Here is a 288,358-nt window from a genome sequence, read left to right on the forward strand (position 1 = left end):
CTCCTACTTGCACACTTAAATGTTTTCAAGTTATTTAATCTGGACACATTTGCACTAATTTGTTAAGGACATTTTACAGTTTACTGGGAAGGGGTTAGCCTGTTAGCTTATATTAGTATGTATAACGCGCCTTGAAACACTTGTGTATAGGCACGTTACAAATGCCATATCATATCATATCATAGATGCTATGCAAGCCAGTCAAATGACATATTATCCAGAAATACATTTTTTTAAGCATGTGCCCTCTGTGAAAATGTGTGCATTTCCATCTGGTACGTGCTGGCTGCCAGTGCCATATTTGATGTTTGCCTTTCTATGTTTCTGTGCAAAGCCCACACTAACACTACATGTGCATGAGACCCTGTAACTCACAGCCCCAGCTATTACTATACCACCTTGTTTCTCTGTCTTATAATTTTCAACAAATAATGCAGTTGGGGTGCTCCCTGCCCTTGTCCATTTGGTTCAAAACTGTCCCAATTCCTGCACTGGATGCAACAGTCTGCACTAAGAAGGCCTGAGTATAATCTGGAGCTGAAAAATACACAGGGTGTGTGGGTTGATTAGCAAGAATGTGTGGATTATGCCCAAGCACTATATAGTAACAAGAAAAAGGCGGAGGGGGGGCAGCAGACAAACCTTAAAACCAATTTTACTGAAACGTGCATAGATAATGTTCTTGAGTGATCTTTGATGTCTCAGGAGGTAAGGAGAGATGAGACCACCACTCCCCCGTCACACTTGTACAAATTACTTCTGACTTGCTAATAGTCTACAAATATAAACAAATGACCTGGGTCTGTCATCAAGCATCGATACAACAAGTCAAAATGGACAGAAAAAGTTCTATCTGTCCCTGCCTGTTTTAGGTTGTATCCCTAGTCAGTGATGGTGTACCGCCTGTCTAATAGTGGACAGAATAAGAAGCGAACAGTCTAATAATATTTAAACTCTGTTTTCTCTTTCGTTCGTTAGTGCTTGATTGACTGGTGGCCAAGGCAGTGTTTTGGTCATGAATACTCGTGGTGTTAATAGAGTAAACAGCACAGATCGAAACCCTTGATGCTTACGAGAGTTAAAATACAGGGTGAAAACAATTACCGAACAGTATTGAAGCGCAAAAATATCAATTTATTTGCCACTACTGAAGGTGAATGAACCCCAATTAAAATGTTATCTCTGATTTAAAGACTACAACTATCATGTTGTGAATACTACGCCAGAGTGGTAGATACTAGAATTTCTTAGTCTCTCTTAGAACCTTCCTGTCGTCTCCACATACAGGTCAACCTCCTCCTACCTGTTTTCTCCCTGGCATGGTTTGTCATGGCTATTTGCCAATAATAAGATATGAAGTGAAATGTACTGAGGTACATAGCTAATATAGGTTTTTCCACCAGTTAATCTGTCCTTGGCCAGGAATGGTAATCAGTCTTAGTAACTGAATGAAAGGCCCTATTGTACTCACAGAATCTTAATTCTTTGGTCCCTGCTTTTGGCTCTAGTACAACCTGACTTTGTTGACCTTTTCTTTGATGTGATTCCCCACATGTTCTGTAATTCTATAGCCATTGCCTTTGACAGGGACACTGTCACTAGTGTTAATATCATGTTGACCCCAAGAGGTCGTTTGGGCTGGGTTTCAGTGAGAATAGAAGGGCAAGCTGACTTAACAGAGCTTTGCACTCCTGCTGTTACAGCAGTGTCATGTTATAAGAGAGTTTAACTCCTTCTACAGACCCATCTGTCGGATGTACTTTTAAAAGGTGAGGGAGAGGCTCACTCTCCTCTTCTTCTTGATCAGAAGCTAGAAGCAAAGCTCCTATGTCTGGTCTGGGGACATAATCCTTCAGGTGGTTGGTGTGAAAGACCTGAGGTTCCTCCTTGGGGTTGCCCAAATTCACCAAATAATGGACATCTCCAAGTCTGGATACACTCTTTGTTTTACTGGGGTCATGACTAGAACTAGCTGGTCTGGTCCTTTCTCCACTGCACTTCCGAGCAGAGAGTGGGTGGTAGAGCTCTCTCCTCTTTAGGTGCCTCCCTTTGGAATGGCCTCCCGGCTCATCTAAGATTTATGCCGGACCTCCTCAAGTTCCAGAAGCTTCTCAAGAGCCTCCTTTTTTCTCCCTCCTTCCCTCTCCCCTCCTCTGCTAATGTTCCCCCTGCCTCTTTTCTGCCTGCCTGTTTCCTTCAGATTCTTACAGGGCATTAGGCCGTCCTCGACCAGTCTACTCCTGCACTTGGCTCGTGCATCCCCCCTTCTACCTGCACTTGCCTTTCCAAGCTCTCTTCCATTGCACTAGCCTAGCTGGGCCTGCACCCCTTGAGCCCTTTTAATCCCTTCCCTCGCACTTAGCATGTGGACCTTTTCTCCCCTGTACTCTCTGCATTCCCCTTGCTCTGTCCACCTGACGCCCCTGGCATTTGCATAACCCACAGGCCCTTCCGCCCTGACCGACACTTCCCTCCTCCCCTGCACTTCTTGGTACAGCACTTGCACGATCCAAAAGTTACACGCCCTAGTAGGACCGTTTTTTGTTTTTTTATTTTCCTTCATCCCTTTCCCCCTCCCTTGTATTGCTGCACCTTGAAACACCTGTGCATAGGCGCATTATAAATACTCAATAAATAAAATAAATACAAGTAAACTCCCCCATGTTAGCTTTCTGGGCATGCCAATGTTTGACCAGGGCTTGAACAGCCTTCAGGTTTTCTGAAACTTCAGTCATCATGTGCTGCCGAGACACCAGCTCTTCCATTCTGCACGTAAGGCTGCCTTGAGAAGCTGCCTTGTGGCTCCATTATTTGTTTAATTATTTAACTCACATGGCAAGTGCTTTTCCCCCTGGTCCTCCTCCCAATCCTTTTTCCTTCTCCCTCTCTCCCCTCACCGCCCTGTTCCCGCCTCCTAACTTCCCTGATTGGCCACTGGTCACCCAGGTAGCCTGGCAGATTTAAAAACCTTGCCATGGCAGGCCATTGTTTTTTCCAGCGCTAGTGCACCACATAGACACCAGTGCTTCCTTCCTACAGGTAAGGCTGCCTCTGAGAAGCCACCTTGTCCCTCCTTTATATATTTAATTATTTAACTCTACCTGAAAGTGTTTTCCCTACAGGCCCTCCACCCAATCCTTGTTTCCTTCTACCTCCCTCCCCTCACCACCCTGATCACCATCATCCACCTTTCGTTATTGGCTGCTGGTCTCCCAAGAAGCCCTCATAGCTGGGAAACCCAGGGCAGCCTTGCAGAGGCAGCCCTCGGCTAAGGCCTGAGGCAAATGGCAGCTCCCTACTAAGTAGCTACACTCCGTGTTTGCCCATGTTTGCCTGGGATGCCTGACCCAGATTACCTATAGCAACAGATAAGGTAAGTGTGGTATGGGTGGGGAGTACACCCATTGCTGTACTCCAGGGTTGTTAGCCCATTTGTGATAGACAGCCATCTCTTGCCTTTTACCCTTATTGTGAAAGGTAGCCATACCATAACTTGCATTTAGACGAATTGTGTAATGCGGCCCTACTTTGCTTTTAGCCCATTTGTGTTATTCAGCCATATGATGCATTTTAGCCTAATTGTGTAAGGTAGCCTCACCTTGTTGTTTGCCCATTTGTATTAGTCAGCCATATCTTGCATTTAGCCCAATTGTGCAAGGTACATAGATGGAACCCAGGTTGCAGACAAACCCAGGTTGTATAGCTAACCCATTTTCTCCTCCAGCACTCTGCATCTTTGCAACTTAGTGGCAGGCAAGGGCTTATTCCACACACGCTGTTCTCATATATAACACAAACACTATTGCACAACACTTCTGCCATGAAAATGAAGCTATCTTTAGTGACAATATTCAAATTGTGGCTTCCCACTTAACTCTCTGTCTCCTTAAACACAATCCACCCATGTTTAGTTCATAGTATACCTCTGTTGGGCCCATCCACCATTCAGACATGGGTGACTAACAGGGTCTTGTCCATCCTCACATAACTTTAATGGCTGAAATGCACACACGCATAAAAGCACTTTCCAATGTCCTAAATTTGGATTCCGGTCCCTCCTAGGGCGTTCAACCAACAGTGCATTGGGACCATCATTTTGATAAAAGGCGCCATACAAATGACAACATGAATTAATTAATTAATGAGTTACTTAATTAAATCTTCATTGAATCTGCTAGGTACGTATAACGCACGACTCTGGTGGACACTGGCTGCAGGCATGGCTATCAGCAGACATCAGAATACAATATGGGCTATTACAACATTTGATTGTGCTGTTCACATAATTCTCTGCTTACCTACACCATACAATGCCTCAACACCTCTGACATCAGTATGCAGGGAAGACCTCTGACAAATTTGGGTATAATGAACACATTGTGAGTCTCTAGCACTCACGCCATCTCCTGACTCCTCTCAGCACCCATCCACATGCCTGACCTCATGGGTTGCTCTCTATCGGAGCCTGGCCAGCCTTGCTAAGCCTTATTTGGCAAAATACACACACGCATTATAATCTTACTATGTGACCTCCGACACTCTGGTCTTCGGTCCCCGAGGGCATTCCCACCACCAGCACATTGGGACTATAATAATAGTAAAAGGTGTTACATAAAAGACTAGTACAATAGAATACAATACAACTGAATGTTATTACGTCTCAATCTATTTTCAGCATCTTCTTGCTTCATTAGGATATATTTTAGTTGCTGTTCGAGGCCAGCCAACTTTTCAATTATTTCCACCTGTTCATGCCCCTGCTCACAAACAGGGATGTCATTTGGGGGGTCGCCAGGGCTTGCAGCTACGACCCTAGAGGTCCCCCTCTTACCCCTGTGGTCTCCCTTGCTACCCCCAAAAATATATATGTATTTTTTTTTCTCTAAATGGAAGCTGCTGGGCTGTGGCCAGTGCCATGTGGCTCTTTGTTTTGGGAGTAGCAGGCTTTCTTGTTCAGCCTTTTAATAAAAACAGGGGGTTCCACAGCTATGACCCCAGAGGTCCCCCTCCTGCCCCTATGGTCTCCCTTGATACCCCTAAATATATATATATATATATATATATATATATATATATATATATATATATATATATATATATTTCTCTAAAAGGAAGCTCCTGGGCTGTGGCCAGTGCCATGTGGCTCTTTGTTTCGGAAGTAGCTGGCTTTCTTGTTCAGGCCTTTAAATAAAAACCTGAGTGTAACATTTTGAGCAGTGACCATAAATAATAAGGAATAACACATAATTTGACTTTCTGAAATTCAATGCAATAATTGCTAGACTCAGTAAAGATTTATTTCAGGCAAACTTAAGGGGGTAAGCTCCTGATTTATGTAGCCTGTTCTTAAACAATTCAAATTCACAATGCAGTCAAAAACGTACAAAAAGCATTTAGAGTAAAATAAGCATCCATTTCGGACTATGGGCCTGATTCAAAAAATGTTTTCATATGTGTTTGTGCAATTATAAAACAATTCTGTGGATCACGCACTAATTATTTTCTTTTTCGCAAGTTGCAGTTATAGCATGTTTTTTTTTTCAGCCGTTGTCTCTGTTACGATCATCATAAGATATTCCATCTCGGTGTCCGCGGTCACTTGACAAAATCCTTGTGCCTAAAAGCTTGTGTACAGTGTAGAAATGTGTAGTAATGTGTCTATCTTTCCTTACTCCCTGTACTGCCGTTCAGTATGTTTGTTTGCATGTATGAGGTAACAAGTACCCAGAGTACGGGATGCCATGCGGCTGCGCTGCTTTCCATGCGATGCTCTAAATAATTTAATGCACAGTTATGAACCTTCCTAATGGTATGTATTTTGACAACCTCTGAAGCCTAAAAAGTAAATCCACGCAGGCTTGACATGTGGCCAACTTTGCACCTGACCTGCAGATGAACTGGCCTGCTGTTAAATCTCAATTACCAGTTTAAAGGTATCCACTACAGAGTGTAATTTGCTTTCTGATTTTGAGAACATTCAAACATGTAATTGCTCCTTTTACTATAGCCGTAAAATAACTTAGTGGGTTGAACACTCGGTGCTGCAATGTGTGTGTGATCTGCAGGTTGCAGGTTCAAACCCCAACAAGGCCAACTCAGCCTTTCATCTTTCTGAGGTCGATAAATGATTAACAGCAAAGGTTGGGTGATATTGAATGTAGATTTGTTCTATATAAAGCCTTTAAGCGTAAGTGCTACATAATAACACATCATTGTCATTTGGCCTGGGACGTCTGCTTGCATTCACACTTATTTGGTAATATGTGCCTATACACACTGGTATTAATGATACATACGGTGATTCATTTTTTTATGAAATGTATATCACATTACAGTGATATCGTAACCATATTTTTCGTGGTGTACTTAGGGACATTGTTTTGTCAAGGGGTGAAAGGTCATGTTCCATTGCTTCCCGTGATATCACTTGGGGTGTGGGTGAAATGACATCGCTTCCTGTGATGTCATCAGATGTCAAGGGTTGTGTGCTGTCCCTTCTGCTACCTCTGACATTTTGGTGAAATGACATCTCTCCTCACATCAGGTGATTTCCATTTCTTCCAGTCTTTTCTTCACCGCCAATGCTTGCTTATCTAGTTCCGTTATTTATTTCAATAGATTAGCGGCTCTGTCTTTGATTTCCTTTTTCATTTCCAATAGCATTGCATGCAGATCTGACATCATCGTGGGTGCATCTTCAGTCTGCAACTGGGGACTTTGCAGAGAGTGAATCTTAAGTATTGTCTGCATCTGATTCTGTTTGGACCCTTCTTTGATCTGAATTAAGGTTTTAATGTTGCCTGAAAGCGGATCTTTTTGTTTTGTAGGGGTTGTTTACCTGTTAATGTTAAAGGATATTTGTACCACACACTTTCACCAATGGAGTGGTCCCCTGGCGCTCTGGCAGATCTGAAACAAAAAGGGGGGTAGATTATGTGTGTTAGTAGGACAAAGTTTGGAGAAGAGCAAGGGAGATGTGAATTACTGTTGGCAGCTTCAGTTTGGTTAACACCGTTCACAGAGCATATTGGTGTGTAATTCGGTTCTGAGTCCATCGTGTGCTGTTGTTTGGCGGTTTGTGTGGTGTGGATGCTGTTGCGGTGTGGTGAAGTGCATGCGGGTTGCTGCGGCTTTAAGAGGTGTGGTTGTGTTTGGTTAGAGTGTGAGAGGTGTGTGAGGAGTGGTGAGGTTGTTTATAGTTTTTTGGGGGTTAGTTAGTATCCTGGTTAGGAAAGATGCATATTTCTATTGTGTCTGCTTCATGATTTGGAGAGGGTTGTTTCCTTTCAGTGATTACGTTTGAGCGTGATAAGGCTGTCTCATCTCTAAGTCATTATGCTAAGTTAGCTACTTTCATGTTTCCATCTTTGTAATTGTCCAGTCCTTTTATCCCAGTTTGTCTTTGCTGTAACCTAGTTTTTTGGATTGATTTACTTGCAAGCTACACCTATACCCTGGTCCTTTCTGAGTGGGTAAGGTTGTTGGTAGTGTTGGGCATGTATGCTAATTTCTGTCCTCATAGGGTTTTCGCTTGTGTTCTATGCCACCTGGCGTCATCTCACTTGTTCTTGTAGGAGTTTCCCTTAGTCGGTCCCAGGTGTTGTCTGTGCCATGATATATTCTGTCAATCTGTTCTTTGTGTTTCCTGTTTGATTGTTTTAGTTGTTTCAATTTGGTTCTGAGGTGTTGAAGAGACAGATTTTTAGGAGTTTTCTAAATCTTAGGTGATCTTTGGTGTTTCTTATTTCTTTAGGGAGGTTGCCCCAGGTTTTTGCGGCAAGGTGGGAGAAAGAGGAACCCCCTAGATTTTTCTTGACATATGGTTTTGGTTCCAGGCAGATTTCATTGCTTGATCTGAGGAGTCTCATTGGCTTGTAGAATGTTATTTTCTTTTGAAGGAATTCTGCTTCCTGTCGCCTGATTGCCCTGTGGTTTATGCTTTGAACGTGATACAATATTTTAGTTGGCAGCCAATATAGTATTTTTAGTGCTGGAGTGATGTGGTCTCTTCTGCATAGTTTGAGGAGGAGTCTGGCTGCTGCTTTTTGGATGGATTATCATTTCTTCAGGAGGGATTCCAGCATCCTGAGGTAGTGGCTGTTGGCGTAATTGATTATTGACATGATGAGGGTGACGGTTGTAAGTGTTTTGTGGGTGAAGGAGAGGCAAGGTAGGATTCATTTTGTTGTGTGAAGGAGCTAGATGCATTTCTTAATTATTGTGTTTACTTGTGGTTCTAAGGACTCCCAGGTTTTTTACTACCTTAGATGGTGTGGGCGCGGTTCCCGTTTCCACCGGCTAGGGAATGTAGGTGTTGTTCTCTTGGTTTTTGGATATAATAATGATTTCTGTATTTCCTGGATTGATTTTCAAGTTGTTGGCGCTCATTAAGTCAAAGATTATTTTAGGCATTTTATTAGGGTCGAGTGATTGGCTTGTGTATCTTCGATTTTGTAAATGATTTGAGTGTTGTCTGCAAAGTTGTAGCATGTAATGTATTTATGACGATCCTGATCACTGGAGTCTGGTAGATGTTGAAGTATAGTGGTGATGGTGAGGATCCTTGTGGTACCCCACAGTCGTTAACTCATGGAGTAGATTTGAAGTGTTTTATTGGTTTCTGTTCTGTCTGCTAAGAATGATTTAATCCAGAGTAGTGTCATGTCTGTTATATCAATATCTTCCAATATTTGATTAGGGTATCATGCCTTACGGTGTCCAAGCTTGCAGAGAGGTCGAGCAGAATCAGAGCCGAGGTTGTGTTGGAATCTGCGTTTGTTTTTAGGTCATCCCAGATGGATAGTAGTGCCAATTCTGTTCCTCTTGTGGGTCTGAAGCCGACCTGTGCTTGGTCTAGCAAGTGGTGTTTTTCTACATGTTCTTTGGTTAATTTGTATATGCATGTTTCTAGGAGTTTTGCTGGGCAAGGAATGTTAGAAATTGGTCTGTAGTTGGAGAGGTCTTCCATGTTGCCACTTGTGTTTTTTTAAAGTGCCTTAATATATGCTGATTTGAAGGATCAGGGTACAGTCCCTGTTGTGAGCGACAGATTTAAGAGGTTTATGTAATATTCTGATGGTGTTCCTTGTGCGAGGATTGATTTGTAGATGTCTGGGGGCAGGGATCCATGGGTGATTCTGCTTTATTGCTGTGTTTTACCAGCTTGACGAATGCCTCTACTGATATTTCTGGGAAGTTTTGGAGTTTGTGCTGTGGCTCCTCATCAGGTCCGGTTGATTGAGTGTTAGGGTTGGCTGGTCTGTTTTGTATGATTTGTCAGATGTCGTTGATTTTGTTTTTGAAATGGTCGCTGTGATGATGGAAATGCATCGGAGGTACAGGTCCTCCGTATCCTTGTCCTTTACTGCTTTTTATCGTGTGTTTTTCTTGTGTTTTCCTCACAGGAGTTCATGTGGGACTCCTGGCAGTGCAGCTCTCTCCTTTTGGTTTGGTGAACAGACCCATGGGATACCCTTATGGCACCCATGGGTGGGGGTACAACCCTGTGCCCCTAGTGTATGTTTTTGGGCACCTGTGTGTGGCCCACAGAGCAGGGTAGGGGCTTGTGGCAGCTCCGTGATGAAATGACTGGTGTCCTGAGCGTCCTCCATTTTGGGATGCCCAGGCCCTGTCACTGGAATTGATAGATTCCTGATGGAGACAAAATGGCACCCATGGCCTCTTGCCTTCAATCGCCTGTTACCTTGATCTTCCCGAAGTCCCGGGAAGCCCTGCCTCTGTCCCTTCCCCCTGACTGGCTGTTGGGGGAAGTTCCATATTTATTTTTATTTTTTATTTTATTTGTATATGGTTTATTCAAACCTTTACAAAAAAGCATCAAAAAACAATCATTTTAAACAATCATTAAAAGACAATCATTTAAAAGACAATCATTTAAAATAGAACACAGCGAAAGGGAATGTACACACATTATACATAGACAACTCTACCGACAGAGAAAGACAAGATATAAAATGTAATATGTAATATTTGTTGTGCTCAGACATTACAAAAAGACAATTTGATAAACAATTTCATAACCCTGGCATAACACATTTAGCTATATGGAGTTATGCATTTATAGATTTAAGCTTTTAATAAATCCCGATAGGGCCAAGCCCTCATGGGTGGTTTGGATATTTAAACATCTTTTCCAAGCCCAATCATCCTCAAACATAATAAAGTTGAGTTTTAGGGATTCCAGATATTTTACCCTAAGTGGGTGAAGAATCACACATTCCATAACCAAATGTTTTAAAGTCTCCACCTTGGCCAGGCAAAACCTGCAACCAGCCATATCCATGGGGATCACACCTCTTGTGACCAGGATGTCTCCATATATGGTAGTGTGGGGAAGTGCCGACCAGACCGGCTGGAACCTTCTCATCGACCGTATGTTGTGGGTACGCCTGTGGGTGGGACCTGGGTGAATGGAGTGTGTGATGAATATGCATTCTATGTTGTAGCTGTCTAGTATCTGGTGGTTGACACAATGGTTGAGACAGCCCTGCCTGAAACTGGTATGAATGCAACTTGGAGTGTTGAATGGCTCGGTACTTGTCCCAATACACATACCTTGTTGTGAGTGTCTGGAGACAAGTGAATGGCCTGAATGCACTGTGTGTCTGATTGGTTGCCTGCTGCATGAATGCCCTTTGTAGTGATTGGATGCTTCAGTGTGACCCAGCGGAATTAATGGGAGATCAACAGTATATCTGGGGATCTCTCACTGCTAGGAATGGTGTTCAGAAGTGTTCAGAGCTGAAGTCCAAACTACGACGAGTAACTGGAGTGAAACTGACGCTTGACCTTGAAGCCCTGCTGGAAGAGAAGAATTGCTGTTGCCTTCCTTGATCATCTGAAAGCTGCTGTACTTCAAGAACTGACCCAGAGAGGACCTGGTAAGGCACCCTCTTCCCGAGCTACGAGGGACCATCATGCACAGCTGATCTTTGCCTAAGCTCCCTGGTAGACAGACCTTTGACAGGCTGCCGACCCGATACAGGGATTGCTGCGGAACTCCAAGGAGAAGCGCCCGGACCGTTGTCAACCACTGTCACCGGCCGCCGTCACCGACTGGAGCCACTGTTCTCCCGTTGCCTAAGAACTTCATTGATCCAAGGACGCTCTCGTCCGCATCGTCGCTGCTGTATCCTGCTGGAGAAGGCCTGACCGTCGACACGCCAAGGAGCGTCCACCGGTGGGTTTCCCGCCACCCAAAGACCACAGAGACGCTGACGACTTGATGCCCTTGCTGGGCCACAGTTCTTCAAACTCTTTGCGGTCCAGAACTATCGACACCAAGGTTCCCTGCATGCCTCTTCCTTGCAGGACATTTACGCTTTCCTGTCAACGAGCATCGCTAGGAACGACGCGGCCACTTCACCGTCGTAGCTCGACCTGTTCTTCGTCAGACGTTCGATGACCCGTGAGTCCTGCCTGAAAGGGAGGACACTCAAGAAGGGCTGTCGATTCCCCGACGTGGAATGCTACAACGCCAAGGTACTTTGGGGTTGCAGAACTCTTGGAAAGTCTAGTGGGAACAATATATGGACTGGGCTTGTATCGCTCTTCTACAGGTTGCCCAGGTGGGGGGATCTCCACACAGAACTGTGTCTAGTGGTAGGGGCCAGTATTCTGCCAATTGTTCAATCACCTTGCTTTCCTTCCTCTCTCTACTGTTGGTTTCCTCCTTATTCTGATCTGTGTGTCGTTCTGACCGTGTGCACTTTAATGAGATCTAATAACGTTAGTGGTACCACTTCAGAAACTGTATATATTTACCATTGCTGATTTTCAGAGTACAAAGCGAGTTATCATGATATCGTATATACCTTTGAACATTAATTATATAAAGACTGTATTGCAACCGATACAGTGTGTGGACATTCCTTTGGGGACTACACTGTACTTAAGAACCAGCTCGCATCACCTACTGAGAAGCTAGGCCTTGATTGCTTGACCATAATTACCAAATAGAGAATCTTGGCAGGGGTCCTCTGTGCCTCCCCTCTACCATATAGAGAGCGGAAGTGCAGACGTGTCTACACTGGTGGCAGAGGTGGGATGCTTATGGTTTTAAGACTCAGTTTATAACCGTGCCACTTACGAAGGATATCTGCACTTTGTTAAATTAAGGTTTAGTCGTGTACAAGATAACTGCATTACAAGCAATGGCATCTATTGCGAATGGTAAATTGACTCGGATGAGCTTAGAGGCTCTCCAGAGTGCTTGTGAAGCCAGGGAGTTAGACTTTGTGGATAGGTCTAGGGCGGAGATGATTGCTGTCCTGGTGGAATACCAGACCGATTGTGAAACTCTTGAAGGGGGGATGCAACCAATGAGGACTCTACCCCGTGGGTTGTCGCCAAATCTGTTTCTGGGAATGCTACCATTCCTGCTGCCTCTGTTCCAAACCCCAGCAGTTCTTTAGAGCTTGAGTTATTGAGGATGAAGTTGGCCTTCGAATATCGCAAGTTGGAACTAGATGCTGAGCTTAAGAAAGAGGAGTTGGCTCAGCAAGTGGAGCTCAAGAACCAGGATCTTAAGCTAAAAGATAGGGATCATGAACTCAAAGATAAGGACTTTGAACTCAAGAACCGGGACACTGAATGTCAGCGAATCCAGTTAGAGAAAGCTTGAGTGGAGACTTCAGCAAAACCAGTTGAGAGTGTCATATCCCCAGCAACCAAGTTTATGAAAGATTTGGTTGGTGTGTATGCGGAGGGTTCTGATATCCTCCAATGGATTGAAGAGTTTGAAATGGCTTGTGCAATTCACGATGTTGATAAAAGAGATTGGGCTAAATGTTTGTTAAGCAGAGTGCCTCAAACTGGATATGACTGTATTCTGAAACTGAGTGTAGAAGAAAGGGGTCAGTATGAGTGCATGAAGTCTGCTTTAATCGCCAAGTTTGGCAAAACGCCTACCAAATATCTTAAACGGTTCAGGGATTTTAAGAAACAAGAGAATGTGTCTTGGGTTGACAGGGTGAGTGCAGAGCACATGAACATGATGGGGTGGATTGATGGTTACAATGTGAAAAGTTTGTTGAATTGTCTCACCTCTTGTTTTTTGAGCATTTTTCGGAAGCCTGTTCACCAGAGATGCGTCAGTATGTTGCTGACCAAAACATTTTGGACCCCTTTAAACTGGCTAGTTTGGCTGACAAGTGGGTCTCCCACCGGTGTCCCCTAAGGACTCCAGTCAGTGGGAAGGACAAGGACAAAGAAAAGAGGGCCTCTCAGAAAGCTGAGGAGTCCCAAAAGCAGTCACAGTCGGGTAAACCAAAACCGTCCTCTCAGAAGACCCAAAAACCTAGTGGGGATAAGTCTGTTGTGGGTGAGAGTAAGAGTAGTGGTCAGCCTGCTGCAAAGCAGGGTCCCAGTGGTTCCAGTACCATACCCTGCACTCCCGTCACATGTTGGGATTGTGGGGCTCTGGATCACCAAAGGGGTGACCCCAAGTGTAAGGGTAAGTCAATTGGAGTCCAGGTTGTCAGTCTGACCTACCCCTACTCCGTACCTGAGGTGGAGGCCACTGTCCTCCCCTCCTCTACTGGGATAACCTTTGGTGCGCTCGTAGAGATTTCCCTAGTGTCCCTTGGGACCTGGGACCAGTACGCAGAAGTACTGGCGACCATCCGACAAAACACTCGTAGGTTTTTGAGAAGTGTCCTCTTGAAGGGCCAGCCTTCTACTGGTTTGAGAGATACTGGGGCAAGCATGAAAGTGGTGGACAGGACCCTGCTCAAGCCAGAGGACTATGTAAGTGCTCCTCTGAGAACCACCAGGTTAGCTGGTGGGCCTCCCAAATTATCGCCTTTAGCCCTAGTCAACATTATGATTGGAGACAAGACAGCAAAGCTTGCGGTCCTGGTTCAGGACAACGTGCCTGCGAACATCTTGTTGGAAAACGATTTGGTCGAGTTAGGGATGATCACGGATGGTCTCCCCATGGCTGCTGTGGCAGTCACCCGATCACAGGTCACACAGGGTCCAGCTGCGAGCTCGGTACCCTCGCCGACAGGGAAACCCAAGGCACGAAGGAAACGGAAGAGTAAGAAGGCCGCCTCTGTGGAGGGTGCCCCTGCTCTTCCTGCTGTTCCAACAGCACCCATTGGGATCCATGCTCCGGATGGGATGGGTCCAGTGGTAATTCCCATCTTGACTCCTGTGGGAGACGAGCCAGAAGACTTTCCTGTGGGAGAGGCTCTTAACCCGGAGGATCATCCTGACCTTCAATGCTTGCTGGCCAAAGGGGGACCCTCCTGGGCAAACTTCTGTAAGGGACAGAGAGAGAGCCACTCTTTCAAGGGTCTGAGGAAACAGGCCCTGTCCCAGGCACAAGGAGAAGTGCCTAGGACATTCCGAATTTATTGGGAGGGTGAGCTCCTTGTTAGTGAGCCCAGTAAGCCTGAACCTGTTGCCCTCAAGAGGTTGGTGGTACCCCAGGTTTACAGGCCCTTCCTGCTGCAGTTGGCGCATGAGGTGCCCTTGGCTGGTCCTCTTGGGACAAGAAGACTAAGCAGAGGCTCTCTGCCCATTTCTACTGGCCACGGTTGGGAGTAGAAGTGGCGTCCGATTGCGGAACCAGGCCAACTTGTCAGTTGTGTGGCAAGACTGGAGGCAGAGTCATCACCCCACTGCAACCATTGCCAGTGGTTGGCACACCGTTTGAGAGGGTGGGCATCGACATCGTCGGTCCCCTTGACCCTCCCACATCGGGTGGACATTGGTTCATCCTAGTCTTGGTAGATCATGTCACCAGGTACCCTGAGGCTATACCCCTTCGGACGGTTAGGGCCAAGGTGGTTACCAGGGCTCTCCTGGGCATTTTCACCCATGCTGGATTCCCTAAGGAGGTTGTCTCTGATAGAGGATCCAACTTCATGTCAAGTTACATGAAAACCATGTGGAAAGAATGCGGAGTAACTTACAAATTCTCCACCTCTTACCACTCCCAGACCAACGGTTTGGCTGAGAGATTTAACAAATTTCACAAGGGCATGCTAGGCGCTTTTGAAGAGCCCCTCAGAAAGAAGTGGCATCTTCTCCTGCCATGCCTGCTGTTTGCTTACAGAGAGGTACCTCAAGAGGGTGTTGGTTTCAGCCCCTTTGAATTACTCTTTGGACATCCCGTGAGGGGGCCCCTCACCTTGATCCGAGAAGGTTGGGAGGCCACCTTTCCAGGTCCCGCCAAGCAAGTGGGGGACTATGTGTTAGGCCTCAGACGGAGGATGACACAGATGATGGGTCAAGCAACAGCGAATCTTAAGGCCAGCCAGGAATTGAATAAGTACTGTCACGACCGTAAAGCATTGCAAGTGGACTGGACTCCGGGACAGGAGGTCCTCGTGATGGAGCCTACCAAGCCTCGGGCTTTGGCAAATAAGTGGACTGGACCCTTCAGGATAATCTCCAAGATGGGTGACGTCAATTATCTGGTTGACATGGGAGCCTCGGGGGTAGCCCCTCAGGTATTCCATGTTAATATGCTCAAGCCTTTCCACAGGCGAGCCAAAGTCTCATGTCTCTTGCTGGTTTCAGAGCAAGAAGAGGATGAGAGTGAGCCCCGGCCTGATTTGCTGCATAGCAACCCTCAGGATGGCTCCGTGGAGGGAGTACATCTCTCTCCCGATCTGATGACAAAGCAGCAGAAAGCTTGCAGGACTTTGCTCCGGGAGTACGCCTCTCTGTTCTCGCTCACACCAGGCCTTACACCGTGGTGTAGGCACGAGATTGACACTGGTGACAGTGTGCCTGTCAAAAGCAGGTGCTACCGTATGTCAGATACTGTAAAGAACCACATCCAGGCTGAGGTCGCCAAGATGTTAGATCTGGATGTTATTGAACCCTCAACCACTCCCTGGTCCAGTCCAGTTATCCTTGTCCCCATGGCAAGTTCCCAGGCCGGTACCAAGGATTGGAGTTTCTGTGTGGACTACCGAGGAGTCAATGCAGTCAACAAAACTGACGCGCACCCATTGCCCAGGGCTGATGAGCTTGTGGACACCATAGGTGCTGCCAAATTTGTGAGCACCTTTGACCTTACCTCAGGCTATTGGCAAATAGCTCTGACGGACCATGCCAAGGAAAAGACGGCGTTCTCAACACCAGAGGGACTCTATCAGTTTAGGGTCATGACTTTCATGTTGAAGAATGCCCCTGCCACTTTACAGAGATTGGTCAACCATGCGCTCAGTGGGCTGGGAGCCTTTTGTGTGGCTTACTTAGACGACATTGCCATCTACAGTTCCACCTGGAAAGAGCATTTGACGCATCTGGATAAAGTGTTGCAGGCCTTAAAGAGGGCTAACCTCACTATTAAGGACACCAAGTGCCAGAAAGCTCAGGGGAAAGTCACATATCTTGGTAATGAGGTAGGAGGGGGTCAAATCCAACCTCTCCCCAGTAAGGTACAGGATGTACAGGACTGGGAGACTCCCACTACTCAAACCCAGGTGAGAGCCTTTTTGGGCCTCACTGGATATTATCGCAATTTCATGGCAGACTATGGAACGATAGCTGCACCACTGACAGCGCTGACTTCGCCCAAACAGTCTAGAAAGGTTAATTGGACTGAAGACTGTCAGAGGGCCTTTGATGGCTAGAAAGGAGGTCTGTGTCGGGTACCCGTGCTGGGTGCGCCTGATTACAGCAAGCCCTTTATCGTTCAAACTGACGCCTGCGACACCGGAATTGGAGCTGTCTTGTCCCAGTTAGATGACAAAAAAAGAGAACATCCGATCATCTTCATCAGTAGAAAACTTAAGGGTAGGGAACTTAGGTGGGCTACTGTTGAAAAGGAATGTTTTAGTATATTTTGGAGCCTTAGGCGTTTTATACCCTACCTTACCGGGTCTACCTTCAAGGTCTAAACAGATCATAAGCCCCTTAAGTGGCTTATGCAGATGAAGGGTGAAAACCCGAAACTGCTCAGGTGGTCCATTAGCCTGCAAGGGCTAGACTTCACCATAGAGCACAGACTAGGGAAGAGTCACGATACTGCAGATGGCCTTTCCAGAAGGTATGCTGACTGTCTGGATGAGGATGTCTATCTCGTGGGAGATTAGGCTCACAAACCTCAGCCTGGGGGGGGTGACTGTGATACTGGAAATGCATCGGAGGGACGGGGCCTCTGTATCCTTGTCCTTTACTGCTTTTTATTGTGTGTTCTGGTGTGTTTTTCACGCAGGAGTTCATGTGGGACTCCTGGCAGTACAGCTCTCTCCTTTTGGTTTGGTGAACAGACCCATGGGATACCCTTATGGCACCCATGGGTGGGGGTACAACCATGTGCCCCTAGTGTATGTTTTTGGGCACCTTTGTGTGGCCCACAGAGCGGGGTATGGGCTGGTGGCAGCTTCCTGTTGAAAAGACTGGTGCCCTGATCGTCCTCCAATTTGGGATGCCCAAGCCCTGTCACTGGAATCGGTAGATTCCTGATGGAGACAAAAAGGCCCCCATGGCCTCTTGCCTTCCATCGCCTGTTACCTTGATCTTCCTGAAGTCCCGGGAAGCGCTGCCTTGTCCCTTCCCCCTGACTGGCTGTTTGGTGGAAGTTCCATATATGGTAGTGTGGGGATGTTGCGACCAAACTGGCTGGAGCCTTCTCAATGACTGTATGTTGCGGGTGGGACCGGGGTGAATGGAGTGTGTGACGAATATGCATTCTATGTTGTGGCTGTCTAGTATCTGGTGGTTGACACAATGGTTGAGACAGCCCTGCCCGAAACCGGTATGAATGCAGCTTGGATTGTTGAATGGCTCGGTACTTGTCCCCATACACATACCTTGTTGTGAGTGTCTGGAGAGAAGTGAATGGCCTGAATGCACTGTGTGCCTGATTGGTTGCCTGTTGCATTAATGCCCTTTGTAGTGATTGGATGCTTCAGTGTGACCCAGCGGAATGCATGGGAGATCAACAGTATATCTGGAGACCTCTCACTGCTAGGAATGGTGTTCAGAAGTGTTCAGAGCTGAAGTCCAAACTACGAAGAGTAACTGGAGTGAAACTGATGCTTGACCTTGAAGCCCTGCTGGAAGAGAAGAATTGCTGTTGCTCTCCTTCACCATCTGAAAGCTGCTGTGCTTCAAGAACTGACCCAGAGAGGACTTGGTAAGGCGCCCTCTTCCTGAGCTACGAGGGAACATCGTGCACAGCTGATCTTTGACCAAGCTCCCTGGTAGACAGACCTTCAACAGGCTGCCCACCCGATACAGGGATTGCTGCGGAACTCCAAGGAGAAGCGCCCGGACTGTTGTCCACTACTGTCGCTGACTGCCGTCGCCGACTGGAGCCGACATGCTCCTGTTGCCTAAGAACTTCATTGATCCAAGAACGCTCTCGTCCGCATCGTCACCGATGTATCCTGCTGGAGAAGGCCTGACCGTCGACGTGCCGAGGAGCTGGGTTTCCCGCCACCGAAAGACCACAGAGACGCCGATGACTCGACGCCCTTACTGGGCCACAGTTCTTCAAACTCTTTGCGGTCCAGAACTATCGACACCAAGGTGCCCCGCACGCCTCTTCCTTGCAGGACGTTTACGCATTCCTGTCAACGAACACCGCTAGGAACAACACAGCCACTTCACCGTCATAGCTCGACCTGTTCTTCATCGGACGTTCAACGACCCGTGACTCCTGCTGAAAGGGAGTACACTCAAGAAGGTCCATCAATTCCCCGACGTGGAACGCTACAATGCCAAGGTACTTGGGGTTGCAGAACTCTTGGAAAGTCTAGTGGGAACAATATATGGACTGGGCTTGTATCTTTCTTCTACAGGTTGCCCAGGTGGGGGGATCTCCACACAGAACTGTGTCTAGTGGTAGCGGCGGGTATTCTGCCAATTGTTCAATCACCTTGCTTTCCTTCCTCTCTCTACTGTTGGTTTCCTCCTTATTCTGATCTGTGTGTCGTTCTGACCATATGCACTTTAATGAGATCTAATAACGTTAGTGGTACCACTTTAGAAACTGTATATATTTACCATTGCTGATTTACGGAGTACAAAGTGAGTTATCGTGATATTGTATATACCTTTGAACATTAATTATATAAAGACTGTGTTGTAACCAATACAGTGTGTGGACATTCCGTTGTGGGTGCTTGGGGGCTACACTGTACTTAAGAACCAGCTCGCATCACCTCCGGAGAAGCTAGGCCTTGATTGCTCGACCATAGTTACCGAATAGAGAATCTTGGCAGGGGTCCTCTGTGCCTCCCCTCTACCATATAGAGAGCGGAAGTGTAGACACCCCCAACCGGCGTCTTTACAGTCTGCCATGTCTGAAATGCTGTCACCCCTAATACAAGCAAATCCATAATATCCAGGAACTGCACTATGTGAGCCAATGCCACTCCTTCTGCCTCTTGATTGTATGATTTGGTAGCGCTTACAACCTCCTCCTCTCCAGAACTCAATTAAGCCCTGCAGTGGTATGGTCAGTAACACTTGCACACAGTATATGGGATTTCAACACCAACTCAAATGCAAATTGTACATCCCAGAGGAAGCCTATAAAAGTTTCAAAAGAAGGTGAGTGACAACACCTCGCATCTATCTTCTTGCAGCATTTGGATCTTCCTATAGGAGCATCTCGTTCAGTATTACATCCTCCAAAATCAGCCTAATCCAGATATATCCATAATATCTCAGGATTATAGCCTGTGAGCAATTATCACTTCTAATAGAGCTGGGACCTTCGTTGTTGTCAGTAACTCCAGAAAGCAGCACCACACATCATTGCTCCGATCGCCAATACTGAAGCTTCATTCATCCGTCCTATGACAACGGCACAATCAATCAACTGATTCATTTCACCTCTACAGCAGAGATCCAGAGCCTTCCCTCACATGAGTCAGGGGGCTGCTAGGATCCAAACCCTAGGGACGATCAAGGGGCCCTCTCTGACAGCCAATTTAGCCTTTGCAAGGGAGAACCATTAACTATCCGGCCTATGCTCAATTAACTGGTGATTACCTTGGTGTCACTGGGAACCGCCCCACGCCAGCACCACCGTCACTCAGCACGTCAGCTGCTAAGGTCTCTAATATGCCACATTCAGGTGTAATAAGGCTTGCCATTCTGTCGCACAACAACCAATGCTCATTTTCCTCAATGGCCCGCAGGTCAGTACCTCCATATATGACTCTGTCCGCCGGCCCATGTCTAAGTGCCATTTTATATGGCAATGCCGTCCGAGTTCCTCGGCCCGTCCTCAATGGAAAGGAGGTGCTGGATCCCACCATGTATGCTACATACTCCATAGGGTGTCCCCAACACTGCCACAAAAATAGGAGATGATTTCGGTGTATTTGCAGAAAGTATGAGAGGCAAACCAGATTGCGTTGCCAGAACAATAGGTTCACATTGGAAACAGCTTAGTGCCTCCCTGTCCGGCTACCCCGTCCATGTCCATAAATGCTCTAAACAAAATAGCCCAAATTATGTGTGTTGCCTAAGTATACAAGCTCTGGAGTAAGGAGGGAGATGACTCCATGAATTAATCCTGCTTTGAAATACAATTTTTAAATGATGGGTACACACAAGAAATCAGTAATGTGTGAACATTAATGATAGTGGTTAATCTGGTGCAAGTGGCCTGTGAATATCTAATACACCAAAATAAAGCAAATACGAGTCTCATATAATATGAGACAAAGTTCAGCGTATTCACACATTTACACCCTCCTCTATATCACAGAATAAAACATCTCAAGACACTATTGCAATATACCACCAAATTCAGCTGGCCTATCCACAACACCAAACGCGCATTAAATTAAAATTCCCACCTATGTGGCTTATCACCAACTTCCTTACTCCTAGGCATTGTTTAAAAAACAGCAGCCTTTGTTCATGCTGTTTTTTTTCAGGCAAACATAAGCAATGCAGCTGATGCAGCGATCAAGCTCCTGCTTTGGACCATGCCCGTTCTACAGAGGACATTTTCATATGCAAAACGATGCAATTAAATGAGGCATTGGTGTAGTGTTTCAGACCAGAGATTGCCCTGCTTGTAAGCTCTGTGAAAGAAAGTATTCAATGAACTATTCTCGGATGGAAATTTCTACTCGTTTTGAGAGCTAAAAGAACGGGCTTAGTTTAGTCATCATTGGGATGGATGTATAGTTTACAGTGTAGGAGAACATGAAATCAAAAGAAGGGATGAGTGTTTCCCTGCAGACTTTTTATGGAGGCAATTATAGGCATGGTGGCAGAATTACATTAAGTAATGCTATGAATGCAGGATGGCCTTGGAGTGTGCTCAAGGGTCCCTAGAGGTTGTTGAGGAAACTAACCAGATAATTATATTGTATTCTATCCTGCTGATAGCTATAGAGGGGTTCTGGTGAAGCTGATCCGACTTAGGAAGTTGCCAGATCCAGGAATTGGCTGTGTGCTGAATGAGTGCCCAGCTATAACATAAGGACCTGGCACCATCTGGGATTCTTAATTTTTTCTTAAATTTATTTTTTTATTATTATTAATCTGGCTGAATTAGCAACCTTTCAAAAATCAATTAATTAATTTAAGAGGCATTTAACATTCCTTACAATAAGACCATATTACAATCTTCCACTAAAATCTTTAAAATCCAAGGACCCTTTCACAGTCAGAGCAATTATAACAGTTCATAAATCCTGTATGTTAAAATAATCTTCCTAAAATTCTAGATTCCCACCTCTAATCATGACACTCGTGGCACCCCTTTTAACGATCAATCAGTTAAGATGCTGGTTGCTGTCAGGAATCTGAAAGTTGCTCGAGTTATGGGTAGCTATTGACCACTAAAATTCAGCGCCCATACCTCCTCTTCCGATATAGTTCTATAAGAGTAAAAAAATGCAGTCAAATGCAGATTTCTTGTTTCTTTCAATATTGGACAGTGTCCAATCAAATGTTTCAATGTTTCAATTTCATTAATGTTTTCACAAAAGCGACAACACCTAGATATTAAGGGTCATTTCAACCTTGTCACTTACACTTAACTCGTCGGCCATAAATTTTGTCGTAATCTTAAAAACCCATTTCAGGTTTTATGACAAGGACATCTCTTTGTGGGGTACATTTACCCACTCAGCAGAATTCCCCTCCATCACCAAGCTGCACTTCAGCAGTTACCAGCAGAATGGCTGCACTGGCTTCTTTGAGCACCATTGCTTTGCCTCAAAAAGACATTTTGCAGCTACAAAATGATGGCTGCACTGTTTCGCCAAGCACCTATTGGGCAAGATGGAACAGGGAGCACACCTAGAAAGGCTGCCAGTGTGTTTTCTTAGGTGCACCAAAGAAGAGAATTGAAAAGCAATGATGCTTTGATGCTGACACCAAATTTCCCATTGAAAAAGGAAATGTTTGGCATTTAAAATGATGGCACCATTATGTTCTTTTTCATCCATTAAACAATATACAGTTCTGATCCAATAAGGCCCAACTATGCCAAGCCATATTCCAGTTGTGCTTTAGCAAAAGAAAGCATTTCTCACTGAATGACAGGCTGTGTCAGGATCTGGGAAATCACCAGAAACTTTACTTTCAGCCGTATGGAAAAAGACTTGACTTTTATGCTACAAAATGTCAAAATAAACTCTTCAATAGAAACCCTAACTCTCTGTCCATATGTCAATTTCAGTAGACTTGTCCCCTGAACAGATCGCTGGGTAAGAGAAACTGACTAGGGCTGCAAACAATCTTTGGAATCCAGATGGAAGAGAAAACCAAATTTGAAAGCGAGATCCCAGCAGAATTCACCACGTGTCAAAATGTGCTTTTGCAAACAAGAAACATCTGTTTTAAAAGTGTAATGTTAAATACGCCCTTGTCCTTGCCTAGAAATGTAAGGGGGGTTGTTTAAAATATAATATAATGTTTTATTCCAACAGCCTTGCCTTTTGGGTTCAGGAAAACTAAATAAATAAATACATAAATACATTGACTGTACTGGGGAACCGCCAAACAAATTTTTTCTGACCTGGCTTCAAAGGACATTGCATCCCCCCAAGGGGACCAGCATCTGGAAGCTCTGAATGGACCAAGGGGGAGAATGTAACACGCTCGTCCAGACTTTCTGTCTGGACTCTAGCTCGACACAATAGATTCTGGGACACCTATGTGTTACTTTTGGAAGTGACACCTCCCATCCACTCAAACTAAGGAACTCCAAAGACAAACTTTCTGGCAACCCTGGGCTAAACTGACATTTGGTGACAAAGGCCAGCCAATTTGGCTCAAAAGACTATTTTAATGAATAAATGTTCAGACTGTAATTTCTACAACCGGACAATGCAGTCATGTAAAAGTTTTACAGTTTACGTGTTATTTTTGTGACTTTAAAACAAGATATTGTGGCTATCAATAGCATGTATGGGACGGAAATGCCAGGAAAATATGAATCATGGGAAAAGTACATATGGTGGAACGTTAAAAATTAATGGAAATATGCTCTATGATAATATGTACATATATCTAAAATTGTGGAATTTTAGGTGAGGCAGTTCCCACTAAAAATCACGAAAAATTATTAGAAGGGCGAAACAATGTTGTACAGACCAGGGAGTTTGAATACCATGCTCAGTATGAAATATGTCATCTGCCTATGTAATTTGCAAAAGCACCACAATTGTAAAAAGGAGCGATTTATGTCATAATTGAGTGTGTGCAAAAATTGACTGTTGAATGGCTTTGTACCTCATAAAACATAACCCCATAAACAGAGTCCCCTCCTGGAGGTGACAACATAGGCTGACCTACCCGGTTCTTAGGGCTATGTCTAGCTTAGTTCTGCCCAACAATAAATCCTGTGAGGTCACCCGCCGTATATAAAGGGGGGAAGATCACAGAGACAGGACACTCTTTCCTGAATTTCCAGCTCCTGCGCATCCTGAGATCCAGATATTCCACTTCACGTTGCAAGATCCCAGACTCTACTGCCAGGCCAGAGCATAGCTGACCCTATTCAGGCAGGACCATTGATCCAGAAACCCTACTAAAATCACAATAATTAGGGGGAAGAACTGTGGTACCCTCTCGGGAGTTTCCTGTGACCAGACCGGCTTTTTGGCCCACTACTTGCATGCCAGCTGTACCCTTGCTATCCAGTGACAGGCCAGTTTGTTTGCTGTTAGGAGAACCCTGTCATGCTATGACCAGAGCCTTTGAGTCCATAAACCTGGTTGGCTTCTCCAAATTCCAAACTCAAGTGCTGATTGTGAATATTTCCCCATCCCATAGCCACACATCGCATACCCCATGTTGATACTTTGTCTTTGTTTCACTCTCTAAGTAATCCTATCCATGCCCTGGTAACTTGTTTAAAACTGTCTGAATTCTCTGTGCATCCTGTCCTTGATCTCTAAGCGTCAGTGCGATTCTTCTATTCATCTCTGTCTTGCATAGATCCTTAGTCATATTTGGAATAATTTAAGTAATTCCCACATAGAGCTGAACACGGGGAGAGAAGGTTAACTTTGCAAATTAACCTTGGAGCATACTGTGTCTTTCTTTAATAATCTAGTTTAAGTAAAACTTATCCTTTCTTTCCAAACCGACTTTATCTGTTAACGGCTTTTATTTTCCAAATACTTTATTCAACTGCACTTTCAAATTAATTATTAACAATTCCGAGTGTCATTTTATGCAATTACAAAGGGTTTTTGCCTCTTATTTTGTGAGGGAATGTTGGATTTTAATTCTGTTTGCTGCCTAGTATCCCTGACCCGTTGCTGCTCCTTTCTATCAATTCGATTAAGTGGGGTTTGAGGGAGCATTGCAGGGGGAGATCTTAACTCAGGTGCTATCTACCAGAACAGTAAAATTGCTCCTATTCATCTGTGCTTGGCATGTTATAACAGTAGGTCAAATAAGTGTATTTCATAATTTATTCTGGTGATTGCTGCCCATTATTAAAATTGTGTGATCTAATTTGAATTTTAAAATAAATAAATATTGTATTTCCACCTACGGGCCTGGTTCAGGGTTCATTGTGACCCGGGGTTTTTGTAAAAGGGGGTTTGAGACGGATTGTGTGCCAGCTCAATCGGAATTCATAGAAAAAAAAAAGAAAAAGTATTCTAATTTGAGCGCTACATCCTAAGCTATGGGCAAGAGCCCTGGTCCAGTGTGTGACGCCCGATTGGAATCCTTTACAGCTTCAAGTATTTCGGGAAAGAGTTGAGATCCCTCGATTCCTGTTTAAATTTATTGAAGACCTTATAATGGTTACACTGTTCCAACGTCATACACCAATCTTACCTCCAAAGCATTGTCTTGGCCTTCTCAGGTGTGCACATTAAAGTTTCAAGTGAATATTTGCTGCATCCAAACAGCTGATTCATTCTGCATCAATGTTGTAATAAAAGGTAACTTGGAATTTGACTGGACAAACAGAACTTTTCTCAAAACAAGACAGCACTTTCCATTTTACTATAACTAATAGTGAAAGGAGCCCTAACTCGTAGCGCGCAATCTCTGTTGGCACTCACAGAATTACCCTTAGATGAGGTTCGAATTTCGACAAGCAAAGAGTTTAGCTTCAACACCATACACAGGGTTGGAAACACCTTTTGACTGTAGAACGCTATTCATAGTAATCATTATTTGCGAGGCAGCTGTTTTAAACTTTTGTCTTATTTCGATTCTGTACGGGTCTTCTGCCCAATTGTCATTAGTGCATACCCTCAGGTATCTATACTGCTTCACCATCAATAACGGAGTATTGTATAATCTCCATGTTAAATTAATTTTTTTCCTTTCCAATTTGGTTTTAAAACTTATCACATATGACTTTTAAATATTTATTCTAAACCCGTTTTAGTGTGCATATGTCTCTGACATTAATAGCTGTCTCTGGAGTCCCAAACCTTCCCCCTTGGTGTTTGGTCCAAAAGGACCAAATTGTCTGCACATAAAAGCCAGGAAACAGGGCATTTGCCCAGTTTCGGGGGAAACAATCAAAGTGTAGAGAAGTAGCCAAGTACCCCCACCTCAACCACTTGACTTATATTGCCTATATGTTGGGAACCAGAGTGTGAGACACGTGCAGTAGAAGTGAAAATACCGATACTGAAGAGAATCCTGGAAGTAAGGTTAACATTGAGAAAGCCATACCTGCAGACACAAAAGTATGATGGCCATTTGAATGAAATACTGTATGAAGCAGGACCAATGAATGAAAGGGAAGAATGGTAATGTCACCACCACCACCGTCACATGAAGCTAAGCTGATGTACATGGAAGAGATTCGGAGATAAGAGAATGTGGATATTCTATAAGGCATCAAGAAGGTATCAAAGATAAGTGACATCTTGGGATCAAGATGAAGAAACTTATGCTGCAGAAACAGAGAAGATATCAAGCAATTTTGCACATGTACAGATGCAAAGAAAAACAAGCAGACAAAGTATTCTTGAGGCTAGCTTTATAGTGAATAGATTGCAGCATTCGCCAACATATACATATATTGAAGTGAGTAAAGAATGGATGTTTGGACTACGTATTATAGCAGAGCTGATCTAAAAAGGAAGGTCTCTTTTCCAGTGTGTTGCAGTTAAAAAAGCAATTGAATTAACAGGAGTGAAACTTAGAAAGGAAAGGCTGGATGAGCCCCATGAAGCTAAGGATGTATCAGGCTGGGGTGAGCAGACATTGGATACAAATCGTGTGAAAGAATGAAACTCCTGTTTAGAAGACATGGACAAAAACAAGGAAGACGTCAGAGGCCTATTAGAAAATAGTAATTTAAATGCTCTGAAGCTCAATTTTGTGGTCTTCAGTCACATGGAAGGATGAAGTTAGACGAACATGATGACCACACCTATGCATGAGGGCAGAGTGTGCCTTCACTCCCCTAAATTCTCCAGAGCAAAAGAACACTCCCAAGGACAAGTTCAAAGCCTTAATTGACAACAGACCACTGAGGTGATGATAGATGAATATGCTAATTGTTGGGAAGCTATGGTTAAGACTAGCTCACCAGCACCTGGAAGACCAGCCTCCATGCTGCAACGTAGGTGGAAAAGTACTGACAGCAGTTAGAGTGCCAACCAGTGGTAGGGAGCCACGTGATTAAGGGTCCTATAGTTTGTGTAACCAATGGGACGTTGTGTATTTTGTGACATTCATAGTGACCTCTTTAAGGGGAGGGCTTAGTTGCCCCACCTGATGTTCAGAAACTGATCACTTTTCTTCACTCTCTTAGACTAGTATGGATTGTATACTTAGATGTTCCCTCCAGTCCAATCACTTTCTTCAATAGGTTTTTGTAGTTTGCCATGTAGGATGACATCAGTAATACGTAGGTTGACGTCATCAATGATGATTGTTTGCGATAAACGAATGCTTTTTTTAAGATGCATTGAGATATCTTACGCTGAGATGTCTGTTGATGTCCGTTGTACTCCCTGTTTTAGATAATTGATATTAAATCAGTTAACTTTTTGCCAACTACCTGAGTCGTTTCGATTATTGATGTTTGAGTAACTTGTGCATCCCCATCCATCTCAATGGTATTGCTACCTCGTCTTAAAGGGCTGGGGTCCGCCAGTTCAGCACCCATGTCAAATGCAACTCAATGACTTCAATAAAGAGGTTAAAGAAAGCTGGTGTCAAAATGCACCTCTACTTTAACCCTCTGTCAGCCAGAATAGATTTGGTGAGCAGACCCTCATGATTCAGTCGCACCTGCATAGATGTTCCTATATAGAGGTCTTTCACTGTTGCTAACAAGTGTGGAGGGTAATCCCATTTCTCATGACCCATAACTTTACTTGATCAACAGAGTCAAAGGCCAATTTAAAATCAATGAATGCCAGATAAACCGGCTGGCCCAAGTGGAACACTTTCCTTTTTATTATCTATAGGGTAACCACGTTAACCACTGTTCCCAACCCTGCAATGAATCCTTACCGGAATAAATCAAAGCTCTTAGATTCTCTAACCCATTCCATCAGCTGTTTTAAAAACCAACTAGGCAAAAACCTACCCATTGGTACAACTATAGATTTTTTCCACAAAGCCGCAACCCTTCCATTCTCCATTATTATTTTAAACATAGTGTCAAAAATGAATGCCCACTCTTCTGAATGGTTCTTAAAAATCATTTTGGATAAACCATCCGGAGCCGTGAATTGCTGGATTTAGGAATTATCATTGTGATGTCGTCCAACTCAAAGGGCAGTACCCATTTTACTTGATTTGACATCTCTTTTGCCATGTCATGTCCAGAGCCCGTAGCAAATAATGTAGTGAAATGGGCTACACAAGCACCCTCAGATATGGGATTGACCTGTAAAGCCAATTGTTGGATGCAATTGTTAAAATTCTACATAGACCACATTTCCGCACTGTTCTTAGAAGCCAGGGCTGTCAACATACACTCTACATCTCTTTGAGCGAAGATAGCCTTCTGGACTCTAAGCCAATTTTTCTAATTTTGCTGTACCTGTTTGATCTTAGCATGTGCTCCCTTGGGATCTTTTATCATCGATCGTCTAATCTAGTAGACCTCTTCCTAGTTTGTACTTCCAGGACAAAAATATTTATTTGACAATTAGGGTTATGGCTGTTCGATGAAACACTTTTCAATAAATTACTATTGAAGATCGCTGAAGATCTTGCATTCCATCAAAAGCGATTTTTGCCTGCCCCAATTGCCAGATTGTCCCTATAAGTATCCCTTTTATAACTCATGACCGGGAAATTGAATTAAGTAGTCACCAAGTAATGATCACTTCTTTTTTGAGGGGCACACAATTAAATTCTCAATCCACAAATAGATGTTACTCGAGAGAAAAAAACAGCCATATGAATTCCTCTCTTCAAGAGGGGTGGGCGGATATCACCTTTACCTTGTAAAAAACTTTCATCAAATCCAGCCATTTTGTAGCTCTCAAATGGCAGTTGAATCATTAATATTCACACATGTTATGTTCAAATCACCAGCAACAACCACAGCTGAGATCTGACAATCTAGAGCACATGGATTTAAAAGGTCTGTCTGCAGGATTCCAATATAAATTTAGAAACCCCAAGGTCCTCCGTGGCTCATCCTGATTATTTCCCCAAGACAATATTGTCAATTGGGAGAAAGAATTCGAGGAGGCCTACAATTCTAAGGTACACCCTAATACATTACAACTTGCGGCTAACACGCTGTATGTAGGGTGGCCTTTTAGGCCTCTATTTACACATGACAGGATGAGTGAGTAACCAACCGAAATGGGGGTTGACAAGAACAAAGTCTCTTCTACAAAGATGACATCAACAAGTCCCAAGGGATTACCTTCTTTACTTAGAACATGTCTAAACCCTCTTGTATTCCAGGAACCCATCTTAAAATTCGAGGTGATACTCCCCCCTGTTAGCTAATAGTTGTTTGCCCTATTAGGCAAAGCTTCCCAGAGCCATGCCCAAGTCTCTCTCCCCACCTCATCTCATGCCGATTTAATAAATCTATTTCTCTACCCACTCAATAATTAGAACATATCACCCTCAAGGGTAGGAAAATGCAAGGGGAGTTCAGTCCTATCTGTGATGACGTGGTTGGTGGACGTGGATTGTAACATTTCAAGCCTGGTAACTTCAAATATGTCATAACCCAAGGGTCAAAACTGGGGCCCTGTCTCCAGGATCTCCCCTAGCACCATTTTGGAAGGGACATGTTAAAGCACTCTATCCAAATCTTTATCTTTAATAAATTCAATCTGAGCGATGTCTCTTGATTGTATTGATTGATTGATTGATTGATTTATTGCTTGATTTGGGATTTTTCATACGCCTATACACAAGTGTTTCAAAATGCAGCCAGGTAAGGGAGGGGGCACAAGGGAAAGACAAGACAAATGATCTTACTAGACCTGGTGTCCTTTAGATCATGCAAGTGCGCAACAATAAGTCCAGGGGAGAGGGTACAGAGGGAAGTGCAACCCGAGTAGTAGGGCCATGAATTAAGTACAGGGAAGGTTGGGGCTACAGGGAACAACCCAGTCAGGTAGTGTAAGTTAAGCCAGGTGGCAGTGCAAGGTGGGGTAGGCGGCAAGTGCAGGGGGACTGGTTGGGGGCGGGAGGGCTGGTGCCCTATAAGACTCAGAGGACACCAAGCAGCCAGTCAGCAGATGGATGCAGGAGCAAGGGTAGGTTAGCAGGGGAGAGAGAAAGAGCAGAGAAAAGGAAGGTTTGGAGGAGCTCCTGTAACTTGAGGAGATCCAGCTCAAGGCAGAGAGAGGCAAGGAGACCATTCCGAGGGAGGCACCTGCAAAGGAGGAAGATCTAGCCCCCATTCTCTGCTTGGAGAAATGATTGACCCGCTGGAATTAGAGGTAGATGAGCGCAGGGCTCTAGAAGGAAGGTGTCTAAGAACAGATAGTTGAAGATAGTGAGGGCTACAGCCCCAGAAGGCTTTGTGGATGATGACGAGGGTATTGAACGTGATCCTTGCAGTAACAGGTAGCCAGTGGAGGGATTTCAGGCTGGAGAGATGCAGTCCCTGGGCTTGAGGCTAAGGATAAGTCTCGCTTTCCTGTTCAGGATGAGTTGAAGAGGGCAAAGAGTAGAGTTAGACACATTGAGAAAGAGGCTGTGCAGTAATCCAGCCTAGAGAGAACCCCAGCTCTGGAGACAGTGAGCGTCTGGGGGAAGGTGAGAAATGAGAGAATAGCTCTAAGGAGGTGCAGCTGGAAATGTGTCTTTTTGGCAAGGTCTGTGATGTGGGGGGAGAAGGAGAGAGTGTAGTCAAAGATGACCCCAAGGTTTTTTGCCTCACAAGAGGGTGAGGTGAGTGGGCCCAGGGAGGGCGGTCAGAGTGAGGGTGGAAACGGGGGAGCTGGGGTCCCAATGAGAAGGATCCCAGTCTTACTGGCATTAAGGCAGAGATTGATAGAGGTGCACCATGCCTAAGTAGTGGATATACAATCAGGGAGAGCGAGGTGGAGACCAAGGGTATCCTGAAAGAGAGCTGTGTGTCATCAGCATGACACTAAAAGTTAGAGGAAAAGGTAGCGATCAGGAGGGCCAAAGGGGTCAGATAGACATGGAAGAGCCAGGATGAGAGGATAGAGCCCTGGGGAACACCACATGTGTAGAGAGAGGTGGTGGAGAGAAAGGACCCAAGTAGAACCTGGGAGTTTTGGTCCAAGAGGAAGGAGGTCATCCGCTCCAGGGCCTGATCCGTGATGCCCAGGCTCTCGTGAAGACGATTAACCAGGCTGGCTTGGTTGACCATTTCAAATGCAGATGAAGGGTTGGGGGTGCTGTTGAGCATCCAGCAAGATGACTGCCTAGTTTTTCGGCTCTGCTTTACTGCCGGACTGATGGTGGCATATCCCCGGGTACCCCTGGGCTGAAACTAAAGGCACGCACCTCACAAATGGTGCTGAACACTTGGTGAGAGTTTCAGGTGCTTTGCTAGCATAGGGCAAACACAATGACACCTTGATCCAAATGGCAGCACCAAGATATTGGCCTGCAACCGATCCTGCGTGAGTCACGGGTGGAAGCCAGCAGCAGATTCCAGGCCCTGCACAGTGGCGGGCTGCCTCCTGGGAGTGTGGACCCCCCTGTCTGTGATCGGCAAAGGACGGCAAGGGTGGTGTGGCTGTGAAGAAGAGATGGGAGACATTGGAGGCCACACTGGGTTGCCACGCCCACGGGAGGGCCGGGTGTAGTGCGGTTTCACTCACTGACACCGACGGATGCTTTCTCCTGTTCGATCTTCAATCGGCTGGTGCTGGTGGCCCCCTGGCTTTGGGGATGGACTGGAGGTAGGCCGCAAGGTGCGCAGCCCTCGACATCCGGCCCTGCTTGCATGGCCGAGCTCCTGTGGCTGAGGAGGCCACGGGTCCATCCGGGTCCCCTGTTGCACACACGGACAGTGGGAGTGCTGGTGGCCCAAGTTTGTGGCTGAGGCGACAGACAGGAGTAATGTCTGTGCCAGGGGGCACACCAAGGACCACGAGAGCGGCTGGTGCAGTCGTCCGCAATGAGCACCATGGTGCAACACTTCAACCATGGAGCACTTGTCTACTGGATGCTGGCTGGTCCTGTAGGCGGTCACCAGGGCTCTCTGGGCAGGTGATGGCAGCGAGGGAAACAGGACAGACACTGGTAGCAGATACCTCACATGGCTGGGCAGAGTGCCGGCATGGTCTCCATGGGCCACCAGATCACAACTAATGCTCACAAAAAGTGGTGGGCCAGGCCATCCTGTGCAGTCCAGCTACTGATGAACTGGATTAGAGCGCATGGAAAGTGATTGCAGGAGTGGCCTGAACCTGTGCATCCTGTATACACTGGCACCATTGCACTGCAACCATCCCTCGGTGAGGTGGGCAGGGTAGGTGTGTGGTCGCACAACTAATAGTGCTGTCTTCCCAGTGGAAACCAGCCACACTTGCCCAGGAATCGGGACCATACTACTGAACACTTGACAAAGGGGGCCGGGCAGTCCTTGCATATAGATGGTTCTCCCCTGTGGAGCGCTGCTGTTATCTAGCATGACCCGGAATACCGGCGTGGTTAAGACTACTGGGGCCATGGATAAATTCACTGAAGCCATATCCCGGGATGACCCTGGGCCTTCATCCTCCCTTCAGCCTGCTGAAATCCAACCTTCGAGTGCCATACCTACTGATCTCACACACATGATGGAGGCAATTGCCAGGGGCTTTGCTGCTGTTCACAAAAAAATGAATGATATCACGCTCAACTTGGCCTCCATGCACTCGCATCTTTCAAAAGAGGATGTGAGCATGACGGAGGCAGAAACTAGGATTGGAGCCACAGAGGATAGCATCCAGGAACTCCAGGCCACTGTATCATTCCTGGCTAAAGACGTAAAAGCAGTAAAAAACAAATGTGAGGATCTGGAATCTCACTCCATGAGGAACAATATTAGGATTGTTGGGGTTCCAGAGGATGTATTGAAGGCGGGCATGGAGCAGGCTGTGGAGGCACTGCTCAAGGACCTGCTGGGCGACCCACCCCATTCTTCGCAATTGAGCTGGCCCACCATGTCTTTGCCCCCAGCCCAAACCAGGTGACTTTCCTCGACACATCATTGAGACAGTCTTGAGTAATCGGGACATAGACCATCTACTTCGCCTAGCGTGGGACAAGAAGGAACTACGGCTGGAATCAAGATCATCCAGATTTTCCCTGATGTCTCACTTTCTGTACAACAAGAGTGTCACAAGTTCATTGGAGTCAAGAAACCCTTGCGAGATGGGAACATTCAATATGCCATTTTGTTTTCTGGCCCATCTGAGATTCTAATTCCAGGAAAAACTGTAATTCTTTAAGGTCCCAGAGGAGGCGGTAACATTTTTTGAAGCCCTTCATTGGTCAGAGGAGGAGATACTCAGAGTCTTCCGAGACTTCTACGGGTCCCTCTATGCCGCTGGCCACAAGTGGGGTGAACAGGCTATACGTTGGCTGCTTAAGGGAATACTCCTGTCATGGCTGAACAGCCAGACCAGGTAGGGCTTGGAGGCCCCCTGTCAATGGAAGAGATACTGGAGGTGGTATCTCACTTGCCCAAAGGCAAGGCTCCTGGCCCTGATGGGCACATGTCTAAGTTTTACTGAGAGTAAGCGGCACAGCTAACCACACGATTCCTGGAGGTATGGGAGGAATCACTGCGTAAGTACACCCTCCCAGTGTCACTCCACAAAGCCACGATTACCATTCTGCTTGAACTGGGTAAACCTAGCAACGAGTGTGGGTCCTACAGGCCACTTTCACTCATGAACTTGGACACAAAAATGCACGCCAAAGCCCCGGCAAAAGGCTGCTCCCCATTATGCCCCATTTGGTTCACAGAGACCAGGCGTGCTTTGTCCCGGGCAGGTCCACACTGCTCAATATCAGGCGCCATTTTAACGTGATGGCCAGAATAGACCCTTCGGCTCAGGTGGTAGCTGTAATAATCAACGCTGAAAGAGCGTTCCACATGGTTTTGTGGGCATATCTATGGGTGGTGCACCAGAAAATTGGCATTGGCCCAGAAATGCTCCATTACATAAAACTGGTATACACATCCATGACTTCCAGGGTTGGAACACCTCGTGCTGGGCAGGGGCACCCACCAACGCTGCCCATTCTTCCCCATTTTATTCTCTGTGGCCATTGAGCCTATGGCGAACATGATTTGCACTCGCCATAGACAGCGCAGGATTCATCTTAGTGGCTCGCCAGAGATAGTTTCATTATATGCAGACGATGTGCTCCTGTCTGTGCGGGACCCCCAGGAGCACCTGGGACCACTCCTCCGGGACATCATACACTTAGGGAACTTCTCTGGTTTCACGATAAACTATTCTAAGTCAAAGAATGTTCCCTTTGACCAAGGGCACTTTGAGGCCATGATGCATGTTTCCCCTGGGCTGGTGACTGGATGGAAATAAATACCTGGGGGTGATGATCAGATGGAGAGCTCTACCTCTCACAGGGGCGGTCAGGAAAAAGTGGACAGATATGGTGCATTCTATGAGCAGGGGGGCTTCATAACCCCACATCTTTAACTATGTTGGTTGGCAGCTCAGGCCCAATTTGCTACTCATTGGTACTTTATGATAATGATACCCCCTCACATCAAGCTCAAGCAGATGGTGGCAGGCCATCCCGACCTCAGAACATTAATTATAGACCAGAGCTATAGAGATGACAGTCAGTTCGACCCAGTGGCTGCCACACTGTTAGCCTGGCACGCTATCCTTGAGGCACAGGCAGAGGGGAACCCATACTACAAGTGTCTCCTGCTTAGGAGGTTCCCGGGTCTGGGCCCCACCTGGGCCTCAGCGGTTATGGTGCGCTGGGACTGTCTGGGGTACAAGACTATGGCATATCTGTTCCCGGAAGGGGAATTCATAAATCCACAGACCTGGAAACAGGGACAACCAGGATCAGGAGTGGAACTCTTTACCAATGTTCTCAGATTGGTAAACTATTGCGTAACCTCAACTTTGCAACAGTTTACACAGCTATTGTAAACAATTTGCAAACATAATGTCTACTTGCAGTTTACACAACATTTGAATGAGCGTACATTGTAAATGTAAGGTATTGCATGCAGTTTACATTTCTGTAAAGCATTGGGAAACAAGGTGCACTTTAATTATTGTGCAAACTTAAGTAAACACTAAGTTTGTGAAATGTTTAAAGGAGCTTTGTAAACAGTTGCAAAACTGAGGTTATTCAATGGTTAACAAGTCTGACAACATTGGCAAACTGTAATTTGTATTGAAACACAAAGTCCTTTTCTTTTGTTTAAACTTAAATCAACTATCAAAGAGTGACATCATGCACATGCTAACAGTATGCCGAAGTGCCTGGTGGCATTCCTATACTTCGCAGTACTCTCAAGCCTTAGCGGTCCTATCACGCGCACGTACAGCTTTGACCGTGTGTGATTGTTCTAATTATGCTGCCCGAAAATATATGTTCATGTATGGCGATTGTATGGCTGGCATTTCATTTGATTTCCCCTCCCCTCGACACCCCATGCACCCACATCCACAGCCATTAACTTTCAGCGACCGATCCAAAAAAAAAACGGGCATCGACAGCGCGGCAGGTCGCTTGCAGTTGCCGTGGCTACTGGTTTACCCTGGGAGCGTGCTGGGCAGTGATTGGTAACTCAATCCTGCTGTCACGCATCGAAGTATACTGAGCTGTGAACTCTCACAAAATGAACGGCCCACCAGCCAGGTTCTGCCTAACCCCCCTCCCCCTGCTCCCTCCTAGGCCACCCGCCCGATCCCGGCCAACATACCCCATTATTGAATTTGCCAATGATCATTGCGCCCCATTCGCGTTTTGGGAGCTGCCCCCAACTCCCCATGTTCCCTGCCTAAACCCCCCCAGGCTACCGCCCTCCCACCCAACATACCATTATTGCATTCTCTGCCCGTATGCTCATTATCACGCGCCTATAAAGTCTGTCATGTATGACTCGTCTGTTGCACCCAGCACTTATAACCTGATGCCTGCTATTCAGCACGTGAGATTACTCCCTCTCTCACATCTCCCACCCCTCGGTTGCACCATTGTTTTCTTTACCCACCCTCCGATACCCTGTGTGCTTTGCAGTCCACCCCACCGATGCCTGTGATGCTCTGTTACGTCCCCCCACGCCCTCCTTTACGCCATTGTCTTTTCTTAGTCCCCCCACCCACTCTGATGCCTGTGTGCTATACTCCCCCCACCCCTCCGATACCCTACTGCTCTGTTATGTCCCCCGACCCCCTCCGATGCCACATGTGCTATACTCCCCCCACCCCTCTGATACCCTGTGCTGCTGTTATGACCCCCCACCCCCTCCGATGCCCCGTGTGCTATAGTCCCCCTACCCCCTCTGATGCCCCGTGTCTTAGTCCCCCCCTCCTCTGTTAACCTATGCTGCTGTTATGTCACCCCACCCCCTCCGATGCCCCGTGTGCTATAGTCTCCCCACCCCCTCTGATGCCCCGTATGCTAGTCCTCCCACCTCTCTATTAACCTGTGCTGCTGTCATGTCCCCCACCCCCTCCGATGCCCCGTGTGCTATACTCCCCCCACCCCTCCGATGCCCCGTGTGCTTGTTCCCCCACCCCTCCATTACCCTGTGCTGCTATGTCCCCCCACCTCCTCTGATGCCCAGTGTGCTAGTCCCCCCACCCCTCTGCCTATCAGACTGAGGAGGGTATCAGTCTCCATGTTGTTCAACCTGCACTGCAGGAATAAATATGTATTGCCCAGGCTGCTGTTACAGAGCAGTGGCAAACATTGCCTACAGCTCAGTGTGATTATTTTCTGTGAAGTTAGGTAATTGAATTTGATGTTAACTTACCATTCACAATTATACATTTTAAACATTTGAGCATCTTTCCATGTTGTGCTGTTTGATTGGTTAGCATTGTCGAATGCTCCAGCGGTGCCAACAATATATGTTTTGTAATTTCGTGTTATGTCATTATGCTAAACAATGTTTTTGAAACTTGAAAAATCCTACATCTTTTTGGTCACAGAATGTTGGCAAGTATGTATATTTCAACAACACAAACATTTTTTCCAAGCATAGTTATAAAAAACGAAATGGGCTATACTTAACTGCATTTGGGCTACACATTGGTTAAAGGGTGACAAGGTATGAGAATATAGCTCAAGGGAAGTGATGGACAGAAGGGCTCCAGGAAACGCAGCTTGTAAGGCAAGCGCTGAAAAGCACACATTTAAAGCCCCAGAAATGGAAATACAAGAAATGAAAATACTAATTACCAGAAAAATGAAATGCATTTTTAGTAAATGCTTTTAGTTCTAAAATATGATGTCTGGGTTACATGCATGTTTGCGTTATTTTTTTTTGGGGGGGGGGGGAAGCTTGTTTTGGACTTGTTTTGAAGGGGAATTTGGCTTATTTTTTTCCTCCTGATCTAGAAGCACACCAGCAGCAATGGCGAATCGAGCAAGCGTGGACTTAATTTGGATCAAACAAGCCAGAGCAAGGCAATTACGGTGGCGCACACTGTTTTGGGGTTATTTATTTGTGAGTGAGGATCATCAGGGACCATACTTTTCTGTTTTTTGAAACTTGTGGGCTGTTGGGGGGGGGAAGGTCGTCAGCTGACCTGCTGGCCTCAGAGTCTCGCTCCACGGAATGTGCCCGATCCCAATCACCCGGAATATATGGACTGCAAATGCACGGTAGGGAGGCCAACTGTCCCGGAATTCACGGGATTGTCCCGCAATTAGGGACTCCATCCCGCCGTATGCAGAATGGCTGTGCGGGACGCATGTTGTCCTGACATTCGTGGGACAACCTGCCTCCAACACAGCCACTCTGCAAACTGAAGTGGTCATTACACAGTATGCACGTGCGGCTCAGCCGCCCTGGCTGCTTTTGAGCCTGCAGGTCGAGCTGTAACGCTCTGACCCCTGGCTTAATTGAAATGCTAATGTTTTGTTCCTGTGGTCGTGATGGTAATGTTTGCAGTTAAAAAACGTGACCATCACCTCCCAAGGACAAACCATTTGCATTGCAATTAAGCCAGGTGTTGCAAGCCTTTAAAAAAATGTACATTTAAAAAAGGGGCGGGTCAAACGTGAATGACGTTGTGACTCACCGTCTTGTGGGCAAGTGTTCCACAAAAGACTATCAATGAGTTGGCCACCCTAAGTCGCAAGGTCTGCCACTTCAGAACCCGCTCGGATTCCTAGGCAACATTTCCGTGCAGCTTTACACAGCTGCGAGGTACTGCTTCAAAACACTTTGAAATGATGGATGTAGTTTCTCTGGCACTGGCTTTCGGCCTCTTGACCACTTCTTGTCTCTCACAGGGTCCCCGCCGCTTAATTCATTACATCACGTTTTCCTTCATTCGAAGTCTGCAAGGTGTCTAACAAATGTACAGCCACAGTATGCATTGTGGTTCACATATGCCTTTGGAAATACGAATCCTGTGTTTCTAACAACACTTGTCCTTTCTACTTTGTGTGTCTCTTATTTGCTTCCATTAACTACTTTGTTTCGCTATCTTGCCATTTCCACGCAGCAGTCTCTCACTCTCCTATTGGTGTACCCCTTTCTTACTCACTCTGTGCCCCATTGGCTATTCCGCACACCTTTTCTCCAGTTTCATATTCCCTCTCTCTTGCAGTGCATCCTGTCCTCAGCCTTCCTCTGAGCTAGTCACTCTGTCCCTGCTTCTGCAGCGCCTCGAGCCTCCCTCCTGCTAGCCTTGCCCGTGTATCCTGCGCTCCCTCTCGCCTGTCTCTCTGCTCTGTTTCTGTATGTTGCGACGCTGCCTATCGGTCTCTCTCCCGAGGATCAGCTTGCTCTGGGAGCCACTGTCAGCAGGGGTGACTTACTGCTTCTTCAAACACACGTACCGGCCTCTTGCTTTTTCTTCCAGTCGTGTATCTCACACTGGCTCTCTTTTCTCCGATATCAACTCTCTCTGCCTCCCTGCTGGCTCTCTTTCTGGCAATTGTCGGTTCCGCTGTCGGTCTCTCTCTCTCTTTCTCCTTCTTTCTCTTTCTGCTGTCTCTACAAAGTCTCTCGTGCAGCCCCTCCCTAGTAAAAAAGAAATCCACTTTTTGGATTGTTTTGGGATTGCTTCCAGATTGTTTTCAAGCTGCAGATTTTTTGGGGATTTATTTTGGATTTTTGGGGGATTTTTTCAGGCAAGGATTTATTTTTCTTGGGTTGGAGGATTTATTTTGGATTTTTACTGACTTGTTTCTCAGTAAAAATAATCCACTAACACTAATTGGCAGGCAGGCATTTCTACAGGATTTATTTTGGAGTTTTACTGACTTGTTTCTCAGTAAAAACAATCCACTAACACGAATTGGCAGGCAGCATTTTTACAGGATTTATTTTGGATTTCTTGACAAGGAAGGATTGCTTGCTTTTAGAGTGGAGGATTTATTTTGGATTTTTCTCAACTTGTTTCTCAATAAAAACCAATCCAGCAACACTACACATTTCTACTGCATTTATTTTGGATTCTTTTACAAGCAAGTATACATTGTAAGATTTATTTTTGATTTTTTCCAACTTGTATCTCTGTAAAAACAATCCAGTATCATAGGCACACATTTTTACTGCATTTAAATGTTGGAAACATAATGTCAAACTAGTTTCGACGCTGGTTGCCTTATTTAGCATTTTAATCTGATTAAACATTTTGCAGAGATTAGGTTTTATTCATTTAGCATTTTATTGGTGCAAATTACAAGTCCAACTGCACTTAATTAATTTCTCCAGTAGATAATGCCTTGTCGCTAACATTCAGGGTATACCAATTTGCAGCAATGGGTAGACGAAATGGCTAACACCTCGGCCATCCCATCTCCCAACATGTCACCCGACTCGCTGGACGGAGGCTGCCTGTCTCCTGCCTGCCACCCGGTACAGCTGTACCCCTGCTCTGTGCCCCTCTGTATACCACCCCCGTCTGTATATCTTTTATGTTGTTACCTCTGGGAAAAAAGAAATTGTACCCACAATTACTATGTATTTCTTTCTTCTATTTATTGGATACTTTGCAAGTCCCCTACACAACAAATGGTGTTTCAAGGCACCTCAAGACAAAATAAGGTGGGCAGGGGGGTACAAGGGAGAAAGATAACAACGGTCCGGCTAGGCCTTGTGACATTTGGATCATTGGCAGCAAACCACGCCTGAATAGCCTTCTGTCTCTACCCCAAACAATAAATACTATGCATGATACTCTTAAATAATGTACATTTCTTAAGCAGATATTAGTAAACCAAGCAGAAAAGAAGCAAAAAAGAAATAATATGCTTACCAGGTGGGGCTCATGGCCGGCCCCTGCTTCTGGCAGGCACTAGGCCACGATGGGGGGGTTTGGCTTTACCTTTGAAAATGCCATATCACAGTGAGAAAACATGTCCAAACTGGATGCACAATGTAGGCCAGTCTTATAGTCAGGCCTGGCTGAAGAGGTATGGGGCCTAATTCAACATGATGGTTGGAGGACCCTTTGCTTAGAGTGGAAAATAGTCTGAGGCACCTGTGGGGTGCATACATCATAATTGAGAGAAAGAAATAGAGCCATGGGTTAATAGCCGCCAATTTTCCCATTGCACTTGCACGATCCAAATGCAATGTGCCTGAATATCCTCGGTCTGTTCTCCCTTCTCTTCTCCCCTTAATTGCACTGGCAAAACTGCAGAATCACTGTCAGGCCTATTTGCTTTGTCTGAACTGTTAAATGTATATTACGCACTTACTGGACTCAGAATTTCAAGGGCTCTGAGCAACTTTTGTTTTTTCCCATGTTCCCACCCTCCTTGAGCGCTTTGAAACCCTTTCCGGTGTATAGGCGCTATATAAATAAACAATACAATACAATACAATACAATAGATGGCCAGCCAGAGGGAGCTGATACACTAAATCCCCACTGAAAAGCTACAAATCCTTCTTTGTCAGCAAGTGGCTGATGTGAAGAAACCTGTGTTAAAGGACAATAAGGTAAATAGCCAGACAGTTTGCAATTGGTGCTGGTGGGCCCAGGGGGCAGGCATGACATTTGTTACTGGACATCTATGATAGAAATCCAGTTAAAAAAATATAATCCCTGTCCCCTGGGCTCCACAGTGCCTCGGAAGGAGAGCTGATTTTGGCAGGTGGGTAGGGGGATTGTGCAACAAAGGCATTTAGACATTTTTTAATGCCTTTGTTATACAACCCTCCTCCCCCCTCTAGCTACCACTTGCTAAAATCAGCTCAACGCACCAAAACATACACACACACACACACACATTCATACAGCAATCAGTATCATTCACACGAGCATTCATCACCATACACCTACTCATAACACAACCATACACGCATCCATACAAATGTCTAAATAAAAAAAATGAACATAAACATACCTTCTGCATTGGCCTGCATGTGGGTGCTGAAACGTCCTGCTCCAGGCTGCTCTGTCCGTATGTGCGAGGAGGCGCAGGAGCTCCCCTTGCACATACAGACATGCAGTGCCCCAGCCAGCATTTTCAATGAGCTATGCAATGCTGGTGAAGCAAAACGCCCCAGCTTTGCATGGCTCAGTGAGCATGTGCGGCTGGGGAACTGAACTGATAAAGGCAAATTGTGTTTCCCTTTGACAGTTCAACCAGCCCAGGAGCACCCCCTCTGCTGTAAAAAGCAGCTGAGGAAGTGCTCACTGTTTCACTGGGCTGGCTCCTTAGCTCCTCCAAAATGTGTGAGGGGGCCGCTGGGTGGGTCTATAGGGCAATAGGGCAATCCCGTACCAAAAATGCAAAATGCTAGTATGGGCCAGTCAAAATGGGCCACCTTTTTGGCCAATGTGGGCCAGTTTGATGAGTTATTTCACTATGCAGTTAGTAATTTGGACCATTGTTGCAGAATAAATATTCTTTAAATATCACCATTTACTTACATTTTAACACAAAGCACCCCCTTGGGTACTATTGAAACAGCCTGTGACTAAAGGAATGAATATCCATTTACAACTGCGGGCTACTTTTTCATTGGTGCCTGAGACATTTTCATGCTTTAGCCCGACCATGTGATCTGCCCCAACCCATTTCTTCCATTTCTTCCAATCTAAAAAAAAATTCTAAAAATGTTTTTTTTTAATATTACATTTCATGCTGGGCTCTCACGGCCCCCCAGGGAGGCACCCGCGGCCCCCTGTGGGGGCGCGCCCCACATTTTGAATACCGGTGGTTTTTGGTGTGTGCTTTCTTTTTTTCAGCAGAAAGAGGCACTGAGGTGTGGCCTTCTCCAAAATCACAGTGAAGGCCTGGATCTAACTACCAAGGAAAGTTCACACAATTCAAGGTCAGCTTGTGTTCATTAATACACAAAAGACCTGGCTGTTCAACAAACCTTAACCAACCACTACCCCATCATTAAGATCAAACTCACATGATGGCACTGAACCTAAGGCAACTCACTACATACTACTTACTAATTCAGGATGTCAAACACAAAAAGGCACCTCACACCACAATACATTTCCATTTAAGAATTGCATATCAAGGCGCAACCTTTATGGAAGCATCCCATTGAATAAATAGCATGACGTTGCGGGGTGTCTCCCAAGGGGGTCTAGTTAGGTACAACATGCTGGAGGAGTACCACTGTAACTCGGTGTGTTTTGAATTCAGACCTAGTTGTCTGCTGATATTTAATTGCCAGGTGTTACCTTTACCTTACCACAGTACACCACCACCAGGACATCACCCTGACCTCTCCAGATAACGACAAATGCTACACTCCGTTACACCCTATTTTCTTAGACAAGACAAATCTTTGTTTAATGCAGATGTGAGTTCAATGATGCAGGTATATTTTTAAGAGATCTCCTCCCTGATCATAATGTAATACTTTTATGGAAACCCTGGCTTTGGCAGAGTGCTGGGTAGGGTTTTGGTGGTGAGGTAATAGGGTGAGGTGCTGGTTGAGGGTGTTGCGGTGGTAGGGCCAGTGGGATGAGGTTTAGCTTTGGGTGAACTGGGCTGAGGGGATAGGTTGAAGTTTATTGGTGAGGTTGGTGGTACGTTTGTATGCTACAGTGAGATTGGATGTCATGGGGTGTTTGGGTGCGGTTAGTTGCTGGGGTGGTTTTGGTTGGTGGGGCCCTGGGGTTAGGTGCTGAGGAGTTTGTGTGGTGTAGCACTGGAGTAAGGTTCTTGGGGAGGTTGGTAGTGAGGCTCTGGGGTGATTGTCAGGTTTCGGAGCCAGGCCCATGCCGATGGGATTTAATCTTACTCTACATAAAGCAACCCCCCTGACAAATGACCAAAAGGGGTCCCTGGTTTGAATGGAAGATATGGAGGGGAACTGGAAGGCATTGTTTAACATCTGTATCCTGTTCTGTCTGGCAATGTCTGTGTAGGTCAGGCATGTCTTGTCAACATAGCCCAAAATCAAAATGGTGTGGGATGGGTGTGGGGGCTGAAGCATGGTCAGCTCAATGTTGTTGCGCTACTGTGTGGGCTTGATTTGTAAGAATATCTTGCCTGAATAGGCCTGTAGTGTACATACTTTATAATGGAGAGAAAGAAATACAGCCAGGGGTTAATAGCCACTGATTTGCAGCAGATGGAAAGCCGGAGGGAGCCGAAACACTAAATCCGCACTGAAAAACTACAAAACCTACTTTGTTAGCAAGTGGCTGATGTGGAGACACCTGTGTTAAATGGCAACAAGGTAATAATAACACTTCTGTATACCCAAGGGAAGTGACGGACAGAAGGGTTCCAGAAAATGCAGCTTGTAAGGCAAGCGCTGAGAAGCACATATTTAAAGCCTAGAATGAAAGTATTATAGAAAGGAATATATTTCTGTGTTTTAAGACTGCAGGCTAGCAACATGGGGGTAGTTGCTGGGGATCCCGCTGATCGCCACCAGAGTATACTGGTGGATGAAGGAACAGAAGTGAAGGACCAAAAGCCGATGATGTGAAAATTGTAATTGTTTGAAAAATAAAATGCATTTTAAATAAAATATTTTTTTTCTAACATATTATGTCTGCGTTTTCACTATGTAAGTTTATGGTATTAGGAGCAAAAGCCAATAATGTGACAATAGTAATTGTCAGAAGAAAAACAATATTTTTAATTTTTAATACTTTTTTTTGTTACATGGTATGTGTGTGTTTTCTCTATGTTTAAGCTATTGTATTTTGTGTCTTACTTTTGAGACCTATCCACAGCGTTCACGGTGTGTGCTTTCTTTTGGCTTATTTGGATGGGAGGCAGCTTGTTTTGGGCTTGTTTCGGAGGGACATGCAGCTTGTTTTTTTCCCCTTCCAACTGTAACTCTGGACGGGAAGCCAGCAACAATGGCGATCGAGAATCGATGTCGGGCCGCGATTGCAAAACCAATGCCCCCAGAATTAGGTAAGGAGGTGGTGTGCACGGTAGTTTTACTTACTTAAGAGCGAGAAGTTAGCTGTGCACGTTTGTAATCTGTAGGACCCTTCTCTTTCATTCCTTGCTCGCGCCGCAATTTCGTCCCGAGGTCAGTATGCTTTTCTGGGAATTCAACTTCCAACCCTTCGTGTCACGTGTCATAGTGTTGCGTAGTAATACGCTGTTCAACGCATGCGCGGCCCATAACGAGGCTCGCGATGCGCGTTTTCAATAAAGACGGTCCCGGCCGGCATTTCGCGCCGGAGACGAGAGCAGCAACACGTCTCCGGCGTGTCTCTTAGCGCGTGCGCTGCGTGTGTGTGTGTGCCTACAGGTGGGGCCTGCCATCGCCCCACACCATCACACTGGCAACAAGGACGGCGCGGGAGCAGTCCTCCGCTCCGGTAGCATCCAGAGAGGAGAACGCTGCTCCGTGTCGCACGGGCTCACACGTGTGGCCAGCGGCCATTTTGGATCGAGCACAGAACACAGTGGTTGCGGCCCGTGAGGGTACTCGTGCGCCACCTGCAATTCACACCGAGTACAGTGAATTTTTGGACCCTCCACAGCCTGTGCAGCCGCAAGGTTGTGGCATTCTGTCAAGACAACAGAAAAAAAGAAGAAAAGAGTGGCACCAGTGAAGATATTGCGCCAAGGGTGTTCCGGGACCCTGTCTTCGAAGCAGTTCAACATACTCCTGTAAGTACCACGCAAGGAAATGGGAGAGGAAGATGAACAGGATGGTGCTCCTACCCCCATCCCTCGCAGGGTGAACAGTACACTGGCCCCCATGCCCGAATTTGATACCACGGGCCCACCTTCCAAGTTGGGGCCTAAATGGCTCCTGTGGGTGAAGAGGTTGGATATGTTCTTCACAGCCTCCGGGATCACGGAGGATGAAGAACGAATTGCAATCATGGTGTACTCGGCAGGGGCCGAGGTGCACAAGATATATGACTCTCTGAACATTCCGGTTGCGACATATGCGGCAGTGAAGCTGGCGCTCCGAGATTATTTTCTGCCAATGGCGAATGTAGACTTTGATAGATTCGTCATGAGTGCAGAAAGACAGTGAGAGGAAGAGTCACTGGATCAATTCTGTGCACGACTCAGAGTTCTAGCAAGCTCCTGTAGATGGGGAAATGAAGAGGAGATGGTTCGGAACCAGTTGTTGCAGGGCTGCAGCTCTGGTAAAATGAGGAGGCAGGTATGGAGGGAACCTGGCTTGACCCTACAATAGATTCTGGACACAGGAAGGGCCTATGAGTTGGCTGACACGAGGGGTGCGAAATGGATGCAGCCACGCATGGGAGGAATGAAGGTGAGGCTTTTGCAATTGGCCGCAATAACCCAGGAAAGTCAAGGTGGACGTCAAGAGGAGTAGATAACCCGGGGGGGCCGAGCAACGCTCCCTCGTGCCAATATTGCGGGTATGAGTGAGAGTGAGGGTGTATCATCCATTGAACAAGGCGTACAGGACCTGAACATCGCCGAGGAGGAGGAGGAGGAAGACGAAATCTTCTTCATCTCGAGCATAGCCGAAGGCCCAGGCAGGAGAAGACAACCCAAGTGCACAATGAGCATAGGGGAGACACCGACACCGGTCTTGATAGACACTGGGGCGTCCGTCTGTGTGCTGGCGACGGAACACTACAACACACTCCCTAGTCCACTAGGCCTAGCAGAGTCCACAGCATGGATATACGCTTTCGGAGGACACACACCGCTTCCCATCCAAGGAGTATTCGTTGCTCCAGTCACTCATGGACAAAATAGAATAAGGGCAAGATTCTTTGTCACAGATGTGAGCCCGCATTCCCTTCTGAGTTATGCTGCGGCTGAGGCACTGGACCTGGTACACTTCTCATTTGCAGTCTATCACACCGACTTGGAAAATGTGTTGAGTCGTTTTGAAACGATATTCCGAGGGATAGGGAAACTAAAGGCTGACCCAATACGCCTCCACATCGATGGGTCTGTGAGACCAATGGCTCTAAAGCACCGCCGCGTCCCTTTCCATCTGAGGACACAGGTGGAACGCGAGCTGCAATCCCTGATAGACAAGGACATAATTGAGAAGGTAGAGGGCCCCACCCCGTGGGTCTCCCCGATCGTGGTAGCCCCAAAGCCCAAACAACCGGGTGCGGTACGCATCTGCGTGGACATGAGGTTTCCTAACCTAGCGATCAAAAGAGAGCACCACATAACACCCACCCTGGACGACATCATTGGGGAGCTTCAAGGGGCAAAAGTCTTCTCAAAACTGGATTTGAGGTCTGGGTACCATCAGTTAGAGCTCCACCCCGAGTCAAGATACATCTCGACGTTTACGACGCATGAGGGGTTATACCAATATAAAAGACTCAGTTTTGGTATCTCTTCCGCGGCAGACGTCTTCCAGAACACCATCAGGGGAGCCCTGTCCGGACTCAAGGGAGTGATAAACATGTCGGACGACATTCTGGTCTTTGCCCGTTCCGAAGCTGAACACCTAAAGCGCCTGGAAAACACACTGGTGAGGTTGCGCGACCTATGGCTGACACTGCACAAAGAGAAGTGTGAGTTCTTGAGGGACAGGCTGGAATTTTTCAGGTTTGTCTTCCACGCGGGGGCATATCACCTGATCCCGAGAAAGTGAAGGATATCCGGGCAGCGACCCCACCAACAACACCTTCCGAAATCAGAAACTTCCTGGGTATGGTGACGTATTGTGGTCGCTACATCCGCGATCTAGCCTCCCTGTCGGAGCCCCTGAGAGCGCTAACCAGAAACGACATCGCCTGGAACTGGGGGGAGAAAGAACAGAGGGCTTTCGACAACATCAAAAGTGCCCTATTGGAACAAGAAACGATGGCATACTTTAATCCGGATCGGGAGTCTGAAATTGTCGTCGATGCCAGCCCCGTAGGACTGGGGGCTGTCCTCATGCAGGCCGAAAATCAAGGAACCATGAGGCCCATCGCATATGCCAGCAAAGCGCATACAGAGACGGAGAGACGGTACTCTCAGATCGAGCGGGAAGCTCTAGCCATCTTATGGGGGTGCAAGCACTTCCGGATATATATCTTGGGAAAACCGGTCGTGGTGGTAACTGACCACAAGCCTCTCATCCCGATCCTGCCCGGAACATCATCCAAACCACCGCCTAGAATAGATAGATGGATGTTGTCGTTAATGGAGTACGGGGTCAAACTGCTGTATCGACCAGGCCCTGACAACCCGGCAGACTACCTGTCCCGCCATCCAGGTGCGGGGAGGCCAAAAGACACAGTGGAAGTGGCAGAGGGTGTTGAAGCGATACATCTCGCGGTCGAATCGGCGCTGCCCGTTGCCCTATCCCGCCTTGAGATCGCCTAAGACTCCAACATGGACGAGACATTCGCAAGGATCAAGGTTGCTATGGAAAATGGAGAATGGCATGAGGTCCTCCAGGACAACTCACGAAGGAACGCAGGGGCTCAGAAAGAGGATGGCCTCCTGCTAAGGGGTCACCAGATTGTCATCCCGAGAACACTGGTTGACAAGGTTCTGCAGCTCGCACACAATGGGCACCAAGGGATGGCCAAAATGAAAGCAAGACTGAGACTCAAGGTCTGGTTCGCCGACAAGGTTCTGCAGCTCGCACACAATGGGCACCAAGGGATGGCCAAAATGAAAGCAAGACTGAGACTCAAGGTCTGGTTCGCCGACCCGGAAAGCAGAGTGGAGGAGTTCGTGAGAAGGTGCATCCCCTGCCAAGCAGCCCACCTGGTGGAGAGGGCCCCGCCGATCCAAACCATGGAGAGAAGTGACCAGCCATGGGGGACGGTCGATGCCGATTTTGGATCCACCGGCCGAGGGCTCTACTTTCTAGTGGTGACAGACCAATGGTCCCGCTATCTGGAGGTTGAACTGGTGGAGTCGACGGCGAGTGACCACACCATCATGGCGCTGTAGAAAATGTTCGCCACGCATGGTTTTCCGGTGGAGCTATGCTCAGACAATGGGGTGCCATTTCGGGGGCAACGTTTTGCTCAGTACTGTGAGGAGAGGGGAATACGCCATAGGAAAGTCACACCGCTCTGGCCGAGGGCAAATGGGGAGGTAGAGCGCTTCATGCGAAGGCTAAACAAAGTGTTCCGCATATCAGCAGATGGAGGCGCAGACCTCCGACGCAACTTAGTGGACTTCCTTCGCGAGTACCGCTCGACCCCCATCAGTCAACCGGGGTCGCCCCTGCCGAAGCGCTCTTCAAGCGTGTACCGAGAGGGCTCCTGCCCGAAATGGAAGGCCGCCAGCCGGGGGAAATTGAAAAGGATCAAGTGCGAACAGCGAGGGCAGTGAGGAATGAAAAGGAAACGATCAGGAGGAAGCTCTCGGAGAGGCCGATTGCGGTGGGGGATACTGTATTGGTGCGAAACAGAAGAGCAGAAGGAAAGTTATCGTTAACCTACGAAACCCAGCCCCTGGGGGTGACACATGTGAAGGGCTCGATGGTCACAGCGGCCAACGCACGTGGAACTGTCACCCGGAATGTCTTGTTTTTCAACCGGGTGGGGTCTACCGAAACTGATGAAGTCGCGCCGCCGGCACCTGAGCCGAGCGATGAACCGCCCCTGAGAGCTGATGGACTGGCCGAGACTCAAGGGACACAAGAGATGCCTCCGGCCGAGGCACGCAGGTACCCGAGCCGGGCGGGGCGCAAGCCGCCGCAGAGGTTTCAAGACTTTATTATGGACCCTGCCTAGGCATCTAGGTCGTGTTGGAACATTTATGGTTGAAGAATATGTTGTTAAGTTATACTGTTGATCACTGTTCGTTGTTTGGGGAAAAAGAAGGGATGTTGCGTAGTAATATGCAGTTCAACGCATGCGCGGCCCATAACGAGGCTCGCGCATGCACGTTTTCAATAAAGACGGTCCCGGCCGGCAGTTCGCGCCGGAGACCAGAGCAGCAACACGTCTCCGGCGTGTCTATTAGCGCGCGCACTGCGTGTATGTGTGTGTGCCTACAGGTGGGGCCTGCCATCGTCCCACACCATCACACATAGGGTGCATGCAGGGGATTGTGGGTGAGAATGAAAGAGGTGGCGGTTGTAGATGAAGGGGGACAGATTGAATGAACGCATCAGGGACACTGATGCGAAATTACTGAAACTGCGATGTGGGGTGCCAAAGAGAATGCGTGGGGTGGTCGTAAGAATGTGAGTAAGAGAGAACTGACGGAGGGGGCAGAGAAGCAGGAAACCGGGAAAAGTAGTAGCAGAAGAATGTCACAATTAAAGGGGATGCTTTCGTGCACACGATAGACGTAGCAGGAGAGCACAGTATAAAAGCGCCCAGAAAACAAACGTGACATGAATCTTCTCGGTGTGGAGGGGGCGTCAGGATTTTTTTACGGCCAGATTTGGTGGGACACGGGAGAGTATAGTATGCAGCGCAGGAGGGAAGGGGTAGGGAGAGTGGGTCCTTGGTGTAAACAAAGCTGCTTCCCCCATAGGCTCCGAGATCTCCGGACAGTGTCCAGGCTGCGGGAAATATACATCAGCAAACAATTAAGTCAAACACGAAAAACACCCATAAATAACAGAAACAACCCAGAGGCCCGGTATTCGGACGTGGCCAGACTTCCTCATAACTCCTGGCAAGACAACCCTGCCGATGAACACAGGGGGAAAGGGGGAATTCGTATCTTCCTGGACACAAAAACTTTGCACAATGTCCTCGATTGCAGATCGAGTCTTGCAGTGCCACTGCCGATAATGTGTCAGTGTCAAAGATAACAGGGGACACTAATCAAATAATTATTTTTGTAAATAGGCCTAGACGATTCTGTTTAATGCGGTTCAAGACTCCTGGGAGCACTTTGTTTTTTGAATTCTGACTGAAGCACATTTACTAATATTTTTCTTTAGTGTGAGCTCGTTTTCCCCTCATATTTGACACCATGGTATTCTGGTCTGGTGGAGATTGAGTACACACAGGTGTTGCAAATATTCTGTTGTTGCTGTCTTCAACAGAATACCATGTAGTAGGAATGCTGTTGCCAGTTTCAGGAAGAAGAATGATGGCCACACAGTTGCTGACTCCCATCCCTTTCAAATCCACGCCACTTTCCCATCTTATATTGTGAGGTCAAGTGCTGCTGGCGTTTCTCAGACTCAGGCTGCCTCTTTCGCTGACCTTTCACCTCATGTCTTTGCGTCATCACCTCACTGCTTCTGTGTGGATGTTCTGTGCTGGCTAATGTTGTGTTGCCTAATGCTGAAAACATTCTGCAGCATGGGAAAGGCTTTAACAAACTCTGGGCAACGCCTTGCACTGCGGTCTGTATCTTTACCCATACAACCCCCTGCCCCCTTTTCTTCCTGCACTTATCTGGCCTACTGTCTGCTGCCTTAAACTCATCACTTGCCACTTGCTGGCTGCAGTACCACTTTTTGTTGCTTTTATTTAATATTATTTATTCTGTTCTACTTTGCTCTGCACTTTCCACTTCTGCCCCCTTCCTTGCATTTTTCCCCTCCCCCTCTCCGATACACTTGCGCCATTCTCAATGTCACTGGGCCTAGTAAGATAGTTGTTTTGTTCTCCCCTGTTCCCCTCCCTTGCCTTGTTGTGCTCTAAAACACTTGTGTATGAGCACGATAGAAATAAAAGTTCAATTCAAAGCTCAGCGCAGTGAAAACCAAACTGAAGCTGTGAACAGCACACCACTTTATCACTTTCCTATTCACTCTTATTCCTGCCTTCTTGTTTGCAGATCCCCAATAGCGCCTGGGGATCAATTCGTTGGTGACAGTGAGTGATACACATAACTTTTTATTAACATAAATAAATCTCCATGCAAAATGTGGTTGCATGGGTTGCAAACACATTTCTTTTATCCGTGGCAGAGCCACTCGTATGCAAAAGGCAACATTTAATAATAAAGTGCTTTAAATCACAAATCCAATGTTTTCAACATCGTGAACAACAACGAGCTGGAAGTTTGTGACAGAAGCTGCATATCTATCTTTGTTTTTGTACAACTTCTTGCATGTCTTAAATCACTGAAAATAAAGTGAGGTAAAAGTTTTTTTCAGGTTGACATATTACATTCTGGGACTTATAGTTTTCCATTCCGGATGTGAAAATTAAACCCACATGATATTCTTTTGGCTTAACATGTTGCTGTAAGGATGCACATGTTGTCATGTGGCTTTACTGTGCAACTCAATGCTACTTTTGAGGGCTTTCTGGGAATGTCAGGCCGAGTGGGTATGACTGAGTGACTAGGCATGACCGACTGTGTGCCTGACTGTGTTTTTAATCAGTGACTTAGTGTAACCTATTGTGACGATTACAGAGTAACTATGACCGAGTCCAGCCAAGCGATTGTTACTGAATAACTGGGATTGTGTGGGAGTGACTAACTGTGATTAATATTGAGTTACTGACTGAATGTGACTACGTGATGGTGTGACTGCATGAGTGACTGGCATACTGAGTGAGAGAGTGACTGACCGAGTGGCTGGATCGCTGACTGACTGACTGGCTGGCTGAGTGAGGGAGTGAATAGTTGGTTGAGGGAGTGAGTGGGTTCATGAGTGGCTGGTTGGCTGGCCCAAGCAGGGGCTATTTCTGACATTGTTTTTTTTCCCCCAGCAGATGCAAACAGTGTTGTTGGTGAAAGCTGCCAGCGCGGATTTATCTTCTTGGTGTTTATGAACTCTCGAAGCCAGGATGTATAAAGAACACTGAACTCTTGGGACAAAGTAGTCTGCTACTCAAATGCAATATGCTACCTTTTTAAAGAATGGTATCTCAAATTAGTATTTCTTTTAACGTGTGTTTTTTTTCTTGGTTATTTTATTTGGATGTTTTATATTGTACTTTTTGATCCCTTCAACTGCATAGATGGAGTTATCGAGTAGCTGGGTGGCAGAGGTTGTGCGTGTGGGAGTGTGGGTAGAAGATATTGTGTGCACGTTTTTGGGAGATATTGTATGTATGGGGGTGTAAGAATGGTAGTGGCAGAAGGGGAGGTAGTTGGGATGAAGAGGGTTGGGGCAGTTCGGTGCGAAGAGGGGTGGGGGCAGTTACGGTAGAAGAGAATTTGGTCACTGGTCATGTGTAATATCAATGTTTGTGCTACTATTTCAGTGTACTGGCATAGAATGGATTTGCATCGGAAGCTGGCCATCGAATAGTGCCTGGAGCTGGCTCTTTAGTGGAAAGAGGGCGACCGGAACCACCGAGTGCCTGATCCTGGTCCAGAATCAGAAGTAAGCACCCCTTGAGTAAAATGAAAGTTGGTTGACATCCCTATTCAAAGTAATGCTTTATTTTCTCAGTCAATATGCGAGTGAAATCATAGTCTTCTCCTGCCTCACCTCTCCCTTCTTCCCCGGGCATTGCTGGGAAGACATCTAGGGGCAATCGACTATATGCCTAAGCATACAGAGCTATAATTGTGCTATAATGGTGTCCTAAGTTTTTTTTTTTGATAGTTACAAAAGCAAGCACATAGTTAAATTCCCGTGGGTATACGTGATCGACATTAGTTGGCCTGGGAGCCAAATGTAGCTCCTGGTAGGCATGTTGTAAAGCTAACCAGGCTCTTGAAGGCGACAAGCAGGGCGTAATAGGCACCAGCTCCCATCTATTTCAAACCCTGTGTATTTGTTTTGCTTGTATGGCTCCTTTACCAATGCACTGTACATGGGGAAACATGAGATTGGTAATTTCTTTACAATTTACCAATTATGCAAAGAAATGGGAAACAAGATAAACTGAGAGCCACTTCTTGGGGAAGTGACACTAATATATATTAAATTCTAAGGAATTGCCATGGTTTTATCCAGATTGAGAGCTTTGAGAAATGTAGTAATTTTTCATTTTTTGTGTACACAGACAAAAATGTCCCTTGCAACAGATGGGACCTGCGGGTTTGCAAATGTTAGTGAACCCGGTGAAGTTGAGGGAGATTGTCGTAACTGCCAAAAAATCAGACTAGCAACCCATCACGTTACCTACTGAACAAGCTGCTGGATCTTTTGTTCACAAAAGAAGAACTGATGGCAGCAAAGGGAAGGTTAACATTGGATCATCATCGACAGGAAGCTATACAAGGTACATAAATGGAATTACGAAAGCACATCAGAGGGTGTACAGTGAAATTGTCTATGCTTTATATCTCACAGCTATGTGTCAACCAAAAGGTACTTTGCTTGCTCTTCTCAAACTTTTTATACAAATCTTTTTTGCATTTTATCAATGTTCAAGCCAGGGATATTGGCTTTCCAGTACTTTCTGCATCAGAGTACAGAAAAGCCCTCCAAAATAAAATTGGGAACTACCGGATGAAGAAAGAGCCAAACCTTGTCCTTTCTACACAAGTGTAGTTCTGCATTCCCTTGCTCTTTGGCCTGGGCCTGGATACTTGTGTGACTCTTTGGACTGGTTCTGCGTCCCCTCTCACCCTTGCTCCCTGGGCTGGACCCCACCGGACTTGCTTGCTCCCTGGGCTGGGCCTATATACTCATGTGACTCCCTGACTGGGACTCCTCCCACCCTTGTTCCCTGGGCTGGACCCCACCAGACTTGCTTGCTCCCTGGACTGGGCCTGGATACTCGTGTGACTCTGTGGACTGGTTCTGGGTCCCCTCTCACCCTTGCTGTCTGGGCTGGATACTCGTGTGACTTTCTGGACTGGTTCTGTGTCCGCTCTAACCCTTGCTCCCTGCGCTGGACCCCACCGGACTGGTTCTGGGACCCCTCTCACCCTTTATTTTTAAATTGTAAAGCACTCCCACCTCCCTTCAACACTTACCATGGTGCACACCTTTTAACCTGGAAGCAGGACCAAAGAGGGTGCCCAGTGCGCTGGCCACCTTATATAGGGGCTCATTGGCCGTGGCACCCCCAGCATTGCCCCTTGATGATGCATCTACCCCCCAACCATACCCTGGGTGGTGAGTGCAGAGGCCCCCCTCCTCTTTAGCATAATCCGAGCCAAGTGGGTGTCCACGCTAAGGATGGTCCTTGCTGAGTGGCTGTTGCAACGGCGCGGGAGCCTTGCAGAGTAAGCATGTCTGAGTCCAACCAAGCACGTGTAATTGAATGACTGGGATTGTGTGGGAGTGACTGACTGTGTGACTAATGTTGAGTTACTGACTGAATGTGACGTGATGGTGTGACTGCATGAGTTTCAAAGTGATTGAGTGACCCTCAGACTGGCAGACTGAGTGAGAGAGTCAGTGAATTTTTGGTTGAGGAAGTGACTGACTGGTTGGCTGGAAATGTTATAAAAGCCTACAACTGGCCTAAGCAAGGGCTAATTCTGACATGATGTCTTTTTTCACCAGCAGATTCAAACGGTGCTCTTGGTGAAAGTTGCCAGAACAGATTTATCTTCTTGGTATCTACGAACTCTCAAGGCCAGGATGGATAAAGAAAACAAGAGTGAACTCTTGGGAGGAAGTAGTGTGCTACTCCAATGCACTTATTCTACCTTTTTTAAGAATGGTATATAAAATTGGGATTTCTTTTAAACAGTGTTTTTATTTTTTTCTTGGTTATTTTATTTGATTGTTTTATATTGTACTTTTTGTCCCCTTCAACTGCATAGAGGGAGTGATCGAGTAGCTGGGTAGGTGGGAGAGGTTGTGTCGGTGGGAGTGTTCGTGTGGGTAGAAGATGGGTCATTTTAAATTGTGTCTGCGGCACCAGGGGTTCAGCCTCCTGCTTGACTGGACAACAATGTCTTCAGCAAGATTTGGAGATGGATGGCAAATGCAGGACAACTTGTTGAATGAGCGCAAAGCCAGGGTGCTCATAGCAGGTGTGCAGGTAAAAGAAGCACATCAGAGTGAGTAGCCACTGACTGTTATAGGGGTCTGGAACTTGAGCAAGAAGCGGGAGATCAGAGCTGAGTGGGATGGCCCTGGGAAGTGCAAGGTACAGCATCCAATACATACAGTGTTCAGGCGACTGGTGAATTTAGATTAAAAAAAGACAAGTAAAGAGTCATAACTGGAGGATTAACCAACAATTCATAAGACATGTAGGTGTTGTGTAGCAAGAGTCTAGTGTCCTAGAGAAATTGCTGGTTACTATTGCAAGGGTTGAAATTAGGATTTCTTGACCAGGAACAAATTTCAGCCCCCTTGTATCGGGCATCACCAATTAGGATGTAGCTAGTGCATAGAGTACAGCAAATGTAAACTTTGCGTAAGACCCAAATTCTAAATGTTTGTCCATTTATACATTATCCAATAAGTTTGTCCATGTTTCTCTTTTATACACATACCCAAACCTACCCAGTTAATATTACAAAACCATGTTTGTATTGCACCACTTGGTTTCGAAATGGATTTACATCTTTGATGTCTCCAATGTCATGTTAACATGCAGTCACATAGTTGAGAGGCTTTAAATATTTGTATAGCCTTTTTTAAGGTGAGCTGCCAGTGATGCACAATCAAGCTGTTTTCTTCAAATCATATGTGCCTTTTCTAAGTCACTGCAGATGGGGGAGAATAGCTACTTCAGTAGATTCCAGGTCTGTATTTATGAGGTTTCGTTAGTAAACTCCTAAAACACAACCTGGGAACATTGGTGGTCATTATGACATTGGTGGTAGCCGTGTCTGTATACAGGCACGGCTGCTGCCGGTGTCATTTTGTTTCCGGCGCCCGCAAATGGGCCCTGCCTGACCCATTAATTGCCCATTTGCGGTCACTGGAAAAAAGATGCTCCCCATTCCCAGTCGGCCCCATAGGGCTGAGTGGGAATGGGGAGCTCGGATGCACCGGCACTGTTAATGACGGTGCCGGTGCATCCGAAAATGCTGTGCTCGCGGGTGCTGCTCTGCGGGTGCCTTGGCAGGCAGAAAGGCACCCGCGAGCACAACTCGTAGTTTGCTGGTTCGGGAACTACGGTACCGGCAAGCTTACTGATACTGTAGTTACCGGACTGGTAAACCTACAATGAGGCCCATTGTGTTTTAAGGGGTTTACTATTTAATAAAGTAAAAGTGCACTTAAAAGACGGAACTGAAAACTATTTGCAAAGGTTTACACATTAATGTTTACTAATGAGAATTTCAGGTGTACACTAGGTTTACAAAGGTTTACAAATAAGTTTTCTTGGTAAATGAAATGTTCATTTGTGCATGAAACATTAAGTGTGCATTGGGTTTACAAAGTATTCATGATTTGTAAACTATGGCAAACTTAGGGTTTACAAAGTATTCATGATTTGTCAACCATGGTAAAAATTATGGTTTACAAAGTATTCATGACTTGTAAACCATGGCAGAACTTAGGGTTTACAAATCGCTGGAACATGAAGTCCAAATGGACATGCATAATTACACGGTTTACTTACGCGTAAACCCAATGTAAACCAAAGGTTTACAGAAAAGGTTTCAAACACTCGTAAACCTTTGTAAATTTATAGTTTGCATAGGTTTGCATGCAGTTTACCAAATTTGTAAACCATGATTTTCATGCAGTGAGTGGCCTGAGTTTCACCTGGAGCCCCCAGAAACAGAGGGGCTGACGTGCATTGCAAATTCCAGTGGGTGCCGGCCACTTTTATCCACATTACATAAAATGATACTCAGAACCAGATTACTCTCGCCATCCAGGGTGCGTAACAGCTGGGCTAGGGAAATTGGGGTCGAACTATCTAATGTCCAATGGAAGCAAATGTGCGTGCTTACACAAACTGTTTCTCTTACTTTGCAAACTGTTGAATAAATTGTACTATACTGCAGGGAAACTCAATAGAATGTACACGTTGACCGATCTCTGTTGCCCTAGATGTGACCAGGTGGACCACGTATACATTTTCTGCTTGTGTGGTCACCTCTGGAACCTCTGGAAGTCTGTGCTGGCAACTTTATTCGGGGTAGTAGACACCCCCCTTTCATCTCTCATCAACTTCCTTCTTTCTCCTGCCACTCTTCCTTCTGCTACCCCCCAACACTTTTGCCACCACCGAGGTGTGTACGGCATCCCTGTACTCTTCCTCAGAAGACCTTCCAAGGTGGCAACCAGCTTCACTTAGATACACTGAACTTCTGCTCTGCTGTTGAACATTCCTCTATCTGTCACCTCCTTGAAGGCTTTGACCTTGACATCCTCACTCTCACTGAGACATGGTTCACTGCCAGCTCTGTCACAAGATCCTCTCTAAGTCCAGGCTTTAACAGCTGGAGGCAGAGTGGCCCTGATATTCCCTGAATGAGTCCCTGCTACTATCATACATACCCACTCAGTCCTACTCTTACTTCGAATGCCTCCTCTGCAGGCGTGGTCTCTTCTGTCCTCTCACTGACTCTTGCCACCATCTACAGGGCCCTTGGTCCAGTCTCTCACTTTCTTTCAGAGTGGTCTGATCTCAATTCTTCTCTCCTGGCCTCTACCTCCAAACTTCTCCTACTCAGAGACTTCAATATTGAACTTGACTCTCCTGATGTAGCCACTGGACTCTTCCGCAGCCTATGTGACTCTTTCCCTCACAATTCTACCCTGTGGTCTGACTGACTCAGCCAAACCCACCTTGGATGAAGGATGAGGATACGCCCCTCCCTAAATATCTCCCTGCTAGAGCCCTTCTGTTTTCTAGCTCCAATTCTCTGCCGATCAGATGCTTTTCTAAGTAGAGAGTGGGGGTAGATCTCTCTCTTTGGCAGGATCCTCCCTGTGGAATGGCCTCTCTGACCCTCTCAGGCTTGAGCTCAATCTCCTAAGTTCCAGAAGCTTCTCAAGACCCTCCTTTTCACGCCATCCTTCCTCTCCCGCCTCCCCTGCTAATGCCCCCCTCTGCCCATGGACTGGCTGCCTGGTCCCTTCTGAGTCCTACAGGGCACCAGGCCCTCCTCGCCCAGTCTTCCCCAGCACTCCAGTCTCCCTAAACTGCACTTGCCCTTCTGGGCCCCCTTCCCCTCACTAGCCTGACAAGTGTGCATCCCTACCGAGCCTGGTCCACCCCCGTCCTCACACTTAGAATGTGGTCCTCACTCCCTGCATCCCCTGGCACTTGCCCACCTGGTCTCCCCTTGGCACTTGCCTAGTTCAATTGGCCTTCTATTCCCTTCCTCCCCACTTGTTCTTGTATACCCCCACTCTACCCCGTATTTCCCTCCTACCCTAGAATGTTCCCTCCCCCCTACCTGCACTCCTCCCCCCTGCAATCCTTGTTACTGCACTGGGTCAATCCGAATGACACAAAGCCTAGTAGGACCGTTTTTTTGTTTTCTTTGCTGTTCCTCCCCCAACCCCCCCACACACACTTTTGTCTCGTGGCACCTTGAAATACCATTTGATGTATAGGCGCTATTTAAATAAGCAATACATGCATAAATAAAATTATTATTTTACATTGTGGAAAGTGCAAAGCTTTGAGCCATATAAACAATGTTGGCAGAATGTGCAAGACTGGCCATTTCGTTCTCTTTTGTCCTCCACAAATGGAATGCAGCAAGTGAAAGTGCTAAGAGCTGTTTATCTCATGCTTGTTGATTCAGAGAGCCCAGATAGCTTGACACCAAGCAATACCAGGAGCTACAGTTGACTCCCTTGTCAACCCGGTACCATTGAAATATACCTATGTGAAAATAACCTGTTATGGGAATGTGTATAAAGGAGCATTATGACACACATTTAAGTAAAATGCAGCATATTAATAATAAAACCTAGTGTATAGCTTAAAATAAACGTTCCACAAAACAATCACACCATAACATAAAGAAAGAAAAACAAACACAATTTCAATCGCATTACAATGAGGCATATATAATGGACAATAGTTTGGATCTCAAATGAAAGTTACATTTGTGGCATGCCGTATACTAGCTGCTAGTTCTCCAGATATGTCTCCTGTATACTAGGTAATGCCAAATACCTTGGAGCTGCTCCTAGGTGCTCCTGCCCATCAATTCTTTATTTTTATTAGTAGCAACATGTCCCCACTCAATCTCATAACCTCATTGCTGGTAATAACAGGTAGAAGATGGTCAGATGACTTGAGTTACAAGGCAGATTGCCTTTAACCCAGTCCGTATTCCAAGAGTTTCTTCTATGCCATTCCAGCTTCCTGGTAAGAGATCTAGACAACCACTAGTGTAAGGATGGGTACTTGGAAAAAATATGCAATATAGTTGCATGCCAGGGTTTTGACCTGCTGTGTTTTACAAGCATGAGTTGCGTTTCTGGAAATCTGATTAGGTCAGAGAGAACAGCAGCACCACACAGACATATGTTGGTGATGGATTTTAATGGTAACGAGGATTGGTAATCCTCTTTATTTTCGGATGGCTGTTCGAATTTGGGTATGAGTTTATTGATAGTTGGTTGAAAGCACAATATACACACCTTTCACTGAATGTTTAACTTGAAATGAAGGGGCTAAAGGGAATGTGTTAGATGTTTTTCGACTTCACACGCATACAAAGCAGTAATAAACGGCTATTGTAATACAAGGCTGCACAATGTCCGACAATGCCTAGGCATTTAGGCTTAGTGATGTAAACTACACTACTGTCTCAAACTGTGAACATTTTTAGAGCAGCATTTAAAGCTTGGTCTTGTTTGTGCCCTCATTGTGCAATTCTCTCTCACCTCCAGTTTGGGATTATCTGTCCTCCCTCCACTCCCTTGGATCCCAAGTAGATATCTGTCTCTAAGCAGTCTCACACTATTCTAATGGTCATCTTCCTCCTTTCTTTGAATCAGAGGCACTGTGGAGGCGCTCGCTCCAAGCGGTCTGCCACTCATTGCTAATGGTTAGCCGACTTTCTTACAATCTGCCATGGAGGAGGCGCTCGCTATAAGCGGTCTGCCACTCTTTGCTAATGGTTGTCTTTCTCTCTGTCTTTTTCTTTCTCCCTTCTTTCTTTCTCCCTCTCTCTTTCTTCCTTCCTTTTCATTATAAGCAGTAAGTCACAATTAGCTAATAGTCCCCGTTTTGCTTTTATAGAATTTGAGTTATGCATGTGTATGTGGTCATTTCCACCATGCTAATTTCATACCGACGTCCACAAGGGGGATACAGGACCTCACAAAGTGGCTAAGGGAACCGTGGTTCCATGGTGAGGGCACAAAGAAGTAAGACCTTCACAATGGGGAGTCCAAACTTTACAAATTGGTTATGGTTAACACATTGTTGTGGACATCTGGTTCTGAAGGAATAAGTGACATGCCTCAATAAACTGGAGCATTAGCAGACTTTATAAGTCACCAACTTGTCAAAACTATGATCTTGGTCAAATCAATATTGATAATGCCTTTTATGCTACTAGTTGCTTTCTAACAGGAAATATCTTCTGAAAAACTATTGAATACTCTACACTTTAGACTCAATATGGAAGGTTTAGCTATTTCTGCTTTGTAAGTGGTTAATATTACTATTTGATGAACTCTGTCAAGTAATCAGTGGCTGATGTAGAAGCTAAGATGATTATATTGTCGCTGCTGCAGGGGATTGGTGCAGCAGATGCGTCTAACTTCCCATAGGTTTGTTTCTATATTTCTAATGACCTCATTCAACATGCCCCAATACCTTGAAGGCTTAATTTGTACAACTACTTGACCACAGTCACGCACATTGTAATTGTCATTATTCGGTTTTGAACGCGTGTGCCTTGTAAGTTGCTTGTGTTTAAGTCAGATTTCCCTACTCCAATCAATGGATGTGAAATAATGTTGGATACTGTCTGGGATTAGAATTGTGATTTTTATTAAACCTCTCTGAGGCTGGTGCTCTGCATCGAAGCAGGATTGAGGTGCACACCAGTACTTTAGCAGGCTAGGAGAAGCATATGCTGGACTAAATATAGGACCTTGCTTTTCAAAATGCTTTTATTGTGGGTTTCCAATATAGCCTACATTAGCTTCTCCTATAGTTCTCTTCTATGTGCTGTAGGACCTCATCTGGCTTCATCAGTGTTTTTTAATTACATTTGCCAGTGGCCACTATATGCCTAATGGTCAGAATACAACAGTTTCTTTAACTTTAAAACCCACTAACCTATTGGTGCATATGGCTGTGACCATGATTTGTATCTATTGCTTACATTAATTTGCCCTATGAGAGTTATTTTTGGTACTCTAGCACACTAAGGGCTTTTATGACATTTGAGCGACTGGTGAATTTAGATTAAAAAAAGACAAGTAAAGAGTCATAACTGGAGGATTAACCAACAATTCATAAGACATGTAGCTGTTGTGTAGCAAGAGTCTAGTGTCCTAGAGAAATTGCTGGTTACTATTGCAAGGGTTGAAATTAGGAGTTCTTGACCAGGAACAAATTTCAGCCCCCTTGTATCGGGCATCACCAATTAGGATGTAGCTAGTGCATAGAGTACAGCAAATGTAAACTTTGCGTAAGACCCAAATTCTAAATGTTTGTCCATTTATACATTATCCAATAAGTTTGTCCATGTTTCTCTTTTATACACATACCCAAACCTACCCAGTTAATATTACAAAACCATGTTTGTATTGCACCACTTGGTTTCGAAATGGATTTACCTCTTTGATGTCTCCAATGTCATATTAACATGCAGTCACATAGTTGAGAGGCTTTAAATATTTGTATAGCCTTTTTTAAGGTGAGCTGCCAGTGATGCACAATCAAGCTGTTTTCTTCAAATCATATGTGCCTTTTCTAAGTCACTGCAGATGGGGGAGAATAGCTACTTCAGTAGATTCCAGGTCTGTATTTATGAGGTTTCGTTAGTAAACTCCTAAAACACAACCTGGGAACATTGGTGGTCATTATGACATTGGTGGTAGCCGTGTCTGTATACAGGCACGGCTGCTGCCGGTGTCATTTTGTTTCCGGCGCCCGCAAATGGGCCCTGCCTGACCCATTAATTGCCCATTTGCGGTCACTGGAAAAAAGATGCTCCCCATTCCCAGTCGGCCCCATAGGGCTGAATGGGAATGGGGAGCTCGGATGCACCGGCACTGTTAATGACGCTGCCGGTGCATCCGAAAATGCTGTGCTCGCGGGTGCTGCTCTGCGGGTGCCTTGGCAGGCAGAAAGGCACCCGCGAGCACAACTCGTAGTTTGCTGGTTCGGGAACTACGGTACCGGCAAGCTTACTGATACTGTAGTTACCGGACTGGTAAACCTATAATGAGGCCCATTGTGTTTTAAGGGGTTTACTATTTAATAAAGTAAAAGTGCACTTAAAAGACGGAACTGAAAACTATTTCCAAAGGTTTACACATTAATGTTTACTAATGAGAATTTCAGGTGTACACTAGGTTTACAAAGGTTTACAAATAAGTTTTCTTGGTAAACGAAATGTTCATTTGTGCATGAAATATTAAGTGTACATTGGGTTTACAAAGTATTCATGATTTGTAAACTATGGCAAACTTAGGGTTTACAAAGTATTCATGATTTGTAAACCATGGTAAAACTTAAGGTTTACAAAGTATTCATGACTTGTAAACCATGGCAGAATTTAGGGTTTACAAATCGCTGGAACATGAAGTCCAAATGGACTTGCATAATTACACGGTTTACTTATGCGTAAACCCAATGTAAACCAAAGGTTTACAGAAAAGGTTTCAAACACTCGTAAACCTTTGTAAATTTATAGTTTGCATAGGTTTTCATGCAGTTTACCAAATTTGTAAACCATGATTTTCATGCAGTGAGTGGCCTGAGTTTCACCTTGAGCCCCCAGAAACAGAGGGGCTGGCGTGCATTGCAAATTCAAGTGGGTGCCGGCCACTTTTATCCACATTACATAAAATGATACTCAGAACCAGATTACTCTCGGCATCCAGGGTGCGTAACAGCGGGTCTAGGGAAATTGGGGTCGAACTATCTAATGTCCAATGGAAGCAAATGTGCGTGCTTACACAAACTGTTTCTCTTAATTTGCAAACTGTTGAATAAATTGTACTATACTGCAGGGAAACTCAATAGAATGTACACGTTGACCGATCTCTGTTGCCCTAGATGTGATTTACCCCAGGTGGACCACGTATACATTTTCTGCTTGTGAGGTCACCTCTGGAACCTTTGGAAGTCTATGCTGGCAACTTTATTGGGGGTAGTAGACACCCCCCTAGTCGATTCACCAATGGGGGCATTGTTTGGGATATAGGGGAACGCCCGAATAAGAGACACCGTTCATTCGTAGACATAGGTTGCTAGTTGGCCAAGCAATGCATACTAGAGTGGTGGAAAAAGAGGTCCCTGCCTGGCCACGGGGCATGACTGCTGGCCCTTACTTGGACATAGAACACTGAGGAATTGTATATCACCTCATTACCCTCAACATCCTGCCCAAAGGAGATATGGTCTGAGTTCAAATCTTACTTAGCCGCCCTAGACCCTATTGACTGAACCTTACCTGTCCATTGGAGAATAACAGCTCCAATGACATTAACTGTATCCAGATTGCTAAATGTTTACATCCTGTACTTCGAATCTTTCTGAATATCATGCTGTTGACTGTGGAGGACAGAGGAAGAGCTGGAGTCAGGGTTATAGAAAAGGTCTTCACAGGTGTTCAGGAGAGCAGTTTCCGTGCTTCTGGCTGCTCTGAAGCCAGATTGATGGCCATGGAGACAACCAACAGATTCAGTGTGGAGGGTTAGCTGGGAGATAGTCAACTTCTCCAGGAAAGGGGTGATAGTAATTGGGTGAAAGTTACCCCAGAAAGGAGGGGTTGGCAGAAGGCTTTTTTAGTAGAGGGTGCACAAGGGAGTGCTTGCAAAGAGAGGGGAAGGAACCAGTGGTGAAGGAGTGATTACAGAAATCGGCCAAGGCTGGAGTGAGAGAGGCAATGTTGTCCTTAATGGCTCTGGTGGAGCAGGGGGTCACCTGTTTGGATCAGACTTTCATAGACTGGATTTGTCTGGAGAGATTCTCAGGTGTTACAGGAGAAAGGGAGGAGAGAAGGAGGGGAGGGGCAGCCAAGGAGGGCCTGAGAGAGATAGTGTGCAAGAGAGGAGAAGAGGAGGGGAGTGCAGAATGGATGTCCTGGATTTTAGTGGTGAAATGAGAAGCCAGAGCCCTGAAAAGAGTCTGGGAGAGGTTGATACTGCAATCGGTTGGCCAGTTCCTTGCAGACTTTGAAAAGTTTGGCCATGTTGTTAGAGGCCCCAGAGTTACGGACTTAAATATGGACCATCTGAAGATGGAGAGTCTGTATTGGCTTTGCAGCAGGTAGTCAGCAGACCAGTTTGTCAGATTTCGGATCCTCATGACAGGGGTAAGGATGTCCACAGTGTTAGAGATAGAAAAGTGAAGGTTGGAAAGGGCTGTGTCACAGTGGGAGTCAACCACAACAGCAGATGGGGGAGAGAAAGCAAGCAAAGGTGGCCTCTGACACCCAGGAGAGGAGAAGCGTAATAGGTGCATGGAGGCAGTGCAGAATGATGCATACGTTGAAATGGAGGTAAGTGTGAGGTAGGGCAGTTTAGTGGAACACAGTAATGACTGCACCTCCTGCCCACACCTTTCTTAGCTTGCCGTTGCTGCTGGTCGACGGCTGCGCTGCATGCTCGCACTCTGTGTTCAGACCGCTTTATCGCCAAACACCTGTATTCCTAGGCTCTTAAAGGTTCGGAAGCATGGACATAGCACAATGTGCAATATATTAACAGGCAGCTTCTCCTGTGGTCCTGTGTCGCACAACACCATGCCCTTCGCTTGCGTCCAATCCTCAGCTCTTAAAGGATCGGAAGCGTGGACGTAGCGCAACATGCTTTGTATAGACGGGCAGTGTCTCGTGCAGTCCTGCTTCACACAACACTGCACCATTGGTTTCCAAAGGCTTTGCTGCAGAGGTTCCGATCCTCAGCTCTTGAAGGTTCAGAAGCATGGATGTATCGCAATGTGCTACATAACGATGGGCAGCGTCTCCTGTAGTCCTGCGTCACACAACACTGCGCCCTTGACATGCACGGGCTTTGCCGCAGGGGGCCCGATCCTCGGCTCTTAAAGGTTCAGAAGCGTGGATGTAGCACAACATGCTACGTATCGATTAGCAGCATCTCCTGTTGTCCCTTATCGCACAACACCGCGCTCTTGGCCTGTGCCGACTTTGCCGCACAGGGTCTGATCCTCAGCTCTTAAGAGGGGAGGCCTCCCTCACCACCTTCCGCAAAACTCTGAAAACTACCCTCTTCACATAAGACCCGACACACCAGCATGAATACTTATCATATATGTTGTAATATACGTCCCAATGCAATATCTGTAACAACAGTACGATATCTTGTAGTATTCATAATGTGTTAACAATCGCTTTCATGCCTGTAACATTTAACTAAGTTATTGCAAGTAACAGCGCCTCAAAGCCCCTGGGCTTCTTGCGTGCTATATAAATATAAATAAATAAATAAAATAGAAGTGTAGACATGGCGTAACGTGCTACATATCGAGGGGCAGCATTTTATGTGGTCCTGCATCGCACAACACCATGCCCTTGGCCTGTTCAGGCTTTGCTGCAGAGGGTCCGATCCTCAGCTCTTACAGGTATGGAAGATTGGACATAGCGCAACATGCTATGTATTGACTACAACGTCTCCTGTGGTCCTGCATCGCACACCACTACACTCTTGGCCTTTGCAGGCTTTGCCTCAGAGGGTATGATACTCAACTCGTGAAGGTTCGGAAACGTGGATGAAGCACAACGTTCTATGTATCAACGGGCAGTGTCTCCTGCGGTCCTGCGTCGCACAACACCATGCTCTTGGCCTGCATGGACAATGTCTCAGAGGGTCCGATCCTTAGCTTTTAAAGGTTCTGAAGCATGGACGTAGCGCAACATGCTATGTATCAACAGGCAGCATCTCCTGCGGTCTTGCGTCACACAACACTGTGCCCTTGTCCTGTGGGGTCTTTGCTGCAGATGGTCTGATCCTCAGCTCTTAAAGGTTCGGGAGCGTGGATGTAGCGCAACGTGCTATGTACCGACGGGCAGCATCTCCTGCAGTCATGCATAGCACAACTCTGAGCCCTTGGCCTGCACGTGGTTTGCTGCAGAGGGTCCAATTCTCAGCTCTTAAAGGTTCGGAAGCATGGACATGTCACAACGTGCTATGTATCAATGGTCAGCATCTCCAGTCGTCCAGCGTCACACAACAACGTGCCCTTGGCTAGCGCAGGCTTTGCCTCAGAAGGCCCGTTCCTCAGCTCTTAAAGGTTTAGAAGCATGGATGTAGCACAATGTGCCATGTATCAACAGGCAGCATCTCCTGCAGTCCTGCGTCACACAACACTGCGCCTTTGTTGGCCTGCGCGGGCTATGGCAGAGGGTCAGATCCTGAAATCTAAAAGGTTCAGAAGCATGCACATAATGCAACATGCTATGTATCGATAGTCAGCGTCTCCTGTCATCCAGCATCAGACAACAGCGCACCCTTGGCCTGCGTAGGCTTTGCCTCAGAGGGCCAATTCCTCATCTTTTAAAGGTTTGGTAGCTTGGACGTAGCGCAACATGCTACGTGTCCATGGGCAGCATCTCCTATGGTGGTCCCGCATTGCACAACACTGTGCTGTTTGTCTGTGCCGGCTTTGCCGCAGAGGGTCTGATCCTCAGCTCTTAAAAGTTCAGAACCATAGACATAGCACAATGTGCTATGTATCGAGGGGCAGCATCTCATGCAGTCCTGCATCGTGCAATAACATGCCCTTGGCCTGTTCAGGCTTTGCCGCAGTGTGTACGATCCTCAGCTCTTAAAGGTATGGAAGAGTGGACATAGCAGAATGTGCTATGTATTGACGGCAACATCTCCTGCAGTCCTGCATCCCACACCACCACACTCTTGGCCTGTGCAGGCTTTGCCTCAGAGGGTCTGATACTCAACTCTTAAAGGTTTGGAAGCGTGGATGAAGCACAACGTTCTATGTATGAACGGGCAGTGTCTCCCGCGGTCCTGCATCGCACAACACCATGTTCTTGGCCTGCATGGACAATGTTGCAGATTGTCCGATCCTCAGTTCTTAAAGGTTCAGAAGCATTGATGTAGCACAACGTGCTACGTATCGACGGGCAGCATCTTCTGCAGTCCTGCGTCGCACAACTCTGCGCCCTTGGCCTGCACGTGCTTTGCTGCAGAGGGTCAGATTCTCAGCTCTTAAAGGTTTGGAAGCATGTACATAGCACAACGTGTTACGTATCGATGGTCAGCACCTCCAGTCGTCCAGCGGCACACAACAACGTGCCCCCGGCCTGCACAGGCTTTGCCTCAGAGGGCCCGTTCCTCAGCTCTTAAAGGCTCAGAAGCATGCACGTAGCACAACGTTCCATGTTTCAACGGGCAGCGTCTCCTGCGGTCCTGCATCACACAACACTGCACCTTTGTTGGCCTGTGCTGACCATGGCGCAGAGGATCTGATCCTGATCTCTTAAAGGTTCAGAAGTATACACGTAATGCAACGTGCTATGTATCGATGGTCAGCGTCTCCTGTCATCCAGCATCAGACAACACTGCACCCTTGGCCTGCACAGGCTTTGCCTCAGAGGGCCATTTCCTCAGCTCTGAAAGGTTCGGAAGGTTGGACGTAGTGCAACATGATACATATCGAGTAGGCAGCATCTCCTGTGGTCCCGCATCCCACAACACTGCGCTGTGTGTCTGTGCCGGCTTTGCCTCAAAGGGTCCGATCCTCAGCTCTTAAAGATTCAGAACCATAGATAAAGCGCAATGTGCTACGTATCGAGGGGCAGCATCTCCTGCGGTCCTGCATCACACAACACAGTGCCCTTGGCCTGTGCGGCCTTTGCCGCAGAGTGTCCAATCCTCAGTTCTTAAAGGTTCAGAAGTATGGCCGGAGCGCAACATGCTACATATCAATGAGCAGCGTCTCCTGTGGTACTGCGCTGCACAACACTGTGCCCTTGGCCTGCGCGTGCTGCTGCTAAGGGTCAAATTTTCAGCTTTTAAAGGGTTGGAAGCATGGACGTAGCTACGTATCGACAGGCAGCGTCTCCTGCAGTCCTGTGTCACACAACACTGCACTTTTGTTGGCCTGTTCTGGCTTTGCCACAGAGGGTTGATCATAAGCTCTTAAAGGTTCGTAAGCATGGACGGAGCACAACATGCTACATATCGACGAGCCGCGTCTCCTGCGGTCCTGCGTTGCACAACACTGCGCCCTTAGCCTGCATGTGCTTTGCTGCAGAGGGTCAGATTCTCAGCTTTTAAAGGGTGGGAAGCGTGGACATAGTTACGTATCAACGGGCAGCATCTGCTGAAGTCCTGCGTCACACAACACTGCATCTTTGTTGGTCTCTGCTGGTTTAGGGTCAATCCTAAACTCTTAAAGGTTCAGAAGTGCGCATTTAGTGCAACGTGCTATGTATCGATGTTCAGCGTCTCCTGCGGTCCTGTGTCACACACCAATGCGCCCTTGACCTGCATGTGCTTTGGCTCAGAGGGCCCGATTCTCTGCTCTTAAAGGGTCGGAAGCAAGGACATAGCTCAACTTGCTACGTATCGACGGGCAGCGTCTCCTGTAGTCCTGCATCACACAACACTGCGCTCTTGACATGCGTGGGCTTTGCCGCAGGGGGCCCGATCCTCAGCTCTTAAAGGTTTGGAAGCATGGACATAGTGCAACATGCTACGTATCGATGGGCAGCATCTCCTGTGGTCCTGCATCACACAACACTGCACCCTTGAACTGTGTGTGCTTTGCCACAGAGGGTCCGATCCTCAGCTCTTAAAGGTTTTGAAGCATGGACCTAGCGCAACGTGCTATGTATCCATGGGTAGCATCTCCTGTGGTCCTGCGTTGCACAACATCGCGCTCTTGACCTGTGTGGCCTTTGCTATAGAGGGTCCGATCCTCAGCTCTTAAAGGTTCGGTAGCATGAAAATAATGTAACCAGCTCGCAAAAGGCATTGAGTAGAATCATAGGACTTTGAGTTTAATCTCCCACCACAAACTGAACAGTCATTGTTTTTAAGTGTGGGCTTTTGTGTGGCAGAGCAGAAGTTCTTCGGATGTTGGGATTGACTTTACATTATTCTTTGCTGCTCCAGTGTACGAAACTCACTCGATTGGAGCCCTTTAATTAAAGCTGTTCGGTGACTCGGCTGCCTGTTAGCCAGTTCCTTCCTGCCCAACAATAGTGATTGTTTGATGTCCAGGTTGCATCATTGTAATTCATCTCAACTTTATGTAGCGAATCTCCCAACATGGATTGGGTCTCTCCTGGACTCGAGATCACCACTGGCTTGGCCAAGGGTTTTTTTTTTTTTATCCCTCTTGTCTTCTTCCTCCTACTAACACATTTCCTGTTGCTCCTTTGCCGGTAAAGAGAGTGTCCTCAAAAAACTTCTGGATCCAGAAGTCTGAGATCTTGCCAGAGGTTTCTTATTTTTGTTTTTTATCCTTCTTTATGATACTTTTCATAACCCCTTGATGTTAGCAAATATTGCAAACAGATGTTGATGGTCTTCCCGGGCCCCATATTCGGAGTCCGGTTCAGGGGTAATAATAACCACTTCCTCTATACTCTCCCTGTTAACATTTGAGGTCTCCTTAACAGGTGTGTTAGTAAGGACCACCACTAGGTCTTGCCGCAGTAAAAGAGGATGAGGTTCATCATGCTTTGATTCCTGCTGACTTGTCATGGCTTTATTGAAAGCTTCTCTTGGAAGGTTATTAATTACTTGAATGCACCCAGGACCAGATAGTCAACCCTATGTAAAGGGAACCTTGGTATTTAAAGTAGTTAGTAAAACTACTTGCTCTGATAGGTTGCCATTCAAAGAGTCATAAAGTTTTGACAATGTCATCATTGCCCTATTCATTGCTACCAAGGTTAATTTGAAAGGGCACTGCTAAACCTAATGACATTATGGGTTAGAATCCGCGTAGAGTATCAGTGATGCAGATACATTCATCTCACGAGATAGTGATACATCTAGAGGGCACACATCAATTGTCGTCGAACCCTCTTGCTTTCCCATATGTGCTAATGCATTATCACTAAAACTTGAAGGGGCTGTTTCCAGTATAGATGCAGGGACATTTTCCATCCCTTGCGTTTCGATGTCATTGGAGAGCGAGTCCCCTTTCCTTCCCTCTTCCATGTTAGTCAGGTTCGATTGAGCAGTAGTTACCCGATCCTTCAAAAAACGTACCTGGGCCATTACAATGGTTGGGCAAGCTCCCCCCTAGAACTGTAGCACTATCCAAACGCCCTTCCCTTTCCATTGGAGATTTTCCTCATAATAGGTCTGTGGTTGAAGCTGTTGACTGAGTGCCTATGTGTATCACCAGGCCTTCATCAGATTTTGTTAGTAATGCTCCCACCAATAGAGCAGAGTTTGGGATATCCGTAAATAAAATTAGTTATTCTACCCAACAGGCCTTTGGTGCGTCTTTATGCTCTGCAGTTTTTAACAGTTGCCCGTTCAATTTCATCACTAGCAAGTTGGCCACCCTAGGCACTTGCAAGTATCTACGGATATCGGCTGCTGGACGAGACAAGGCTCTCACTGGAGAAATACATATTGGTTGCAATGGAGCAACCAGTCTAGGAGGATTAGTTGATACAATGTGCTGTTTTAATAATCTGTCGGTTGGGTGAAGCGTCCCTTGCATTGCCATTTTTAGCATGTATATGGTCCCGGCCGACCTATTTTCTATATTGCAATGTCAAAAAATGAATTCCCAAAAGGTTGTAAAATTATGGCTAAGCTGTCCCTCACTCACTTCACTTTCAACAGTGCACTCGCAGTGCACTCTCCGAGTGTGCACGTGCGAGTGCACTTGGCCTGCTGCTCTTATGCAGTCCTCAGGTGTCCAAGGCTGGGCATTGTAGAAGCAGATAAAAGCAGAAGAAATTCTTAATAAAAACACTGTAGTGTTCTGTGATTATTTAACTGTCTCTGTAACAACTTGCCAAATCAGGGAGAGAATTCAAACCAAACAGCCACTGATCAGAGCAGGGTGTCAGCCAAACAGTGCACTAACCTTTTACTGTGTTAGCTACAGGGACAGTGCCATGGTTCACCGGAGTCAGTTTATCACATGTGTTTAGGCATGGTTAAGTCTGTAGGTGCAAGGTATTGGTGCCTTGCTCAGGCATTATCACATTCTCTTTTACTTGTCCACGTCCTGTGTTATGAGGGTCTCCTCTTTCCACTGACAGATCACCTTTTAGTGTTTCTTGTTTGGCATTATGCGTCACCCTATGTGAAGGTGTGCGAAAAATGGCTACCTTGCCCACTATTCACCCATTCGATTATCTTAAGAGTTTGGGGCTTTAGACTGACGATTAGAGTATTCTGGACTAAGTTTTATGGATGTGAAAGGGGAGAAACTCAAGCAGTAACAGCACATTTCCAATGGATTGTGTCCTCCCACGCATTTCTCATCTTATGATATCTCCATATCCAGCTTCAGCTGCTTTGGAATATTTTTTCCAGCAGACGATGCTGCGTGTCAATGCCTGTCGACTCAATGTCCCTCGGATGCCTCCGTATCGATGTCGATGTCATTGATGGCATAAAGCACGTGCAGCAACGGTTGGCTTCAGTTCAGTTTTTTCTGCGAAAGCCATTGCTTCGGACACAGTGTGCTTTGGTTACCTATCGAGAATCTTCAAGTAAAAATCTTTCAAAATGGCCTCATCATCTTATTCTTTGACTTTGCGATCAGGGTTTAAGAAGTGCCAGAATTGTGGGGTGAAGATGTCCCTTAAGGACCCCTATCGGGTGTGTCTGTGGTGCCTCGGTTCCTCTGATGCAACCTTTGACTGTAAGACCTGCCTATCGATGATGGCAAAAGCCCTGAAAGAGCAAACAGGAAAATTAGCGTTAGGTAGGTCAAAATCCCATTCGACAATCCTGTCAAAAAGACAGTCTTCAGACGTGTCGAGAAATATTTCTCCTCGTAGGAAGAAGTCAAAAAGATTGAGATCATGCAGTGGTTCTCACCACTCGTCGTCTTTGTGACATTGGAAGAAAAGGCACCGCAGGTTTGCATGTTCATCGTCAAGTTCCTCTGCAGAACGGGTAAAATGCCTGACAAATTCAGCCTCTCAGGCTGAGTGGGAGAAGTTCAGAGTTAAAATGATGCAAGTATTCAAGAATGTGGCATTGACCGCCTCGAAGATTTATGAAAGCCATCCCTAGGTTGAAAATATTGACAAGAATAAGGGCAAAACCTCTGCGCCCTCAGGCCCGGGAGGCTACGAAAAATCTCTAGAGCGGTCGAAGGATTCCCCGAGTCCAGACAAATCTTACAGAAAAAGTGAAGGGATTTTTTTTAGTCACTTTCTTAGATTTATGAGGAAGCAGAAAATTCCTCTGACTATTCACAATCTTTCGGTCTTCAATATGGAACACCCGGGGGCCCTAAAGCCTTGATCGCAAGGAATCAAGGTTATAAAATGTACAGGATTCCCTGCAAAATTCAAGCAGATTAGATAGATACCGAGAATTAGAGTTTGGGAGACCTGGCCCTACTGACCATGCTAAAGGGTCTTACAAACAATGAATGTCCCGGGTGGTGGAATACATGGTGTGGAAAAGACCCACACCATTATATGAACAGGATGATTTACTGTCTTCACGTTAGGATTTGGCCAATTTTATTTATAATAGTTCCTTAAAAAACAAAAAGGTTTTGGAAACACTTCTGTTGTTTTGTCATAAAAGGCTGTCCTCAAGATGAAGCAACATTGACTTTATTAGGTTTTCCCTTGAGGGCAGGTTCTTTCTTTAAAAAGATTATCCCTGATTAATGTATTTTCTGGGAGGTGGGTATATTTCGTATATCTGGGACCTACAGTCCTCATGTCAGCTTCTTTTTTTATTTCTGTTTTGTTTTTTTCTATTGTCTTGCTGTTGTTAATATAGAAAGTTTTTCCTATATAGTTCCATTTAAGTCAGAAAATAATGTTACCTTCTTTTTATCCTCCTCCTCATCATGAAAAGGAAGAGGAGGGGTTACTTGATCCAAGGTGTGCACTGACATTTTACATCTCCAGGATGTCTAAAATAAGACACGATGACCAACTTTTGTAGATTACGCAGGCCACAAGTTGGGCATGGTAATTTCGAAACAAACTTTGTCAACATGGATTATTTTAGGAATACCTGAATGCTACAGATTAGCGGGAAAGGATCCCCCAAGAGTATTAGAGCTCATTCGACGAGGGAGATGGCTACCTCTGCATTACAGAGGGATGTCCCAATTACAGATATTTGGGTGGCAGCCACATGGTCGCCGGTACACACTTTTACCAAACACTATAATCTGGACTCTTCCTCAAGCCGGGAAGGTGTATTTGGAAAGGCAGTGCTGCATTCTGTGCACAAAGACCTATGAAGGAACTCCTAAATGATCATGAGTGAAAATTCTGACTCCCTCCTCCAGGAATACAATCACTGCTTTGGGAGTTTACCATAAAATGAGGAATACATGGGAGGACACAATCCATTCGAAGAGCAAGTTACTTAACTATGGTAACGTTCATTCGACTGTATGTCCGTCCCATGTATTCCTCATTGCCCCTCCCAGCCTGCCCTGGAGTAGAATTTTCCATGTGATTGCAGTCTTCGCTCTTTGAGGAGGAATAACTGTTGGGTGTAGAATATGCTATACACGCTTTAAAAATTGAACTGAAGCCAACAGTTACTGCATGCGCTTTATACCTTTATACCATCGACATCGAGACAGAGGCCTCTGAGGGTCAACGAGTCAACAGGCACGGAGGCGCAGGGCCCTCTGCTGGAATTTTCTTTTTCCAAAGCAGCTGAAGCTGGATATGGAGATATCATAAGATGAGGAATACATGGGAGGAACATGCAGTCGAAAGAACGTTACCATGGGTAAGTAACCTTTTCTTAAGTGCACCATCGTCTGACAAAGAAAGAATGTGGTACAGGCACATGGAAGCCATGGGTTTTGCATGTGCCTGATGTATCGTCTAACAACTGCCCTTGTAACGTCAGGAAATCCAGGCAGGGACTGTGAGGGGATTCTCCTAGCAGAGCCCTGCTTTGAATGTCAGGAAACAGAAGTTCAAATATGGCACCTGTGAGATGCCATTAACATTTACTGCAGATTGCCCACCTAAGACATGGCTCTTTGGATGTGTTCTTTTATGCTTGTTCTCTCAGTGGTAGACACCCATGCAAGATGGTTCACTAACATCAGTAGAGAGTGAATGGTTACCATGCTTTCTCCTTAGTGGCTGCTCTACACCACGTGACTTCCTCATGTTAGCCCCTCCTCTTCATTCTACAAGGAGACTCCTAAGGTGTCATTTCCTAGTTACAGCAGAAAGGCCGGTAAGGGAAGGGTCCTGTTTGTTAGTGGGTCTGTGGATATGTATTTATCTGGTCTGTCATAAAAGTAGCTAGCAGAACGTGCTATGATACCCATGTTCAAGATTTAAGTAAAATATAGACTGCCCTCGAACTACACTAATAAACGATGACGGAGCAACTCGTGTAATATTAGCTCACTAAGTGGAAATGCCAGGCTTATTCCATTGCAATAGTTTGTTTTTATGCTTGCATGGAAATCTCATGCAGGCGTAAAACCGAGTGCTCGTCCAAGATGGTGAACGAATGCAAAGCAGAGATGCAGACTCTGCTTTGCTGCCCTCCTACATCTTGGAAGAGCAAGTAAATGAGATGGAGTGCAAAATGTAAGCTTATAGGTACTATTATGCTTTCATTTTGCGCACCACAAATTCCAAAATGCCCCCTTACTGCTTGTTTTGCACTGATGAATCTATTTCACGCACATATTATAACCAATCACATTATGCTGCCTATGCAATCCACAAAAGGGTGTAATTAGAAATTAAATGGTAATTCCATGCGGGGGACCAGCGACGCTTACACTTACCTCTTTCAGGTCAGAGTCTAAAAGTAAAGAGTAAAGCAAGTTGAAATGCCTTTAATCTTTAGTTTTGCTCTCTGCTGTGAGAGAAATAAAACACTCCCTGCAATTACATTTTGCAGGCAGTGTTTTATAATGGATCACAATGGAATCCTGCAGGTGTAGACACCCGGGGGCCTATGTTCATTAAAAGTGTAATTTGATGGCGGGGAGCTGTTAGGTTTGCACTGCAACTTTAACAGTATCCACCTCCAAATGTTTGCCATTTCCATTGCAGGGTGTAAATGTAAAGGGCTCGCTCGCATGTCAATTGGTGCTCTTAATTACCATTACATTCTCTCCCAAATGCTTGCATGTTAGAGAGCGTTCAATCTTCATTTACGACCACTGCTTATCATGCCTGCATGGTAAGCAGATGAAAGAATGATGGACAGCGTTCATTTGTAATTGTTAACGCCTCCTACCATTCACACCGTGCCTTCAATGTTATGAATGCTATCCATGTTTTATTATTGATGGAATTGGTTGGTGATCCTCACTATGCTATTCAGTATATATTACATCCAGCTCTTCTAAGTAATATTTGCCCTATCACCGGGATTCACTCCTGAGAAACACTTTGGAAAAGGCTATCTCTTTGGAGATAATTCTTTAAGTTCTTAATTTGACAGCAGAGAGCAATTACATGAACACTTCAATGTAAACGATTCCCTGCCACCAGATTTTCATCATTTGCATGGCAGAGTGCAAAAGGCGAGGGAAAAAGGAGGCATACAACTATGTATGCCGCCTCTCGTCCTCCCCTTTTGCACTACACTATGCAAATGAAGTAAACGCTCCCTGCTATGTCTCCATGGGAGGCAGCATTTACAATGGATTCCTATGGGGCTTGCCTGATTTTTGCTGATGCATAAAGCAGGAAGACCTCATTGGGATCCCAAGAGTATTTGCATGGTGGAGAAGAAGGGAGCAGCGGGAATCCCAGTTGCATTTCACCCTACTTCTCCGCCATCCAAAATAACTAATGAACTAACATGAGCTATGGTGTTATTCTATGGCTAAAAGCCTTAGGTAAGGCTTTAAAGTCGTGCAATTATGTTACAGCAGAATGAAAATTAGCCCTAGGTGTTTTCAATCCTATGTATAATAAGCAATCAGTCACCAGAAGGTTTACTTTGTTTGGAAAAATGTAATTAAACAAATATGTAAAACATTACCAAATGCAAATGTATCTCGTTGTTAATGATAAAGCTAATTGTACACAGCAGCATATGATTTATGGTTTTCTCTGTAAATGTCATTTACTATGCCTATTGATTTTGTTTGCTTTTCAATAATTGCCCTGTACTCTCCTTTATTCTTGTTCCATTACTATACATAATTCAAGTATCAACTCTGAAATGTATCGAGACAGTAATGAATATTTTTCTTTCGGACTCAATCATGGGCAAGGTGGAGGAGTTTAAGTTGTTGAAGATGAACTGCAGTGACCATAAGATACTGTATGTAAATGTTGAGGGAAAAAGGGACGAGAGTGGTACACATTCGGACCTAGTGAACCTGGAAATAAACCAAGCAAAAAATAGAATAGTGTGGCACAGGACCAATGTAGAAAAAACAAATGCAGTATTTCTTGACTTTAACTCCTCCACCTTGGAAGGAAAGTATATAATGTATTCGAAGGGTTATTTTTCTAGTTATGTGGGCAAGGTAATATCCTGCACGGCAATTCCCATTAATGTAGATCGGGTCCGTACTAGCCATACACATGCTTATGATCCAGTGATAAGAGATTATAAAAATCAGCGACAAAAGGGCCTGAGGCAAGTGGCAAATGCACTGCTTTCGCCTGAAAATAAAATGGCATTAAAAAAACAAGTTGCTAACCTCTGGAAATGGAAGATTAAGGATCGCAGAGCAAAGCTTTATCAATTAGATGGGGAAAGAATGCTGAGTGCACTAAGGGATAATTCCTCTAGATCATTTTGGGCACTGGTCAATGACAAGGCATCCCATAATTGTAAGGCATTAGCAAATCCAATCTCTGATCAACAGTGGGGTGGCCACTTTGGTAGCCTTTATCAAATAAAACATAGTACCATGCAAACTCCCATTGCAATATTGAATGTAGATTGGAATATAGATATCACTGAGGAGGATATCAGTGTTTTGATCTTTAGGGCCTCATCATCAAGGGCATCTGGCCCCAATGGCCTTGCTAACATTGTTTTTAAGCAAAACAAACAGCTTTGGACAGAAATATTATTTATATTGTTTCACGATATTCTCCTGACTCGCGCTATCCCGTCCTTCTCTACGTATATTTCTTTTGTGATTCCAGTATATAAAAAGGGTGACCGCTCCAATCCTCTTAACTATCTGCCAATAGCCTTATTGGATGCGGATTCAATGATCTTTTCTGGTATCATATTAAATTATATACATACATGGATTAACAAAAACAACATACTATCCAAATTACAATTTGGTTTCAGAAAAAATGTGGGGACGGATGCGGGAGGAATCATGCTAACTGTTATGCAAGAAATGGCATGGAAAAAAGACGCAGCACCTATTTACATCGCGTCTATTAATTTGTCTATGGCATTTGACAAAGTGGACCGAACAGTGTTGTGGGGCAAGTTAAACGATCTGGGAATGCCTCCAATCTTGCTCTCTATTCTAATCAAGCTACATGAAGTGTCCCAACTTCAGGTTCATTTGAATAATGAGGGTTGCTTATCCAGTTTAATTGATGCACCAAATGGGTTACGACAGGGGTGCGTTTTCACCCCCACAATTTTCAATCTATATGTCTCTAACGTAGGGGAAGGGTTGGAAGAGGTGGCGTTTGTATCCCCGCGGGTTGAGGGGACAAAGATCTGCTGGACAGTGTATGCAGATGATTTTATGCTCTTCCACTATACTCCCATACGGTTGCGATTACTCTGTAGATTCAGAGATTATACTGTAGTAAATCATCTACAGATAAATGAGAATAAGACAGTGGTTATTCGACTCCATGCACACCCTTACTTAAAACAACATTCTTGGTTTCTGAATCACATAAAATTGATGGTAAAGCCCTTTATACGATATATATGGGCTATCCAATTTTTGGTAACAAACAGAAATTACAATTCAGACAACATATGGAAGCAAAATCTATACCCCTAATGATACAATTAAAAAAAATTGATATTACATATGGAAAATTCTCGGTTTTACCTGCGGTACGATTTTATAAGCAAAAGATACTACCACAGTTCTGCTACGGGGTGGAATTCTATCCTCGCTGGTTTATGGCAGAAATGAATAAATATGAAGGAAGATTCTTAAGAACAATTCTGTCATGTCTACCGAAATGTACGCCGGTGGCAGTTTTACGGTATGAATTAGGCCTAAACTCAATTACATCTATAGTAATGTGGAAAAAACTCTGTTTAATCAGGAAAATGGTTACAATAACGAGGGGCACATTATATGATCTCCTTGGCCCAGGCATATGCAGTAATAACATCATTTCTGCTTATATACTAAACCTTAAGGAGGAGTGCGCAGTATATCTTGAGCACTGGGGCCTATCTTTGGAATTATTAATGTTTAATCCTAATAAGGTCAAAAAAAGTTTAGAATGGGGGGATTGGGATAGTACAATGTGTTCTGTAGGAGCCACTAGGTTCCAAAAACACATTGGAGGTCATTACAACCTTGGTGCTAAGTGCACCAACTTTACCACCATGGTGTAAACTCTGTTTACACCATGGTGGATGGCGGATTTACAAGGTGAGTGGGGCGGTAAATCCCCATTTCCCATTTTCCCTTCCGCATTCCCATTTTTGCCCCATAGGGCATAATGGGAGTGGGGAAGGCGCTAATTACGCCGCCGTAAATTACGGCGGCGTAATTAGCACCATGGCGGGTTAGCGCCATGGATTTTAACGGCTGCTAAAAGCAGCCGTTAAAATTGGAATCAGGTGTTAAGGGTTAACGACGGCGTTAACCCTTAACGCCTGGGTCGTAATGAGGCCCATTGTCTCCCATTACAAAAAATTAAGGACAGTGGAATCATACTTAGCACTGTTCCCTGATAAATCATCCAGGCATATCTTTACGCGTTTCAGGTGCAATGCCCTACCGACTAGAGAAATTCTAACTTCCCGCAGCAAAGACCCTGTAAGGGAACTTGGCTGCCGGTTTTGTGAGGTATTGGGCGTGGAAGAGACTCTGGAGCATCAGATGATCTATTGCATTGTATTAAGACCTTATTGGATTAATTATTTTAGTAAATTTGTGGCTCCTTCAGGTCCAATAGATCTGCAATTACTATGGATACAAATGTTACAAGGAGCAGATAAATCGTTACAAATATCAATTGTAAGGTTTCTTAAACATGTATGCAAATTGGGAATACAAACTGATTTGCATGTGAGTAATGCTGACCAAATAATTGCATGAGCTGAATGCTAGAAGTTTTTAACTGTAGTTTCTTGATTGTGATGTCTTAAGAGGAGGATATTAAGTATTGAGTGTATTTCGCTTTTTTTTCTTTTTTTGTTTTCCTTCTTAAGTAATCATGGTAGAGTGTTCATATGTTTTGAGTTATTTTCTTTTAGGTGTTGTATCTGGTTTATGTTTTGTAATTATCTACTAATTATTATTTTTCTATGCTAATGTCTTATGTTTTTTATAATTGTATTTACTTTTATAATTGTATTTGCTTTTTTTAAATCTGTATATTTTGTAAAGGTTATTTTTAACCATATACAAATAAATAAATAATAATATTATTTCAGTATATAATGGAACCTAAAATCGGTTACCTGTAGTACTTTGTGTTTATCAATAGCTACATCTATGCATTGTAAATTCCCTATAATTTAAACGGCCCATTCTGACATATACGAACACACAATAATCAATATTATGTCAATATATAATGGGAGTTGTTCTGTTTATCCTTAAGTGCTTTGTGCCTTTTAGTGACATTATACATCAAATTGAAATCCCCACATTCTTCCAATACTATGTTTGTTCCTTCCATTTAATCAGTCATTTTCTTCATAGATACATATGTTATGTTATGTTATGTTATGTTATGTTATGTTATGTTAGCAGTACTTATATACTTATATAGCGCACCATCACCAATGGAATTGGTCCCCAGGCGCTCTGGTGGATCTGTAAACAAGAAGGGTGGGGTTAAGGTTAGTCGGGAGGAGGGTAGAAGGAGAGTGGAAGAAGTGGTGTGCTGTTGGCAGCTTCAGCTCGGTATACACCGAGTGCTGGGCTTTTGTGCTAGTATCGGATCGAATGAAGGCCTCGAGTGCTGGTGAAGTTTATGTGTTGTTGCTGCAGTGTTGTAAAGTGCGTGCGGATTGCTGGGAGAGAGATGGTTGTGCGGTTTGTGTGGGTTTAAGTATGCAGAAGATTGAGGGTTTGGTTAGTGGGGTCTGTATCCTGGTTCAGGTACTTATGATTCCGTTAGAGTTGTATACCTGTGGGTTCGGATGTTGCTGGTTCCTCGTGGGCCGACTCGATTAGGTGGTGTTGCGCTGATCCAGCTGTATCCTATTGAGTATAGTTTGGATTGGTGGGTGCGTCTGAACCTAATCTTCAGGTGTGGGACTGGGTGGGTGATATCTATTCTCCGGTGATCTAGTGTGACCTTGGTCGGGTAAGGCTTTGAGTGGTTCAGGGTCGGGGTCATTTTGAAGTGTTGTCCTATTGGATCCGTCTTGGTGAGCGTGTGTATTCAGACGTTCGTATCCTTCTTTCCTGACTGGTTCTTTGATTTCTGTGGGGGGAACATCCTTGGGACTGTTGTTTAGTTGTAGTTTTGGGTGGTGGGGCATTGTGCTTCCTGCTTTGTATTGGTGGACCGTGTGTAGTGAGGAAACATTCTGTTTCTCACCTATTGCATTGGGCATGTGATGCAGTGCTTCCTTTCCCTCTCTGTTTGTTCTAAGGGCTATTGGGGCAGGTCATAGTTAGGTCCTGGTCCACTTGATGATTTGTTCTAGTTTTTCTGTCTGGGCAGGACAAAGGCTGATATGCGGGGAAATTTCTTCTCTGTGAAAAGGACAGTGAGCTAAAGACTTGGTAGAGTCTCTCCCAGGGGTTATTCACCCAAGAACAGGTCATTGGGCTGTGTTCGTGCTGGTAGAGAGATTCCCAGACCCCCCTTTGTTCGCATAGTCTTTCTGTCTTAGTTTGCTACGTTTACTGTCTTTGGTCGTATTGCGACTGTCTCCTGTTTGGTCCTTTTAGTATGCCGTGGAATATTTACCTCAGCTTTTCCCATTGATTGATTGGTGCGTATCGCGGTTGCTCTACATTGATTGATGTTTTTAGTTATGTCGGTGCCACTCTTTCTAGTTATGACGTGAAGAGCCAGGTTTTGAGTAATTTCCTGAATAATAGGTGGTTTCTTGTGTTACGTATGTACTTTGGTAGGTTGTTCCAGGTTTTCGGGGCTTGGTGAGAGAAGGAGGATCCTCCAAGTTTTCTTTTGTTGTAGGGCTTCGGTTCCAGGCGGATGTCCATGCTTGATCTGAGTGTTCTTGTTGGTTGATGTAGGCACAGTTTGTCTCTTAGGAACTCAGCGACTTCGTTGTGTACTGCTCTGTGCGTAATGCACATTGTTTTGAGTTTTATTCGTTGTTTTATTGGTAGCCAATGTAGTGTTTTCAGCGCTGTTGCAGTGTGTTCTCTTCGGGGTAGTTTCAGAAGTAGTCTGGCTGCTGCGTTTTGAATGCTTTGTAGTTTTTTTAGGAGCCGTTCAGGCATGCGTAGGTATAGGCTATTGGCATAGTCTACTTTGGACATGACGAGGGCGATGATGGTGTTCGTTTTGTTGGCGAACGATAAGAACGGTAAGATTCTCTTTGCCGCTCGCAGGAGGAAGACGCATTTCTTGAGGAGAGCGTTTACTTGTGGCTCTAGCGTGAGATTATTGTCCATCAGAACCCCCAGGTTTTTTACAATCGCAGAGGGTGCTGGGGTAGCCCCGAGTTCCCTTGGCCAAGGGATGAATTGGTTTTCTCCTCCATTTTCTGTGACAATCATTATTTCAGTTTTGCCTGGGTTGATTTTGAGGGAGTTGGAGTTCATCCAGAAGAATACATCGCGGAGGCAGTTTTCTAGCATTGAGTTTCTTTCCGGGTTGTCTTGTATTTTAAGATTATTTGTGTATCGTCAGCGTAGTTGTAGCAGGTGAGGCCGTGGCTTTTGATGTTTCTGATAAGTAGATACAGGTAGATGTTGAATAGTAGCGGGGAGAAGGAAGATCCTTGTGGTACTCCACAGGTGGATTCTCTCGGGCTGGATTTGAAGGGTTTCATCCATACAGTTTCCGTTCTGTTTGTTAGGAAAGATTTGATCCATAGTAGGGCGATGTCTGTTATTCCAAGTGTTTCTAATCTCGTTATGAGGGTGTCGTGGTCGACTGTGTCAAATGCTGCCGATAGGTCTAGGAGTATCAAGGCAGTGCTGTTGTCCGAGTCTGCGTTGATTTTTAGGTCGTCCCATATTGACAGAAGAGCTGATTCCGTTCCTCTCAGTGGTCTGAAGCCAACTTGTGCCTGGTCCAGTAGGCCATGCTCTTCTATAAACTCTTGGGTCGTTTTGTATATGTACGTTTCGAGCAGCTTGGCTGTATACGGGATGATGGAGATAGGTCTGTAGTTGGAGAGGTCCTCTACGTCTCCCGCTGTATCTTTGAATAGTGACCTGATGTATGCTGTTTTGAAGGCTTGTGGCACTTTCCCAGTTGCAATGGAATAGTTGAGGACGTTCCTGTGATATTCCAGGGGCGTTCCTTGTTTAAGAATTGATTTGTATATGTCTGGTGGGCATGGGTCTTCGGGGGACCCTGAGTGGTTGCTTTCATTCACCAGTTTGACGAATGTCTCCACTGATATTTAAGGAAAGCGTCGTAGTTTGTTTGGGTGTTCCTCCCGGCTGTAGGTTGGGGTTGTGGTCAGATCAGATGGTCTGCTTTGAATGGTTTGTTGGATGTTGGTGATTTTATTTTTGAAGTGGTCTGCAAGGTCGTTGCAGAGTTTCGCGGACAGGGTTGGTGTGTTGTTACATCCTGGAGGGTTTTTGATTTTGTTTTTGATTTTGAAGAGCTCTTTTTGGGTGTTTGGTGCTTCGAAGATTTGGTTGTCGTAGTGTTTCCTCTTTGCTTTTTGTATTTCCTTTTTGTAAGCCCGGTTGTGTTGTAGGAATTTCAGTTTGTTTGCTGCGTCATTTTGTTTTCTTCAATCAAGTTCTAGTCTTCGTTTTTTTCTTTTCATGGTGCAAAGTAGTGGGGTGAACCATTTTGCCATAGACCGTTTATTAGCGGAAGCAAAGGGTTTTTCTTTGGCGATGTTGTCTATAGTAGTGATAATCCAGGAATGCAGCAGGGCAACCTTTTTTTCCAGGTCAACTTCTTCCATGAATGTTGAGTGTGGTTTGTTTAGCTCCAGGAGTTCATGCAGGTTGAAGTTTTTGATGGTTCTCCAATTTCTACTCATGGTTTTTGTTGTTTTGTCCGGTTGATTGTTTGTTAGCCTGGTCATTTTGATTACGAAGGGGATGATGAGGTGGTTGCTCCAGGGTATTTGAATTGGGGGTGCCGTGGTGAGGAGTAGTTTGTTAGCGAAGATTGCGTCAAGGGTATGCCCTGCCGAGTGGGTTGCTCCTTTGACTAGTTGTTGTAGGTTCATTTTTGCTAGTTGGCTGTTTAGCAATTTGTGTATGGTTGTGCTTTCTCCTTCAAACCAGATGTTGAAATCTCCTAGAACTATCAGGTGATTGTGTTTGATGGCTAGGACGGTAATTGCTTCTGTGAAGGAATCTACGAAGGTTGCATCGTAGGTTGGTGGTCTATATATTAGTACGAATTTCAATTTTGTTTTGGATGTTACTGCTAGACGTATGATTAGGGATTCACATTTATCGATGATTAGTGGCTCTTCTAGTTTGATATCCAGGTGCTCCTTGTGAATGATTGCCAGTCCTCCCCCTCTTTTGGTTTTTCTGTTTGATTGGACGCATTTGAAGTACTCAGGTAAGCAGTTGTTGAGCGTGATCTTGTAATTGTCTTCTAGCCAGGTTCTTGTTAAAAATAGGATGTCAATCCCTCCGTCGCAGAGCAGATCGTATATCTCAGTGGCATGTTTCGACATTGATCTTGCATTGATGAGGTTGCAGTGGATCTTATTGGTGTGGTTTTGCTTGTTGGTTGTACCTTGTTTTGGTTTGTGGTTGTTTGGTTGCGGTGCATCATTGTTGGCGTTGATTGGGGTTGGATGAGGATCAGCGAAGGTTGTATCTTCATTGTAGGAGGGTGTATGAGGATCAGCAGAGGCTGCATCTTCATTGAGGCGGACTGCTAGATTGAAAGCTTGGCTGTTCAGTGGTGTTGCTTCTACATTTGTGCTGGTTTGGTGAAGGTCCGTGAAGGCTTCTTCTTTGTTGAATTGGTCTGTTAGGTTCATGTTTGAGTTGTTGGTTATAAGATCTTTGTCGTTGTTATGTCCGGTATGGCACGGGTGTTGGGGGTGTCCTTCTGTTCTTGTGATGTATGGGGTGATGGGGTCAGACTCTGGCCACCTTCTTCTTGGGTGTTCCCATCTTTTTTCTGGTTGTCTCAGGATTTTCTTTGTCTGTCTTGCTGTCTCTGTGTCGTTGGGGTATCCTGGTTCAGGGGTTGTTGCGAGGTACGGTGTGAGATATAGGGAGTTTTCCCTTTGGAGTTTTGTTCTGGTCGTTTTGGTTTTTGCGTTGTGTTTCTACTTTTTGAGGTTGTTGCTTTGGTGGTAGGTTGGATTTGTGTGCCTGTTTCCAGTGCAGCCTTGTCTTGTGCCCTTTCTCGTCGTCCCTTTCTGGTCCGGGGCATTTTGGTGCTCAGTGCAGAGGTGCCGGTTGAGTGGTTGGCTGCTGGTCATAGTCATGCCTCTTTATCTCAGAGTGCGTGTGTCCCTATTGTTAGCAGCATTGTACATTATTTCTGAGGATGAGGATGTATAGTAACCATATTTCCCCTGTTGAAAATAAACAACTGAGGACCCTACCTGGGCCTGGGCCTGGACCTTCGCTTTTGTATGGCTTTTAGTATTATTATCACCTCTAGCAGTGTTAACAGGGGTTGGGGGATATTTATGGGATTACTTATTTTGTCACCTCCTGTATACTGATGTTATTGTCCTCCCATTACAGATCTCAATTCTAAGCATCTACAATCTTGATCAGTCCATATTCTAGATGTCCCTCCTCGTGTACCTACAGCCATAGTTGGGTGAGTTGCTAAAGGATATTGATGTAAAATACTGAATGATCTTTCTTGTTGATATCTAATGAGCCCCAGCGTATATCTCAGGGAGCATCCTGTCAAGATATAAAGCTAGAATTACCCATTTCACCTGTCTGATGTTGTTTGAGCTTTACAACATGCCATCAGTGGCAGTGTCAATATCACGTTCTCATTGAATCGCAGGGAAATTCTGTGTCAGACATAATGGGCCTTGATCACTTGCTCTATTTAGTGTGACTAACATCTCTGATCCTGTACCAGTGTTCAACATTAATAAGTATATATCCTGTAATATAGATACTGCATCGTGCACAGTATGTGGGCTGCACTAGAGAATCTTCACAACTCTACCATTACAAGCTCTTTGTCTACATGTTGAGAATGCAAAATGCCTGGCCAGGTGAGAGGAGAGTCATGGTGGGCTGTCCTCTACCTCTGGAATTCGACAGGCTTCGTCACTCCAAACCACTACAAATCCAACATCAATACTAACTCCCACTATGGTATTGATGTAACCTGCCTAATATTTAAAGTGAATGATGGTTTTATTAACATTGTGCTGTATTTTATGGATATTATGATATATTGTTTCTACCTTTTTATAGTACGTGTGAAGTTTCTTATGTAAACTAAAACACATTAAGTAAATAAATAAAAATTACAAAAATTGAATGATACGCTTGGATTTGTAGTGAATCTATGAGAGTCGATACTTCGAGTTTCATTGCTGAATTTGTAGTATAGGGTAACGTGTGAGTATGGCGTGTATGTCTGTACCTTAAGATTGTTTTTTTTCCACTCATTGTAGAGCTTACCCTTTGTTATAGTAACTTTAACTAGTCTTAAAAAGTATTGTTTCCTAGTTCTGTGTGTTAGTGTGTGTGTGTGTGTGTAAAACTAAACGAAGTAAGAACGTTTAGAACACAGGTAAAGCAGTACATGGAAATCTCTGCTTTTGGTGGGGCACTCCATTACCCCATGGAGTTCATCAACCCTTTTTTGCGAATACAAAACAGCGCCCTACACTGATCCCTTCGTGGAGATGAAAGTAAATTGGCAGCTGAGCATCATCCTAGCTGCTGCTTTATATCCCCGTTGCATCAATTGTGTCAGTGTGGTTGATTTCTGATGCAACCTTAATGCTTACTGCCTTTCAGCCATTTCTGTGTGTTTTCTTTTTTTTTATATAAAATCATATTCCATGGAAACATGGCACATCCTGCTGGATATAAAAGGTCTTACTTGATTTTCATAGCAAAAAAACTGGTGACGTAACTGTGTGTGTTGCTTCACGTGCATGCTTGCAATGCTGCATGCACACTCATACGTGTAGGAAGATTGTAAGAGCTTCTCATTACTCTCTTCCCAGCTCTATCATGGAACATATTCCTCGACGGCATCACCTCTGTGGCTGGCCCAAGAGAATGTTCTATTCCAGAGCGTGACAAAGAGCTGTGGATGTTCTATTCACTGTGCAAGCTCAGAAGGCTTTTGCATACAACCTGCCATTAGCAACGGCAGCTTCTCCTCCAATGCGTAATCATGGAAGAATGGAAAGAGAAACACCCACAGTGCTGGCCAACAATGCAGCTGCCCATGAATAATGGATGTGTGTTTAGATTACTTTTGCAGCTTAGTGGAGCAGTTAATTGATGGGAAGTACGTAACGTCCCTTACTGGTCACATGGAGAAACATAAAATGAAGGCCACATGCATGCACACGTGTGCTTATCTGAAAGTGACTCATGTGTCATTTAACACAAGTCATTGATCATTAAACCAGGTAAAGCCAGGATTGTGCATTCTGATAATTGGCAGTGCACTAATCTGAGAGAAACATCAAATTATTCAAGCGAATCTTGGAAAGCTTGGAAGAAAGGACGTGATTAAATATTCAGGAATAAATTTGTGTAAATTAAACTGAGCCTGCAAAACCCCCATTTGATGTAGTCTTTATTTAATATCAGAATAGTTGTAATCAATAATCATTTATAATGGTATGTGTACAGTTCTTTTAGCATGAATGCTAAATTGTTAAATGTACCTAAAATGTATAATCTACTGTCTCATATGAGTCATGATATGATTGCAAGTCTGAATGATGCCAAATAGTGCATGGCACACATTGCAGCACATTAAATACATTGATTACTTGATTGCACTCATTGGTAATTGCTAGTAATGGAGCAGCATACATTACTGGATCGCACTCCAATCAATGCTGTCACTGAGGGGGACTGAGATGTTCCTGGTGCCCCTTGTAAGCAATTGAGTCCTAAAATACTTATCATTTTTCTTGTTCGGCAATTGTGTTGTGTGAAAATGTACAGTGACTTGTGGACACAGTGTGACCAAAGAGCAGGGCAGTGTTCTCTCTAGTAACAATGTTTAAACTCTTCTTGGGTACAACGTGTATAATGATTGCACTTCTGACTTGCAGCTCTTTGAATAACTATGCCTGATGAAGTTCTTGATGTGCATTTTGAGGACCACCACCATCCACAGAGATTTAACCCATTGAGTTCATAGGTGCATCAAAAACACTGGCATTTCATCTTATGTTCAATTCACTTTATTGGTGTTCATGGATGGGTGGTTGTGACAGCACTGTATCCCATTCTGCTTGAATGTGTCCTGCTTGAAGGGCCTGATGTGGGTTGTAAGGCCAAGTTCTGTTCTGAAAAACGACAGCCCATTGGTCCAGGGGTTTCCTTGCTAAGCGTGCTCAGCTCCTTCGTGTCTGTGGTGGTGAACCCCTTGGTTGTGTTCACAGGATGCATGTGAAACGTGATTGTGACACTGATTGTAAATTAAGAAAATCATGTATTTTGAGAGCAGATAAAACAGTAGTTTATCTTCATTTTATATCTGCTAGTTAAAAAAGTAGGCTGCAGATGCACGTTTAAATAGATATTACCATGTTAGAAAACCGCTTCTATAAGAAGCACGGTGTATTAATTATTTATTTAAGATTGTGTCCTATAACATTTTTAACACGCAGAAAAAGTGCTGGCTACCTTACTTCTGGACTGTATTGGATTTTAATATGAAGAACATATCAGGAGTTTTCTCATTCTTACTATTGTTGTAGAAGATGCAATGCGTATTCAATTTAACCATTGCCACCACACAAGCACTTAGGTGGTCATTAGAGTGTGAAAAAGTGTATGCACCTGGAAAGTCACTGTCTGTGATGAACAGCTGAGTTTTACACAATTTACATATAGGAGGCCATCTGTCGATCATGTAACCTTACTCTGGAGAATTCATCCGTTCTAATGGTTTAAAGCTAGGTGACGGGTGTACAGGATTTCGCCTTTTTGACTGGAATGTTTTGGTAAGGCTGTATGAATCCTCTGGGTTCAAAATATGTCACCCTTGATCATACTTACCAAACGTGGCTCTGTATCTTAGAAAAGCTTTGTGGATTAGGATAACATCGATATTTGGTGACTCAATCAATATAACAAGACATCTTGGTAGTTAATTGGGCCCCCTCGTACGCATATCAAAATTTTGACGGGTGGCCATGCCCCCTTTGTATCTTTAGCCCCATCTCTTTTGATATTGCATTGATATAACTTAATATACATTTTCATAATTATTAGGATATCAACATGTTTTGATATCGATTTTATATCAAATGTATATTTGATATAAAATGGGTATGATTTTAAATCAACTCGATACCATTAACTAAGCTCCTGTCGTCTTATCCAGTTGTCTACTACTGTCTTGTCTCTCTCTCTCTCTCTCTCTCTCTCATCTGCTTGTGCCCCTCCCCGTGTCCTTCCCTAGTGCTTTCACCACCCCCTCCCTCACCTCCTCCCACACCCTCTCTCTTTTCTTCTCTCCCTACCTACTCTGTGGTGCTCTATGTCTCTCCTATATTTTCTAACTGAATCTTTATCGACTATCTGGCTCTCCTCACAAAAATATGGTAGGAAGAAGTTTAAAAAGGACATCCTGGTCTTCAACCCAAGCCTCCCTATCGCTGATACCTATACCAATGCCTCCTCCAGGCAAACCCTCACCGACATCCTCTTTGTCGTTCCCTCGCCAGACCTATGGACTCTACATATGGTATCTGTGCTCTCTCCGTTCTCTTTTTCTTTCATGAATGATGGAACCCGGTAGGAGGCCCTCCTGGCCTCTTTCCACTCCTCTAAGGTCATCATTAGTGTTTACTTGAATGGTACCATCTTGATCCAAGGCCCTCAAGCCAACCTTCTCCCCTTTGATAGATGCTTCCCACGCCTCATCACTTTCCTTTCATCTCCTGCTGTCCCCTCTCTCCCCTCCACAGCTTCCTTGCCTCGCCTTGCTGTCTCCCTCTTAGTTACCCTGCCCTCTCCTCCTTCTCCTTCTGTCCCCACTCAGGCTTCTTCTACACCTCTGCAGAGTGTACCTCTGATTTTTACCCTTCCCCGTGAGTCTTTTAAGGACAGCAACCTTCTCCATATTGCCACTCTAAACTCCCGCTCAGCTGTCAATCACTCCTCTGACATCTGCCGACTCCTGGAGGAACTTGACCTCGATGTCCTCGGTCTCACTGAGACATGGTTCACTGCCAGCTCTGTCACGAGTTATGAAACTCTCCTCCCTGATGGCTACAAGATCCTCTCTGTGCTCAGATCCAACCGTTCTTGAGGGGTTGTAGCCCTGATCTTCCCTGAGTGGATTCCTGCCTCTGTCATTCCTACTCAGGTTTACTCATCTTTCAAATGCCTCGTCTGCAGGTGGCTATCTCTCTCTCTCTCCTGGTCATTCCCTTAATGTGGCTACCATCTATTGGCCACCTGGTCAGATCTCTTCCTTCCTCTCTGAGTGGGCGGACCTCTCCTTTTCCCTCTTGGTCTTGACCAATGAACTTCTCCTTCTTTGAGACTTTAACATCCACCTGGATGCTTTATGTCCTTCCTCTGGACTCTTCCACGACCTCTGTGACTCTCTCTCACTCTCTATTCTCACCTTTGGCCCGACTCACTCTGCAGGGGACACTCTGGATGTTCTGATCTCTTCAGACCTTCCCCTTTTGATCCCTCTCACCACTCCTCTCTCGTGGAGTGATCACTTTCTCCTTTCCTCCCAGCCCACCCTCTCTACCCCTCAGGCCAAGCCTACTCCAGCACTGCCACCTACTTTCTTGGTTATCTGACCCATGAAGCGTGTGTCAGTTGAGGCTTTTGCTGCCACTTTCTCCCCCCCCCTTGGCTGACTCACACCCCGACACAGCCCTTTCCATACTCCACTCTGCAATATCTGATACTCTAGATGTTCTTGGCACTGTCATGAGGTTCAACTTGAAGCCCAAAGCCAAGTGTAACTCTTAGTATTGCTCAGACCTCGTCACCCTTAAATGTAAGTGCAGGAAATGGCGTGTTTCCGGTACACCCTCTGACAAACTGGCCTGCCGCCTGCTCCAAAGGCAATACCGGCTCTCTGTCCACACAAAGAAGAGAGCCCACATCCAAGCCTGAATCTCTGTGGCTGAACTCTTTAAAATCTGCAAGGAGCTGGCTAATCCTGCTGCTGTCTCAACCTCTCCTGCCCCTCCCAGGCACTCTGCATGACCCTGGCTTCTCATTTCATCTCTAAAACTCAGGACATCCTGTCCTCTATCTCTTCCTCTCCCCCTCCTCCCTCTACTCCCTGCTAGTCCTCTGGCCCTTCTTCAGCCATCTCCCTCCCTCCTTCTCTGCCTTTCCCCTGTTCTCCCCAGACAAGGTTTCTAGACAAGTCCGATCTATGAAAGTCTTGTCAAAACAGGTTTACCCCTGCTCCGCCAAAACCATCAAATACCACATTGACACCCGGGCTCCTGCTCTGGCTGACTTCTGCAACCACTCCTTCGCCACTGGATTCTTCCCTTCCCCGCTGAAGCACTCCCTTGTGCACCCGCTTCTTAAGAAACCCTCTGCCGACCCTTCCTGCCCGGCTAACTATCGCCCAATCTCCATCATTCCTTTCCTGGGCAAACTCCTGGAAAAACTGGCCATCTCCCAGTTTAATCTTCACACTGAATCTGTTGGTTGTCTCCAAGACCATCAGTCTGGCTTCAGAGTTGCCAGAAGCATATAAACTGCTCTCCTGAACATCCGTGAAGACCTTCTATCCAAACGTGATTCCAACACACCCTGTGTCCTCATCTTACATGATTTCTCTTCTGCCTTTGACATGGTCAACCATGCCATCCTGCTCAACCATCTCCATGATAACCTGGGTATCACTGATCAGTTCCTGGCTTGGATGACTTCTTTCCTCTCCGATCGACCCTACCAGGTCCAACTTGGATAGTTCCTCTCCTCTATCTCTTTCTATACCTGTGGTTTTCCCCAGGGATCTAACTTCTCTCCTAATACCTGGCACTTCTTGCCCAATACATTGCCGCTCTATGCCCCAACTTTCAGTGCTATGCGGATGACACTCACCTAATTTTCAGACTCCCTTCTGCCACCTCTTTTTCTCTCATCTCTGACTTTCTGTCTGCTATCCAGGTGTGGTGTGCCACCAAAGATCTCTGCCTTCATGCCAGTAAGACCGAGATTCTCCTCATCGGCACACCTGCTCCCTCCTTTCCTGTCACTCTCTGGCCAGCCTTTCTTAGCCCTCCTCCTGCTCCCACCTGTGAGGCTAAAAATCTTGGGGTCAGCTTCAACTCCACACTCTCCTTCTCTCTTCACATCTCTGACATTTCTAAGAAGTCACACTACCAGCTGCACCTCCTCAGAGGTGTTCTTCCTTTCCTCTCCTTCCCCCAGAAGCTAAATGCCTCCAGAGCTCTGGTTCTCTCTAGGCTGGACTACTGCAACAGTCTCTTTCTTAATCTGCCTCCCTCTACACTCCGCCCTCTGCAACTCATCCAAAACAGGACTACGAGACTTGTCCTTGGCCTCAAGCCCAGGGATTGTATGCCTCCAGGACTGAAATCTCTGCACTGGCTCCCAGTAGCAGCGAGGATTAAGTTCAAAACCCTCTGCTTTGTCAACAAGGCCTTCCGGGGCCTGGGACCTCAATACCTTCAACTCTCTCTTCCTAAATATCTTCCTTCTCGAGGTCTTCGCTCATCTTCCTCCAACTTCCTCAGGGTCAGCAGCTTCTCCAAGCAACGAGTTGGTGATATATCTCTTTTTTCTGTTGGGGCCTCCATCTGGAACAGCAACCTTGCCTCTCTGAAACTTGAGGAGAACCATTTCAAGACCTTCCTCTTTGCTTCTGCTTTCTCTCCTCCTCTCCCCTACTGATCTCCTGGCTGTAACTGAAACTGCACTGGTTTCCTAGTTACTCTCTGATCTTGGGCCCAGGTCCCCTCCCCACCAGTTGCACACCAGCACTGCCCCCCTGGCAACCCTTGCACCTGGGGACTGTTCTGCATCCTTACAGCCCCCTACCTACATTCAACACCTGATGTCTGCGCTTATCCTTGCACTTGCCACCAGCTGGGCGCACTTTTTATTTATTGTCTTATTTATTTGACTGTTTATCCTGTGCACTGCAATGCCCCTCCCTCTCCCCCCGCACTTTTCCCCTTCCCCCTTCCGCTGCACTTGCACTTTCTCAATGTCACCTGGCCTAGTAAGATCGTTGTCTCTGTCTTCCCTCTTTTCCCCCTCCCTTGCCTCGTCACGCCTTGAAACACCTGTGTATAGGCCCGTTTAAATGCCATATCATAGCATATCATATAAAGTGAATATACATTTTATATAAAAAAAGGGTATCAAACATATTTTTAATATCTTTTTTATATCAAATGTATAGAAAGATGGGAGCAGTCAATGAGCAGTCAACGACAGTGCTGCTTGTTCGAGTATGCGATATTTAATGCGATAAGAATTGGATATACATTTTATAGAGAGTATAGATGACTTCATGATGTTATAATTTCAAGGACACGGGCTAAAGAGTCCGTCAGTATAGATAGATATAGATTTGATATACTGTTAATATAGATTCTGATTATAAATGTAATTATAATTATTATAATTATAATTGTGCTTTTATAACACGCTTAATATCAGAGACCAGTTCCTAAGCATGGGCCCAGAATTTGAACCTGTGTTGCTAACACATTCATATTTTAATATACAAATTAATATACAAAACAATATTTTTTACATACAAATGTCTTTTTAATATGAAAATATAAAAACAATATGTGTAATATATAAATGTATATAACCCTGTATATTTTTTATATTAAAATATATATAAAATGCAATATGTTTTTATATAACAATGTACTTTTTTAATATAAATTTGTCCCCAAAAGAATTTGTCATCAAACATTTTTTTTTTTCATTTCGATGGAAAATATGAACTGGACATAAAGTCTGTATATAATACCGATAAGGTTATAGCATTACAGACGATCGGCAGAGCCTAAAAATAACCCTCTACAATTAAAGGACTATTGGCTTGGACAGTGCAGTGCAGTTGCTGCCAGCTACAAATATCAATGACAAAACCGGCTCTTGTTAGACTGCAAAAATGACACGTTTGTATTTCATTGTGTGAATAAGAAATGTTTGTATTTCGTTGTGCAATAATACAAGCATTTCTGCATTTTGCAGACCTCAGCATAAAAGACGAGTTTGTATTTTGTTGTGGTAAAAGAAATACTTGTATTTCATTGTGTAAGAATAGGGCCATTTCTGCATTTTGCAGAACTCTGCAATACAACCATGTTTGGTTATTGATAAGCAGTATTTGTACTTGACTGGGTAAACACCACGCAGAAAGATAGGTATACAGGGGCTTATCTAGAGGCATGGAGGGTACTATGAAGCAAGATGTACGAAATCGGGACTTTCAATATAATGTGCATTCTTACTGTGTCGTGGTGAATTTGGTATTTGTAAAGGGTTACTTTTGATGAGGGAAAAACAGCTGTCTGTGACTCGTGTGGATGCAGTATTTGGAGATAAATTTGACAGAGTCCATCTGGGAGTTTATGCTGTGAAAGTCGACTCCTATTGTCAACAACCAGTTTTAAGGATGGTAAAAGGTGAGTTGTTTTTTTTAAAACTATGTATGTGCTTTGTTGCTATTTTAAGACTGGTGCTCTTTAATAGAACATTATAAGCAGCACTGGATTTGACTGCCTGCAAAGTGTGTGCTGGGTGAATGAATTTAACTCTGCATGCAAATGTGTGAAAACCCTTACCACCCAAACATATCCAAGCACTTCCTTTTCTTCCACAGAGTATCTATGTTCCACCCCCTTCAAAACTCTTGAAGCATGTGCTACCACATCTTTACTCACATCGCTCCTTATCTGGGACAATACAGCTCACAATCCAACTCTACTCATGTCTGTGAAGATGATAGTTTTGTCCTTGGTATAACATTGCCCCAATGGACAAGCTGAAACAAATTCTCCTTTAATTCCTTCAAACTCCTTCTCATAACTAGCATCACATTAGAACTCTGTTCAATCTCTTAACATCACCCACAAACCTTCCACCTTCTTAGAGATTTGTATACATTTCTGGTAGGATTCCTCAGCCCAAGAAAACACATCTTTCCTTCTTGATTGGGTCTCCCATCTCACCTAAAATGTTCAAAACACTTTCTAGCGCTTCATCATGCTCCTTCTCATCCTTCCCATAGACCAATATGTCGTCCTGGAAGAAGTGTTCATTTCTTTCTGACTCAATGGAATAACTTGTATATTACTTTCTAAAAAACAGAGGCTGCAGACACTACCTAAAAAGTCTAAACTGAAACAACCCTTTGTGCAAAATGAATGCTGTGAATTTTGCGTGTAAATTCACTTGATGATAAAATGATGCTAGGCTGAGTTTAGTAAACAGATTACTATCACCCTATCAGCATTTCCCCCATATTAGCCAATGGATGATGTTCGACCACAACACTCTTTTTCAACTGCCCTAAGTCTAGACCCAGCCTGACTTCACCACTTAGCTTCTTTGCTACAACTAATCGGGAGACCCATTCCACTGCTCCCACATGCTCATTAGTTCCATTGTGACACAGCTGCCTCAATTCATTCCTCATGACATCTTTTAGAACCATGGGCGCAGCTCTCAATTTTGAAGCAACAGGTGCTCCCGTACAACTTACCACACCAGCTGATAACACACCTGGATATCTCTTGATTGTAGGTGTAGCACAATGGCTATCCACAACTACAAGGACCTGCTCACAGGTATTGGGGTCCAATTTAATCTTTAACTTACTCTGCTCTTTCCAAATCAAATGTGTCCAAATCCCTTCATGTCACATACATTTGTCCACCTCCCCCCTTTGAAAACCAGCGTCTCAGGGAAGTACCTTTGTATCTCAATGCTGTCCATGTTATATGCCATAGGACGTATATCTGGCAGAAGTAGATCCTCCCCTCTCCGTCCAAGTACCTTCTCCCACACTTCTCTTGAGATCATTGACACTTTAGCTCCAGAATCCACCATGATGTGGACTATCGTCCCCTTTACTGAAATTGCTGCAATGGGACTTTCCTCATCGCTTTCCTCGCTCTCTCCAACCACACTTATGGGGAACATGTCAGCTCCTCCAGCATGTCACTCCCCTCAGATTTCTCATCATTTTGTAAAGTATCCTTCACCATTGTAAAGACTGGAGGAGGTATCTGTACGCCTGCCCTCTATATGGCAGAGTAGAATCAAAGAACACCCCAGCCAAGATTCTCTATATGGTACAATGGACGGGCAACCAAGGCCTAAGCTCTCAGGATGTGATGCAGGCTGGTTCTTAAGTACAGGGTAGACCCCAAGCCCCCACAACAGAATATCCACACACTATATTAGGTGATAACACAGTTCTTTATTTAAATAAGGTTCAATATATACAGAATCAATAACACTCTTTGTGCTTTGGCAAATCTGATAAGGTAAATATGTACAATGTCTATGTGGTATGGCAGTTCACTCTTAACTCCTTTAAAATGCACCAACTGCTGAAAGTTCAAATGGCATACAAATCAAATAGTAATGTGAATCAACATCAGACATAGGAAGGAAAACAAGTTAGGTTAAACAAATGGCAGAATAGAATAGTACTTTAGCTACTAAGACACAGTTTGTGTGAGGATCCCCCCACCTGGGCAACCTGTAAATAAAGTGTATCAACAAGCGCAGTCCATATCTAAAATAGTCTTGTTTCCTGCTAAAATGTTCTACTACCCCAATGTACCTGAATTTAGCAGAGATTCTTTGATGGATCCCTCGAGGGTTGACTCCCTTTAAAGCAGGAGTCACAGGCCGTCAAGAGTCCTCGAAGAAGAACCCAGGCATCGAGAGTCCTTGATGAAAAGAGATTGATGCCGCAAAGATGACTTGATGAAGAATGTAGGTCCGGCAGATGGCGCCGGGTGTCGGCGTCGGATGTCACGTCGGTGATCGTGACTCAATCACGCCTGGCTTTCGTATCTTCCTTGTTGGCATCTTTGTGGACTTCGGGTGGCAGGAAACCCACCAGTGGATTCTCCTCGGTTCGTCGACAACCTGGACTTTCTCTGGCAGGACAAAGCGGTCAACAGTGTTGGCAATGGAGTCCTTTGTTTAAATGTTCTTAGAAAAAAGGTGGAGCATTGCAACTCCGGTCGTCGAGCAGCACAGCGTCAAGCTGTGCCCGCTTCTGCGCAACACGACTCAACTGGCTTCCAGAGGTTATGGAAATCCTCAGAACAATGGTTGATGGCAATGGACTTCGACGGCCTCGATGTCCTGGTATTTTACTTCAGTTTTCTCTGCCAAGCCGGTTTCCGATCATTGACAGCCTTTTGGACTGGCTTCCAGGGTGCCTTGATGAAGATCAACCCCTGCACGATGCTCCCTCATAGCTTTGGGAGAGGTCTCCTAGCCAGGTCCTTTCTCGATCAGTCCTCGAAAGACTCAACAGCTTTCAGATTGGGTCGAAGGAAAGCAGCAGCAATTCTTCTTCTTCCAGCTGAGCTTCAAGGATAAGCAGCTTCAAGTTTCAGCTTCAGCTTCTGAACAATTCTGGTAAGTGAGAGGTCCCCAGATATACAGTTCTGTCTCTCATTCACACGGCTAAGCCAAGTCTAGGCAAGCAATCATTCAGAAGGGCATTCATCCAGGCAGGAAGCCATTCAGACTCACAGTGTATTCAGGCCATTCATTCAAGACACACATAACAAGGAATGTGGATTGGGGCAAGCACCCAGCCTTTCAGCACACCACACTGCATTCATGTCAGTTTCGGGCAAAGTTGTCTCATTCTTTGTGTCTCACACACACAGATACCAGACACCCATAACATGGATTGCATATTGGTCACCCACTCCATTCACCCAGGTCCCACCCCAAGGGTCTGCCCACAACATACAGTTGCTGGGAAGGCTCCATCCATTCTAGCCTGGACTTCCTCACCATATCATATATTGTTCTTCCACCCAACAGCCAGTCAGGAGAAGGAACTGAGTCAAGGTAACAGGTAATAGAAACCAAGAAGCCACGGTGGCATTTTGTCTCCTATGAGGAATGCACTGATTACTATGGCAGGGCCTTGGATTCCCAAAATGGAGGATACTGAGAGCACCTGTCAAGTTCAGCATGGAGCTGACACCAGCCCATACCCTGCTCTGTGGGCCACACACAGGTGCCCAAAAGCATACACTAGGGGCACAGGGTTGTGCCCCCACCCATGGGTGCCATAAGTGTATGACAAGGGTCTCTGTTCATAACAACCAAAAAGAGGAAGTGCTGCACTTCAGGAGTCCCACCTGGACTTCTGTTGTGGAAAACAACACAGAACACACATGATAAGGGAGTACAGGACAAGGACATGGAGGCTCTGTCCCTCCAATCTATTTCCAGCATCAGAACCATAGCCAAAGATTTTGAAATAATTAGCAAAATGACCCTAGTTGGTTGTACTTCTTGCCCATAACTTTCTTTGCAGGATAAATTGTCACTCAAGCAATGTGCACCTTGCTACCACAGTGGAAACACAAGTGTTCCCGTCTCCCTCTTTCCATGCATTCTCTCAGGTGTATTCTCTCTTGTCATTCTTCTTCCGTTTTCTCTGACTGGCCCAATTTCGAGTTTCAACTCTCATCACTTCCTTAACTGTCTCCTTCCCAGATGTTTTCCCTTTAGCCAGGCGTGCCAAACATTTTAGGTAGTGTTCAAATATCTTGGCAATGGTGGTAACTGCATCCAAGGAAATTGTCATATTTGAGTCAACGTTCCTCTCTTATTTTGACTTGGTTGCATTTAAACTGATTTCTGAAATGTATCTGCAAAGTTGTACTTCTCAGCAAGTTTTCTCAGGGCTGTTATACATTCCTCCACAGTTTCACCTGGTTGTTATCTCACATAGCGAAGTGGTATCTGTTCAATAGTGTGCCACTTTGGGAATAAAGTGTGTGTCTAGTTTCCTCAGCGCATACTCTAACTCATTTACTCTTTCACTTACTGCTTCCCCATCCTCTAGCTGAGGTAATGTTTCATATATCCACCGACCTTCATATCCCAGGCAGTGCATTCATTGGAAAACTGTTCTGTCCATTCCTAGGTTACCTCCACAGGTTTCCCTCAGCCAGTGCATGAACCCCTTTCCCCACAGTCCCCGGTGTGACATAAATAAGGAGGCTGGTCCACGCATATTCAGCATTTTGCACTACTTCTCTACTCCACTTGTTTTATGGCACAAACGCCACCAGTTCTTTTGTATCATCATTTTTTTTCACTCACATCACTTCCCTTCCTTTGACAGGTCTAGAAGTACTCTTTCCTCGGGACTCTGGAGTCTTTGTTTTTTTTACTCACCCTATCGTCTGTGTAGCAGTCGCTCACTACACTTACGTCATCAGATAAGACTGATTTGTTAGCTGCAATTTAGTTATGTTTGCAGCGTACTTGGAGCCAAAATTCGTCTACGCATTCCACCTCACATGTCCTGTGCGCCCTTTTTCTAAGATTGCATTCGCTGAAATAAACCTCCTTCCGTTGTTGTGTGACTCTTCACTTCTGAGCTCCACTAAATCTCTTCACCACAAAATGGTAACCTGTGTTGCGCGCGATCACGACTCATTGTTTTTGGCCTCAGGTTTACCCTCTTTTGCTCTCACTCTGGTTACCGTTGTTGCCCACATCAGAATTCACCTCTTTTGGCCCAGCTCATACCCTCCTTGGCATGTGCACATGGGACAATTTACCCTTTTTCTTTCTCTTTTTCGATGCCATGTCCTTCAGAGTTCTCTCGGCAGCGATAACCAACAGCACTTGGTGTGGATCCAGTCCTCACCGATTGACATATACCTTGGATTTGTGGCTGTCATACATTACCTGGATTACATCTGGGTGGTAGCAGGGGCTCCGAAAAGACAACACTCATCACCAAATTGTGGGCATGAATAATACTCAGGACACGTGAGTAGGTTTCTTGAAGTTTATGAAGCTCTAGCTATGAGCCCCTGCCCCAGATAATCCAATATCTTTCACACTAACTTGCTCTCCTTGATGAAACCCTCCTCCCACACTATAAGCAAACATTTTCTTGTTTCCATGGAGCAGGAAGCTTACAACATTTAGCATACAATACAACACTAATATTCTTTATAATTTTGTTAATTTTAAGACAAAATGTGCATATATCCTTTCTCGAGGTGGTAGAGGCATGGACTCTAGAAGTTTCGGGCAGAGATTTTTCAATGTATGTCATATTTGACGATGCAAGACTCTACTCCATATCAAGACTTCTAAAAAAAGGCAGATAATCAATCAGTGCTGGATCATATATTTAAATCCCATAGAGTAATTTTAGGACAATCTTGCCCTCGAAGAAACGCCCACAGGGAAGTAAAGAGTACTTGTCAAATTTGAGTCCACCCTCTGTAGTTGATAAACCACTTTAGTGGCCTTAGATAAAGGCCATGATCAAATAGAAGTGTCCAAGGGTTTGGAATTAATCTTGGAGCCTAGACACTGAAAAGAGTCTATCCTCTTAACCAACTCAGATTGAACCCACCACTTGAATGAAATTTGTTTTGGGGTATTAGAGAGTTGCATCACCTTAATATTTGATGGTTTCAATGTTAGAGAGTTACCCTTTGCAAAGGCAGAGAACCGGTTCAGGACACGCTGAAGGCCAATGGGGGTATTGTCAACGACTATTAGTCATCTGCATAGCCCATCCATAAAGGTCCTAAAGTGGATATTTTTGGTGTTGCCAAGGCCATCGGCTGCAAATATCAGTCCAAATCAGCCATATACAGATTGTATAGGCAACGGGCTAAAACGCACTCCTGCCTTACCCTTCTGTATATTTTTATTGGATGAGATAATGAACCTTGCTGGTTCAGACTAATGTGTATAGTGGAGTGACTATGAAGAGGAACTGTTAGTCTCAGAAGACCTGGTGGATTGCCCCATTTCTGAAGTTTTTCCCCCAGCAATGACCAATCGACTGCATTGAATGCCGCTGTAAGGTCGATGGCAGCCAAGTAAACTGGATTATTCCCCCTTAACCAGGCCTGCCCCTGAGTACACTTGAATACATGCCATTCAGAAGAGTACCCATCCCCTTTCTGAATCCATTTGGCCACTTAACTATTAAATTATGGCTACTGGCCCAGGTTTCCAGATGTAACAGGAGACAGGAGAACAGTTTAGAGTTTGTATTGAGTATGGCTATTGGGCGGAAATTGCATCGCAACACTCTTTGCCCTCTTTTATATATGGGAATGATGTGGGCACTACCCCATGTTGGAGGAAATTGCTCAAGCTTGATAATATAAAGAAATACTGTGTGAAGAATTTCTGCCTAAAGTGGCAGGTTTAATGTAAACAGCCGGTTTGTGAGCCCATTTGGACCCGGTGCCCTGGAGCTGCTAATGCTACCAATTAGATCAAATAATTAAGACTGAGAGAGGGCAATATCCAAGGGGTTAACCCTAGGCAATTCATTGGCCACTATATACTTGACTTGAGGGGAGGGTCTGGTGTAAAGGGACTGACAACGATGTACCCAATCTTCCTCTGCCACACCATTACACATCCTGCCTACTTGCATGTTTCCAGATGCGTTGGTCAGTGAGCAGAAAGATTTTGAGTCCCTGTCTAGAAGTACAGCTAACATTGTTTCCACATCTAATTGCAAACGATGGGCCCTAGATGTGCCGAGTCAGTTTTTGTACCAGTGATGTGCTTTCTTGATATAAGCCCCTTTCGACATTTCACTTCCCACTAACTACCCTAGAAATGTTGAGGGCAATTACACTAGCCACAAAACGCTCATAGTTCTCAACAGAGAACTCAGTGAGCATTTCTAACTCAGGCTTTGAGGCAGTGACTTCCGCAACAGCTTGGTTCACCCTTGTGAGAATATGGGGTGTCCAGTGTAGGAGATTTCCCTGAACATTGCATACCACTGCCTGCCACCCCAAATTTGAAGCAGTCAAACCACGGACAACAGCCAGAGAATCAAAGTGGGCTTCCAAGATGAAATGATCACTAAGCTCCGTCATCTGGGTTTCAAAACGTGAGCATATCCCTGCTAATCAAGGTCTCACAAACATGCAATCAATGGTAGGAACACTCCGTCCATTGGAACATGTTGCAGAAGGGGGAATATCTCCTGAGACCGAGCCATTAAGAAGTGAGAGACCCATCCCTGTAAAACAGTCTACTAACACACTTCCATTCCCAGTTTTGGAGACCTTGTTTCATGAGCATCCTACACTCAACTACAGGACGGAAAAACTGTCTGAATTTAAACCCCCTGCCACCACAATATGCCCTGCAGGTGTAGTATTGTACCAACCCACCACACGGGAGGAGATGGATTTGACCACTTCTGTTAGTGCCCTCATACCTCGATGCCAATAAATGTTAATCACCAGCACATTCACGTCCAGACCAGAATTTGGTTCTAATATGGCTGGCCAAAACTTGACGGGGATATATTCACTAGGGTCAAAAGACCACCACATGGGTGGCAATTTTTGCCCTGCCATGCGGCCTGTCGTGCAGCCTCATGTACAACATAATAACCATCAAAGGCAGGCTCCACTATAAGCCAACTCTCCTGTAATACTATAACCATGTGTTTCCTGAATATAAATGCTAAAGATAGGTTATTGGACAGGTGAACTTCTCCTATGGAGTTAGAGGAGGCCACAGAGAAACAGCCAGTCTTCCCATACGAGGTCAAATCCAAAAACCCTTGCCAGGACCAGTCCAGGGTTTCCTCGGGCACCATGATCTTTCTCTTTAAAGGCCAGAACCTGATCCTCCACTGTGACTTTCGGTCCCAAATGTACTGATGTCTTTCCTCTAGGCCTTGTTGGGGCCACAAGGAGAAGCCCTTCCCTGCAAAAGGTTGATGTTAGTTGGTAACTGATCATAAACCAGACATCTCAGATTATCACGCTCCTTCAGTAACGTGTCGATCACAAGTTTGGATTTGAGATAGATCACCACTTGATCGAGTCTGCAGCGATCAGGAAAAAGTACTCTATCCACGGCACCAGATTTGATGCCACCCAATGATGGTATTTCTTGTAATAGATGATACATTTGAGCGGTTCAAAACAGAGGAGTAGGTTTCTGGGATTACACTTTCAATCATCACAGTTAATGTATCATCTTGTGCTTTCTTCTGGGATGTCTGGAGCAGCTTCTGCAAGCCCAATGGAGCCTGCGGGAAGCGGTCTTGTCTTCTCACCACACAATCCTTATAACCATCCTGTGCGTTTGTGACTTTGAGGGGATGACAATTGCATTCCCTTCTGCCTGTAAGTTTGAATTTGAAATTCAGGACATAGTTCGAATGCAAGGCACTGTGGGCAAGACTTTGAGGGCTGCAAGCACAGACACCTTAGGTGCTAATAAATTGCCCCCCTCAGGAGAAGAGATTCCTACCCTTACACCAGCAAGCTTAGTAAATTGGCCCTGCCCGGCTGACTTGAATCCAGGGATATGAACTCCGTGGAAGCCCCACCAGTCCAACTGAGACAAGGCAGCCTTAACATCACTCTGTGCAAATAATGAGTACATGAAATTGCGTGCGCCTTGTTATTTTGCATTTTTAGAGGGCATATTTTTAGATTTTTTCTTCTTTGTGACATGCAGTCTATTGTGGAAGCGGTTTTGCCCTGAGGTTCCCGGCATCTTATCCGGCCCCATACTCAGAATTTCCTCCACCGACTCTTCCGCTGGGTCATCCTGAGTAATGATATCTGTTATTTCTGGCGGGTCCGGTAACCTATTTGGGTATGTATGTATGTATATGTATGTATTTATTTTTTGTATAGCGCCGATAGCCCGTGGGCATCAGGGCGCTTAGGCAAACAACGAAAAACAAAACAATACAATAGGAACGTCTGCGCTAAGCATGAGGTGGTCATAATCCCCCGTATCCCAGTTCATCATCTGAAAAGATGAGTCTTCAACCCTTTCCTAAAAACAGTAAGGTTGGTAACGGTTCTGAGTGTTTCTGGAACACTGTTCCACAAGCTGGGGGCCTGCACCAAAACGGAACTGCCCAGCCCAGATTTCAATTTAAACTTGGGGACGATCAACAGACATTTACCCTTTGAACGAAGATTCCTACTGGGGGTATGAAGCACTAAGCCCTTTTTCAGATACTCAGGAGCAGAGCCGTACAGGCATTTATGCACCAGGCAGAGAGCTTTGAATTTAATACGCTCCTCCACTCTGAGCCAATGCAAGGCTATTCTCTCTGCAGTAACATGATCTCTTTTCTTCAGATTTTTTACCAGCCTAACTGCGTTGTTCTGAAGCACCTGACAACTAGAAACATCCTTAGAGGAGGCCCCTAATAACAGGGCATTGCCATAGTCAAGCCTTGATAGTATAGTGGCCCTGGCTACGGTGGCCATATTACCCTCATTAAGAAACGGCCTAATGGCTTTCATGAGCCTTAAGTAATATGCCGTATTTTTTTGTAGGTAGCTAGTCTGGGCATGAGAATCCACCTGTGAGTTGACCATTATTCCCAGGGTCTTCACTTTCTGGACCACCTGGATAGTGGCATTCTTGATTTTAAACGATTTATACTCAGCCCCCAAGTTCGCTAGCTGATGACTTGATCCAAACAGCATCAGCTCGGTTTTAGAGTCGTTCAGACACATCCAGTTTGTCTGCATCCAATCGTCGATTATCTTATAAACCTTGGCTATTATTTCACTGTCTGAATCATAGTGGCTGCCACCCAGTTCCAGAATGAGTTGGGTGTCGTCTGCGTAATTAGTAAACGACACCCCCACATTCACCAGTAGACTGCACAATGTGCGCATGTATATGTTAAACAACATGGGGGACACACTGGCCCCTTGTGGGACTCCGAATAAGATGTCATACGGATCGGAAAAACTACTGCCCCAATGTACTCTTGCTTGGCGATCCGAGAGGAAAGGCAAGAGCCAATCAATGGCTCCTTCCGAGCAACCCACATTCTCTCTAAGCGCCTTGATAAGAAGCCGATGATCCACCAGATCGAATGCGGCTCTTAGATCCAAAAGCATAAGTACTCCCAACTTGCTTTTATCCATTAAGCTGAGCATCTGGTTCTGCAGGTCCAGCATGGCAGTTTCCGTACTATGGGATGCTCTAAATCCAGATTGTTGTTGATGCAGGATCTCCAAATTCTCAACAAACTGCTGCAGTTGTTGTGTAGCTACCTTGTCCAATAACTTAGGAACAAAGTTCGAATTAGTTATTGGACGGAGATTCCCAGGGTCTTTGGGATCCAGACCTGCTTTTTTAACTAGAGGGGTAATAGTAACTTTCTTAAGATCTCTAGGCACTATTCCCTCTTGAAAAGATGAGTTCACTATTCTCTGTAGAGTAGGAGCGAAGATGTCTTTATGTTGTAGAATGATGTTTGGAGGCAGGATATTTTCTGCACAAGTGGTTGGCTTCATGTTATTCAGTACCTCTAACATCTCTGACTCTGAGATGGAGCTAAATTTAAAAGACTGCTCTCTGGCAGAATTAACTGTTACTAAAGGGCAGGTGTCTAGATTAGCAGAGGATCTAGCTTTGATAATATTCTGTCTTGCTTTTTCTGTTTTTGCTTGGAAGGCATTTAAAACCATATTACAATCCTCCTCAGATGGCGTAAATGGAGGGGTGAGAGAGTCAGGCTTTTTAATATTCTTCAGAATATCAAAAAGCTTGCTTGTCTTGTTTTCTGCAAGCTCAATTTCACAATTGAAAAAGTCGGCCTTTGCTGATTTAATCTTATCTCTATATTCCTTGTCCTTTTTTTTCCAGATAATTTTGCTCTCCACGGCTTTGTCTGAAATCCATTTCCTTTCTAAGGTCCGTTTTCCCTCTTCAAAGAATGAAGCTCTGGAGTAAACCATTTTTGGCTGTTGTTATTTTTCCTAATTAATTTTGAGGTAAGCGTAGCTTCTGCCTCCACTAATTCAGTGAGATGCTTATTATATTTATCCAGGAGGATAATGCAGGAATACTGATCCTGAAAAGAACCCGCTATTTTATCCGTGCAGGCTTTAAGGAGTAGCACATTCAAATTTTTAAAATCTCTCTTGGCTACTTTGATGTGGGGGTTTGGTATATATACATAGTGTGGTAGTTTTAAGTTAGCTGATATCATGTGGTGATCACTCCAAATGCAAGGGGATGTTCTGCAGTTTAGTAATGATATGTTGTGACCGCACAACCAGTCTAACTGGTTGCCCTGCGGAGTAGTAGATTCCTTGTTAAGAATGGTAAAATCCAAGTTATTCAGAGCTTTTTCCAAGGCAATGGCACCCTTATCCTTCTTATTGCCTCGCCAAAAATTCACATCGCCCATAACAACTGTGAATGCATTAGCAGTACTCAGGGTGTTTAAGTAAGAGCAGAGTTCCGAGGAGAACTCTGAAACCAACGCAGGTGGTCTGTAAATTGCTATTAGGTTTAAGCAGTTGTTGGGTGAAAACACTAGTTTAAGATGCAATGTTTCGCACCCACTGAGTCCTAATGTCACTTTGAAAAGTTTGAGACTGTTTTTGGCAATGATTGCCACCCCACCTCCTCTACCCTGCACTCTGTTTTCAAAATAAATAGTGTAGTCGTTAGGGATAGCCTGTTCGCAAGTAGGCCCCACTGGGTCCTTAAGCCAGGTTTCGGTTATACAGAAAATGTCGAAATTATTGGAGATAATCATCTCTTTAATATTAGAGGCATGTTTAGGTAAGGAGCGTGTGTTAAGTAAACCAATCTTGAGTTCAGCAAACTTCTCCACACACTCTCGTGGTAAATCAGTGTCAGTAATTCCCCCCACCTCCTTACTTGTTGCTCTATTGCATTCATGAAGCCCAACTTCGCTTGCTACTTTTAATGCTGCCATTGCGTAGTCTGACCTTACATAAACACGAAACTCCAAAGTGCTCTAAAAGCCAGAGGGATATTCTATCGGACAGAAAATGAAGGGAGGCCAAACCTGACTCTGCCAACGCCAACACGTCCGGCCACGGACCGGCACAGACCGGCTTGCCCCGATTCGCGCGGCGCGTTCGCGTCGGGTTTGAGCTAATGAAGCAGTCACAAACTACAAGGCTGCTGGGAAGTGTAGTTTCAGTGCCCAGACAGCACGAGTAGGAAAGTAATCGAAATTGCAGTCAAACTGCGCATTTAGTAAAATACACTTTCTCACACTATGTCAGCAAAGCACACAAGGAAGTTACATACAATTTACTATATGCTAAGATTGCTATATGCTTTGGTTGCAATTCGAGTCAAATGAGGATAGCACCAATGAATCTCAAACCAACTTTAAAATGACTTTTAAATGACTTTTAAAATTACCAAAAACGGCAAGAACACGGCGACATTAAAAAGGTGCGGCTTGCTACCTGGTCGGACTCTGGGCCGAGGCAAATTATCGGGGATTGCCTCCCAATAGTAGCCTGCCAGTCCACGGGACAAGAGACAGGTGACAGGGGATGGGCCGGCATACCATTATTTGCACCCAGTAGAGCCTGTACAGACCGAGGATCTTGTACTTCCTTAGTAGCAGGTCCAGTTGCTGATTGCATACTTACTGACCGGACCCATAGTTTCCTCTGCAATCCTCAGAGATGTTTCAGTTGTGCCATATTTCCTAGAGAAAAGAAGCTCCCTGGCAGGCTAATATGTTCGAACTTAAACAGCAGTGACTCGAGCAATACTGCATTCGATTTGATCTCTCTTTGGATACCTTCATACAAAGAGACCAAAATGCATAAATCCTGGTTTATTTCCATGAATAAGCCATCTCTCTCCTTTCCTTTGCAATCCTCTAATCTACGCATCATTGCCGATAGCCGTCGGGGAGGAAGTGGAGTGGGTGATGGTGCTGGGGAAGAGGAGAAGAAGTCTGTACGCAAAATGCACTGGCCATTATGATCATAGTGCCCGAACAGTCTGTCATATTCGGGTGGGATGCACCATAGAAAGGTCTAGTGGCGCATTATTGTGAAAACAGCATCTGCTTCAAGTCAAACACCAGAGTCAGGCAATGCTTCCAAGTCTTGCCTTGATGGCGCCTGTTGGGAGCTACAGGGATTGTTTTTGATAGATTATCCATGAGCTGTATTTACTGCTGAATCGGCCACTGTTGACTCAGCTGACAGAAAGAAAAAGGATGTAATCAGTTTCTGACATAGTTTTTTTGATTTTGAGACTTTCTTTCCTTTTGCTGGCAAAGGTGGAATTGCGACCAGCGCGGCACAGTTTTTGGCGGGTGAGAGTCGAAGGGGAAAAGTGCTAGCAGCCAGCATCTTTTTGTCCGTAATTGGTCTGGGAGGTGGAGTATTGAAGGAACTACCACTATGAAGATCATAAGTCATTGCCAAATCAATAATAGAAGTTGTCACTAACCACAGCCTTGAAGCAGAACAGGTTTTATCGCAGACCAGCGTGGTGCTGAAGTCCTCTGCCAACTGGCCAGCTCCTAACACCTAACACGCAGCACGCACACTGGAAAACAGTCTCCAAAAGTTTCTAATGAGTCAGGAGCTCCATGCAACCACTGCAATACACCTAACACACAGCACGCACACTGCACGCGCTCAGTGCCGGTGTACGTTTTTTGAAGCACTGCTCCGCATTCAGGGAATGAGCAAGGAAAAAAGACTCCAAAAGTTTCCAACAAGTCAGGAGTTCTCTGCAAGCACTGCAATCCACCTAACACACAGAACGTTAGACATTTTAGAAAATGTGGGTAGGGAGAGACATTAATATATGAATATAACGAAATATAGGCCATACCTCCAGTGCTATCAAGTTAATGAAGCCTTGCTGAGCTTTGCTTCCTTCTAGCGAACCTTGTGATTATTAAAGTTGACTTGGCCACTACATTCTTACCATTGGACTCTTGTGCATACACAGAAGGTAGGACTAGAAAAGTGCTGTCTTGCAGGCATTTGGTCTAAGGATCTTTTGACGCACATGACCAAATAAACAGGCTTGGTCCAGTACCTTGAAAGGATCACTCAGAGAGCGTGAATGACACCATGATGGGAGGGGTGTAAACGCCTCTCAGCTGGACACATCCGTGGAAAACCTGTCATGTGACCGGATAAATAGAAGTGGATATCAATGGAAGGACTAGTTATGGATGAAAGCATATATTGGATCGGCTGAATGTAGGATGCTTCTGTCAAAAGGCCTAATGAACATTTCCAGAATGTTTTTAGGTTTCACATTGGGCAGTTGACCTATAAATAGGAGGGGTCTTGTGGGTGGGTTAGGCTAGAGCAGTTGGGTACCAATAGAAGTCGATTGCAGTGCTTCTTGTCTTGCAAGACAACAATGAAGCTGTCTCTGTTTTCATTATCTGAAATTGATTGGTTCCAAAGACAGTAAATATCTGCAATCATTTATCAGTCCCATAGGATGATCGGAAAGTAAGATTAAAGTTGCTTAGTCCTGATAAAAAGAAAGATAACACAGGGATGGCCGGGCGTTTCCCCTGTATGAACATTGAAAAGGTTCCATGTATATTATGTGACAACAAATACATTATTGTCCTTTTTAACATACACATCTGTCCTCATGTTTCCATGGCATCAACGGTAGGTAGAGCTTGTTCTCCCTCACCATCTTCTTCATGACGGATCAAAAGTCTCATGTAAACTTTGCAATCCCTGTAGATTGCCTGAAGTTACATTTAATGTACATTATAGATCGCCTGTTTAAATACAACCTCTATCAAATGTTCTACATGTATTGCACATTCTCTCAGTTTGATTAATTACTGTGTTCGTTTACATATGGGGAACAAATCAGCACAAATATCTCAGTATTGGACACTTCCAAAAATTGAATGTTTGGCTTGCACCTAGAAATTATCATGAAATGATGAAAGGGGAAAACAAACATGAAAATCGAGCTGGCCAATTACGAGTTGTTTACGTTTTAAGCTTTGTCAATGTCTAACACATCTTCCCAATGAATGTGCATATTTTAAATGAACTATACATGTACGTGTTAAATATATACATTTCATGTACCCTACTATGCATATGGAAAATCACATCAGAATTACGATTAACTTGAATGGCAGTTTTCATATGTATATAAGAGATGTACATTTCTTATATGAATGAAATGTAAAACTTCTATACTTCTCTTAGACAAATTGAAAACTTTTGATCTGCTCCACCAAAGTTATTTTGTCATATTTGGTGGACATGACTGAGCACAGTGCACAGTATTGTATAATTATGGAAAAGCCCCTATGTACTTTTGATGGTGAATACAGTAAATCCACACAGGCCATAAGACAGGGGAACACACATACCTAAAATAGGGTTACTGTAAAGGCTTGTTCTAGAGACATGCCGTGAGTGGAAGTACAGGAGAGTCACTGGAGCAGGGATCCGCATCATGTGTCTTGCAGCAATGCTACAGTAGTGGCATCCACAGCTGCATCATTGTTTCCCATTTAAAATCTAGGACTATATGTCTCAGAATGCATGAGGCATATTGATACACAACACACACATCCTATATGTTGCAACTGGCATTCACTGGTTGTTACAGGTTAGCGGGCATAGTAAAAAAGGCAAGGATTAAAGTCACAGTACAAAGGCATCCAATACTGCATTCCCCAGTGGACCCTCCTACCCACTAGCAGTAGCTTCCTCAAAACTGCTGTTAGGAGAATCTTTTCTTCATCCATCTAACATGGCATCGCGACACTACAATGCTTTCTCTGGGGAGTGTGCCTGACACCCTTGCTGTGTCCAACTTCCCTAGGATGGCCGAAATTCAAACAGACACAAGTAAGCCATTTGCATCATAGATCTTCTGCTCATCCCACAATGGCCCAGATTTCACCAAAAACCAAGTGAGAGATTTGCAAGAGCACCTTTACTACTAGTTCAATTCTTGACTCAGTATTTGCCAATATCCAATCCTGTCTCAAGACAGGTCTCTAACTAGAGCCCAGCATGTTGTACTATGAGTAGTGGCCATGCCACACAAACAAGCTCACCTTCATCGATAACCAAACGTTGGATCAACAAAGGCCTCCCAATAAACGAAAAATACCTTTGAAGGCAAAGGAGAAAATGATTCTGAAGGCCAGAGAAATATGATTATATCCAGCAAAGAATAAGGCCATCTTCACTATCTCAGTAAGTTTCTTATGTCCACTGTACTAGACAGTGTGCCTTTTTTCTGTCTTTTCCACTTTTATAAACTATTACATTTTAAATGTGTATTGCCTTTTGAAGAGTTTGATAAAACATGATATAATATGGGGGTACATTACTGTTAGTTGGGTTCTTTCCAAACAGCGCACTGCAGCTCTTTTCTCCTCTGAAGAAGGGGTTTAAAGGGCCTGGAATGAAGCATATGCTTCTAGAAGCAGAGGGTGTACACAGAACTGTGACTGTGCATCCTGTGATCTCCGAAGCAGGTGACATCAATCGGTGGACACAGAAGTGGCATGTTTACTTCTAAGCAACAATGTGTGTCTGCTAAGGAGGAAGGAGGTGCAAAAGGACCTTTGGCAAAGGGCTATGGTATATTTGCAATGTATCACCACCGAAAAGTCCCAACCTGAATAGCACATGATTTGGATATGAAGCACGGCATTCCATGGCGTGCACCCCACAAACCCACCACCCTCATGTCACTGTCAGCGTTCTTGGAACTCATGCCCCTGTGCATCCCAATATTCCTATCCTCTCTTTGACAACCTGCACAACCAACCTGACCTTTACTCCCACCAGCCCCCTATGAAAATAAGGCCTATCCCATTTACAGCATTTCTTTTGGCCTCTGCAACCAGAACACCATAGACTTGACAACTGTACATTAGCTTACAGTAACTGATGAGCAGCTGGGTAAAAACCGGGTATTGCTTTTCTGAATGTGTGCTGGTCAAGGGCAGAGGGAGCATAAAAAAGTCAGATCAATTAAAATGGCTTAGTGTTGCAAATACATTACATTACTACTGTATGATGGAATACGCATACCAAAGCCATGGAAACAGGGTTTGCATATGAAACGTCTGGCTTGCCAGAAGTTTCAGACTTCCCGTCCGAATAACCCTACCCAGTGAATATCTTTGCTAGGGCTGATGGGAAATGTAATGTAAACAAATACTGAATAGTTTCAAAAAAGGACAGCACTTGTCTGAATAGGTGTGGCTCAGGGGCAAATAGGATATACAAAGGTCACATCTGTTGACATTACTTAACATTACTGAACACCTTGCCCTACTATTGTCTGATGACATAGTCATTTCAAGTTGAGGAAGCAGGGCCCTGTGGCCCTCAATATGTTTAATATGACCAGCCATATCAGCCCTTTCTATTGAATATCCAGTGTAGCCTGATGTGCGTTTCAGTAACAGTCATAAGTGGCATGTTCAGATCTTATTGAGTGCACCAAGCACCCCATCCAAAGAATTGTTATCCGTCTCTATTGCCAAGAATAGGTTTATATTTTGTATGCCAGTGAAGAGATGTTTTAATAAGCTTCATTATTGCATAAACTGAACTGTTGCTTGTATTTTAGTCCGAGTATTTTAATGGGCTTTATTTTGCACACATTGAATTGCTGCTAGCGTATTGGTCCGTGTACATGAAAGAGCTTTATTTTGCACAAAGTAACATTGCTGCTAGTATTTTAGCCTGTAATTTTTAACTATGTTTTAAAACTAGAGAAACGTTTTGAAAGGCACGCTTTTCATTGAGTTTGAGTGTTGAGCCTGATCACTGATGGAAGAACTCTCTTCATTGTTTAGCATGTTGTAAGGTGGGTCACGTTCTCACATTGCCTGCAACACGGTATAGGATTAAACTACTAATCCCCTTAGCATTGTACTTCTGTGTGGGAGACATTTGCTTTTCACGCGCGAGATGGACCAGACGGTCTGTGGTGCTCAGTGGGGCCTTCTACTCCCGATCGTGTATACGGCTGTGGCAAGCTGTCTTTTTTGTGAAGTATGCAGGCAATCACATTGAAAAAGTAAATGGGGGCAGGAAGAGAGAGAGAGAGAGAGAGAGAAGGGAGAAGGAAGAGGAGGAGAAAACAGAGAATAAAACAGTAAGAAAAATAAATTATATATATATATATATATATAAAAACACAGGTGCCAACCTTGAAGCTGTATTTCTGTGAGGTTCCAATACATCGGAACTTCAAAACTGCAATGTTCAGTCAGTGCGTCTGCATCACTGTTCTCATCTGAGGCTGTTGGTATGGGCATTATGGAAGAAGTGCAAGCCTTTTATCCCTTGAATGGCCCTCAAGCCACCAAACCATTAAGTAGCTCTTTGCACATTCTCCCGCTCTTTTCCGAGCTTGTCCAATTAAGATTTTGAAAGCACAGAGAGATGGTTTTCTGTCATGGAGATATTGCAACAATTGCTCACCTATCATGGAAGCACTTACTAACCAAAGAAAAATAGAAAGAACTCTTGTTAGGTGAACACCTGATGCTCAAATGCAATCCATCCCTAAATATTATAAAATGCACTTCCAGAGTTTTTGCTTATTTCACAGAACATCAACCTCAAAAGGGAAGCACTTACACATGTATAAAACACAGGTGCCAACCATGTAGCTGTATTTCTGTGAGGTTCCAATACATCTGAACTTCAAAACTGCAATGTTCAGCCAGTGTGCCTGCATCAGTGTTCTTATCTGAGGCTATTTCTAATATGGGGGTGCTCTTTCTTACTTACAGCTTGCAAACCTGATTTTACTGAGTGACAGGCAGAGGAAAGAAATAAGTTAGACCAGATAGTTACACTCATTATGAAGGAGGAGGACAAAGATGGGATGCAGGGAGGCACTGAATATGTTACTACCAATTCTCCACAACCCAGGCTACTAGACGTCAAAGACATATATGTGATGACTAATACCAGTACTTGATTGAATATACTTTTATTGAAAACCAGGTCACTCTTGAGACATGCTTTAAATGCTGCCACTTATGTTGTTGAGCAAGATATTGATGTATGTGCTCTTATTGAGGCCTGGTGTCATGCCGCAGCAGGACCTGCACTGACTATGGTTGTTCCTTCCGGCTAAGACATTCTGCGTCAGGATAGACTGATGGAAGAAGGGGTGGAATTGCCATTATTTTTAAAAGCACATTGGAGGTTTGGAGAACTGAGATATCCGATGTTAATGAGAAGGAGGTCAGGCAGATTAAAATTAAGAGCAATGCAGAAACCACTTGTAGCATAAGCCTGCAGTGGTGAAAAGGGCACGTTTCACTGTTGGGCTGTTTGATTGTAAGAAGGAAAAACTGTGGAAGCAGAATCCTTTCTGTTACCATTGTGGAATTGCGGTGTATTACTTTAAGAGCCTTGGGAGCTCTGCAACTCCGCCCATGGCAGAAGGCAGAAGATAAAAGTGAAACGAGTCGGCCCTTGCAGTGATAAGCCCGTGGTGGTAAAAAGGGCGTGTTTCACTGTTGGGCTGTTGGGCGTGTTGCAGTGCTACGAGAAACAAGACTGTGGTTCCTCCTACTGAAAAACTCACTTGTTCTTCAGTTTGATAGCAGTCTGGATCTGAGGGAAGGAGGACTACTATCTCTGCTGCAGGTTCCTCATTCAGAAGTAAGTCCACAGCTGCATATTACATAAAGAGATTGTTTGACAGTCCGGGTGGGGGGGAGAGTCCGACTAAGGTAGCTCCTCGAGCTATCGGGCGTGCCCATCCCGGACGGTCTTTCACCCACCATTGAAATCCCATTGTGAGCTTAATTGGTGTGCTGTTCATTATCTTTATTGACTAGCACTACAGTGTTTTGAACATTTTTGGAACTGCCTCTTTCGTTTGATGATTAACGATTTAGACACAAGCCGAGTATTATAAGTGTGTGGAACTGATTTTATATAATTGACATTTGGCGACACTCAATAACATGAAATTAAAACACGGTGTACGTGTAGGACTGAGAAGTGATATGGCTCTGAAACACAAGCGTGTGCGGAGCCCTGTTTTCCACCCCCTGATCTATAAAGGAGATACCGAAAAGAAAGAGGGACAAAAAGGATACTGGTGTTGCCCAAGCAAATATCAGATGGTATTTTTCAGGGATTAAGAAGGTGGCTGTTGAACCGAGCACATGCAAAGATACTAATTTACCCTGCTCTGGGTTGCCTTCTGCTCAAATCCCCTTATATGTGCCTTACCCACTCCCTAGCATGGTAGGGGGTCTGCCATTAGTTTCAACAAATTCTATTGCAAATTATATTCATACCAGGAATAGGGACACCGGATCTCTCCTCAATATAGTCAAATCTCTACAACAAAACTCTATTGCATGTTTACCATGCGAATAGTCCTACTGTGTCGGAAAATGTATCATCTAGCCCGGATTTAGAGCACCTGGTGTGCAATACAGCCCCTGGGGCTTCCGGGGTGGGTGAGAGGTTTGAAAACACTATTCTGTGGGCGAAACATGTTCATATGTAGGAAGGTTCGGCTAACTCAGATCTTAAATTGGTTCTTAGTAAACTCGAGTTGGTTTTAAATATTTGTTTGAAATTGGTCGGCAATCAAGGAAATATGCAACAAGTACTGGGTACAGTGGTGGAAGTGCTGGGTGCCCAGGGGCTGGCAAAGGTGGAGGTGGTAGAACATGCAGAAAAACATGATCATATATCCCTTGACGAGTCTGACATATCTTGGAGATCGAAAGACTCTGTCAACATTGCAGCTGCTAATGAAGATGACTCACTAGAGGCATTGGGCCTCACTACAAGTATGGCGGTAAGGCAACAATGGCGCTGGTATCCCTACTGGCACCGCTACTCTACCGCCATACTAGAAGTTCTGCTCGCGGGTGCCCTTGCAGCCACCAGGTCTGACCTGGTGGCCGTACCGGCACCCGCGAGCAGAACATGATGATAGCATCGGTATCGTTATTAACGGTACCCGTGCTGCCACCCTTCCCATTCCCATTGAGCCCTATGGCTGGGCCAGAATAGCCCAGTAATTGCCCATTCGTGGGTGCTGGACCCGGATGCGAGTTTGGAGGTAGCATTGCCGGTAAAACCTCGTAATGAGGCCCATTGTGTATGGAGTTGTCTCTAATGGAAAAATCTGAGACAGCCGCCCTAGTGAAACAACCAGATAATGGTATAACCAATTATGTAGGAATTTCCAAAGTTGTTGGTAGCAAACAAGTGTTGCAGGGGGACACATTCGGTAAATTTGAAAAGATAAAATGTGTTAATGATGTTGTACCCACTAAGGTAAGAAAAGTGACACGTATCTTAACAGATGGGTCTCAAAGATTTGTTATTTTGCAGGGCCCTATGGACAGATGGACTCTCCCACAACCAATATGGAGGGTAAAGATTAGTAAGACAGTGCCCACTGAAATACCAGATGATGAGGGAGGGAAAGGGCATAAGCAATGTGGGCCTCATTACAAGTGAGGCAGTAAGAGGTAAACGGCGCCAGTAAAGGTGCCGGCACCATTAATCCTGTACCGCCTCATTATGAGGTTCCCTCGCTGGACCAGCTCTGGACGTCTGATCAGACAAGACGTCCTTTGTGGGTCCTGCGAGGGGATCAGCATGCTAACAACGGGCCCGTCATTAACAGGCCCATTGTTAGCATGCTCCCCATTCCCATTGAGCCCTATGGGGGCTCAAATGGGAATGGGGATGGTCCGGGTTCCCTGAATGGGGAAATACCGGGCCCTCCAAAGTCGGAATGACCCGGTATTTCCCCATTCAGGGACCAGGACAAACTCGTAATGAGGCCTTGTGTATTTTTTGGCATATTAATGGGACTGCTGTGTTGGAAGGCAAGGGTGCACCTGCTGATAAGATCAAGTCTAGAGTTATGTTTGCACAGGAAGAACCCAATAGGTGTAAAGTGATGTCTTAAACATACGCTGAGGTGGGGGTGGAACCTGGTGCAAAAACTATTCCCAATATACAATATTCAAAAATGGGAACAGTAAAACCTGGATGTATGATTAGGATACAAGAACATTTTCCAACGGCCACCAATCCTTTTTTGAATAGGACTTAAGCTAATGTCATGGGTACCATGGCTATCATCCGTTACATCATCAGATATCACTGAACTTGCCCTCCCTAAGTGGAACAGCATTACGAATTTGGTCCTGCTGTGGCAGCTTTATTCTGTGGCAGTAACACTGCCCTGGAAGATCTTGTGTTTAGTCTAAGTGTAAGTGGAACTATGTTGGGTAACAAGGGTATTGGTAATGGGCTAGGAATTTTTAATATAGTAAAAGTACGAGGAAGGGATGCTCACAGTAGCTCAGAGAGACAGTGCCCACATTTACTCAATGACTGACCTCTTACAATGGTTTGTTAGAATACCAGAGGCCAATAGGCATTTACTCCACAAGGGGGATCTATGCACCTATTTATTAACCATGATGTGATTATGCTACAGAAAACATGGTTAGACAGCCCTGTATATATAGAGGGCACCCAGTTGTACCATGTTTTGGCTAAGAAGGGGCCTAAGGGCAGAACTTATGGAGGTCTGTTAACTAGGGTAAGCAATAGGTTGTGCTTTCAGGAAGCTTGGCATACCACCGATGTTGAATATGGACTTGGAATGGAGATAAGCATTGGTTTTGGTAATGATATGAAAGTTATGCTGTTTATTAATGTATAACTGCCTCCAAGTTTAAAAAGCATTGAAACCTTTTTAAAACAACTTGAAGAGGTATTGGCAACCCACCTCAAAAAATATGGGGAAGACAGCTTGGTACTGGTATGTGGAGTTCTCAACGCAAGATGTATAGACCACCTGGAATTCCCCAAATATGCTTATGTGTTGAGTAACAGTGTGATGCACTAGGTGCATAGCAATTTGAGAGGGCAACATTTGGTTAGTTACTTTAAACTTTGGGACATGTATATGATGAATGGACCAGTGGATGGTGATAATCCTGGTCAATATACATGGGATGGCCCTTAGAGTCTCCGGTTGCCCCTCTAGTGACATGCTCCCCTGACACCGTCTGGTGTACGGATATCCAAAAGGCACTCTTAGATAAAATTGTCTTACTACAAGCGAAAATAAACTCTAAAAATAATAACCTAATTGACCATATCTTGAACGCACCTTCGTTTCACCTCCCAGTCCTTACACGCCCTCTAAAACCATTCAGCTTCTCCCCGCTCTCCATTGAGAAAGTAGAAAATATTATCAAAAAGCTTAAACCTACAAACTGTCAAGGTGATACTTGCCCTGCTTCTATTATCAAGGAATCTGCGCATGACCTTGCGCCTTTTATCACTACCTTTATAAATGCCTCCTTCAGATCGGGCATCATCCCAGACAACCTTAAGGATGCTTGGGTCATCCCACTAATCAAAAATCCCTCCCTTGACCCAAGCAACCCCGCTAATTATAGGCCTATTACTATGGTACCATACCGTCTAAAAATTCTGGACCGCGCTGCATACTTGCATATTCAGGACTATCTGGAATCTAACCAATTACTTGGAGTCCATCAATCGGACTTCCGTCCTAGACATGGCACGGAAACCGCCCTGATTGATTTAAAAACCCAAATTGACGACCTAAAGGATAAGGGCAAGCTGGCACTCCTACTCTTGCTCGATCTGTCAGCAGCATACGACTTAGTCGACCACAAAATTCTCTGCCACCATCTCAAAACTGATTCGCACTTTTCGGACTCAGCGTCATCTTGGATTAGTTCCTTTTTAGCGAATAGAACCATGAGGGTCTTCTCTCCCCTAGCCTCAGCAGATCCTGCCCCTGTCCCCCTGCAGAGTACCTCAAGGATCCTGTGTCCCTCCAACATCATACAATGTGTTTACCAAGCCACTCTTTGACATACTTGACAATCTGGGTGTCTCTTATACCAACTACGCGGACAGCACCCAGATACTCATCCCTATCTCTGGCGACCTTGCTCTTGACACAAAGGCACTTAATGATGTCTATTCTATCATTCAGGCTTGGATGGCTCATCACGAGCTCTGCCTCAATGATGAGAAAACTGAGTTACTCATCCTTGGCTCACACTCCAAACTGGCCAAGATTGACGTAGCATACAAATCATTCACCATAGATGGCAACATCATTAAAGTGTCGAATGCAGCAAAAACTCTAGGTGTTTATCTCGACGCAACTCTATCTCTTACTAGACAAACAAATGCCGTAGCATCAGCCTCGGCATATACTTGTAAACTCATCACAGCCTGCAGACCCTTCCTGAACACTGAGAACTGCATCATCCTATCCAGAACACTTACCATGGCAAAAATAGATTATTGTAACACCCTCTACCTAGGGACCAGTCAAAAAAACATAGACAAGCTACAAGTTACACAAAAACATGCTATCAGGGCGGCCATCAACATCCCCAGAAGATCCCACATCTCAGACATCAGACGCAACCTTCACTGGCCCCCCGTCGTGCAGCAAATTTCGCTCAAAACCTTAGCCTTAACCTACAAGGCTCAGAACAAACTGGCACCAGCCTACCTGACTAGCCGCTTCTCGCAGCATATCGCGAATAGACCGCTGAGATCAGCCTATGTCAACACACTCTCTGTACCTAGATTTAAGCTGCAGTCTGCTGGGGGCTCAAGTTTCCCAGTCCTCGCAGCTAATCTCTGGAACACAACCCCACCCACACTTAGATCAGAAACTACGTTCCATGCCTTCAAAACCAAAACCAAACATTGGCTTCATAAGCTTGTCGAGCCCACTACATCTCCACCTTAGTCGTGTACCATCCACTACTCTAGCTCCTCATGCCTCTTCTAATCTATTCATGTTTTCTTTACCTCTCCCTCTTATTTGAACCCTGCACTTTAGCACTGAATATCGTTATGTAACCGGAGCAATTGTGTGTAACCTGCTCCATTTTGTTTTTCAAGCTCTGTCTTTAAGTTTTCATTGTAACATTCTGTCAAACCATGTATGCCTGTAACCACCTTCCTGTAACCACGCGCCCAGATGCCTCAGGGCAAGGTTGCGCGCGCGCTACAAATAAATAAATACAAATAAATACAAATACAAACCAGCTACTTTGGATTACATATTTGGGAATAATGCCAGTTTAATGGTTACCAGGAAGCTCAGAGTGATCGATGTTGGTTTTAGCGACCATATGATTATGAGGTTGTTGCTAGGTGTGCTGGAAGTACATAAAACGAAGGGAGGACATCCGGGTGGCTCCGGACTTACATCTAATCACGCGGGTTATATAAAATTGACCTGTAGAAGCCTGGTTAAAATTGGTAAAGAGGTCGATATTTTGGATACAGCCGATATTAGTTATTTTTGTAGTCTTAGTGGGGATAGGCAGGAAGCTTGGCTAAAGAATTTAGCCTCTAAAAGTAGTGTATGTCTCATTAAAAGTACCACGTATGGTACAAAATGAAATGCAAATAATAGGTATGATCAGGCAGTACGGGATGCAAAATGCACCATGCGAAAAAAAATTCAAAGGGCATGGGCTAGTTTAGAAACTAAGGAATAGAAAGGATAAAACACATTAAGAATAACTATAGAGAATGGCATAAACGTTGGAAGGCATCCATAAACAACAAGCAATGGCAGGATATGATTGGAGTGTTCAGTAAGTGGAATACTGAGGACATCTGGTCCCACCTTGGTAAAATTACAAAAGTAGATATGGTGAAGACTCTCAATCCTACATAGGGAAAAGAATGGACAGAATATATTAAAATTGATATAGGGGCGGCGGAAACATGTTTGGCCACTAAGTATCTGATGCAGGGCTGGCATCTGGATATCCAAGAGGATAGTATTGAGATAAAAATAGGAAAGTTAAATAATTCCAGAGCTCCTGGTCCAACTGGACTTGCCAATGCGCTTTTGAAACTCATCCCTCCCAAATGGGCATTACTGCTTAAGGCACTATCTGTTAGAGTATGTGTAACACAGAAAATACCAAGTTCTTGGCAGAAACCAATCCTGGTACCTGTGTATAAAAAAGAGGAACGGAGCCAGCCTGCCAACTATCGGCTCCTTTCCCTTTTGGATTCCACAGGAAAGATATTTGCCTCATTTGTGTTGGATGCCCTTCAGCGTTGGGTAGACAAAACCAATGTACTGAGCTTCGCTCAGACTGGGTTTCGGGCCGGTTGTAGTACTACCCATAATATAAGGGTTATGGATAGGCTTTACAGGGAGGCCACCGCCATTGAGGGGTCTTCCCTGTATACCATATTTGTGGACTTCAGGGCGGCCTTCGATGGGGTGTGCCGAGAGAAGCTGTGGGCCAAAATGGAGCGGTAGGGATGCCCACGTTGGTTGTTGAATTATATAAAAGCGCTCTATATTAATACCTCTGTACAGGTTAGGGTGGACGATCAAGGTGGTCTGACCACGCCAGTATACACTTTGGTGGGAGTTAAACAGGGATGTATTTTGGCCTCTTTGCTGTACAGCATATACACTGTGGATTTGCCAATGATCTTTAATCAGACAGTGGGTTGTGGCCCTACATTGGGGGACGTTTGATTTTGTGTATGCTGTATGCCAATGATCTTGCACTTTTTAATTATACTTATAGTGGTGTGAAAGCCATTTTTGAAAAACTGGTTGAGTATACTGAGATTAATGACCTTGTGATAAACATGAACAAAACCAAGGTGTTGATTGTGGGCCGAAAAATGATAAAATGCCCACCCCCGACAACAAGCTTGGGTGTTTTGGAAAGAGTTGTTAAATATCCTTATTTGGGTATAGAAATGAGTGCATCAAGAAGTTATTTCTATATTAAAGAAACTAAAATTATCAAGGCTAAACGTCAGACAAATATGGTCTGTTGGTTTGGACACCAGACTGCTGGTTATTCATTGGAAGGGCATCTTAAAATATATACCCAATCCCTAAGTATGATGGTTTTATATGGCCTTGATGCATTGGCCATGAAAGATCTGTGGTGGCTGGATAGTATCAAAGGATACTTTTGGAAAAGGATCCTAGGCTTACCACAGTCTACTTCAATAGAATGCATTAGGCTTGAGTTAGGGTTAACATCTTTAAAAAGTTTGGCCTTATTAAGGCAGGGTATATTACACCTAAAAATAAACACTAAACCCGAAATAATGTGAATTATTGTCCCTATTGGTGCAGATTGGGGGCACTGTGTTAAATGGTAAATATAACGATTTGATTGGAGAAAGGGTAAATAGCTTTGAGAAGGTTGCTTGGACTCCGGATTTTAGCCAGGGCACTACTTTTGACACCTTAAAGAGGATCTATACAAATAAACTTCGGCAGTGGGACTGGACAGAGAATTACATACATCTCTACGGATTGAAGTCTCATGACGGGGTGGAAATAGTAGCATACTCCTAGTTGAGGGCACAGAGATATGTTACCCTTTGCCCGAGCCCTTGTCATGATTCCTGCTCCTCATGTTCCCAGCCCTCCAAGATGTCAGGCTGGAGCCAGGCCACAATCACCTACATGGCCCTCAAGCGCCTCTCCATCCCTCCAAAGATCCACTTGGAGTCAGACTTGGTGCCTGTGGCACCAGACTCACTCACTCCCATAACATTGGGGATTGGACCTGTAGTGCATTGATGGGGACAAGATGGATGCCCCCACACATTTCGGTTCCCAGAACTGCATGTGCGGTCTAGTCTTTGGGTGTGGTTCAGCCCAGAAACACCTGGGATACCCAGAGACTATTTAAGCCACACCCAGGCTGAGAAACATGCTTCGCGTTTTCTGCACCTGCAGCGTGACACTCACCGTGTTCGGATCGGTCTCGAGTAGGCCTGCATCTTTCTTCTGTGCTCAGCTCCTGCAAGAACAAGAACACCGTTAGGAACAGCCTTACCTTGCGGCGCTTCTGCCCATCATTCATTGATACTTCTGTTCTGCGGGCATCTTCGGCGGTGTCATTCCCATCCCGGCACGCCGCTTCTAAGGAAAAGGGAAAAGAACGGAAAAAAGGCATTAGTAAGCATTCTGCAAATCTTCACTTATTTTTAAATACTGTACGAGCTTCAAACGCTTACCTGAATCCCAGCCGCTCTGGGGGAACTCTGTCTCCAGAACTTCATATCCATCTGCAAGAGGGAAAAGACACTCCAGGTTAGTGTGGAAACATCTAGAGGCGCCGCATACTGCGCTTACCCACCGCATTTGTTCTTCATAACCGACATCCACGCTGAAAAAAAGACACAGAAAAATAACTCAGTTCAATGCAAATACGAAAGGGGTGCATCGCACATCATGCTCTCGCTCACCTTCAGTGCTACTCATCTCAGCAGCACGCCTCCATCCCCGGACGTCGGCCATCATCTAAGGAAGGAAAGGAACTAAGTTAGAGAACTGTTCAAAAGACTCATTATACTTACCTGTCAGACTCTTGCCAGTGAAGTAACTAGGCAGCAATGAGCCTGCATCAATCAACGCGCCCCTGCACTGAAAGCAGGACAGAGAGCACACTATCCAAGAAAACAAGGTGAGCTGTGGATCAAAAGGAAGGGTTGGACCGGCGGAAGAAGGGGTTCAAGCACACAGAGACAATAGGGAGTTAAACTCTACCAATCCTGTGTTTCAGGCCCAGGCTCCAGTCGAATAGCCTCCAAGGAAGGGTTCGAGGTCGTAAGAGGTCAGAACAGGCTGAGTGACGTCCCCGTGGATACCAGGTGAGCGTTACAGAACGCAAAGCCTCACATCAAAATCCACCTGGGCATCATGGAAACGTCAGGAACCGACCAGTTAGTTCACATGTTGGGGCAGTTACGTTCCGAAGTACATGCAGCTAGGCAGGAGACCAACACCCTGAGGAGAGAGCTGATAGTAGCCAAAGAACGCACTGATGATTTAAGCCTGCAACTTCTCCAGTCACAAGCAGTGCATGCACCATTGCCGGGAAGAGTGCCCTCGATGCCAGCGCTATCAGCCAATCCCGTTCAGATAACCCTTCCTGGGGCAATTCCCTTGGCCCTGCCTGAGTGATTTACAGGGGATCCCAAGAGGTTTGCAATGTTCATGAACCAGTGCCACCTGCACTTCCTTTGTAGGCCAGGGGCCTTTCCAAATGACCAATCACGGGTCGCTTTTGTGCTATCCTACCTGAGTGGTAGCGCCGCGGACTGGTCTGTACCCTTTGTGGCCCAAGACGATCCTTTGCTGCATGACTTCAGGGTCTTTCAGCAGGAGATGGAAAAGCTGTTTGCCCGTCATACTCATGGGCAGACATTAGACAACGAACTTCTGTCCCTACGCCAAGGGAATCAAGACCTATTAACATACATAGCCACGTTCAATAGACTCGTAGTTGAAGCAGAATGGCCAGTGGAGAAGAGAACCACGTTATTTCATCGGGGGTTGCGGGGGGAGCTCAAGGATGTTCTCGCACAAGTAGTGAACCCCCCGAAAGACTGCTCAAAATTCATTGACCTTGTTGTTCAACTGGATCATAGGTTGCAGGACCGAAGAGCAGATCGAACCAGACCGGACCCTCGCCCTATGTATGTGCTTTCAAAGGACAATAGTGCCTGAACAACGGAAGGTTCAGGAGAACCAATGCAAATCGGGGGGGTCAGATCCCCCTTGACTAAAGTGGAAAGGGATAAAAGGAGACAGCAGCAGTTATGTCTGTACTGTGGAAGGTCAGGTTATTTCCTTAAAGAGTGCCCTGTGAAGCCACCGAGGAGGACGGTAGGGGCCACAGACAAGGAAGATACCATCAAGGGATCGGAAAACTCCCCAGCCCGGCAAGTGTAGGGGTCCACTTGTCGAGCGAAGAAAGTGAACTACAGACCTCCCATTTTGCACTATCTGTGGTCTTGATCAATCACCAACAGCCATCTCAGATGCACGCAGTAAGAGCGTACATAGACAGTGGAGCCGTTGGGAATTGCATCGACCAGGATCTTGCGGCAAAGATGGGGCTTCCGTTATGCCCTAAATCAACCACCGACACTGTTACCACTGTCGACGGCACGGAAATAGCTTCTGGTCCAGTATCCCAATGCACTGCAGCTTTAACCCTCTGTGCCAGGATGGACACCAAGAATCTATCATTTTCGACCTCATTAAGGCACCACAGTTCTGGCTGATTTTGTGAATGCCATGGTTGGTAGCTCATAATCCTCAAATCGATTGGCGAGCAAAAGAATTGGCCTTTCCCGAGACTTGTGCCCACACATGTTATCGCCAAGAGAAACAACCAATAGACAACAGAACCTCCACACTTGCAACTGTGGCAATCGGCACCCTACCAAGTGAATACCAGGACTTTCAAGATGTCTTTCAGAAAGAACAGGTTAATACCCTGCCACCGCATAGACCATACGATTGCCAAATGGACCTGATACCCGGTGCACAAATCCCTTGTGGGCGAATTTGCGCACTCATGGCACCTGAAAACCAGCACCTGAAGGCCTATCTTGACCAATACCTGGCCAACGTGTTCATCCGTCCCTTGAAGTCTCCAGCAGCCAGTCCTCTATTCTTCGTACCGAAAAAGGAGGGGGACTTGAGAACGTGCATCGACTATCGCGCACTGAACCAGATTACCGTAAACAATTGCTACCCCCTGCCACTGATCCCTGAATTGCTTGATCAAGTCAAAGATGCCCAAATCTAAACAAAACTAGACCTGAGGGGGGCATATCATCTTGTACGCTTAAAACAGGGGGACGAAGGGAAAACCGCTTTTTGCACCAAATACGGCTTGTATGAATATCAAGTAATGCCCTTTGGCCTTTGCAACGCGCCTGCTGCATTTCAATACTTCATGAATGATGTCCTACGGGAATTGATTGATGTCTGTGCTCTAGTATACATCGACGATATCCTAGTATATTCCGGATCAAAGCAGGACCACGTTAAACACGTCCGATCCGTATTGGAGAAACTCCGTCAACACCAGCTCTACGCCAAGCTCAAAAAGTGCTCATTCCACGTCTCCGAGGTGGAATTCCTGGTCTTTATTCTCAGCCCAAATGGAATCCGAATGGATGTACACAAGGTAGATGGTATCCTGAACTGGCCATCCCCAAATTCATTCAACGGGGTTCAAAGTATGCTGGGTTTTGCAAACTTCTACCACCGGTTCGTCCCAGGATTTTCGCAAATCGTGCATCGCATCACGTCATTATTAAGGAAAAGCAACAAAAAGTTCCAGTGGACAACAGAAGCCGAGGAGGCTTTCCAGGAACTCAAAGCAAGATTCACATCTTCCCCGATCTTATGCCACCCTCGCCCTGATCTCCCATACCTGGTGGAAACGGACGCCTCAAGCATGGCTATGGGAGCCGTCCTCTCACAAAAGGACCCCGAAACGGGCCAGTTACACCCTGTTGCCTTCTGGTCGCATAAATTCACACCCCCTGAACTCAATTACGCTATCACAGACAATGAACTCCTGGCCATTAAGTCAGCCTTTAAGGCATAGCGGCACTACCTCTTGGGCGTCAGAAACACAATCACCGTAATAACTGACCACCGGAACCTCCAGTACCTAAAAACGGTAAAGGCCCAATCCTCACAACAACTACTTTGGGCTCTTTTTTTTCTGAATATGACTACGTGATTACATTTCGACCAGGGGTGAAAAACGGGAAGGCCGATGCCCGTTCCCGTATGGGGGTGGAAGGGCAAGGGTATCAGACCCCTGACCCAATAGCAATCATCCCGAGTGACAAGCTCCTAGGAATCACAGCAACCATAACTCAGAAAGAATTACATGAAGAAATCCAAAACCTGATGAGTCTGCAGTAATTACAAGCGTGGAGTGCACAACGAGAACATTACATGATAAAAGATCAGTTGCCCTACTTCAGGAATCGTTTATTCTTACCAAACCAAGAACTACGAGAACAAGTCATGTCCGGTTATCATGATTCCTTGATCGAGGGACACCACTAAATCGCTAAAACCCTGGCCAAGGTAAAACAAAATTATTGGTGGCCCACGTGGTGTAAAGACATTATCCAATTCATCCTATCTCGTGGAGTGTGTGCTCAAAACAAGCCATCCAAGCAGAAACCGGCTGGGCTCTTACAACCATTGGAAATCCCACCAGCACCCTGGCACACGTTGTCCCTCGATTTTATTACTGACTTACCACTCAGTCAAGGGTTTAACACTATCCTTGTGGTCGTGGACCTATTTTCAAAAATGGCACATTTCATTCCTCTTAAGGGGCTCCCAAATGCTTCCAATCTGGCAAAGGTATTTCTTGAAGGCATCGTATGGCTCCATGGGTTTCCTTCAGTTTTGGTCTGAGACCGAGGTACTCAATTTGTATTTAACTTCTGGAGAAAATGCTGCTCTATGGCCCAGATCGACATCCCGCTATCCACCAGTCACCATCCCCAAACGGATGGTCAAACTGAGAGGACAAATCAGACGCTCGAGCAGTATCTGCGTTGCATGTTACACCAAGCTGAAGGAAGCTGGTTCGACCTATTATGGATAGCTGAATATGCTTATAATAATTCCCTACACACCAGCACTGGGCAGACACCCTTTTATGCCATGTATGGCAGGCACCGACGTACTTCTGAGTTGGACGTTCCTACAACCCTGGAAATGCCAGCAGTCAAAACCTTGCACACAACCATTTCTCAAACCTTTAAAAGGGCAGCTGAACACCTACTTCAAGCTAAGAATCGCCAAAAGAAGTTTGCTGATCAACACCGAGCAAAGGCCCCCAACTACCAAGTGGGAGACAAAGTCTGGCTGGCGTCTAAACACGTGTCCATTAAAGGAGCCCAAACTTTCCGTCCAAGATACCTGGGTCCATTCACCGTCACCTCCGTGATAAATCCTGTGGCGGTCAGACTAGCTTTGCCGTCAAACATGCAGATTCATCCTGTGTTCCACGTGTCTCTCCTTAAACCTGTTCAACCTGGGACAGGGTAGCAACACCACCGCAGCCAGAAGTAGTCGCGGGGTGCCAGAATTCGAAGTCAAGGACATCCTAGATTCAAAGTACGTCAGATCCAAATTATACTACTTAGTAGACTGGAAGGGGTATGGTCCACAAGACAGGACATGGGAGCCTTGTGAGTACATCCATGCACCCCGCTTGCTTAGACGATTTCATCAAAACCATCCAACCAAAGCAGGACCAGACAGAAGAGCCATCTTGAGAGGGGCCTTGGGGGGGAGTGCTGTCATGATTCCTGCCCCTCATGTCCCCAGCCCTCCAAGATGTCAGGCTGGAGCCAGGCCACGATCACCTACATGGCCCTCAAGGGCCTCTCCATCCCTCCAAAGACCCACTTGGAGTCAGACTTGGCACTTGTGGCACCAGACTCACTCACTCCCATAGCATAACATTGGGGATTGGACCTGTAGTGCATTGATGGGGACAAGATGGATGCCCCCACATATTTCGGTTCCCAGAACTGCATGTGCGGTCTAGTCTTTTGGGTGTGGTTCAGCCCAGAGACACCTGGGATACCCAGAGACTATTTAAGCCGCACCCAGGCTGAGACACATGCTTCGCGTTTTCTGTACCTGCAGCGTGACACTCACTGTGTTCGGATCGGTCTGCAGTAGGCCTGCATCTTTCTTCTGCGCTCAGCTCCTGCAAGAACAAGAACACCGTTAGGAACAGCCTTACCTTGCGGCGCTTCTGCCCATCATTCATCGCTCCTTCTGTTCTGCGGGCATCTTCGGCGGTGTCATTCCCATCCCGGCACGCCGCTTCCTAAGCAAAAGGGAAAAGAACAGAAAAAAGGCATTAGTAAGCATTCTGCAAATCTTTGCTTATTTTTAAATATTGTACGAGCTTCAAACGCTTACCTGAATCCCAGCCGCTCTGGGAGAACTCTGTCTCCGGAACTTCTCATCCATCTGCAAGAGGGAAAAGACACTCCAGGTTAGCGTGGAAACATCTAGAGGCGCCGTATACAGCGCTTACCCACCGCATTTGTTCTGCATAACCGGCATCCACGCTGAAAACGTTGCGGCACCTAAAAGACACAGAAAAAGAACTCAGTTCAATGCAAATACGAAAGGGGTGCATCGCGCATCGCAACCTCACTCACCTTCAGCGCTACTCATCTCAGCAGCACGCCGCCATCCCCGGACGCCGGCCATCATCTAAGGAAGGAAAGGAACAAAGTTAGAGAACTGTTCAAAAGACTCATTATACTTACCTGTCAGACTCTTGCCAGTGAAGTAACTAGGCAGCAACAAGCCCGCATCAATCAACGCGCCCCTGCGCTGAAAGCAGGACGGAGAGCACATATCCAAGAAAACAAGGTGAGCTGTGGATCAAGGGGAAGGGTTGGACCCCGGGGAAGAAGGGGTTCTAGCACACAGAGACAATAGGGAGTTAAACTCTACCAATCCTGTGTTTCAGGCCCAGTCTCCAGTTGAATAGCCTCCAGGGAAGGGTTCGAGGCCGTAAGAGGTCAGAACAGGCTGAGTGACGTCCCCGTGGATACCAGGTGAGCATTACAGCCCTGCACTCAGACAATTCCAAATGAAATTAAGAATAAATCAGCTACCAATATTAACTAATACAGGGGCTAGATACAATATTCCTTGCCATGTACGTCTATCTTGTGTCTGTAATAGTAAGACCCAATTAGAGACTGCCAAACATTTACTTACAGAGTGTATGGGGACGGAATCTACCATTAGGATAATGTTGGGACCTTTTGTACAATGCGAGGAAAATATAAAAAACAGACTCCTTTTGGGCATATTGTCTCAATTCTGGGAGCGAAAAGTTGCATATTGCCCTGTATAGGGTGCGGTGTATGATTGAAAAGATACTTTTGAGTGATAAACCTCTGGTGGTAGGAAATGGTGTAAATAATGGTTGAACGTTTTTTTAGTGGGAAGCCTGTCCTTGTTATCCCCTAGCATCTAAATAAAAGACTAGTTTGATTGTATATGTAGATTTGTCTGCAGTTTTACTATTTATTATATTCAATTACATATTATTAAATAGTGCTATGACCACTGGGCAGATACTATTCACTTGCTAATGGAAAGGGAATGACAAGGGCAGGCTGTGGTAGCTACGATGTAGTAAGCTTTAGTAGGTATGTGGACATGAGGTATGCAAATTAAAAATCTCTAAGTGCTTCCACCTCCTTAGCATTGGATACATCTGATTGATTGATTGATTGATTGATTGATAGACCTATTGAAATAATATAATAATAATATTATTAATAATAATAATAATAATAATAATAATAATAATAATAATAACAATAATAATAATAATAATAATAATAATAATAATAATGAATATTCCCTTTTTTAACGAATTTTAGGAACACATGGATTTTTGACATGAACTCAGGATTTATTGCTAACTGTTGATCATGAAGGAGATATTGTGCGATTTATACTGTTGCTGAAGATAATTTTATTACGCATGCAATTTTTATCTGAAGCAGTTGATTGTTGTGTAAATTAATGTGAAATTTTGAAATGTATTTGTTTGATAAACAAATTTGTAAAAGTTTAAGTACTGTATGCAAATAAATAAATAATAATAATAACTTATAACATGTTTCTGGTTTACAGACCTCCATCCTCCATGGCAGACTTCTGTACACATCTGTGCCACACACTACTTCCCACCTTGAAATTGAACACTATGGCTGTGCTCTTGGGGGATTTTGACCTCTGAGTGGGAAATAAGTCGTACTCTTATGCCAAATGCCTGGAGGATGATCTGGGGGATCTTGGCTTTGCTCAAAAAATGAAAACGTCCACACACATTAAATGGAATACCCTAGATTGGGTTGCAACATACAACACTGCTATTACAGATCCTATAATTTACCTATGTCCTTCGTCTTATCATTTTTGCATAAACTTCACTATACTGTGTGATGGGCCCCTAGAAAGAAGGTTGCAGAAAAAAGCTACAATAATATCTAGGAATCTAAAAAAAACGTACTCCTGAGGCAATGGAAACTTGATTGAGACCATTGGCAGAGAAGGTGAAAGAACTTGATCCTGTAGATGACATTGTCTGTGCCTATCAGCAAGCATTAGAAAAAGGTACTAATACTCTTGCACCGCTGAGAAGTAAGAAGGTGGTAGAAACTAAGACATGGGAATGCTTTGTTTACCCCAGACCTGCAAATCCTCAAGACTTCTAAAATCAAGTGTCTCTACTTATGGAAATCCACGTATGATGAGTGTCACAAAGAGGCTTAGTTAGCAGCAGCCAAAAGGTTTAAAGGCGAAAGAATACACCTTTGACTGTAGGATAGATAAAACCCAGTCTGAGTTCAAGGAACTGTTTAAGATTCGGAAGGAACTCGAAATTCCAGGACTGATTAAATCAGACATGATTAATAAGGATGTTGCTTGGTGTAGCTCGATACAAGAAGCAATGTGCAGAAAACTTAAGCACATAAAATGTAATATTAAATTAAAGAAAACGACTGCCCTATAGCAGGCAGCATAGCCCCTGCAACATACACACATCTGATACCGCAAAATCAGTTTGATTTTAGACCTCAGAATTGGATCTGGCAGTACTTATTAGCAACCTAAAACCAACAATGTGCCCAGGGGATGGGTGCCCTACAATAGTCATAAGAGTGTGCTCTCCCTTGCTGATTGGCTTGTTGTGCAAATGTATCAATGCCTCATTCAGAGAAAGCTATGTTCCTGCTTGTGTTAAGAATGCCTGGATCACTCTTCATTAAACAAGCCTGGCCTGTCTCTCTGCATACACCTACCAATCACAGATCTATCACTAATATGCCCTTTCTGATGAAGATCCTAGATCATGTAGCAACTAGGGATTTATCTGAAGACAAATAGGATTTTCAACAAGTGGCAGTCAGGTTTTAGGGAGAACCATGGCAACGAAATGGCCCTATTAGATTTGAAACCCAGATTGCTACAAATCATGGATAAGGGCCAAGCTACACGACTTATGTTATTGGACCTTTCAGCTGCCTTCGACCTGGTGGACCATGCTTTATTGGTCACCAGTCTAGGGGAGGTGGCGGGCTTTTCTGAGTAATAGATGGTGTAGAGTCTGCAGTAAAGCTGTTGAGGCTCAACCTGTTCTTCTGACATATGGTGTGCCTCAGGGGGCTTGTCTCTCCCCCTCGCTTTATAATGTTCAGACTGTGCCACTTTTTAGCCATCTGATGGAATATAATGTTGCTTTTACCATTTATGCGGATGACACGCAATGTCTCATCCCATTGACTGGTAAGCATAAAGATGATGAGGAAACCATTAATAAAATATTTAATAAAATATATGGACTTCGGGTTCCAAGATGGCCTCCAGCAGGGGAGGTCGCGTCTGAGCCGGGCTACCGCCGGGCCGCCAACAATAAAGCACAGTAAACAGCGAAATCCGAGAGACTCAGCACCGGTTCCTCACCAGCTACTTCCAAGAAGCAGCGGGTACAAGAGCGGCGTAATTTCTCGCAACGAGCACCCCCAGGGCTGTTTTCGCCGCCACGAGAAGCAAGTCCCCTCCCCCATCGAGGGAAAGCACAGCAGGCTCCCAGAGATGCCGCCAGGAGGACCGGCCAGAGGCTCAGGAGGCACGTGCAGGACCTCCAGACTTTCTACCTGGGAGAAGCACCAAGGGCAACAACACACCGGCGACCGCGACACCTCGCGCCCACATCGGCAAAGCAACCGCGGGCACGGAGGGGGCATCAGGGCTAGTGCAAGGCCTCCCCCCCACTCCCGTCCCCCGCGCACAGGCGGCATGGAAGAGAAGGGTTCTCCAGCTTACGGAGCGGGATAGGCGGCTGCGGGCCCCCATCGGATCCCCGCTGAGACCATGCATGACACACAGGAGAGCGGTGGGAAGGAGGGCCACTGCCGCGGAGGAAAGGAGCAGAAGAGACCGAGGTGAGAGCGCGAGCAAGGCCTCCCTACCCCTACCAACCCCACATAAGGACACCTGCCCCCGGTCATACGCACGACATCGGCGAGACAGCTGCCCCCTCACACCGCCCCCAGCATCTGTCAAACACCATAGCACGGACGGAGGGAGTGGCTACAAGGGGGGGTGGAAACGGTCCCCACATAGTAAATCATCACTACGAACAGTCTCTCTGCTGATCAATCCCGTAACCAGAGAGGTCACACCATAACTACTCAAGAGACGTCAGGAGTCTTAACTGGACCCCCAGCAACTGAAAAATGTCCAGGGTGAAAGGGAAGAGGGGCGCTTCTCAAGCGTGGACGCAGCCACCCAGACAAGACTCCAATTTAATCCACATGTGGTCGTCGGAGGCCATGGCATCCTCAAGGGACAGATCGGCAGAAGAAGCCACAACGGACCTCTCCCCCCCGAACCAGGGCAATCTCCCCCCGTCAAAAGATGACATGCATGCCTGGTTCAAGGAGTTGCAAGACAAGTTCATGTCTACAGTTCAAGACCAATATACCTCAATGAGGAACGATATGAGACAGGCAGTCCAGGAACTGAAATTAGATGTCACCAAATTGGAGGAAAGGACAGATACCATTGAGAGAATAGTGCAAAATTTAGAAGAAGAAGCTAGACAAAACAGTGAGACGCAGGAACACCTAGTTCGGTTAACCCATAATCTCGAAATCCAGTGTGAAGACTTGGAAAACCGATCCCGCAGATCCAATATCCACATTAAGTACATGCCCGAGTCAGTGCTGGATAAGGACCTCAAGACGGCGGTTCAAGAAGTATTCAGAGATATATTAGAGGAGCAAGAAGCAGCGAACATTTGAATCGACAGGGTGCACCGGGTGGGGCCGCGAAGAACGGGCGCCCTGGAGAAAGACCACGGGATATACTTGCGGCTATCTCATCTTACCCACAGAAGGAGCAGATCCTACAGAGAGCGAGGAAAATGGAGCACATTAGGATGAACGGGCCGACATTCAGTTATATCAGGATCTGGCATCGGCGACACTACTGAAGAGGAGGGAGATGGCCCCACTGGTGAGGGAACTGGTAGCGAAGGAGATAAGATATAAGTGGACTTTCCCTTTTGGCCTTCTGTTCGAGTGGGAGGGCAAACAGAAAAGAGTGACCTCCAGCGAGGAAGGCCTGTGTATAATGGGCCAGCAAATGGAGGAGATGGACCCGAGGGAAGCCAGAGCCAAGGGGGAGCCGTATAAGAGGCTAAGAGGATGGGACACTGTGCAGAAAAAAAAGAAACAAAACGGGGGTGGGCTCTCGGGGCAACCCGCTGGGGAGTAGAAGATACGCTCTGACACAAATTGTCGGCCCAATCCAAGATGGGGATAGGCGGGTGTAGACTAAGATTGCACACTGCGGAAGAATAGACGCACCACGGCCTGGCGGGGGTCCAGGAAAGGACTCTATCCAGGTCTGAGGATGAAGTGGGGTTTAGGACTCCTCGCAAAGTTTTTCCCGAGTCAAGTGAGGGCAAGGAGCGATAGGCGTAACGCCCTAGCAACCTTAGTTGCCTGTGCCCTCCTTGGGATGAAAGTTGAGTTTCTGTTAACTGCTAAGGGGTTGTTGGGGAGTTTGGGGGGGAAATTGGGTGAGGGGAACCCCGGAAGAGAGACGAGATCACAACTAGCGGGAAAGTCAGCAGCACTGATAGACTGAATAAGATGGGGAAGTTTAGATTTCTTTCACTAAACGTGAGGGGGCTGAATTCACTGGTGAAAAGGAAAAAGGTGGAGGCTCTGCTAAGGAGGGAGAAGGCGGATGTTCTGTTACTCCAGGAGACACATATAAAAGCCCAGGATAGACAGAAGGTAACCCTCAGAGGGTACACGGTCTGGGCACAGGCAAACGCCGGGAAAAGAGAGCGGGAGTGATGATAGCAGTTAAAAAGGGTCCGGCGACAACTCCCTTAGACTCTCAAGTAGACAGAGAAGGGAGGTATGCATTTGCATACGTCACACTGGGGGTCTCCGGCTAACCCTAGCGTCAATATACACACCAAACACAGGGAAAGACGGCTTCCTCCGAGACACCCTGGAGAAACTAGAGAGGTTTGTGAAAAGGGAGGTCATTTTGGGAGGTGACCTAAACATGGCCTGGCAACCTAGAGTGGATAGGAGTGCGGTAGGCTCTCAAGGTCAGGGGGCCCCATCAAAACAGCTCAAACAGAAAATGGAGCAGTTGGCACTGCGAGACGCTTGGAGGGAACTGTAGGGTCAGGCAAGCGGGTTTACGTACTACTCGCATGTGCACAACACAATGTCGAGAATAGATTACTTCTGGGTGTCGGTGGGACTGATAGGGAAGATACAGGGTCTGGAAACGGGCTCCATCGCATTGTCAGACCATGCCCCGCTGTGGTTGGACATTCAGACTCCCGAAAGGGAAAGAGGCCTCTGGAGGTGGAGGCTGCCACCGGACATTCGCACGGACCAGGTGTTGGGACAAGCAATAGGAGACAAAATCAAAGAATTCTTTTAAATGAATGACATTGGAGAAGTACCTCCTGGGACCGTTTGGGAAGCTTTCAAGGCAGCGATCAGGGGGCACTTAATAGCGTTCAAGGCCACCAAGGATAAGCAGAAGCATGACTGGGAACGAACGCTGGAAAATAAAATAACATACATCCAGGGGGAGCTGGCGGTCCACCCCACCAGAAGCCTCAAAAAAGCACTGAAACATGTACAGGGTCAACTGGATATGCTTCGTAATAAAAAGGCTGAAAGATCCCTCCTATATCTAAAACAAAAATACTACATCAAGGCTAACAAGGCAGATAAATACCTTGCAAGACAACTCAGAGACAAACAAAATTCAATGACTATAGTGAACATCAAAGATGCACATGGAAAAATACAAACACGCACTAAGGACATGGGGGAGGCCTTCAAGGATTTCTATAAAGAACTCTACACGTCAGAGCACCCAGATGATGAGAAACAAGACAGATTCTTACAATCTCTCCCATTCCCGAAAATATCCGTGGAGGACAAATGAGTGCTCGAATCACGGATAACAGAAGAAGAAGTCCAGAGGGCAATAGCAGATCTTCCAAACTCTAAGGAACCAGGCCCAGATGGCTTCACAGCCAGGCCTGACCAGGCTACTGAACACATTTAAGGACACTGAAAATGTTACCCCCTCCATGAATGAGGCAAAGGTCCTAGTGTTCCATAAACCAGGTAAAGACCCCACCCTCCCGGGCTCATACCGCCCCATTGCCCTGATGAATTTGGACACAAAGATTTACACCAAGATTCTGGCTGCTAGACTGTCTCCCCTCCTCCCGACCCTAATAGACACAGACCAATCGGGTTTCATACCTGGCAGGCAAACACATGACAATTTAAGAAGAATAATACACCTGGTAGAAAAAACAGGCATTACCCTTACACCGGCAATACTACTGTCCTTAGACACCGAGAAGGCATTCGACCGGGTAAAGTGGTCCATTCTTTTTAAGACACTGCACCACATGGGATTCGGAGAACAATTTATAAATATGGTCAAAGCCAACTAAAAATCCCCATCCATTAGAATTGCAATTAACGGGGAGATCACAGACAGGGTGCAGATCTTAAGAGGAACTAAGCAGGGTTGCCCCCTCTCCCCCCTCTTATACGCCATATTCTTGGAACCTCTCCTTATCAAATTGAGGGAATCGGCTGGGGTAAGGGGGATAGAGATGGCGGGCAGACAACACAAAGCCATAGCATACGCAGATGACATGCTCCTGGCCCTAGAGGACCCGGCTAGTTCCCTACCACAAACCCTAAAAGAACTTGAGGTCTTCGGAGAGATTTCAGGATTAAAAATAAACAAGAAGAAATCCGAGATACTCATTCTAGCGGGGGACAAGGGGACACTGATAGAAGAGGTGGGTTCCCTGGGACTAAAAATAGCAGAGGAGGGTATCAAGCACCTTGGGGTGACACTCACACACAAGGTGGATGGGCTTTTTGCAAGAAACTACCCACATCTGCTGGCTAAAGTGAAGAAAGATCTAGATAGGTGGAATCCGCTATGGGTCTCCTGGTGGGGCAGAATACAGTCCGTGAAAATGAACATACTCCCCCGGGTGTTATATTATTTCCATGCCCTCCCAATAGCGGTCCCAAACTCCTTCTTTAAAGCTCTGTCAAAGGCTATCTTGGCCTACGTGTGGAACAGGAAACCCCCACGAGTGGCCAGAGCCATCCTTACAGCCCCAACCAAGGCAGGCGGAATGGCACTTCCACACTTCAGGAGATATTATCAAGCAGCACACATTTGGGTCCTGAAAGAGTGGCTGGGGGATGGTCAAAGATCAACCTGGGTTACACAAGATAGGGCGGTTGCCAGGACCCCCTTGGAGGACCTACTGTGGAAGCAAAAACAGCATAGGCATCCGAACCTACACATAAGCGAGGTCATGAAAACCACCTTGGAAGCCTGGGATGAACAAACAAAGAGGGGAATAATGACCACCACACTGGCCCCCTTCACGACCATAAATCGAAATCCACAATTCCCTCTGGGTCTTGATCCGGGGGCATTTGAAAAATGGGAAGCCGCAGGATGCAGGAAAATAGGGGAAATTATCCAAGACAAAGAAATAAGATCATTTATGGACTGCAAAAAAATGTGGATACAAATATGAACAAATCAAACACTGGATTACCACACCAGAGATCTTTCAGTGTGCCTCCAGGGACCTAACACCTTTTGAAAAATTCCTAATCACCAATCCAGGAGACAATAAATTGGTGTCCACACTATACCAATTTATCAACACACAAGACAAAGAAATCAAATGGACATACATGAAAAGATGGGAAAGCACGCTGGGGGAAGAGATTTCCAGACAGCAATGGACAGAGCTGTGGGAGGGAATCCTAAAACTCACAGGGCAGTGCAAACCAGAGAAATGTGGCTTAAAATAATTACTCAACGGCATTACACTCCAGAGAGGCTCAAAACAATGTACCCGGCAACGTCAGATCGCTGTTGGAGGGGATGCCGATCATCCGGCTCATGGAAACACATTTGGTGGGACTGTCAGAGTGTTAAGGGCTTCTGGAGGGAAGTGCAAGCTGAAATATCGAAAATGTTCCCAGAGGCCGACCAAATGGGGGAGCGGGTATGGTTGTGCGGCTTTAAGGACTCACAGGCCAAGAAACTACATAAAGCGCAATGGAGAAGCCTCATGGGTCTAATCATTGCGGCATGGGCAACGATTGCTCAAAACTGGAAAAAACAAGATCCGCCACTAGTATTCACCTGGTTGCAGAAGGTGTGGTCGCAAATGACGATGGCAAAGATTACGCACAACATGCAAGACCAAAAGAACTCCTTCATGAAGGAATGGGGGGGGGGTTAGAATACTTGAAGTCGGACTATATGGAACAATGGTGCCCACACAATATTAAAATTTCGGACTTATATAGCACGTAAACTTTCTTGATGTGGATCGGAATGTAGAGAGACTCTTCCGAGGCGGAGGGGGTGGGTGGGAGTGTACTTATGTTGGTTAAATGTGTTGTTGGTTTATGATATGAAATTAATAAAAATATGTTTAAAAAAAATAATAATAAAAGTGGGAGGGGGTTGGGAGGTACCCCCCCATTAAAAAAAAAAGAAAAATTGGGGGTTGATCTACAGTTATGTGTTTGTTTTTGGAAATAATAAAAACATGTTGGAAACTATCGGCTTCCCTATAAAAAAAAAATAATAATAATATATGGACTTATCCAGGGGTCGATGATCAAAAATGGCTTGGCATTGAATAAGGACAAAACAGAGTTTATGGTGATTGGCACTGAGGGAGGATTTGCACATTGAGTACGGACTACACTTGTTTCCAAGTGGCAGGATGCAGTATCTCGACAAAGGAAAAAGTGAAAACATCGGAGGTGTACTTGTACCAGAAATTGAATATCAGGGCCCAGTGAGTAGCTTGCTCTCCTCTACTGCATACTACATTACGCTGCTAGTGCAGCTTTGTCCACTTATCTCAAAAGTCAATTGTGAAACCGTGGCAAGAGCCACAATTGGGTCACACATTGACTATTGTTGTAGCTTGCTTGTGGGCATAGCCGAAAAATAATATACTTGACTGCAAATTATTCAGAATAGTGTGGTGAGAGTAATCACTGGTTTGCAGAGAAGGGATCATATATCAGATGCTAAGCATCAATTACACTGGCTGCCCCTACAGGCAAGAATCAACTTTCACCTGCTGGTGATTACCCACACATGCCTCAATGGGTCTGTCCCTTTGTATCTGAATGGGGCATTGGTGCACAAATTCGTTAGCAGGACATTCAGATCAAACAACGGCAGCCAACTCAAAATCCCAGCCTGTAGACTGACCCATGTGATGAAATGTGCTTTCTTCATGGCATCTCCGAGAGCCTGGTATGCTATTCCGCTCAATCTCAAGGAGCTAATGTCAATAGTGGTGTTTAGGAAAAGATTGACAACATTGCTGTTTAGATAACGCTATCGAAATGGTTGTACTGTAGTATGATTGTCGCCCTGCATGCTAAGTGCCATATGTTTGAGACTTGGGCCTATTTGACTGTCTTCAGTGTTACATGTTGTCTGCACCCTTAAACCCCCAGGCCCTGTGGTGCCTTTTACAAATATTTTAAAGTAAAGAAAGGCCTAAGACCTACAATACTGTTATGTCCACAGTGCACACTGCTTGATTAGAGCTGCAAATTAAGGGCATCACTTCTAAGAATTAATTCAGCATGAGTGCAAATGGGTGTGTGTACCTCCAAAGAATACATCTTCCATAGACAGATGCATGATTATAAGACTTCTCCATACTCCATTAACAGACATTGTAATAATGAAATACAGACATTTTGCCAATTCACACCACATCAGTTTTCTGTACAGTTCAACTTTGCCTTATTGCACCACACTGCACTGTAGAAAAGAATAGTCAAACACTATACAGGTTTTATAGATATCTGTGGAGCTATACCGGTGGTCTTCAATAAATTGTGACATTTTCACAATCCCCTTGAAGACCAATGTCATAACTTCCCAGATATCCAGAAAACCTATATAGTGTAAGAAAATGTATCTGCACTACACTGGGTGGTAGTAGGGACCACCTCCAACTGTGGTAGGAGATTCAGGATAACCTTTGGTGGATAGTCTTACCTCAAAATGTCCTCTTCCACTTCCAGATTGAAGATATTCTCTCTATCTCTATATATTCTTTCCTCACACTTCCTCCTCCTCATGAATTGTCACAGCAGGATGATGCTCACAGGATTAGTTTAGAGTGCTTAATGTTCTGATTGAGGTGAGGTGTGTGACTCAATTTGTGTGGCAAACTGCTTGGGGGGGAGCAGGCAGTTGAGGGGGAGACTCAGCATCAAGAGAACTAGAAGTTTGTAGAGCATGTGAGTATACCAGTGCAATTAAATGCACTGTTGCTCATGCGTTGGGTTTTTCTGGTGTATAGCTGACATTGAGGGATCTCTCCCTATTTGGAGAAAGACAGAGCTGTGTAGTATTGCATGCAAAATAGTGAAGTATTGAAGAGACCTTCTACACTAGGAGGAAAGATGGCACCATTTGGTCATGTCATTATGTTTTTGAGGGTTATTGTGATTAATGGAAATGGTTATGATGTTATGAGGCTAGCTCTGTGTATATGAGTATATGGTTTGGGATTTACTCATAAGAGGAAAGGCTGTGCGGTATAGAGATAGAGATATTTTGTGGGTGAGGGCCTGAGAATATTGTTTTTAGTGGAGAAGGTATGTGGGCCGAAGTTCCGAAATTAGTTTTGTTATTGTTGTTTGGTTTTAATGTGGTAGTGAGTTTTGTTGAAGATTGAAATGTAAATAGGATATTGAATGCTGATAGTGTTGATTGGGAGTAAGGATAGATTGCGGTACAGTGAAGTAAAGTGAGTGGAGTCGGGTGCAATGAGTGTGATGTGATATGGTAAAAGTGAGATGCTGGTCGACCTGTAATGTTTATTTTTTGTTAATACATTTCTGAGGGTTGTACAGGTGAAGTAATTGATGCTTGTTATTTTTCAAAACAAAAGGGTTGAAATTGATGATAGGGGAGGGTGGAGCAAAAACACAACCCTGTTAGAACAGTGTTGGTGTACACACAGTGGGAGGGATGGGGTTAATTGGTATTATGGGGAGTACTATGGAATATCTATATAGTACATTGCCACAATATAGAGAGAACATAATTAAGTACCACTATGAGTAGGTGATAGACACAACAGGGCAATGTTTTAAAGAATGGCAGAGAGAAGGACATTTTGAAAGTGATATTGTAGACAACATGTATGCATATCTCTTAGCTAAACACAAGGGGAAGAAGCTGAAGAGCAGGCAGAGCATTGCAGAGCTGTGGAAAATCCCCTAAAGAAATAGTAAAGAATACAGACACAAGTATCCATTCATCCAAACTGCCCCTGTATGGATTTAACTCTACATTACAACCAGTGGCTGGATATACCAACCCCCGTCACGTACCTCCAATGGAGGACAACAATGGGACCACCACGAAAACGAAAGGGGCCAGTGCCGCTCCCACAGCAAATACCACAAAAGATAAAAAAAGAACACATACCTCAGCAAATGCGGTTAAAAACAAATGATTAGCAGAGATAGAGAGGAATGCATGCAGGCAGCTAGAGAATGTGGTGAAAGAAGCAGAAGGAGAACTTGAAAGGGCAGCATGGGAGAAGGAGGAGTGGCGGTGCACAGCGGTCACCCCACACATATGGACATCAGGGAAAATTATGTTCCAATGAAATAGCATGCCTTACTTAGATGCAGGCTGCCCCACAGTATAATCAGCAAAAAGTGAGACAGCAGATGATGACTGTCTCGTAGAGGAGGACAAAGAGGAAGTGGAGGAGACAGAAGAAGACCTAAGATTTTGGCAAGAGGACACAAGTAAAGTGAAAGAGAAAGAGTATGAGAAAAAAGAAAGAAAATAAAAGAAAGAGAGAAGGAGAGAGAAAGGGGGAGTGGTAGAGACTGGTCACAGACTCTGAGGAATAGAGATGGGAGGATAGCAGTGGCAAGCAGTGCGAAGGACAAGAACATATCACATCCACACTTGTGTACGAGCGCGATAGAAATAAAATATCAATATCACAGACACTGTTCCCTTTACTACAGAAGGTCAGAGGGGGACCTCAGTATGTGACCTAGCCAAACATGGATAAGGGAAACTTGATGTACAGCTTGCTATCCCAAACAGCAGGGGCATGTAAATGGATGTATGCTCATGAAAAAAGACAGCAGAGACAACTCTGGCAATAGGTGACATGAAGAGTTTATTTTTCACCTGGGCGAGCAAGCTGACAAAGTATGGGAACATGAAGGATATGTTAATTTTAAAGGATATTTGTAGCACGCACTATCACCACCAGAGCGGTGCCCTGGCACTATGAGGAAGTTGAGCATGACTGCCCATGACAGAGCGACATTCAATAATTGCTGTACACACATATTGAAGGTATTAAGGACAATGTAACCAGACACCTCAGACATGCAGGCTATTTTAGCCTACATGATGACAGAGGACAAAGACCCTGCACAGAACATTCAGCACATGCAGGTGATGTGAAGGTTTGGGACGTGACAGTCATGGGTATGCAAACATAGCTATCTTTTACCACATGTTGCCCAAGGGTCTCCCCACAGATGTGCATAACACATTGGGGAAGTTGGTAGCAATGGAGATGAAGCGGTGGCCCAAAATACAAACATAGTGCACTATTGCAGGACATGACAAGAGAAGGGCAAATAGATTGTAGATAATGCAACCAACGTTGAAGTGACGTTGATGCAGAAATAATTAGCGAAACTTACTATGGAAGGAGCAGTACTTACAAACATTGCAACAGGACAATCCAAGCATATCTCAGTGCTGGGCAGGGCACCCCTGGGTTTTGCCCAGCAAAGAGGGTTCCCATAGCAAGGGGGAGGGTAACAACAGCAAGGAGGTATCCCTCCAAAAGGGGTTTATTATCCACAAGTGGGATTACAGTGCACAGAGCGGATATTTCCCACAGATGGGGTACTATTAACAAGAAAATTGATAACCTCAGAGGGGAAGCAGATACCGATACAGAGGACCGAGACACAGGTTTGGGGCAGGGCCATGTTTTCTTCGTGTCCAGGTAGGTCACTTCACGCGAGACTGAAGGAGCAGACCGCAGACACAGTGTGACCAGAGTGGAGTACCAATGTACCAGGTCCCACCTATCCCCACAGCAACAGACACAAGTGCTGCAGTCCCAGATGTAGCCCACACAGCAACAAATTCAACCCCAACAGACACAGGTGCCGTTCTCCCAAAATGTTCACATAGGAGCACCCTCAGTTGCCTCAACACCACAGATCAGTAGACAACAGCAGCTACTGTTGGCCTACCCATAACTGAATGCCCTGCAGGCACAAGCACAGTTGCAGACACAATGGGACAGCACGTTGCTACCACAGAACACAGTACCACACTTTACAGGAGGGACAGTGCTTGGAGGTAACCCCTTCACATGCCATGGGTTGAACATGAATACCCAATAGGCCAGCCCACAGAGGACCATAATGTGTTCAATCCTTTCGGTAAATGCAGAGGTGGCAGTGAAGGTAGGACACAAAGGGCCTCATCAGAAGGTTGGCACTAAAAATCTTGCCGAACCGGCATGGCGGTAATAACATGTCCGGCTTGGCACCAACCCGCACATAGCGGACGATCAAGAGTGCGCGGGTGCGCGCATCCCTGCATGCCGGTTACGGCCGTCCCGCATGCCGGTAACGACCCCCAAACCCCCACACAGCGGCATCGACCAATACGCACAGAACGGCTCCGCCCTCGGCAACCCCTAAATACCGTTACCATTATTAACATAGTGCAAATAACGAGTGCGTCAATACCGGACCCGGAAGTAACGTCATCGCGCCGGAACGGGAAATGCCATGGTGGCCATCTTTAAAAACAGAATCCATTGCCATCCTCCACCTACAGGACCCTCTACACCCCAACTCCCAGGCCACCACTGACAACACGTCGAAGACCACCCGGAGAGGCACGGCCCGCCTGCGCAAACCACGTTTTACAGACGATGAGCTGAACATGTTGGCCGACACCCTTGTGGCAAATGCAGAAGTGGTGTTCTGCAACGACCTCAGGCGTCCAGCCCAGCTCAGGAAAAAGGCCATCTGGGAAGAAGTTGCCCAGAAAGTAAGTGCAGTCGGCACCACCGCACGCACAGTGCGTGATTGCAAAAAACATTGGGACGACCTCAGGCTGAGAGTCCGGCACATATTGTCAGCTAATCGGAGCCAGGGGCTGGCAACAGGAGGAGGACCACACTCCCCACTGAAATTGGCCAGATGGGAGGAGACCAGCAGCTCCATCATAGAGTGGAGTCCATCGAAGGAGTCGGTGAAGCAGAGTTTGGCGTGCCAACATCGGCAGATGAAGGTGAGTGTCCCTACTGAAACAGTAAAAATAATCATAATCACCCTCCCCCAATTGTGGCTGCTACACCAGCCAACAAATGGGCCATCATGCACACCTACACATATCCATGTACGCATTCTGGGTCTACCACCATCCCATCCCAATGCATGTTGCGGTCATACAGGAATACACCCACAAGACACATATCATGGGCATGTGCCACCCAGGACGACCCTCCCAAAACACATCAATGTGCAACTGCACCCAACAATGTGTACATGTGGACAGAACTACGCTATCAGAATCCACTCTTCAACATTGCATGTACACAGTCCCCTACAAATGCACAAATGCAACTGATCAGATGGCGCCACATGTCCAATGACTAATGCATGCACAATGCAAGCGGACCAATCACTGATATCCTGCCACTCTCTGTCCCCCACAGGTACGGATGCTGACAGTGATGAAGCGCAAGGGAGTGCACAATGCACAACACCAGCCAATAATGCCTTGGAGGCAATCTGATGGCACAGGTTCATCAACCTCACTTGGACCAAGGATGGGCCATGTGGGAAGCGGGCCAAGAAGCGGTGCAAAAAAAGCACCACAGACAAGTACACAGGAACAGCTGACACCTGCACCTGCATCCGTGGTCACACCATCCACACTGGCTGAGGACACAGCAGGCATGGAGGATGGCACACATTCTGCTGCTGCCAGCACAATTGGGGAGATGGCTGCATCGGCTGCATCGGCTGATCATAGTGTTGATGAGGTAGCTGGGCCGGATAATGAGGGTGATGCAGGACTTGTCCACTCAGAGCCTGTAGTGCACACACCAAGCCCGCAGGCCACCCCACAGGACACACCTCAGCAGGACACATCCGACCAGGGCAGCCATGGACAGTGGTCTCCGTCCATGCACAGCCCCATGATCCATGCTGTGCCACCACATCACCCACCAATCACAACCCACACTGCCATACGGGACCTTGAGGGACGTCTCTCCAGGATGGAGCCCCGGCAGGAGGTGATGCAAGGCTATGTGCAGCAGTACCTTGCTGAAGGGGAGACAACACGCCGTATTATCCAGGACAGCAGCGCGTCCGTTATCCAGGCCATTAACTCAAATGCACAGCAAGTGTGTGATGGCTTCAATGCCTTGGCTCAGATCCTCACCAGGATTGCTGACCGCATGGACCAACGGCAAACCCGGCCCCTTGGATCACAACCACCCGGGTCATCCGCATCACCCACGCCATCGGGCTCGAGACAGACCAGCCCTGTGCGCATGTCCCTGCGGAGTTCACGCCGCACAGAGATCCAACCCCCAACTCCCAAGGGGGCTCAGCAGTAGCAGGGCCACCCTGCATAATCCCTTTGGGCATACATGCAGACACATGTCGTGCCATAGTTGACTTTGTTAGGGGGTGGGTGGAGGGGTGGTGGTGGGTGTAGTGCGTAGTATTGGGGTGTTTGGGGGAATGGGAGTAGGTTGGGGGTGAGTGGAGGGGTGGTGGTGGGTGTAGTGTGTAGTAATGGGGTGTTTGGGGGAATGGGAGTAGGTTGGGGGTGGGTGGAGGGGTGGTGGTGGGTGTAGTGTGTAGTACTGGGGTGTTTGGGGGAATGGGAGTAGGTTGAGGGTGGGTGGAGGGGTGGTGGTGGGTGTAGTGTGTAGTACTGTGGTGTTTGGGGGAATGGGAGTAGGTTGGGGGTGGGTGGAGGGGTGGTGGGGGTGTGGATTGTTGTATCATGTTGTACTTAATTCCTCACGAATACACCAGTTGTGTAACAAACATCACATGAGTGGACATTGCTGATTTATTGCATGTCAATTTATTGCTTCATGGTGATTCGCGCACATGTGCCCACACACCTAGTGCCCACAGTTCACAACACATGGCACCCTCTGCATCAAAGTACATCAGAATGATTGGTCTATGACCATTTGGCGCACTGCGCGACCCTCACGAGTTTCACATCCTGGCCTATGTCCTACTTCTACTCCTTCCTCTCCTTCGACTTCACCAGGTGGTGGCAGCTCCACGTCAGGTGGCAGGGGTATGTTCCGCCGGATGCACATGTTATGTAGCATTACACATGCCGTGATGATCTTGCCCACCTTCTCAGGCCCGTATATGAGTGCCCCTCCCGACCTGCTGATGCAGCGAAACCGTGCCTTCAAAAGGCCAAACGTCTGCTCAATGACCACACGTGTACATGTATGTGCACGATTGAAGTCCTCCTTGTGCCCGTTCTGCGGGTTCCTGACAGGGGTGAGTAGCCATGGCTTCAGGGGATATCCAGCATCACCTACATGGGAGCAGAAGGAGGTATGTGTGAGGATGAGGCTCAGTTGACAGGTGTGCTCAGCCTGTACATCATTTAAGGTCATATGCACTATCTCGTCATTGGCAGCCACACCCACATGACTGTCAGCCCTGTACAATGCATGCCAATCCATAGAGGGACCCTTGTGTGACATACACGACCTAGGGTCCTAGGATTTTAAAGCACCAGGGAATGTATGTCTTGGCTAGGGGCATTTTGCATGCATATGTGAGGGCTGTGTGTCTGCGGATGACTTAAGAAACTACCATTCCCCCCAATCCATCTGCCCCCATGGCCCAGAGGGCATTCCCCTAGCATATGCATGTACCTCCTCCCCAATCCATCTGCCCCCATGGCCAAGAGGGCATTCCTCTAGCATATGCATGTACCTCCCCCCCAATCCATCTGCCCCCATGGCCCAGAGGGCATTCCCCTAGCATATGCATGTACCTCCCCACCAATCCATCTGCCCCCATGGCCCAGAGGGCATTCCCCTAGCATATGCATGTACCTCCCCCCAATCCATCTGCCCCCATAGCCCAGAGGGCATTCCCCTAGCATATGCATGTACCTCCCCCCCAATCCATCTGCCCCCATGGCCCAGAGGGCATTCCCCTAGCATATGCATGTACCTCCCCCCCAATCCATCTGCCCCCATGGCCCAGAGGACATTCCCCTAGCATATGCATGTACCTCCCCCCCAATCCATCTGCCCCCATGGCCCAGAGGGCATTCCCCTAGCATATGCATGTACCTCCCCCAATCCATCTGCCCCCATGGCCCAGAGGGCAGACTCACCCAACAGCCAGCCACTTCGTACAACGTCTCCTTCCATGTAGCGGGGTAGTGAGGAGTTCCGCAGCACCATGGCATCATGCGTGTATCCTGGGTATCTGGCACAGCAGTGTGTTATTATCTGGCTGGCATCACACACCATCTGCACATTGATGGAATGGTATAGCTTCCGATTGCGGTAGACCGACTCCACGGCATGTGGGACTACCAACTCTACATGGGTACAGTCGAGGGCACCAATTACATTGGGCATGCCTGCCAGTGCATGGAATGCTATTTTGGTGGAATTTGCCTCCTGTGGTGTCCTTGGTAAGGATATGTAGGCATTTGTGTGCTTCAGTAGTGCATCCAGCACTTGGTTTAACACAACAGAGAAGCATGATTGGGACATGCCATGCATATGGCCCACTGTGTGTTGATATGTGCCTGTGGCCAGGAAGTGGAGCACAGATGCCACCTTCAGCAAAGGGGGGGATGGCTGTGCGGATGTTGATCGGGCTGACCAAGTCGTCCTGTATTAATTCCACTATGTTGGTGATAGTGTCTCTGTCCAGGCGGTACAGGGTGTGGATTTGTGCTGGGGTTAAGTCAAATGGATTGGACCTTATACGTTGGATTGTTGGCTGTCTGCGGGGAGCGATTGCCTGCACTGGTGGTATTTGCTGGGCATGTCTCACCCTCCTTCTCCTCCGGCGTCTCCTCTATGTTTCCTATTGTACTGCCTGCTCAAGGAGTAGCAGTGCAGGCATGTCCTCCAGGCCCAGTATGGCAAGTACAAGTGGTAGCATTTTGCCTTGGAGGGGGGTGTGGTGTGCTCCTTTTGTGCTGACCCTGACTCCATTGCCTTCACCTGTGCTGATTGAGTGCACCTGTGGCACTTGGTTACACAGCAGTTTGCTGTTTACGGGTGGTCCGCGATGCCGGTATTGCTGGCATCATGGTGGCCCTTCTTACAGGCATCTCGATGCCGGTATGTACTTGTACGTGTGACTTGTGGTCTCCCCTTCTTTGTGGCATGCTGGTATTAAGGCCTCCCCATATGCGCGTGTCCGCGTGCCGGTACGGTGGTGCACGGCCACAGCGGGTCCTTGGCGATGCCGGTAGCAACGGCATCTAGGGTCATGATACACCGGCCCGGTAATGGATGCCGGTATTGCCTTACCGGTGCCGTTCTTACAGAAGCGCCAACCTTGTGATGAGGCCCAAAGACGTTTCATTTTTGGTCGACACAAGAGCAACCAAATCCTGTTTTAGAGAAGAGTTGATTCCCCTGTCAAACAAAGTGATGGACACACAGGGATTTTCTGTGGCTGTGGTAACGTACCTACCACTAAAGATTTGTCTCTCACCATAGGCACACAACAGACTGTAGCACCCTGCTGTATTCAAGGGACACAATGATGAATATATTGGGCAGCGATATCATGAGCAAATTGAACATGACCATTTCATTTTCAGAGAAGGGAATAGTGTGTTCAACACCAGGCATATTTCACATGTGGGTCGCTGCTCTCATCGAAGCATTCTGTGCACAAAGTACCTTTTGAGGGGCACCATTGAACCGGAGCTGTTCCTCTACGGAGTACAGGTACTGTAAGTGTGGGTGCCCATAATCGATATTGTACTCAAGGGGCCGGTATCCAATTAGCACAGCAACAAGAGAAGATTTTACAAGGACGGAAGAAAAGGGAGGTATTCGATAAAATGTGGAGTGGGGCTAATATTGCACTTGCAACATGGGGATGTACAATGGTTCAAATTTAGAGGGTCGATCAGATCGACTAGAGAAGGCCAACGGGCTAATATCTGGGGCAGAGCTTACAGGCAGCGAGGAAGGAATCAGTGAAATCCATGTCATAGGGAACTTGAGTCAGTTTATGCAGGGGGTCCTTCCGAATACTGATGGATGGTGCTCTAGAAGCTGGATGGAAACTAAATGGGACATTGTGTGCAGAGAAGTGCACGATTACCTGAACCCCCAATTGATATTGATCCATGAAGATGTGCGGCATAACAGTTGGTCCAGACTGTTAAAGAACAATTCTGGCATACCAAAGTACTTCTGGCAGTGGAGGAACTTCCAAAATACAACAGCTGGTGGACAAAGAATGCTCATTCATGACACACAGGCCAATACAGGGACTATGTGTACTGGCAGCAGAAACACATCGGGAGCATGGGCAGCGTGCACCTGGGAATGCGGGACACACAATCAAGTATGGGAAATAAAACTACATAGCAATGACTTTTAAAATCTTATCTCTGCCCTGGGACTGACTCCTGATTTTTGGTTTAGCATTGGTTCAAATTGGGAGTGAATGCCTCTTCAGCCGCTACTGCTGAAATGCTTAAGTAAATTAATGGAAGTACAAATAGTGTTGGTTGGGGACAGGGTATGTTTGGAAGGTGAAGGCATTGGGTATAGCTTAGTAGGAAGAAGGTTGTTTAGAAGAAAGGATAGATGTGTAGATTTAAGGGGCACCACCAGAGTTGATTTGCATTTCACCATTCATACTAGTACTAAGAAATGTACTGATTTTAGCCCACTACAGAAAGAAGGAAGATAAATGCATATGTTGAATTTCCGAAGGGGTGGCCAAAGTTAGTGCCACAAAGGTTTAAGGATCTGGAAGGAGTAGAAAAAGCAGTGCAACATGTGACAGATATGAGAAAGAGTTTGCAAGTGTTGGAGATAAGTTCTTTGAAGTTGCTCTCACACAGCCACAATTTGTATGGAGGGAGATATCTTATGTGCTGTAAACAGAGAAGTATTTGAGCAGCCTTACATTACCACCATAGTCTGTCTCGGTTTTTTTCTTCTATTGGCAGGGATGATTTGCTGCTGTATGCAGTGATGTTGCCATTCAGGTGCGATGGTGATACAAAACCGACCCTCTAGATCACACTTCTCTAAAGTCTGTTCGCAATTCCAAACCGTCTTTTGTTCTAATAGAAATGAGGCAAGAAAGTATGCTGCTGCAACAAGAGCTGAGAAAACAGTTACACAACCCTCATGATGGCTGTGTGTATTGTAGAGATCATGTGACAAAAGTTGATGGTTCACCTGCACAAACAAAAAGCAGGAATGGGCCATAGTGATAGTAGGTTTAGTATATAATTCCTTGTGCAAACAAAAAACAGGTGAATTGGGCATATCATAGGGGTTTTAGATCAGCTATGTTAGTTGTGCAGTAAGCGCAAAAGGGGATCTGTAAACGCTAATGGCCCCCGGGGGAGGAGATTCTGATTTGTACTGTAAAGGCTATTTTATGACTATGATCATAATGGGTGAATGTAACATGATATGGTAGAAGTCAAGGAACAGTATTCTATACCTACGATATTCTAAATATGTATGCGCCCAAGAGTTTGTTATTTTTCTTTTTAGAAACAGACATTGGGTAGGGATATCCCCACCTATTGGCTGTTGGCAATACTTGCAACGAGAGCTTCCACTAAAATGGACATGTGCTAACAGACTGCTGAGTCAGCGCTTTTGGAAGCTCTCGGGTACGCTGGCTGAAGGCCACCTGTACCTCCATATTGGATTATACTGATCTAAACATGCTTGGACAATGGGTTCCTATTTTCGACCAGATGTGCTTCAAGGGGTGTCAGCCCCACACCCTTCACCTGAGGAGCAAGACACCGGATATCATCATATTAGAGCAACTGACCCAGAAGTGAAGAACAGCACGCACCCAGGAGGATAGACAGAAACCAAAGAAGGACTATGATTGACTACAAAGTGTTATATTGTTATAAAAGGGGGCAGGGATACCTAAACAGTTGTACAACCAATGTAAGGGGACAAGACCATGAGGGAATATAAGTGAAGGTGAACTAGAGGCGGGTTGAGTTATTAGTTTGGGCAGTGGGGTGATAGGATGCTGGCTGTTTATAATGATTGCAACCGGATAATACACATAGGGCCTCATTACGAGTTGCCCGGTAAAACCGGGTTCATTACCGGCATGCCGGAATGAGCGGGTCCGTGCTCGTATGAACCCGCTAATAGCGGGTGATTACGAGTGCGCGAGCACGCACGTCCCCCCATGCCAGTAGTGGCAATACTGCCATGCCACTAAAGGGCCTCCAACTCCCCTATACCGGCATCGCGGGACCCGCCTATATCGGTACCGCCTCATACCAACCCCTAAATACCGGCATGGTAATACCGGCATGGTAATACCGTGTTCGCCAAAAAACAGACCTGGAAATTACATCATTGCGCAGGTACGGGAAATGGGCCGGCGGCCATCTTTAAAAACCCAATCCATTGCCATCCTCCACAACCACCAGCCGATAATCGGAGAGCACAGTGGAAATCCATAGAGGATGTCAAAGGCTACCAGGAAGACCACCCCCAGGCTGCGCAAACAGCGTTACTCAGACGCAGAGCTCACCATATTAGCGGACACTCTAGCTGCACATGTAGACACACTACAATCCCACGACAAGAAGCGGGAGGTGCAGCAACAAAAGAGGCAAATTTGGCAGGAGGTAGCCCGCAGGGTATCAGCTGTAGGTCGCACCCCGCTCAGTGTGAGGGACTGCAGGAAGCGGTGGGATGACCTCCGGTTGAGGGTACGCAATATCATGGCCACCAATTGGAGGGAGGCCATGGCCACAGGCGGGGATGCCCACACCCCGGACAAATTGATGCCCTGGGAGGAGACGGCCAGCAGATTCATCAGTCCTGAGTCCATCGAGGGATTATGCGAGATGGAGACGGGTGCGGCATCAACCGCGGAAGGAGGTGAGTGGCCCTGCAGATCCCTGTAGGGGAGACCATGAAGTAACACAAGTGAAGTGGTAGAGAGTCTAGGCAAGGCAATGCATGTCCCAACACCCACATGACCATACCCAAATACAGATGGCGGGCCAAACGCTGCCACACTGAAATGCATGCTGAGTGCCCATCCCTTAACCAACACACAGCCAACACACCTGGAGCTTGCCCATGTGATACTTCCCACAAACCCAAAATCAACGGCATGCCACCTGCCATGCAGTGAATGCTTACATGCCCCCTCTGAATACCCTGCGTGACACACCTGTAAGACATGAAAGCATGATCAAATGAATAATGAACAGCACCACCGCTGCCATGTCACGCCATCACTGATGCCCTGCATCTCTTCTACCCCCCAGGCACTGATGAGGAAGAAGCAACCCAGGAGACAACTGCAAGGGCATCCACCTCACACCGTAAGAAGAGGGCAACCACCACCCCCACCTCCGCTGGAGACAAGCAGGCCACACCCACACCTGTCCAAGGGGAGTCCCTGGAAGCACCCGCCTCCACTGGGGAAGAACTTGATGCCAGTTTGTAGCCTGAGGGAGACACCGAGGTGACATGCCCGGCCACCCCAAGCCCCGTGCCCATCCCCTCGCCCCAACACCTGCAGTCACCGACCTGCAGTGAAGATGATCCCTGCCTCCGTGACTGTGACCTACCCACCTCTGAGGAGTCCAGTCCCGAAAATGCCATCCACGTGACTGCAAAACCCACCACTCCAGCCCCCTCCAGAACCCTGGAGACACGATTGTCAATGGTGGAGGCCCAACAGGAGGCCATGTTAGACCTACTCCGCCAGTACATAGCGGACGGGGAGGAAACCAGGCGGGGTATTGCCACAGCAATTGCGGAGACCACAGCGGCTATCGAAGCAAACACAGCTGCTGTCAATGCATCGGCTCGGCTAACGAGGGACTGCCTGGGGGTGGTGACACAGGTGCTGACCTCAATGCTGCTTCATATGCAGCGGCCAAGGCTTGCAGGAGGTGTGGAACCTGCCAGCGAATCACCTACTACCTCCACACCTGCTTCATCTGTCCCCACGAGCCCAGTGCGCCACACACATAGGAGTGCAAGGCACACTGAAATGCCACCTCTGGACAGGAAGAAGTCCCGGAAGTAGTGTGGGGGGACAATGGTAGTGGGACACAAGGTTGGGGGTGAAGGGGTGCAACTTGTGGAGTCTATTGGGGGTGTTGGTGTTTGTTGGGGGGGACTGGGAGTTTGTTGGGGGTCAGGGAGTTTGTTGGGGGGGTCAGGGAGTTTGTTGGGGGAATCTGGGAGGGGGGAGTGGGCACATTTTTGTTGTTGTAAATAATACACACGTTGTGATAAGAAAAATCCATGTCTGGACATTGTTATTTTTGTGTGCATCCATTTAATGTGGTGTGGTGTTCAGTGCCCAACTCCCAACATTCCCTGTGTGCATGTCCACATTGGCCCAGTGTCTGACTGACACAAGTCTTTCATAGTCCCTGTGTTTCAGAAGTATTCGTGAATTAGTGCTTGGCGTACAGCATGGCCATCCCGTGCATCACATACTGGCAGGAGGGCTACTTCACCTCCGTCTCCATCCTCATCATCCTCACCCGGCCCATGCATGTCAATGTCAGGTGGCAGTGGTACATTTCTCCGGTCGCACAGGTTGTGCAGCATGACACAGGCCATGGTGATCTTTGCCACCTTCTCAGGCCTATATAGGAGTGCCCCACCAGACCTGCTGAGGCAGCGGAACCGCCCTTTCAACCGGCCAGAGGTCTGCTCAATCACAACACAGGTACGGGTGTGCACACGATTGTACTCCTCCTCATGGCTGTTCTGCGGGTTACGCACAGGGGTGAGTAGCCACGGCCTCAAGGGATATCCTCCATCACCTGCAAGCAGATTCAAATAGGTGTGTGTCACTCTGAACTGCCACATTCAGGGAGCAATGTCATGGCGGCAGCTACTGGTGTGGCCATGCACATGTCCCTGTAAGCATGAAAAAATGTTATCTAGGTGCAATCTATACTGTCATGAGGTGTGGTAGTCTGGATGGCGTTCAGTAGATGATGCAGGATGTAATCATGCATGCTGAGGCAGATATGCTGTTGTAGTGCAACAATGTTTTGACTCCAATTCATGCTGTTCATTATTTACTATGCATGGTCACACTGCCCACATTGCCACACTTGCCATCCTGTTCATTCATGCATTGCTTGCCATCACCATGGGGGCCTGGTTGTGCCTCTTACTTGTTCTCATCGATATGCATTATTTGTGATATGTGGCCCAGTGAAGTTTCATGTACCGTTTGACTGGTTCAGGTGAGGAGTGTTTGGCTCTGCATGCATTCTCCAATCACCGGCTATTCCCACCCAGGTGCAGTAATCCCCCCCCCTATGCATCCCCACACATCAGTACCCCAAAGGACTTCCATGGGACGGTTGTGCAACTCACCAAGCAGCCAGGCACGTGGTCTGGCATGTCGCTCCATGTGATGGGGTAGCGTGGAATTTCCCAGTAACATGGCATCATGTGTTGATCCAGGAAATTGGGCACAGCAATGGGTGATGATCTTCCTGGAGTCACATACCATTTGCACATTGATGGAGTGGTATTGCTTGCAATTGCGGTACATCGCCTCTATGGCATGGGGGACTACCAATTCCACATGGGTGCAGTCGATGGCACCGACACAATTGGGCATGCCTGCCAGTGCATGGAAGCCTACTTTGGTTTCGGCTATCTCCTGGGCAGTCCGTGGTAGGGATATGTGGGTGCTTGCGTGCTTCAGGAGGGCATCCAGAACTTGGTTCAGCATGCGTGAAAATAGTGGTTGTGAAATGCCATGCAGCTGGCCCACTGTGTGTTGGTAGGTGCCTGTGGCCAGGAAGTGTAGCACAGACACCACCTTTAGTAGTGAGAGGATGGCAGTGCGTATTCCTATGTGGCTGGCAATGTCGTTCTGTATCATGTCCACTATGGTGGTGATGGTGTCACGGTCCAACCGGTACAGGGTGTGGATCTGCTCAGGGGTTAGGTTGAATGGGCTGGAACTGGTGCGAGGGATTGGTGGCTGCCTACGAGGCACTGGTGGCTGCGCTGGTGGTAATTGCTGGGCCTGTCTCACCCTCCTTCTCCTCCTGCGTCTCCTCTGTGCTGCATGTTGTTGCTGCTGTAGTTGTTGTTGTTGTTGCTGTTGTTGTTGTAGTTGTAGCAATATAGGCATGTCCTCCAGTGCCATGATTGCAACTGCTAGTGTTAGCATTTTGGTGTAGGAAGGGCTGTGGTGTGTAGGTGTGCTCCTTTTGTACTGGGCAACTCTACATTGCCTACACCTGTAGGGGGGGGGTCGTGGTGTGTGGGTGTGCTCAGTTTATACTGGCACCGCCTCCATTGACTCCACCTGTGGGGATTGTGTGCACCTGTGGCAGCTGCCTTGTATCCTGCTTGCTGTTTGCGGGTGGTCTGAGATGCCTGTATGGCCGGCATCGTGCAAGCCGTGATTACCGGCTTCGCGATGCCGGTATTTGCATGTATGCGTGGCTTGGAATTACCCCCTATTACCGCATGCCGGTATTTGCTCCCTGAAGGGGCGCGTGTATGCGCCTTTGCCGCTATTAGTGGCACCGTTGTTTAGTGTGCCGTTAATACCGGGTTTGCGGGTCGGAATGCAACAGGATGGTAAACGATGCCGGTATTACCACACGTCATCGTTTTTGCCTTACCGGCATACCTCGTAATGAGGCCCATAGTCTTGTTTTGTCCATTTCTGATATGACTTCTGAGTCCTTTTGTCTTATTTTTTTACATTCATAAGAGCAAATGAAAGGAACAGCACATTTTGCCATCTGGGCAATTCAAAAGGACATACTCATGGAAACCTTCTCCAATTACTTTAAAAATGGAAACCATACTGAAATCGGCAGACTGTCAGACACACACTCAAATTACTCCATCCAGTAACTGTGTGCAGTCTCTGTGTCCAACAAGAGACCCAATAACTGACACAGATCTGAAGACTCCCCAATGGCACAGAGATGATGTATGCTTTTCCACCACCACTGCCACATCCACTGAATTTACTATTATCTTCAATCCATTTGAAATAACCATTGGATTAACCAACAAGATTAATTTATAAACATCAATGCTGTAATTCTTATGTTGAATATTGATGCAACGTTCTGACACCTTGTGCCTCATTACGAGGAGGCAGTAAGGGGTTAACTGCCCCGGCAAAGGTGCCAGAGCTGTTAACCCTGTACCACCCTATTACGAGGTCCCCTCGTGGGACCAGCCCTGGACGTCTGGCTTTACCAGCTACATCTCCCATGGTGCTTTGCGGCAGAGAGGCTGAGAGTATTTTCTGAAATGAAAAAGCAGCAATTTTTCCCAGAATTCTATCGCAAATAGCTTTTGACTTGCTGGATGGATTTGGATGAAATGTTCAATCAGAAAGTATGTCAGCCACACTCCCCTACCCCTTCAGAACTGCAAATTAATGCTGGGAACAAAATGATATAAAATGATATAAAATGAAAAAGTTATTAAGAAAACAAAACAACACAGTTTCACAGTTTTCAGCCTATTCATTTTCCCATAGAAAAAGTGCAGTTTCTGAACAGCTGTAGCGTGAAAACTACAGGGCATATTTGGAGCAAAAATGAAACAACTTGCGCACAAAGCATGGACTTAGATGCCTTGACTGGCTTAGGGTAAATCAATCCAGTAGTTTTTAAAATATTTGAAAGAGAATGGGGTGCCCCCTGTGACTTAAAACCTTTATATCGGTCTTGGTGCTTTGCAGCAGAAAGGTTGAGAGAGGCTAATAACATTTGACTTGGTGGATGGATTTGGATGACATTTTCAAGCAAAAAGTCTGCCAAGACCACCCCCCCCCCCAAACTGCAAACCACAAGAGGGTTTGCATAGTTCAGGTGGACTTGCTCGAAATGCGATTGCTGAATTTCAGGGGTTTTGTTGTGTTAAATCTGATCACCTGAAAACTCTCGTAACAAAGATGTTTTTCATTGAATATATATTCGGCCATTTAAAAGTGAAGAAGGCTAATTTGTCTTCCTAACGATAGATTCTTTGGATCATTGAGATTTCATTACTCAAGTGAATATCCCCATATGAGATGGCAGACAGGGAAGCCATGAGGATGGCCGAGGCTACAGCCTTGTTTAATTAACAGATTATGACACAGAGACACCAGACAAACAAAGTCACAGTGGTGGAACAGGATCAAACTGTAAAACAGAAAATGTTTGCATTGGAACAACTGCACAAACAGGAAATAAGTGAATGGTGGGAGGCAACTTTGCTACAAAATTATATTGACACTAGGAGGATATCAAGTGAACTGAGAATTCTCACTATTCCATCCTATGACACCAGACCACCTGAATTTTTTAGAGGAGATGAAATTAGTACATCTGGGACGTAGAAAGCCAATAACGTAAGGCCAGATCCCACCAGATCAATAGGGAAATGAGACATACATCACAGAAAACAACTCGGGGACAGCAGACCTGGTTTGGAAAAAGAAAGGGTCAACGGAATGAATGGAGACAATGCAGTGAAGGTGCTGATACAGTGCTGCCACAGGAGTGCAGCTACCAGCTGTGTGGAGTAATGAGAAAAAGTGGGACAGGGCACACCTGGGTGGTAGAGGATATTATTGAAAGCTGTCATAAAGGTGTATAATATGCACAAACAGCTCAAGAAGTTCGGGGACAAGGGGTGCACAAGGGGGGACATGAGAGGGTGTTGGTAGTGTGAGATATGAGAATGAGCAAACTAGGGTAACCTATTGCATGGAAAACTACCTAACCACTCTTATGAGGTGAGATCCACATGTTAGCCAGTAACGTGGGATTAGCAATTACAGACCCTGCCTTGCAGGAAAAAATAAGAATTGCATGAACACTCCATGGTAACGAGGTATGGGAGAACCAATGTCAGCTGACTGTTCCGAGGAGACAGTGGGCATGGGGTGGCAGCTCCTATCTGTAAGTTCATAAATATATACTATGGAAACAAAATAAGATCACAAGATGCACAGGGATGGATATTTAAACAGAACACAGTATATAATGCATGGCATGGGAAGTCTGCTGCTCACTAACAAAAGCCAAACAACCAGCACTCAGCTGTCACACTAGCAATGAGCCCTTTCACACACCCACCCAGCACACTGTACCACTGAGACCTCCCTCACTCCTCTACTGAACAAAAATCCCCTGTTTATACATAGTGGCATTGACCTACATTACATGCGTTGAAGCATTCCATGGAAACGGCATGCTTCTATGTGCATACATTTCAACATAGCCGTGTACTGTGCTGGACATATTCTAAGAAAGAAAGGCATATTGTGCAAACATTGTTATCTCTCCGTACAAGACATCCTAACTCTGCAGAAACGAAAACATTTATCATGCTATCTCCTCCTCCCGCAGTCAAGGCTGTATGGATTCTCTGTGCAAAAGGATAGCTGATAGTCTGCTAAGAGACAATTTGTTATAATAACATCTATTGGCTGTGTTCAGCTGCATTAAGCTTTTTCACCCTGGCACTCAAACATGTATAGCGCTTTGAAACTAGAATTGGTGCTATACATAATAACAAGTATATCTTTCTTCATGGTTCTCAGCAAATGTTGATTCATGATAGCTCAGAACAAACTATATTGCTAAACAGAGTTTACATTAATGCATGAATGGATTAGCTCATGCTAACCATAAAAAAATGCAGATTGACAAATGCTCGTTTTAGCATGTGCTAAGCAATTCAAGGACAGTAAAACCAGGCAATAGTGTGGATGATACAGTTGTAAAGATTCCGGATGCCTTGAACTCGTAGTATAGCCGAGGAAATCCTCAAGATAATACAGTCCTTGGGTGAGGAAAACCAGAACACACCAAGAAAGGTATTAACCAGAAATGGAGACCAGGAGATGCCGTCGACTGCACTAGGATGGTTGTAGAGTGCCCCAGAGTAGTTGGTAAAAAAGCAGTTTGCGAGGGTACCTATGGAACAGAAGGGGCAGTTACCACCAATCTCAATGGACCAGTATTCCTGTATTACAATATACGAGAATGGACTAAACTGCGCCAGTGCAGTAAACAGACTAAGGAATAATCAGGTCTTGGAACCAGTAAGTCTATTCCCTTGGAATAACAGAAAAAACATAAACCAAAGATCATGAAAGTATCAGAAAAGAACCCCCTTGAGAAACAACAGAAAACAGTGTTAGAGGACTTACCACTGGACTGGTTGTAGAGTGCAAGTACTTCTGGTCACCAGGGGAGACCTGAACCCGACAAATGAGTACGCCTAATGCTAAAGTGACAGGTCTCTAGTCCCAATTGCCACCGAACCTGATGGCACAAGGACGCCTGCTTCTAAGGTAGCGAGTCTCTAGTCCCAATTGCCACTGGACACAACGGCATGAGGATGCCTAGAGAAGGTAAATACCACTGGGACCAGAGGATGGAGGGAGTCCCGTAAAGCAAGGATTGAAGAAGTGGAACTCCTGGAGAATATGCAGGCAAGTCGGGTGAATCCAGAGGGATCCAATTCCAGGGCTCAGTAGATTTGTAGTCCAGATGTGCAGCATGGATACCAGTTAAATCCAAAGAATAGGGCACATTAATAGTTGGTCATAAGGAGAAAGAAAGATGTAGGAGGCAGCAAGAAAAAAGGAAGAATTTCCTGGATAGAAACTCTATCCGATTATGACAATACAGACAAGGAACTGGCAATGACTAATCCTGTGTAAACGGAAGGAAGTTCAGCAACAAGCGGGTCTATTTCAAAGGTAATGCTTGGTGAGAGAGCAGTCCAGGAACGTAGCCAAAGATCGGACAGCAGACAGGGGCTTGACAGACATGGATAAGTGAAGCGCAATCCGTGGGATAAATCAAGGGTCAAGGAAGCCAGTAAATCAATTACAGAGTGCAAAAACATGGGATAGCTCAAAATCAGGAGCGCCGCAGCACTGTCTTACGGATTCTTAAGAGGGCTTGGTCATGTGTTCCTGCATGACGTTGCACGTGACCGGGATGCTGCTGATGCCGTCCCAGTTGCCATGGCAACCTGCAGTGCTCAGCAAAACGGGTCCTGGCCGTAACGAATACCCATTTCGCTAGAGACAGTGTAAAGTGCAGGAAAGGGAATTGTGAAGAGAACCACGTGACAAACTGATGGCCGAACACCGAGGAAGGTTTGACGGAATGCCATGGTGTTTCATAACAACAGTACAATGACATCAGGCAAGTTACATGACAGACGTCAGTCAAAACAGGGATAAAAAGAAGCAAGTAGTGTAGCTAGATACTACGGTAGTAACATAGACAGTGCCATATTCTCGTAGTGCAAGAAGGCAAATCTTTGCCAATTTACCATGATAGCTGATAAGTGTGTCAGATTTCTGGAAACATGTACATAGCATGCAAACTAAGCAAGCTGTGAAGCATTCTATACATAGTCAGCATCCTAGGAGGACACCTGCAAGCACTGGGTGCCAAAAATGTTGATGCTATCATTCTATTAACCTGAAAACATTGCTCTAAGTGGTGCATAGCAAGCTATGTACAAAAGCAGGATATATGTGTATATATAAAAAAAAACTTTGTTAAAGGGACGTTATGGTTAAGTTGCGCTACTAAAAACCTATAAAATTCACACAAAAAAACTTTGTTAACGGGACGTTATGCTTCGAAGTAAAACCAAAAAACCCTTGAAATTCGCCAGTTATGATAAACTAATCAACCATAACTCGTGCCACCAGTGTGCACTGCTAACACTAACACCAATGACATCAAAGATGCCATCAGAAATGTCATTGATGACATTCCTCTCCAGCGTAGCCAAATGCGCCCATAAGCACCTACGTGCCGTGACACAGAACCTGCAAATGAACACACAGCAACGTACAACGTAGCACTTTACATTTTGAAATAATAAAGTGTTTTTAAAGTGTTTTTAAAGGAAAACATTAACAATTTTAGAATTTGTAAAGTACTTTAATTTCTCAATAAACTGTCCGAGACCATCAGACTATTCCCATTTTCAATCAAATAGTAACTTTGTTTGTTCGGTCGCCATCGAAAATGTTAATCGTGAGGCACACGTTGATCTTTTCGCATACACAAAGTATTCGCTTTCGATAAAGCCACTGCTTCGGTTGCACAGTGATTTCCAAGGCGTTGGCATGAACTTTGGCCTGCACCACCATAAATTATGTTCTGTTACTCCAAATGGCCACTCCAGCGTATGGACAAATGGGGCCGGGCCGGTCGTCCCACAATACAGTGGCGGTTAGGCAGCCGGTCACGAGCACGTGCATCTGGCATCCAAAGAATCCATCACTTGGCATCTGGAATCCATGGCAATCACAGTACGGTAGAATGTAGCTGTTCAGAAAACGTAACAGAACATACGTATCAATACCCAACCTTTACCAAACAATTTAAAAAAAGACAAAAAGAATGTGGAAACAATCGAACTGGACATACATGACATTTTAAAGAAATAATAGCGTTGAACATGGGTGAACCTAATTATAGCCTACAAACGGCGAGAATCTGCACTCTCCATAAGTTTAAAACAAATGACAACTACACAGAAAGATAGTACCTCAGTTACAATGCCAAAATTATTGTTCTGGTAATAAAAAATTAAAACTAATTCCGGTTTAGAGTCGTCAAAAGTATACTTACACAATATTTACCGTCTCCATTGTCTTCGGTAAACCCAGACAGCGATGTCCTTGCAGCAAAGAATCTTCTTCAACTGATATTACATGTGTCTTACAAACATTTTGAATACATAACCTTATCAAATGGTATTTTTTCCAAACTTGCACTCCCTGCATTCTTATTGAATTTTCCCTTTTGCTCAAGGTAAAAAAACAATTGACCCTTATGGGTTCAGTCGGATGCGTGGGCCTACTGAGCTTGCAACCAAAAAAGCAAACCAAGTGACCTTCACTCAGAATGAAAATGCATTCTGACTTTGCAACAACATATCTGAATGCATGCTTGAGAACTGCTACTCCCATACACTTGCAGAACCGCTGTTTCCATCAAACAGTGCAGGTGCCTGCCTCGGTTAACAAGTGCAATGGTGTGTTGTTTTATATGTGTTATCAGCGATGTTCGCGTACACCAAAACACGAATGAAAGATGGCGGGCACAGCGACAGAATCTGACGCACTTCACGCTGTTCAACATCCAATCAGTGAACGCGCCACATGTCCGCAAACATGACGCTACGGATTAGTCAATCGGTATCAGGTCCGTGGAGCAAACAGGGAAGTGTGTCCGCGGAGCGGACATAGATATCACACATTTTTTCAGATGTACTTTTTGGTCATTTTAAAGAAAACTACTGGACGGATTGGCACCAAATTTACAAAAGCACGCTTTCGGGACCACGCTCCTGCCGCAAATTTGGTGAAAATCCGTCCAGCCGTTTCGGCTGTAGACGTGCGCAAATTTTTCCCCCCGTTCAGTCTATGGGAAATAAAGACATTTTGGGACCCGTATATAACTTTTCCCTCCTGGACCAAACATCACCAACATTTTCACTAAACAAATCACAGTTGCCCATACACTTTTTTTTGCAAAGTTTTGGTGTGGATTTGGGGAACGGAGTTATAAGCCGCCCAAAAAGTGCTCTTCCTATGGAAACAGCAATTTAGCCATAACTGCACAGCCACTACCATGGCCGTGTAATACATATATATATATATATATATATATATATACCTATCAAATTCAGTGAAATAACTTTGTTAAAGGGACGTTATGGTTACAAGTAAAACCGAAAAACCCCTGAAATTCGCCAGGTGTACATGGCCACTTTAATCCTATGTTTTCTCCCTTGTGGTCATAGCCAATAGCCAGATTGTCTGGATCATGACCATGAACCAGACAATATGGCCACTGCCCATCGCCACAGGCTACCCCTCATTCACTAAAGGTATACCGCTATTTTTTTATAGCTACATTATGACACTTGGCAAATAATAAAATACTGGCACATTGGCAAAACCATGCTTTTAGGTCCTTGCCAATGCTCCTTACGCAAGTGTGCTGCAAATCCACCCATGTTTTATTTTTTCAAAAGTGTCAAATTAATGCACACAAAATCGTCATGTAACCTAGCGCCCACTTGACAAAATCCATTATGACTGTACGAAAACATTTATATCTAGATCTATAATCTTTTTGCAAACCTTTGTGTAGCTTTGTCAAATGCCACCACACTCATAAGCCTTTACATTATTTTGGCACCCCCCTCTAATTTTGCCCCCTCTCGACAAAATCCCACCAAACTTTGCAAAAACATTTATATCTAGATCGACTATCTTGCCAAAATATGTGTAGAATCATCAAATGTCACCTCATTTATAAGCCATTACATTATTTTGGGACCCCCGTCTAATTTTCCCCCCTCATGACAGAATCCCACCAAACTTTGTAAACTCATTTGCAATCAAGTCACACATATACCATCCCATCCTCATCATCCCTCACCTCCTTAGAGATTATTTGATAAGTTTGACAAGAGCAATGCTCAGAAAATATTATTGTTCCGAGGGTTCAGGAATGTATTTTTATACATACGTTGATCGATCGCACAAACATTTCCATTGCACCTTACCTTAGTTTTCCTCTTTTGTACACATGCGAAATCTGGCAACAGGGCGTGGCCATCTTTTGCTAATCTTACTTGTTGCTTCATCGGCCTATGGCAGCGGTATTCAAACTGTGGGGTGCGACACCCCACGGGCCCACAGGTGCATCACTAGGGGGCCTGAAAGCTCAGCATAAAATCTAAAAAAATCAAATATATATATATATTCAGTAAAAAAACTTTGTTAAAGGGATGTTATGGTTAAGTTGCGCTACTAAAAACCTATGAAATTCAGTGAAAAAACTTTGTTAAAGGGACGTTATGGTTCAAAGTAAAACTGAAAAACCCCTGAAATTCGGAAGTCATGGTAACATAAGCAACCATAACTTGCGCCACCGTGCACTGCTAACACTAACACCCAGGACATCAAAGATGACATCACAAATGTCATTGATGACATCACTGATGACATCACATGGCTGGCTCTCCCTTTTTATCCTTTACTGACATATCGAAGCCACATAGTTTTCTTCAGTAACAGTCAGGAAGTAAAGAGAGCAATCCTTTCTGTGCATGAAGATAATCATTAGGGTTATCAGCACTTTCTCATAGTTTTATTTTTATTACTCTACCTTCCTTGTATATGCTCATATTTGTATACATTATACTCACTCTCCTTTCCTTTGAGTGCAGTCACATCATGTGATACACATACATATGGTAAGTACCAGCTTTGAAACAGAGCAATAGTTTCTCTGTATAAAGACAATCAGTTAGGTTATGAACTCTTTCTGCTACTACTTCTGCTTTTTTGTTTACTTCACTGTCCCTGTATATACTCATATTTGTATGTGTTGTTGTCTCTTTGTGTTTTTTCTGTAATAATTATGTATTAAGTGGGTTTTATTATCTACTTATTTCATGTTTCACAGTACGCAAAACTCTAATAAGAAAGCAGTTATCATTTCAGTATTCAACATGGCAAGATTATGAATATGGCACCTTCATCATGTATGCTGCACACACTGCCTATGTTTCTGCATGAGTAGCTTAGTATACTGGATAGAACTTCATAATAGAATGCTATGTATATCAATGCATTGCTTAATGCACTAATTAGCTCATGATATTCATCCCAATGATCCTTGACAGTTTTTGGTCAGCATTATAAGAATCCCTTGTACAGAGTTTTTATGAAAAGTAAATGGACATGTGATGTCATCAGTGATGTCATCAATGACATTTGTGATGTCATCTTTGATGTCGTGGGTGTTAGTCTTAGCAGTGCACAGTGGTGGCGCGAGTTATGGTTGCTTAGCTTACCATAACTGCCGAATTTCAAGGGTTTTTCGGTTTTACTTGGAACCATAACGTCCCTTTAACAACGTTTTTTCACTGAATTTCATAGGTTTTTAGTAGCGCAACTTAACCATAAAGTCCCTTTAGCAAAGTTTTTTTACTGAATTTCATAGGTTTTTAGTAGCGCAACTTAACCATAAAGTCCCTTTAACAAAGTTTTTTTACTGAATTTCATAGGTTTTTAGTAGCGCAATTTAACCATATTGTCCCTTTAATAACGTTTTTTTACTGAATTTCATAGGTTTTTAGTAGCAAACCTTAACCATATTGTCCCTTTAACAAAGTTTTTTTACTGAATTTCATAGGTTTTTAGTAGCGCAACTGAACCATAACATCTGTTTAAAAACATTTTTTACTGAATTTCATAGGTTTTTAGTAGCGCGATTTAACCATAACGTCCCTTTGACAAAGTTTTTTTACTGAATTTCATAGGTTTTTATTAGTGCAACTTAACCATAAAGTCACTTTAACACATTTTTTTTAACTGAATTTCATAGTTTTTTATTAGTGCAACGTAACCGTAACGTCCTTTTCAATGGAGGAAGACCACTAGCATCCTAGGTTCTCAAAGTGGGAACCCGGGGTGGTAAAAAAAAGATTTTTCTTCCCAAACCGGGACGCCGCAGGCAGGCGTCCCGGTGTAGGAAGGAAAATCTTTTACCAAGATGGCCACCATCGAAAGGGAAGGCGGGGTGTATAAAGAGAAAACAACAGGGCATCGGCGGGGGTCGGGAAGACCAGGAGAGAGACAAGGGGCATGAATGGGGGGTAACACGAGGGAGACACGGGGCATGAGCGGGGTGGGGGGTAACACGGGGCATGAGCGGGGGTGGGGAAAAGGAAGACACGGGGCATGAGCGGGGGTGGGGGGAAAGAAGGGAGACATGGGGCATGAGCTGGGGGTGGGGGGGAAAGAAGGGAGACAGGGGGCATGAACGGGGGTGGGGGGAAGAAGGGAGACACGGGGCATCAGCGGGGGGTGAGGGGGAAGAAGGGAGACACGGGGCATGAGCGGGGGGTGGGGGAAAGAAGGGAGACACGGGGCATGAGGGGGGTGGAAAGAAGGGAAACACGGGGCATGAGCAGGGGTGGGGGGAAAGAAGGGAGACACGGGGCATGAGCATGGGGTGGAAAGAAGGGAGACACGGGGCATGAGCGGGAAAGAAGGGAGACACAGGGCATGAGCACGGGGTGGGGGGGTGAAGTGAGACACGGGCATGAGCGGGGGGTGGGGGGGGAAAAGGGGACACACGGGCCATGAGTGGGGGGAAAAGGAGGGAGACAGACATGGAGCATGAGCGGGGGGTGGGGGGAACAGGGCACACACGGGGCATGTGTTACGCTCACCTGACTCCCACGGAGGCACAGGCCTGGTTTGCAGTGCTGTTGCCTCTTCTATGGTGAAGCGCAGGACTCTTAAAATGGACAGGACCGGACCCTCAAATCTGGCTTGAATCTGCGGGATAATGTGTAAGCCTCCCACTCCCTTCTCACCCTCCACGAAACCCTTCTGCGATTCCCCGTGAAGTCTCACCTTAGGGCCTGAAAGGACAAGCTCTCCATCCTGCATCTGATGCAGGGGCGCGTTGTAATCCAGTTACTTCACTGGATCATGGATTGTAGAGAGTTCAAGTTTGCTTCACCTTCCCAGTAAAGTACTGTGAGAATTCTGTGTATAAGTATGAGCCCGAAATAATAATTGTCCGTTGTCTCTATTTCAGGTGCAGAACAAAGATTCCGAGATGAGCAATGGAACCGACGAAGGAAACTCAGGTGAGTTGTTTGATGAGAGGTTCCTTTAGTGTCCTTGCATTAATGCACTAATGCTTGTGTTTTTTTTTCCCATAGGGGCTGGGGTTCGGAAATGCCGGAGATATGGCACCGACCCGAAGTGAAAGGTGCAGTTCCAGTAGATATCAGGTAAGTCTTTAATGAGCGTTCAGGTAATGTCTTAGTATTCGCTCACTAACGCTGATGTCTCTTTTTTCCCCTTAGGGGCTGGGGTCCGGAAATGCCAGGATGCGGCACCGACCCGAAATGAAGTGGGAATGACCCAACAGGTAAGTCTTATGATGGCAAATTAAGGTTTTCTTATTCTCTTCCCTAGCTCACCTTTGTTCTTGTCTTCTTCTCCTTAGGCGCTGAAATGTGGCTGCGGGTCCAGATGGTCGCTGATGAACATGGAGGCGCCTAGTAAAGGTGAGTGGAATGAGGCGCTGCAGCGATCGATGCGATGTGCTTTTAAAATGAATGTCTTCCTTTTCAGGATTGTCGGCGAAATGTCTCCGGAATGCGGATTTAGCAGGTAAGGACTCTTCTTTCTCCTATTCTCTTCTCTTCTCCCTTTGCAGGTGTTCCAGGATGCTGGCGGGCGTGGCAGAAGTCAGGATGCAGGAGCAGACACGGTGAGCGTCCAGCTGCTAGATGCAGAACAACGCGAAGCATGAGTTGCTGCTTGGGCGTGGCTTAAATAGCCTTCAAAGTAGTTCCAGGTATGTATCCTTCCTCTCAGGTATGTATTCTTCCTCCGGCCACACCCGTGTGGTTAAGTAGTCCCCAAAGATAAAGTAGTCCCATTCAGGCCTCTAGATGGCCCGGATGTTGCAGCATGGTCTGCATCAGGTAAGTTTACACCAAGCACCTTTAAACACAAAGTCATCTTTTATGAGCCTGGCGCCTATGGCGCCAGGACTGTTGTCCAATATGAGCCTGGTGCCAAAGGCGCCAGGACTGAGTCCAAAGGGCCCCGTCTTGGGGCTGCTGAGACTTCCCTCGGGGACATGCTGTCTGCCTCTGGGGTAGCTGGGCCTGGTCTGGCTCCTTGGAGGTAGGCATCATGACAGCATGAGCGGGGGGTGGGGGGAACGGGAGGAACACACGCAGCATCAGCGGCGGGTGGGGGGAACAGGGGAGACACAGGGCATGAGCGGGGGATTCGGGGGGAAACAGGGCCTACATGGGGCATGAGGAGGGGTGGGGGGAACAGGGCACACACGGGGCATGAGCGGGGGGTGGGGGTGGGAAAGGAGGGAGACACGGGACATGAGCGGGGGTGGGGGGAAAGGAGGGAGACACAGGGCATGAGGGGGGTGGGGGGGAACAGAGGAGACACAGGGCATGAGCGGGGGTGGGGGAAGGGGAGAGACACACGGGGCATGAGCGGGGGGTGGGGGGGACAGAGGAGACAGACAAAAACACGGACATGAGTTTGTGTGCAGGCGGCAGATCCCGCTCCTCAGCCCTCCGCTGGCCACCGTGTGCCGATGGCGTGAGCGGGGGCTGGAGGAACAGGGGAGACATGGAGCATGAGTGGGGGGGTGGGGGGGAAGAAGGGAGACATGGGGAATGAGGAAGGAGTGGGGGGGAATAAGGGAGACACGGGGCATGAGCGGGGGGTGGGGTAAAGAAGGGAGACATGGGGCATGAACAGGGGATGGGGGAAGAAGGGAGACACGGGGCATGAGCAGGGGGTGGGGGGAAGAAGGGAGACACGGGCATGAATGGGGGTTGGAGGGGAGAAGGGAGACACGAGGCATGAGCGGGGGGTAAGGGGGGAAAAGGAAAACACGGGGCATGAGCGTGGGTGAGGGGGAAGAAGGGAGACACGGGGCATGAGCGGGGGGTGGTGGGGAAAGAAGGGAGACACAGGGCATGAGCGGGGGGTGGGAACGGAGAAGGAAGACATGGGGCATGAGCGGGGGGTGGGGGGAAGAAGGGAGACACGGGGCATGAGCGGTGGGTCAGGGGGAAGAAGGGAGACACGGGGCATGAGCTGGGGGTGGGTGGAAGAAGGGAGACACAGGGCATGAGCGGGGGTGGGGGGAACACAAGGGAGACATGGGCATGAGCGGGGGTGGGGGGAAACAGGGCACACACGGGGCATGAGCGGGGGCTGGGGGGAACAGGGCACCCACGGGGCGTGAGGGGGGATGGGGGAACAGGGCACACATGGGGCATGAGCGGGGATGGGGGGAGGGGAGATACACACGGGGCATGAGCGGGGGATGTGGGGAGGGGAGTGACACACAGGGCATGAGCGGGGGGTGGGGGGAGGGGAGAGACACACGGGGCATGAGCGGGGGGTGGGGGGGAGAGACACATGGGGCATGAGTGGGGGTGGGGGGGAGGGGAGAGACACACGGGGCATCAGCGGGGTGGGGGGAGGGGAGAGACACACAGGGCATGAGCTGGGGGTGGGGGGAAGGGGAGAGAGACACAGGGCATGAGCGGGGAGTGGGGTGGAAGGGGAGAGACACACGGGGCATGAGCAGGGGGTGGGGGGAGGGGAGAGACGCACGGGGCATGAGCGGGGGGTGGGAGGGAGGGGAGAGACACACAGGGCATGAGCGGGGGGTGGGGGGGAAGATGAGAGAGACACGGGGCATGAGCGGGGGGTCGGGGGGAAGGGGAGAGACACACGGGGCATGAGCGGGGGGTGGGGGGAAGGGGAGAGACACACGGGGCATGAGTGAGGGGTGGGGGGAAGGGGAGAGACACACAGGGCATGAGCGGGGGTGGGGGGGACAGAGGAGACAGACAAAAACACGGACATGAGTTTGTGTGCAGGCGGCAGATCCCGCTCCTCGGCCCTCCGCTGGCCACCGTGTGCCGATGGCGTGAGCGGGGGCTGGAGGAGTAGGGCAGACACGGGGCATGAGCGGTGGTGGGAGGAACAGGAGACAGACACGGGCATGAGCGGGGGTGGGGGACTAACTGTACAGGCGGCAGATCCCGCTCCTGCTGTCCTGACAAAGCCTAAAGCCTCTCATGCGAAAAAGAAAGATGGCGGGCGTCTCTGAAGCCACGACGCACTGCACGCTTTCACCGCATCCAGTGAGAGAGCACGTCAGATGTCCGCGGACATCACGCAACCCGCTTGCCCAATCCCTGTCCTGTCCGTGCAGCGAACAGGGAAGTGTGTCCGTGAAGCAAACACAGATATCACTAATTTTTTTTACCTACTTTTTAGTCATTTAAAAAAAACCTACTGGATGGATTTTCACCAAATTTGCAAAAGCACGCTTTCGGGACCAAGCCGCTGCTCCTGGTCCAAATTTGGTGAAAATCCGTCCAGCGGTTTGGGCTGTAGGCGCGAGCAAATTTTTTTCCCATTCAGTCTATTCGAAAAAAAAAACGTTTTGGGTCCTCCCCCTATAGCTTCCCCCCCCCCGAACAAATCCTCACCAAACTTTGGAAAGAAATTCAGAGTGGCCCATATACTTTATTTGCAAAGTTTGGTGAGGATTCGTCCAGGGGGAGCGAAGTTATAAGCCGTCCAAAAAGTGCTTTTCCTATGGAAACAGCAACTTAACCATAACTACATGGCCACCTCCGTGGCCATGTAATATATATATATATATATATTTTTTTTTAGATTGGAAGAAATAGGTAGAGTGGCTCACATGGTCGGGCTGAAGCATGAAACTGTCTCAGGCAACAATAAAAAAGTGGCCTGCAGTTGGAAATGGATATTCATTCCTTTAGTCACAGACTGGGCCTCATTACAACTATGGCGGTATGGTAACAACGGTGCCGGTAAGCTACCGGCACCGTTGCTACCGTACCACCATAGTAAAAGTTGTGCTTGCGGGCGCCTGACAGACTTCCAGGTCTGACATGGCAGGCCGTGCGGCACCCGCGAGCACAGCTCGTCAGATGCACCGGCACCGTTACTAACGGTGCTGGTGCATCCGAGCTCCCCATTCCCATTGAGCCCTATCGGGCTCAAATGAGAATGGGGATCTACCGGAACCGGCACCCGCGAAAGGGCAATTATCAGGTCCGCCTAACTAGGCATGATCCAGTAATTGCCCATTCGCGGGTACCGGACCCAGATGCAACTCCAGCGGCAGTCGTGCGGTTTTACCGCCACAGCTACCGCCGGGTTGTAATGAGGCCCACTGTTTCAATAGTACCCAAGGGGGTGCTTTGTGTTAAAATGTAAGTAAATTGTGATATATTCAGCAACAATGGTCAAAATTACTAACTGCATAGTTAAGTAACTCATCAAACTGGTCCACATTGGCCAAAATGGTGTCCCATTTTGACTGGCCCACACTAGTATTTTACATTTTTGGTACAGGCATTGCCCTATAGCCGAGTCTGAGCCTGGCGGCTCATCCATTATGGAGGAGCTAAGGAGCCAGCCCAGTGAAACAGTGAGCACTCCCTCAACTGCTTTTTCCAGCTGACGGAGTGCTCCTGGGCTGGCTGAACTGTCAAAGGGAAAACTGTTTCCCTTTGACAGTTCAGTTTAGTTCCCCAGCCGCACATGCTCACTGAGCCATACAAGTGCTGGGGCGTTTTGCTTCGCCAGCATTACATAGCTCATTGAAAATGCTGGCTGGGGCACTGCATGTCTGTATGTCCGAGGAGGAGCTCCTGCGCCTCCTCGCACATACGGACAGAGCAGCCTGGAGCAGGGCGTTTCAGCACCCACATGTAGGCCAATGCAGAAGGTACATTTACGTTCATTGTTTTTATTTAAACATGTGTATGGATGTGTGTATGCTTATGTTATGAGTGAATGTATGGTGATGGATGCTCGTGTCAATAATAGAGTGATTGCTGTATAAATTAGCAGCGCCTCGCATACACACGTAATCATGTTGATTGTGTTAGGCCCAGTGGGGCCTAGGGGACAGGGAGGCTATCTTTTTACTGGACATCTATTATAAATGTCCAGTAAAAAATGTCATGCCTGCCCCCTGCACCCCTAGCACCAATTGCAAACTGTTTGGCTATTTACCCATATTTTTGGTAAAAGTATGCTCTACAATGCAATATTTTAACCCATTATTTAAAAAACATTTACAGGGGGAAACCCCCCCAAGCCCACTTTATTGGTTCTGGCTCCCTCACTATGCTCGGTCGCTCTGGCATTTTTGGGGGAAATAATTATGCCCCTCCACTTAAAAAAATCACCAGCCGCCACTGTCCCACAGACTGTGTTGGAAACGGGATGGGGGAACCCACGTACTATGGTGGGAGCACAATGGGCGGGAACCATGGGATCGTGGTGGGAGCAGAGTGGGGAGAGCCCAGGGTATGTGATGGGATGCGGAGAGACCAGAGACTGGGTAGGAGTGGGTTGAGGCAGCCCAGCAACTGTGATGGGAGCAGGTGACGTAGCGCAATATATACTGTCCATTTGCCATTTCTGGGGGGTCCTGACCTGCCCAGATTTTGCTCAGGGGGGCCCCGGCCAAAGAAATTTGAAGACCACTGGCCTAAGGTGAACTGCCCTGATGGTACTAAATCATATGCCCCCCCCTGAGCCTCACATCACCAAATCCAGTGATATTGTCCGCCTTTTTCAGTGATGTTCCGGAGCAGTGTACCCAAACGTGCCCAGTCATCACCTACGTGATGTGACGCAGAACCCGAAAATCAACACAAAACTTCTCACAACACAGTACGACACAATTCGGAATACTAAACCGTACTTTAAAAACAAACAACAAGACTGTACAATTTGTAAAGTACTTTTATTTCACAATAAACGCTCCAAAAACATCCGACTATTGCCATATTCAATCAAATTTGAAATTTCTTTCTTAGCTCGCGATCCAAAATGTTTATTACGAGTCACGCGTTGTTCTTTTTGCATACACAAGGTGTTCGTTTTGGATAAAAGAAGCGCTTGGGTCGCACAGGCAATTCCAGGGCTTGTGCATCAACTTGATGCTAGACCACCGTAAAGGATGTTATGTTGTTCCTAATCGCTAGTTCAGCGTAAGGGCATATCTGCCCTTGCCGATCGTCCCAAAAAACTGTCAAAGACATCCAGTTCTTCACAAGTAGCTGGAGCTGCAGATTAAAAAATCCATCAGTTGGCATCTGGAATCTATGTCAATCGCAAAATGGCAAAATGTACCTGTTTCGGAAACATAATAGAAATATGTCTCACTAGCCAATCATTATTACAATTTGCTTCTGAGAACATTGCTATGTAGTATGATCAACTCTAAACAGGAGACTAAAGCTGACACTACAATTCTATGTGCCCATACATGGCATTTTAATGAAATATTAGCATTGAACCTGGGAGAACTGAGTAGTGGTCTACATGCATATCAATGCTGGCCTGCCAATCTGGATGGTAAAATGAACATTACACACAAAGGTTATACTTATGTTTCATTGTAATATGCCACACAGAACAAACGAGTACAATGTAACCCACAAATAATGCTCAGATAATGATAAGTTTATGCTCCTTCGAGTATAAAATCATCCAAAATTAAACTTACATTACGTTCATCATTTCCATTCTCTTGGCGTAACTCAGACCGTAAGCAGACTCTGTTTGCACCAACAATTTTTCAAAAACTGAATTTACATGTTCCGTAGTCCACTTTTTGAATACATAACCTTATCATATCTTATATTATAACAACCCTCCTTCTTTCAATTCCTTTCAGAATGGTCCCTTTCCCTCAAGGTCAAAAAACAATTGTGTCTGATGTGTGGGCTTCCTGAGCTCACAAACAAAAAATCAAAGCTGGTGACCTTCACTCAGAATCAAAATATATTTTTACTTTGCAACAACTTGCCACACCGCATCCATGAGAACTGTAATTCTCATGCACATGCAGGGCGGGCTTCGCATCAGGCAGTGCAGGTGGCTGCCTGAGGTGTCGACTGTAGGGGGCACCAGTCTGACTCCATTATTACTTTAATTACATTTTAACACAGACATGAATAGCCCTTTCTTTGCCGTGCTCTGGGTGTAGCATAAGCACATCAATTTATAAACATCAAGCGTTTTAATTAAGAGTGTAAAATAACCTGAAATTACTTCTATTTAATGTTAATAAATATTGGGCAACCAATATAAACAATATAGAACAACGGGCATTCGGAATGTAGTATTACTCTGTAATACCACAAGGTAAGGTTGGCGTTGCAGACTGCAGAAGCAACAATCCCACATGGGGCTATTGCTAGAAACACTTTGACTATTTTTTGTGTACCCACTACTTCAATCATTGCAAAGTTTCCTTACCCCCTAGCAGTGGGTACTGTATCACTTCTCTGCACAGTGCTTTTAGCTTGCAACCTTCACTAATTTTCAAGTTGCTTGCATTATTTCAGTAACAACACAGATGGTGCGGCAGAAAAGTAAATGGTGGACTTGTAAACATAGATTGTAAGTCAATCAACCACTTCTTCCAGTCCTGCACAGGACTGTTCACGAACATCCTAACTGTTCGCACTTTCGTGACAAAAAAACACCTGTTTTTTGCTTCTTGCAGCCATATCCCATCCCATCCTCATCACCCCTCACCTCCCCAGAGATTATTGGATAAGTTTGACAAGTGCAATGTTGTGTTTTTCAATATGTTTAAACCACGATGTCCGTGGACACCAAGCACGGATCCAATCTGACGCACTTCATGCTCTTCACCATCCAATCAGAGGACATGTTGCATGTCCGCGGACATGATGTGAGCCGATTAGCCAATCGGTGTCCTGCCCGCGAAGAGAACAGGGAAGTGTGTCCACAGAGCAGGCATAGATATTACTAATTGTTTGTGATCTACTTTTTGGTCGTTTAAAAAAACTACTGGACGGATTTTCACCAAATTTACAAAAGCACGCTTTCGGGACCAAGCCGCTGCTCCTGCCGCAAATTTGGTGAAAATCCGTCCAACGTTTTGGGCTGTAGGCGTGAGCAAAGTTTTTTCCCCATTCAGTCTATGGGAAAAAAATACATTTTGGGACCTCCCTATAACTCCCCCCCCCTGCACCAAACCTCACCAAACTTTACAAACAAATTCCATATACTTTATTTGGTGTTGATTCGTCCAGGGGGGAGCGAAGTTATAAGCCACCCAAAATGTGCTCTTCTTATGAGTTTAGCAACTTAACTAAGCATATCATAATATAGCATGTGGGATGGATGTGGGCAACAGTTTTCTGAGATATTTTGCAGTCTCTAGTACCCAAAAGAAAGTTATTATTATATTTTTTTCCACAGTCATTAGTAGACCAAGTATAACATATTTCTTCTGGCTGACTGTCATGCGCCTCCCATAGAAATGCTGGCAGCGCTGGAAAATACATTGTGGGGCCATTACGTAGGCTCACGCAAACCGTGGTGAGCAGTCTAGTCTACAACCAAGATGGCCATCGCTGTTATATCTACAGGCTGATTCGAAGGTATGGTGCGTTGTATCCTTCCTTTGGATCCCACTTCTGTTCGTCCTCTAAATTGGCCTTAGAGTGTTCAGCCTCTTCTTCAGTCAGTAGTTATTTTCCCGGTCCTCTGCCAGCTTTCCGTTCCTATCTCCCGCCTTCTCCCTTCCTTGCTTTGCAGCTTAGCTCCTCATTCCATGTTTGCAGTTCCTAGTTTCCCCGTTCTGTTACCTGTCTCCCTACTTCTTGTTCCGTGTCCCAATGAAGTTAATCTTTCATTCCCAGCTTCGACCGGTTACTTGAGCTCCTTCACTCTCTAGATTTCTCCCCGTCTTTTTGGGGGGGTTTCTCACTATCCTACTCCTGTACCCATTCTCTTGCCGGGTATCCTCACCTTCCTGTGTTCGCTCTGCATCCTGGTGCAACTTTCACTCTTGCATTACCTTTGCCTATCATCCTCGCTAGGCATTTGCGCATCTGCACTTCTCCCTCGCGCTGCTGGGGTCTCTGTATCCTTCTCTGTCCCATGCTTTTTTCAGCTTGGGTGGCTGTTCCTAGACTGCTCCGTCCATATCAGACCAGCACTCGACTACTGAATACTTACCCGCTCTCCTTAACAAGTCGAGCAGAATCTAGAATAAGGCGGTCCCGCTTCACCAATCTTTTTCTAATTCACATCAAGAACCTTCTATCCTAGAAGGAGCAAACTTCTCTTGTCTCTTCATCAGTGTACCGTGTGGGTACACCCAAAGGCTCAGACTCTGTTAGTTCACTGCCTGAAATCTTGGAAGAACCTTTCACTGAAGGACTATAAACTTCAGAGCATCTGGTCAACGTGGGATCCAGTGCATCATACCATACAGTTTTTTTTTGGTGCTGAGCAGCTTTTTCCCTGTTGTGTGGGGCTTGCTCCTCTGGGTTCCTCTTGGCTTGGATTTCTCATCAGGTCAAGGTGGCCTCTGGGGGAGCTCGTCCTACTTGCATGCTAAAAGTGAGAAGAAGATAAAGGACTCTAAGAAGCCGTGACGGAAGAAGAGATCAGAGACCCAAGACAGCTCAACTGAAGATCCAAGTGAGGAGGAATCTCGGAAGCATTCACCTGTGCATGACACTGACCATGGTCTCCTGGACCTGATCATTTCTGTGGCAAAAGTGTCCATATCCTCACTTCTGCACAACCCAAACCTGGGCACAGTTTATCAGTGTCCATTAAGAACCTCACTGATATAGCCTCTAGAAGTCATCCATGGGTAGCACTTGACCACATGTCCTTCCTCAATTCAACTCTTCTGTTCCCTGCCCCATTCTACCTTCAGGCATCTTTGGGCGGAATGGAGGGAACACATGTTGGTTTCTTGTGGGTGCTGCACAAATTGCATCAACACTTTCCTTCCTCCAAATGTTTTTCCCTTTCTTTCCTTGACACATATTCTATCGTGGCACTCAGGACACAGAGTGATCGATGAACAATTCAGGAATATTTAGATCTCAACAGACCCTCAAGTTGCTCAAAACCAGGGTCAGTATTTCTTTTATCAATGAAAGGCAAACCGGGGTACGTGTATGGTACGTATTTCTCTGCCCCATACCCCCAAACCCCCTCTTCCCAGTTGTCAGGGCAGAGGCAAAAGTAATCATTTCAAATGTGCAGCATAGACGCTGTCCATGTGAAAAGCTTGTATAATGTACATATGATAAAAATGTTGTAATTCGACGAACATCAGGGAAATACATTTCTTAATTGCAAGCAGTTTCTATGAGGCAGTCTAGCACTCTGGGATTCGAGCCAGCAACTTCATGACCGTGTCCTTCGCAGATGGAACTCTTATCATGCTCGGCACTCTGAGGCATCAAAGCATTCCACAGTTCTGCGATAGCTTGGCATCAGTGTTCAGCTGCAGGCCAGTCTGTATGTGTAGGCCAGTCTTCCTGCATCAGATGTATCTCAAGAAAGCAAAGAAAATGCAGAATAAGGTATGGCAGATATGGGTAAACTGTTTTCAAACAAGGCAAAGCCATTCATTCCTGCATTATAGTGCATAAACACTCCATAAACACTTCCCTTCACAATTCAATTTTATACAAAGGGAGACCTGTTCTAGTCTGTGTCAAAGACAGCATTGCTAAGATCTGGGTTTCAGGCCATTCCAACTTAACTGTATGTTTGTTCGGAAACTGACAAAGGTGTGTCAAACAAATCATTTCCTTCTCTGCTCTCTTGTTCAGTGGTATACACACAATCATGGTTGTCCTCATTCGCATCATTTTGCTCTGGGAGAGGTAAAAATTCAGCTGGGTTCAATAGGTTACATCTTATGAGACTAATATGTGCTGTAAACAGAATGCGTTCATAATTCGAGCTGATGTGACACGTATCTGTAACTAACACATCAACTGAGTGAGGTACCATGGTTAATCAGTGGCCCAAAACCATGCCTTCACTTTCTTTGCATGATGTAGCTGCTGTAGCTACTGCTCTAAGTCATTCAGGTAGCGCATAAGCAACAGGACCCAGTGTGAAGGAAAAAATCCCCATGGACTATTCTTTCCACCATGTTCCTGGGTTACCACTGCTAAAGCACATCCATCGTTTACATATACAAACACAACAAACCTTTTGAATTAATTAGAAAACCCCAAGCCTGGGGCACAACACAAAGCTGTTTTCAGTGTAACAAAAGTGTTCTGAAAGTGAGCATCACAAGGCAATGGTGATGCAACATGTATTCTCTCAAGAACAATGCTCCTACCTTCCTTCAACAAGAGGCACCCTACATAGGCGACCTTATGTTGACAATTCCGGTACTCTCACAAAGATACTTAGTGACGTGTATTTGCAAGATCCTTTACTAAACTAATAGTGCTCTTCTGGCATACTTCACAGGAGGCTGCTTCAACTAGTAACAATGTGCAGTATTGTGGTAACTGTAATCTATCAACCTGTTCCTTAAGAACCCTACTGTAAATGCTAGTACTCTCAGTGTATCCTCGTGGTATTCCAGCAAAGGTCAATGCATCAATCACAGAAAAGTATGCTCCGTGATCAGAAATCATGGTCAATTTGTCCTTTAAATAATTTGCAAAATGGTAGGGCAAAACATTGTCACCTTTTTTAAAAGCTGGCAAAATGGTGCTGTTACAATTGCTGTCGGATATTTCCTCAGTTATACCTTTCCTCACCAGATCAGAAGACAATGCTAAATACTGTGAAGAAACATTGTTCTGCTGGGATACTGTGATGTATACACCATCAGTGCTGCATTGGATCATTGTGTACAATATTTTCAACATATTCATTCCAAATAGCTTCTCTCTATAATTAGATGTTAGCAAGAAGTGGCATTTATCTGTAAAGAGACCAACAGTAAGGGTACTGACTGAGACACAGGTCATATTTCTGGTGTACATGCAAACCCTAAAGAAACTTTCTGATAGGGCAAGATCTGGAACCAGTGAGCTGTCAATGGAGCATTTTTGTGATCTGTGATCTATCACAAATGAGTCTGCTGTAGGTAACTTATTTTTCTGGGTGACCCCTATCCTCACATTCTTTTCAACTGACTTGTGTACTGACTTTGGGACCACATCACACTTGTCCAACATACTCCTCAATCTCCCCCGCATTGCTCTTAGTTCACTAAGGTACGAGGTCATTATTATTTCATTCTCTAACCCTGTGGGTTTTTAGTCATGACAAAAATCATCACAACATGTGTGAATTTTTCTAACATCAAGCATCTTTAAAAAATGTTTCTCTAGCCTGACAAAATATATGCATATATTTTTCAAACAAACAACTTGGATCAAGCTCACCTAAAATCAAAGAGTGGCAACGCTATCTCCCATCAAACAACAACTCGATTTCCGTGCCCGGTGATCTTCATTCAAAAGATGCAAAAAAGCATCACAGCTGCAACGATTCAAAACCCGTGCTGGAGATGATCTTGGTGAACATGTGAATCAGGAGTAGCAACTGCAAGGAACTTTGTCCTACTTGGCAGAGTTTATTATGGATGGCAGGGGAAGTCTGTTGCTCAATAACAAAAGCCAAGCCCAAAGCACTCAGCTGTCACATTAGGAATGAGCCCTCTCGCACACCCACCCGGCACACCATAGCGATGAGAGCTCCCTCGCTCCTTTACTGAACAGAAATCCACTGCTTATACATAGTGGCATTGATGTACATTACATGCGTCGAAGCATTCCATGGAAACAGCATGCTTCTACCTGCATGCATACATTTCAACATAGCTGTGTTCTGTGCTGGACATATTCTAAGAAAGCAAGGCATATCGTGCAAACAATCTCATCTGGCCGTACAAGACATCCTAACTCTGCAGAAACAAAAACATTTATCATGCTATCTCCTCCTCCCACAGTCAAGGTTGTATTCTTTGTGCTAAAGGATAGCTGACATTCTGCCAAGAGACAAGTTACTTTAATAACATCTATTTGCTGTGTTCAGCTGTGTTAAGCATTTTTGCATTGGCACACAAACATATATAGCGCTTTGAAACTAGAATTTGTGCTATACATAACAACAAGTATATCTTTCTTCATGGCTCTCAGCAAATGTTCATCCATGATAGCTCAGAACATAGTATATTGCTAAACAGAGTTTACATTAATGCATGAATGGATTAGCTCATGCTAACCATATAAAAATGCAGATTGACATATCAACCAGTTCTGGTACACTGTGCTGTTAGATCTTTGCTTAACTAACTGTAATAAACAGGGTTTCTTCTTGCTTGGTGTACACTCTTTCTTGGGTTACTTTTGATGTCTGATTGATTACGTGTTCGTGGAGGACCCCTGATAAAACACTACACAGATCAATAACTTATCTAAAAGAATACTTCATAAATCAGAAATCAAACGGTCTGAACTCTTGTCCAAAGGCAAATATGAATTATGCCCAAACCCGGATAGATCTATACAAGACCCACAGGAAATTAAAGCTGATTAAATATTTTTCTATGCATGAACCTGGACAGAGAGTGGAATGAAGAAATGAAAAACCCATATCATTATCTATTCAAGAAATCCCAGCACTTAAAACCCCACAAGCATTATAATTAATGGAACGTAAATATATGGTGCAATCAAACACAGAAGATATGTGCAATGCCTCTGATACAATCTCCTGTGGAATTAACACACATTTGTCTCAAAATAGCAGCTTTAAACCACAGTCCCATTTCAATTCAACATTATCAAACTGTGCACATTTGGACATAATTAATGATCTGGTTGTAGACGATTTAAAGAAACTGACCAAACAGGATCACACCAATAATATTAAAAAAACATAAGAAGGAATTCTGGCAACATCAAAACCTTCAGGGTTTAAGGAATGACTCTAAAATACTAATTAAACCCTTGGATAAAAGGGTAAATACTGTGATCATGAACCAAGAGCACTATGTCAAGGAAGCCAAACAATAACTGAATGACAGTACACACTAAATCATATTGACAGCAAATCCCACTGGCCAATATAAAACAACATATGACCAGAAGCTCAACGAATGGTATGAGATGGGTGTCTTTGAATGGGAAGAAAAAGAGTACCCCACGGTCAAACACCCTCTCACACAAACAATGAATGTTGACCCTAAAGTGCACACAACATTGATGAAACCTCAGTGCATTCCCATTATGGCCTCAATAGGATCACTCTTTGAGAAAACCTCTATCTTCCTTGATCAATTCATTTTCCCCTTTGTAGAGACACTGCCATCATATAGCCAGATACAACAGATTTCCCATGAAAAATAGTGGACATCCCTTTAGAAGAAACATATCTATTAACTACTCTAGAGGTAGTTTCTTTATACACAAGCATAGAACATACATTTAGGATTCAAAATGCCAAATATTTTTTCAGGATGAAATTGGCGAGTTACAGAGAACACTCTAGAATGCTCATTGAGAGGCCTTCTTTTTTGATAATACTCTTTTCCTGCAAACCTGCGGTACAGCGATGGACACCATCTTTGCCCCTGAATATGCAAATCTGATAATGATGATATGGGAACAAGAAATGCTACATGAAGAAACATTTGAAGGACATACACAGCACATAGTCATGCGGATTTGCTACATAGATGACCTGTCCATTGTGTGGCATGGAACTAAGCGGCAGTGGTTAGATTTTTCCAGATGATTAATCAGAATCCCTACAACCTCAAGTTCACAAAACATCATGATAAACAAAAAATTGTATATCTGGATGTCGAAGTATATGTGGAAGACAGGCAACTTCAAAGTACAATAAACAGAAAGTTGACAAGAACAAACTCACTATTACATGCCAAGATCTGCCATCCGAAAACTTTAATTCAAAGCATCCCATATGGAGAAATGATAAGAAATCCTAGAAATTGGTCAACAGAAGTTGAATTTAACAAACATGCGAACATTACAGCACAAAGGATTCAGGAGCGAGGATACCCGAGAAAAAGTGTGGAGAATGCATATTATGAAGCGTGAGCGTGAAACAGCGAAGATCTCCTCATAAGAAAATAACCTGTACAAGAGGAACAGAATAATTTGAGATGTGTTCTGGTCTCGCACTGGAAAGCTGATCCAGACATAGGACCACTTTTGGAAAAGAGAGTCCATTTGACTTTTCTTAAAACATCTTCAATAAGGTCACAGTGGTACCATCTTTCTTTCAAAGGAAAACCAATGCAATCTTACCAACCTGGCTTCTTGGTCCCATTTAAGGCTTCTACAAATGTACAAGTGCAAAACATGTCAATATGGGATGAATGTCAACCAATATACAAACCTAAGGACACAATAAAGAATACCCATTAACAAGTATTTTACATGCAAAAGCACATGTTATCTACGTAATCCAATGTGGATGCAAAAAATGGCATATTTGCAGTACCAAACTAATGTCAAAGTTGCATATTCTACAGTACATCTGGGCTATAGGAAACAAAGACTCACTGCATCACCTTGCAAAACATATCCACAAAATAAATTAAGGAGATTTAACCTTCTTCTGATGCTTTGTTATTGACATGAAGAACATCGGCGAGGAGGAGATAAGGAGAAAATGCTGCACCAGCCAGAAGCTCATTGTATTGTGGAATGGGACACACAAACACCAAAAATGGCATATTTGCAGTACCAAACTAATGTCAAAGTTGCATATTATACAGTACATCTGGGCTATAAGATACAAAGAATCACTGCATCCCATTGCAAAACATTTCCACAACATAAATTAAGGACATTTAACCTCCTTCTGAACTTTGTGATTGACATGAAGAACATCCGCGAGAAGGAGATAAGGAGAAAATGTTGCACCAGCCACAAGCCCATTGTATTGTGGAATGGAACACACAAACACCAAGAGGACATAACGTGGACGAGGAAATGTACATATTCTTGGGTGAATCAAACCTCACAAGAGATTAAGCAGGGATTTAAGATGAGCCTTGAGCCACATAGGAGAATAAACTGTTATTTTCATTAAATCCAGAATAATAAGAACTTTGGTGGCAAAGAAGATTTGATAATGTGAATAACACTGTGCTTTGGGTAAAAACGTTTAATTGCTGTGGGAAGTATTTTGAGTAATTTGACACATTGGGGCTGATTTATGGAATTATTTGTGCCGAAAAACAGGGATTTGTGTGCCATTCTGCCTGCAAATCCCTGTTTGACAAATGGGGATTTGCGGGCAGAATGGAACACAAATATCAGTTTTTTGGCACAAATAATTCCATGAATCAGCCCCATTGTGTATTTGATATGATCACATGTTTTATGAGAGTACCACATTAGTTACCGAAAAGTAAATGTATATGTGGCAAATAGGAAAAACAACCATCAGCGTCAGAATCACCCAACATCATGAGTGATACTTTATGAATCCGTAACCTGATGGGCAGTAATAATATGAATAAGACATAATAGATTGGTGCTTACCACACATTAAGTACCATATAGCACTTTATCATGAATATTTTAACAACATAGAGTTTTTCCTATCTAATACTGTGTAGCTTTTTCTGTCTTATTTGAAAGAGAAGTCACATGTAACATTTTAAAAATTGATTTGCACTACAATGTGGACTATGCACTTTATCTATGACATATACTATTTATTCTCCATAAAACGGGCACAGTGTAACTATAGGTTTTAAGATCTGATGGGATATGATGATATAAATGACATGTAACAAAATGATGCAGTACGCACGATAAGGAGTATATATAGTGCTGATATGATAATTAGATTGTTGCTATAGAGATGTTAAAGCACTGTGATTTTCAAATGATATGTGCCATTAGACAGATCCAGTTGAACTGGCATAGATAGGCACGGTGCACTGTATGTATGATGATCAGTATTATCATGAAAACCATAACAACAGTATGTAGTTTTACAAAACAATATTATGCACTTTATGTGGGAAGTTTTGAAAGAGAAATCATAAATAATATTTTGCTAAATGATCTGTGTCATAACAAGCACGTTGCATTTAACTTGACACCTGCCCCATTTCACTAAAAGTCTAGTGTAGAACTGGAGGTCGTAAGATCTGTTGGGTCGTGACGCCACCAGTGACATATAGTAAATAGTTGAAATATGAATGTCATGCACCAGATACAGTGCTAACATGAACACTACAGTGACAGATCACAGATCGTAAAGCAACATGCACTTTGGATTACCAGCGTTATTTCAACATACTCATTGATATTGTGATAGGCACCATGTCCCTTATCTATGATGTTTACTTCACTCCACAAGTAGTATATTGTAATAATGTCTCATGCACTATGCATTTTATTAATGTAGGTGAACTGCTTATGGCACGTATTAGTCTATACATGTCAGTGCAGCCATGGACTAATTCTCATAATTGTGTCAGCTGGCTGTTTTAAATATAACTAACACATATCAAACAAACTCTGCTTTATACACGGCAAATGCAAGAGATAATATAATAATAACTTTTAGGTTGTGTATCTAGCCAATGTGGATTGCATAGTAGATGGGCTGTTTAATATATATTGCTAAGATAAACTGTTTACAGTGAAACTGGCAAAAGGATAACTGTTTTATTATCAATTATCTAAAACAGGCAGTACAATGGACATCAATGGACATCTCAGCGTGAGATCTCTCAATGCATCTTAAAAAAACATTCTTTTATAGCAAAAAATCATCATTGATGATGTCAACCTACGTATTACTAACATCATCCTATGTGGTAAACTACAAAAACCTATTGAAGAAAGTGATAGGACTAGAAGGAACATCTAAGTATACAACCCATCCTCGTCTAAAAGAGTGAAGAAAAGTGATAGGTTTCTTAACATCAGGTAGGGCAACTAAGCCCCCCCCCCTTAAACAGGTCACTATGAACGTCACTAAATACACAACGTCCCATTGGTTACACAAACTATGGGACCCTTAATCACATGCCCACCTACCATTGGTTGGCACTCTAACCTCTGTCAGTACTTTTCCACCTATGTTAGCAGCACGCAGACTGGACTTCCAGGTGCTGGTGAGCTAGTCTTCAACCATATCTTCCCACCAATTAGCAAATTCATTTATCATCACCTCAGTGGTCTGCCGTCAATTAAGACTTTGAACTTGTCCTTGGGAGTGTTGTTTTGCTCTGGAGAATTCAGGGAAGTGAAGGCACGCTCTGCCCTCATGCGTAGGTGTGACCATCGTGTTCGTCCATCTTCATCCTTCCACATGATTGAAGACCACTTAATCGAGCCCTAGTGCATTTAAAATACTATTTTCCAATAGACCTCTGACGTCTTCCTTGTTTTTGTCCATGTCATCTGGACAAGAGTTTCATTCTTTCACACAATTTCTATCCAGTATCTGCTCACCCCATCCTGATAAGACCTTGGCTTCTTGGTTCATCCAGTCTCACCTTTCTGAGATCTGCTTCTGTACTTTAATTGCTTTGTTAACTGCGACACACTGGAAATGAGGCCTTTCTTCTCTGGTCCAGCTCTGCTATAATACGCAGTGGAAACATCCATTCTTTACTCACTTCTATATATATATATATATATATTCAGTAAATAAACGTTGTTAAATGGACGTTATGGTTAAGTTGCGCTACTAAAAACCTATGAAATTCTGTAATAAAACGTTGTTAAAGCGACGTTGTGGTTCCAAGTAAAACCGAAAAACCCTTGAAATTCGCCAGTTGTGGTAAGCTAAGCAACCATAACTCGCGCCACCACCGTGCACTGCTAAGACTAACACCCACGACATCAAAGATGACATCACAAATGTCATTGATGACATCACTGATGACATCACATGTCTGTCTCCCTCTTTTTTCCTTTACTGACATATCTAGGCCACATGGTTTTCTTCAGTAACAGTCAGGAACTAAAAATTGTAAACATACTATATTTTTAGAATTATCTTTCAAGTATGTTCTTATAGTAATTTCCTTAGTGTCCAGTCATATCATATGAAACATATACATAGGGGAAGACACAAGCTTCAAAGACAGCAATCCTTTCTGTGCATGAAGATAATCAGTAGAGTTATCAGCATGTTATGATAGTTCTGTTGTTTTTTATTACTGTACTTTCCCTGTATATGCTCATATTTGTATACATTGTACTCACACTACTTTCCTTAGGGTCCAGTCACAACATGTGATACATATAAATAGGGTAGATAGCAGCTTTCAAACAGAACAATAATTTATTTGCATAAAGATAATCAGATTATGAATTGTTTCTGCTACTACTTCTGCTTTTTTGCTTACTTCACTTTCCCTGTATATACCCATATTTGTATGTGTTATTGTCTCTTTGTGTTTTGTTTGTAATAATGCAATTATGTAATACGTGGGTTTTATTAGCTACTTATTACATATTTCACAGTACGCAAAACTCTAATACGAAAACAGTTATCATTTCATTATTCAACATATCAACATTATGAATACTGTACCTTCATCATGTATGCTGCACACAATGCCTATGTTTCTGCATGATTAGCTTAGTATACTGGATAGAACTTCATAATAGAATGCTATTTATATCAATGCATTGCCTCTAATGCACTAATTAGCTCATGATATTTATTCCAATGATCCTTGACAGTTTTTTCTCAACATTATAATAAGAATCCCTTGTACACACATTTCATGAAAAGTAAATACATATGTGATGTCATCAGTGATGTCATCAATGATATGTGTGATGTCATCTTTGATGTTGTGGTTGTTAGTCTTAGCAGTACACGGTGGTGGCGCGAGTTATGGTTGCTTAGCTTACCATAACTGGCGAATTTCAAGGGTTTTCCGGTTTTACTTGGAACCACAACGTCACTTTAACAACGTCTTTTACTGAATTTCATAGGTTTTTAGTAGCACAACTTAACAATAATATCTCTGACTTTATGTATAAGTAACATAGAACATACTGAACCCCCTCTACTGAATTTGATGTCTGCGAACTCTTCTAATGTCCGCGGACATATGCGGACAACAGCACTACTAACCAAAAAGTCTGGGGAGTATGTTTAATTGTTATATCATAACATATGAACATTTTACAAATTCACAAACCAGCACACATACACATTATATGTAATACTAAATAAGAAGTGTAACCCATATATATATAACGCATTAACCATTCATTTAAATACAATATGTTCTAAAATGGAATATACCAAAAGAAGAAAGATAGTCTTCCAACGGGATAACCTCACAGAAACTCCACAACTAAGAGCAACAGCAGATCTACAGACCAGTAAGAACACACCTTACCAGAAGCTAGTAAGTGTACTGCATTTTACTCATATATTTGTAAACTTTCTGTATTAGATACAAAAAAAGTGATATTATGTTTTTTTTCGCACAGAAATGTCTAATACTCTGGAGTGGCTAGAGGGGCATTTCCCACGTGAGGAAATGTCTGAAGATAGTGAACCTAATGGTAGACACTTTACTATATAAACCAATTAATAAATATTATTTTATATATACATTTAACATATACATTTTTTTTTGTACAGACCATACAAAAATTGAAAATACTAAAGAAAAAGAAGTATTGGATAAGACTCTTCAGCACATAGCAGAAAAAATTGACCTACTCATGGCAAATCTTAACAATTTAAAAAACTTTGTGGAGGATCACTTGAAACAAACAACTACATACCATTGTCCCACATGTACCTGTCCCCCCTCACCATATCCCAGTCATTTATCACCAAACCCTCTCCATGAACCAAAACATTTTGATGAGACTCCATCCCTTCTTCACTTCATATACATCCTATTGAAACCCCCAATTCTCCTGTTTTTGTTTCAGTTTCCGCCACACCTTCTTTGTCATAAATTTAACATCCATATAAAATAAAGTAAAATTATTATATTATGTCCTAATTCATTTCTTGTCTTTTTAAAAAAAGCAGTTCAGGTGTCCGCGGACAGCGCGGGTGTCTGGAATGTTCGAAGCAAATGAAAATGGGAGCGTCCTAAGGACACTATATCTGTCGGTAATGTTTGCATGCAAGTTGAAACTGTTCTAAGAACAGAGCTGGTGCTCGGAATGTCCGCAATCAAACTACCACATACAATGTCCTGAAATGTTCATCAATAAACAAAATGGAGGTGTCCTGAGGACGCTAGACCTGTCCGTATTGATCGCAGGCGAGTTGAAACTGTTCTAAGAACACAGGCAGTATCCTGAAATGTTCGTAAGTAAACTAAATAGGGGTGTCCTAAGAACGGTATACTTGTCCGTATTGTTCGGAGGCAAGCTGAAACTGTCCTAAGAACACACACGGTGTCCTGAAATGTTCATCAATAAACAAAATGGGGGTCTCCTTAGGACGCTAGACCTGTCCCTATTGTTCGCAGGCCAGTTGAAACTGTTCTAGGAACACAAGCGGTGTCCTGAAATGTTCATAAATAACCAAAATGGGTGTGTCCTGAGGACGCTATGCGTGTCCGTATTCAGAGGCAAACTGAAACTGTCTTAAGAACAAACGCTGTGACCTGAAATGTTCATAAATAAACAAAATGGGAGTGTCCTGAGGACGCTAGACCTGTTTGTGCTGTTCGTAAGCATATTCAAACTGTTCTCAGAACGCATCAAGTTTCCCGGGATGTTTGCAAATAAACAAAATGGGGTGTCCTGAGGATTCTATGCCTGTCCGTATTGTTCGCAAGGAAGTTAAAACTGTTCTAAGAACAAACACCTGTCCGTAATTGTTCGTTTCACTTGTGACACACTTTTAATCAGTTTCAGGACCCAAACAGTGTCCGTAGAACACCAATGCGCATGCACAAAACAGTTTCAGTGCATTTGATGTCCTGCGGACACCCGCTCCCTTCGCAGACATATTCGCGAAGCTATCATATGACCGCACCCATGCTGAGAGTGTGTTCTGACTGCGAACACTGTTCGTGCCCCCGAACAATTTAAAACTACCTTTTCAAGCAATCCACAATATTTCTCAATAATAAATCACCATAGCACAAGTCCCACATAGTAATCCTGAGTTTCTACATACTTTTTGGGACTTTTTAAACCTTTTTTTGGTGTTCGATCTGTCCGCGGACAGCGCGCATGTCCGCGAACCGTGCACAAGCACCCCTATAAAAGGCCACACCGTAGAGCTCATTCTCATTGTGTTTCTGGCTATCTTACAGAACACAGTGCATTTTCCAGCCAACTTTCCAGATTTTAATTCGAAACCTGATGGCATCCATGGCTGCAGTACTGCCACCTGGTGCTACATCTGCCTCAGCACCACCCCCAGCCCCTCCACCATGACCACCTCCCCAAGGGCCCGAAGAGGGGAACAGGAGTGAGGATGCAGAGGAGGATGAAGAGGATGACGACAATGAGGTAGAGGAACTCCCTACTACCAGCACTCGGCGTGAGTCTTGGGTGTGGTGGTTATTTACCATTCATGGTAATGTTCCTAAGGCGCGTGTGAAATGAGTCACCTGCAAAGAGTGCAAAATGGTACTCAGTCGCGGGAGGGATGGTTCATATCGCTTTGGGACAACTACCATGAAGTGACACCTAAAGTCATTCCACACTGGGGCCATTCGTAAGGTTGTACCTTGCGAGGAGCGTAGTAGGTTGACTTCCTCTAATTCATCCTCCATTTCTGATCCTGTCACCACAAGGAACACTCCTGTGGGACAGCGTATTCCTCAAACTGCCTCACAGGCCATACGCAATACTGATGACCGTTATCTTTTGAGGGTCACAGTTGTGTGTATGTACTGCGACGCAGTACTCTGCAGGGGGGAGAGACTTTGAAGTGCTTTTGAGGCTCTGGTCTCAGAGCACGAGAAGATCTGCTCACTACCCAAGTAAAACCCACACTTCATCTTCCTCTCTCTACCCGCCCTTTCTTATCCCCGTGGTTGGTGTCCCCCTCTTACCCTCCTTTTCCCTCCTCTCCTAGTGTGTTGTGTATAAAAAACCCCAAAGAAATATAAAACAACAAAAATCACAAAAAAAGGCTCTTTTCAGAGCCGCCTTTCACAGTTTAAAAATAAAAGTGAAAATAAATAAAGCAGGGCCCTGTGTATTTTTTAGAAGTCCGCGGACAGTCTGCAAACATCTAAAATTTTGGGGTGCTGCCCTATCATAACCATTGCAGTTTTGTCTGAGAGGAAGTGGTGGCTCTGAAAAGAGCCTTTTGGTGGTGTTTGTTTGTGTTTGAAAATTTTGAAATGCTCAACACCTACTACAAAATGGATGCTGTAATTCCAAAAAAGGTTGCAATGCATTTTGTACATTTCTCAGAAAAATCTGATTGCTAGCATAAGTAAGATGGACTCCATCTCTGCGAAAAATGTATGTGCTACGAAACATAATATTTTCATTGTGAAAAGAGGACATGCCAAAATCTCTTAGAAAGGCACAAACAGCCTTATTGACATTGCGCCTTGCTTTCTCCATTTGTGGACCAAATGAAGAAGCACAAAGCCACATTTGTCTCTGCGCAATCCGTGAAAAAATTACTTCAGAATTTGGAAACATGTCCATGACCTTCCCAAGTCCTTCTTTCATTGCAAATTGCAAAGAAATTCCAAACACATGTCCAGACACATGTCCTAAACTGTTCCCTCCACAATGAATTACAATTATGTCTGGATTTTGCTCTGTCTCCAAAGTAGCACAGAGAGGTAGCAAGTCCAACCACTTAATTCCACATACTCCATGCCAGTGCACTTCCACATGTGGGAATCCAAGATCTACAGCTACTCCACGGCTTTATGCATGCACCTTCAACCAATGTATCCAAACAATCTGTTTTCTGAAACACACAGCCACAGCTATCTGTTCTTCTCTGAGCAAAAAGAGTATCTGAGAAACTCTCTCCTGGCACAACACACCCACTAAACTTTACTGACCAATCACTTGGTCTGTTCATTCTCATTTGCATGCCTCCCCACCCCAAAATCCCCGGATGCAACACGATATGTCTGCAGACTTCCGACATGTCCGCGGACATATCGTAACATGGACAGTCCTTCTACCATTTTCATTTCACTTTCTGTGCTATTCCCTCATTGGATATAGCTAAGAAGTCACACGACCATCCACCAATTACATCCAAGACCTCTACATCTAACTGCATCATCATAGATCAGCACTTCAAATGTACTGTTAATCTCTCTGAGTACAAGTGTCATATCATTGGAAAGCACCTTCTACAATAAATACTGTACAAGTCTCCAAGATTTCTACTTGCAGCTGCATGCATATCCATATGCATGAACACAAACAACAGGTATGCATATTTTCTGTATAGTACATGTACAATTCTTATACTTTCATATAAACAGATTAACTGACTTTTAGCTTGTATAATCTATAAAATGAACTTACTGTCATTTTTTCCATCTCCTATAATCAACTGTCGCTTCCAAACCTATCTGCTATTTAATTTCTTTTTACACACACATTTGCAAAACATGTTGAACTAACATATTTAAAGTACAATATAAAGAGTTAACATACTCTTACAAAATTGCATGCACACAGTATGTTCAGATATCAAACAACAATACTTGTACAAAAACATGAAAATGTATTTATTTATTTATTTATATTTACATGACGCGCAAGCAGCCCATGGGCATTGAGGTGCTGGTACTTGCAAGAGTTTAGTTACAGGAATAGTGGCAATCAGAGGTACATTATGAATTCCACAAGGCATAGAACTGATATTTTTGTTGGTACAGTTAGTCATTACAATACAGTTTACGCATTAAGAACATATGATATGTATTCAACTGGTGTGACGCATTTTATGTGAATAAGATAGTTTTCATGGTTTTGCAGAAGACCCTGAGGGTCAATGTCAATTATAAAAATCAATGTCTACATTAAAAACAGTGCTATATACAAACAAAATTACTAATTTGTTTCCTTCACAATTGCAGTGAAGACCATTCTCCTGAAAAGAAGCAGCCGAATTTGAAGTACAAAGAACAACTAAGAAGAAACCTGCTCATTCCAGAAACAAAAGTAAGTTGAATACCACCATAATATTTGTACTATTACTCAAACACATTGTAAGGTTAATTCATGCTATTTCTACCCCTAAAAATAGAGATTGTGCACCATTCTGTCCACAAATCCCTATTTCTTAAACAGAGATTTACAAGCAGAATGGCGCACAAATTCCTATTTTTCGGCACACAAATGACCCAACTCAGCCTCTAGAATTTTGATATTATAGAACAAACAACTGTTTTAATTGTATATCATTAGATTTACTATTTGTACTTCTCCACACCACTAGCTTACTTTAAACCCCAATTTAGTATCACATAAATTCAAGAATACACATCCCAACGAGTTGTAGTTGCCCAATGCATAATCACACACCATCACATACATCTTTATCATCTTACTCAGACACTCATGCACACAGCACACATACATTGCAGAACACCCCAACCCATACCTTCTTTATTTTTTTCAACAGACCCTAAAGAATGCCTACCAAAAATCGAGTCCGTAGAAAGCAACGCAGAAGCAGAGCAAATGGAAATAGAAGTGTCCAAAATAAGCATCCAACTCTAGCAGAATTTGTAAAAAAAAGTTCAAACAAAACAGCTAATACAGTCATTTAGTGAAACAAAACAAGCTTCAAGTACAGAAACTTTGCCTCCTCTATCAAAATGTAAAACGAACCAGAAAACAATTAACACAAATTCAGCTACCACTACAGATAAAACTGCTCCTATAAATCTTGATATAGTGCAAACTAAGCATACCAAAAAAAGTATTTTAGCAAAAATGTTCCGTCACAGAGTCCTTCAAAATCTTATAAAAACAGGAGAGAAATCAGGCCCAACCCTTAAACCTATCGTAGGAAATTAATCTTAGAAGCGTTGATAGACAGTGCAATCCTTCTAAAAAGAAAATGATTTATTTTAGTGTTAAACAAAATGAAACCACTAACAAAACTAATGACTAAATTACAAAAAAGACTTCTCAATAAATGAAATGTCAACAGAAATAACGTCTTAAGTATCTCTGGAGGTGAGTGGAGTCACACTACAAGCACAGAACCATGTTTTAATGAAGAAGCATACACACAAAAGCAAACAAATACAATTGCCATACATAGCAGTGGACGAGGTTATGAAAAAGTTAATAATACCATAATGGAACAAGAAATACTGCTTACAAAAATATCCCCAGAAACTTAGAATTACCTCTCCATTCAACTGAATCAGAACGTCTAGTGTACAAATGGCCATGCACATCAATGTGTAACATTCCCAAAAAATCTTTCAAAGTCTTTAATCCAATTCCTCAATCAATATGTGAAAGGCAAATACAAAATCAAAATTAAACTACTGCAAAATATGGATACCTGTCCAGTGCGCAAGTACACAGGACTACACGGACATTCATTGGCCTGCATTTCAGGACCTACTTGCAAAACCACCTTCCATTATATCAAAATGATATCAACACATCATTCAACTATAATAAATCTAGTCTATAAACTGTATTATGCAAAAGTCCTGCTTTAGCACTAGCCAATTTAAATAACATTCTTCTACATGGTACAGCAAAAGACCTACTTGAAGAAATCGACTACATCCAGAAAAAATATTTTGGAAGTGAAAGCCACTTACAGAATGAAATAGCTTTAATGCAAATTAGCAACAATTCTATGCATGGCAACATTCTACTACACACATACAAAAAAGAAATACTGAAATTTAAAAGTACATCTGCTGAAGTACCAAACCATGTGTGTGTATGTTGCCGTAGAACTTTTTATAAAAGTAACATAAAAACTGTAGACCTGACATACTAAATAGAAGACAATGAAGATTCTAAATGGTTTGAATTAGCTCTCTACCTTATAGCATAAAACAAATACAAAATAACTGACCCCTTAATACTTTGCAGTTACTGCACTACAAAACTTGACAACAACCAAACTCCTTCACGTGCTATCACAAATAATTTGGAATTATTTCCACTGCCAAAACCCCTACAACAACTCAATATATATGAGAGCATCATAATTCAAACAGTGCATCCATTTCAAGCATTATTATGCCATCAACCAAAAACAGCAAAATTACCTCCCTCTGAATTAGTGAAAGGTATTTGTGGAAAAGTAGTGCATTTACCATTAGATCTAAAACAAAATGTGCACACTGTAGGAGTGCAACGTCCCATGGAGCAATCTTTAATTATCTTAGTAAATGGTGTACCTACAAAAGACAAAAAAATTTGGCAACAACTGGTACATTTACATAAAGTTAGACAAGCCTTGCAATATCTAAAAGACAATATTGAATACTACAAAGAAATTAATATTGAAGAAAACTTGAAGGATACCACTGAAATAATTCAAGAGACACAAGAAGCTGGTCAATTTGAGCTCCTAGATCCTGCTACAATATCCAATACTTTAGACCATTATACAATTCATCCATTGCACTCTAATGACACCCTAGAAGATGCACTAGAAACTTACCAAATGCGTCAAACAAAAGGATCACCAATCAGCATATGGGAAAAAAGTATAGAAGCACGTGCTTTTCCTCTACTCTTTCCTACTGGCAAAGGAGGAAGGTACGATGATAGACCTATTCAAATAACAGCATCAGAATACCGCTTGTTACGGATGTATTCTGAAGATCCCAGATTTAGACAAAATGTGGAATACACATTCCACCTACTCTTTGAAGTGAACTAGCAACTTTATGTTATGGAGTTGCACACACATTAAAATCAGGATGCCACTTTCAAAATATGTCAGCTACACAATTGTTACAAAAAGTGCAACAAAAAGATGAGGTTTTACAATCAAATATTACAAATCTATTAGCAAACATGTGTGGTACAAAAGAGTACTGGTTTTCGACGTCATGGAGATGTACGTTGTATGATAAGAAACCTTGGCCCACCCACTTGGTTTGTTACATTAAGTTGTGCAGAATATGCGTGGGAAGATTTACATGATTTCCCACGTATATCAAACAAAAACAAAACAAACATAGATATACTAACACCTGGAGAACTTTGTTCTCTAGATCCTGTTAATGTTTCAAGATATTTTCACCATCGCTTCATTGCTATGCTACACTTTATTTGTAATAAAACTGCTCCTCCCCTCGGAGAAGTGCAACACTTCTTTTGGAGAAAAGAATACCATGCCAGAGGAGCACCACATATCCACATGCTTTTATGGATTAAAGATGCTCCTAAATGTGGTCAAGACAAATGACTCCACTGTGTTACAGCTTATTGAAAAATATGTCACTTGTGAAATTCCATCAGAAGCAACAAATAGTGATCTTCATGCACAAATTTTACAATTTCAAAGACACAAATGTGGCAAAGATTGTAGTCATTCATGCACTTTATGGCGATAATGCATGTGCTACGGATGTTATGGAACAATTAGCCCACAAAAATGTCAATTGTATGGCCTTAATGCCAACTGTTGCAAGCTGTTTCAAATTCAATGAAACAATGTTAAAAAAAGAAATGCAACCAATAATTGAAATTAGCGCCACAGACAAACTAGACATACATGGTATGACACTACCCATGTGTGAACAAGCCACAACGAGACTAAATAGTTTAGAAAATTCAATCTCCAACACAGCTGGATTGGAAAAAATATTAAAATTATCCTTAAATTGCAGAGTAATGCTTAAACGTAACCTTGACGTGGATCAAGGACTAGTTAATGGAGCACTGGGTACAGTTGGTGGCTTTCAAACATACCCACGTGACAACAACATTCAGTTTGTCAATATTCTCTTTCACAAACTTTCAGAAGTGAAAAGGATAGGACGCTCAACAGCTTCATTCCTTCTCTTCAAAGACATGTATCTACGCAGAGAACAATTTTCTCTAACTCTTGCATACGCAGTCACCATTCATAAATCACAAGGTCTTACCTGAGACAAAGCATTGATAGACATTGGTAACACAGTATTTAAAGAGGCCATGAGCTACGTAGCACTATCACCCTTACGTACACTTGACGGTCTATTTCCAATCAACTTTGATGCAAGTAAAGTAAACGCTGATATTCCCTACATTTCAGAATACAACAGACTTAGTTCACTATACACCGCCCATCTAAAAACATATCCTATTCCACAAAAAGTTAAATGTTCTAAAAGAAAACTAAATCAAACAGAAATGCAACAGGATGTCACTGCACATCCTCCAAAGAGATTAAAAGAAACTAATACTTCATCAAGTACCACAATCAAAAAAGAACCTAGTAGGGAAAGTAAACCAGGTACTTCTTCAAAGAAGGAAGACAAATCTACTAAATATGAGGGTAAAATAAAAAAATGTTGATTATTCAGTGTTATAAGTCATTACAAAATACCAATACTAACATGATCTTTTCTTTTATCACAGAAATAAACAAGAAATACATGTACTCCAGTTACTAAACCAAACAGTAAGTATATTATATTAAGTACAACCATCACAGCAAATCACACCCATAGTGACTTATAACTTTGGTGCTTATAAATTTGGTCTTGTCCATGCACCCAAGACTATAGGCCCTGCCCACAACCACCACAGCATATCACACCCATAGTGGCTTATAACGTTGTTGCTTATAAATTTGTTCTTGGATCCCAAAGTTATAAGCCACTATGGGTGTGATATGCTGCGGTTGTTGTGGCCAGGGCATAGTGTTTTGGGTGCATGGCCATATGACCCATTAAGTCAAACATTTTAACTATGCCATATTGGCATAGTGGACATGATGAGTGTTCTTAGAACAGTTTCAACTTGCCTACGAACAGTATGGAAGGGCAAAGTGTCCTCAAGACACCCCCATTTTGTTTATTTATGAACATCCCAGGACTCATAATGTGTTCTAAGAACACTTTCATCTTGCCAGCAAACAATACGGACAGCGTCCTCAGGAAATCCCCATTTCGTCCATTGACAAACATTTCAAGACACTGCATGTGTTATTAGAACAGTTTCAACTTGCCTGCGAACAAAACGGACAGGCATACCGTCCACAGGACACACCCATTTAGTTTATTTTCAAACATTTCAGGACACCGCAAGTGTTCTTAGAACAGTTTCAACTTGCTTGCGAACAATACGTACAGGCGTAGTGTCCTCAGAACACCCCCATTTCATTTATTTACAAACATCCCAGGACACTTCATGTGTTTTTAGAACAATTTGAACTTGCTTGCGAACATGTGTTCTTAGAACAATTTGAACTTGCTTGCGAACAGTACGGACAGGCATACCGTCCTCAGGACACCCCCATTTTGTTTATTGATGAACATCCCAGGACACATGATGTGTTCTTAGAACAGATTCTACTTGCCTGTGAACAAAACGGACAGGCTTACCGTCCTCAGAACACACCCATTACTTTTATTTTCAAACATTTCAGGACACCGCAAGTGTTCTTAGAACACTTTCAGCTTGCTTGTGAACAATACGTACAGGTGTATTGTCCTCAGAACATCCCCATTTCTTTATTTAGAACATTTCAGAACATCCGTGTTGTCAGTGGACAAAGCGAACACAACAGGGGGGTCTACCACCTAAATAAATACAACATTTAACCCATCTCTTACTCCCCCACCCTCCACAAACACTTTTACACACCAAAACACTCTACTAAATAGTATTTTTTCCACCAAGTTTCACCGCGCTGTCTGCGAATCCAAGATGGCGGGCGTTCCGAAAATCTGACGCGCGTCTCGCTCTTCACCATCCAATCAGCGAACACGATGCATGTCCGCGGACCTGACGCAAGCCGGTTGGCCAATCAGGACACTGTCCGCGGAGTAAACAGGGAAGTGTGTCCGCGGACAGAACATAGATATCACTATTTTTTTGTGACATACTTTTTGGTCATTTTTTAAAAAACTACTGGACGTATTTTCACCAAATTTGCAAAAGCACGCGTTTGGGACCAAGCCGCTGCTCCTGGTCCAAATTTGGTGAAAATCCGTCCAGCGGTTTGGCCTGTAGGCGTGAGCAAAGTTTTTTCCCCATTCAGTCTATGGGAAGTTTTAGGACCCCCCTTATAACTTTGCCCCCCCTGGACCAAACCTCACCAAACTTTTTCAAAGTCCAAAAAAATATTCAGAGTGGCCCATATACTTTTTTTGCTAAGTTTGGTGAGGATTCGTCCAGGGAGAGCGGAGTGATAAGTTGCCCAAAAAGGGCTCTTCCTATGGAAACAGCAACTTAACCATAACCACACAGCCACTAACGTGGTTGTGTAATCTATTCACTATAAAGCTAGCCTCAAGAACACTTCGTCTGCTTGCATTTCTTTGCATCCGTACATGTGTAAAATATCTTGATATCTTCAACAGTTCTGTAGCATGTTTTCTCCATCATGATCCCAAGATGTCACTTATCTTCAATACTTTCTTGATGCCTTATAGACCATCATCATTCTCTAGTCTCTGCATCTCTTCTATTTACATCAAATCAGCACTGCGTGACATCATCATTCTTCTTTGCTTCTTCTGGGATTTCATTCAAATGGCCATCATACTGTCTCATATGCAGGTATTGTTTCCTCAATGGGAACCTTGCCTTCAGGATTCTCCTTGGTATCGGTATTGTCACTGGTACGGCACGTGTCTCCCATTCTGGTTCCCAACATATAGGCAATATGGGCAAAGTGGTTGAAGTGCGGGTACCTAGCTCCTTCTGTACAACAGCACCAGCACTTTACTTACCTTTTATGAACATAAGTCTGTAATATTATATGAAACTTGCACTTTAGCTGAAACTATGTTTTCTGAGGTTTGAGAGCGTTGTAGATTGCTAACTAGCTCTCCTCTGGTACAATACGAAACCAGACTAACGGCCAATGTTGCTTTGGAACATGACATCATTAAAATATGGCAACTATATGAACAACAATGGTAAAAGCCAAGGCAATGAATATGAGAGTGATGTTAATGGTGGAAAGACTGATTATTCAAATGTACCTTTGCCACAATAAAAGAACAATAACAATAAAAGAACACATCCCTGGCAATTAACACAACTCTGACAAAGCCGTGAGGCGAAACGCGTTAATTGTTTTGTTCTCTTTGTTTTGCATGCCAAAATGTGATGAAAATAATTAAAAGAGTACAAAATATAATTGTAGTGCAACGGTTGTCGAAACTATAGTTAATTTGAGTATCGAGATTTATAGGAAATTAATTGCTAATGATAAATTTTGCAAACAAAACGTTTGTGGCTGCCTCAAACCCCCCTTTATCCCCTGCTCACCCCAACCTTCCCCAGGCCCCAGTCTCTGACCCACTTAGCGGGTTCCAAAGAAACATAGTGGGGGAACATGTACAGTGGACACGGCTGAAGGCCATAGCCAGTGGCTCGGTAGTGTTTTATAATATACAGTGGGCACGGCCAAAGGGTGTGCTCACTGGCCAGGGCCTTTGGCCTGGTTAGTGGGCCTGAAAAGGATGAGCCTGAAAGGGATTTGTAGTGGTCAAGGCTGACGGCCGTGGCCACCTAGTGGGTCCAAAAGAAACATATTGTGGGAACATATACAGTGGGCATGACTGAAATTTAGTGGCCTGTAAAAATAAATAGTACAACAAAACCCTAGAAATTCACCGAACAAACCTTAGTTAAAGTGCAATTAAGTTGTACAGATTTAAGGTAACAAAACTCTTGAAAACCCTTGAAATTTAGCAGATGAGGAAAGGCAGAACCATCTTAAATAGCCATGTCCCTGTTGCAAAGCCCAGGAGGACATATATATTATTAGAGAATGGATTGACAATGACATACAAAGTGGTATTATAGGGGACATAACATTATGGAGTACATCCGAAGGTGCGCGCCGAGTTAAACTGGTCATTACTTCCCACATCTGCTGAATTTCAACCGTTTTGATGCCTTAAATCTGGGCAACTTAACTGCACCTTTAACTGAGTTTTATTTAGTTAATATTCGTATGTATATATTGTGACAAATCAGAGGATGTTGTCCCTCTTTCCCTAGGGGGGTATCTTTCCTATGGGGAAAGGGAGATGTGTCCACAGTACAATATTCCCCCCTGGGGAGTATCACATAGGAGAGGAAGCCCCTTATGGGATTAGGGATGGCTCTCATCAGAGAATGTAGTATCCCTGCCAATTGCCGGACCCTAGACCCCCTTTCTACAACCCTAAGAACCTTCCCTTCCCTAATAAGCTCATAAGATGTTGTCAAAGTTACCATTCCCCTAGAAAGTACTGTGACGAGGAAGAATAGGAGCTACCTAAGTGAAGATCCCTTTTCTAATATTGTGACAAAAACGATCCCCAGTGACTCACAAGGGAGTCATAAGATCAGTACTATGACGAGGGAGAAGTCTGGAGGCATGGGGATTACCTTTAGAATCTAGTGAGCTGTCTTTTATTTCCCCAGGTCCCATTGGCGAGAGGCAGTATACAAGGGAAGAAAGAGTCAGGAAGTCTGAGCTAAGTCCTCCCTGGAGGAGCAGGGAGCAGGAATGTTGTATTGAAGCAGAAGGGACTTTGAGAGTTGTGGACCAGTGTAACTTCCAATGAAAGTGGCAACCCCTGAGCCTCAGCAATCTGAAGTGGACCTTTGGAAAGTTGGAAACTCCCTCGCTGGAGGGACCAAGAGACCCTCTCTCCTGGGAGGAATTGTCAGTGAGGCTGTAGCACTGGGTACAAGAGGTCCCTTTGGGAGTTTGAAAACAGTTCAGGTGCAAGCTCAGCTGGGCCTGAGATGCGAGAGAGAGTTCCTCTGATTGGGGACAACAGGAGCCATGCATGAAAGCAGCAGATGCACTGGCAGTAAAGGGAGAACCCGAGTGTGGTTCGCCAGCAGGGAACTACTCAGGTTGCCACCAAGCAAGTCCTCCAGACTTCTCAGGGCCCAGTGAAGGGCGCAAAAGAAGGAACACACAACCAAGTAGCGTCGGACCACTGACCAGCCACTCCAAACACAGCTCGAAGCCCAAACGCTACCAGAGCTGTTCAGAGGGACCAGCTGCCCGGGAACCATGGTAACCTGTAAGAAGGAAACAAGTACGTGTGGTGTCTGGGATGTGTAGGCGGTCCGCGGAAGTAACCAGAGGAATACAAACTTGGAAGCAAAGGATCTGGGATCCTGAACGGGTTTGTATACTTGATTGGAGAGCTAACCAAGGCGATACAACAAAGCTGTGCAAGTCTGCAACCCGCACCCAAACAAGAGAATCAGAAGTGGAGGGTCTGGGACTCCAAGTGAGTTGTGTAATTGGCAGAGTAGTGTACACAGGGGGTACAACAAAGCGTGTGAGTCTGGGACCCACACCCAATCCAGAGAATGAGAATAAATGGGTCTGGGACCGTGAACAAGTTGTATACTTGGCAGGAGAGTGAACCAAACAGATACAACACACTTTTGAGAGTTTGGGACCCACACCCATATAAGAAACTGAAGTTTAAAGCCAAGAGTGTCTGGGACCATGTCAAAGAAAAGAGGGAGACAATACATGAGAAACTGCTGGCTTGGCAGGAGAGAGAGCTAAGCCACTTTTGCTATTCTGGGATGTTCACCCATATGAGAGAATGAGAACAAGAGGGTCAAAGACCCTGGAACCTATGAATGGAATCCTACACTTGGCAGTAGAGGGTGCCACACGGGTAGGATATAAGAAATTTAAAATTAAGAGGCAGTTATTTTGTGGATTATACAGTAACTTAAGATAACAAGAAGTCTTGGCGAATGGAGCACAATCCTAGCAATGAAATCCTATATTTTTGGGACATTATTTTGCAGCAGTTTATTACCAAACAGACTGGGAACTTTTCTGTTGATTGTAACACCAAGAACACTTTTTTACTATGAGAAGAGACTATCCTTGCACAGTGATCATTAATATTAGGGACAGAGGTAGGTTTTGGGACACGACAGTGGCAGACTTTTTAGTTTCAGACTTCCTGACAATATCATTAGTTTCCTTTGAGGCAGGGAAACCCCTCTTATCATTAGGGATAGTGAGGCCTTTTTCCACCTCTTTCTTATTTAATACAAGTCTTTATCTAAAAAATGACACCATTGTGTCCTAGCCTTACTTCTGCATCCTTACAGTATTATCGCTGCACTATAGTTAAGTTGAATATTGAGTTCCAAAGGAAACCTGAAAAATGAATTGCTAATACCTTTTGACTCGTATGACGTATTTGGCTCAAATTTTGCAAAAAAAATTGCAGTCACTGGTGCCCCCCCCTCAACCCTCACTCCCTCCAGACTGAACATTTTGGTAAGGTATATTAAAAAATAAAAATGTTATTAAGAAAGTTAAAAAGCTCTGTTTCGGCCTAGTACCCATTCATATTCCCATATAGAAAAAGTTGCAGTTCTGCTCTAGCTCACAGTCGGAACCGCTGGAAGAAATTGGACCAGGTTTGAAACAACTTGAGCATGAAGAGTTGACTTGATTTCCGGGAGGGATGTGGGGTCATTCCATTTAGTAGTTGTTAAAATATGTGATGGAGAAGAGTGTGCCCCATCTCCCAAAATTAAAGCTTTGTCTCCCATGGTGCTTTGGCGCACAGAGGGTAAAAGGCTTTTCAGAAATTAAAAATCAGCCATTTTTTTCCCAGAATTCTATTGGTAATAACTTTTGACTTGCTTGATGGATTTGGATGAAATTCTCAATATGATCAAGGGTCCCCCCAAACTGCAAATTCTGGGACCAATACGTAATACAATGTAAAAGTTATTAAAAAAACAAAACACCACAGTTTCACAATTTTCAACCCATTCATTTTTCCATAGAGAAAAAGTGCCTTTTTTTAACAGCCATATCGCTAAAACCGCAGGGCAGAGTTATACCAACTAAGAAACAACTTGGGCACAAAGCACTGACTTACATTTCTTGACTTCTTTGGAGTAAATGCATTCAGTAGTTCTTAAAATATTCCACAGAAAACACGGTTATCTCTGCATATTTACACCTTTATATCGGTCTTTGTACTTTGCAGCAGAGAGGCTAAGAGAGGCTAATAACTTTTGACTTGCTGGATGGATTTGGAGGACATTTTCTAAACCGAGGATGTGCCAAGGGCCCTATCAAACTGGACATTTTGGGACCAATTTGTCAGAAAATGAAAATGTTATTAAGAAAAGATAAAAATGCATTTTCCAGCCCAATCCTATTCATTTCCCCATAGAGAAAGCGTGCAGTTTTAGAACAGCCGTAGCATGAGAACCAGTAGGCAATTTTGTTCACTTACTGTGCATATATTCATGGGTGCCAGCCTTTGATTTTCACTATGGGGGCAAAAGTACCTTGGCATATGTTATTCTTGCAGCTGGTCATTTTTTTCCCTTTTCCATGCTGCTTCAATGTGGTTAGTTGAGGTTGTGCGATGTTTCACTACAGTCACTAAGAGACATGCCATAAAACAAGGGGCTTGTAGAATTATGCTTAACTAAAGTGTGTGATTCTCAGGAAATCATTTAATGTCAGTGCGCATTGCCTAAAAACATTGTGAGTTCTCAAAACCTGCAATGCAATATTTTATACATAACAATACACTGTCAAAACAGGTAAAAATCAGTTTGGGATTGATGAACGTCTTTGGGTGATGGGTTGCAAGTGTTTTAAAATATAGAGTGGCCATGCCCAACAGCCATGTGCTAGTGGTCTGGTAGTGTTCTAAAATGGAAAGCGGGCATGGCCATGGCTAGTGGTCTGGACGTATTTTAAAATGTACAGTGGGATGGCCAAAGGCACAACTGGGGTGCAAAGTTAAGGTGGCTTTAGCTGAATTTCAGGGGTTTTGTTGCATTAAATTCTCACCGTTATTTAATGCAAAAGAAACCCTGAAATTCAGCTAAAGCCACCTTAACTTTGCACCCCAGTTGTGCAGCCTATGACCACACCAATGACATCACTGATCACATCACTAATTACATGTTTTATTAGAACACTGATAACATCCCAATTTTTGTGCCCTTAATTTCTAATACTTGGCTAATATTACATTTTAGCAATAAGTACTTTTTCACAATTCGGCTGTGTGGATAGGCCAAAACATATTTCGGTGTGTGGAAACCCTAGTATTCTATATTGTATATATATATATATATATATATTACACAGCCCATGGTATTGGCCGTGTAGTTATGGTTAAGTTGCTAATCCCATAGGAAGAACACTTTTTGGGTGACTTATAACTTTGCTCCCCCTGGACTAATCCTCACCAAACTTTGGAGCAGCGGATTGGTCCCGAAAGTGTGCTTTTGTAAATTTGGTGGAAATCCGTCCAGTAGTTTTATTAAAACAACCAAAAAGTAGGTGTCAAAAAATTAGGTGTCAACATTTCCCTGTTCGCTCCGCAGACAGGACACCGATTGGCTAATCGGCTTGCATCATGTCCGTGGACATACGACATGTTCTCTGATTGGCTGGTATGAAGCATGAGGTGCGTCGTATTGTTTTGATGCATCCGCCATCTTCGATCCGCGGACAGTGTGGCGACGAACGGGAGAAAATACAACTTTGGGAAGTGTTTTAGTGTGTAAGAGTGCTTGGGGAGGGTGGGGGAGTAAGAGATGGGTCAAATGCTGTATTTGTTTAGTTGGTAGGCGCCCCTGATGTGTTTGTCATATCTGCGGCCACTGAGGCTGTCCGCGGACATAAAAAATGGCCATATAGCACAGTTAAAATGTTTGATCCTATGGGTGTGTTATGCTGCAGTTTTTGTGGCAAGGGCCTAGAGTCTTGGGTGCATGGCTGAAGGCTGTAGGCCGTGAGCCATGCACCCAAGACTCTAGGCCCTGGACACAACCACCGCAGCATAACACACCCATAGAATCAAACATCCATCAAATATCCACAAATCTACAGTTTGTGTACTTCTTGATTTGTATAGTTTGTATGTAAAGTTTTGGCTACATCATGTAATTAAGATTGTAGAGTTTTGTAACAAGCACTGCAATATAACATATCCATGGAAATAAACATTTTGAATTGTGGTGTATGGTTAGATGTCTGTTCCAATGGTTGTGTTATGGAGCAGTATTTGTGAGTTGAATTATAATATACTTACTGTTTGATTTTTTGTGATTGGATACATTTTTTCATGACTTGGGTAACTGGAGCAGATATTCTTATTCAATTTCTGTGATAAAAGAAAAGATCGTGTTAGTGTAGGTAGTTTTTAATGAGTTATTACATTGCATAATAGACATTTCTTCATTATTTCGACCCTCATATTTAGAAGTTTATAAACCATGGTACTGTGCAATTTGCTCAGTTTCTGTGTTTGTTTCTTAAATCATTGGGTCTGTGGGAAAAAAAATCCCTGTGGATTAAAAAAAAACTTTTTTTGTTATGGTACAATATATTTCTTTCTTTCTTTTCAGTGTTTATTTGTTGTTTCGTGCTAATGTTCTATCTGTTGGCTTGTTGCAGATTGTTAGATACCTGTTGGCGTATTCTAACTGGTTGTAGTTTTTTATTTATATTTTCAAGTTGCTCATTTATCTGTTGGGTTGTTGAAGATTTTTGGGGCAGTTAGATACCTGTTGGCGTAGTCTAACTGTTTATTTCTTCTTATATTTTAGTGGTATTGATTTATCTGTTTGGTTGTTGCAAAATCTTGGGGCAGTTAGATACCTGTTGGTGTATTCTAACTGTTTATTTCTTCTTATAATTTAATGGTATTGATTTATCTGTTTGGTTGTTGCAGAATCTTGGGGCAGTTAGATACCTGTTGGCGTATTCTAACTGTTTATAGTTTTCTAATTGAAGTTTCATTATTGTTTATGTACAGATTAGTTATTACATTTTAGTTTTAAGAATATTAAATAAGCGTTTATAAGATTTGCTGGTAATCTCTGCTTTCAAGGAATGCTACTATCATTACATTCGAACCATCCACAATTCTTTTTTATATATGCAATGTAGTGACCTGCATTGGTTGTGGCTCCTGTGTGGTAGATTATACCTATTGTTGTGAAGGTTTTCTTACCAATTGATACTTGACCATGTGTGAATCCAGTCAGTTTGCAGTTGTTTTTGGTACCATCTCCATTGTAACGTAGAAGCATTAGTATTACATATTTACTATGTGTTTGTATCTGTAAGGTGGAGCGATTATCTGAATTGCAGGTAGTACATAATCTGCCATGGTTTGCATTTTGTACAAGTTGCTGAATTGGAACGGATTCACAGTTAGGTATGGATACATACATGAAGCGTTCATTAGGGATTTGTTCCAGTGCCACATTGTTGCAGAAAGTGCATGTATGTTTCCACATGTATGAAATGTGGAAGATTTCATTTATAGGTATGTTTTTGTTTTCCAGTACTTGTAGTAGGCACATTAGAAATTATTGTGGATCTTCTTGTGAGTTTATAGTGAATTTCACCATTCCAGCACAGTAGTCCAATTGTTGTCTTATTCCATGAACACTGTATGTGTTGTCAGGATTGCTGCTTGCATTTCTATGAAGGACTAACATTTGCAAACACAAAACGTCTGTATTGTGTAAGTAAATGTTGTCAACAATTGGTGGCAATTGGAATAGAATATTCATCGCTACATTTGCGTAGCAATTTACAGCAGTTATATTTGAAAATTTGAATGCACCAGATAGTTCTGTGTCCAAGTCATTTCTTCAGAGTGTGTGTTGCTTCTTTGAAGAAGTACCTGAGTTACTTTGAGTAGTAGATTCTTCTTTGGTTGTAGTAATTGATAAAGTATTAGCTTCTTTTACTCTCTTTGGAGGATTTGCAGTGAGGTCCTATTGCATTTCTGTTTGAAGTAGTTTTCTTTTACAACCTTTTGCTTTTTGTGGAACAGGATAGGTTTTTAAATGGGGGGTGTATAGTGAACGTAGTCTATTGTATTCTAAAATGCAAGGAATATCAGCTTTTACTTTACTTACATCAAAGTTGATTAGAAATAGACAGCCAAGTGTACGTAAGCGTGATAGTGCTACGTAGCTCATGCCTTCTTTAAAGACTGTGTTCCCAATATCTATCAATGCTTTATCTAGGGTAAGACCTTGTGATTTGTGAATGGTGAATGCGTATGCTACAGTTAGAGAAAATTGCTCTCTGTGTACATACATGTCTTTGAAAAGAAGGAATCGAGCTTTTGAGTGGCCTATCCTTTTTATTTCCGATAGTTTGTCAAAGAGAATATTGACAACTGAATGTTGTTGTCACGTGGGTATGTTTGAAAGCCAACAACTGTACCAAGTGCTCAATTAACTAGTTCTTGTTCCACGTCAAGGTTACGTTTAAGCATTACTCTACAGTTTAAAGATAATTAAGCACATGAGTTATGGCCATAGAGTGCATCGATGTGCCGGGTTTTTGATAGTGCTTGTGCTTCTTGAGATAGTACACGAACTCTAATACTTTTAAAAATGTTGGCGTATATGAGGTCTGCCGACTGGTGCATGTTTTCTGTTAATTCTCTGTATTGGAAATGTTGCCAAAGGCTGACATTTCCTATGCTGCCAACAGTTTTACGGCAGAGTTTGTGTCCTAAGGTTTTAAAAATAGGTTCACCTTTCAATTGTGTCAATTGAAGAAGATCTCCGAAAACAATAATGTGTTTTCCTAAAAAGAGCTCTTCGTAGTTTGTTTTGAGCACTTCTTGCAATCTGAGGTGAATCAAAGCCAACATTAGGTTGGAGACCATGCTCACTTCATCTATTAGTAGCATTTTCATTTGTTTTAACAGTGTGCGTAGTTCCATTGCAGCTTCTGTAGAAAGTTTGTAATATTATAATTTGTTTTGGTGTTCTACTGGAAGGAGCAGTAATCGGTGTAAAGTGACACCGCCTATGTTGTAGGCTGCTAAACCTGTGCAGGCAGTTACATCAGCTGACAGTTTGTTCTTTGTCAATTGTTGAAGTAACTTGCTGTTGATTTTGATTAAGAATGTTCTGCCTGAACCAGCTTGACCACTTGCGTATAGTAGTATAGGTTTCTAATTTTGGCAGGTACATTGTTTATTTTCATGTTGTACACCATGTGCAATTTCTTTTGTTACTTCTTGAAAAATGCTACGCTGCTCATTGTTCAGTTTTGATTGCAGTACAGTTAAGTCTTCTGTATCTTCGTCATAGTGACACATGGTGTTTTCTACTTCTGTCATAGCTAATTCTGCCTCATTTGCTATTAGTGGCTGTCCCAGTGGTTCTTGGCTTCCTGTTACAGAAGGTTAACTACTGTTGGGAGTGTCCTTATCTAGTTAGCCTTGAGTTCTTCTTCGTGCTGCTGTTCATTGTGCAACATTGTTTTGTACTGTGTAAAGTGTATATCAGTTATAGTGCTTTCATTTGCTTTGAAAGCGTCTTCATAGGATTCATACATATTTAGTGACTCTTCTTCTTTCTCCATGGTTTAAGAAGTTGTAGCAGGGACATGTAATATAGTTATTTATGTTGAGGAGTTTTTCATGACAATTTGATATGATTAATTAAGCTTCGTTTGGTAAGTTTCACTAAGCTGCCTTCACAATTTATCACTCTGTATCTACCTTTGTTTTCATCTGGTTTTTATATTATTTTTGTATGTGAAGTTTTGGGCTATGTGGTATAGACACATGGTTTCCAAAGTGGTACTCCTGTTTGAGTAGTATGTGTCTAGTAAATTGTTTCTCAAAATGTCTTGGCTGTTGGGATCATTTTTGGCTATTGTTTCTATGTCGTCGTATGATTTGAGAACTCTTTTTCTAGATTTAGCAAGACCAAGACTTAGCCATACTATATTTTCAGATTTTCCATACAAAGCAGTACCGGTTAAACGGTCTGCAGCTTGCATTGTAATCATTGATATATTTCCTTCTTCTGTTCTTTTTATGTAATATGTGTTCTTAGGTGATTTACCTTTAACACTATGTCTAACTGAAGGCATGAAGTTGTTTACTTGACCTTTTGCTGTAACTGGTCTAGGGAAACCAAAGCGGCATTTGGTGTAGTATTTCCCTTTGTTTTTGTATTTGCATCGACAATATTTCCCACATTTGTGTCTTTGAAATTGTAAAATTTGTGCATGAAGATCACTATTTGTTGCTTCTGAAGGAATTTCACAAGTGACATATTTTTCGATAAACTGTAAAACAGTGGCATCACTGTCTTGACCAAATTTAGGAGCATATTTAATCCATACAAGCATGTGGATATTTGGTGCTCCTCTGGATTGGTATTCTTTTCTCCAAAAGAAGTGTTGCACTTCTCCGGGGGAAGGAACAGTTTTATTACAAATAAAGTGTAGCAATGAAGCGATGATGGAAATATCTTGAAACATTAACAGGATCTAGAGAGCAAAGTTCTCCAGGTCTTTGAATATCTATGTTTGTTTTGTTTCTGTTTGATATGCATAGGAAATCATGTAAATCTTCCCATGCATATTCTGCACAACTTAATGTAACAAATCAAGTGGTTTGCCAAGGTTTCTTATCATGCAATGTACATCTCAGTGACATCGGAACCAGTACTCTTTAGTACCACGCATTTTTGCTAACAGATTTGTAATGCTTGATTGAAAAACCTCATCTTTTTCTGGCACTTTTTATTTTAATTGCGTAGTTGATATATCTTGAAAATGGGTATCTGATTTCAATGTGTGCAACTCAGTAGCATAGAGTTGCTAGTTCACATTCAAAGAGTAGGTGGAATATGTATTCCACATTTTGTCTAAATCTGGGATCTTCAGAATACATTCGTAATGAGCGGTATTCTGATGATGATATCTGAGTGGGTCTATCATAGTACCTTCCTCCTGTCCCAGTAGGAAAGAGTAGAGGAAAAACACATGCTTCTATACTTTTTTCCCATATGCTGATTGGTGATCCTTTGGTTTGTCGCATTTGGTATGTTTCTAGTGCATCATCTATGGTGTCTTTAGAGTATATTGGATGAATTTTATAATGGTCTAAAATATTGGATACTGTAGCAGGATCTAGAAGTTCAAATTGACCAGTTTCTGGTGACTCTTGAATTATTTCACTGGCTTTCCTCAGGTTTTCATCAAAATTAATTTCTTTGTAGTATTCATTATTGTCTTTTAAATATTGCAAGGCTTGTCTAACTTTATGTAAGTCTATGAGTTGTTGCCAAATTGTTTTGTCTTTTGTAGGTACACCATTTACTAAGACAATTAAAGATTGCTCTATTGGACCTTGCACTCCTAGAGTGTGTACATTTTCTTCCAGATCTAATGGTAAATAAACTACTTTTCCATGAATGCCTTACACTAATTCTGAGGGAGGTAATTTTGCTGTTTTTGGTTGAAGGCGTATTATTGCTTGAAATGGATGCACTGTTTGAATTATGATGTTCTCATATAAATTGAGTTGTTGCAAATGTTTTGGTAGTGGGAATAATTACAAGTTATTTGTGATAGTATGTGAAGGAGTTTGGTTGTTGTCAAGTTTTGCAGTGCAGTAACTGCAAAGTATTAAGGGGTTATTTATTTCGTATTTGTTTTCTGCTATAATGTAGAGAGCTAATTCAAACCATCTGGAATCTTCATGTCTTCTATTTTGTATGTTATGTCTAGAGTTTTTATGCTACATTTATAAAAAGTTCTGCGGCAACACACACACACATGGTTTGGTACTTCAGCGGATGTACTTTTAAATTTTAGAATTTCTTTTTTGTATGTGTGTAGTAGAAGGTTGCTACTGGTAGAATTGTTCCTAGTCTGTTGTAAAGTTATTGCATTTTTTAAGTGGCTTTAGCTTCCAAAATATTTTTTCTGGATATGCTCTATTTCTTCGAGTAGGTCTTTGTCTGTACCATGTAGAAGATTGTTATTTAATTTGCCTAATGCTAAAGCTGGACTTTTAGCATAGTACAGTTTATGGACCAGATTTCTTATAGTTGAATGATGTGTTCATATAATTTTGATATGATGGAAGGTGCTTTTGCAATTAGGTCCTGAAATGCAGGCTAATGAATGTCCTTGTAGTCCTGTGTGTTTGCGCACTGGACAGGTATCATATTTTGTAGAAGTTTCATTTTGAATTTGTCTTTGCCTTTTACATATTGGTTGAGGAAATGGCATAACGATTTGAAAGATTTTTTGGCAATGTTACACATTGATGTGCATGGCCATTTGTACACTGGACGTTTTGGTTCAGTCGGATGGAGAGGTGATTCTGAGTTTTCTGGGGATATTTTTGTAAGCAGCATTTCTTGTTCCATTATGGTATTATTAGGTTTTTCATACGTTCGTCCACGGGTATGTATGGCAATTGTGTTTGTTTGCTTTTGTTTGTATGCTTCTTCATTGAAATATGGTTCTGTGCTCGTGGTGTGACTCCATTCACTTCCACAGATATTTAAGAAGTTATTTTTGTTGGCATTCCGTTTATTGCGAATTCTTTTTTGTAATTTAGTAGTTAGTTTTGTTAGTGGTTTCATTCTGTTTAACACTAAAATAAATAACTTCCTTTTGAGAAGGATTGCACTGTCTATGAGAGCTTCTAAGACTAATTTTCTACGGTAGGTTTTAAGGGTTGTGTATGATTTCTCTCCTGTTTTTATAAGATTCTGAAGGACTCTGTGGCGGAACATTTTTTGTAAAATACTTTTTTTGGTATGGTTACTTGCCACTAGATCAAGATTTATAGGAGCAGTGTTAGCAGTAGTGGTAGCTGAATTCTTGTTAATCACTTTTTGTTTTATTTTACATTTTGAAAGAGGAGGCAAGGTTTTTGTGCTAGAAGCTTGTTTTGTTTCGCTTAATGACTCTATTAGATCTTTTGTTTGAACTTTTTGTACAAATTTTGCTTGAGATGGATGCTTATTTTGATCACTTTTATTTTCATTTGCTCTACTTCTGAGTTGCTTTCTATGGACTTGCTTTTTGGTAGGCATTCTATGGGGTCTGTTGGAAAAAAAGAAAGTATGGGTTGGTCTGTTCTGCAATGTATGTGTGCATGAGTGTCTGAGTATGATGGTAAGGATGTATGTGGAGGTGTGTGATTGTGCAATGGGCAGCTACAACTAGTTGGGAAGGCTATCCTTGTATTTGTGTGTTACTATACTGGGGTTCAGATGACAATACAAAGTAAGCTAGTGGTGAGGAGAAGCACTAATACTAAATCTAATGGTATAGAATTAGCACAGTTCTTTGTTTTGCAATACTAATATTCTAGGGGCTGATTTATGGAATTTGTGCACTGAAAAACAGAGATTTGTGTGCCATTCTGCCTGCAAATCCCTGTTTCACAAATGGGGATTTGTGGGCAGAATGGTGCACAAATCCCAGTTTGTTGGAGCACAAATTCCATGAATCAACCACAAAGTGTGTTTGAGTAACAGTTAGAACATTATGGCAGTATTGTACTTACTTTTTTTTCGTTTGGAATGAGCAGGTTTCTTCTGAGTTGTTGTTTGTACTTCAGATGCTGCTGCTTTTCAGGAGAGTGGTCTTCACTACAATTGTAAAAGAAAGAAGTTAGTAATGTTGTGTGTTTATAGCACTGTTGTTAATTTAGACATTGATTTTTATGTTTTGTAGTAGTATTGTTTGATAACTGAACATAGTGTGTGCATGCAGTTTCCTTTGACTATGTGCAGCCTTTATATTGTACTTACAATCTGTTAGTTCAACATGCTTTGCAAATGAGTATAATATTAAGCGTATGAAACTCATTTGGTTTCTTAAGGCTGTGTTATTGGATGTTAGGAGATAGAAGAAATAATCATATACTTATTTTCTATTTTTATAGTGTAAAAGGCAGAAACTGTAAAGAAAAGCATAGAATGTATGCATTTGTAAAGGTGTAGGTAATAAAGCAGAAGGATGTGATATACAGGCAGTGGTGTTATTTCAGCTGGGAGCTTTTTCGCTTTTTAATGATAGTGTCTATCTGTGTGAGTGTATAAAGATGCATGAACTTATCCTGGTTGTGTGTAATTTTATAATACACTGCTAAGTGTTTTTCTACAATTATACTGTTATTTCTCCCATTGTTTAATATTATATTTTTTTAGATAGCTGTGTGTGTAAAAAAAGAATTTAGATAGCAGACAGGTTTGGAAGTGACAGTTGATTATAGCAGATGGGAAAAATAATAGTAAGTTCATTTTATAGACTATACAGGTTAAGTGGTGGTTATTCTGTTTTTATGCATGTATAAGAGTTGTACATGTACTCTGCATAAATGATGCATACCTGTAGTTTGTATTCATACGTGTGTATATGCATGCAGCTGCAAGTAGAAATCTTGGAGACTTGTACAGTAGTTTTTGCAGTAGGTGCTTTCCAATAATATGAGTTTTGTACTCAGAGTGATCAACAGTACATTTGAAGTGCTGAACTCTGATGATGCAGTTAGATGTAGAGGTCTTGGATGTTATTGGTGGATGGTTGTGTGACTGCTTAGCTGCATCCAATGAAGGAATGTCACAGAGAGTGTAGTGGAAAGGTTAGAAGGGCTGTCTAAGAGTTACACGGTCCACGTACACCGCGGCTGTCCGCGGACAGGGCGTGCCACATCCTGCGTTTTCCAGCAAATCCAGCATGGAAAGGGGAATGTAGGGATTAGCCAATCAGGTGTTGAGGTTGTGCATTTGTGTTAAAAGAGTCTGTGTGTAGTGAAGATGGCAGAGGTGGAGAAAGTGGGAGATATGTTTGTGCATGGTTTACAGCAGTATGCTCAATGCAGGCATGTGGCAAACTATCTTGATGTTAAAGGAATGGAGGTGGTGTGGAGCACTGCGCCTGATTGCAATGTACAGGGAATTGTACAAGTTTTGAAGATATGGGCAGGATAAACAGTCGAGAGAAAGAGACATGTATTGCTACCTGCCTGTCCACAGTGCACTCCAATGGGAGTAGAAACCCCCAGTCTATTCGTTTAGCAAGTAGTTAGCATAGGTTGTCTAATATTACATGATTCCAATTTCAGCATTCAATGTATACTTTCAATATTATCAACACATAAATTCAAAATAATTCAAAAAAGCATTAGTTTGAAAAAGGAAAAACACCCTTTTACTGGTATATTTGGATTTCAGAAAACCATTAGACAATAACCTTTGTAGATATATTAGGACAATCAAAATAACTTAGGATTTATGTAACAAAACAATTACACCATTCGTGTTACTAAAACAGTACACTGTCAAAATTCAAAAAGACAATTCTTCCTTAGAGTATCACATGAATCACAGTACAACTCGCTTTTCTTTGGCTGATTATTAGTGTAGAGTCCTGTTGTCCACAGGACATTGTGTATCTGTCCTTCAGTATCAGTACAAAAATTCTACTGATTGAGGTTTGTCAATCCCAAATAGTACCAAGTCTATGGGCCTCATTACACGGATGGTGGTAGGGATTTACCGGTACCAGTAAAATACTGGTACCGGTAAATCCTTACCGCCTTACTACGAGGTCCCTTTGCGAGTTGGGGGATTTAACGCCTGCTTTTTGTAGGCATTAAAATCCAACCCGCTAAGGGACCTCGGAGCTAATTACGGCAATGCAAAATTGCGGTGCCGTAATTAGCGCCTTCCCCATTCCCATAGAGCCCTATGGGGCAGAAATGGGAATGGGGAAGGGCAATGGTGGAAGGGGGATTTACCGCCCCTCCAACCTTGGAATGGGGCGGTAAATCCCCTTTCCGCCAAAGCGGTGCCGGTATTTTACCAGCATGAGCCATGGCGCTAATAGCGCCATGGCTCACCGCCTACCGTGTAATGAGGCCCTCTGTTTTTAATTAGTTGCGAACGCGTTTCGGACTATCAATCAGTCCATCTTCAGGGCAGATGATACAATTGGTTCCAGAACATGTGTTCATTCGTACTTTCAAAACCTGAGGCGGAATATAAAGAGGGACCCACCATTAGGGCTGTAGTACTATTACTTTCATTACGCGTTTCGGACTATCAATCAGTCCATCTTCAGGGCAGATGATACAATTGGTTCCAGAACATGTGTTCATTCGTACTTTCAAAACCTAAGGCGGAATATAAAGAGGGACCCACCATTAGGGCTGTAGTACTATTACTTTCATTAGAAAACTGTTAAGGTACTTATCACCCACCTCGTGAATTCTATTGGTGGGATCTATAATCCCAAACTTAATAGCAGACCCTGCTGTTCAATGGTGTCACAGCATCCGTGTCCAGGGGGGTGCAGTGATCTCACTCCTAACTCTGGTCCATTCAGGAGCAGTTGGTTCTAAAGAAAAGGCGGACGTTAATCAAATTTAATATCAATTAGTTTAATTATATTAACTACTTATAGTTTAATATAATAAACCTAGGAGTTTCACTGCATATACTTTCTGCATTTCAATGAATGTGCCATCCCCACTTACTAATTCTGTTGAGGAGGAATCTATTTGTCTACCCAATATGTAATGGTAAATCTCATCTCCTACACTGGAATAAGTGAGGTGTTCAGTCAATGCACCAAAAAAGCAAAATGGACATACATCTTCATCGATCCCTCTAAATTTACTGGGTAAATAAATCCCTGCCACTCATAGCTATTTATGGATGTCCACCCGTGATTACCCAACGGTCGAGGTTCTCAGCATAAGAATCAATTCTTATCCCTTTGTTAGCGTTAGGTCTGATGAAGCTCCTAGCTTCCGGCGAGGGAGTGAATGTCACCTCCCCAGACTTGAAGCTTTTTGTGCTGAAGTGAAGCCTAAATGGTCATGCACAAGGTGAGTAGTGCCGACGTGTGGAGCCTGCTACTACTCTCCAGCGCTTGCGTATAACTGGTCACGCGTGCAATGTACCTCTGCGTCTATGTCTTCTGGACATTAAGTCCCCTATTGACTGCAACTTCGCTTGCGTGTAGGCGAACACTCCAGTGAACTGCCTACGCACAAGTACAAAGGGTGGTCAGCTCTGTTTAAACTATAAATACAGAGAAAAAAAATCTAAATGATGTGTGCGCGAGGTGAGCAGGGCCAACGTGTCACGCTGGCAACTGCTCTCCTGCGCATGTGTGTTTCTGATGGCGCGGGCAATAAACCCACGTATCCATGTAATAGGAGCGTGAAGTCCCATATTGAATTCATCTGCGCATACGCGAAGGAGAACACCTCAGTGTACACCTCTCTCGCATGTGCAAAGACAGTTAGCCCGGTCTAAGGCAGTGCCTCATCCATGAGAGGACTCTCCACTGCAAGAAATCAGTTACTACTGTGATTTTACGCTAAGACGTAAAACCAGTATTTTCATTGTCTAAGGTATTCCAAATCCACTAATGCTGCTTAGCAAAATAGACAGAGATTAGCCCCTATGTCAGTGGTTAAGGTATTGGAATATGTCGCTGACCAGCTGAGTGGGGAAGACGCAGATCTAGTCTGCTCGGGTCCCCATGTCTGCCGGGCTGCGATGTCTATGTGGTGGAAACCAATGGTAGGTGCCTTGAGTGATTGGAATTCAACTGGATGTACTTGTCATGTACCTTCCTGCCGTCATGTGGATTGAAAAAATAAAAATAAATATAAATAAAAATAATAATAATAATAAAAATAAAATAAAAAAGTACTTCAAAATCCCAGTAGACGTTCACATTCTGAGACATAGTTACTTAAGGCCAAATAGTGTTAAATCCTCCTGATAGGGCTTGTAACCCGAGCCTCAGATTCAGGCACCATCTTGATTTCCATCAGACCTCATACTCAAATAACATTTTAGTACATTTTAGACATAACACATGAGATCAAAATCCACTATCATCGCCCTAGAGCTGAGACAGTCTAGTAAATCGATCCACCACATTTCCCTTTTTTGAAGTGTTCTTACTGCGTCGCCTCCTCTAGGGCTAGGCTTGATTTGTTCCAATATTACACATTTAATTTGTGCTATTGAATGTCTAGCTTCTAGGAAATGCATAGTTACTGGTGATTTTTGATTCTTGGTTCTAATGTTTGACTTGTGCTCTGACCATCGTATTTTCCCCTTTCTGGTGGTCATGCCTACATAGAACATGCCACATAGACATTTCAGGCCATAAATCACATTTGATGAATCACATGTGCATAAGTGTTTCAATGCAATGGTTTTTCCTGTGTGTGGATGTCTGATGGTGTTGCCTTTTATGACATTACTGCAGTGCTGACAATTTAAGCATGGGACTGTTCATTTGTAAGTTGGTGTTGTGGTTCTTGTAGTACAGATGTCTGCTCTCACCAGACTGCTCCGCAGTGATTTGTTGTTCCTATAGGCAAATGTCGGGGTATCCGGAAAAAGCTGTTGAAGTTTTGGATCCATTTGTAACATGTGCCAGTGTTTATGAATAATTCTTTTAATCCTTTTGCTCTGCGTTGAGTGTGTTGTTACGTACACTAGTTTCTCTTGATCCTTCAAGGGTTTGGGTGTCAGCAAGGTTTCCCTATGGATTAGACTCACTTTTTCCTTGACTTCAGAGATCAAAGCCCTATTATATCCCCTTTGTATGAACTTAGTTTCTAAGGTAGATGATTGTCTTGAATATTCAGTAGTCTCTGAGATGTTCCTTTTATACCTTAAAAACTGGCTCAATGGTATACTGTCTAGTGTTCTTTGCGGGTGAAATCTGTGTTTCCAATTGTCCATTTTTCACATAGATTTCGACATCTAAAAAGTGTATTTTAGATTTGCTTGTGGATGTTGTGAATTTAATTTGTGGGTTCATGTTATTCATCATGTCGAAAAATCGCTGGAGTTCATCACTGGGACCTGTCCAAATGCCGAAGATGTCATCAATGTACCTTGTGTACATTGCCAAGTGGCGTGACCATATCGGAGATGTTAACACATGTTCATGCTCTAGAAAGAACATGAATATATTGGCGCAGCAGGGGGCCATAGCCGCACCCATGCTGGTTCCTGAAATCTGTAGGAAGTAGCGTTCACCAAATTTAAAGAAGTTATTCATAAGCACGAGTTTCAATTAAGTCAGGATAAACACCCGGTCTGCTTTACAATCCCTTGTTCTTAGTAACATCCATTCAACCGCCTCTAGACCTACTTTGTGGGTGATATTAGTGTAGAGGGACATAACGTCCATAGTGAAGAGGATGTCACGATTTTCAACAAATCGTACTCCTTGTAATTTTCTCAAAAAGTCTGTTGTGTCTTTCAGGTAAGTCTCCGTGTTCTGAATCAATGGTTGTAATATTCGTTCCAAATATTGTGCCAGAGGTTCCAAAATGATGTTTGTTGCTGCAATAATTGGACGTCCAGGGGTTTCCATAATCTCTTGTGGATCTAAGGTAGTATATAAAGAACTGGTGTAATCGGATGTTTATTGTTTAAAAATCTGTGTGTTTTATCAGAAATCTTTCCCATATGTTCAGCTTCATCCAGGGTTTCTTCAATCAAGGCCATAATCTGGTTAGTGGGGTTAAAGTGTATTTCTTGGGGTATGTTTCACCGTCTGCCAGTTGTCTTTCAATTTCCTCAATGTAATCGCTTTTGTCCGTTAGGACAAGTGTGCCTCTTTTATCCGCTGGTTTGAAGATTATCTCCTGATTGTCAAGTAACTTTTTCAAGGTTTGTCTTTCCCCCCTTAGTGAAATTGCCATATCCTCTGGTTTTAAACTGGAGTTTCTTGAAGTCTTTGAGAATAGCTTTTTCGAATGTAGATAAAACATGGTTTTGAACTGGCGGGTTGAATTGACTCTTAGGGCTGAAATCCAAGGGTTCATCCGCTTCATTCTGTTCTAGGTCTTCCATGAGATCATCAAAGAATACCTTTAATTTCATTTTACTTAAAAATCTGTAGAAATTTTTTCTTTCAAAAGTGTGCTATTGCTCTGTGGCACAAAGGACAGCCCTTTCCGGAGCAGCCTAAGTTCCCGCCTGGTCAGAGTATAGGATGATATATTGATTACTATGTCTTTTTCTGGGTCTTCTTCCTCTGTGTGTTTCTTCTTTTGTCCCCTTCTTTTTGGTCCTTTCCTAAAAAATGTACTCCTTCTGTTGGTAGTTCTTCTGTTGGTGCTGTCTCGTCTCGGGAGCCTGTTGGTTGTGCAGCATCTGGGGTTACAGCCAAGTCCATTTCTGTGCTTGAGGCATCCGAGGTTGTGTTTTCTGCCTGTGGTGTTGATGGTTTTGGCGTCTGTCCTTGATATGGTTTATTTGGATAGTGTCCGTAGTGCTCCTGCCATGTGTATACTATATACAGTTTGTAGTCAAGTGTATCTCTCCTAAATTTGCGTATTTTCGTAGTCTCTAGTTCCTGTTTGTATTTTTGTAATTTCTGATTAGTATCATCCAATACTTCCTTAAATTGATCTTCCGAATAACACTTGCTCAGTGATACTTTAAGGACACCTACATCTTCACTTAGAGACTTGACATTATGAGCTAACTCTTCTATTGTAAGGATTATTAGGTCTAGCGAGCATTTATTCAATATTTGATGCCACCTTTTTACAAATGCCGGGTTTTCTTTACATAGAGTGGGTTCAAGATTGACACGCAATCCACAGGGAATTCTTTGGGCCTTGTAATAGCGTGCTAGGGTTGAGGCATGTAATTTTAGATTGATTTTACGACGTATTTTCCATTCAAGTTGTCTAATGATGTTACGCTCACCTGGACCCCACAGGGGTGTCGATCGGACCCGGACAGCTGCAGTCTCCGTCAACGTGATGCGTAGTTGTCATGCGCCGACTCCCGTGGACGCTATGGTCCAGAGTGCGGCTTGGGGGACGACATTGTAGCGTTCCGCCACGTTTTCGAACGTCGCGGTGACAGTCTAGTGTTTCTTTCACTGCGTGCCGGAACGCTTATCAGCCACGCCCTCCCGGCACACAGTGCGTTGCAACCCTCTCGGTCAGCTCCCTGACTGCTTGTTTTTGGTTGCGGTTACGCTAGTTTTCTTCCTATCCCTTTCTCATCTGTTGCCCTTCGGGCCGCTTCCCACTTTTCCATTTTCCGAACCCTCTTACTTTTCCTCCCCCTTACCTCTGGTTCCTTTCCGGATCCGCTCTGTTTGTCCTACGCTGGCCGTCCTCTTCGGCTACTTCTCGGTTCCTTCAGAGCCACATTCCACCCGGAATCCTTACCACGGACCTCCGCTGTTGTTGTTTCACACCGGATCCTTACGACGGACCTCCGCTGTTGCTGTTCCACCTCTGGGGTTTTTTGTGCCGAATGGCTTTTTCCCCAGTTTGTCCCTCCCGGAAGAGGGGCCGCAGGTAGTGCTATTCACAGCAGTACACTGTGGCTTCCTTTCGTGAGAAAGACACTTTCTCAGAAAAAAAAGAAAGAAGAAAAAAGGAGAAAGATTATTGCGCTCGAAGACCTCAACTATCATCCATTCAAGACCAGTCTTCAGGTGAGGAGGAGGAAAGGAGAGAAAGGTTAAGGGTGGAGATTGAAGATCCTCAGAGGGCTGACAGTTTGCAATGCCCAGTGATCAGCATGGCGACCCCTGAACAATTGCAAGAGATGGTGGCCGCTGTTCAAGACCTCTCAGCAGAGGTCCGTAATTTATCCATGGAAGTGCAAACCTTAAGGACTGAAAATAACATGTTAAAACAACTAGTTTCTAATCGGGAACCTAAATCAGTGGACTTGCCTCCCATGGCACTCCCCTCAGGGAAATATGACGGAGCTTCAAAAAAGCTCAAAGAATTCCTGGAAGCTTGTAGTATACATTTTGCCTTTAGACCTCATACATTTCCCACCGGTCACACCCGGGTGGGATTCATGATTTCCAACATGTCGGGAAACGCCCTGGCTTGGGCCACTCCACTTGTGTTGGGAACAGACCCCATACTGCAAGACTACGAAGCTTTTGTAGGTAGACTAAAACAAGAGTTCGAGAGGCCTGAAATTTCATTTTCTGCAGGCGAAGATCTGTTAGACATACGTCAAGGCCAGACGGATGTGCACACCTATATTACCACGTTCAAACGCTTAGCCGCAGAAGCGGGTTGGCAGGAGCAGACCCAATATGTCATCTTCAGAAGAGGTTTGCGAGAAGATATTAAAGATGAGTTAGCCCGATCTCCCAGGCCGGCATCCTTTTCAGAACTTACGACTGCAGCTGTACAAATCAAACATCGGCTCTACGAACGCCGAAAAGAAAGGCAACGGAATAGAAATACTACCTTTCCCGCCCATACTCCTCCTCCTCCAGTTGCAGCATCGGCCCGATCAGAAGAACCTATGCAGATCGGAACTACACGTTCATCCTTAACTCCAGAGGAAAGAAGGCGAAGAAGAGACTTGGGGTTATGCGCTTATTGTGGATCAGACCAACACCAAATTAGGAATTGCTCTGAAATTCATTCACGACGAGCGGGAAACGAGAACCCTCGGTCCTAGGAGGGAGGGGAATCCGAGGGGAAGTAACCAGTCCCTATGTGTCATTATCAGTGGGTCCAGTGAATCCACTGGAAGATTCGAGACTAATGGTCCTCAAAGTGCATTTGTTTATAGACCATCGCAAGATCAAAGCATTGGCCCTACTGGATTGTGGGGCCGCTGGCAACTTTGTGGACACCATCTGGGCCGATTCCGTTGGCTTACGACGCATGGATCGCAAAGAGGATCAGAAGGTTGAGGGGGTGGATGGTACGCCCCTCAGTTCAGGCCTTATTACACAGACAACTGAGTTTCTTCAAATGTTCATACAACAACATTCAGAAACCATTCAGTTCGACTTCATCCGCGCCGCCCATTTTCCACTCATTTTGGGCATTACCTGGCTGCGAAAAAACAATCCGCAGATTAATTGGTCCAGCAATACTATTACCTTTGAATCGAAATTTTGTTGACAGACCTGCTTAAAGGATCTACGGTTTATGGAAGCCCAGGCCCATAACGTTCCTCAAGTCAGTACCGTGGGTGTCCACTCTCTTCCCATGGACTTCTCGGCTTTCGAAGATATCTTTGCAGAAAAGAACCCGTTGGAACTACCTCCACATCGACCTGCAGATTGCGCCATAGATCTCATACCCAATGCTCTAGTTCCATTGGGTCGAATGTTTTCTCTGTCACAAACAGAAAAGAAAGCCCTCAGGACTTTGGACGACAACTTGCAGAATGGTCTAATTCGTCCCTCTAAATCCCCAGCAGGTGCTCCCTTGTTCTTCATACCTAAGAGAGATTCTTCTGAACTCAGACTATGTATTGATTATCGGGGGTTGAACAAAGTCACAATACGGGATCGCTATCCCATGCCCCTAATCTCTGACATAATAGAGGCTGTACAAGGAGCAACTATTTTTTCTAAATTAGACCTACGTAGTGCTTATCATCTTTTGCGCATACAATCAGGAGACGAATGGAAGACGGCATTCCGTACTCCATTCGGGCTATGAGTACCATGTTATGCCTTTTGGACTGGTCAACGCACCGGCAGTGTTTCAGAGATTCATTGACCGAGTCTTCTCAGATCTTATGTTTGTCTCGGTCATAGTCTATCTGGACGACATACTGGTATTCTCCCGGAATTCTGATCAGCATCAGAGGCATCTCACTGAAGTCTTGACACGTTTGAAAACACATAAGCTTCTGGTAAAAAAGGAGAAATGTCTGTTTGGGGTCAGCACCGTGCCCTATCTGGGGTATGTACTCTCATCTCAGGGGGTTCTTATGGATCCAAGAAAGGTGGACGCCATTCTAAATTGGCATTCCCCCAGATCAGTCAAAGAAGTACAGAAGTTCCTGGGAGTGGCCAACTTCTATCAGAGATTCATTCCTTCATTTTCTGAAGTGGTGTTGCCCATTACTCAGTTGTTAAAGAAATCCTCGTTACCATTCTCATGGAATGACCAAGCTGAAAGAAATTTCAAACATCTGAAAGAACTGTTCTGTCAAGCTCCCATACTGCAACACCCGGACCAGACGAAACCCTTTATTCTAGAGACTGATGCCTCGGCTGCAGCAGTGGGAGCTGTCCTACTCCAGGAACATAATGGAAATGAACATCCCATAGCCTATCTCTCACGCACCCTCACTTCCAGTCAACAGAATTATTCGGTCATAGAGAGGGAACTCTTAGCCATGAAACTCGCGTGTGAGGAATGGCGACACTTGCTGCAGGGTAGTAGCTGTCCGTTCAACATTCGAACAGATCACAAGAACTTACAAGTTCTTCAGTCTATGGACTGCGTCAATTCTCGCCAAGCTTGATGGGCTCATTTCTTTTCCCAGTATGATTTCCGCATTACATATATCCCTGGAAGTCAGAATCTCCTTGCTGATGCGCTATCTTGGAAGGGTGGATTAGAAGCATCCAATTTACCTCCGACAGAAAGACTATTCCCCAGAAATCGGGTGTTCCTCCATGTGACCAATTTTCTCCAGCAGGTTAAAGAAGCTACGATTCGGGCTACCTCTCAGGAGAAGGCAGTTTTAATGGACAGAGAAGGGCTTTTGTTTCAGGACAATCGATTGTATATACCCCCAGGACCTCTGCAACGACAAGTCATTAAATGGTGTCATGATCACCCTACGGCCAGACATAGAGGTCAGACTGGCACGTTAGATCTCGTAAAAAGGTATTTCTACTGGCCCAGAATGAGATCCGGAATCAGACAGTATGTCGAAGCTTGCAGGATCTGTAACAGTAGCAAGAATCGCACCACCAAACCTTTGGGTTTACTCGAACAGAGTGTGATACCCTCCCGTCCGTGGAGTCACATCTCCACTGATTTTGTGGTGGATCTACCAGTTTCAAATTCATGTACCTGCATCATGGTAACAGTGGATTATATGTCCAAGATGGCTCATTTCTCTCCTCTTCCTGGATTGCCTACGGCATCAGAAATGGCAGAGGTGTTTCTCAAGGATATTTTCCGTCTACATGGTCTTCCAGACAAGATTACGTCAGATAGAGGCAGCCAATATGTCTCAAAATTCTGGACGGCCTTATGTCATCAGTTGGGTATTGAACGGGCATTATTATCCGGCTTCCACCCCCAGACCAATGGGCAGACGGAACGATTGAATGGCACTCTTGAACAATATCTACGCTGTTATGTAAACCAAGAACAGGACAATTGGGTCTCACTTCTTCCCACAGCTGAATTTTCCTACAACAACACCCGTCATTCAGCTTCTGGACTCACTCCTTTCTACTGTACTTATGGGTATCATCCCCGCACGATATTTCCTGTTTCATCCATTGAATCCAAACTACCCGCTGTAGAAGGTGTGTTGTCTAAGATTCAGGAGGCTCACAAGACCGCCCAGTCCAGTCTGTTGGACAGTCAAATGACAAACAAGGCTCAAGCAGATCGACACCGTCAAACGGTGCCAGAGTGGAAGGTTGGCACCGGGGTGTGGCTCTCTACGAAATATCTTCCCCGGTGGACTCGTCCTTCCAAACTTTCCCCCCGGTTCATCGGACCATACCCTATCATGGCCAAAATCAACCCAGTGGCTTTTCGCCTGAAATTGCCTCCCTGTTTACATAGGGTTCACCCTGTCTTCCATTCATCTCTTCTCAGGGAAGCTCTAGAGGGAACCTCTACCCGTTCAGTTCCACTCAAACCACCACCTCGGGAAGAAGCGGAATTTGAGGTATCCCAAATATGTGATTCTCGATACAGACGAGGTCGCTTGGAATACTTGATACACTGGAAGGGATAATCGAGGGCGGAAGATTCCTGGGAACCTTCTACATTTGTTCATGCTCCCAGGTTGTTGCGGAAGTTTCACAGGGCCCACCCTGGAAAGCCAGGGGGTTACAACATTGGAAGGGGGCATACTGTCATGCGCCGACTCCCGTGGACGCTATGGTCCAGAGTGCTGCTTTGGGGACGGCATTGTAGCGTTCCGCCACGTTTTCGAATGTCGCGGTGACAGTCTAGTGTTTCTTTCACTGCGTGCCGGAACGCTTATCAGCCACGCCCTCCCAGCACACAGTGCGTTGCAACCCTCTCGGTCAGCTCCCTGACTGCTTGTTTTCGGTTGCGGTTACGCTAGTTTTCTTCCTATCCCTTTCTCCTCTGTTGCCCTTCGGGCCGTTTCCCACCTTTCCGTTTTCCGAGCCCTCTTACTTTTCCTCCCCCTTACCTCTGGTTCCTTTCCGGATCCGCTCTGTTTGTCCTACGCTGGCCGTCCTCTTCGGCTACTTCTCGGTTCCTTTGGAGCCACATTCCACCCGGAATCCTTACCACAGACCTCCGCTGTTGTTGTTTCACACCAGATCCTTACGACGGACCTCCGCTGTTGCTGTTCCACCTCTGGGGTTTTTTGTGCCGAACGGCTTTTTCCCCAGTTTGTCCCTCCCGGAAGAGGGGCCGCAGGTAGTGCTATTCACAGCAGTACACTGTGGCTTCCTTTCGTGAGAAAGACACTTTCTCAGAAAAAAAAAGTAAGAAGAAAAAAGGAGAAAGATTATTGCGCTCGAAGACCTCAACTATCATCCATTCAAGACCAGTCTTCAGGTGAGGAGGAGGAAAGGGGAGAAAGGTTAAGGGTGGAGATTGAAGATCCTCAGAGGGCTGACAGTAGTGCAGAGATGACTGTCTGGACTGGCCCGCCTAGTCTTGTCTGCTGGACCCGAAGAAGTATTTTCCTGCAAGTGGAGACAGGGATTAGCCACCTGTGGGTTTTAGTGATGGCCTCCCAACTGTTCTTGCTCTCCCTCACTAATCACCTCCGATATCCCTCTTAGTAACCTCACCTTATGTTTGTAAAAGATGAGCTCTCCATCCTGCGTGTCTTGCAGGGGCGCGTAGATACCAGTTACTTCACTGGTTTGAAGGCGTTGGGAGAGTTCCGGTAAGCATTGACTCTGAAGTCCCAGGCGCGATTGGTAAGTATCAAGTTCAAAGAGTTCAATGTGCCCGATGTTCACTCTTGTCCCCTTCCTTCCTTAAGTTGCAACTGAGTTTGTGAGAAGAAGGTCTCGTAGCTGCTGCTGGCGTTCAGGTAAGAGTCTGTGTTGCCCAACACTGTCCGGTAACTATTGCATGCGTTAACGTGTTGTTTTTCTCCCTCTTTACAGATGCGGCATATGAAGATATGGCGAATAATGCCGCTGGTGGTAAATCAGGTAAGTCTATGGTGGTAAGAGGTATTTGTTGATTCCCTTGGCTCACCTTGTTATTCTTGTTCCCCTAAGTGCCGGAGTATGCCGGATCGAAAGATGCTGTGAGAACTGGTGAGTATGGCGCCGTGCTGGAGCTGGCAAAGCGACGCGTGCAGGACTGATGTACTTTCCAGGTCGGGAGATGAAATGGATCCGGAATCAGGTGAGGAATTTGAAATAAGTTTGTTTTCTAACCTTGTCCTTTTCTTCCTCTTTATTCTAGGAGCTCCGGATTCGAGGCGGGCATGGCAGAAGACTGGATGCTGGCTGCAGGCACGCGGGCGTGGCAGAAGACTGGATTCTGGCTGCAGGCACGGTGAGAGTCACGCTGCTGGATGCAGAATAACACGAAGCATGTGCTGCTGTTCAGGGGTGGTTTAAATAGCCTCCAAAGTAGTCCCAGGAAAGAAGTTCCCCAGGACCAAACCCGAGTAAAAAATAGTCCCTGTAGTAAAATAGTCCCATCCAGGCCTCACGTTGGCTTGGATTTATTTGCAGCATGGTCTGCATGAGGTAAGTAATGTCTATGAGCGCCTAGGGGCTGTCTGGGTTCAGTCCTGGCGCCAGGACTGATTTTTATTATGAGCCTGGTGCCTACGGCGCCAGGACTGAACCCAGACAGCCCCTAGCTGGGGCTGCTGGGGTTTTTGTAAATGTCTGGATGCCTGCTCCCGGGGCTGATGGGCTTGATCCGGATGACTGGGGGTAGGCATCATGACAGCACTCCCCCACAAGGCCCCTCCTAAAGTTGTTCTTCCCCTTGGCCCTGGTTTGTCTGGGAAGTTCCGATGGAATTTCTACACCAACCGAGGTGCATGAACGTGGTCACTAGGCTCCCATGACCTTTCCTGTGGTCCGTAACCTTTCCAGTCGATTAAATAAAAAAGTCTTGATTTAACCAACTTAGAGTCCAGGATATTCTTTACCTCGAATTCAGGTTCTCCATCTATTAGGATGGGGTCAGGTGGTTTGGCAAGTCTTGTCCCGGGTTGAACTGGTTTCAGAAGTGAAACATGAAAGACAGGATGGATCCGCATATTAGAGGGTAATTCCAACTTGACGGCCACCGGGTTGATAATGGCCTTAATAGTGTAAGGTCCCAAATACCTAGGATTAAAAGTCTGATTTCCTTTTGAAGGTATGTGTTTTGTAGCCAGCCAAACTTGATCCCCAATCTGATATCGTGGAGCATCACTTCTATGTTGATCAGCATTTTTCTTATATTTCTCTTTCGCTTGTTTCAAATGTTCTGTTGCCTCCTTAAAGGCTTGTGTAATAGTAGAGTGTAAATGACTAACTGCAGGCATTTCTAAGTGCTGAGGCGAATCGAGTTCTGAGGTTCGAGGGTGATGTACGTATATGGTATAGAAGGGGCTTTGTCCGGTTCCAGAATGTACTGAGTTATTGTATGCATATTCGGAAATCCATAAAATATACTTCCAATTGCTTTCGGTCTGGTGCAGCATGCAACGTAGGTACTGTTCAAGGGTCTGGTTGGTCCTCTCCGTCTGACCATCGGTCTGGCGATGGTGACTGGTTGATAACCTCATGTCAATTTGCGCCAATTGACAACATTTCTTCCAAAATTGTGAAATGAATTGACTGCCTCGGTCAGAGACCAATACGGAAGGAAATCCGTGTATTCGAACAATGTTTTTGAGGAACTCCTTGGCCAAAATTGAAGCGGAAGGTAATCCTTTTAAAGGAATAAAGTGGGCCATCTTGGAAAAAAGATCCACAATAACTAGGATGGTGTTAAATCCATTACATGGAGGTAGCTCTGTCATAAAGTCTAAAGACAAGGTGTGCCATGGTGTAGGTGGAATATCCAAAGGTTGTAAAAGGCCGGCAGGTTTTTTCTTCTGGCTTTTGTTTTGGGCGCAAATGTCACAAGACATCACAAATGACTTTACGTCTTTTCGCCAAGTGGGCCACCAGAAATGTCTCTTAATTTTTGCTTCAGTTTTTGCGATACCTGGGTGCCCTTCCATTAGGGTGTCATGGTAATTGGACTAGTTCTTGAATTTCCTTGTGTGGTAGAAATAGTCGTCCTTGATAGTAAGGTAGGTCATTGACGACTGAGTAGTCCGGGCCTTTCTTTACCCAGTACTGCAGGGTTGCTGGATCGAAGAGTTGTTGGATTTTTGAATGAATATCTTCTAGTGTCTGAAGAGTAGTTATGCCAATAATTCTTTGCTCGGGAATTATTGGCACTGGTTCCGGGTTTGCATATGCTTCTCCCATCCCTATTCGGGATAAGGCATCTGCTTTGCCATTTTTGCGGCCTGGTCGATAAGTGATCACAAAATCGAATTCCGCAAAGAACAATGCCCATCGAAGTTGTCACGATGATTGGGCTTTGGCTGTTTTTAAACACTGCAGGTTCCGGTGATCAGTGATTACGGTAATGGTATGCCTGGCACCAAGAAGGTAGTGCCGCCAAGCCTTAAAGGCGGATTTGATAGCTAATAGCTCTTTATCGGTAATCGCATAGTTTAACTCAGGTGCTGAGAACTTTCTGGACCAAAACGCTACTGGGTGAAGTTGACCGGTTTCAGGATCCTTCTGGGACAGGACAGCTCCCATGGCTAAACTGGATGCATCAGTTTCTACTATGTATGGAAGCTCAGGGCGTGGATGCTTTAAGACAGGTGCTGATGTGAATTTCGCTTTCAGCTCTTGGAATGCCTTTTCAGCCTCTTCGGTCCACAAGAAACGTTTGTTTTTTCGCAAAAGTGCTGTGATGGGGTGTACAACATGGGAGAAGTCCGGAATGAATCTGCGGTAGAAATTAGCAAATCTGAGCATGCTTTGCACCCCTTTGACTGAACTGGGTGATGGCCAGTAAAATAGTCCCATCCAGGCCTCACGTTGGCTTGGATTTATTTGCAGCATGGTCTGCATGAGGTAAGTAATCTCTATGAGCCTGGCGCCTATGGCGCCGGAACTGATTTTTATTATGAGCCTGGTGCCTACGGCGCCAGGACTGAACCCAGACAGCCCCTAGCTGAGGTTGCTGGGGTTTTTGTAAATGTCTGGATGCCTGCTCCCGGGGCTGATGGGCTTGATCCGGATGCCCGGGGGTAGGTATCATGACAAATGAGAGCCTCCGGTTTCTCTGAAGTAGGTAAATCTTCACTGGTCAATTTAGTGCTAGGATCCTATTGGCTTCGTCTTCAGTGAAGTTCAGGATGAACAATCCTCATGTGGTAGTTTTGCACTGCGGTGCTTTGCATTTGGGCTATGTCAGTGCCCCTACTTTGTTGGCAGATTTGGAACACTTGGTTCAAGCAGTAATGAACATCTTTCCAAATGCCAAAGTTATTTTTTCTGGATTAGCACCTAGGGCAATATGGGACAATTGTTCTGTTTTTCGCCATCAGCAAATCATTGCTAGGTGTGCAATCAACTGAGGCATGTGTGCTTTCATGCTTAGAGCTGGTATGTTCTTCTGTAAAAATGAGAATATTGATTCCAGTAATGCTGTTTCTTTTAAAGAAGATGGTATTTCTTATCTTTTATGGGGAATGCCATGCTGTTTTGGAATGTAAGGATTGCTTTGGAGAAAGTTATGTGAAGATTTTAGAAGTAAATTAAGAACAAAATAACAGGTGTCTGTCAAGCATCTGCAAAAAAACAACAAAACGGCTCTTTTTAGAGCCAACCTCAAAGGGGAAATGGGGCACACTATTTAAATTTAAATTCATCACGCTCAGATTTTTGATATGTCCACGGACATGGCGGTAGTCCGCGGACACCGCGTCTTACATGTGAGGATTTTGGGGTGGAAAGGTATGCAAATGAGAAAGAGTAGAGCAAGGGATTGGTCAATAAAGTTTACTGGGTGTGTTGTGTAAGGAGAGAGTTTGTCAGAAAGTCTTTTTCCTGAGAGAAGAACAGATAGCTATGGCTGTGTGTTTTAGAAAACAGATTATCGGGATTTTGGGAGACTCATGGATACATTGGTTGGGGGTGCATGCAGAACACTGTGAAGTAGCTGCAGATCTTGGATTCCCTCATGTGGAAGTGCACTGGCATGAAGTGCGTGGAATGAAGTGGCTGGACTTGGTACCTCTCTGTGCTACTTTGGAGACACAGCATCATCCAGACATAATTATAATTCATTGTGGAGGGAACAGTTTAGGACATGTGTCTGGAATTTCTTTGCAATTTGCAATGAAAGAAGGACTTGGGAAGGTCATGGACATGTTTCCAAATTCCCAAGTAATTTTTTCTCATATTGCGCAGAAACGAAAATGGCTGCGTTCTTGTTCATTTGGTCCACAAATGGAGAAAGTGAGGCGCAATGTCAATAAGGCTGTTTGTGCCTTTTTTAAGAGATGTTGACATGTCCTCTTTTCATAATGAAAATATTATGTTTCGTAGCACATACATTTTTCGCAGAGATGGAGTCCATCTTACTTATGCTGGCAACTAGATTTTTCTGAGAAATGTACACATTGCATTGTGACCTTTTTTGAAATTACGGCAATCCATTTTGCAGTAGCTGTTGACAAATGAAGTTATTTAAACACAAAAAAACACCACCAAAAGGCTCTTTTCAGAGCCACTACTTCCTCCTCCCATAGAAAAGTGCAAAGGTTATGATAGAGCAGCACCCCTAAAAAATAAAATGTTGCAGACTGACCACGGACTTCAACAAAATGCACAAGGCCCTGCACTATTTTTTTGTCACTGTGGAAGGCGGCTCTGAAAAGAGCCTTTTTTTTGGTTTTTGGTGTTTTATATTTTTTGGGGTTTTTTACACACGACACACAAGGAAAGGAGGGGAAAGTAGGGCAAGGAAGGGACACCAACTGCAGGGATAAGAAAGGGCAGGTGGAGAGAGGAAGATGTAGGGTGGGCCTTATTTAGGTAGGTAGCAGACCTTCTCGTGCTCCTTGACCGCAGTCTCGTAAGCGCTCCGAAATTCTCCCCCCTGCAGAGTACTGCATCGCAGTACATACACAATATTGTGACCCTCGAAAGGTAAGGGTCAGCAGCATCATGAATGGCCTGTGAGCCAGCTGGAGGGATGCGCTGTCCCACAGGAGTGTCTCTTGTGGTGACAGGAGCAGAAACGGAGGATGTTGTAGAGGATCTCAACGTATTATGTTTATCACAGGGTACAACCTTGTGAATAGCGAATAGACTTTAGGTGTCGCTTCATTGATGTTGTACCAAAGCTGCACAAACCAGGCTTCCCACAACTCAGCACCATGTGGCACTGATTGCAGGTGACCTTATTTGCACATGCTTTTGGGCACTCCACCAAGAGTGGTTAACAACCACCACACCCAAGACTCATGGCGAGTGCTGGTATTAGGGACTTCCACTACCTCATCCTCTTCATCCTCTTCATCCTCCTCCTCTACATCCTCACGCCTGTTCCCCTCTGCAGACCCTTGGGGAGGTGGTGGTGGTAGAGGGGCTGGAGGTGGTGCTGAGGCAGAAATAGCACCAGCTGGAACAGCAGCAACCATGGATGGCATCAGGTTTAATGTAGCAATCACAGCAAGAGCAGCAAAGGCAGCAAAAGCAGGTCAATCTTCAATAGTAGAAAGACAGAATGAAGAGGAGCTCTGGGGTGTGGCCTTTTATATGGGTGCAGGTGCGTGCTCCGTGGACAGCTGCAGTGTCCGCTGAGAGATCGGACACCCAAAAAAGGCTCAAAAAGTTCCAAAATTATGTAGAATGCCAGGGACATTGTCTGGGACATGTGCAATGATGAATTTTTACTGTGAAATACTTTGGATTGTCAAAAAAAGTACTTTTAAAATGTTCGGGGACCCGGACAGTGTCCGTAAATCAGGACACATGCTCAGCGTGGGTGCGGTCACATGATGACATTGCGAACACGTTCACGAATGGGAAGGGTGTCCAGAGGACACCAAATGTGCAGGAATGGTCATGCGCGCAGGTGTTCTACGGACAGTGTTCGGGTCCTCAAACTAATTAAAAGTGCGACACACGTGAGACAGACAATTACGGACAGGCGCGATGTTCGTAGGACCTATGGTGTGGTGCGCATGTGCATAGATGTTCGACAGACAGTACGTACAGGTATAGTATCCTTAGGACACCTCGATTTTGGTTAATTGCAGACATTCCGAACACCGAGTGTGTTCTAAGAACAGTTCAGTTTTGCTTGTGGACAGTACGGACAGGTATAGTGTCCTTAGGACACCTCCATTTTGGTTAATTGCGGACATTCCGGACACCGAGTGTGTTCTAAGAACAGTTCTGTTTTGCTTGCGGACAGTAAGGACAGGTATAATGTCCTTAGGACACCTCCATTTGGGTTAATTGTGAACATTCCGGACACCAAGTGTGTTCTAAGAACAGTTCCGGTTTGCTTGCAGACAGTACGGACAGGGATAGTGTCCTTAGTACACCCCCATTTTGGTTAATTGCAGACATAACGGACACCCGCTCTGTCCACGGACACCCTAACTGCCTTTGAAAGAGAGGGGGAAGCAGAAACTGACACAAATACAGGGGAATTAGGGGTTTGGAGAGGATGGATGGGAGGGGATGAAGGGATGGAAGTCTCATCATAACGTTTTTCTAGGTACTGAGCGTTTGGGGATAGTTGACTGTGACATGGAGATGGGGAACAGGTGCATGTGGGACAATGATATTTATTTTTTTCTTTTATGTGGTCATCCACAAAATGTTTTAAAAGATTGAAACTTTCCATAAGCATATCCATTTTTTGTTCCATGCGCTACAGAGTATTTTCTAATGCTATATTATTTTCAATGTTTGTATGGTCTGTTAAAAAGAATACATATATATATATATATATATATATATATATATATATATATATATATATATATGTTAAGTACACATAAAGTAATGATTATTAATTTGCTTATATAGAGAAGTGTCTACCATTTGTATCACTGTCTTCAGTCATTTCCTCACATGGGAAATTTTCTTCAAGCCATTCCAAAGTACTAGACATTTCTGTGTAAAAAAAAATATTACTTTTACTGTACCTACTACAGAAAGTTTAGAAATATATAAGAAAAATGAAGTTTACTTACTAGTTTCTGGTAAGTTTTGTTGTTCCTGTTGTGTAGTTCTTGCTGTGCAGTTTCTGTGAGGTAATTATGTTGGAGGCATATCTTTTTTGTTTTGGTACATTCCATTTTAGTACATATGCTATTTAAATGGACAGTTGATGTGTTACATATATAGGTTCCACTTCTTATTTATTATTACATATAATGTATGTATGTGCTGCTTTTTGAACTTGTTCAGTGTTTATATGGCATGATAGAACAATTTAAGATACCCCCTGAGTTTTTGGGTAGTGTTGATGTTGCCCGCGCCCGTCCGCGGACATAGGCACAGTCCGCATACATCAAATCACTAGCAGGGGGTTAAGTATATTCTAGGTTACATGCATATAAAATAAGGGAATCCCAGTAAACATCTATCAAATTCCCATTATGAATATGTATATTCAGTAAAAAAAAACGTTGATAAAGGGAAGTTATGTTTAAGTTGCGCTACTAAAAACCTATGAAATTCAGTAAAAAAACATTTTAAAGCGACGTTATGGTTAAGATGTGCTACTAAAAACCTATGAAATTCAGTAAAAACTTTGTTACGGGGACGTTATGGTTCCAAGTAAAAACTGAAAAAACCCTGAAATTCATCAATGACATTTGTGATGTCATCTTTGATGTCCTGGGTGTTAGTCTTAGCAATGCATGGTGGTGGCGCAAGTTATGGTTGCTTAGCTTACCATAACTAGCGAATTTCAGAGTTTTTCGTCTTACTTGGAACCATAACATCCCTTTTACAAAGTTTTTTTTACTGAATATATGTATATATATATATGTATATATATATATATATATATATATATATATATATATATATATATATATATATATATATATATATATATATATATATATTACACAGCCACGGTAGTGGCTGTGTAGTTATGGTTAAGTTGCTGTTTCCATAGGAAGAGCACTTTTTGGGCGGTCTATAACTCCGGCTCCCCCTGGACAAATCCTCACCAGACTTTGCATAAAGGGTATATGGCCCACTCTGAATGTATTTGCAAAGTTTGGTGATGTTTGGTCCAGGGGGGCAAACGTTATGGGGGGGTCCCAAAACGTCTTTTTATCCCATAGACTGAATGGGGGAAAAACTTTGCGCACGCCTACAGCCCAAACCGCTGGATGGATTGTCATCAAATTTGTGGCAGGGGCTTGGTCCCAAAAGCGTGCTTTTGTAAATTTGGTGCCAATCCGTCCAGTAGTTTCCTTTAAAACAAGCAAAAAATATGTCTCAAAAAATTGGTGATATGTATGTCCGCTCCGCGGTCACAGTTCCCTGTTCGCTCCGCGGACAAGATACCGATTGGCCAGGGGGGTGGCGTCATGACCGTGGACACGTGACGTCTTCGCCGATTGGCTACAGCGAGCCGTGACGTGCGTTAGAATATGTAGATGCGCCCGACTTCGTGGATCCGAAGTGTGCGCGGTCGCCACCAGAGGCGAAATGCTGTTTTGGACTTGTTTTGCTCTCCTACAGTGCATGGGGAGGATCACAGAGTAAGAGATGGCTTAAATACTGTATTTGTTTGGGCGGCAGGTGGTAATGATGTATACACCATGCAAAATGGTGTTTGGGAAAGTCTTCTGAACACCAACAGTGCTTGGAGAGGTTCAGAGCGTAAGAGATGACTGAAATATTGTACTTGTTTGGGTGGCAACTGTTAGTGATGTATTCTCCATTGCCGCCTTGTTCAGGATATTTGTACATGCAGAAAATGAGGGGTGCGATAAGGGTAGTATTTTAGTCTGTGCTGTGTAGAGGCACCTTGAAAATGTTCAAAGGACATACGTTGTGTTACTGACCATTCAAAATGAGTACATGATGTTATTACATTACATTTTCCTATGGGTCTGTTATTGATTAGTATGCCATCATGGTTATGACATGCTGTGGTGGTTGTGGCCAGGGCCTACAGTCTTGGATGCATGGCCCCAGGCCATAGGCCGGAGGCCATATTTTCAAGACTGCAGGCCCTGGCCACAACCACCGCAGCATGTCACAACCATGGATACACCTCTAGTATTGACTAACGATTACATGGTTGTGGGGAGTGTGTACAGCACCCAAGAACAAAGTTATAAGCGCTGGAGGGGTAAGGCAGTGCACACCCACACATTGCAATATCTATGGACATACAGCTAGGAGTGCAGTTTCTGGCCAGAACAAGTGGGACATGGAATATCAGAATACAAAGAATCTTCCATGCAAACACATTGGTAACTTGCACAAACCTAATGGATGCAATAAATATTGTGTAAGTTTAATTTTGCCCACTCTGCAGCGAACCGCGCTTTGTTGTTCTCTTACCGCACATCTAATTGTGCCAATATAATTGTCGTATTATCTTTCTGCGCTATTACATTATTGCAGTAATATTTGAGAGTGCCCAGGTTGTACATTTGTAGTGTATGACTGCACTCATTCTTTTTTAGCATTACTATTTCCTATTTGAAATGTTAACTCCACATAGCTTCGTGTAAACCTGTGCACTTTTTTTTTGTTTTCTTTGAAATCACGCGACGTATTTCTTTTTTCATTCTCCCTTCCTTTTTCATTTCATAACTGAATTATGCTCTTCCTCTTCCTATGTAGTTGGCATTTTCTTTTCTCTTACGACGAATGCAAAATCTCGGTGTTCGTAGCTTGGCACTATAGGTACAAATGGACATTAGTAACATTTTATTAAAATGTCAGTTTGAAGGCGTTCCTTCGTGTAGTACTTTGAACATTTTATGTGTCTTTTTAAAAAAAATTTGGTACAGGTTGGTTATTGACACATATTTTCTGTAACCTTTCTCGCCTAGGTACATCTTGCCGTATTGTGCGTGCCATGGGTTTCACTTGCCGAGTGATGGCTTCTTCGGACGGCAAATGCAGCTGCTGGTGAGCGGTTGCCTGTCCATAACAATTATGTGGAATGAGACTTTAAACCAGCTTTGTCCGTACGCTGAACTCGCTATGCGGAGCAACGTCACTTCATTTATCGTGCTGAAGGCTGAAGGTCATGACGACTTTTGGGAAATCACTGTGGAAACAAAGCGACTGCTTCAACGAAATCACAAAATTTTTGTCTGCCAAAAAAAAAACGTGTTTGTGATCTTCGACATTTGCAATGCCGCCCTTAGAAGTATTGTTATGATTGTACTAAAAATGCCCTTACTCCAATGGCATCTGCCACTTATAAATAAACCTACTTTGCAAACTGTAAAATGTTCATGTTTTCTTTTACATTCAATTGCATCATATCCAAATGTTAGTTATTAGGTTGTACGTCACTGTATGTTTGTTTACAAGTGTGGCGTCACGTCACGTACTTGTGTTTTTTGCAGCCTACCATGGAAAGGGAAGAGGGGCTATGTATGGAATAACTGCCTTCCCTTTCTATGGCAGCCATCTTGAAAGAGGATTTTGTTTTGTAATCCGAACTGCGACTGCCACCCCGGATTACAACAACTAACTGTCCTTTTCAGTAGCACATGGGACTGCTTTGCTAATTTAGAGTATTACTGGCAAAGATGATGGTGTCTATGTACTTTACTGAGGAATGTGCAGTATTTGGAGTGTATGCAAATGTATTTTTTTTTTCCTTATACTGTGAAAGGTTGTTATTAACGCATTATTATCCTTGTTTACGGGTGGGTTTATTTTTTGGCACAGCAGGTAATAAGGGAATTTGCGAACAGCAATTAGCAAAAAGGCAATAAACGGTAATATGGGTTGGTAGATGTAAGGCGATACATTTTGTCCGTTTGTTATGTGCAAGGTAGCGCCACTGTTTCTTATGCTTTCTCATAACACCAGTGCTGCTGTTTCTTAGGGAGGAAGGATGCTTTTAGCTGATGTCTTTTTCAGATAAGTACAACTTTTGCTAACGATATATAATGTGTAGTGCATTGGTAATGCCTGCATACCAATACATGTTGGCGTTGTGTACGGCAAATGTTGAGGGTGAACGTTCCGACATGAATATAAAATCTATTTCCCCACTGCCCACGAGGCATAGATGGAACAGTTAAGTTTGTACTAATTCTGGGACATGTCACGGTGATGTACTCCAGAATGCTTTCATGTGACATTCTTCGCAAGGTGTATACTGTTTGCCAAACGACTCTTGGTAAAGGGACGCTATGGTTATGTTGCCCTACTGAAAATCTGTGACATTCAGTGCAAAATGTATTTCTTAGCAAGACCTTACACTTAAATTGTCCTACTAAAAACCTGTACAATTCACACAAAAAAAAAACTTTGTTAAGGGGACATTATGGTTAAGTTGCGCTACTAAAAACCTGTGAAATTCACTAAAAGTTTTTTACAAACGTGACATAATAGAAAAGTCTCATTACGGTTCAAAGTAAAACTGAAAAACCCTTGAAATTCGCCAGTTATGATACGCTAAGCAACCATAACTCCCCACAGCACTGTGCACTGCTAACAGTAACACCCAGGACATCAAAGATGACATCACAAATGTCATTGATGACATCACTGATGACATCACATATGCATTTACTTTTCAGACAAGGGGTTGTGAAGGTAATTTGGCAAAAGAATATCAGGGATTATCGGGACATGTGTAATAAACTTCATACTTCATCACGCAATGTAGGCGTGTAAAGAAAATTCAATTGCAGTGTTCTTTCTAGTACAGGAATCTGCTCATACAGAAATGCAGCATACACCACAGAGGTGCTATATTTGTACTTTCCAAAGTTGTATAATAAAATGGTGAATGCTTCTGTATGAAACTTTTCTGGTCTGTGAAACATGTACTAAGTTGCTAATAATGCATTGGTTAGTATATATTTCTAGTAATACACACAAAACGTAAATAGACTACAATGTATACAAATATGGGGCTTATATTTGGAGAGAAAAGTAAGCAAACAAGGGGCAGTATCATTAGCAACAGTATTTAATGTACATGATAGTATTAACGCACAAAAATGATTGCTGTGTTGCAGGCCTGATTCTTCCCCTATATATGTACATTATAAGATGCAATTAATTTCTAAGGAAAGTAGTGTAAGAACATGTGAGAATATCAATATCTATAAATGTAATTTCAAGGGTATTTCGGTTTTACTTTGAACCATAATGAGACTTTTGTATTATGTCACGTTTGTAGAAAAGTTTTAGTGAATTTCACAGGTTTTTAGTAGCGGAACTTAACCATAACGTCCCCTTAGCAAAGTTTTTTTTTTGTGAATATATATATATATATTATGCCCAAATATGGTTTAAAGATCTTCTATCTTCCCAGTGCTCTCTGAGGGCTCTGAGAGACAATTAGTTTGCCTTTTGTTGAATTGAATTCTGGTATGTGTAGTCTCCAAGTCAAGATGGGGGAGTAATGCCACAATTGCACAGTTTTTACTTAACATAGGTACAGATACAGGACACACGCGGGTGGACAGCGTATGTTTATTTCAGAAAGTGTAGGCAACCACATTTTTTTTTAGGTTGCCAAGCTTGCTCAAGTATTTGACTCCCAGGATTTTACTCAGGTTGCCATGTTTCCAGTGCAGACACATACCCACAAGAGGACAAGCACTTGTCTCGTATTGGGATTTAGTTTTCCTGGGAATATTCCACTACAGATTGCAGGTTTAAAAGATGAGCACCTTTTATACTTTGCCAGCATATTTATTGGAACATTTCCTCTCTCAAGTTATTTTTCTTGTGTTCATTACTTTTTTTTAAACGTCCATTGCTATATTGTCTTGCACACTATCCTCTAAGAGAAAGGCCCACTAAACTACATTTGTATATTTCACTTTAAAATATATGTTCACTTACTGTGTGCATAGATGTCGCTATAGGGGCAACAGGACCTGGGCTTATGTTATTCTTGCAACCGGTAATTTTTTTCCCCATTTCTGTGCTGCTTAAGTTCAGTTAGTTGGGGTCATGCAATGTATCACAACAGTCACCAAGAGACAGGCCATAAAACATATGGCCTGTAGCAAACTGCTTAACCAATGTGTGTGACCCTTAGCAAATAATGTAATCTCATTGCGCATTGACTAAAAGAATTGCGACTTCTCAAAGCCTGCCATCTTTTATACAAAACAATACCACTATCAAAACAGGTCAAAAGCAGTGTGTGATTGATGGACATCGTTGAGCGATTTGTTGCAAGTGTTTAAAATATAGAGTGGATAGGGCCGAAGGCCATGGCTAGTGGTCTGATAGTGCTCTAAAATATACAGTGGATGGGGCCGAAGGCCATGGCCAGTGGTACGGAAAAATCTATGGAATAACAAACTCCTTGAAGTTCAATGAAAAAACTTTAGTTAATGAACAGTTAAGGTAAGAAACGTATCACAACAAACCCTCTGGAACTCAGGTACAGCTTAACTCAGCGCGTTCCCGTTGCAAAGCCCGAGAGGACATATTTGTTAGACGAGACGGGATTCACAATCCCATAGAAAATGCCAGTATGGGGATGTAGCATTATAGGGGAGAGCAACGGGAACGTGCCAAGTTAAGTCGGTCCTCAGTTCCCCAATGCGTTGAAACTATTGCATTTGGGTACAGTTTGTGGTGCTGTGTTGTTTTGTTATTTGTCCACCCTCCAACTGTCCATGGCCATGCAAACCCCAATGGCTATCCCACTCAATACCTGACTGTTAGAATCTTTTCAGCAAGCTCTAACAAGCAAAAATATCAAACGTCGGCCTGCCAGCGCTATTTCTAAGCAGTCTGTAGAGAATGTATGGCTTTAAATGTGTTACTGATGTAATATACAAGTCTTAAACAAATGTGCCTTCGACCCCTTGATTTAAATTTGTTCTTTACACTGAAGTCCTGTTAAAACACGCATGGGCAAAGCAAACAGCTTTGGCTTGTGCATAGGTCTTATATCGCATTTACCAAGCACTGCTGTCATATGCCATGGCAATGAACCAATGAACCTTTGTCCCGCTGTTATCAACTCATGGCTAGGTAGTTACATGAAGCCAGTGTGTGGAAAATGCCTATCCTATGCCATTCTTGCAAAAGCAAAAATGCCTGGCTTTGCTAATCCGTGTTGTTATTGTGCATGTGTGCATCAACGGGGGATCTTCTCCCTGCAAATGGCAACATCCAGTAACGTGTACTGCTCTCGCGATGGAAGACACACCAATGCCACTCTACAGTGCACTTGGACCTCACCTTGCACTTATTGTCAGCTTCACATGTTTCCATAAATCCGCAGAGTGGCAACATTTAATTGACAGGTTTTTTGCATGCTGAAAAAAAAGAACACGTTCCTTTTGCATCCAGGTATAAAATATGCTACGCGTTTATGGGCGAGCTCATCCTGTGTTTAAACTCCACGTTCATTAAGAGTGAACGGAAGGCCGTTTGTGGCCCTATTAAGACTTCCTCGTCCATAAAACACAACGCTGAACATGTTACACTACCTCACTCCCCGGTATTGCATAGACTACACATCGTTAATACCAAAGTGATTTTTCGGCTTCCCACATTAAGCTGCTCTTAACACAGAGATCTCAGAATAAAGTGGGTTGTCAGTGACATTAAAACGATGTATTTCTCGGATTATTACATTGCAGTTGCCAAGGGAGAAATCAACCCTGGCTTTAGTCTGATTAAAACCTGCTTTACCCCGGTCTGGTGAAAAATAAATGGCTTGCTATGGAAATGAACGAGGCCGTTTCTATTTAAAGAACAATGTCAGGCCGACCCAGGCAGCGCCAAAGCACATCTTTAGACCTTGCGGGGGAGAAGGGAAAATTAATCAGCGGTATGGATGGAAACTTGCAAGGTGAGATGCAGATAGCATAATCATGTCACCCAGCCATTTAACCAGATCTTCCGAGAAATCCAATGATTAGGAGTGAGTTTCACAGCGATGAACGGATCACTACATCGTTGGGCCGCCGTATCCTTAAATATATCCACTTCATGTCTTGAAAATGAAAGTGTATCACTTTTAAAACAAGAAGGTAAGCGAAACCTATCCAATAAACGGATGCATATTCCTAGAGTGCCTCGTAATAGGCCTCTAAACGATGACTAACTGGGGAGGAATTGGGCCGCAACAAGATGATGCTGAGGTCCAGGAAAAATGGATTCGCCCGAGTGCCGTTCCCAGTAGACCGGAGGAACACGACCACCACAAGGGAAGATTAGGAGTATCTCAGCCAAAGAGCACCTGGAGACTGTCCCTGGGTGGAGTTGAATAGTATAATGAGGCAGGGCCCCCTTCCGTAGCCATGGCCCCCGCCCCCCGTACTTTGTAAGAACACACAGAGACAGGTCTGCATGCCACAGAGTCCCGGCCGCAACCGACGGCACGGGCTCCCTTTATTCTTACAGCACATGCGCGGCCTCGTTCCGTCCTGCGCATGCACGCTTCACTTCCTAACGGGTGGTAGTGCTGCGCGTTATAAATCAACCAATGGTCGAAGTGTACGAAAAGAAGTAATGGAACTATGTTCCCTGCGGCTTCTGCCCACTCCCACAAATTTCATCGCCACACCCCTCCCACACACAATACAAACCCCCAAGCAAACCAGAATGGTATGGTTTTAAAATAAAAGTATAGGAAAGCTTAATAAAAAAAAGCAGCGGTGCACCACTCCCACCCACTTCGACCACTAAAATCAACATAACATAACAAAGGACAAATGTAGGAAAATATTGCAAATGTATGTCTTCAGTTACTACGAGCATGCCCCCAACGTCTGGTGTGGGTGGCTGGTTAGACCTCTCCTTTTGTTCTCTGCTCCTCCCTCCGCACCTGATCTCTGCTCCCTTGGACACTCCTTGATACCAGACAAGGATATAGCTGATTTTCTACTTCGGAAACTGGGGTTCGTTCTCAGTAACATGTCCTCTGCAACCTGCCCTTTCATATTACTTGAACTGCAGGTTCTACCTATCAATGGGGAAAGAAATTCCAACTCGGTGTACATGGGATGTAACAATATTACTCAAGGTTCAAAGACAATACAGAATCCCCAACGCCACCTGTTAATACACCCCATTCATGTACGGACAACCATGATAAGACCCATAAGGTGTACAGGGGAGTCGACAAGTAACTACCAGGAGACTCAATTGGAGGGAAATGCAGGAATGTGTAGTTACCACCATGATGTAGTTACCACCATGATTTAATAGTGTGCGCTCGTCCATCCCACACACAGAGTACACTCTAACATTACCTTCCACTTATTCCCACCACCTCACAATTTCCCCAACTGTCCTCATACTTTAAGATTGCCTTTTTTTTTACTGAAACTTTACCTTCTTGTGTGAACATAGGAAATTCCTTTCCACAACCCATTCATACATCGTAGAGGGCCTGTTAGGCAGAAACCTGTACAGTTCCCTTAGGGACCACTGCAAAAGATTTAGGACTACAGGTGTTGACAGTAAACCCACTTGGTAGCAGTCTGCACCACCCACATTTACCTGGTAGCTGTGGCTGAGCAGTCAGACTTCCCTCAAGAAGAGTTAGGCAGTATGCAAAGTATACACAATAGGCACTCAGGTACAATAATACAAGCAAACACTGACCAGAGCTTTGGTATCAAAGTATATAATTATTTATTTAAAAACACACGGTTTGAAACACTCCAGCACTCTTATTGTAAAATATTCTAAACACCGTTACTATTATAATATATACACCCCTTTTTCCTTAATAGATAAGTCACTGTAAAACACCACTTATTTTCATACAGAGGTGAGCGCTTAACTAGATCGCACTCCAATAAGTTTGTGAGAAAGGGAGGGAAAAAGACAGAATATGGAAAGGTACACCACTCTAAGATTCAGGAACACTGTTAGCAAGGCAGAAGAGCAAAAGTCACTGGTGAGCCAAAGTCCAAAGGCTGGGCCCACTCTTAGAGAGAGCAGAGCACAAATGCGCCCAAGATCACACAGTTACACTAGGCTTAGAAAGTCTTGCAGAGGGTTAAAAAAGAGTTTAGAGAGGCTTAGGAAAGTTTAGCCAGGGTGTCCCAGGCTAACCCAGGTTCGAAAGCCGGAGGCTAAATCTACCCCGTACAGTCGGTAGCAAGGGAAGCCAGGCAGGACACGGTACCTTAAGTGGAAAGGATCCTCCAGCGGTGGCATTTGTTCCTGGTAATGGGTGCAAGTTGCGTCGTCGTCCAGGGGAAGAGAAGATCTCGACTTGGAGGAGAGATGAAGGTCGTTGCACTACCAGGAAAGAAACCAGCCGTGGAGTTTTCCGGTTAAAGGTGGTACCTTTGTTTCGCGGTCGTGGTAAAACGTGGTATCCCGGTTGCAGGGGTGCTTGGCACAGGCAAGGCGGCCACGAGGTACGTCGGAAGGCGAAAAGACGGTGAAACTGGTTAACCCCACCAGTCAAAGGAAGAAGACTCTCCGGCGGGAGTTCTCCTCTGTCGTTGGGAAAAGTGGTGAGGCGGTCCAGCAGGGCTCTACCGGTTGTGGTGTCGTGGCAGGTCGGCTCAGCTTCTCCCTCGTCGGATTCTTAGGTCCTGTGGCGATTTCTGAAGTTCCAGTCCCCAAAGCCCTGCTTTTATGCAGCAAACCCCCATTCACTCAGCCTAGCTGTCACTCAAACATGGATGGAGTGCGACTTGAGTTTCCTAGGCAACTCAGTCCAGGGTGTCTAAATTCCCCTCGCCCCCTCCTAAGTACCCCAGACAGAGTGGCACCACTTTGGAGGGCTTCTGTGGAGAAGCCCGCCAAAAAGTGGAACAAAGGGCTCGACTTGGGTTGGAGTCACAGAAAAGAACACAAACGCCATTTTAGAATCAAGTTTTGGCAAAAAATACCAACTGGAGAATTAATATTAATTAAATAAACCGGCGGTATGTTCGAGGCTACCGTAAATAATTAAATAAAGATAGTAGCCTAAAACAATGGGAAATCCCTTAGGAAAATATTCGCGGTTGAATATAAAAAGTAGTATCCACTGCCAACAGCCAAAACTCGATCAGGGGGGACGGAGACCTGGACTAACAGACCCTGGGGCAATTGAATTGCCCCAGCCAGTACGTCCACAATATGATGGTTTGTACTGGTTCTGTTCAGAATTTAAGACTAGTAAAGTCAATGGTGACTTTACAGGCCCTGGGAGACAGTAGTCAGTCCCAGGGTATGGAGTCTATACTGGGGGGTCACTATGACACCCCTGTGTCACTGCACTGAGGGTGCTGTGTAACACACATCACAAAAACACATGAAGCCCTATGGGGTAAAAGACCCCATAGCCCATTAAACACATCTAGATCCAAAGAAACACACTCAAATCATGTCCAAAAAATAAACCCCAAAAATCCAGCAAAGCTGCTGGGGGACTCACTAGGTTAGGAAATTCAGCCTAAACAGAGAATTCTCCCTAACACTCGCCCCCCCCCCCCAGACTAAGGGACAGGAGGATTTAATCCACTCCTGGATGAACCTCATACATCTAGTCGATGACACACATCCTAGAGAGTCCATCAGCATTTTGATGGTGACACCCTGACCTGTGCTCAATGGTGAAATCAAACCCTTGCAGGCAGATTGACCATCTCAATAGTTTTGGATTTTCTCCCTTCATTTGCATTACCCATCTCAAGGGTTGGTGGTCAGTCTGAATGACAAAAGTAGAACCATACAAGTATGGCCTAAACTTCTTCAGTGCCCACACAATAGCAAAGCATTCTCTTTCTATTGTTGCTCACCTTGTCTCAGGATCCTTCAGCTTACGGCTGATGAAGCAAATGGGGTGCTCCCTACCCTTCTCATCCAGTTGGCTTAGAACTGCACCTATACCTACATTGGAAGCATCCGTTTGTACAATGAAAGTTTGGTGGTAGTCAGGAGCTCTCAATACTGGAGCTTGGCAAAGAGCTTTCTTCAGTTTTTCAAAGGCCTGATTGCACTCCTCATTCCGTTTGACCTTTTTAGGGAATTTTGGAGAGGAGATTACATTCAGTGGAGAAGCTATGGTCCCATAGTTCTCAATGAAATTCCGGTAATACCCAGTGAGGCCTAGGAAGGCTCTCACTTGGGTTTGAGTGGTAGGTGTTGTCCAATTTTGCACAGCTTCAATCTTGCTGAGCAAAGGCCTTATTTCTCCACCTCCTACCTCATGCCCAAGGTAGAACACCTTACTTTGACCTATCTGGCATTTACTTGCCTTGATAGTCAAATTGGCCTGTCCAAGAGCCTGCAAAACATGTCCTAGGTGGTTCACATGATCTTCCCAGGAGTGGCTGAAGACTGCAATGTCATCCAAGTATGCCATGCAGAAGTCCTCCATCCCAGCCAGAACTTGGTTTACCATCCTTTGGAATGTAGCAGGTGCATTTTTTAATCCAAAAGGCATGACCTTAAACTGGTACAAGCCAACTGGGGTGGAAAATGCAGTTTTCTCCTTGGCATGGTCTGTCAAGGCTATTTGCCAATAGCCTGACGTAAGGTCAAATGTGCTGAGGTACTTGTCTGCACCAAGTTTATCCACCAACTCATCTGTCCTGGGTAAAGGATGGGCATCAGTCTTGGTGACTGCATTAAGAGCTCTATAGTCCACACAGAATCTCAAGTCTTTGGATCCTGCCTTTGGTACTAACACCACTGGGCTAGACCATGGACTAGTAGAGGGTTCTATTACCCCGAGATCAAGCATCTTCTTGACCTCCCCCTTGATATGGGTTCTCACATTTTCTGACATTCGGTATCCTCTGCTTTTGACTGGCAGACAGTCACCAGTGAGTATCTCGTGCTGTCCCCAAGGGGTCAAGCCTGGTGAGAGTGAGAACAGGGAGGCAAACTGATTTAACATAGATTTGCACTCCTCTTGTTGCTCAGGTGTCAGATCTGAAGAGAGATTGACTCCTTCAATGTTTTCATCCAAAGGTACACCTCTGAGGAGATCAGCGAGAGTCTCACTCTCTTCGTCCACGGCTGCTGAAGCTGGAAGCAAGGCTCCTACTTCAGGTCGGGAGATGTACGCTTTCAGTCGGTTGGTGTGGAAGACTCTAGGAGCTTCCCTGGGTCTGCCCAGATCCACCAGATAGTTGACCTCTCCAAGTTTTCCCACAACTTTGAAGGGTCCCATCCATGTGTCTTGCAAGGCCCTCTGCCTTGTTGGGAGCATAACGAGAACTAGCTGGTCTTGAGTGAACTCAACCATGTTAGCCTTTTGATCATGCCAATGCTTAACCAAAGCTTGTCCAGCTTTCAGGTTATCACTAGCTCCTGCCATCATGTGTGACATTCTCCTTCGGAGACCTATCACATAGTCAGTCACTCTGACTGGCTTGAGGGGAGGAGCACCTTTCAACCCCTCCTTAATCAGGGCCAATGGACCTCTGACCGGATGGCCATAGAGAAGTTCAAAGGGAGAATAACCTACTCCCTCCTGAGGGACTTCTCTAAAAGCAAAGAGAAGGCAAGGCAGTAGAAGGTCCCACTTTCTTTTCAGAGGTTCCTCTAAAGCACCTATCATGCTCTTCATGGTTCTGTTAAATCTTTCTACCAATCCATTGGTTTGGGGGTGGTAGGCGGTTGAGAACTTGTAAGTAACTCCACAGGTTTTCCACATGGCTTTCATGTAGTGGGACATAAAGTTTGACCCCCTGTCAGATATTACTTCCTTAGGAAACCCAACCCTGGTAAAAATACCAAGGAGGGCCTTAGCCACAGCCAGAGCTGTAACAGTCCTCATAGGAATTGCCTCAGGGTATCTAGTAGCATGGTCTACTACAACAAGGATAAACCTGTTGCCTGAGGAGGTAGGGGGATCAGGGGGACCAACAATGTCAATCCCTACCCTCTCAAATGGGACTCCCACAACTGGGAGAGGCACTAAGGGTGCCACATTCTTGGCGCCAGCCTTACCAGAAGTTTGGCAGGTATGGCAGCTCTTGCAAAACTTATCTACTTCTGCCCCCATTTTTTGCCAATAGAAGTAGAGTGAGAGCCTTTCCTTGGTCTTCTTGAAGCTCAAGTGACCAGCCAAAGGAATCTCCTGGGCTAAGTGCAAGAACTGTTGTCTGTTTTCTTGAGGTACTACAAGGCGTTTGTAGTCTCCAGGTTGAGACTCAGTTGGTTCACTGTAGAAGAGGCCATCTTCCCAGTGCAACCTATACTTTCCAGGCTCTTGCCCATCAGCCTGAGCAGCTGCCTATTGGCGGAGACCCTCCAGAGCTGGACATTCTCTTTGTCCCTTACGGAAAGCCGCCCTGCTGGGCCCACCTTCTGCCAGTAAAGACTGCGGCTCAGGATGGTCCTCAGGGTCTAGATCTCCAATAAGTTCTTGGCCTCACACTAGCTCTTCTTCAGAGTCTAGTTCAACCATACAGGGTTGTACCTCCCTCTCAGCCTCAGCTGGAGGTAGAGTTACAGGTGTAACTGTTGGAAGCACTGGAGTGCTTGCTGCTGACTTTTTCCTAGGAGTCTTGGATTGCCCCTTTGCTCCTGATCTGGTAGTTACTGCAGTGAGCTGCTCCAGTGGTAAAGGAGTGATCTCTGTCATCATCTCCTGAGATAACCCTCGCAGGGTTTTCTCTCTTGCAGGTTTTGTGAGCTCCTGTAACGTTTTACTATGGGTCTGGGGGTATGTGACACAACTCCAAGAGCTTTCAGGTCATTACCCAACAGAACCCTACCTGGCACATCACATTGTACAATGACAGATATTTTTACAGCCATGTCATTACACTGGATGAGAACTGGTAACTAGGGACACATCTGCACAGGCCCTCCAGCTAACTTGGTGAGGCATTTGGGTGCCTTAGCAACATCCTCTGCCTTGAAAAATGATTCATCCACCACAGTTATGCTGGCCCCAGTGTCTCTAATGGCAGGAGTCTCCTGACCATTCACCTGGACACGGTCTTTATAATACTCTTTAGTATTATCTGGAATAGAATTATACACATCTAAATTCTGTTGTTCCCACAACCCCAGAGAGACTAAAGAAACACTGGCTGAGACACCAATGGGTTCATAAGCCAGCAGTAGAAAGTTTCCACTTGCCATGGGGACTTTCTCTTCTGGAGCGAAGGCTAAGGAGGCAAGTTGGATCCCTGAAGGTTTACCCTTGCATCTGGGATCTCCTTTCACATGGTCAGTAGAGCCACAAACAAAGCATTTACCAAATGCCTTCTGGAATGGAGGCTTGTTCTGACCTCCCTCTGGTTTGGCACCAGAGGAGACACTATTCTGCTGTGGCTTCCCTGATGGTTTACCCTTCTGGTTTTGTTTGGGGCCCTCTTTGGAATTTGCAGTATTAGAATTCTCTTTGGAGTCCTTTTTAGGCTGTTTCCCTCATCCTTTTTCAGAGTTACCCCAGAATCCTTGTGAGTGGCCCTGTTGGCAACCCACAAGTCAGCAGCCTTAGGTAGTTTTCGGGAATCTAATTCCTTTGAATCAGCCAAGTGCTGTCTGAGCTCAGGAGAGCAGGCATCATAAATTGACTCCAACATAAAAAGATTCTTCATACCTTCATAAGTGTTCACTTTGTAACCCTTAATCCATCCCTCTAAGTTTTTCAACCCTTCACTCACCCAGGTAGCCCAAGGGGTACCATCATGCTTTTTGAGGGTTCTAAACCTCTTAAAATACTGGGAAGGTGTCTTCCCAAATCTAGCTATCAGAGCTAGTTTCACACATTCATACTATTTCCTATCCTCCTCCCCCAACTCCATTACCACATCAGTTGCAACAGGGGGAAGCCTAGAGAACAACCAGGTGAGTAAGTCATTTCCTGTGATGTTCTGGAGCCCATGAGTATATTCAAACAGAGACAACCGATCCAACACATCCAACTTAGGCTCATGCATACCAACCAATTCTTTAGGCATCCGGGGTCTTTTAGGACTGGAACTTCTAGAGGAGCCAGAGAGAGAAGCATTTTCAACAGATAATTTCTTCATTTCTAGCTCATGCTTGAGCTCCATTTCCCTTAGCCTTAGTTCTTGATTCATTTCCTGATGTCTCTGTTCAGCCAGAGTATTCAGTCTCTTGAACTCTAGTTCAAGTTTCATTTTCTCTAATTCGAGATATTGAGGACTAAGTGTGGGACTTGGCAAAGGCCCAGTAGGTACAGCAGGTATAGCAGACGGAGGCCTAGGGGGGACAGTCACAGCAGCCTCACCCTCCTCTTCTGACTCTTCCTCAAGATTATCAACATTGTGATCAATATCAATTTCTATAATGATATCTACATTTTCTTTCATGGTAGGTTCCCCAGAAACATCATCCAGACTTTGGTTAGCTAACAACCTTTCTATTAATTCCATTTTCTTGCCTTTAGTCAGGAGGTTCTTATGCTTACATAATACTCTTAAACAATCAGCAGTTTTTGTAGCAAGGGACTCTTGACTATAAGTTTCCATAGTTGACATGTTAGAAAGATTACTTTTTCAGTGCTAAGCTTTGTGGTTAGTTGTACTAAGGTATCCTCAAGCACTCTAAAGTGTATACTCAATACAAATCCCACCGCTGTACACCAGTGTTAGGCAGAAACCTGTGCAGTTCCCTTAGGGACCACTGCAAAAGATTTAGGACTACAGGTGTTGGCAGTAAACCCACTTGGTAGCAGTCTGCACCACCCAGATTTACCTGGTAGCTGTGACTGAGCAGTCAGACTTCCCTCAAGAAGAGTTAGGCAGTATGCAAAGAATACACAATAGGCACTCAGGTACAATAATACAAGCAAACACTGACCAGAGCTTTGGTATCAAAGTATATAATTATTTATTTAAAAACACACGGTTTGAAACACTCCAGCACTCTTATTGTAAAATATTCTAAACACCGTTACTATTATAATATATGCATCCCTTTTTCCTTATCAGATAAATCACTGTAAAACACCACTTATTTTCATACAGAGGTGAGCGCTTAACTAGATGGCACTCCAATAAGTTTGTGAGAAAGGGAGGGAAAAAGACAGAATATGGAAAGGTACACCACTCTAAGATTCAGGAACACTGTTAGCAAGGCAGAAGAGCAAAAGTCACTGGTGAGCCAAAGTCCAAAGGCTGGGCCCACTCTTATAGAGAGCAGAGCACAAATGCGCCCAAGATCACACAGTTACACTAGGCTTAGAAAGTCTTGCAGAGGGTTCAAAAAGAGTTTAGAGAGGCTTAGGAAAGTTTAGCCAGGGTGTCCCAGGCTAACCCAGGTTCGAAAGCCGGGGGCTAAATCTACCCCGTACATTCGGTAGCAAGGGAAGCCAGGCAGGACACGGTACCTTAAGTGGGAAGGATCCTCCAGCGGTGGCAGTTGTTCCTGGTAGTGGGTGCAAGTTGCGTCGTCGTCCAGGGGAAGAGAAGATCTCGACTTGGAGGAAAGATGAAGGTCGTTGCACTACCAGGGAAGATACCAGCCGTGGAGTTTTCCGGTTAAAGGTGGTACCTTTGTTTCGCGGTCATGGTAAAACGTGGTATCCCGGTTGCCGGGGTGCTTGGCACAGGCAAAGCGGCCACGAGGTACGTCGGGAAGGCGAAAAGACGGTGAAACTGGTTATCCCCACCAGTCAAAGGAAGAAGACTCTCCGCGGGAGATCTCCTCTGTCGTTGGGAAAAGTGGTGAGGCGGTCCAGCAGGGCTCCACCGGTGGTGGTGTCTTGGCAGGTCAGCTCAGCTCCTCCCTCGTCGGATTCTTAGGTCCTGTGGCGACTTCTGAAGTTCCAGTCCCCAAAGCCCTGCTTTTATGCAGCAAACCCCCATTCACTCAGCCTAGCTGTCACTCAAACATGCTAAGTGGTGAGCCGGCCGGCTCACCACTTGGGCCAATCAGGATGGAGTGCGACTTTAGTTGCCTAGGCAACTCAGTCCAGGGTGCCTAAATTCCCCTCCACCCCTCCTAAGTACCCCAGACAGAGTGGCACCACTTTGGAGGGCTTCTGTGGAGAAGCCTGCCAAAAAGTGGAACAAAGGGCTCGACTTGGGTTGGAGTCACAGAAGAGAACACAAACGCCATTTTAGAATCAAGTTTTGGCAAAAAATACCAACCGGAGAATTCATATTAATTAAATAAACCAGCGGTATGTTCGAGGCTACCGTAAATAATTAAATAAAGATAGTAGCCTAAAACAATGGGAAATCCCATAGGAAAATAATTGCGGTTAAATATAAAAAGTAGTATCCACTGCCACCAGCCAAAACTCGATCAGGGGGGACGGAGACGTGCCCCCTCGACTAACAGACCCTGGGGCAATCGAATTGCCCCAGCCAGTACGTCCACAATATGATGGTTTGTACTGGTTCTGTTCAGAATTTAAGACTAGTAAAGTCAATGGTGACTTTACAGGCCCTGGGAGACAGTAGTCATTCCCAGGGTATGGAGTCTATACTGGGGGGTCACTATGACACCCCTGTGTCACTGCACTGAGGGTGCTGTGTAACACACATCACAAAAACACATGAAGCCCTATGGGGTAAAAGACCCCATAGCCCATTAAACACATCTAGATCCAAAGAAACACACTCAAATCATGTCCAAGAGTGAGGGTAAAAGAGTCTCACTCTTGGCAGGAGAAAAAAATAAACCCCAAAAATCCAGCAAAGCTGCTGGGGGACTCACTAGGTTAGGAAATTCAGCCTAAACAGAGAATTCTCCCTAACAGGGCCCAGCTCCCTTCCACGCACGTTATCCACTTCCCAACTGTCATCACACAGAGGAAAAAGTCTCTCTCCCCCCAGTTCATCTTGTCCATCAGACTAGCCCAAAATAGGGTAACCATTGGCGCTGTTAGACGTATCTTTCTGCCAAGATAACGTCCAACCTACTCGCCAACTCTTTGCAGAAGGTTAGGACCTGAGGGCATAGTCAAAACTGTGCGTCAAGTTCCCATTGACCCTTCCACATGCCAAGGATGTGTTATGGTTCAGTAGACCATGTCTAAACATTCGCTCAGAGTTCCAAAATTCATGAAAGAGCATCATTTGCTGTATGTAGACTAAACTCTTATCCAAAAGTGAGCCAAGTGTATTTTGAGACTCTCTCGCATATTTGCCCTTTCTTCATTTTTCCCCAACTCTAATGCCCATTTTTCCACCCAATCATCATGCACACTACCTTCCTCATTTGAGTTCAAAGTTATGTTTAGCAATCATATTTAAAAACAAAGAGGTGATGGCTGGAAGGTTTCAAATGAATTTTAACCACTGGCATTGCTCTGGGCAAACCCACAGACCAACGTTCTTCGCCTTCCATACCATTACAGAAGGGGAAAGACCATATGCAAATCAGGCTTGGTCCCTCCCCTAAGATGCCCAGAGCAATGCCAGTGCTTAAGATTCATTCTAAACCTTCCAGCCATCACCTCTTTGTTTTTGCTTTGTCACCCTGAGTGGGAAGGGTATGGCCAGACGTGGGTCCAGTGCCTGCTGGGCCTAGAGACCCAGGCTACTCCTCACTAATGAGGCCCAACAAGGCCGAAACATGTTTGGGGAAGTTAGTGGTCTCGTGCAGAAGGGATGTGACCTTGCAGTTCAGGGGGGACTGCCCCTTTTCGGGTGGGACCAAGCCTGATTTGCATATGGTCTTTCCCCTTCTGTAATGGCTTGGCAGGCAAAGAATGATGGTCTGTAGGTTTGCCCAGAGCAATGCAGTGGTTAAGATTCATTCTAAACCTTCCAGCCATCACCTCTTTGGTTTTGCTTTGTCACCTGAGTGGGATGGATATGCCCAGACGTGGGACTTTTGCCTGCTGGGCCTACAGACCCAAGCTACTCTTCACTGATGAGGCCCAACAAGGCCAAAACATGTTTGGGGATACTTGTTGTCTCTGCAGAAGGGATGTGACCTAGCAGTTCGGGCTCGACAGCCCTTTTAGGAGAGGGACCAAGCTTGATTTGCATATGTTCTTTCTCCTTCTGTAATGGCTTGGCAGGCGAAGAACAATGGTCTGGAGGGTTGCCCAGAGCAATGCAATAGGTTAAGATTCATTCTAAACCTTCCAGCCATCACCTCTTTGTTTTTGCTTTGTCACCCTGAGTGGGAAGGGTACAGCCAGACGTGGGTCCAGTGCCTGCTGGGCCTAGAGACCCAGGCTACTCCTCACTGATGAGGCCCAACAAGGCCGAAACATGTTTGGGGAAGTTAGTGGTCTCGTGCAGAAGGGAGGTGACCTAGCAGTTCGGGCTGGACTGCCCCTTTCTGGGGTGGGACCATGCCTGATTTGCATATGGTCTTTCTCCTTTTGTAATGGCTTGGTAGGCAAATAACAATGGCTTGGAGGGTTGCCCAGAGCAATGCTAGAGGTTAATATTCATTCTAAACCTTCCAGCCATCACCTCTTTGTTTTTGCTTTGTCACCCTGAGTGGGTCGGGTATAACCAGGCATGGGTCCCATGGCTGCTGGGCCTAGAGACCCAGGCTACTCCTCACTGATGAGGCCCAACAAGGCCGAAACATGTTTGGGGATGCTTCTGGTCTTGTGCAGAAGGGATGTGACTTAGAAGTTTGGTCTGGACTGCCTCTTTTAGGGGTGGGACCAAGCCTGATTTGCATTTGGTCTTTCTCCTTCTGTAATGGATTGGCATTCGAAGAACAATGGTCTTGAGGGTTGCCCAAAGCAATGCCAGAGGTTAAGATTCATTCTGAACCTTCCAGCCATCTCCTCTTTGTTTTTGCTTTGAGGTCATATTTATACATGTTTTTTTAAATTTGTTTTATGGCTAATGCTGGAGCAGCCTCCTCACAGCCTTAATTTGGATCCAATCAAATCAGTAACTCAATACTTGTCAGAAGCTAATCGTGGTGCCCAAACCTATTCAGTGACTTTGCTCGCACAGGGTTCTGTTTGTTGGGCCAGTCAGTTACTGAATCACAGGGCACAATTGGGTGTTTCTTGGGAAGTAAGCAATCCATAAATAAGAGACCGAATATGTTCAGTTTATCATTGTGTTAAAGAGTCAATTTCTTAGAATAATCTCCTGCTTCCAGCCTCCCTGGGAGGGAACCCATGATGTGCAAAAGACAGACACAGTTAACGACTTTCCAGAAGTCTGTTGTTTTAATCACCCATCTTACAGGCTGACAAAATATCTCACTGTATTTCTGCATCCATCATGGTATTATAGATGTTAAAATATTTCATCAGTTCTGTTCTAATTTGAACTTTATAATGCAATTGTTCACATTTCTTCACACAAAGTGCACAGACCCTTTTTATTGGATATAAACACTTTCTGAAACACATGATCATTTCCTATCACAATGACCTAATTTATGTTTATCATCATGACTTGGTGTTTTCCAAATTTCACTAAACCATGATATATATTTCACAACCTTAAAACTGGAAAAAGCAAGTTCTGGAAATAACACACATTTCCAGACTTCTAGACATTTTGTCCAAGCTCATCTCGCCCTGCTAATCTGCTTCATCCCACTGCCAAATTACATTTATAAAAACAGTTCGAACACAACCATTAGAAGCTGTATATTCCTACCATTTAAACTGCTTAACCACTGCATACTGGATTCTGCCCAATGCACTCCCTTTTTGCACACAGCACTATATTTTCTGTTTGCTCAACCCTTTAAATATTCATGGGGCTTTGAGACCTGTAGCCATCTGTAATGCAATGGCTGCATTTTTCTGATTTATATTCTATATCAGAAAGCTATATTCCGGCTTTAAGTTTTATGTTTCTCCTAAACAAATGTGTGCATTGCCGCCTATTTTCTAATGTACCTGCCTATAATAAGGGCAGAATAGCTGCATCAATGGACAATGCTTCTGACTTGTATAATGTTGGACAGGAGGGTGGGACACATGCCCCCAATGACATTTTCACCTATTACCAAAGAGGTAGAGGATGTATTCCTCTTTGTTCCACTGTCTGGTTGATATATTCAACCACATCAGTGTTATTTACCCTCCCCGACATGCAATGTACCTATGCATCCCTATCTCAGTCACCCTCCTCAACTCAGTTCTCTATCTCAAATATGGGAGGTATTGTGGAAGACACTCCTAAAGGGCCAATAGTGTCTCCAATCATGTTATATTCTTCTAATCTATTGTATATGTAACCTTTTTTTCAAAGATTCAGAATATTTTGCCCTCTTCTATTAATTGTGTATATTTCTGTATCCCCTGGAAGTAACATTGTTTACTTCCATCTTGTTCCCACCTGTGTTATCCAGTTAACCATTAATTTATATGCACAGCGAGTGACCCCACCACAAAGAGAATCGGTAGACATCGTTAAACAACATTCATGTATTTTCTCCTGATGGCACACACCAGCTCATTCATTCATTTTTCTTTCTTCTCTCCTATTTTCCTCTTTTTTCCAGTAGGTAGTAAGTTATTAAGTATACATGTGTACACCCACATTCTTTCTCTTCCTCACCCCCAACATTTCCTTTGTCCATGTCCCATTTGCCAGCAGCTTGGAGTTCATGTCCTGGCCATCATCTTGCTTAACGTCCCTTAGAACATCTTCCATCTGGTTCTCTTTTCTACTTCATATCGAGTTCACATATCTTTCATCAGTTCATTATTGCTTCGACAACAATGGGCATCTGGCTGGGTACCCTAAGCCCCTTTTCATGACAATTAGGGCCTTTTTCCCATCTCGTAGGCTTGTGTGCGGACATCACTTGAAGTGCTTGTGTTCTCTGTCCTGCTGAAATATTAAAAAAAACTGGGTGTGTATATTGAAAAATAAGTGCATTTTATTATCAGCTTGTCCTCCTAAAACCTAAACATTACTACTTCAATGCTTTTATTTATATAAAGTACTCCTACCTCCTAAAATACTTGCTACTGAATTACCTCACCTTTAATTTAATTAAATGGCTGCTCTGCTCTCTCTTGTGCATACCTTAGTATCACCTGTGTTTATCTATGCTTGTACCTGTATGTGCCTGTAATTGGACCAAAAAGCACACACATATATAGTTTTAACCTGACTGGCCCAATCCCTTTCATAGATTCACACCCCATGTTGTCCTTCTTGGTGCCGTGCTGAGCTCAAACGTCATCTACAAATGCTTCCCTTAATTGAAAAAGGAAACATTTCTCCTCTATTCTTGATAGAACATAGAGTTTGTTTGTTTGTTTGCTTATTTTATTTATATAGCGCGCCGGACCCAGGGGTATCTGGGTGCTTAGAAAATACAGTTACATGATCATGGAAAACAGTTTGGCTGGGGGGAGCGTACATACATTCATAATATTAAGCAGTTGGCACGGATAGCGTAGATACATCAATGATACAATAGTCAGATGCAGAAAGGTATTAGGCTTTACACAGATTACCAACTAGTAGTAGCATGTAGTAGTTGTTTAATTCTTACTAAGAATCCAGGAGATAACGCTTCTCCTGAAGTTGTTGAATATTTGTATAGCCCTGATGTTAGCTGAGAGGGAGTTCCATAGTTGGGAGGCTAAGACTGGAAATCTAGATCCCCCGGTTCTTTTTAGGTTGTATCTAGGGACCGTTAGGCACCAGGTATTGATAGATCTGGCAATTCGAGTGGAGGACCTACGTGTGAATTTTTTGGTTAGATATGGGGGGGCTGTGGTTCAACGCTTTGAAAGTGAGACTTAAGGTTTTAAGTTCGATTATTTTTATTGATGGAGAGCCATTGAAGTTGTTTTCTTGTTGCTGAGATATGTTCATTTTTCGGTATGTTTAAGGCAACTCTGACAGCATTATTCTGCAAGGTCTGGAGTTTACTGATTATTATTTTGTTGGCACTTAAGTAGAGCCCTTTACAATAGTTAAGTTTGGAGCCTAAGAGAGCTCTGGCTAGAGTGAGGCAGCTTTCAGACAACAGCATGGGTCTGCAGGCTCCTATCAGTTTGCCTGTGTAGGCAGTAGCTGAGGCGGTCATATTTACTTGTTTGCTGAGGTTGGACGTGGCGTTGAAATAGAAGCCAAGCATTTTAACTGCTTTGGCGATTGGGATGTTGTTCCCGTCTATATTGAATATGTTGTATTTGGGGCTTAGCTTATTTAGATTAGCTGTGGAACCTACTAACAGTAGTAAATCCTTGTGTCATTTTTAACACTATTGGGGTTGCATTTTCCCCTTCTTTATAATCAAAATAATAAAAAACAAAATATACAACAAGAAAAAAAAACAATGACACAAAAGGAACATACTTCTTCTTCAGCTGCTCTTTTTCTTTCTTCTTTGCACATCCGTGGATAAATTGTCATTCACTTCCTGCAGAAACCAAATGAAGGCAAAAGTCATTTTAAGCTAACAAAGAGAACTGTGCTTCCCTAAAATAGGCCTTTCTCTCTTCTTCTGCACAGAGGGCACTGGACTTGTCGCTTGTGTAATTCCTTGATGTGATGGTGCTGGTATCATCTGTTTGTTTTCATGGCCAGGTAGAACGCAATCTCATTGTCTTTAAAGTAGAAGCAATGGTTCACTATGCTTTATCTTTTTTATGAAGATTTGTGGGTTTGTTTGTTTGTTTATTTTATTTATATAGCTCACCAGACCCTGGAGTAAGAGGGCGCTTAAAGACAAGTTACATAGGGCACAGTATATTTAGAATTTACAGTTATACATTATGTAGAGGTAATATACAATATATACAGTCAGTGTAAATTAGGGTAAACTATTAAAACATTTGAATAGTATGTACAATATATACAGTAAACGTGGTCTTGGTCGGGCTAAGGATTAGTTTACAGTTTGTCCAAAAGCCAACAATGGCTAGTTTCCTGAACATGTGGAATGAGGTGGCAGACTTGATGTTCAGCGGTAGGGAGTTCCAGAGTTGCGGGGCGAGGACCGAGAAGCTTGAGCCACCAGCTCTTTTGGAGGAGAATCTGGGCACCATGAGGCAAAGAGAGTTGGCGGATCTGGTGATTCTCGTGGTAGGTTTCACAGAGAGTTTGTTGGTAAGATAGGGGGGGCAAATTGATTTAGAGCTTTGTAAGTGAGGCAGAGTGTTTTTAAGTTTATTTTTTGTTGAATGGAGAGCCATTTGCAAGAGATTCTGAAGGGGGAGATGTGCTCTCTCCTAGGGATGTTTAGTGCAGCGTGCAGCGCATTGTTTTGGAGAATTTGGAGTTTATTAGTTATGGCTTGGTTAGCCCCTATATAAAGGCTGTTACAGTAGTCAAGCTTAGATTGAATAAGCGCCCTCACCAGTGTGAGGCAGCTATTCGTGGATAGAAAAGGTCTGCAAGCTCTAATAAATTTCCCAGTGTAGGCGGTTGTAGAAGCAGTCATGTTGACTTGTTTTGAGAGGTTGGTGTTGGTGTCAAGATAGAAGCCTAAGGTTTTAACGTGTTTGGCGATGGGGATAGAGTTGCCATCGATGGTAATGTTGGAGTAATCAGGGCTAAGTTTCTGTAGATTATTGGGGGAGCCGACCAGGAGGAGTTCTGTCTCCTCATCATTCAGGCAGAGGCTGTGTGTGGCCATCCATGCCTGAATGATGGAGAAGATTTCGTTGATCCTGGTGATGTCAGCCAAGTAGTTGCCGCAGATGGTGAGGAGTATCTTGGTGTCATCCGCATAGTTGGTGTAGGTGACACCCAGATGATCCAGTATGTCAAAGAGGGGTTTTGTAAAAATATTGTAGAGGGTGGGGGAGACACAAGATTCTTGCGGTACGCCACAGGTGATGGGGATAGGGTCTGCTGCAGCTGCCGGTGAAAAAACTCTCATCGTTCTGTTGGCTAAGAAAGATTGTATCCAGCTGACCGCTGAAGGTGAGAAGTGGGCGGCCGATGAGAGGTGGTTGCAAAGTATTTTATGATCGACCAGGTCGAAGGCTGCTGAGAGATCCAGAAGGAGTAGTATGGCCGCTTTTCCTTTGTCTTTGATGTTATCAATCTGACTTTTGAGGTCAACAAGGGCCGTTTCAGTTCCATGTTGAGGTCGAAAGCCAGATTGACGTAGCCCTAGTAGTTGATTGTATTCTTGGTATTCCTGAATTTGTAAGTATGCAACTCTGTCGAGGATTTTTAGCAGGAAGGGGACCGTGGTGATCGGCCTGTAGTTTGTGGGAATGGTTGGGTCTAAAGATTGTTTTTTGAGGAGGGGGAGAACCCATGATTGTTTCAGATTGTCAGGTATGGAGTTGGTGGAGAAGGATAGGTTTATGAGTTTGGCGATGAAGGGAGAAAGGTCTCTAGCAGCATCTTTGATGATCTGGGCAGGGCAGCTGTCCCCTTTGCAGTTCGAAGGTTTGAGAGATGCTATGATTTTTTGGACTTCTGGTATGGTGACCTGTTTGAATGTGAAACCAGCGGAGGTATTGGTGGGGATGGGTATGCTAGCGGTAGAGGAGTTGCTGTTGGAAAGTTGTAGTCGTTTGGTCTCAATTTTGGTTTGGAGGCCCGAGATTTTGTTAGCAAGGGCATTTTGGATGCCGGTGTGCCAGGGTTTGTCTTTCACGCAAGTGTCAGTAGGTGGGTTAGGGTTTTCTAGTTCTTTCAAGATGATGAAGAGTTCCTTAGTGGAGGATCCTGCCTTATCAATTCTGACATTCTAGGCTTCCTTCTTAGTACGGATGATTTCTTTTTTGTAGTGGGAGGAGAAGGTTATTAGATTGGTTTTGTTATCGGCTGAAGGGGTAGTTTTCCATAGGGTTTCCAGTTTGGCCTTCTGTTTCCTGAGGATTTTGAGTTCAGGTGTAAACCAAGAGTTCAGATACGCTCTAGGTTTGCCTTTACGTAACTTGAGAGGGGCCACAACGTCGATGGCATTAGACATGGCATCATTGTAAGTGCTGACTAGGAGGCTGAGGTCAGCAGTGGTTGGAAGCGAATTAAGGAGGGGGAGAATAAGTGGTGTGAGGGTGTCTGCTGTGATGTTACGCTTATTTCTGGTTAGACAGGCAGGTGCGAGCAGGGAATGTTTGGGATTGGGATTGTTAATGCTAATGTCGAATGGTATGAGGAAATGGTCTGTCCATGCGAGAGGTTGGGGTGTTTTACAGGTGATGTTGCAACTGTGGGCTGTGACCCAGTCGATGGTTCTGCCTTTCTGATGTGTAGGTAGTGTGATGACTTGAGTGTAGTTGTGTTCTTTTAGGGCGTGGTGAGGGAAGATGCGTGCGAGTCATTAGGGTCGTTGTACCCGAGGTTAAAGTCTCCTAGAATTATGTTTTGTGAGGAGGACTTGGTATTCTCAGCTATTAATGCGGTAATACCTTCCTCGAATGTGCCTGTGGGACCTGGGGGTCTGTATATAAGTTGCATGTTAATAGAACTCTTAGGGGTAGTTTGTATTTTGATAGAGAGGTGCTCACATGATTCAAGTGGAAGGGAGGTGATGGATCTGAGGTCAAGTGGGGATTCGAAGATGAATGCTACACCTCCACTGCGAGCATTAGCTCTAGCCGCTCTGTGGATGGAGTAATTGTTGGGAACGGCAAGGGTTAGATAGGGTCCGGCTGCCTCGTGTAGCCATGTTTCTGTAATGGCAAGGAGGTTGAGATCTGCTGAGAGGATGATGTCGGCAATTTCAGTGGGGTGAGCGACAAGGGATCTGGCATTGAGTAGTGCACCTTTTAGGGGTGCAATGTTAGTAGTGTTGGTATCTTTCTTGTTGGTTTTCTTGATTGTGGGTATAGTGGATGACTTGCTGGGTGTGGTGTGAAGTCTCGAGCCTAGTCTATTGTTGCGGCTGGAAATGTCTGGGTTGGTTGCTAGCTGGAAGCCTGGTGGTATGGACTGGATGGTATCGGTGATAGTGTAATCATACTTAGGAGGGCTAAGAGTTTTGAGCATTGTGTTATCTGGTATGGGGCTAGCTTTGGTCGTATGATGACTGTAGGTGGTAGGGGGGAAGGGTGATAAGGTGGGCAGGAATGGAGTGGGGCAAGGAATAGGCAAGTGTCTTGGGCAGCCGAGTTTGGCTAGTCTGTTGGTCAGTGATATGTGTGGGATGTATTTACCCATGCATCCGAGCCCTACCTCAAAACTGTGCAGTACTGACATGAAAACATCATGATGGCCAGAGCTTCCCAGAAAATGCACAGGGAAATGCATGAAGAATAGGCTGCCACTCATTTTTGCCGATGTTATGGGCACAGAAGGACACTGCCTAAAACCACCATTGGACTACCCATACAGTAGTCTGAAACCATTGGGAGTGGCAATGCTGATTGCCAAAAGCAAACCCATAACTGTTGGGAATTCATTTTCTTAAATCCCAAAAAGGGGTGCAGTACCAGTACTCACCACTATCCAAAAGCCGGCGTTTTAAAACCACCAGATTTTGTAGAAAACTGAATAAATGAACCCAAAACATGCCAAAGAAAGACATTTTAAGAGGTGGATCCAATGTAAAGTTATATTCTGAAGTGACTTGAAGGTTTATAACAAGACTGGCTGAGCTGTGGATTTCAGCAGTTTAAGTAAATTTGGACTGAAAGACACTAAAAAAATCTAAATGTTTAAATTGACTGAGTGACCTACTTTTGAGTGTCACATAGGTTGCAATTGTTTAAATGTCATAGTTTTAAACTTAGAATCAGCATTCTAGCTGCATATGTGAAAATGTTTAGTTTTATTTGAATGCAGAAACTGGGGAACAAAAAAATAACATTTTATCTGAAACTTGGCTTGAGAAACTGAATTCTGCCTGGCAACTACCCCCATCAGGAGTGAAACTTGAGTCACAGCTGTGTTCCCAGGCCTATCTGCCTTTTGCTGGCCACACTAAGGATATGCCATCTCTCTGATAATTGAATTAAGGGGAGCCCCCACAGAATACAGGAGCTCTGAACAAAGCCCTCTCCTGACCCAGGCAGATGGTTTATTGCAGATGTCGTAAAAGTAGCTTCCTCCTGAAGCAAAGGGGTGGGGCACTGCCTGTGAGAGCAAGCTGGCTTGGCAGAACTGGAAAAACCAGAAATTCAACCTTGTGCTGGAGGAAAACCACACCCCTTTGGGGCCAGAACATAACTCTAAAAAGATGAATAACTCATAGAGCGGACTTGTGAAAATTATTTAAATGACACCATAATTCTTGTGATTTTTCTGCCGACATTTTAAGAGGTTTTTAGAACCGGTGGCATGTTCAGGGGGGTTTTAGCGGAAAAGAGGATATTACTCAAAATGTGTGCATGTGAAAAATCTGACACTTCATCAACTAATGTCCATACTCCTTGCGCACATGTGTGTAAATTTGGGGTAATGTCCGGTATTGCAAACCAGTTAAAAAGTGCAAAATATTGCCATTTCTGAATGCAAGCTCCCAGGAAGAGCAGAGTTTGAACAGGGTATACCTCCTGTAATGCATGATGGGTGCATATGATTTTAAAACAATATGTACCTCTGCAAATATGTATTTGGTTCAAATCTAGATTTGTGTGCAAGTTAACAGGAGGAGTGGACTTTCTGCAGGCTGTAAAATGACATCACTCTGACATAACTTAGCTCCCCCAATCAGGGGAGAAATGAAAGCTTGGCCAATGATAAGTGGAGAGGGGCTGGCTAGTGATGCTGCTCACATACACCCATTTTAAAAACACATAAAAGCAGAGAGACAGGACAGATAGGGACCTTCAAATCCATTTGCTGCGGGACGCTCTGCAGGGAAAATCCATACTTTACCTCCATCAACCTTCAGAGACCCAGACCAGACCAGCAGAGTAGAGCTGACCTGTTAGCAGAATCCAGAGAGAGAGCAGACCCAGATCACTGTGAAGTGCAGAGACCAGAGTCCAGTTTAAAACCTGACCAGATCCGTGGCGAGGTCCATTTCACTCAAGAATATAGCGTGAGTACCTAGCAAGACTGTGCAGAACCAATCTCCTAGTTAAAATAATATAATTCAATCTATTTTAATCTAAGTAGAACTGTCTCCTAACTGTCACTTGTCATTTTCTATTTGCAAGCTGCACTTGTCTTTTTTTAACTTTAAAATTTCAAATCTGAAAAACGACCTTTATTTAATCGCTCATATCTCCGTGACCGTTTGTGCTAGAGACTTGCAGTAACTTTCCTCTGAAAGCTGAGAATCGTGGCTTTCCTAAGAACCTACCCCCTATAATTTTGCCGCAATCGCGGAAAACGCATTCGCGAATTTGCCGCGATTTGAACATTTCTCCACTTGCAAAAAGATAGCTTCTTTTGCTTTCCTCTGAAAAAAATCGTTTGCCTCATAAAAACTATCCCTGCATCACTGCTAGAGTGAGCCTGAGCTAATATTAACTTGATTTCACTCACCCTGAACCTCCTAGAGGGAATTAAAAGCATTTTAGCATATTTTTTTCTTCATTGCCAGCACATTTAAAAGCATTTGGGCCTGTGTTTTCAACTTCTGTAGTCTAAGTTGCTGGGTGAACTGAATTACATTTGAATTGCATTTCTGAGAATTGTGTGCCTTCCTTCCATTTCCCTGCATTGCATAAAAGGGGGGGGGGGTGAATTGTACAAGAAAGTGATTACATTGTTTTTGCTGAAATCCTATCAAGTTATTTTCTGTACTGCATTTCATTCCACATTGTATCCATTTGAAACCATAAAAGTATTGTTGCTATCTTATCCATTTCATGTCAACTCCCTAGTGATTATAAAGAAGTGTGCTAGTGCCAGATTCTCTGTTGTTAATCTTTATCATATCAGATTAAGTGTGCTATTCAATTATTAATTTATTCTAAAGTGTGATATATATATCTATTGTTTAAATTATAAATTAAACCTTTTAACTTGCAAAACAGAACTACTTCTTGGCTCAGTGGGGTCAGGAGGATTCCAAGAGAGGGGTGTGATATAGGGGTAGTCATCCAGAACGCATGAACTGGACATAAAGATATATCAATAAGGGTTTTCATTCAGTATTATAGACTAGGCGTTGACTTAGCTGTAGTGTTGAATTGAATCCTCTTACAAATTGGGGGCTCGTGCCGGACGTTTGGATTAGATCTATCACTTGTGCAGATTAATACAGCGTGCCAGCTGACCAGATACACATATCCGGTCGGAGCACACGCTGTGTTACGCTGTAAAGCACTTCTCAAAGGAACGCTCTAAGAAAAAGGTCTGTTTTGCAAAAATAAAATACAAACTTCTGTAAGTCAGGACAGAGACCAATCTCTAGAATGACGACCTTAGTAGACATGAAAATAGCCAGAGAGCACTTCTTACATAAGTTATTTGTGAGAGGTGAGTGGACTCACCAGGACCAAACAGTCTGGTTGCAGGCCATCACACCCCAAATCACGGAAACAGGGTCAGATATATGGAGAGACCAGGGTCCCTTACATGTGGCCCTGAGTGAACTATATATGTCCTCTAAGGCCAAGGATGAGCACAACAAGATTGCCAGGGTAGCGGCATATTTATATTTACATATGGGAGCCATGCAGGACAAATGTGCTGAAGGCCAAGATCTGGCGAGTAGGCAACTGCTGGCATTACAGAAGGCCCAATCTGAGCTGGACTCTTCTGAGCAGAGGCTGCTCAGGAGCCAGGAGTCAGAAAATGACAGTAGGCAGTATATCATTAAAATAAAAGAGGACATGGATATACTGCAACAGGAAAAGGCTGACCAGGATACTAGATTTCTGGCCCTGCAGAAGGAGCACCGAGACAGTTTGGACTCCTTACTGCAGAGCCAGAAAAAGCTGGAGCAACAATTAGACTTTAACAGGGCATGCACGGAGCAGGTAGCCACCCTGCAAAGTCATCTAGATAGAGTGAAGGTAGAGAGCAACAAGCTGAGTTCGAAAGACCTGGATACCCAGGCAGAGTTTGATGAAGAACGCCAGAAAGCTGGTGCCTTTCAAAGGCAGAGGGACGACCTGGCGGCACAAATGCAGGCTCTTAGTCAGGAAAGAGACGCCTTAGGCCAGGAAGTCTGCCATTTAAAAAGAAAAATGGAAGAAAATCACCTGGCCCACCAGGGACTGGGTGACCTCCAAAAAGAACACCATAACTTGTTAGAGCACACCAGGAAGGTGGAGGATGCTCTGGCAAGAAAGGAGCAGGCCAATAGGGACACAGCTCAGGAGGTAAGCCTCCTGCAGCAAAGACTGGCCCAGTGCTCCAGGACCAATCAGGAAACGCAGAGAGAGAATGAGGCTCTCTGCCAGCACAATGATAGGCTCCAACAACAGGTAGCGATGCAGGAGAGACTGATAGAGTCTAGTAAGGCCTTGACTGAGGAACTGAAAGTACAAATGCAGGCTCTTGCATTGCAACAGGGAGCAGGGGCGGATAGAGATGAGGTCCGCTGGGAAAGAGAGACTCCTGACCATAACCTCAGGAGCCCTAACACCAGGGGCCTTCATCTCTCCCAGTCCCTGGACTCTACCACCCCCATGTCCCCTGGCGCATATGAGCACAGGGCCACAGGGATGGCAGATTACTATCCAGCTAAAAGTATGGGGCTCATAGGCCAGTACCACTCAGGAATGGAGGGGTGGGCATCCGGGTATGGGCACCCAAGTACAGTACAGTTCAGTGGGGAACCCCAGGAGAGTAGGCCCCTTAAGGGCATCCTGAAAACCTCTGCCCAGTTAGGTCAGTGGGGGGGGTACCCAGCAAATCCTGGCAGCAAGGAGGGATCTGAGGACTCCTCTGAGCACCACAGGAAACAGGAGACCAGGTCCCCACATTCTGCCAGCCATTCCCAGGCTCGCAGAATCCGGGAAAACCTGGAAGAACAGACAGGAACCTCTGGGAGCAGTGCCTCTGAGTCAGAGGATGAATGGACAAGGGTTACCCGAACCAAAAAGGCCAATAAGGCAAAAAGGGCCTTGCTTAAGGACCCCTTAAAGCAGATTAAGGCGATCAGGAGCGTCATCACGCCTTACCATAAGAACGCTAAGTATTCTGTTTGGGAGCACTTAGAGTTGTTTGAGCAAATGATGGAGACTTTCCATTTGAAGGACAGCCGAAGCTGTATTAAATATGTAAAGTGGACCTTCTCCCCGGAATACTCCAGTTTCTTTGCGGGGCTGGGGGACCAAAATCATTTAAGATGGTCCACCTATAAGGCGGCCATCTTGAAACATTTTTCCATTCATAGAAATCCTCAAGAGGCTCGCAAGGCAGCCTACAATTTGCAATGTGGGGAGGATCAGGCCCCACAAGAATTTGTGCAAGAACTGAAACGTGCTTTTGCGCAGACCACCAGAAGGGTGCGCACAGACAGTAGAGAATTCATTAATAAATTTTTTTCATGCCTTGCCCAAATACATAATGACCCAGCTCGTGAGGGATTTTCATGAGAAAAGATCTTTAGACTGGGTCCTTGAACAGGCTACCCGGATCTATGAGGTGCAGAAACCGGTAGATAGCAAAAGTAATGCCCAGAAAAACCCCAAAGCCAACAGCACCCCTGCTGCTGCCAAGGTGGCAGAGGTAAAGGTCACCCCCGTTTTGGATTTGGAGATGGGGGGCCTAAAAACCTACCTGCACCTAATAATGCTAGGCCCAGAAGGTCCTCGGGCCAGTCACAGACAGGGAGCCAGGGAGGCAGCCCCACAAATGGGGTCCCTCGCTCTCCTGATTATGTAAGTCCCCGTTACAAGGGAAATCGACCCATCCTGGGTTATGTGTGGACTCCGCCAGCCCAAGGGGGGGATCCAGCCAAGCACCTAACCCAGGGAACTTCCCTCCCAACTTCCCACAGGAGGGCAGAAATTCTCCAAATCCTGGGCAGAAATTTTTCCCCAGGTATCCACCCAATTTCCAACCCCAAAATCATCCATCCTTCTTTCCCCAATTCCCTGAGCCCAGACAACCTAATCCGGGAGAGGGGAGGCCAAGGGTGGAGGGGTACCCAAATCTTCCCAACCAGGGGTACTACCAAAGAAGGGATAGCTACCCTTCCCGTGATCAGCCCAGGGGAGAAAACAGGGCCCCGTATCAGCCTGAGCGGGTTTCCCAGTTAGAGCGCCAGGTTCAAAACATGGCGCGGGATCTGGGTCACATACTGAGGGCTCAGCAGAACCCTCAGATCGGCATGCCGGCGCAGAACGCACCCAACTCTGGACCTGGTGCTCCAGAACAATGACGGGGGCAGCACCCCGATAACTCACCGGTTCCCAGGGAGGAGGCACAAGGGGAAGGGGGGTGTAAAGCCTTGGAGGAAGCTTCCTTCCTCACTTGTAAACAGCCCCTGGAAACCCAGGAACCAGAAACAAAATCTCTTGCCCCTGAAAGTCTGCCTCCTAAGGAGCAGAGGGGGGGTAGGAGAAACAAAAGACCCAAACAGACTCAGTTTGAGGAGGAGGTACAGATCTTCCAATTTGAGGGAGAGGGGTCCTCAGAGGATCCTGGGAAAAGGATTTTCTCCTTCAGAGAGAGGGGAACTCCTCCCAAAGAAAAATGGGTCCCTAGGGATGCAAATCCAGACTGGGGAGATGTGGAGACTGAGCTACCGCCGCCCACCATCTCATCCCAGAACCAACAGCAAGAAAATCCCCTGGTTCAAACCCATCCTGGTGACTGCCTCCAAAAAGGGGGGGGTGGCCCGGAACCAGAGCCAGGGGAACCCACAATGGCTCTGATCTCCAGTTGCCAACTTTTTCTTTCAGATTCCCAAGGCTCTCCACAGAATTCTGCCCAAATCTCTTCGCTAGCGATGTCCAAAACCAGAAAGTTAGCCCACCAGTTGTCCAAAAATGTGCATTATCTGTGCCCCCTTGAGGAAAAGGAGGGAAGATACTATGCCCCGGTACAAGTACAGGGGCAGGGTACAATTTCAGCGCTGGTGGACACGGGATCTCAAGCTACCCTTCTGTCCAGAAGGGCCTTTGACGAACTGAATGCAGGAAGGGGAGAGAATTACCAAATTCCTCTCACCTCTCTTCCTGGACAACTGCAGAACTTTGACGGGAAGGAAATTCCCGTCGAGGGGACGGCAGATTTGGACATTAAAATTGGGCGACACAAGTTGAAACACCCGGTCATAGTTGTGACTCCAGAGGGCACCCCTTGTTTACTAGGGAATGACCTCCTGAGAAGGTTGTCACCCCTAATAGATTGTGTAAACAAGGTCCTCTGGACCCAGACTAGCCGACCCATAAAATTAAAACAGAGTGTTAACCATGTTAGTTTAAACGGCACCTGCCACATGGTTGAACAAAAATCTGACCAAGTAGAATTTCACTTCCAGAACAACCAGATTCCAGACGTGACAGTAATAGCAGTAGGACAACAGACTGGTGATGGGGGGTCCTCTCTATTTCTGAAAATCAACCTTCCTTCCAGTTTAAGGTGGTATTCCACACTGGAAGGAAACACCCTGAAATTCTATACTAATCCACAATCAGAAACTCCCACTCCTATAGTCCAGAAAGATGTGAAATCAGCTCAGAGCCTGGCTGAGATTCAGCAAATTGGAGAGCAGTTGTTCATCCCTGTTCAGTTAAATGATGGGAAGGACTCTGTTCTCGCTCGAGTGTGTGTGAACAACGGTAAGAGCTTCATCAGCGAAGCCATGTTTCGCCAACTCCCAAAAGATCCAGCCATTCCCACCTTCAAACTGATAGACAAATGGGAAATGGACCTGGAAGCACCTAATTCTAAACATCTCCTGCCAAGAAGGTGTATGCTCAAAATCTCCATTGGCAACAAGAGCATAGTCCACAATTGTTGGGTCGTGCGAGACGTCCCTGCCGCCTTTTACTTAGGCAGTGACATTCTCAATCGCTTTGCCATTAGTTTGGACCTGATAAACTTCAAAGCTTGGTCCCGATTAGCGGATAATCCCATGGGCTTTGATGATCCAGAAAAAGCATTTAGGTCAGCTCAATTGCTACCTTATGCAGTTGAAATTCAGGTTAAAGAGGAAGTCACCATCCCAGAAAGGACCCGACAATTCTCCCTGGAAGTGAAAGTTAAAAGGGGACAAGAGTTGAAAAACCCTGATGCTTACATACATCTAAATGCTTCTCTCCAACGGCAAGGGTTGGGGGTAAACCCAACTCCATTAGTCAACATAGAACATGACACCATTCCAATAGAGGTGGATAACAGCGACTTAAAGAGTATTACTCTAGCCGCAGGCACCATTATTGGAATGGCGGTTGATGACCGACATTTCTCCATTGATCTTGGAAATGAACTGTTAGGACCAATCCCCAAGGACTGCTTTGACAGTGACAGTGATGACAATACAACACCAGACAGGATTTTTACCCGGCATGGGGGGAACTTCCTGGTGTACACTTCTTGCCCTTATGGTAAGGAAGATGTGACTTGTGACTTCAGGAGGGATGAGGTTATTTTCCAAGTCCATGAGGGCTGCCTTTCCCACCTGAAGCCTCCAGTCCAAATCAGCACTCTGACCAGGGACTTCTCCACCCAGCTGGAGGAGGCCGCGGAGATAGCCAAACCAGAAGTCTTTCCAGGCTTCAGGCAGATGGTGGAAGAGAGAGTCAACCTAGCTGACGCCTGTGTGACTCTGGAACAAAAGCAAAAGTTGAAACAAGTTTTCTTGGATTTCCAAGATCTCTTTGCGGTAGACTCATATGACTGTGGCCACACCGACATCCACACAACAACAATCCCCACGGACCCTGGCATGACTCCTGTGTTTGTGAAGCAATATCGCTTGCCTCTCGCATCAATGGAGTCCCTTACTGAAATAATTAAGAACCTTGAGTCCAGGGGAATCATCCGTCCAGTCCACAGCACCTTCAATAATCCGGTGCTGGAAATATTGAAGCCGAACGGCCAGTGGAGACTCTGCGCTGACCTCAGGGAGCTCAACAAACGGGTCCATACTTCCCGATGGCCTCTGCCCTACATTGACCAAGGGCTGGCCCAGATCCAGGGGTCACAGGTATTCACAGCAATAGACCTGACCAATGGATACTGGACCGTGCCTGTCAGTAGGGAGGACCAATACAAGCTGGCTTTTACCTTTGGGGGCCAGCAGTATACATGGACCCGGACTCCCTTCGGATACCTCAACTCCGGCAATGAATTCAACATTTTCCTACATAAGGCCATGCCCGACCTGGGTGCGAGGGGTAACCTGGCTTATGTAGACGATGTCCTAATCAAAAGTTCATCTGTGGAGGAACACATAGCGGAGATCTGTTATGTTCTGACACAGTTGAGGGCCGCCGGAGCAAAACTTTCCTTTCAGAAAGCACAGTGGTGTAGAACCCGTGTTAATTTCTTGGGGCATGAGATTACTCCTCAGGGCCTTTGTCCCCAGGAAAAGAAAGTGGAAGCACTTCAGAAACTGAAAGACCCCACAACTCTGCGAGAACTAAGGAGCCTCCTTGGACTGACCAATTACATTAGAAAGTTCATTGAGGGCTACGCAGAGGTCACTATACCCCTGATTCATCTTTTGAAGGGGGGTCAAGTGGGAATGGGGTCCAGAACAAGCCGAGGCGGTAAAACAACTCAAGAGAAGCCTCTCACAAGCGCCTTGCCTAGCTTACCCTGTCAGAAACAAGGAGTTCTTCCTGGAGACGGGGTTCTCTAATACGTGCTTGACGGCAGTATTATACCAAAAGCATGACCAGGTCAATAAAGTAATCTCCTATGCGAGCAAAACTTTATCCTCTGTGGAGGAAAAATTCAACGATTGTGAGAAGGCACTCCTGGCAACGGTGTGGGCATTGAAGAATTACCGCCCGTTTATCCAGGGGGAACACATCATAGTGGAGACTCCACACCAGCCTCTGCAATATCTCCAAAGTGACAGAATCCGGGCCGGAAATGTGAGTAATTCCCGAATTACTTCCTGGATTCTGTCAATGCAAGGCTTTCCTGTGGAGGTCAGATATGGCCAAAACAAGAAGAGTCCCCTCGCGCAAGGTCTGGCTGACTTGCATGATTGTGCCAGAGAAAACTGTCTCGAGGACGAAAGTCTAAAAATAAAGGACAACACGGAGGCATACCTTAATTCCCCACACAAAGTCTTTGAAGAGGACAAGTGTGAGGGAATGCCCACTGTCTATGTGGATGGATGCTCTTACCATGTTGACAACAACGGGGAGAAAGAACTGGTGGCCGGCGTAGGGAATGCATGGGTGAATGAGTCCCCAGAACCCTCCGCTGCATACAAAATTGGTCCCCGAAGTAGTCAGGTGGCAGAATTGATGGCTGTGCATCAAGCCATCCTCACTGCTGTCCAGCATCAACTCCACGAACTGGTCATAATCACAGATTCGGATTATGTACGGAACGGGTTCGTGGAGCACCTGGTTAATTGGAAAGCCAGGGGCATGTTATGTGCTAACAACAAACCCTTGAAACATGGGAAGTTGATCCAAAACATTGATGATCTGGTCACCTCGAATGAGATGACCATCTACTGGAAAAAGATCAAGGGTCATTCCAAAGTAGAGGGACCAGACAAAACTGGAAATGACTTAGCTGATCAGCTGGCCAAAACCGGGGCCATCCAAGGGGATCTAATTGAGATTGAGTCCCTGTTGGGGGAAATCCAGGTCACTGCTATCACTAGGTCCCAGACAAATGCTCACAACGACCTTTCAATTACCCAATGGAGTAAGGAGACCCCTGATGCTGATTTGATTACCGCTCAGAAGGGGGATCCAATAATTGGTAAATTTTACCAGCACCTTGAGGACCCTGAGAACTTTCCCCTGACGGATACCGATTACATTGGGAAAGAGGACCTAAGAGTGTTGATGAAATGTCCAAAAATGTTCCGAATCCAAGACGGTTTGCTGGTAAGGAAATCCAAAGCTGGCCACGATCAGTGGGTGGTTCCTACCTCATTCCGAAGCCTGATGTTAAGTCACGCCCATGATGCGGCCACCGCCGGTCATAGGGGGTTTCACACAACACTGGAAATCTTAAGAGAGGTTGCATACTGGCCACACATGGGGCAGGACCTCGACCAATACTTGAAGGGGTGTCTTGTGTGTGCACAATTTCAGCCATCATCCCTCACGCACCGTGCGCCTCTCCAAAAGCGGGGGATGACACTGCCATGGTCAGATTTACAAATCGACTTTGTAGGCCCCGTGATTCGCTCTGCTAGGGGGAATAAGTACATGTTGACTGTGACATGCTTGTTTACCAAGTGGGTGGAATGTCTCCCAGCCCCAAATGGCAAGGCAGAAACCGCAGCTGCCCTGATGATTAACCACATCTTTTCCCGTTTTGGTCTACCTCAAAGGATTGAGTCAGACAGAGGTAGCCACTTCACCAGTGAAGTGATGACAAAGATGTGGGAGATACTGGGGGTCAAGAGAAAGCTGCATATTGCTTATAGACCAGCTTCTTCTGGGGCAGTAGAGAGATATAACCGAACCATTGTGAGCATATTAAAGAAGGTTGTGGCAGATTCTGGGCCAAGTTGGGATATCCGATTACCTCTGGTCCTAATGGCCATCAGATCTACCCCTTCATCTGCAACCAAAATGTCACCATTTGAGTTGATGTCTTTGCGCAAGATGGTGCTTCCGCAGCATTTGCTCTACAGGACCCAAGAGCAGACCCTGATAAATGCCTCCACAACTCATGAGTATGTGGAGAATTTAAGGAAACACCTTCAACATGCTTTTGCTTACGCTCAGCGGAATCTAGAAAGATCAGCTGATAGCATGAAGACCCACTATGACCTGAAAACTTCCAGGAAGGAATATCAGGTGGGAGACCGGGTCTATCTATACAACTTCCAAAGGAACCAGGCCAAGCAGCGCAAATTTTTGCCTACATGGAAGGGATCCTTTGAGATCATCGACAAGATCTCCCCCTGTGGCCTACAAAATCCACATCCCCAAAGGTCCTTTGGCAGCGGGGGAAGACAAGTGGGTCCACATAAACCAGTTGAAATGTTGCCATCCCAGGCACACTCTGCAACAACTGGAGGAATCCACTGGAATCCTAGCGGGTACTGTCTCAGACTAATTCAGTTCCAACCATAAAACATACCACATCTAGTCTCTAAAATATTGTGATTTGCATGAAACTGTCTCTTAGTTATACTGTTTTTTTTTCAAAATAAGAATGTAATGTTTCGTTATGATGAAATGCATATGCTGCCCCACTATCTCAACAGTGGTGGAAAAATGTCTATGAATAGGTATTGCCGCTCTTCCTTTGTCGTCCTAGGAGAAAGAAAACCTGGAGACGGGACAAGGAGGACGATCCGGAGACCGGGAACGAAGATCCAACGGGCCCAGGGTACCGCCCAATATTCCCATCAGGACCGGCGAGGAGAACCGATCGATCCGACCGGATGGAGGAAAAGATGCTGAACTGTGCCATCTATTGGAAGAAGATGAGGAAACATCCCAGGTCTTGCGAGTCCCATTCGTGAAATAGAATGGCCATCGCAAGAGGGGGGCTTGTGGGAGGTATTTACCCATGCATCCGAGCCCTACCTCAAAACTGTGCAGTACTGACATGAAAACATCATGATGGCCAGAGCTTCCCAGAAAATGCACAGGGAAATGCATGAAGAATAGGCGGCCACTCATTTTTGCCGATGTTATGGGCACAGAAGGACACTGCCTAAAACCACCATTGGACTACCCATACAGTAGTCTGAAACCATTGGGAGTGGCAATGCTGATTGCCAAAAGCAAACCCATAACTGTTGGGAATTCATTTTCTTAAATCCCAAAAAGGGGTGCAGTACCAGTACTCACCACTATCCAAAAGCCGGCGTTTTAAAACCACCAGATTTTGTAAATGAACCCAAAACATGCCAAAGAAAGACATTTTAAGAGGTGGATCCAATGTAAAGTTATATTCTGAAGTGACTTGAAGGTTTATAACAAGACTGGCTGAGCTGTGGATTTCAGCAGTTTAAGTAAATTTGGACTGAAAGACACTAAAAAAATCTAAATGTTTAAATTGACTGAGTGACCTACTTTTGAGTGTCACATAGGTTGCAATTGTTTAAATGTCATAGTTTTAAACTTAGAATCAGCATTCTAGCTGCATATGTGAAAATGTTTAGTTTTATTTGAATGCAGAAACTGGGGAACAAAAAAATGACATTTTATCTGAAACTTGGCTTGAGAAACTGAATTCTGCCTGGCAACTACCCCCATCAGGAGTGAAACTTGAGTCACAGCTGTGTTCCCAGGCCTATCTGCCTTTTGCTGGCCACACTAAGGATATGCCATCTCCCTGATAATTGAATTAAGGGGAGCCCCCACAGAATACAGGAGCTCTGAACAAAGCCCTCTCCTGACCCAGGCAGATGGTTTATTGCAGATGTCGTAAAAGTAGCTTCCTCCTGAAGCAAAGGGGAGGGGCACTGCCTGTGAGAGCAAACTGGCTTGGCAGAACTGGAAAAACCAGAAATTCAACCTTGTGCTGGAGGAAAACCACACCCCTTTGGGGCCAGAACATAACTCTAAAAAGATGAATAACTCATAGAGCGGACTTGTGAAAATTATTTAAATGACACCATAATTCTTGTGATTTTTCTGCCGACATTTTAAGAGGTTTTTAGAACCGGTGGCATGTTCAGGGGGGTTTTAGCGGAAAAGAGGATATTACTCAAAATGTGTGCATGTGAAAAATCTGACACTTCATCAACTAATGTCCATACTCCTTGCGCACATGTGTGTAAATTTGGGGTAATGTCCGGTATTGCAAACCAGTTAAAAAGTGCAAAATATTGCCATTTCTGAATGCAAGCTCCCAGGAAGAGCAGAGTTTGAACAGGGTATACCTCCTGTAATGCATGATGGGTGCATATGATTTTAAAACAATATGTACCTCTGCAAATATGTATTTGGTTCAAATCTAGATTTGTGTGCAAGTTAACAGGAGGAGTGGACTTTCTGCAGGCTGTAAAATGACATCACTCTGACATAACTTAGCTCCCCCAATCAGGGGAGAAATGAAAGCTTGGCCAATGATAAGTGGAGAGGGGCTGGCTAGTGATGCTGCTCACACACACCCATTTTAAAAACACATAAAAGCAGAGAGACAGGACAGATAGGGACCTTCAAATCCATTTGCTGCGGGACGCTCTGCCAGGAAAATCCATACTTTACCTCCATCAACCTTCAGAGACCCAGACCAGACCAGCAGAGTAGAGCTGACCTGTTAGCAGAATCCAGAGAGAGAGCAGACCCAGATCACTGTGAAGTGCAGAGACCAGAGTCCAGTTTAAAACCTGACCAGATCCGTGGCGAGGTCCATTTCACTCAAGAATATAGTGTGAGTACCTAGCAAGACTGTGCAGAACCAATCTCCTAGTTAAAATAATATAATTCAATCTATTTTAATCTAAGTAGAACTGTCTCCTAACTGTCACTTGTCATTTTCTATTTGCAAGCTGCACTTGTCTTTTTTTAACTTTAAAATTTCAAATCTGAAAAACGACCTTTATTTAATCGCTCATATCTCCGTGACCGTTTGTGCTAGAGACTTGCAGTAACTTTCCTCTGAAAGCTGAGAATCGTGGCTTTCCTACGAACCTAGAATCGCATTCCTACCCCCTACAGTTTTGCCGCAATCGCGGAAAACGCATTCGCGAATTTGCCGCGATTTGAAAATTTCTCCACTTGCAAAAAGATAGCTGCTTTTGCTTTCCTCTGAAAAAAATCGTTTGCCTCATAAAAACTATCCCTGCATCACTGCTAGAGTGAGCCTGAGCTAATATTAACTTGATTTCACTCACCCTGAACCTCCTAGAGGGAATTAAAAGCATTTTAGCATATTTTTTTCTTCATTGCCAGCACATTTAAAAGCATTTGGGCCTGTGTTTTCAACTTCTGTAGTCTAAGTTGCTGGGTGAACTGAATTACATTTGAATTGCATTTCTGAGAATTGTGTGCCTTCCTTCCATTTCCCTGCATTGCATAAAAGGGGGGGGTGAATTGTACAAGAAAGTGATTACATTGTTTTTGCTGAAATCCTATCAAGTTATTTTCTGTACTGCATTTCATTCCACATTGTATCCATTTGAAACCATAAAAGTATTGTTGCTATCTTATCCATTTCATGTCAACTCCTTAGTGATTATAAAGAAGTGTGCTAGTGCCAGATTCTCTGTTGTTAATCTTTATCATATCAGATTAAGTGTGCTATTCAATTATTAATTTATTCTAAAGTGTGATATATATATCTATTGTTTAAATTATCAATTAAACCTTTTAACTTGCAAAACAGAACTACTTCTTGGCTCAGTGGGGTCAGGAGGATTCCAAGAGAGGGGTGTTATATAGGGGTAGTCATCCAGAACGCATGAACTGGACATAAAGATATATCAATAAGGGTTTTCATTCAGTATTATAGACTAGGCGTTGACTTAGCTGTAGTGTTGAATTGAATCCTCTTACATATGTAACTGTTAGAACTGCAAGGTGTGTTGTTGTTCAGTGTTTCTCTGAAAGACACAGGGGACCCCACCCTTTGGATGGGAGTATTACTTTAGATTTGGATAACGGAAAGACATCCAAAGGAAACGATTCAAGAAGTATGGTATCAAGGATTTTATTGAACCTGATATTAATTTAATATATCAACCAAATCGTGATTAAATCTGCACTTGTGAAAACAATTTACATAGCAGGAAACAACTTTTATTAAAAAGAACACATCTATATAATAAAATTCATCTTATTCACTCATCCAAGCATACAACCTCATCCATCCATTAGACAAACCACTCATACTAAACACCAATCAATATACAATGTAAAATCTATAAGGAATTCATCACAGTTAATTCATCTGAAATATTTATAGAAAAGAGTATGAAATCAGAGCCACAACAGGTAACATCAGTGGCATAAGTGATTGAGATGGGTCCCAGAATTTTTTGACCACGACCTCATCTTAGTCCAAACTCAACCGGTATCGACGTATATACTTTAGTGTAGTGACGTCTTCATCAGGAGTACAAAAGTATATTCTTCATTCATATAGTAAAAGGCTGTACGTCTTTGCCTTTAATTAAACACTGGGTCCACTTGTATACACTAGATAACAACGTCCCAGTCGAAGTTCCTGCAGTTATTTTAAGTGCGTGAACACCAAAGTTCTTCTCAGGAATGTCCAAACACTCGTTGAGCCCGCCGCCATAGATGTGAAGATGAATCCCCGGATCCAGGGAGGGCTGCGCCTGATATTATATGGGCCTTAAGCGAAGGAACTCTCCGGTTCTCGCGGCAGCTAGTCACCCGTATAGCAGCTGGGTCCAATTGAAAGTAGCGTGCAACCAGGACACAAAAAGGTAACATAATGAAGGTGAGCCAGGGGAGCATAGTTATGAATATGGGGGTTAAAGGGTTGGTTACAAGCACGTGGGCGCTGTAAGCCAGTACAGCCAGCTACGATTTAGCTTTGCTAATATAGTGCAAGGGAGAAGGCTAAACCAGATTAGGCTGGTGTATTGTAAAAAGGGCACGTTCAGCTTGGTTGTTACAGTGCCAGGATGGGCGGATTCAACTTTGCTGATAAATGCAGGAATGGGCAAATTCACTATGTAACACATTAGGAGAATAATTCAACTTTGCTGGTTAAATACAGACAAATTCAACTTTACTGATATACGCATGAATGGGCGAATTCACTATGTAACACATTAGGAGAATAATTCAACTTTGCTGGTTAAATACAGACAAATTCAACTTTACTGATATATGCATGAATGGGCGAATTTGCTATGTAGCACAGTAGGAGAATAATTCAACTTTGCTGGTTAAATAAAGACAAATTCAACTTTGCTGATATACGCATGAATGGGCGAATTCACTATGTAACACATTAGGAGAATAATTCAACTTTGCTGGTTAAATACAGACAAATTCAACTTTACTGATATATGCATGAATGGGCGAATTTGCTATGTAGCACAGTAGGAGAATAATTCAACTTTGCTGGTTAAATAAAGACAAATTCAACTTTGCTGATATACGCATGAATGGGCGAATTCGCTATGTAGCACAATGGGAGATTGATTCAACTTTGCTGGTTAATTACAGACAAATTTGACTTTGCTGAAATATGCATGAGTGGGCTACTTAAAAGTAAAACCATGCAGATTCGATTTTGCTAATAGAAGCAAAAGATGGGCGAATTCAGCCTTGTAGCACAGTTGGGAAGTGGGCTAACTCAGCTTTGCTAATTAAGACTAATTAAGACAAAGTTGGGCGGATTCATTTAGCTATTCCAACGCATGAGAGGGCTAGAGTAGTGTAGCTCGCATGATAGGATCGTGGGCTAGTAGGCTACTGCATAGGCATAGGTATCGTGCGTGGCAGCGATAGGTAGAAGCCAATTAAGTAGGTAAAATTGAAAGGGTTAGCAAGCGTAGAGAGCATTAAGGCGGGTGTGGGTGCAGTGGAACAGCAGTCCGGGGTACAAAAGGTAGTGAAGCTGCATAGAATTGTTCGTCGTATGAAATGTAGCTGTAGTGAGGTTTGGTTGCTTAAAGCCACTGGGCTACTTGTAGAAGCATTGACTCAGAGGCAGAGGGAATAGACACACTGTGGTGTGGAGCGCTGGATCGCGGGAAGCTGAGAAGCGTGTTCAGAGTGCCGGCAGGTGCGACATCGGAGAGGCAGGGGTCATGGCCCTCGGCGCGAAGGCATAGACAGGCTTGGAGACAGGCACAGTGCCTTTGTGGTCTGCCTTGGTGGGTGGGCCGGCTCAGAGCCTGCTTGTGGTTGGCTAAAAATGAATAGCAGGAGCCAATCACAGTGAGGGCACGCCAGAGGGGCCGGGTGGAAGATGGTGAGGGAAGCAGTCGGCTATTTATGAGTGTGGAAGTCCTCGTGGCTTCCAATGGCGAATGAGTGCACCCCAGTGCACAATTGTGGCAAAATCCTCATGTGAGTGGGTCAGCTGGGCAGTGCCAGGCGCGGCACGTTTTCTGATAAAGGATCGCCGCGGATTTAACAAAAAAGATGCATTTGTGCTGATGTCTTCTAAATGCAATTCTGGGAGGCGTGTACCCTACCTTGCGTGGCGCTGGGCTCGCGGGCGTGGAGACCTCTAGTCTGCTGATCCTGCAGTGGATGGGTGGAGGAGCTCCTGCTCCTCCAGGATTCAGGGTCGGATTGTTGTCAGGACTGCTTTTTGCACTCTTTGTTTTCCTTAAAATCTTCACTGTACTATTCTTTTTGTAGTCCTTCACCTGATATCGTCAGACCGTGGTTTCTTCTTTCTTTACTGTGTTTTATTTGGTGAAATCAAATGAATACTTAGTGTTGCCCTTCCTACTATAATAGGCCTATGTATGATGATGAAAAGAAGCATGTGTGCTATTTATGAGCATGCAAGTGTGATATATATGCTTACAGTGTTTGCCTATTACTTCATTTTCATGACCTATTATTTATGTATACCTTTACCAAAACATAACGTATATCAAACATTCTTTCAATACTTTTCATTGACATAATCATAAAAGAGTTACTCCACCTTTTTACATCCAGGAGTCTTCTCTAACTTCTTCACTAGATATGGCCATACTCAAACATATAAAATACATTAGCTACACCTATTACACTCTACTTAGGAGTAATGCTATCAGTTTGAAATCACTATATTTCTAACTATCCTTCACTTGTACTCACCTGGGTCCTCTTTCCTCTGCTAATAATCAATGAGGAGATCCACATACTTCTTGTGTCCACAGGTCCCTACCTTTTCTCTCTTTATGCATCTTCCTCTTTGATCCACTAGTACTTACCCTTTCTCATAATATGTCTTCCAATTGTATCACTGTACACCCCTAAGGCCATATACAAATTCCTCATGTGCTCCAAAAATGGCACTTTTTTTTTTGTAACATAGATCAACATTTTTACATAAACACATATATATATATATATATATATATATATATATATATATATATATTTACATATATATAACATAATGTTCTTGTTACTTACTCATTTAGTGTTCTGTACACTAACAGGAGTTCTCTCACTGTGTTTTTCCTCATAACCCCTCCTTCCTGAACTTGCCAGTTGCATGCTACTGTGTGTCATTTGTGACCCCTCTCTTATAATAAAATAAATGCTCCAAATATACTGCAAAAATTATATGCACTTTATGTTCTCTTATATTGTGTTTAACAGGACATGGGTTTAGTATTGCTTAAGTTGGCGCTATACTTGCATTGTGGGAATGTTGTCTAATAATGTGTGGGTATACATATGTTCAGGGTGTGTGTATATATGTATTTGTGTATGTCGCTCCCCCCGCTTTATGGCCATAACATGACAAAACCCTGACCTAATATCCCCATGTTCTTGTCAACAACGATGTGTGAATCCTGACCTGCATCTTCTGCAGAGGAGAATTCCTCTTCTTCAGAGTCTGCTGGGGTAGCCTTCTTCTTAGACGACTTACACTCTTTGTAGAGATAAGGTCTTCCCGGGAGGTTTCCGCTATGCCCGCCACTGGTACAGCTAAGGGAAGTCCCAGCACCCTGGAAATTATCATTAGGTTAAAGAGAAAAAGCCAAATGGCTGAAAAAACCCTTGTCTTATGGATGCGATAGATGGCGTTCACGTAAATCCAGTAAGTAGTGCTGCCAAAATGTGGCCATAACATCTGTGAGTAGAAAGATGTATTGGCAAATGTTATTGTAGAGCTCTAACTGCAGAAAGGTAAGAGTAGAGGAAATGTAAGGTAGAACCAGGGGGGGGGGGTAATGCCTAGAGAGCAGAGGCAACAAAGAGGCAAGAGGAAAGTGGCCGAAAGCTGAGCAAGAGAAGAAAGTGCTCCAGGCGAAGATCGCGGGATCCAGGAGGGAGAGTAAAGAGGAGCTCTGCGGCAAGGTATAGAGAACAGGCGTTCTGCAGCAGGAACGAAAGAAGGCAGTAGGCTAAGGAGAGGAGGCAGGTAGGAGGAAGGAAAGGACACAGAAAAATTAGCATCTACACCAAAGCACAGGGATAGCAAGTGGCTGCAACGTGAGACACCGCAGTATGCAGGGACAGCTAAGGAGGAAAGGAACAGGAAGAAAAAAAGACTGGACTGCTCAGGGGCATAAAAGCAGAAGCATGCCAGCCCTTCAATGGAGGAACTTCCATCTCCTCCAAAGTCCCCAAGATCACCGACCGGTGAGAGTTTTTCCAAATCTTGTGAATGCTGTCCTTTTTCCACATCATCAAGTTTCCCTCCTCTTCACGTCTTCTAATAAATCACTCATCATAAGTACTACTGATGCATACCATTCTCAGTACTTGTGCCAAACCCTCCCTATCTCTGTTTGCAATCCTTAACTGCTAAATAAACTTCCATTACACAATCCTGTGTTAGTCTATCTGAGTTCTTCACCAAGATCCATCATTGTCCCTCAGTGGTATTCTCTAATTTTTGCAACTCCTAGCTTGTGCTCATTGGTCCTTCCTTCTCCTCCATGGGTATGTTCCATCTAAATTAAGACTCTATAAGTAAACTTAATAATCTACCATTTATTCTTGAAGGCCATACAAATCAGGGTGTGTGCTCAATAAAAATACTTTTTTGGCCTAATGGCACACACCATTTATATTTCCTGGCATTAAAAAACTAATATGACATCTAGTGTAATGTAATAATCAAAAAATGAGATAAGTATTTACGATGTTCAAAAAAATGTTTTCTCTAGAGTGACCATTTACTTTCCCCAAACACTCCTAATCCTAAGAAAATGAATTTGGTAGTCTTAATCTAAAAATACAAATATGATTTTATTTCATAGGAAAATATAAATATAAAATATGTTCAAAAAACACCAATACAATTATCGCGGTCTGATACCACAGCGAGTAGAGCGCTCTCTTTGACATCTATGCAGAGTTTGCTGACTCAGGTTCGAATCCCGGCTGATCCAAACTCAGCCTTTCATCCTTCTTAGGTTGATAAATGAGCCCAACACAGTGCTCTGATACCTGAGTGTTCGTAGCGCTATATAAATGCTAAATTATTATTTTTAATTGTAAACATAACATAAAAACACAATAAGACAAACACTAACATAATGATCTAGTTATTGTGTTCACAGCAAAAATCCATGTTTCTGTCCTCGACACCACTTCGGTAGGACATTTATCAGGGGTATCCTGTTCCAATCTTGTTAGGTTTCCGAAATAGCGTGTCTTGGGTGAAGTTTCTAATACATTTTTTTTTAAATGGTTTGTATTCATCCAATTCAAAATCCATGTGACAAACCCAAGTAGGGGACAAGAGGGAAGGGAAAAGAAAATAAGAAAAAGCAGTCACCAAATAGATCATAATAGAAAAAAATTCATATATCAGTCACGAGGATACCATCTAATTATGAAGGCTCATCGTGTACATGTGTGGACACACAAACACTACTGCATCGCAATACATGCCTTTCATGCACGGTAGACATCCATCTACAGGAGGAAACATTCATCAGCCCTTCTCAATAGGTCCTTCACTTCTTCAAAAGGACCAAAGGTTCCTAGAAAAGCAACACTGCAGAAAAAACAAGCACAACATACCCCTTCAAACATTTTCGTAATCTAAATTTCCAACAGCACATATTTTAAAAAATATACACCTCAAGGACAACCCCAAAATATAATTACTTGTACCTTGGTGTGCCACCATCACAGCTCATAAAGGGGTCAATGATCATGGATGTCTTCATCTGCCCAAATCGAACTATTGTCACTGAATTAATTTGGCCCCCACAATGTCGACTCTAATTCCTGAAAGAGTTCTTCCTCATGTCTTGCTGCGACATGATTTATTGCATATGTCAAAACCACAACACGTCCAACCTCTCAATATCCCCAAACAATTAATTTGGGTGTCTGTTTGGCAACTTTCTGGAAACCCATCTAGGGAAACACGGGGAAAGACTGTGTCTGGACTCATGTCCAGGAATATCTATTTCCCCTGCATTGGGAGACAACACTTCAAACAATTGCCAGAGTCTTAAATGCAAAACCAGGACTCGTAATGTTCCGGCCGGTCTTACCTTCGATGTTTGAAGAAAGCACTTTGCAACAAATGGCAAGCAAGTTCAAACAATCTGCACGACAGCACTGCGCACTTCTATTTAAGGGATGTGAAACATCACCGGTATGCAATTCGTTTATTAGTAAAGAACAACGGACTCACTTCTCTGCAGAGGAAAAAGTAAGTACAGCGGTGGCCATCATTAACTGGGAACTGCACTGGTAACACTGTCTAACAATAGCATCAAATATACGCCGTATTGAACATTACCTTCATTCAGCCGTTCATATACTGAGGCAGGGACGGCTGACTAAAAATGAAAGCAGAAGATCGCGTCCCTCACATTGCTAGGAATAAGAGTCCATAGTAACCAACATCAGAGGCTCATGGAAATGGAGGAAAGACCAAAAGTGCATATTTCCTGAGGGCATCAAGCACACACCCAATGGTGCACAAATATGTGTGTATAACAATGTAGTGATTCACCAAACATATCAACCCATCTTGCCCAAGCAATTGTAAATGCACGATACAAGTCGGATTGACAATAATGACTCAAAAGGCATCTCTAGATATTTTTTCCTTCCTATTTGACACAATCTCAAACATGACGGGTTCATTTCTGCAATTCCCCAAACACAATAATGAATGACCACGGGCCACCCCAACCCAGCAAAGTAATTGCATCAATGGCTAAGAGGAGCTAACATTGTGCCACACAATCCCCTCATTTAAGCCACAAATATGGATTTGTGTTTCAAAAATCATCCTTTGTTCCAGATTAATGAATTTTCGATTGATTTCTTCCTTACTTGTGCCATGAATCTTTTTTAGGACTACCTATGTGAAATGTTCATGAGTGTGACCTTTCTCAATAAAATGTTTGACCATGGGGGCCTGTATGGTTTTGCCCTAGATGCAACTTTGATGCTTGATTAGTTGGGTCTTACATTTTATATTGGTTTTACTTAAGTAATGCAAACCACAAGTACAAGTGATCATGTTCACCACATGTTCACTGTTACAATTACTGAAATCTGTAATCAACCATTTATTTTGTGTACCAATATCTATGGCGTTGGTCTTCATCATGTATCTACAAATAACACACATTTCCCACATGGATAGTGACCAGTCACCGGAGGTAAACCCCAAAGCGTGGTTTGTCTTATCATGTCTCGATCTTTCTCAGTTATATCATTTCTGATTAAGAGAGTCCTAAAATGTTGGCTCTTTTTATATGCTACTAATGGAGCAGTTTTGTCCTTATTGTAAACATTTTTCCAAGTTTTAGCAATCACGCCTTTAATTTTGTAGTATAAGTTTGAGAATGTATTAACAAACACACTCCCTGTCTTACTCTTCAATTCTCTAGGGGATTTCTCAAGAAGGACCTCTTGGTTATTGTCATATGCTTGTTTTGCTGAGTCTTTCACCAGTTTCCTGGGATACCCGCATTCTAGACATTTGTCTTGCAAAGTATTGGCACTTTCTTCATAGTGCTCCTTTATGCTGCTATTCCGTTTGACTCTTAAAAACTGGCCGAAGGGCAGGTTACATTTAATGTGTTTCACTTGGTGACTGGAGAAATGCAATAACACGCTTATGTCTGTAGTCTTGCTATGTGGTTTAACTCAAAGCACCCCTCCATGATGGAAAATGGTGATATCCAAAAAAGTGATTTCTGAGTCTTTTATTTCTTGTGTAAATTTCAAAAAGACATTCTGTTGATTAATCCATATCATGAACGCACCAGCCTGTATTCTAGTACCCTCCCACATAATGAAAATATCATCAATGTACCGCGACCACTGCAGCACATTCTTTTTGTAGGTATTATTTTCTGAGTATATGGTGGTTTTCACAACCATTTCCACGTACAAATTTGCTAAATTGGGGCCATCACCGCACCCATGGATGTACCTTCAATCTGTTTATAACAGATGCCTTGGAATTGAAAAAAGTTTCTTGTGAGGGAAAATTCAGTGCACCAAGGATGAAACTGCTACTGACAGGATGGTCATCAGCTCGTCCTAAGAATACTTCTTGAACAACTTCTAAAGTAGCCCTCTTGGGAAGCACTGCATACAAAAACTGAATATCTAAGCATATAAGGAGGTGGGCACCAGGGGTGAAAGTGGTGCCTTCAATCTTATTGATGGCATCTGTAGTATCTCTCAAATAGCTCCTCATTTGAAGATCAAAGAACAAAAGGTCTCCTGTAATAGTCCGCAAATTTGGACAAAGGTTCCAAAATGGAGCTGACCCCAGAAACAATAGAGCACCCTGAAGGCTCTACAGGATTTTTATGCAGTTTCTTCAAATATAAAACACAGGAACTCACCTTTTTCCCTCATCAAGTATTCAGCTTCTAGTTTGCCAATCAAATTAAGATCAACAAGAGAATCTACAAGGTGGTCGATGGCCATGGCGAACTTAATTGAGGCAACTTTCAAGCAGTTAAGAGAAAGCCCTACAACAGTAACTCCAAGTGTAGTAGAAGATTCGGGCAGAGACGATAGGGAAACTCCGGTCCCAAGGATCAACAAACAAATAACCAACAAATAATACTTAACAACTTTGAGCACGCACACTGTGAACAGGGCCACATAGCCGGGGTCCTTATATCCGAGGCGAGATACAGAGACAAAGAAAGAACGACAGAAGGAAACAAAGGGAAAGATAAAGATAAAGATAAAGACAAAATATCAAACTGTTCGATACATTTTTCAGATTTTCTTTTCTGAATAAAATAAATCGGAAAAAAATAAATAAATAAATTAAGATCAAACGCCTGTGTAACCTTGTCTCAGATGAAACCAACCATTTCTTCATAGGATGCTGGTCTAGAATACAGTAACTATTACTATCTGTTAACAATTAATTGCATTATTTAATGTTATCGCAACGATTGAGGTGCACAATGGCGTCCCGCCCCCGCCCTCTTGTCTGCTTGTAGCACACTCACTTGGTTATTCCTGGCCAATTTTAGCATGAGGTGCCTTTGGCATTTACTGAAATTGGAATGGACTTCTCTCTCCATATTTTCAATTCTGACCAGTTCCTCTAATACTTTTCTTTCAAACACCACAGATTCAGGAGAAAAACAATAACAAGGGGCACTAAAGGTGGAGAGAATGAGTAATCCACTGTGAATCAGGTTTTCAAACATAGGTTGATTTTGAAAATACTCACTGAGATGTATCTCACGCTTATAGATAAATAAATTGACTACCATTGTTTTTTGCTTTGGCTCTGTGTTCTTATTGGATCATTGTTCCAATCTCCTCTTCAGGCAACACGATTTAAAAAAGAAGTTCTACTTTGCCTTGAGCGATTCTGACCTCTGTAGCCTCTCCCTCTTCTGCTAGTGTCTTGTTGACTGTAGCTTCACTAGTACATGCTCAAGTTCTGTTTTTACCATCATCGCTTGAGCTGTATGATGTATCACGTAAACGTACCTGTCTCCTATTGTTAGGCTCACCAAAATTATTACCAAATATATGATGCTGCAGTGCACATAGAAAAGCTCTCTCATGGTTGAGGTTTTGGAGATCTTTCTTCTTTCTGTTAATACTTTCTAGAGTGGTATTGTTCTTAAAATCAGGCATCTCTTTCAGATGTAGTTCTAATTTACTTTTAAAAATGTCTAAATCCAGTTCTTTTTTTAGATCCACTTGCATTATGACTACTGAGTCCATTTTGCAGTCCTGGTTTTGCATTTACGACTCTGGAAATTGTTTGAAGTGTTGTCCCCCAATGCAGGGGAAATAGATATTCCTAGACATGAGTTTTTGTTGTGCCTTGTGTTTCCCTAGATGGGTTTCCAGAAAGTTGCCCTATAGGCACCTAAATGAATTGTTTGGGGATATTGAGGGTTTGGATGTATCACAGTTTTTGACATATGCAATAAATCATGTGGCAGTAAGGCCTGAGGAAGAACTCTTTTGTTTGCTTTGAAGGAACAAGAGTCAACATTGTGGGGGTCCAATTAATTCGGCAACAATAGTTTAATTTGGGTGGATGAAGCCATCCATGATCATTGACCTCTTTATGAGCTGTGATGGTGGTACACCAAAGTATGAGTTATTATATTTTGGGTTGTACTTGAGGTGTATATTTTTTTAAATAAAATATGTGCTATTGGAAATGTAGGTGACCAAAACATTTGAAGGGGTATGATATGTGTGTGTTCTCTGCAATGTTGCTTTTCTAGCCAGCTTTGGGGCTTTTGATGAAGTGAAGGTCCTATTGAGAGGGGCTGATGAATGTGTCCTCCATTAGATGGATGTCTACCATGCATGAAAGGCAGGTATTGGGATACAGTAGTGTTTGTGTGTCCACAAATGCACACAATGAGCCTTCATAATTAGATGGTATCCTCGAGATTGATACATGAATTTATTTCTATTATGATCTATTTGGTGACTGCTTTCATCTTTTCTTTTCCCTTCCCTCTTGTCCCATACTTGGGTTTGTCGCATGGATTTTGAATTGGATAAATACAAACTTTTTTTAAAAAATAGTTTTTATTAGAAACTTCACCCAAGACACACTAATTCGGAAACCTAACAAGATTGGAACAGGATACCCCTGATGAATATCCTACTGAACAGGTGTTGAGGACAGAAACATGTTGGGTTGTTGCTGTGAACACAATAACTAGATCATTATGTCAGTATTTGTCTTATTGTGTTTTTATGTTATGTTTATAATATAATATTGTGTAAAATCTCATGTTGATATATGTATTTGTGTCTGGATTGTGTATCTGAACATTGTTGTATGGGTGTTTTTTCAATATATTTTAGATTTGGTTTTTTCTATGAAATAAAATCATATTTGTATTTTTGGATTATGACTACCAAGTACATTATTTTAGGCCTAGGAGTGTTTGAGGAAAGTTAAGGGTTACCCTACTAAAAATGTGTTTGTACATTGTAAATTCATATCTCCTTTTTTGCTTATTACATGTTGTCTCATCCCAGACAGTGGAGAAAGGTTCACTCTGAAGTAGGTAAAATATTTGGCGTATCTGTGTACCAGTATTATATTGAACATCTTGTGTAATTACATAACGAATCCTTAAAATAGTGCATGTTATCCCTTGGTCACTTACTCAAATCTCTCCTCAATATGTCTGTTGATATATTGCAAAAATGTATTAATGGTATACAAAGATCATGCTCCCTTATCCTATGGTGTGTGGGAGAGTGCTCCCTCCCATTACTATTACTTCACACCATTCTGAATATAAGTGTTTGTGTTAGTGCATGCACATTTTATGGTGCTACTGTGTTTTACTGCAAATATGCTTACATCTGTGCTAATTCCTACTGCACTCATGTATACAGGCTTCTGGTGCTTGACCTGGTGTCACTTACTGTTGCCTTAACTTTTCCTATTATGTAACTTGCATTCATAACTGTACTTTTATTTTTGGTGCATGCCTAGTGACATGTGTGATCTTGGGCATATTATTTCAATGAGTATGTGCTATGCAATGATGAATATGATGGCCCCCCCTCTTTCTGTCCTTAGTTACTCTTCTGACCAGTGTCCTCATTGTATTGATATATATTGAGAACCGGTTCTATCCTGGTGCACCCATGAACAACCAGGCAAACCCCTCAAATAATAAGACCTCAGGTT

The sequence above is a fragment of the Ambystoma mexicanum genome, chromosome 4p, assembly GCF_040938575.1.
Source record: "Ambystoma mexicanum isolate Mex_15411 chromosome 4p, UKY_AmexF1_1, whole genome shotgun sequence".
In the NCBI taxonomy this organism is placed as follows: domain Eukaryota; kingdom Metazoa; phylum Chordata; class Amphibia; order Caudata; family Ambystomatidae; genus Ambystoma; species Ambystoma mexicanum.